This window comes from Schistocerca nitens, chromosome 10 (genome assembly GCF_023898315.1).
Source record: "Schistocerca nitens isolate TAMUIC-IGC-003100 chromosome 10, iqSchNite1.1, whole genome shotgun sequence".
NCBI classification, from domain to species: domain Eukaryota; kingdom Metazoa; phylum Arthropoda; class Insecta; order Orthoptera; family Acrididae; genus Schistocerca; species Schistocerca nitens.
Window position 1 is genome coordinate 146,272,109 of NC_064623.1, and position 288,358 is coordinate 146,560,466.

Consider the following 288,358-nt stretch of genomic DNA (forward strand, 5'->3'; position numbering starts at 1 on the left):
TTGACGCACAGTTTAGCGCTACAGTACACGTATTTGAGTGATTAATTTCGCACTTAAAACATTTATTTTTTTTAAGATATTTGAAGTGCAATGATACAAGGGTTTTCCGTGATACATTTCATTCCATTGCTGTAATCTGTAACACCTGAGGGTATAATTACATTAATCCTCTGGGGGGTACACGCCTACTTTGTGTACCATGTGTTTGGCAAGCACAAGGAGCCCTAGCTAATATGGTATTTGCTTATACAACTTTACACTTCGGTACCATATTTCTCTAACACATAAATTACACAGCTATCTGATCATTTAACTGAGAGAGACAAACATTTTTTTTACTACATCAGAGACTAATGCTTACGCAATTACACAGTTGGATAACTTCACACTTATGAAATTGTATTTTGTCTGTACTTTGTGAACTGTTCATAATTTTTCGGAACCATTGTGATGCTATGAGAGCTTTGAATGATGTATTTGGTGTGGGATCATGATTTTTAAAGTACGTTTGAGGTAGATGACACTATTGAAATGAGCAGAGAATTTTTTTTGGTTTTGACATTATTGCAGAAAGCTACGACGTTTTTGAGATTTGACTGAGGTGTTATGATGTTATTTTTACGACGATGATGTGTATTATGCTGCTGAGGTATGTTTATGATCAATAAGCTGATGCTATATGAGTTATTTGATTATGCTACGTCTCTTATGATGAAATATTGAAGAAGTGTCGACGAATAAGGTAAGGAATAATTAGTAGTGGTTAAGGGACTCTGGTTTGTGAAAAAGGTTGTTGGAAACCAAGAATCGTACTTTAAGAGTTGTGAAATGTGTGTATATGCGTGAATGTATCACAATGCTGGCGAAAATTTTTTTGGACGCTGTTATATTTACAGGATTTTGTTTCTACACATTTGTAACGCAAATTCTTGACCTGTGAAATTTTTTATATGAGACTGTCACTGTAGCGGAAACTGGTGTCGTTAATATTTCGGTAAGAAAGTTAAGTGACCACCTGCATGTAATGCGTCGTGGGCACCCAGCTGGGCGACAGCCGCCCAGAGAAAAAGCCATTAGGTGGAGAAAAAAAGAGGCCATTAACCTCGCTTCTGACATTCCTTTGTAGAAAGCAACGCAAAAACGACACGGTCGAACTTGAAAACATATGATTACACTGTGGAGCTCTTAATTTATGATATTTACTGTAATGCCTAATGAAATGACGAGAAATATTTTCACATCTGCACACCTGATTATGACAAGCGTCTTTCTACGAGAGTTGAGAGAATTTCTACTAACTTATGAAATGTCACATGACTATTGAATGATATTTTTAAGCTTTGCTTTTTATAGTTGCTTATTTCATTTGATATCTAGTTTCCAGCTGTGTTGCAGCATTGCTTTTATAAAATAAAATGCATTTGCTAATGTGAACACTTTCTGTCAACAGATCTATTAAATAATAAATTTGTAATCCACATTCTTAAAAAAAAGGAGTACTTGGAAAGGAAAGAACAATAAGAAGGGACTAGTAACAGTAACTGCACACATAATTTTCTTTTCAAGTACATGGTAATATTTTTTTTCAATAAGTTGTTGTGGTGCACCACTTTAATTACATAGACATTAAGATGTGAATAGACATTTCCCTTGTCTGCGTTGTTGTCTTTAGTCTAATATTTTTTCTGCTTGATCTTTGCCATGCTTAGGTATTAATTATAGCATTTGCTGCTACTGTTTGCCATGCATAGTGCTACTAAATTTCACTTTGTATTATTCTTTTAAGCCAGTTTTACTACTGATTTATTTTTCTTGTTTGCTGCTCATTGCCTTATATTAGTTGTAATTTATGCTGCTTGCTTTGCCTTTTGTATTTTTTATCATTGCTGTTTGTGTTAATTGTTTTGTGCTGCTGCATTGCCTCGTTCCTTAGTTTAGCATCTGAGCTCAGTAGATTTAAGTTAGCTTAAGAGGGGTAGACTATATAAGAGACTGCGTTGCGATGAATTGGAAGAAATGCATTGAGAAGTTATACAAAAAAAGTACAGAAAGCAGGTATAGATAGGACTTTTTGGAAATAATGAAGAACGAAGGGAGATCTCTGAGAAGTAAAGAAAGTTTTATTTGCAAAACACTGCAGTAAAACAAACCCTGTCCTTTCCTTGTGTTATCCCACTATGTGTTTGTGTACCCTTGGGTAGTTGTGTTTTTCCTGTCTTAATGTGTTAAGCTAATAGGAGCTATGTTGTAGAATTTTTCTGGCAATGTGTTATTTTCTTTGTAAAGATGTTTAGACATTATTTATTCTGTTCTGTCTTAATGCTTAGGTATGAAGTTGATGTTTCAAAAGTTATTCTGATCTTTTAAGTATGAACTTATGTCATAATTCCTGTAACACTGATGTATAGGTATATTTTATTCTTTTGTAAAGCCTTTATTACTACAAATGTTATCTGTATTGCTATGTTTTTAATGATGTTTTCTGTATCTTTGTAATTGTATTCTCATGTTATAAAATTGTAATTGACACCAGTTCTTCATATTATTAACTTGTAAGTTACATTTCACTGCACACGTTTCTGTTGGTCATAGTATATGGACAATATGTGAGAAGTAGGGACTGTTAGTGTTTGCACGTGTGTTAATAATTCAGCAAGGGACTGGATAACAGCATTGCTGGTTCTAAGGACAATTAAAAAGAAACTTAGTGAGTGCACAAGTGGTGGTTTATGGACTTGCTATATTCTCCGCAAGAATCTTCGAAGGTGATTGTGCACCTGCACAGTCGCAACGGATGGCTGCTAGCCATCTCTACAAGGACTACAGTGGGTCTGTATCTTCGATGACCCACCAGTACCATTATCTCTACAAGGACTACAGTGGGTCTGCGCCTCTGGTGGCCCACCAATACCATAATCTCTACTAGGACTGCAGTGGGTCTGCTCTGTGATGACCTACCAAACGATATTCTTCAAAACTTCGATTGACTCCGCTGTGGGTTTGCTCTGTTGTGGCCCATTACCTGTCAGCATGTCAAGAGTCAGCACTGTCTTTCCGTTGGAAGGACAACACTACTTCTTCAAGACTGCATGGAAATCCACTACTTCTGTGTGCAATTTCTTTTACTAATGAGACTTTGTGAAAAAAAAACTGTAATTACTATTATGATGAATGATCAGAACTATCTTTTTGGACTGTGAGAAAATTTTAGCTTTTGACCAACATTGTATCAATAAGCATGTGCATTTGATTTCTTTGTTATTGTAATTACGATTATGAAAAATTTTAACAAATACGTATTGCCCAGTGCCAAAACAATTTGTAAGATTTTTTTGAGGGCAGCATGGGGGCTATGTAAGTAGGCTGTTTAGGTTTTTTTATTGGTAACGCCACCTCTGTATGAAAATCACTGGCTGTGCTGTGTGCAGTCTGTGGCTGCTTTGCATTGTTGTAATACTCGCCATTGTAGTGTTAGGCAGCTGGCTGAGAACAGCGCGTAGCGTTGCGCAGTTGGAGGTGAGTCGCCAGCAGTGGTGGATGTGGGGAGAGAGATGGCGGAGTTTTGAAATTTGTCATGAACTGCTATATATATATTATGACTATTGAGGTAAATACATTGGTTGTTCTCTATCAAAATCTTTCATTTGCTAACTATGCCTATCAGTAGTTAGTGCCTTCAGTAGTTTGAATCTTTTATTTAGCTGGCAGTAGTGGCGCTCGCTTTATTGCAGTAGCTTGAGTAGCGAAGATTTTTGTGAGGTAAGTGATTTGTGAATGGTATAGTTTAATGTTAGTCAAAATGGGACGTTTCACAAATAATTGCTTTGTAATTAAACTGAAATGAAACTACTGAACATATTGCCAAATGGCTGTGTTACAATGTAAGTTTGACCACTAGGAGTGCTGTATAAAAATTTCATCTCTCTAGCTTGAGTGGATTTTGAGAAAATGTTCCTTGTATTCGAAAAATTCTAATTTATGGGAAATGGCTATCAGCGTTTCTCAATACATTCCTGCACTATAGGATGGATTATCAGGGTCTTCTTCTTCATCCTCCAAAAGCTTCCTCTTCTGGCTTCTTTTCTGGCCTGTTGTTCCATCATACTTCACATGCCTTTCTCTTCTTTCTGCCCCTCTTATCCTTTCTCTGTCAATATTTCTTAGTGCTCGTACAGTGTTCACCCCAGCTGTAAATCCTAACGCCTTCAAAACTTCACACTTCACACTGTTCCCTTGGTTGTAGGTTGCTATTGCATCATAAATGCCAAAGTGCAGTGTTTTTATGCTTACAAACACCCTTTTAGGAATCACTTTCCAAATCAAATTGTTTACGCTCTCATTAGGATTCTGTGTCTTTCCGTGTAGACATTTGTGTAACAATTCTGGCTCGGCTAAGTCATGAAAAATTGGTTTTATTGCATATATCACTGCTGCTGGCAAACCATGTTTGTGATCATAGTCCTTTTTTGCATTATATTGGCACTAGGAATCTTTTGGGTACAGGCTGTGTTGAGGGTATTCATTGGAAGAGGCAGTATGAAGGAACAATGCCCACACTGCTTTTCGCATGTCACTAACATTACTAGTATTTTGCCTTATAGCATACCCATAGTATCTCTGTAGACGTTCAATCACCTCATCAGTAAGCCTGCCTCTCCCTCCTATTGTCTTTCCATCACTGAGCTTACTTGAACCAAAAGTTTGTTTGAGCCTTCGAAGTCGTGCACCCATACACTTTTGCACATGCCCAATGCATTCCAACTTTTCAACTACAAATTCATTTCCATATGGTTTCAGTTCTTCTATAGTCTTGAAACTTTTGGAGTCACCATCCCCAAGGTAGTATTTGTACCTAACGTTGTATCTGGGAACTGAACGTTCAAAAATTTGTTTCACTCTGTCCACTTCCATTGCTCCACTTGATCTACTGAAATTTGCCTCACAGGTTCCACTGTGCTCTCCTTTGATTTTATTTTTGCACCTAGCAACAACAAAAATCGTAGTTTTTGTTTTGACCACCTCCGGCTTCCCTTAATGAGTAAAGAACGTGGTCTCAAAGTAGATCGAAAATATACAAAAGTAATGAAAAGCAGTGGAAATGAAAACAGCTGACATGGGGGTGCGAATCCATCTTCTTGGAGAATAGCACCTTGACACCCACACTGTGGGATGGAGACAAGCTGGCGGTGGCTCCCTTATGTTCGGCAGAACACTCACCTGGGCATCAGTGAGTTCAGTGGAGATCGTGCAAGGCATTATGACGGCCAAGGAGTATCGTACACTGGTTGCAGATCTTGTACACACCCTCATGACGACGACAGTTAGATTTTTCAGAAAGATAATGTGCCATGACAAAAGATGTGGAATATGATGGAGTGGTTCGAACAACACAATGGCGACTTCCAATTGATGTAATGGCCCCCCAACTTGCCAGATCTGAACCCAATCGAACACATCTGAGACGTGATGTAACGTAGCGTCAGAGCTCATCACAACCCTCCACGACATTCACAGGAATTTGGTGACTTCTGAGTACAGTTGTGGTGCCCACCCATTCCAGCGACCTACCAAGGCCTTACTGCTTCCACGTCACGACGTGACGCGATCCTGCTGTTATCCGTGCCGAAGGTGGACATACTGGCTATGAAGGAAGTGGTCATAATGTTCTGGTTGATCTGTGTAGAGCGTAAAAGCTGGAGAGCAAGACAGATGGGAATATATCCAGCAAAAATTGAGGACGTAGATTGCAATTGAATCTCTGAGATGAAAAGGCTGGCAGCCTTAGAAGACTAATGACTTAAAAAAAAACAGCCTCTTCCAAAAAACGCTGCGTTTCTGATTAAAGCTGTGTGTCGCAACTTCAGTTCCTTGGGGGATATCGAATACCTCCTTTTAAAGCGCTGTTATTTTGATTCCAGTGCAACACGAGTAACCTATGATTCGTCAGCGATGACAATGCGGCTTAAAATCATATTCCATTCCAAACAGAGGAATGGTATGAGATAATGATGAAACGTGTAGCGTCTGTCATCCCGATTTTTCTGAACCATGTTATTGTTCCTCATTGTAATATTTGTCTGACCATCTTTAAAGTCTCTAAATGCTCTACACAATTTTCTAATGATTTCTGAATCATTTTATGTTATTTTATTTTTTGTTGACATATTTATTTTACACACACACATGTATATATACACGACTTTTTTTTAGTCATCAGTCTGTAGACTGGTTTGCTACGAACTCCCACGGATTCCTCTCTTGGGCCAACCTCTTCATCTGAGAGTAGCACCTGTACCCTTAATTATTTGTTGGATGTATATCAAACTTCGTATTCCCTTACAGTTTCCACCTTTTGCCGAACCCTCTAGTATCATGGAAGTTGTTCCTGATACTGTATTATTATGTCGCTTTTTCTTTTAGGTGTTGTGCAGTATGTTCCTTTCTTTGGCAATTCTACAGAGAATCTCTTCACTCCTTAAGTTACTGGTTCACCTAATTTTCAAATCCCTTCTATGGTTACGCATTTATAATGCTTTAACTCTTCTTTTTTCAAGTTTCTCTAAGGTCTTTTATTTACTGCCACGGAAATCTGTGCTCCAAATGAATATTCTCAAATGTTTCGGCCTAAAACTAAGATCTGTGTTTAATCAACAATGACCTATTTGCCATTGCAAGACTGACTCTTCTGTCCTCCTTGCTTGTTGGTCATTTGCTCCTTTGCTTCCCAGGTAGCAGCCTTGCTTGACTTCATCTACTTGGTGGTCACCACTTCTGATGTTAAGATTATTGCTAATCTCATTTCCCTTACTCCTGATTACTTTTATGTCTCTTCAGTTTATTTTCTACCCATATTCTGAACTCATTAGACTGTTCATCCCATTCAACAGATCCTGTAATTCTTCTTCACTTTCGTTAGGGCGAGTAAGGCCATCAGCGAATTTTTTCACTGATATCCTTTCACCACGAATTTTAATCCCACTGTTGAACGTTTTATTTCCGTCTTTGCTTCTTCGATGTATCACTGAACAGTAAGGGCGAAAGACTGTATCCATTTCTGACACCCTTTTAGTCCAAACACTTCGTTCTCGGTCTTACAGTATTATTGATTCCCTTTCGTTCTGGTACATATTGTGTATTATTCGTGTTTCCCTGTAGCTTGAAAGCCGTCTGCTGTAATCGACTTTCAAGTCATGTATTCGTACACATGTTGCTAAGCACTCGTATGAATCAAAGAACCTATAGCTTATGTTTCCTTTTGTCTGAGTATACTTATATTTGGATGGAGACTGCAGGTTTGTCTCTAGCCAGCACTTTTAACATTTAGCATAGCCAGCCAACCATATGGCTTGGTGTGGACACATGAGTTCACTGCGCCAGCGTGCCTGACTGCAAAAAAACTCACTGCATCGTCTTCTGCCAGCCACAGTGACACTGAGATGCGCACGCTGATGCTACACTGTGAAGGAATCTGGTGACCTGGTTGCAGACTCAGGCTGTATGTTACATAGGATGGTTTGAAATTGTATTTCACGTGAGCAATGCTAGTTCATTGGGTGTGTTTATGTTGTAACGTGTATGGATCGATATGTAATTTAGTTTTAGTAATGTGAGCTTACATGCCACTAATGTCATTATCTTAAAACGCATTAGATAATTTTACAGCTGCATGTTTGAATATGGTAATATTTTTCTGTCTTTTGTGAACTTATGGGTGAGTACATAGCACATAGTTTATCAAAGGGCATTTGTATGTACAATGATAGGCAGGACATTATGACCAAAGACCTAATATCTGGTATGTCCAGTTTTGGCACTGATAACAGCGACGAAGCGTCATGGCATGGAAGAAGTCAGGGTTTGGTAGGTCGCTGGAGGGAGTTGCCACCACAACTGCACACATACGTCACCAAATTCCTGTAAATTCTGGGAATGGGGGCGACTACCTCTGTCACCACATTGTCACACATCTAAGTACGTCTTCATCACAATTAAATTTTAAGAAACATTATACAATAATACATAGAAAATTAAGTTTGACAAAATTATTAACCAAGATGACAATTGGCATGGCATACAATGGTTACTTACAAAAAATACATTGTGAGAAAGCAATGGTCAAACTTTTGAGCAGATATGCTCAAGTCCAAAATTATATTTAAACACGTTCAAGCCTTTGGAGTGCATGTCTTGCTAGCAACAACATCAGAATATTCGGCCTAATGGCTTAAATTACTGTTGTAGAAACAATACAAGCTGCATCACCTATTGGCCAATGAAGGTGACATGTGCCCATTTGAGATATTTACTCACTGAAAGGCTGTCAGGCTGATGCTATAGATCTGCACTGAAAACAAAACTGCTGTATTTTACTACTGTTCTTAGAAAACGAATTAGGTCAGTCATTTGCTCATCAGGAATCTTTGTTAAAAGTACATAGGCCTTTCTCAACGGTATCGATAGTTGTTTGATCAGGTACATTAGTATATAGATTCGTATTATCTAGTGATAACAATTTAGTATTTTGATCACACTGCAGATCTTTGATTTTGCTGACTGGGTTTTAATTATTGATGACACAATAATTATTTCGAAAGCAAATGATCTTTCATTTCTTTCATGGCGAAACCTATACATACTGTTTACAAATGGACATATTGGATGGTGAATTTTACAAACATTAAACTGGAAACATAGTTTTGGGGCTATGGATTCACATTTCTAAGCTATTTTTAATGAAATGGTTTAAGCAAATGTATAGCACTATTAATGGCAAGGCTAATTCCTTTTTGTATCATATGGTTGGATACTCGTGTAGCACCAGAACATTATTCTCTCCAAAAGCTGTAAAGCCTTAGATTCCTATTCGTTCTGTATAGCAATGATTACAGAATTCACTTTTTCACACCTCTTTTACTCTGAAATTATTATTTTTAATCATTTTTTTTCATTATTACTGTGACAGCAGCTTTTAACTGGATGTTTCTCAAAAATACAATGTATGCCGAGAAGCATCTAATTTGATGCTATCAGGGCCTATTTTAAGATTTGCACTCATATTTCCTACAACATTTAGCCCTGACACTATATTTTAGCCCATTACCCAACTATGTCTCAAATGGGGACATGTCACTGTCTACACCCAATAGGTGGTGTAACTTGTATTTTTTTTTTTTTTTGCGTCAGCAATGTAAGCCACTGGGCCAATTGCTCAGTGATGTTCCTAGCAAGGCAAACATGACTAATTTTAATACTGACTTCAGCACGTCTGCTCAAAACTTTGATCACTGCTTTCTCACAATGTAATTTGACATAAGAGACCTTTGCATGCCTTGACAATTGTCAAACTGTTTTCTCTCTCTCTCTCTCTCTCTCTCTATATATATATATATATATATATATATATATATATATATATATATATATATAATCACAGCAGACCGTATTATTCGTTTTGGACCTCTTGATAAGTATGGAGGTGTGATTACACATGTCAATCACATCGCGATTACGAGCAGCATGGGGTTCACACCTGAGCCTCAGGACGTGCGCTAGCAGCGCATGTCGGGTGTTTCAAGCGTCAACTTCGCGTCTCAATATCTCGGGATTTAATGGGAATATTGCTATGCAATCAATGCCATTGTGTATGTACTTTGTCATGCTATGGATTGCTGATGATAAAATATAGGAGGTCCATTTAAAAAAACATAAGTTTGTGTTAAAAAACACAGCAGTTATTGTTCCAGAGATATTTTGGGTGGACAAGATGGCTGGGACACCCTGTATATATGGTTAAAATGGCTCTGAGCACTATGGGACTTAACATCTATCGTATCAGTCCCCTAGAACTTAGAACTACTTAAACCCAACTAACCTAAGGACAGCACACAACACCCAGCCATCACGAGGCAGAGAAAATCCCTGACCCCGCCGGGAATCGAACCCGGGAACCCTGTATATATATATATATATATATATATATATATATATATATATATATATATATATATAATTCTGATGAAGGAATCCTTGGAGGTGTCGAAATATAGGTCAATGTATGAAACAGTCATTTGCAACCAGTGGGCTTTTTGATTCCTATATTGAAACTTATATATGGTTTCAGATCGATAGCTATGTTTAAAGCTGTAGTATATGATACATGTTTCAATTTATTGAAGAAGGAATTTCTGAACTAAATATAAAGGAACTGAAAGTAATAAGTTTGTCGATATAGAATTCACTAATATATCCATTACGATTGAAGCTTGTGACTTTCTTAAAATTAACTTCACTATACACTAACTTCATGATTTTTGAATATTAAAAAATTAAAAGACTTCTATAAACTTATGAACATAACTGAATCATACTTCTAAGAAACACTTAATAAGAAACAGAAAAATCGAGAATCCATTACCTTTCTCAAATACTGAACACAATGATATAATTTTTGAAAATAAACATCTAGAACAATAGTTAGTTACTACTTATGCAGAAAAGCATTCTCGGTCGGGCACACAGTTTTAATCTGCCAGGAAGTTTCATTTAAAGAAAAGTTACAAACTCTATTTTCCAAAAATAATATAAACCAAATTGAGCCAAGACATAATGTGGCGAAACCTACATTATGAAATTAGTTCAAGTAATATTAAAATTATTTAAGAGTTAAAAATAAATTTCAGTTGATCTTGGGAGTACAAAATGCAAACGAATCATGATGTCAAGGAATATGGAGATCAAACCCTAAGTAATAGGATTACCACAGAAAAAGATATAATCAATAAATTTTATAATGTAAAATAAAAAATATTTACAAAACTGACTGCTTTTAAACCTTGTTGTTCCAGCTGGACATTTAGCAGAATTAATGGAATACAATTTACAATTAATTGTTACCCTCTATTAAGAAGGTCAGGTAACATCAGCTTACAAGAAAAAAAAAATAGAAGTCAAGAAGTAAAAGCTTCTGTTAATGTGAAAAATAATGATTAAAAAGGTCTTCTGTGGGTTATAAAAACTGCATTATTCCTATAATGTATTTCCTGTCAAATGGTAATGACGTTGAAGTTTTTCTTTTTTGTATAATATTTTCAAATTTATCATGTCTACATCGTTCTTCGCTTCATTTCTACACTTACAGAGTAACGTTTACCAGTTTTTCAACTCCTTTTTTCATACATTCAACAACATTTTTATTTGAGTTTGGTCCTCTAAGGTTCTTTGCAGGAACCATTTATATATTTAATATAATGACAAAAACCACACATTTCAGGTTTTTGATAGTTCATACCATAGGCATCAGCGTTTAATTGCAGTTCTATTGTATTTGTTTTCATTCCTAAGTTTGAATCTATGTTTCAATATTTCTTTGTACACCCATTGTGAAAATAGTTCTCTGTTAATAATGGGTGTTTCTGAATTGATTTCAATATTTTTATCAATTTTGGATTGTGTTGACAGTTATCCATCTTTAATAACAGACAGTCTGAATTAGTATAAATAACAACAGGAACTGTTTGACTATACTTATAATTCTTAAATTCCATGTATTCATTTACTGGTAGTCTGGCTTTTACTGTATTATTAATTAAACAACAATTTATATATTCACCTTATTCTTCTTTATTACTGGAATGCGATTTTTATTTAATAAAATTGCAGCCAAATTGCCATATACAGTTACTTTGCTTAACATTTTACATTTACATTTTACATTTTTGCATATTCATTTATCGATTTCACTCTTTTACTGCACAGTTCTATGTGATACCGTGTGCAGGCTTCGTACACAGTTCACACACACACATGTTGTGGTTGGGTCGTGATAAGTTTTGTTTTTGCAGATTAGATGATGAAAGCCGTGGATAGAAGGTCTAGTTACGACATGTCAATGTTCAAAGTTTGGTGCTGTCCATGAGTGGTTAGTCATTGCTTCGGTGCCATAGAACTCCAGTGATATTTTTTCTCGTTTGTCCTCCATGATCTTCAGTTGCTTTCTGGAAGACCTGGTGTGTGGCATCATATATCAAAGTCTGATGTCTTCAATTAGGAATGTCTCTCTCGCTAGCAGGTACACTAGTCTAGATGTTGTTGTCTTTGAGAGCCCTAGTGCTCTTTTTAGATAGGTCGATTTTACCTTTTCTAGTGTTTCTAGATTTTTTTCTGTCCGTTGGTCCCATATAACCTCCATCCCTTAGGCCAGGATTAGCAAGATTTTTGTGTTGAATAATTTCATGGCTGTTTCTAGACTGAGTAGGCAGATGTTTTTAATATCCTGTATTGCTATTATTGCTTGGGCTGCACGTTCTGTTGTATGTTTTGTGAAGCATTTGGCTGTTGGTTGCAATGTCACTCCCAGATATTTAAAGTCTGATGAGATTTTTGTTTTTTGTCCTCTGATGCTGATTTCCGCATTCTTGGGTGTTTTGCCTCCTTTTCTGAAAATTACCATTTCTGTATTTGTTATGTTTATGTGTAGTTTGTATTCACTGCACCATCTGTCTATTTTCTCAGTGATTCTCTGCGGCTTCTGTATATCTGTTGAACCTACAGTTATGTCGTCAGCATATGCATGTACATACACATCTTCATTTTCTCCAATTCGGAGTACTTCTTCAGAGGCAAGAATGTACAGCAAAGGGCTCATTGGGTCACCCTGTAAGACTCCATTCGATTGCAGAATAGGGTTCGAAAAAGAGAGGTTGTCTGATATTGTGATTAAGTTGTATTCGAGGATTGATTTGATTATTCTTGCCCATACACTGTCTTCTCCCATTGTTTTTTCCAGTTTTCGGACTATGAGATCTCTTTCCAACAGGTCAAAGGCTTTGGTAAAGTCTATGAACACTGTGTAGAACATTTGTTTCTTTTGTAGCTGTTCGTCGATGTTGTTTAGAAGAAGCCTGACTGCCATAAGTGTTGATCTTCCAGATCTGAAACCAATTTGTCGTTCTGAGAGATGACTGTCCACAGAGGCTTGGATTTTTTGTGTTATTATCTTTCAAAACATCTTGAATTGAGTATTTTCCAGGGCTATGACTCTCTACTTGTTTGGGTCCATTGGGTCTCCTCTACCTTTTTAGAGAACTTTTATTGTCGAGTTCGAGGCATTTGTTAAATAGTTTGGTCCATATGTGTTGGAGGGCCTCTTTTGCATCTTTTATATGTTCATTATGTATATTATCGGGTCCTGCTGCCTTCTTGTTCTTCAGTGCTATTATTACTTCTTTCATGTCTGCTTCATTTAGAGGTTCCCATATATTGTCTTTTTCCTTAGTTTGATGTTGTTTCTCTTATTTGGGGGTGTTTTGATTACTCGTTTGTTCAGTATCTTACTGAAGTGGTCTTCCCATTCCTTCAGGTCTATATTTGGTGTATGAGCCATTTTTCTTGGTCTTGCTGCTATGTATGTGTCTTTCTATGCTTTATCCGCTTCTCTTTTTGCCTCTCTTTCTATGTATTCTTTTTTCTTCTCTTCTATTAGTTTTTGTAGATTCTCCTCTATTCTGCATACAGTTTGTATGTTTACTCAACATTCTGGTTTCTTAGTCTCTGGAGCGTTATTAGAACAGTGTTTCTTTTGCTGTAGCATTCAGCATCGAATCATTTTTTGCCGTCCTTGTTTTGTGGATTGTTTGTGTGGTGTCACCGCCAGACACCACACTTGCTAGGTGGTAGCTTTAAATCGGCCGCGGTCTATTAGTACATGTCGGATCCGCGTGTCGCCACTGTCAGTGATCGCAGACCCAGCGCCACCACACGGCAGATCTCGAGTGACTTACTAGCACTCGCCCCAGTTGTACGGACGACTTAGCTAGCGATGCAACACTGACGAAGCCTCGTTTAATTGCAGAGAAGATAGTTAGAATAGCCTTCAGCTAAGTCAATGGCTACTACCTAGCAAGGCGCCATAGCATTTGATAGTTATCGTATAAAGCATGTCTCATCAAGAACGATGTATACAAATGATGGATTAAAGTTAAGTATTCCAGAAGCTACGTACTTTTCTTTATAGCATTCATTACGTATCCTGTTTCAGACCTCACGCTATCCGGCGTGAGCTTATAGCGTGCATATCGGTCTCCTGAAACCACACTGTGTCGGCACTTCTGTCGACACATCAGTTTGTATCACTGAATTTTTTAGAAGGTCTTCTATTTGGTCTGTTGCTTTTTCAAGATCTCCTTCCTCTATGAAAGTTTCTATTTGTGTTAATTGTTCTTGCTGGTTTGTTAGTTTTTCTATATCAATTTTTCTTTGTGTGATTTGGTGGGTCTTTCTTGCTAGCGGTGACGTGACGATATTTATTTTTATCTTCATTGGAATGTGCTTTCGTATAGGAGTAATGGAGTCATGCCATATTGGTTGAATACTTCCTTCTATTTCTCCTCTTGTTAATGCGATATCAATGGTGCTTTTCCCATTGTGGCATATGTATGTGTCCATCGTTAAGTAGGGTGAAACCATCTTCTTCTAGGGTTTAAACGACTGGTTTTGTTTTATAGTTTTATGTGTCTATTCTGCAGTTGAGATCGCCTGCAATAATGGTGGGTTTGCAGTCTCATTGTTTGATGAGTGTGACTATTTTGTCAATTATTTCTACAGCATTTGTGTGCTGTTTAAAATAGGCTGCAATTATATTTATGTTTGCTGCTTCTACTAGGATACTATTTTCTTGTTTTACGATTTTTTTGGTGGGCGTCATCCAAGGTTTCAATAGGATAGATATTCCTCCCATGGGTCGTCCTCTTTCTCCCTTCATTGCCATTAGGTAATAATTACAGAAATCTTGATGTTGCCAGCTGTCTATCAGGAAGGTTTCTGTTAAAATTGCAAGATCCGAGTTTTGCAGACTATCTGTTGGTGTTAGGTTAAGAGCAATTTTTACTCCCTCTGTATTCCATAAGACTGCTTTTATTTCTTGCTTTTCTGGTTTTCTTCTTAGTTCAGTTGAGCTCTGCTCAGTCTTCCATTGATCGTCTTGAGAAACGAAATCGACGTACTTTTGCGTTTTCTGGCCAGAGTCATGGTTCTTGTGTGATTTGTAGCTTTCCAAATGGAATGACTACTTTGAAAGCTTTTTTGTCGCCCAGTGTGCGCAGTTCTTCACACTCTAGTTGTCCCAGTATTCTGTTCTTTTTAAGGTATTTCACTACTGTAGCAGTTGTGGTGGTTCTCTTTAAGTTACCGATGTATAGCCACGCTGTTGTTTCTGCTGCTTGCATTTCTTCGTCTTTTTTTGTAGCCATTATGGTTTTATTATTACTCTGGTTTCTTCTATACCCGCTCCTCCCTACCACAGTACTCCAAGTCGGTTCCTCTAGTTCATCGACCTGATTTCGGGATTTATTATGTTGCTCGTGTGTATTGATTTGGACTTGTAGCTGATTTTGTTGCTGGAGCAGAGGATTTCTGTATATTGTCGTTCCCTCTTGTTTATCTTTGTTGTCGTATTTAGTTTGTATGTTGTTTCCATCAGTTTTGGTTTTCTCTGTGTCTAGGTGGCTTTCCTTTTCTAGACTTTTCTTTATTTGCTCTTGTATTAGTATCCCTGCTTGGTTTTTTTTAGTAAATCAGTTATCTCCTCCACTTTACGCCTCAGTTCTCCCATTTCCGTCTTATTTCCATCTTTTTTTTGCTTTTTCCAGAAAGCTACCCACACCGATGTCTCCATTGCAGTTCTTCTCAGATCCTGGAGGTGTCTCTTCCATCTGTGTCTGTCCACTATGTGCTGTGTCCTGCGTCTCGCCAATAGATGTCGCTAGGTGACTAGCAGTCCACTGTCTGCTATGTGTTGTTTCCTGTGTTGCGCCAATAGATGTCGCTTAGTGCCCAGCAGGCCACTGTCCGCTATGTGCTGTTTCCTGCGTTTCTCCAATAGATGTCGCTAGTTGTCCACCAGTGCAGCTGTCTTCTCCCCTGCTCGTCTCCTCTTGTTGGATGTTCCTAACGTCTCTTGTAGGATTCCTATTCTCCACCTTCTTTGCTTTTGTTTCGTTTTTCAAAGGTCCTAAGCATTTTCTTATTTCACTCACCACCTCTAGTAAGTCGTTCTTCATTTCCTTCTTCATATGTCCTCCTTCTTCTGCCACTTTTCCGATCACCACAAGAGCATTCTCAATACGATGTACTGCACTGTCCGCCATCTTACTCAGTCCTACTGGAATGTGATGAACACATGTTACAAAAAAATTTTGGTTTTTTATGTTTTGAGACTTCAGGTGAAACAAGTCTAGATAAATATTTTATCCAACACTTGGGTGAAATATTTCCTTCTATAAACTATAAAAAATTAATACGTTTTTGTCTCCTTTCTAAATTTTTGTTAAATGAAATGGATGTACCTGATATTTCTTATCAAAAGAAGAACAGATTTATTAATTATGGCATTAATTTTTATAAACCATCAGCCTTAATTCGTAATTAAAAATCTTTAAGTCTATGGTTAATATCGAGTTCTACATTTTTACATTCCGCAACTCTGTGTGGATTTTTCTTTATGGGAATAATGCAGTTTTTATAACCCACAGAAGACTTTAATCATTATTTTTCACATTAACAGAAGCTTTTACTTCTTGATTCTATTTTTTTTCTTGTAAGCTGATGTTACCTGACCTTCTTAATAGAGGGTAACTATTAATTGTAAATTGTATTCCATTAATTCTGCTAAATGTCCAGCTGGAACAACAAGGTTTAAAAGCAGTCAGTTTTGTAAATATTTTTTATTTTACATTATAAAATTTATTGATTATATCTTTTTCTGTGGTAATCCTATTACTTAGGGTTTGATCTCCATATTCCTTGACATCATGAATCGCTTGCATTTTGTACTCCCAAGATCAACTGAAATTTATTTTTAACCCTTAAATAATTTTAATATTACTTGAACTAATTTCATAATGTAGGTTTCGCCACATTATGACTTGGCTCAATTTGGTTTATATTATTTTTGGAAAATAGAGTTTGTAACTTTTCTTTAAATGAAACTTCCTGGCAGATTAAAACTGTGTGACCGACCGAGAATGCTTTTCTGCATAAGTAGTAATTAACTATTGTTCTAAATGTTTATTTCCAAAAATTATATCATTGTGTTCAGTATTTAAGAAAGGTAATGGATTCTCGATTTTTCTGTTTCTTATTAAGTGTTTCATAGAAGTATGATTCAGTTATGTTCATAAGTTTATAGAAGTCTTTTAATTTTTTTATATTCAAAAATCATTAAGTTAGTCTATAGTGAAGTTAATTTTAAGAAAGTCACAAGCTTCAATCGTAATGGATATATTAGTGAATTCTATATTGACAAACTTATTACTTTCAGTTCCTTTATATTTAGTTCAGAAATTCCTTCTTCAATAAATTGAAACATGTATCATATACTACAGCTTTAAACATAGCTATCGGTCTGAAACCATATATAAGTTTCAATATAGGAATCAAAAAGCCCACTGGTTGCAAATGACTGTTTCATACATTGACCTACATTTCGACACCTCCAAGGATTCCTTCATCAGAATTATATATATATATATATATATATATATATATATATATATATATATATATATAATCGCGATGTGATTGACATGTGTAATCACACCTCCATACTTATCAAGAGGTCCGAAATGAATAATACGGTTTGCTGCAATTACGGGCAGCATAGGGTTCACGCCTGAGCCTCAGGTCGTGCGCTAGCAGCGCATGTCGAGTGTTTCAAGCGTCAACTTCGCGTCTCAATTTCTCGGGATGTAATTGGAATATTGCGATGCAATCAACGCCATTGTCATGCTATGGATTGCTGAAGAAAAAATAGAGGAAGTCCATTTAAAACAACATAAGTTTGGGTTAAAAAACACATATGCTTTCGTTTTAGAATGTTTCCGAATATTTACATTCATGGGCCCCAGCCCTACATTGACACCGGTTAAAGTCGTTTTCCAATAGCTGTTATTGTTACAGAGATAATTTGGGTGGACCAGATAGCTGGAACACCCTGTATATATATATATATATATATATATATATATATATATATATATATATATATATATACTCCTGGAAATGGAAAAAAGAACACATTGACACCGGTGTGTCAGACCCACCATACTTGCTCCGGACACTGCGAGAGGGCTGTACAAGCAATGATCACACGCACGGCACAGCAAACACACCAGGAACCGCGGTGTTGGCCGTCGAATGGCGCTAGCTGCGCAGCATTTGTGCACCGCCGCCGTCAGTGTCAGCCAGTTTGCCGTGGCATACGGAGCTCCATCGCAGTCTTTAACACTGGTAGCATGCCGCGACAGCGTGGACGTGAACCGTATGTGCAGTTGACGGACTTTGAGCGAGGGCGTATAGTGGGCATGCGGGAGGCCGGGTGGACGTACCGCCGAATTGCTCAACACGTGGGGCATGAGGACTCCACAGAACATCGATGTTGTCGCCAGTGGTCGGCGGAAGGTGCACGTGCCCGTCGACCTGGGACCGGACCGCAGCGACGCACGGATGCACGCCAAGACCATAGGTTCCTACGCAGTGCCGTAGGGGACCGCACCGCCACTTCCCAGCAAATTAGGGACACTGTTGCTCCTGGGGTATCGGCGAGAACCATTCGCAACCGTCTCCATGAAGCTGGGCTACGGTCCCGCACACCGTTAGGCCGTCTTCCGCTCACGCCCCAACATCGTGCAGCCCGCCTCCAGTGGTGTCGCGACAGGCGTGAATGGAGGCACGAATGGAGACGTGTCGTCTTCAGCGATGAGAGTCGCTTCTGCCTTGGTGCCAATGATGGTCGTATGCGTGTTTGGCGCTGTGCAGGTGAGCGCCACAATCAGGACTGCATACGACCGAGGCACACAGGGCCAACACCCGGCATCATGGTGTGTGGAGCGATCTCCTACACTGGCCGTACACCACTGGTGATCGTCGAGGGGACACTGAATAGTGCACGGTACATCCAAACCGTCATCGAACCCATCGTTCTACCATTCCTAGACCGGCAAGGGAACTTGCTGTTCCAACAGGACAATGCATGTCCGCATGTATCCCGTGCCACCCAACGTGCTCTAGAAGGTGTAAGTCAACTACCCTGGCCAGCAAGATCTCCGGATCTGTCCCCCATTGAGCATGTTTGGGACTGGATGAAGCGTCGTCTCACGCGGTCTGCACGTCCAGCACGAACGCTGGTCCAATTGAGGCGCCAGGTGGAAATGGCATGGCAAGCCGTTCCACAGGACTACATCCAGCATCTCTACGATCGTCCCCATGGGAGAATAGCAGCCTGCATTGCTGCGAAAGGTGGATATACACTGTACTAGTGCCGACATTGTGCATGCTCTGTTGCCTGTGTCTATGTGCCTGTGGTTCTGTCAGTGTGATCATGTGATGTATCTGACCCCAGGAATGTGTCAATAAAGTTTCCCCTTCCTGGGACAATGAATTCACGGTTTTCTTATTTCAATTTCCGGGAGTATATATACAGAGAAAACAGTTAGACATTTGTCAAGGCATGCAAATATCTCTTATGTCAAATTACATTGTGAGAAAGCAGTGTTCAAAAATTTGAGCAGACGTCCCCAAGTCAGTATTAAAATTAGACATGTTTGCCTTACTAGGGACATCACTGAGCAATTGGCCCAGTGGCTTACATTGCTGACGCAAAAAAAAATACAAGTTACACCACCTATTGGGTGTAGACAGTGACATGTCCCCATTTGAGACATAGTTGGGTAATGGGCTAAAATATAGTGTCAGGGCTAAATGTTGTAGAAAATATGAGTGCAAATCTTAAAATAGGCCCTGATAGCATCAAATTAGATGCTTTTCGGCATACATTGTATTTTTGAGAAACATCCAGTTAAAAGCTGCTGTCACAGTAATAATGATAAAAAATTGATTAAAAATAATAATTTCAGAGTAAAAGAGGTGTGAAAAAGTGAATTCTGTAATCATTGCTATACAGAACGAATAGGAATCCAAGGCTTTACAGCTTTTGGAGAGAATAATGTTCTGGTGCTACACGAGTATCCAACCATATGATACAAAAAGGAATTAGCCTTGCCATTAATAGTGCTATACATTTGCTTAAACCATTTCATTAAAAATAGCTTAGAAATGTAAATCCATAGCCCCAAAACTATGTTTCCAGTTTAATGTTTGTAAAATTCACCATCCAATATGTCCATTTGTAAACAGTATGTATAGGTTTCACCATGAAAGAAATGAAAGATCATTTGCTTTCGAAATAATTATTGTGTCATCAATAATTAAAACCCAGTCAGCAAAATCAAAGATCTGCAGTGTGATCAAAATACTAAATTGTTATCACTAGATATTACGAATCTATATACTAATGTACCTGATCAAACAACTATCGATACCGTTGAGAAAGGCCTATGTACTTTTAACAAAGATTCCTGATGAGCAAATGACTGACCTAATTCGTTTTCTAAGAACAGTAGTAAAATACAGCAGTTTTGTTTTCAGTGCTGATCTATAGCATCAGCCTGACAGCCTTTCAGTGAGTAATTATCTCAAATGGGCACATGTCACCTTCATTGGCCAATAGGTGATGCAGCTTGTATTGTTTCTACAACAGTAATTTAAGCCATTAGGCCGAATATTCTGATGTTGTTGCTAGCAAGACATGCACTCCAAAGGCTTGAACGTGTTTAAATATAATTTTGGACTTGAGCATATCTGCTCAAAACTTTGACCATTGCTTTCTCACAATGTAATTTTTGGTAAGTAACCATTGTATGCCATGCCAATTGTCATCTTGGTTAATAATTTTGTCAAACTTAATTTTCTATGTATTATTGTATAATGTTTCTTAAAATTTAATTGTGATGAAGACGTACTTAGATGTGTGACAATGTGGTGACAGAGGTAGTCGCCCCCATTCCCAGAATTTACAGGAATTTGGTGACGTATGTGTGCAGTTGTGGTGGCAACTCCCTCCAGCGACCTACCAAACCCTGACTTCTTCCATGCCATGACGCTTCGTCGCTGTTATCAGTGCCAAAACTGGACACACCAGATATTAGGTCTTTGGTCATAATGTCCTGCCTATCATTGTACATACAAATGCCCTTTGATAGACTATGTGCTATGTACTCACCCATAAGTTCACAAAATACAGAAAAATATTACCATATTCAAACATGCAGCTGTAAAATTATCTAATGCGTTTTAAGGTAATGACATTAGTGGCATGTAAGTTCACATTACTAAAACTAAATTACATATCGATCCATACACGTTACAACATAAACACACCCAATGAACTAGCATTGCTCATGTGAAATACAATTTCAAACCATCCTATGTAACATACAATTATACAAATACAGCCTGAGTCTGCAATCAGGTCACCAGATTCCTTCACAGTGTAGCATCAGTGTGCGCATCTCAGTGTCACTGTGGCTGGCAGAAGACGATGCAGTGAGTTTTTGTGCAGTCAGGCACGCTGGCGCAGTGAACTCATGTGTCCACACCAAGCCATATGGTTGGTTGGCTATGCTAAATGTTAAAAGTGCTGGCTAGAGACAACCCTGCAGTCTCCATCCAAATATAAGTATACTCTGACAAAAGGAAACATAAGCTATAGGTTCTTTGATTCATACAAGTGCTTAGCAACATGTGTACGAATACATGACTTGAAAGTCGTTTACAAGAGACGTGTTTCAAGCTACAGGGAAACACGAATAATACACAATATGTACCAGAACGAAAGGGAATCAATAATACTGTAAGACCGAGAACGAAGTGTTTGGACTAAAAGGGTGTCAGAAATGGATACAGTCTTTCGCCCTTACTGTTCAGTGATACATCGAAGAAGCAAAGACGGAAATAAAACGTTCAACAGTGGGATTAAAATTCGTGGTGAAAGGATATCAGTGAAAAAATTCGCTGATGGCCTTACTCGCCCTAACGAAAGTGAAGAAGAATTACAGGATCTGTTGAATGGGATGAACAGTCTAATGAGTTCAGAATATGGGTAGAAAATAAACTGAAGAGACATAAAAGTAATCAGGAGTAAGGGAAATGAGATTAGCAATAATCTTAACATCAGAAGTGGTGACCACCAAGTAGATGAAGTCAAGCAAGGCTGCTACCTGGGAAGCAAAGGAGCAAATGACCAACAAGCAAGGAGGACAGAAGAGTCAGTCTTGCAATGGCAAATAGGTCATTGTTGATTAAACACAGATCTTAGTTTTAGGCCGAAACATTTGAGAATATTCATTTGGAGCACAGATTTCCGTAGCAGTAAATAAAAGACCGTAGAGAAACTTGAAAAAAGAAGGGTTAAAGCATTATAAATGCGTAACCATAGAAGGGATTTGAAAATTAGGTGAACCAGTAACTTAAGGAGTGAACAGATTCTCTGTAGAATCGCCAAAGAAACTAACATACTGCACAACACCTAAAAGAAAAAGCGACATAAAAAGGTGGAAACTGTAGGGGAATACGAAGTTTGATATACATCGAACAAATAATTAAGGCTACAGGTGCTACTCTCAGATGAAGAGGTTGGCTCAAGAGAGGAATCCGTGGGAGTTCGTAGCAAACCAGTCTGCAGACTGATGACTAAAAAAAAGTCGTGTATATATACATGCGTGTGTGTAAAATAAATATATCAACAAAAAATAAAATAACATAAAATGATTCAGAAATCATTAGAAAATTGTGTAGAGCATTTAGAGACTTTAAAGATGGTCATACAAATATCACAATGAGGAACAATAACATGGTTCAGAAAAATCGGGATGACAGACGCTACACGTTTCATCATTATCTCATACCATTCCTCTGTTTGGAATGGAATATGATTTTAAGCCGCATTGTCACCGCTGACGAATCATAGGTTACTCGTGTTGCACTGGAATCAAAATAACAGCGCTTTAAAAGGAGGTATTCGATATCCCCCAAGGAACTGAAGTTGCGACAGGCAGCTTTAATCAGAAACGCAGCGGTTTTTGGAAGAGGCTGCTTTTTTTTTTTTTAGTTATTAGTCTTCTAAGGCTGCCAGCCTTTTCATCTCAGAGATTCAATTGCAATCTACGTCCTCAATTTTTGCTGGATATATTCCCATCTGTCTTGCTCTCCAGCTTTTACGCTCTACACAGATCAACCAGAACATTATGACCACTTCCTTCATAGCCAGTATGTCCACCTTCGGCACGGATAACAGCAGGATCGCGTCACGTCGTGACGTGGAAGCAGTAAGGCCTTGGTAGGTCGCTGGAATGGGTGGGCACCACAACTGTACTCAGAAGTCACCAAATTCCTGTGAATGTCGTGGAGGGTTGTGATGAGCTCTGACGCTACGTTAGGTCACTTCTCAGATGAGTTCGATTGGGTTCAGATCTGGCAAGTTGGGGGGCCATTACATCAATTGGAAGTCGCCATTGTGTTGTTCGAACCACTCCATCATACTCCACTGAACTCACTGATGCCCAGGTGAGTGTTCTGCCGAGCATAAGGGAGCCACCGCCAGCTTGTCTCCATCCCACAGTGTGGGTGTCAAGGTGCTATTCTCCAAGAAGAAGATGGATTCGCACCCCCATGTCAGCTGTTTTCATTTCCACTGCTTTTCATTACTTTTGTCTATTTTCGATCTACTTTGAGACCACGTTCTTTACTCGTGAAGGGAAGCCGGAGGTGGTCAAATGCAAAAAAATTACGATTTTTTTTTGCTAGGTGCAAAAATAAAATCAAAGGAGAGCACAGTGGAACCTGTGAGGCAAATTTTAGTGGATCAATGAAAGTGGACGGAGTGAAACAAATTTTTGAACGTTCAGTTCCCAGATACAACGTTAGGTACAAATACTACCTTGGGGATGGTGACTCCAAAGGTTTCAAGACTATAGAGGAACTGAAACCATATGGAAATGAATTTGTAGTTGAAAAGTTGGAATGCATTGGGCATGTGCAAAAGTGTATGGGTGCACGACTTCGAAGGCTCAAACAAACTTTGAGTTCAAGTAAGCTCAGTGATGGAAAGACAATAGGAGGGTGAGGCAGGCTTACTGATGAGGTGATTGAACGTCTACAGAGATACTATGGGTATGCTATAAGGCAAAATACTAGTAATGTTAGTGACATGCGAAAAGCAGTGTGGGCATTGTTCCTTCATACTGCCTCTTCCAATGAATACCCTCAACACAGCCTGTACCCAAAAGATTCCTGGTGCAAATATAATGCAAAAAAGGACTATGATCACAAACATGGTTTGCCTGCAGCTGTGATAAATGCAATAAAACCAATTTTTCATGACTTAGCACAGCCAGAATTGTTACACAAATGTCTACACGGAAGACGCAGAATCCTAATGAGAGTGATTCCTAAAAGGGTGTTTGTAAGCATAAAAACACTGCACTTTGGCATTTATGATGCAATAGCAACCTACAACCAAGGGAACAGTGTGAAGTGTGAAGTTCTGAAGGCGTTAGGATTTACAGCTGGGGTGAACACTGTACGAGCACTAAGAAATATTGGCAGAGAAAGGATAAGAGGGGCAGAAAGAAGAGAAAGGCATGTGAAGTATGATGGAACAACAGGCCAGAAAAGAAGCCAGAAGAGGAAGCTTTTGGAGGATGAAGAAGAAGACCCTGATAATCCATCCGATAGTGCAGGAATGTATTGAGAAACGTTGATAGCCATTTCCCATAAATTAGAATTTTTCGAATACAAGGAACATTTTCTCAAAATCCACTTAAGCTAGAGAGATGAAATTTTCATACAGCACTCCTAGTGGTAAAACTTACATTGTAACACAGCCATTTGGCAATATGTTCAGTAGTTTCATTTCAGTTTAATTACAAAGCAATTATTTGTAAAAAAATTTGGATCATTAATAAAAAAATAATTGGAAGGACACTAGCAAAGACACTCCAAAATCCCTCTGTCATAACTGCAACACTAAACCACTCTATATGTAAAAAAAAATTCTAATTTTTCTATTTGGTAGTTTATTCATAAATGTTCCTCAAACTTAGTGATTTTAACATGGGCAGCGTAGGCACCTCTGGCTCCCCTTAAACCCTTCATTTCATTCAACTGACCCTACAACTGTTCTACACTTTCACTGAGGACAGGAATGTCATCAGCGAATCTCATCATTGATATCATTTCTCCTTCAATTTTTTTCCCACTTTTGAATGTTTGTTTTATTTCCAACATTGCTGCTTCGATGTATACAGGGTGGTCCATTGATCGTGACTGGGCCAAATATCTCACGAAATAACGGTGAAACGAAAAAACTACAAAGAACGAAACTTGTCTAGCTTCAAGGTGGAAACCAGATGGCGTTATGGTTGTCCCGCTAGATGGCGCTGCCATAGATCAAACGAATATCAACTGTGTTCTTTTCAATAGGAACCCTCATTGTTTATTATATATTCGTGTAGTATGTAAAGAAATATGAATGTTTTAGTTGGACCACCTTTTTCGCTTTGTGCCAGATGGCGCTGTAATAGTCACAAACATATGGCTCACAATTTTAGACGATCAGTTCGCAACAGGTAGGTTTTTTAAATTACAAAACAGAACGTAGCGACGTTTGAATATTTCATTTCGGTTGTTGCAATGTGATACATGTACCTTTGTGAACTTATCATTTCTAAGAACTCATGCTGTTACACGTATTGTGAAATGCATTGAGGTTGATGAACATCATTTTGAGCATTAAGCGGAGCACTGAAAAAGTAAAACCAGAAATGAAAGTAAAGTCTGAGGAATTAGAATCTTCACAACCAAAAACAGCAAAAATACTTAACAAATTAGATAACATTCATCTCAAAATAGATAACTTAATTAGCAATTTCAGAAAGAATTAAGTAAGATTTTTATAGCAACTAAAGGTTATCTTGATTGTAAAGGTAGAATATTAGTAGATGTAAAAGAGCTTGCAAATGTTTATGATGCAATTACTATACAGTATTTAGGCAAATAACATGTTACAAAATCTGAATCCTTAAGTATTCTGAACAAGCAGTGCAGCATATCTTAATGAAAAAATTAACCAACTTCACATTGATATAACAAGTATTTTGTACTGTTCTGCACTAAATTACTTCTGGTCTTTTGAAAGATTTTTTATTTTATTTTGCTAACTCTCACTAATCCTTACATAACGTTCCATTTCAATTCATCATTGTGCCTTAGTCCCTTCCTGCGTGATTAATTCAGTTTGCGAGGCTATGGTAAGAGTTTTTAGGTTACCTAACAATTTACTAACTTCCAGAATGTGATTTGCACTCTGCAGCGGAGTGTGCGCTGATATGAAACTTCCTGGCAGATTAAAACCGTGTGCCGGACCGAAACTCGAACTCGGGATCTTTGAATAAGTTTAATTCACTAACTTGACTAGCGAGGTTTATTCTTGGTGATTCTCCCAGGTCAGATCCTTTTTTACAATATAAAAATTTTAGTTCTGTCCTATATGCATGGACAACTATTTTAAATAACAAACTGAACGGTTGAAAAGCAATATTAGTAGTAGTAGGCTTTATATTACCCAATTCCACATACTTTTGTAACTGAGCAGTTAACCATAAAAGGTCCATAATTTCACAAGTTGTTTCAACTGGCAGGGTTGTTGAAGTTTTGTGATATTGGCAGAAGTGGATGAGGTGATTTGTTGAACTGGCTCCACCTGCTCCAACGCTCACTGCCTGAGACACTGAGCAGGTCGGTCAGGAAGGAAACATTCCACTCCATTTTGAACGGCGTTATCTTTCCAGTTTAATAAACTGGTACTAAGTTTCTGCTTAATGGCTTTATCGTGCAGCTGTTCAATAACAGGGGCTTAGTTGGGGGTCTGTATTGAAAACCTGTAAGTCCTGAATATTGTTACAGACATGATTTAAATGTGCCTAGACTCCAAAGGTCTGCAATTACAAAGCAGAAGTTTGCTGCAACGATTCCACATTTACTTCAACTGCAGAAACTAAAACATTGCATACGGCAGAGTTGGTGATCGAATGCACTGCGCAAACACTGGCTTAACTCACTGAAGTTGACGTCTTTGGACCAACAACATATTGTCATGATGTACTGTAGTTGGTTTTTCTTAAAATATGACATTCCGAGTACAGCTCCCTTGTCCATTGTGAACAAACAGAACAAGCAATATACATTTCCAACGCTAAGACTACCTTTTTTCCTATTAACTTTTTTTAATATGCAATAACCCCACCGACTAAAAGAGGCATACTATGCTCCCAATTGAATGGCAATGGTCATGGAAATGGAAATGATAAGGAACATAGTCAACAACAGGACTCTCAAGAACATATATTTTCCTCAACAGCGTTTTAACACTGACTGAATTAACTATTAAGAAACACTATATGACATTTAATAGATGCCACAACGAAATTTTGAAAGTTAGACTTTTTTGCAAATCATAAAATCAATTTTCACAAAATTTTAAACAGGAAGAAAGCTGGTAATATTAATCACAATTAAGGCTTGAAACACATACATCTAGTCATTAAACAGACGTTAAGACAAGGTGTCCAGCCTGAGCTTAGGCCAGACTTTCTTGAGTACACAGAGAGAAATTTAAATTAATAATAGAACTAAATTGTAATATGCATGACAATAAATCTCATGAAGCCCTTTGAAGTTTGACACATAAGTTTTAAAAAGAGAAATTAGGTCAGAGATTAAAGTCTTTCAAATTTTAACATATGGGTCCTTAAACGAAAATTTAAAAGATTAATTTCTTTATACAAAAAAAAACAAGAAAAAACGAAATGAAAATTTCACAATACCATATTCACTGAAATTTATATTCTGTTTGACTTTAAAAGTAAGCTTTAAATTACTCAACCTTGATAAGCTGTAATTCTGATCCACACTGATGGACAAAGATCAAAATAACAGTCATTACTGAAAGCCAACCAGCGTTGCAGGTTGAGAATACAAACTCAAGTCTCTGTAGCAAGAGTTGGTCAAGATGCAATAAACATTTTAGTCACACATAGCAAAACGTACTCACCAATTTTATTTTTACTCCCGTTTTAGGGTGAAAAGTAAATATTGGCGACTCAGCATCCACAAACCTAGAAAATTTGAGCAGGAAATGTACCGACTGAAATCCACGATCATGAGGGCAGAGGGAAGCAGTAATTTTACATATTTGGCGGGCACACTTTACACAGCTACCCAGAACACAATGAATCGAATTTCAGTGCTCGTTAATCAACACAAGTTACTACGCCCAACAGTCGGTAGTCACTGAGACCTGGAGGGAGTGTGCATGCTCGGCCAACAGACATGTTCTCTCTCAGCATGCTTGTGATACCGTCTCTAGAATATCAAGAGCAGCAAGATTTAACAAGTGGTAGGTACCGATTATTATGGAATCATGGCTCAAAATTAAACCCGAGTATCACACTAGGTCTAGGAGTGTGCACCTCTGTCTTCCCTGTGATCGGAAACTCTACTAATTGACCTATCGAAACACTACTAAGAAGCCATCATCACAGCTTTACTTCCGCCAGTATCTCTTCTGGTGCTTTACAAACTTTACAGAGTTTCTCCAACAAACCTGAGGAAGTAACACTCTTGAAGGAAATGATATTCTGGAGAGATGGCTACTAGCGCATTTCTTCTTTCTTAAATTTTATGGTTTGATTTAGCCATTTTGCGTTCATGTAATGTTGCCTGACCTGCACAACATTGATCTCTGTTTGTTTACTGTCAGTGACCTGGCGCTCATCAGGCATCAAAGACACTCACATGACAGCAATATAATCAGTGTGTAGCCTGAGAGTGCAATGTGGAGAACAGACAAAGCAATCCACCACAGCATTTGAGCTCAATTATTATATTTGTGAAGTTTTCTTTCTTTTCAACCATTTCTCTTTGTGTAACCTCCATACGTAAATAATGAGTACAAGTGAATTTTTTAGATATAATACAAGTATAACAACACCATTTGTAAAGATAGGCAGCTTATATCAACGGCGCTAGATATGCTTACTACCAATCAGTCATTCAGCTTATAACTGGAAAGTCTCAATCATAGGCCGTTAAATGTTAATCTGAAATAAACTTAAACTGTAAAAGAGGATAGACTGACAAACGGTGATACATTAAAATAAAAAATTTCTGACTAAAGTTTTTATTTAGATGTATTCGTTAACTTACAACAAATGATGTGCGCAATTATTGTTTTAATATAGAAATCTTCAATTTTTTGTGTTTTGCTTGTGCAGGTACAAACTTGAAAACTTCCCTGATGGTGATAAATGATAGTATTATTATCATTTCTAAAATTAAATGTATGCACATAAACTGTTGCCGTGATCATCTACAGGAAAGTGTAGGTACTGTGGATGCTGAGTAATTCAGCAATTACAGTCTACATTCGTATGCAACTCAGCACTATTAGTTTTATTTTTTATTTGGAGAAGGAGGGGCAATTATTAAAAACTCTGAGCAGTATGATGTGGCAAAACATAATTTCCTTTCCTGTGGCAATATCTTCATCTCAGAAATGCACCTATTTCATTTACTTGTTGTCAACATTCCAGTCGTTGTCTTCAGCTACAATTTTTACCATTTACATTCTATGAAGTCTGAATACATGTTCTATCATGCTGTCCAATTTGAAAGGTAATTTTTCGCCATACTCCTTGCCTCATCGATTCTGCACAGGATCTCCATTATGCACAGAATCTCCTCATTTCTTGTCTTATAAGTATAGATGTTTGTTAAATGAGAACGTTAAAAATTGTTCCAGCATCTTCCTGTTGTGTATGTGTTTCTTCGACTGTCTTGTTGCCAAGTTTCCTGCAAATGTAAGTAAAAGTGGCTCACTGGAAGAACAGAACCAACTGAGATTTAGGCAATTGTTGTTGATTTTTCAACCGTCATAGTTTAGTTTATCGTTTCTCTAGACACAGAGTAGGATGCTGTCACTGCGAACTCAATGGAAGTGTTTATAAATAACGAGTCACAGGTAGCAAATATATTCAATGATCATTTTCTATTTGTAGTAGAAAGTATAGGGAGAAAAAGTTCAGGAAAAAAATCCCTGCAGTGTGTTGAAAAAGTAAGTCTCATAAAAGTCAGTACTATGAATGTACCACCAACTTCTCCTTCTGAAACTAACGAAACTATATATATATATATATTCAATCTAAAATAAAATCTGATCTGGTCTTGATAGTGTTTTCAATACAGTTCTAAGGACTTGTTACCTAACAATAAGTCCTATCTTGTCTGAAATGCGTTACTAACTCAATTTTTGCAGAGGAACAGAAACATGATGTTGTCAAACTCCTGCACAAGAAACGTGACTGGAGAGATATCAATACCTACCTACCTGCTTTCACTACTGACGTCAATTTGCAAAATTTTTCAGGTGATGTATTCTAGAATAGTATTTCACCTGAGCGTCAATAATGTCCTCATCAAACCATAGTCGGTTTCACAAGAGTTACTCTACCGGGAATGCAATTGACATGTTCACTCAACAAATTTCACCATTTATTTCTTTTTGAATCATCAGTCTTCAGTCTGCTTTGATGCAAACCGCTACGAATTTTTCTCGTGTGACAACCTTTTCGTCTCAGGGTAGCAACTGCAACATACATCCTCAATTATTTGCTGGGTATATTTCAATATCTATCTTCCTCTACAGTTTCTACTATCTACAGCGCCCTCTAGCACCATATAGTTATTCCCTCATGTCTTATCAGAAATCATCGTGTCCCTTCTTCTTGTCAGTTTTATACACATATTACTTTCCTCACCAATTTACAAGGAATCCCCACATTCTTTACCTTAGCAATCCACCTAAATTTCAACATTCTTCTGTAGCACCATCTCTCAAATGCTTCGATTCTCGTTTGTTCCGGTCTTCCCATTGTCCTTGTCACATGACCATACAGTGCTGTGTTATAAACGTAAATCCTCGGAAATTTCTCCCTAAAATTGAGAGCCATGTTAGATGCTAGAAGACTTCCCTTGGCACGGAATGCATTCATTCCAGTGCTAGTTTGCTTTTATGTCCTTGCTTTGTACGCCGTCGGTTATTCTGCTGAGTGGGTCGCAATATTTCTTAGCTTCGTCTGCTTCGTGATCTCCAGTTATGATGTTAAGTTTCTCGCTTCTCTGGTGTCTTTAACTTCCCTAAAGCCAAACTGATCATCATATAACTCATTCTTAGTCTTGTTATCCATTCCTCTGTATATGATTCATGACAACAAATTGGATGCGTGAGCTGTTTAAGCTGATTGACAGGACTTCACACTCGCAGAGGCCTTCAGTGTAGTCTTTCCACGTGTCCATTCTCCCCTCTGTATTTAACAGGGGAATTCCCATTGCACTCTTAATATTACCACCGTTTCTTTTAATTTTACCGAAAGTTCTTTCAACTTTTCCATATTCAGAGACATTTCTTCCTACAATAATTTCTTTTTCGATTTATTAACTTTTATTATGCAGCCATTTCGCCTTAGCTTCACAGCAGTTCTTGTTTATTTCACTCCTAAGTGACTTGAATTTCACTATACCTGATTTTCAGGGAAAATTTTTGTATTTTCTTCTTTCGTCAATCAACTGAAGTATTTCTTCCGTTACCCATGGTTTCTTCACAGTTACCTTCTTTGTACCTACGATTTTCTTTCCAACTTCTGTGATCAAACTTTTTAGAAATGTCCATGCTTCTTAACTAATTTGCCTACTGAGCTATTCAGTATCGCAGTGTCTAGAGCCTTAGTGCACTCCAAGCGTAGTTCTTTATTCCTCAGTGTGTCCATATCCCATTTCTTTGTTCACTGATTCTTTCTCTCGTAACCTTTTTTTCTACTCCCTCCCTTACAATTGCATTCCAGTCCTTCATGACTACTGGATCTTCATCTCCCTATACCTACAGAATTACCCGTTTAGTATCCTCATATACATTTACTATATCATCAACCCCTGCTTACGACGTCAGCATGTATCGTTGTCGGTGTTGGTCTACTGTTAATTCTCTTGAGAACAGCAACCAATGCCGACAACAATAGTTCAGATATATGTGACGACGTCGCAGGCAGAAGATGTAGAGATATAGAAAGTATATGAGGATAGTAAATGGGTAATCCACTACAAGCAATTAGTAGTACAAGCACCAAATAATGAAATAGCGTCGGATAGTTTTTCTGCGACCTATCTACGATATTTAACTGTGTGACTCACAGTAGTTTCAAAAACGAATTTAAGTTTTGTGAGGTTATTGTACAATCAACCAATGGATAATGTCTTATTTAGCCAAATTAAAGCTAAGACCTGTACCTAGTAAGTCAGTCAATGTCGCCTGGGGAAATTACTCTGACTAGGGCAAAAATCTGAGGTCTCACATTCGTAAACGTTAGCAAACGATCTTCTGTGTAATACACAAAAAGCAGAGTTAGTCCTTTTTGCGAATAACATTGGTTTTGTAATCAGTCCAAGCATACATACAGAAACGCAATAAATGGTAAACAGTGTCATTAAAAGGATCAGTAACTGGTTATCTGCGAATCGACTCCACTCAATTTTAAAAGGTCACAACATATTCATTTCTGAACGTCTAGAGGTGCTACCCCAATGGTAAGTGTAACACATGGTAAGGAAAATATTAATGGGGTGGAAACAAATTCTTAAGTGATAATGTTGATGCGAATTTGAACTGCATAAAGCACATATTGGAACTGCAAAAACAATTTCGTCCAGCCACATTTGCACTTAGAATTGCTGCAAATCTTTGAGAGAGACAAATCAATAAGCTGACATATTTTCGATATTTTCAATCAATAATGTCCTGTGGAAACATGTACTAGGGTACCTCATCTTTAAGAAAGAAAGTCTGCATTACTCAAAAAGTGCTGTAAGGGTAACATGTGGTGCTCACCGACGACAATCTTGTTGACATGTTTGTAAGGAGTTGGGCATTCTGACCACTGCTTCACAGTATATTTAATCCCTCATGAAGTTTGTTGTAGACAATAAACTGCAGTTTAAAAGAAAAAAAGATGACCACGATTAGAATGCCAGAACGAAAAATAACATTCATCACTCCACATTAACATCGTCTTTGACACAATAAGCATTGCACAGTGCTACTACTAAAACTTAGATAACTTGTATTCATTGTACCCTATAGTGTTAAATGTGCCTCACGACTCCATAGAATATTTCCTGGCCACATGTCATCAACTTCGATCCATGTCAGAAAGTGAACAGCAAATTTAGGAAAATTGCTACAGATCATGAGGTTTCCGTAGGTGCGCTGTTTGTATCTCGTACAGGTACCAACGTAAAATAGACCGCAAAACTTTCCATATTGTTGACCATGGGATGGATAATTCTCGTGACACTGCATGAACACTAGCACTACCCAGGGCACATGCTGCATGGTCAGTTACAGCAACAGCAACCTCATCAAAATCTTCCACTGCGATAGGGTGCCTTTCTCTCTGAGGTACCACACAAAGCTCACCCTTGTTTTGGAATTTCATTATTATCATCTTTAAACTATTTAATGACGTCGGAACTCTACTCAGTCCTTTCATTCGGCAATACTCTCTCAATGCAGTACAGTAATTACTGCCATTCACATAAAACAGTTTCACTAAAAGTGCGCAGTCTATCTTATCTATAGCCACACTATTAATCCACTACGTGAATTGTCAAATGACAGTGTGGATGTCATACCGCCGTCAAAACACTGTACAGCACCAAATTTTCAGCTGATGTCCACAATCCGAACTGATTTGTTGACCAACGTGAATGGTTCTGCATTAACGCGTTAGCATATCTACTCGTTTCGCTGCCATAAGATAACCGTAGCCCACACTGGACCCTCCGTGAGTAGCTGTACTTTTATTATAAAAACCTGGTATGTAGAACGAAGTGAGGAAACCTCAGGATATTATACCTACTAGCTCCAAAAGTGTGGAGGGATCCCCCTGTGATGGGACATCGTGCAACCACAAAGAAGCCCTGTTCAGCTGGTTGGTATGTTGGATTGCGGAGAGCTTGTTCTCCAGATCCTGTCAGCAGCTATACGGGAGAAAGTGGGAAAACCTTGCGATACGAAACAGGAGGACTTGCCCCCCACATCATCCAGAACCTGTGCTGTGCACAGACTTCGTCATGATGTCCAGATAGAACACTTCAGTTTCAGCAGTCTACAGGATGGTGCTATGTGCTGAGGTCATGAAAAGCTACGAAGAAAACCCTTTTCAACTCGATTACATGTAGGATGGTGGACAGTGGACTGTCGTACAGGTACTCCCAGTGACCTCAGGATGTTGACCCGGAGGACGTTCATCATTAGCAGTGCAGTGGCCCTATAGATGGATGCAGGAGAATGATCAGCTGAGTGGTATGTAGGGTTGTCGCTGTCCTCAAGGTCCCCCCAGGACTGTGCAGAAAGCACAAACACCTCAGCAATTTTAATGGTAGTCCTTACGTGCTGGACCTGTGCAGAGGGGCATAGGAGAAATCAGAACCACTTTGGAACGTTTGCCAGAAAGACCTTCAGTACTACAGAGTGGTTCCATATGCTGAAACCTTGCAGAGGCTAAAATATCTGGATGATGTGCATTGCTTTCCAGGCTCTCACAGCAGCAATTTGCGGAAAAAGCGGAAGCATCGCAGCAAAATGTTGAGGAAGACCTGCAGATCCAGGAGTGTGGTGTGTGGTTATATGTCCTGGGATCCAGCAGAGGCCCTTGGCTTTTGTTAAGATCAATGCAATCCTTTTAATTAAATATCTCTTTATTGGCTGTAAACAACATTACAACACTGAACAAAAATTTTTACAGGCTGCCAGCAACCATCTCTAAACCACCTAAGTACTACCTACAAAAACTGAACATAGAAAAACAGAAAAATCAAAATGTTCGCAAGTTAGCTGAGCTTTACAAAGCCAAGAAGACAAACATGTCGTCGACCATACTTCACTGTATACACGATCTTGGAAGTAGTTAGTACTAAAGTTACTGGAGCGCCCAATAAACAGTAAGTTATTACAGGTCCTAATGTATTTAGATTATTATTTTGATTTTAATGTTATTGTATGTTCAGTTTCTGGAGGTGGATTACGGTGATAGATGTAGCTGTGCAACAGGAAGGTAAAGCGTCTCAGGATAATGGCCTGGAAGATCTTCATTTTCAGCAATGACGAGGGTGGCCAAATGGGCTGGAACCATGCTGAGGCTTGCAGGAGACCATCCTCCTCTTGACGGTGTCTTCACTGACGGAGTGAGTGTTGTCATTGTCAGGAGCTTTATGACAGGAATGAAAACTGTCTCAGGACATTGGACAATGATGATCAGTAATGTTGAGAGCGGTCCTATGCCTTAGGGCCATCCACGGGCACGCACGACACTCTGACTGGCTTGATGGGGCTTAGGCTGAAGGAGAGCGCACTGTCCTCCAGGTCCTCGCGTCGGTTACATGGCAGGAAACGGAAGCGCCTCAGTATGTCTGCCAGGTAGACTTTGAGCTGCAGGCGGGCGTACTGAGAGCCCACGCAGTTGCGCGCGCCCAACCCAAATGGCAGGTAGCTGCACGCATGTTCCTTGCCGACACGGTCCTCCAAGAAGCGCGAAGGGTCGAACCGCTGTGGGTCCTGGAAGAACTGCGGCAGGCGGTGTGTGAGGAAGGGTAGCACTAAGAGCAGGGTACCCTTAGGAACTGACACCCGCTCTGCAGAGCCTCCAGACAGCCAGATGTCTTCTGTGGCCACCCGAGGAAGCACCGGGACGGTTGGGAACAATCGCAGTGTCTCCTGTAGGTCACACCAGAAGAGAGTGAAGATACACTGACCGAAAAAAGTCGCAACGCCAGAAAAATAATTAATGTAGGGTAATGAAACTTCAGGAATACATTTATTGGTCTATTTAACACGTTTAAATGATTAACATTGCAAGATAACAGCTTAATCTAAGCGAGAGACAATCCATTGCGAATGTGAAATGTTGATATGTTAATAATAGACTTAATGATCTGTAGCGTGATGGAGAGCATATCGTCCTCTGAGACCGCCAGAATGTTGAATGCAAGTATGCAAACGTGCACGCATTGTATTACAGATGCCACATCTTTATTTTTGGAATGGAGTTTCGTGCTTGAGCAGTTGGACGGTCAATACAGGAACGGTTAATACAGGTTGTGGATAATGCTGAAGACACTGTCCAATGATATATGTGTTCGATCGCAGACATATATTGTGAGTGATCAGACCAAGGCAACATGCCGACATCACGTAGAGAAAGCTGGATTACAACAGCGATATGACGGTGAGTGTTATCCAGTTGGAAAACGCCTCTGGAATGCTTCTCATGAATGGCAGCACAACAGGTTAAATTATAAGAATGACACGCACATTTGGAGTCAGGGTGCGCAGGATAACCTCGGGAGTGCTCCTGCTGTCGTACGAAAACACACTCCAGACCATAACTCCAAGTATAGGTCCAGTGTGTCTAACACACTGACAGACTGGCTGCAGACCCTCAACTAACCTCCTTCTAACCAACACACGGCCATCAATGGCATCGAAGCAGAACCAGCTTTCAGCAGAAAACGCAGCAAACCTCCAGTATGCTGTTCAATGAACTCTCACTTGTAACCAATGGAATGCGTTCTACAGGGCGTCTGGGTCAGAGCTGTCCTTGAAGTAGAAGACTTCTAATAGTTCGTTGTGACAAACTGATGTCAATTGCTTTTCAAGTTGCTGTTTGCTGATGCAGTATGATACGACAGAGCCGTACGCCGAACATGATGGCCTTTCCCCTCAACAGTGCAACGTGGCCTTCCGGAGGCCGGTGTTCTTGCGACAGTACGTTCTCGTGACGACCTCTGCTAGTAATCACGTACAGTGGCTACATTCACGCCCAGCGTTTAAGCAATATCGCAGAAGGAATAGCGACCTTCTCGTAGCCCTATTACTCGACCACAATCATAGTCAGTGAGCTGTTGACAATGCCATCTTTGGCATATTTGAGCAGCATCATCTCACCGCGTCCAGTCTTAACGGTATCTAGCTCTCACGACCCTTTCAGCGTTTATTTAAAGTGAACCTTAGTTGCAGCCTCGTAGTGACGGTACTGGTGCCACACTGATGCGAGTGGAGCACGATTTTAATAGACATCATGTTTCAGATGTAGAGACACGCCTACCAACTTTCGTTTATGTCACATAACTCCTTCTTCGAGCTGCAATTTTTTTTCCATCATTGTAGGGTATCACGTCTTACACCGTGTTCCCACCATCAGATAGACAGGTAAGGAAAGTCCTTAATTTTGGATGGAATACAAGTTTTAACTACAAGTGTGTAACATACGAGTCTATAGTTAGTCGCTAAATTACGTCGTGCAATTACGACGATGTTCCGTTGGCACAAATGCCCACTGCCGCTGCCGACCACTGGGCAGAAGCTTACTATTGCAGTTGCTGAGACGATTGCCTGTGAGCAGTGCGATGCGATGGGGGAGGGGGGGGGTGCACTGTCCTTCACCTCTCTCCCTGCTCACTTCTGCCACAGAGCTACTCATGGTTTGTGTTGTTGGCCATCCGAATCAGTTCCCTCCGAGTACAATTCTGTGCCACGCTGTGTGTGTGTGATTGCCAGTCTCCTTTTGTCTTTTGTTTACAACATCAGTGCCGAAGCGGGAAATTCTTGTGAAACACGTATTCAGACATTATGTCTCGTTAATAAACACGAAAAAATCAGGAAACACATGCCACCAACGATACTTTAAATAAAAAAAATAATAAACGCATTTCAGAAATTTCACAAAAGGTGTCAGTAGTAACAGTCCCTACGTATGGCAGATACTGAAACCAATGTCACATAAATGATGGATATCATCAATGTTATTCCTGAAGAGTCAATCCGCTGAGAAACTGTGATAATTTAGTATACTTACATTACTCGAATCTCATCAACTGTTTCGAGAAAACGTTGTCGACGATGTCACCGAAAACCGTGAAAAGGAAGTTCAGCCAGTTGTGAAATCAGCTCAACCATCAAAGGGTTCGTAACTCCAAACCTCCTAATACCGATGGCGTTAGGCCACTTCAACTCAAAAATCTTCCACTCTTAGCAGTGGTTTACCTTACCTCCATCTACAACTCCTGTCTAGATTGCATTATTCTCCTACAGCCTGGAAGACAGCCAAAGTCATCACCCCTCCGAAACGAAACAAAAATCCCCTCTTTCCACAAAACCACAGACCCATATATCATTTAAGCTTTCTTAGTAAAATCGTGGAACGCATAATTATCACATTATTGAAAACCTTCCTCAACGACAGGCAAATCATCAACCCCCTAACAATGTGACATTCGTGCGGGGCATGGCACAACAACCCAGAGCAACTGGATGGTCAAGAAAATCTGCAAGGTCATGGTAAAAGGGCACAGCATGGGAGTTGCCTTCTTGGGTATCGAGAAGGCCTTCGACCATGTTTAGCACCAGGGCTTACTACACGAACTTACTGAAATCGAGTATCTGCTCCACATAATCAATTCTGGCATCTTTCTTAAGCAATATAAAACTTTTTACTAGCTTAGACAAGTGCAAAAGCAACATAAAATCATAGATGCAATAATACCCCAGGGTTCTGTCCTGGGTCCCATACCACGTGGTGTCTGTATTAACGACATCCTAAAACAAGGCAAAAGTCATTTGCACTCTTTGCAGATGATACAGTTGTCTATGCCAGTCACGCAAACACCAATTACATCGTCATGCACCTGCAGCGGCACCTTGAGCAAATTACTTAACCGTGCAATTTCTAGAGGATCTCCAAAGAAAGCCGCATAATGTTCACAACCAGGAGGAGAGCACCCAGTCATCAGCGGTCTCTAGAGAAGCGAGATTTCCCATGGTGTGAATCGGTAAAATATTGACCACGAACTACTTTGGAGTTACACATTGCTGATGGATGTAATTGGGGTTTTGGTCAGGTTTCATCAGTTCCTGAACTGTACGGCTGTGAGGTCTGGGCTACGGCTGCTGATACTCATCTGTGCAAACTACAAGTGCTTTAAAATCATTACAGATGAACCCAAGTTCGTTCCACATACACAGATACACAAAGGCACAAACATGCCATCCATCACATCTATCGTCCAAAAACACATGCAATGCCTCTAAGACAGAACAGGCACATCATGATGTCATTTCATCTCATCATTAGGTACAGACCCAAATCACACTAATATAAAGCATCCTAAGAATGAAGTACTAAACGCAAAATTTGGGATACACAAAACAAAAGAAACATTTAACAAAAGCCTCATTCTCAACCTTTACTTTAGACAGAATATGCTATATACAGACATACTACCAGTCAGACGGTGAACCCATTGTATGGCACTTGTAACACCACAGCTCTTATGCTGTATGGATTTATTTATTTATTTATTTATTTTTGCTTTATATAATGTTACATTGTTGATCGTCTGTAAATGTGTTTGACTCGATAACATAAAATTGTATACTCTTTTCTTTGTCAAGCCTTTGATATCGTGATTTGATTCTATGCAAAGTAATGTATCTGTAATTTAAAATTCTTTGTCCCATTTGGAGGGAACAAAACTTACTGTATATAATTGTAATTTTGTGTGAATAATTTTTTGTAGAAGTGCCAATATGTGAAAATGTTCTGTCTTATTTAATGTATTTGATTACTGTTATGTAAACTGCTGATCCTCACTTAGGGCTCTTAGTTATTCCGTATGCAAACGGTGTAGTGGTTCCCCTCGGGAACGGAACTGTGTAGCGCGCGCAAATTGTGGTTGGCCTAGGTGGAAAAGGTGGAACAAGAGTCAGTCGGAGGCGAGCTACGAGTCGGGAACGAGCCAGCAGTCAGAGATGAGCTACGAGTCCGTGCACTGCTGTGTAAAAGTTGCATAGTGCTGGTTTCGAGAGAGGCTTTTCTGTTATTTTCCAATGCCTCGGATGGGTGGATAATCAGCTGGAACTATTCTGGAATTAGTATTTGTCGTCGCCACCAAGAAATAACAGAGTCCAGCAATTCAGTCTGCGAATCCACCTACCAACATGCAGTTGCCACCACGTTGTGCAATCACTGTAAAGCAATACTATAATGATGTACAGTGAAGGATCAGCTTAATGGATGTGTTATTGTGCTGAAATATAAGGTAATTTATATCTGAATTTATGTAACAACCTTGATTTTCTCCTCATCATAACACCTCTCAGGTTCCTCTCAGTTTGAGCTGAAGTGATATCCGAGTGTCCTTACTAAAAGAAGTTAAAGCCTAGAGTTTTGCTAATTAATGTCTCTTGAACTTAGTAAAAAGAAAGTTAAAGTTAATGTGGCAATAAAGTGAGTTAAAGTAAATATTATTTGCTCAAAATAACTTTCCTATTAAAACTGCTATTTAAAGTGCTGTTGCTAACTTCAATATTAAACGTTCTTAAGACTGAGACTTATAAGGCAAATGATCACATTATTGTCTGTAATAAATCCTAAAAGGTGAGTCAGTTTCTTGCAATTTGGTCAGTATTGTGTTTCGCTGTAGTAAAAGTGAGAAAGCTGCAGTTGTGAAACTTTATATATTCATGTTTGCTAAGTGTTTGTGTATCTTGTGTATTAGAAGTGCATGTTAACAGTAATATTATAAAGACCATTCACTTTACGTAAGCCTGAAAGTAATAGGGTGTTTCGGTATCTCTTATAATTTAGCAAATAGTTTGTGCTGCTCCAGTTGTTAGCTTCAATCTTAAAACATATGTGTGTCAGAGTTCATTGCACTCGCGTGTGGCCAAGTATAGGTTGTGTTTGTCCGTTATAGTTACTTATACCTACTTTCTTAAACGAGAATGTTAATCATTCTCTTGCCTAGTTAGGCTGGCGGCCGTTTTCTTTATCCGTTGAACAGTGCAGATAGGCAAAATTTTGTTTAGTATTGTTCAAATATTTACGTAATTCTGACTTTCATTTCCGATAAGCCACTTCCGTTAGGTACAACACGGTCAACTTAACAAAATTCCTCCCAGAGGGTAACACTGCTCTGCTGCTTTGTACCATAATTGCTTTACAAAATAGTTTTATGTTACAACCTGTTTCTGGCATTGAGGTTATGGTGCAGTAATAACAGCAGACAAGAGTGTTATACGTGGCTGTTCCGTGACAGGACTATTTGTTTTGTTGGGGCATACTATGTACTAAGCCAAACTTGGTATTTGATTGAATAAGCTACGTAAATATGCTACTGTAGTGTTATACGTGGCGCCGCGTGACAGGACGTTATTCAGCATTTTACAAACATAGAGTGAACATAAAACGTCCAGCGGCACGAACCTGTACATTACTTGACAGAACTGGTACTGAAAGTTCAGTTTAAATTAAAAATAAAAGGTATCAGTACTTAATAATAACTAAAATGGACAGGAAATTGGAAATAAATCTAGACACGCGAGAACAGAAAGCAATCAAGAGCAGTTCAGGGAGCACACCAACAGATGGCATTACTCGCGAGTTAAGTTACGTACGCTACCACGCCGATGTCAGTAAATAGATAGAAGCTATGAATGTCGCTCGTACTAAGGAAGGCAATTTGAGCGATGTTGTGGAGACAGTGGCTATGTTAATGAATCGCGGGATATGTTCGAATCACCAGAAACTGAGAGGGGTGTAGAATCTGAACACGAAAATGCAGTTGAAACTAAAAGTAAAAAGACACTTGATCTGACTGACTTGCTTAGAATACTGTCTGCGCAAAATGACAATATAAATGCACAAATCGCAGCACTGGGGCAACAAAATGTAGAACAAAGACAGCTAATTACAATACAGGGTAATGATATTAGTAAACAGATTGAGAAGGTTGATGTAAAAGTAGACAGTGTGAGTAATGATATTAAAAACCTCAAAAGCGAAATTACTGTCATCAATGGCAATATTGCCAACATACAGGGACAAATTGATGACATTAACGAAAGATTTGACACTGAAGTAATTAAAATCAAAGATCAAATAGAACCCTTAGTCTGTACTAAAGTGGATGAAAAGGTATTCGGTATTAAATCCGAAATACAAACCGAATGTAACGAGGAATTTGCACAGATCAAACAGTCTGTAACAGAAACAAGCAGAGCTCTAACCAAACAGATACTTACTTGCGAAAAGAAGTGTGAACATAACACTTCACAAATCCAAGGCAAAATGTATGACTTGGAAAGAAATTACAAACCGGACCTACACATATTACTGAAAGAATGCCTCTTAGTAAAATATTAGAAGGCGAAGAGAAATTCGACCCTGTAAAGAGGCATAATGGATGGCACCCCCTAGACTTTATAAAGAATTGCGAAAGAAATTTTCCTGAATATTTATCTGACCAGGAAAAAATTAATGTTGTAATCAGTGCATTAACGGGAGAAGCAAAAAGGTGGGGGTTGAATCTGGATAATAACCAGATGTCTTTTGAGACCTTTAAACAAAAATTTATTGACGAGTACTGGTCAGAACAAAAACAAGACCAGTTGTGGCGTGAATTTCTAATGGCCAGACTGTATGATGCCAGAGGTAGGCAAACCATGAAAGAATTCTGCGAGTCATGGTACAGAAAACTGATACATTTGAAGGCTAGAAGGACTGAAGCTGAGATCGTTTGGGTTCTCTGGCAGAAACTGCCTGAGGATTCTAAACGATATGTTGGGAGTACACACAGTAGTTTTTCGGCGTTTCTGGAAAGAGTAGAGGATGAAGATCACTGGCGAAGAAATCGTGGGTCCCGCCCCCACCACAATAACAATTATTCGCGAGAAAGCAATGACCAAAATGAACAATCTGAAAACGATAGATTTCGTGTAAACACGATTCAGAGAGGTCGTGCGAGAGGCAGGGGAAATTATACTACGCGCGGTAGAGGTTACATGACGCGGAATTTCCAAAATAGAGAAGAAATGGAAAACTAAAAACCGCGTGTGTTACGGGCCGGATTCACGCGGAAACCGGTTTTCGGCCCAAAGAAAAGATGTCAAATATTAGATTCGAGAAGGAAAGCTGTAAACTACGGGGCATGAAGGTTAAGGGCGCGCCTATAGCAGACGGGCGCGGAGTGATACATAGTGGCGTTCCTAGTGCGAAGTCACGTGACCGTTCGTGATCGGGCCAGCGGTTACCGGAGCAGCGTACACTGCGCTTGGCAGCACACACAAATGGCAGACGTCAGAACAAAATGGCTGCTGTAGAGAGAGACAGAAGAGGCGGGATCGGACACTTCCGATGGCCGGTTTCAGTAGTAGAAGAATGTAGAAAGGAAAATAAAGTTAATATGTCATGTGATAAAGACAACTCAGTATCGGAAACGTGCGAAAAGACTTCATTAAAGAATGAAAGGGAGATAGAAAACGCGAGTGAAAAAGGGAATATTGGTACTGTTAATAATGTATATGAGGTAAAAGACGTAGATGTTGGGGAGGTTATGATGAATAAAGAGGAAAGGGAGATAAAATATGCCACGCAAAAGACGTGTGCACAATTAATAATAGGTAAAAATGATGTAGAGGAGGATGTTAGTAATCATGACATTATAAGCAGTGCAGGTGAAATTATTGTTGATGGAAAGGTGTTTTATGGTTCTGATGCAGAAGGGTCTAGTAAGAATTTCGCACGATTACCTGAGAATGATAACAAAAGGGAAAATGAAATGAAAGTTATCGAAGTACATGACGATTATACTAAATATGAAGTTCAGACCGAAATCGTTCAAAGTGATATAACAGAAGTGTCTGACTGTCCAAACGATGTGTATTGTGTAGAAAATGAGTCGAAAAACGAAGTGGCTGAAACATTTAGTGATAATCTGCCTCACTGTTTAAAAGTTGCCTTCCTGTTCGAATCTGATGACGAAAATGAAATCAGTGATAGTTCAGATGATGAAGGATATATGAATACAGATAAGAATGAGTATACTAACTTTCCTTATTGTTCAAAAGTCGCGTACTTAACTGAATCTGATGGTGAGGAAGAGAGTAGTGATAACTCTAGTGACGATGAATTTGCAGGTGTAAACGAAAGTGAATATACTTTTACTGACAGAGGGTACGAAAAAATTAGTGACATTTTACCAAAGCAAGATACAGAAAGTAGAATTGGGCCAAAACCGAATGAGTTATTTGGTAATGTAACACAGGGGCATAATTTGCAGGAACCTCCAGATGATACTATACTGGAGCAAGCCTTAACAAATGTTTTAAATGAGTGTAAATTACAGGAACTAAAAGAACCACCTGATAAAATGATAGCAGAACAGGAGGTGTTGTATCTTGCTAAAGACTTTGAATTTCCAAAACCTGAAAAGCCACCAGATGAAACAAAACGTTGGCAAGATCTGAATAGCATAGTGAAAGATGTAGAAGATAGGAGGCCTAAAAAGCCACCAGACTTAAGTAAATGTTTTATGAAACATAAAAGACTGCCTTGTTAATAAAGAGACTGGGGGCAGGATGCTGTATATATATATATATATATATATATATAAATATAATGCATGACTTTATTATTATTGTATCTGAGTGTTACCTGAAAGTTAATTATTGTTTTGTTGACCTTGAGGCCTGGGGCAGGTTGTTTATTTATTGTATTGTACTGTTTGACTTTGCTTAGGAGCTGTTTATTTTCAACGGAATACTTATTGTTGCCAGCCTAATTATGAAATAGGGCCATATAGTGTGACAAACCTGAAAACTTTATGAATAATGATGCTTATGGTAACATGAAAGTGCAAAGAACTCTACAAGATAATAATTAATTCCTAATATACTTAAAGATCAGAAAGGGCTTATGTTTGCACTATGCTGTTCGCTTAAAGGTACATGTCTTCAGATGAATGAAATGTAGAACCCTCAGGGGACATGCAGTCTTTGCATTGTCAGGTGCCTGACGAGCACCAGGGACCCGAGTCGTTGCGAGCACTACTTCCGTTTCTTTTCGTGCTGCCAACCTTCCTCTTCATCATTCAGAACTTTTACTATCTTCTTTCCTTCTTCTCTCTCAGAATAAATCGAAAAGTGTGGAAATAATGTAAGATACTGTGTATTGTTTGTGGACAAGTAAATCTAATAATTAGATTGAGTACACTAGAAAATGACCAAGAATAATGAAAGTATAGTGGGTACAGTAAAAAGGAATAAGAACATGCAGTTAAAGTAAATGGTTCTGTGCAGAAAGATGTAAGTTTGAATAAAGGTAACGTTTATAATGAATAATCTAATATGATTAATGTCTAAAGATGGTTGTATAGAAATGGGTAAGAACAGTGATGAAAAATGTTCAGTGTCAAAATTGAGGGGATAAACGTGACAAGTGTACATGATATAGATTAGAGAGGTATGTGTCTAGTGCCACCAAGAGTAGGCAAAAAGCACTTGCAATAGGATATAAAATTATTGCCCTGGACTTGATGTATGTAATGACCTAACTGTGTGTGGAAAAACAATGGTAAAGGAGTAGTAAGAAATTCTTAATCCTGACTTGACCCCAAGTATGACATTTATTTGTTTCTTGATTAATGTATATGTTTCCTGATGTTGTCATTTGAAAAGAAATGATTTTGTTGCCAGTGTCTAATTACTGTTTCAAAGTTGCAGGTTTTATATTTTGTACCATTAATGCAAATGTTACAAAAGATGTGAAGTAATGATGAAAAACACAAAGATGATGACAATAAACTGCTCAAAATTATGTTGTTGGGCAGTAAAACAAGACAAAACAACAAAAATGCTTGGTCCTGAAGTTGAGGGCTACCAAATATACTGTGTGAGCAGTAGCCAAAGGACTTGCCATTGTGGGGCAAGAAGTTTAGTGGTCACGAACTGCCAAACCTAGAGGATGGGGCAGTGTGTCAATTTAAAAATGTGTTTTCTTTAGTGTTTTTAATCTAAATTGTGTTTTGTGTCTAAATATTTATTGTTAAAGACTGCCAAAACAATAATGGGCAGAATGTGTAACACGGACTGCTAGTGCTGAGGCAAGCAGTGAACTTAGTTTGGTTTATTGGTCAATGTGTTATGAACTGACTATTTTTCTGAAGTCAGTGAAAAGTTACTTTGGTATTTAAAGAGTCTGTTGGAAAAGGTTGTCATAGCTGTTTGTGTAAATATTTGTGCATATGTGAATGTAAACTGAAATTTTCAACATTCCATTAATGGCTGAACCTTGTAAAATGTATTATGATCATTAATATGCTTGTGTGTCTGAAAATTTACATTCCTTCAAAAATATTGAAAGACAAATTTCTGCTTTGTTGGGTTAAAATGTTCTGTTCTGTTGTTTATGTGTTTATTATGATTATTTGTGCTATTGTATATGTGTTTACTTTTTTATTTTGTTTGAAGGCCATACCTATTCTGCTAATATGAAGCTTATTTTGTGTACTGTTTTGTCTTGTATTTGAACTGTATGGGTATGAATGAACATGTTTAAAGGTATCTTGTGTAACGATGCAAAATTAGTTTCCTTAAACCAGTGTGAAATTGAAAATTAGTGTAAATGTCTCATTTTTGAAAATGTTTTTGGAAAAAAGTATAAAATTTCTTAGTGTATATGCTGTATGTCTGTAATATGTATTTTTTTTATGTCCCAACTAAAGTTGGATGGAATAATTTTTTTTTTTGCAGACAACACCACTTAGGTGTTATAGATGTTTCCTTGAAGTATCCCTTACAGGAAACTTCAACGAAACATGTGGCATGTGTAACACCACAGCTCTTATGCTGTATGGATTTATTTTTTTTTTTTTTTTGCTTTATATAATGTTACATTGTTGATCGTCTGTAAATGTGTTTGAATCGATAACATAAAATTGTATACTCTTTTCTTAGTCAAGCCTTTGATGTCGTGATTTGATTCTATGCAAAGTAGTGTATCTGTAATTTAAAATTCTATGTCCCATTTGGAGGGAACAAAACCTACTGTATATAATTGTAATTTTGTGTGAATAATTTTTTGTAGAAGTGCCAATATGTGAAAATGTTCTGTCTTATTTAATGTATTTGATTACTGTTATGTAAACTGCTGATCCTCACTTAGGGCTCTTAGTTATTCCGTATGCAAACGGTGTAGTGGTTCCCCTCGGGAACGGAACTGTGTAGCGCGCGCAAATTGTGGTTGGCCTAGGTGGAAAAGGTGGAACAAGAGTCAGTCGGAGGCGAGCTACGAGTCGGGAACGAGCCAGCAGTCAGAGATGAGCTACGAGTCCGTGCACTGCTGTGTAAAAGTTGCATAGTGCTGGTTTCGAGAGAGGCTTTTCTGTTATTTTCCAATGCCTCGGATGGATGGATAATCAGCTGGAACTATTCTGGAATTAGTATTTGTCGTCGCCACCAAGAAATAACAGAGTCCAGCAATTCAGTCTGCGAATCCACCTACCAACATGCAGTTGCCACCACGTTGTGCAATCACTGTAAAGCAATACTATAATGATGTACAGTGAAGGATCAGCTTAATGGATGTGTTATTGTGCTGAAATATAAGGTAATTTATATCTGAATTTATGTAACAACCTTGATTTTCTCCTCATCATAACACCTCTCAGGTTCCTCTCAGTTTGAGCTGAAGTGATATCCGAGTGTCCTTACTAAAAGAAGTTAAAGCCTAGAGTTTTGCTAATTAATGTCTCTTGAGCTTAGTAAAAAGAAAGTTAAAGTTAATGTGGCAATAGAGTGAGTTAAAGTAAATATTATTTGCTCAAAATAACTTTCCTATTAAAACTGCTATTTAAAGTGCTGTTGCTAACTTCAATATTAAAAGTTCTTAAGACTGAGACTTATAAGGCAAATGATCACATTATTGTCTGTAATAAATCCTAAAAGGTGAGTCAGTTTCTTGCAATTTGGTCAGTATTGTGTTTCGCTGTAGTAAAAGTGAGAAAGCTGCAGTTGTGAAACTTTATATATTCATGTTTGCTAAGTGTTTGTGTATCTTGTGTATTAGAAGTGCATGTTAATAGTAATATTATAAAGACCATTCACTTTACATAAGCCTGAAAGTAATAGGGTGTTTCGGTATCTCTTATAATTTAGCAAATAGTTTGTGCTGCTCCAGTTGTTAGCTTCAATCTTAAAACATATGTGTGTCAGAGTTCATTGCACTCGCGTGTGGCCAAGTATAGGTTGTGTTTGTCCGTTATAGTTACTTATACCTACTTTCTTAAACGAGAATGTTAATCATTCTCTTGCCTAGTTAGGCTGGCGGCCGTTTTCTTTATCCGTTGAACAGTGCAGATAGGCAAAATTTTGTTTAGTATTGTTCAAATATTTACGTAATTCTGACTTTCATTTCCGATAAGCCACTTCCGTTAGGTACAACACGGTCAACTTAACAAAATTCCTCCCAGAGGGTAACACTGCTCTGCTGCTTTGTACCATAATTGCTTTACAAAATAGTTTTATGTTACAACCTGTTTCTGGCATTGAGGTTATGGTGCAGTAATAACAGCAGACAGGAGTGTTATACGTGGCTTTTCCGTGACAGGACTATTTGTTCTGTTGGGGCATACTATGTACTAAGCCAAACTTGGTATTTGATTGAATAAGCTACGTAAATATGCTACTGTAGTGTTATACACTGACTTCATATTTTTTGTTTCAGGATGTATGTCGTCATCTGTTGTTACACAGGGGAAAATATATGAAATAGCATATTTAACACTCTCATGTAGGCAAGAAAAGGAAATTGCTATCTGTTCAAAGTCACCCAATATTATAATGATTCTGTGCTAGGGTATTAATTTTATCCTCCATTACAAAACCTTACGCTGATAATGCTAAGCAGAAAAGGCAGTGATAGTTAACACAAACAAATAGGCATTCTGAACTGACACAGTATTCTAAAGACTGACTACCATTAACCCAGGTAAGTTCCTAAATGCTCTATGTAGTTCTAACTACTTCTGTTCCAACAAGTCACATTGTCACACTGGAGCAAAATTCTGAGTGACTGCAATTCCATCGTATTTTATTGCATGGGGGCAATGATGATCAATTGACAAAGTGACTGGTATTACACCCTAGAAGGTATTAGGTACGGCAGTGATGGTCAGCTGACAAGGTGACTGTTATCACCTTGCATATGCATGTATCTTTGCTTTTCGAAATATGACATACTGGAAGATTGCATCAGTATACATATGCAGATGTCAGCAAGTCTAATCATGATATCAATTAAACAAGTTCAGGCTTGTTCTGGAAAGTTGTGAGTTATTTCAAGATGGAAGAGTCACGAATGTCGCTCACTAAGATTAAGCTCATTCTGTACACATGACATCATGGATTTCCTGGTATCCAATGAGGGCTCGGTAGTGTCTTGAGCACTCTCCTGGGAATGTCATACCCAGTGTAAGCATTAAAGCTCACTGCAGCAAGTTATTTCTGAATTTTTATTGCAATTGTGGTGAGCTGAGATGACTGATGACTGTGGCAAGCCTCCATGCACAATAAGCGAGGAATTCATCATAAGCGACAGAGAGAGAAACATGATTTGCAGGACATACACTTCTTGAAGTGCAAAGCCTCTTTATGCATGCATGACAACTCTCACTTTGAACTGGCAATACTGCATTCCTCGTTCATTACTCGACCTCTCTGTACTGCCATTGTTTGTAAATCATACTGTAGAGACTGTTGAGACTTATCAAGTCAAGACTTGTTCCCACAGTTCAGCGGGAGTCAGCTACAAGGGGTGTCAGCCAGTTGGAACACTTGTATCCCATTCAATCCCTCAGTAATATATTGCAATGTTTCTGCCTCATTAAAGACAGAAAGAGAGTGAGGGGAAATGTACTTTTATGCACAAATCAGAGAGATGAAACTTACTGATCATGATGAGATAGATGTGTCAATATTGTACAGAACTGTTCAGCAGCGGAATCAGCAAGCGGTGTGCGTGTGTGTGTGTGTGTGTGTGTGTGTGTGTGTGTGTGTGTGTGTGTGTGGATGTTGGAGTAATTTAGGTGAAGAATTACTGCAAGATACATTATTTATGCAATTTTTTGGACAAATGCGTTTGGACATGGTACAAAAATTCTGTTAGTGCTGACACAATTGAGAACAGCCAAGATGCCAACTTCGGGTGCATAGTGCCATTCCATTTTAATGCCCGCTGACGTACTACACACTAATTGGCTGCTTCACTTTAATAGTATTCTGGTATTAGCTGGAAACTGGAGGGGAGTAGCAGAGGAGGAGGGAAGCGAAGTGGTGTGTGACGTGATTGATAATGACGGTTTGATTTGTCATGAGAGAGAGAGGAGATGGGCATTGTTGTCATCGTCTTGGAATTCTGAATTGCCGGCCAATGTCAGCGACTGCAGTGCCCAGTAGTACTGTGACTATAGCACCGACAAGTGGCGGAAACTTGACCTGTGGCCTGGAGTCCCCATAGATATAGCACTCCTTGTGGTGTGCGTACTGTGCCGGCCGCAGTGGTCTCGCGGTTCTAGGCGCGCAGTCCGGAACCGTGCGACTGCTACGGTCGCAGGTTCTAATCCTGCCTCGGGCATGGATGTGTGTGATGTCCTTAGGTTACTTAGGTTTAAGTAGTTCTAAGTTCTAGGGGACTGATGACCACAGCAGTTGAGTCCCATAGTGCTCAGAGCCATTTTTTGTGTGCGACCTGTAAGACCTTCGGTACACACACCATCAGATTATTTGACTTGTCGCTCTAACGAAGTAGGCGAGTGTCAGCAATATGTCTCGTGGTCTTATCATGGCGTGCTTATCTTCTGCCGTTAGGTCAGATGATAGAAATGCCACTTGCACGCTTAGAGCAGCAGATTGACGGTGACCAACTTTAAACAGAACTTGATTAATTTTCACAAACATTTATTAAAATAATAAAAATCATAGACTTTACGTAACTTGATTCTGGATGCTGTTTACAATTGACAATCTGAAGTTCCTTTGGTCTTGGTACATTAATCTTATTCTTACATATCTCTGATACTTGACAAAGTGTCTATACATATATCTTCATGGCTATGTACAGGAATATGATAATTGTATTAGGCGCAGTATGAAACGACTACAGACTAATGCAGACTAATGCAGACTGACTAATCGGAGGTCTGTACACTTGTTATAGTACCTCGAGCGTTCAGATATCACTGCGCGAGTATGATCCACGAGGAGAAAAGTTTCTACGTTAGCAGCAATCTCATTGGCTGCGTTACATATTAATACGCAGATCGGCGGAAGCAGAATTTGGTCCGTCTCTAAGACAGCGCCATCTCGTAGTGCGGAGACGGACGAGTGCTGCGCCTGCGCTCTTGTGCTTAGCGGGGCACGCTCTAGTGGGAAAGTTGTGTATGTGCTGACTACGCGGAACTATGTACACAACACTTCTCATGCTGCAATTTTCAGTTCATCGAACTACAAGATTGGCTTCGGACCTCAGTTACTTTTCTCTTCGAAAGAAGGTTATCGTCACTCAGCCTGTTTGAGTAAAAACCACGATTCATTGAAGTTTAATAAAATTTATCTTTCCAGTTAAAAGTCTTCAAAAAGTTGCATATAAGTAACGTTAACTGTCACTAGATATTTTGGTACAGTGTTATATGTTTCTAGAAGATTTCAACGTGAGAGCGTTATAGAACCATTGTAGTTCGTCGCACACATATAAACGATTTTGTAGATAGTGTTGGAAGCCCCATGACGTTGTGGATGATGGTGCTCTATATAGAAAAGTCGCTATGCTAGAAAACTGTAGCGAACAGCAAGAAGACCTGCAGAGGATCGACACAGTGCAAGGACATGAGATTCCCCCCACATGAACCATGGACCTTGCCATTGGTGGGGAGACTTACGTGCCTTAGCGATAGAGGTAACCATAAGGTTGGTGTAACTACAATGGAGGAGTATCTGTTGAGAGGCCAGACAAATGTGTGGTTCCTGAGGAGGGGCAGCAGCCTATTCAGTAGTTGCGGGGGCAAATGGATGATGATTGACTGATCTGGTCTTGTAAGATCAACCAAAACGGCGTTGCTGTGCTGGTACTGCGGAAGGCTGAAAGCAAGCAGAAACTTTAGCCGTCGTTTTTTCCCGAGAGCATGCAGCTTTACTGTATTGTTAAATGATGATGGCGTCCTCTTGGGTAAAATATTCCGGAGGTAAAATAGTGCCCCATTCGGATCCCAAGGCGGGGAGTACTCAGGAGGATGTCCTTATGAGGAGAAACAAAACGGGCGTTCTGCCGACCAGAACGTGAAATGTCAGATCCCTTAATTTGGCAGGTAGATTAGAAAATTTAAAAAGGGAAATGGATAGGTTAAAGTTAGATATAGTGGGAACAGCGAAGTTCGGTGGCAGGAATTATAATGACTTATGGTCAGGTGAATATAGGGTTATACACAGTATCAAGTATGGATGACGTAGGAGTTGGTTTAATAATTAATAAAAATATAGGAATGCGGATAAGCTACTATGAACAGTGTAGTGAACGCATTATTGTAGCCAAGGTAGACACGAAGCTCACACATATTGAGACATGCATGGCTCGTGTTCACGACATGTATTGTTTGTCATCTTCTATCGCCGTACTGCTGCCTCGTTTTCTTATTCCATTTACTGGCGTGGGTAATTTCCTGCCTCACTTGCCCGTGAGTGGTACAGCAGCGCGTATCGATAAGTGCACTGTCGTATCATCTCTGGAGCGGCCGATAGCATTTCCGGGTCGTCGTGTGCCTGGCAGTCAGATGGAGACGGACCAGCGGTGCAGTCGGGACGCAGCTGCAGTGAAGTCGGGGACGGAGCGCCGGTGACCGCCGACAGCCAGTGCTCGCCGGCCGCTGGCGGCACACATGAACTGTCCGACGGAGGGAGATTGGAGTGGGACGACCATTGGTTGGTGATTCGGTTGGTTGTCTCATCGGCCGACGTATATTTCGTCTTTTCACCGTTTCCGAGGCTAGGCAGTTTGTCGGTTGGCGTGGAGCAGCGAGGAAATCTCCGCTGCGCGTATTTTGGCTGAGGCCGCTGGCGGCGTCCACGCGCAGTCGGAGTGTGTGGCGCTGTTCCCATTGCTACGAGGTCCGTGCCTCACCGATCCTGGACACGAAAGTTGAGTTTTGACTTAATCTACCAGAAAGTCACGACTGTTCCCCTTGTGTCGTTTGGATTTCATTGTCGGCTGTTGGGACATTTCCTCGAGCACCAACGTTTGTTTTCAAATTGGCAAATTTTAGCCACTCTCCGGTGGAATTTAACTGTACTTGGTTATTTCGAATTAAAGTGCACCAGCGGAATCTTCTGCATTGTCGCCGTTAACGTTCTGGTTACCTGCCCTGGCCGTTGACGTGAATTCAGGCAGTGTAGTTTCCTCATTGTGTTGTCGCTGTCCAGCACAGTGTGTAGTTTGACAGCTCAATGTATAACTGGTTGTCGGTGCCAATACCTTCTACGTTGTTCCATTGAACTCCGTGTTGTGTGCTGGTCGGGTGGAGCGGAAGTTATCTTGTCGGTAGGTCTGTTGACTGTCTGTTGGGCTATCGTCGGATCGAGAATGGTTGGGCCGACTGCCTGTTTCACCTAAGCGAGCGCTAGTTTTTGAATTCCAGTCCGACCCTCGGAAACTTCTGAGTGCCGTTGGGTGTACTGCCTTTTCTTATTTTTTCTTGTTGTTTGTATTGTATGGCTTCTAGCAGTTTTTTAAATTAAGGTTGTTTGCCCATAAGGCGTAAAATTGTTTGGCCTTCAGCCTAATTTAAAGATCTGTTTTAAGGTATGGCCTTTGGCCTTTTAAGAACCTATTTTGGTTTGGGTCTTAAGTGATGGGCCTTCTGCCGATTTTTAAATTAAAGTGGTTTTGCTCTTAAGGTGTGAGATTTTTTGGGCCTTCAGCCAAATTGAAAGAACTGATTTAAGATGAGGCCTTTTGCCTTTTAAATTTCTGATTTTGGTTTGAGTCTTAAGTTATTGGCTTTCAGCCAAATTTAAATGAAAGTGGTCTTGACCTTAAGTCATGAGATTGTATGGCGCATTAAATTGGTAATTAAGTTCAAAAAATTAATTTTGTGTTTTTTTAATATTCTTGGCTCTTGTAATGTTTGATGAAATAAATGAAGTTGTATGTTTGAATGTAGCTGACAGCCGCTACTTCTGGCCCTTTTCCACAATTTAAACTACCTGTCGCGGGCTGTGGGTTTAGCGTCTCACCTATAAACTATAAACCAGATGTGGACCGACCACAATTTATTGGTTATGAACTGTAGATTAAAAGTAAAGAAGCTGCAAAAAGGTAGGAATTTGCGGAGATGGGACCTGCATAAACTGAACGAACTAGAGGTCGTAGAGCATCAGGGAACGATTGACAAGAACAGGGAAAAGAAATACAGTACAACAAGAATGGGTAGCTTTGAGAGATGAAATAGTGAAGACAACACAGCATCAAGTAGGTAAAAAGACGAAGGGTAGTAGAAACCATTGGGTAACAGAAGAGATATTGGATTTCATTGATGAAACGAGAAAATATAAAAATGCAGTAAACGGAGCAGGCAAAAAGGAATACTCAAAAATGAGATCGACAGGAATTGCAAAATGGCTGAGCAGGGATGACTAGAGGGCAAATGTAAGGATGTAGAAGCTTATTTCACTAGAGTAAGATGGATACTGCCCACAGGAAAATTAAGGAGACCTTTGGAGAAAAGAGAACTATTTGTATGAATATCAAGAGCTCAGACGGAAAACCAGTCCTAAACCAAAACTTGAAAGCAGAAAGGAGGGAGGAATATATAGAGCGTCTATACAAAGGTGATGTACTCGAGGTCAATATTGTGGAAATGGAAGAGGACGTAGATGAAAATGAGATGGAAGATACAATGCAGTGTGAAGAATTTGACAGCCCACTGAAAGATCTAAGTCGATACAAGGCCCTAGGAATAGATAACATTCCTTCAGAACTGCTGATAGCCTTGGGAGAGCCAGCCATGACAAAACTCTTCCATCTGGTGACCAAGATGAATGAGAGAAGCGAAATATCCTAAGACTTTAAGAATAATATAATCATTTCTACCCCAAAGAAAGCAACTATTGGCGGGAGTGAAAATTACCGAACTATCAGTTTAAAGAGTCATAGTTGCAAAATACTAATACGAATTCTTCACAGACGAATGGAAAAACTGGTAGAAGCCGACCTTGGGGAAGATCAGTTTCAATTCCGTATATGAGTTCTAACACGTGAGGCAATACTGACCCTACGGCTTATCTTAGAACACAGGTTAAGGAAAGGCAAATCTACGTTTCTAGAATTTGTAGACTTAGAGAAAGCTTTTGACAGTGTTGGCTGGACACTCTTTGAAATTCCTAGGTGGCAGGAGCAGAGGAGCCAAAGGCTATCTACAATTTGTACAGAAACCAGATGGCAGTTATAAGAATCGAGGGGCATGGAAGCAGTGATTGAGAAGGGAGTGAGACAGGGTTGTAGCCTATCTCTGATGTTATTCAATCTGTATATTGAGAACGCAGCAAGGGGAACAAAAGTATTTGTATGGAGTGTAGACATGTATGGAAGTGAAACACTGACGATAAATAGTTTACACAAGGCGAGATTAGAATTTTTATAAACGTGGTGCTACAGAAATATGGTGAAGATTACATGGGTAGGTGAGGTAACTAATAAGGTGGAACTGAATACATCTGAAGAGAAACGAATTTTGTGTGCAAAACTTGACTAGAAGAAGAGATGGGTTGGTAGGACACATTCAGAAGCATCAAGGGATCACCAGTTTAGTACTGGAGGGAAGTGTGGAGGGTAAAAACCGTAGAGGGAGACCAAGAAGTCAACAGACTGAGCTGAGTCAGGAGGATGTAGGTTGCAGTAGTTACACCGGAATGGAGAGGCCTGCACAGGATAGTGTAGCATGGTGAGCTCCATTAAATCAGACTCTGGAATGAAGATCACAGCAACAACGCATGAGTGTCAGAAGGCGGTAGATACTACAGCTCAGGCAACACCATGTACTACCACTTCCAGATGGTGTGCTATACTGTTCGGTAGCATTCTTTAATGAACTGAAACCTGGTTGGTAGGTACTCAGAGAACGCACAAGATAAGGTTACGATTGTGGATGGGGCCGTAAACAGTTGCTGAGAGTTGCACAAGAAAACACACAACTTCATTTTTCTTTGAAACCAATTATTTACACATTGCCTTAAAAGATCACAATTAGACAATATATCTGAAGGCCTAGTTAAAGAAAACTTGAGATGCTTTCTGGGCTGAAGGCCCAAAACCACACCAAAACAAGAACAGCTGAAGGCCTGGCTTAGAAATCAAAAGCAATTAAAAATAGAAGGTAAAATTAAAAAAAAAGACATGCAATTGAAAACAGTTAGCGACTGAAGGCCTACACTACACTACTGAAGGACATCTATAGTTAAAACACACAAATAAACAATTTTTTCGAACCAAGAAGTTTCTTTTCAAACTTACAACAGAACGGCCAAAGGCCTAACTAAAGAAATATTAATTTATTACCTGGCTAAAGGTAAAAAATAACACATCAGACAACTAACGGCTTAGGGCCTGGATTACAAACAATTTCAGATAGAACAAATTTGAAGGAAAAAATATTTTTAAAATAAAATCAATCTTCAAAATTTTAATTTAACACGGCTGAAGGCCTTTATGTCAAATTTAAAAATAACTGAATTAATATATGGCCAAAGGCCTCTCACAAAACTTCAAACTGAAAAGAAAATCACAATCTAAAACAAACAGAACAAGTGGTGCTCAGAAGTGTTTCAAGGGTCGGCCTGAGAAGGTAGCTCAAACATAAGGTGAGGTGAGACAGGCAGCCAAGAGCTGAAGTTAAATAATCGGATGGCAAACCAAATTAGGGATGGCCCAAGGACCTCCCAACAATTTAACCACTTCTCTTCCGTCCGACCAACGGAACAACGATGGAAAATATCGGCCGAGGACGAAGATACGAACAGCACTACATCTTTAGAAATTGGCGTCTAAAAACAGCCACGGGAACAATAAGCACTCTAAGCATAATATGAACCAAACAACTTAAAAGGCTGTCGAACTACACGCCGTGCCAGACAGCATCAACACGACGAGGAAAGGCACACTGCCGAAAAACTAAGCTAACGACTGGTGCTGGTAACTGGGGCGTTAACGGCCACAGGACAGAAAATACCGCTGGTGCACTCCACTGGCAAGTAACAGTTAATTTCATAGTTAATCACAAAATAGGAAGATGGCTCCAAGATTTCTCCAGCTCCAGCACATCACACGTTGCTGCTAGCCCAGATGGCCCAGGGAGCAACAACCCACAAATGAACGAAGAGATGTCACAATAGTTGAGGTTTCATAACAGGTTAACTGATCACTCAACTTCAGCTTCCAGGTTTGGTGGACAATGAACATTGTCGCTCTCGGAGCTGGCTCCTCACGATCCGACAGCGCGTGCACGCTGCCAGCGGCCCCGGCCTGGCCTCGAGCTGTGGAGACTTCCTGGCTGCTCCGTCCCAACCGACTGACCACCACACACGCTACTTGGAAATACTAGTGGTCACACCAAAGATAGTAAGGAAGTATTAGTATCGATACGCAATGCTGCTGCCACTCATGGAGGCAAGCTAGCAACTTCGTTACACCAGTAAGTAAAGAAGTAACTAGACGGCACTCGATGTGACAAAATGCCAAAGAACAAACGGCATGAACTCGAGTCGCACACCGCTCATGAGCAAAATACGATTGTAGAGAATAACAGGCGCTCTTTCTCATTATCTAAAAAATTACTAGCAAACAGAACACAGTATGTTATTCTCAACAGAGAGAAATCTAGAGACTTGAAAGAAACTTCTGGCTCGCCACAAGAGCGCATTATAAAACCGGTACTGTTTGCAGCACATATAAACGATTTTGTAGATAGTGTTGGAACCTCATGACGTTGTGGATGCTGCTGCTTTATATAGAGACGTCACTATACTAGAAAACTCTAGCGAACAGCAAGAAGATGTGCAAAGGGTTGACATTTGGTGCAAGGATTGACAGCAGACAGTCAACCCTAGGCATATATATAAAAGCAGAAAAAAATACGATATTTCATTAAATAGTTGGGAGGATGCATATGGAGCAATTTAGAGTGCAACGAATACATAAGACTTGTTAGGGGAGAGTCAGATGCCAAACTCAGATTCACTGAAAGAACCCTAGGAACTGTAGCCTACACATATAATAGGTTAGGCTGATACTCAGCTGGGCTAATATACCCAGGAAGGTCCTCCAACAACAAGAAGTTACACTGAACTCTCTAAAACATGGTCCACATATAGGACCACAGGGACATTCTTTCATAGCCCGCCTTCTGAGAGCAGTCTTGGGAAACAGTAGGCTTAAGTGCGTGATAGGTGGATGTCGCTACATAGCACTACCGTCACTACTATCACCATCAACATCACCACCAGCATCAATGACACCACCATCACCACTATCACCACCACCAACAACAGCAACACAACACACAGAAATACAAAATCGTGCATGCTCTAAAGGCAATCTTTATGACTGTAACTTTGGTACGCAGTAGATTGTGGGTGACTGCTCATGTAGGTGCTGTTATCCAATACAACCACCAGCACCACCCTCACCATTACCACTAACAACAAGAACAACCTAAACTGTAGTGGAAAAGATGCAGTCTTCACATGGAACCTTGGTGATTTCCTATTATACACACGATTACAGCAATCTCGGCACACGGAAGTTCGTGATAGAATCCTCACTTAGAAGTTGTTATCCATTACAACTAACATGCCCTACAACAACAACCAAAATTGTAGTTCAAAATTTGTGGTCATCATACGGATTGTTGTCAGTAGCCTTGAAGTTTGCCTGGTGCCTGCTCTTGTTGGACACAGTAGATATTAACAGACATTTTAGTTTGCTGGTGCCTTACTGTCCAGCATCAACACCACAACAAAAATCGAAACAGGTCCTGCTATACAAGTAATATTTGTATTAGTCTACAGTCACAATTTTAATTTCGGCTACTGGCTACTGGTTTCCTTACACAGTACCTCCCCTGGGCATTCTCTGGGGTGCAGTCATCAGCATCACTTTCCAAGTGTATATGCTGAGGATATCTCCCAACATCGTGCTGATCCTCCTTTCACCCATTGTAGTGCAGCTACTCGACTTGTCACATGAACTCAAAAGGCTGTTGGAAGTCCCCTGCAGAAATAATGAGGCATGCTGCCTCTATAGCCATTCATAATTGCGAAGACGTAGTCAGTGCAGGATTTTCAGCATGAACTTTCGATTATGTTCCAGTAATGTTCGACGGGATTCCTGTCGGGTGATCTGGGTAACAAAATCATTCAGTTGAAGTGCTCAGGATGTTCGTCAAACCAATTATCAAAAATTGTGATCTGGTGAAACGGCGCATTGTCACGCTTAAAAATTCCATCATTGTTTGGGGACAAGTAGCCATTCATCGTCATTTCCAGTCAATTATCGATTCCGTTGGAGCAGTGGAGCCAGTTCATTACATGTTAACACAGCCAACACCATTCAGGAGCCACCACCATCTTGCACAGTGTCATGTTGACAACCTGGGTCCATTACTTCGTGGGATCTGTGCCACACTCTTACCAACTGAAATCGGGAATCATCTGACAAGGCCACTGTTTTGCTGTAGTCTTGGGTCCAACTTATAATAATACTAGCCCAGGAGAGGCACTCCGGGCAATGACATGCTCCCAGTAAAGGCACTTGCGTCGGTCGTCTGCTGTCACGGCCCGTTAACGCCAAGTTTCGCCCGACTTTCTTAGAGGATGCATTCATCGTACGTCCCATATTGATTTTTGCGGTTATTTCACACATCATTGCTCGTCTGTTAGCACTGACGACTCTATGCAAACGTCGCCGCTTTCGGTTGTTAAGTGAAGCCTGTTGGGCACTGTTTTGTCTGTGGTGAGAGCTAATGCCTGAAATTTGGTATTCTCAGCACACTCCAGACACTGTGGATCTCATGATATTGAATTCCCTAACGACTTCCGAAATGGAATGTCCATTGCGTCTAACCCCAGTCAAAGTCTGTTAATTTCCGTCGGGTGTACGTGATACTACCATTGTGTGTATGTGTACATGTAGATAAATTATCAGTTTTGTCACCCCATTGTATAGCAGTATTTGATGCATCTGACTGGGCTGACTGCATGCCAGGGAGTGGCCTGAGGATGATACATTTTATGGAAACTTGTAGCCAGTCGGCAAAATTAAAAATTGCTGTTCTAGACTGAAACATATATTATTTCCAAAGTGTACTGGCCGGTTTTCCAACCGCTAGTACGTATAGAATATGGGGTTCTACTACGTTGGTCGACATATGGAAAAGTGGCATATGTTGCGACCACACGGGCAGCCAGTGGACAGTGGCTCACCTTGATGATGCTTTCCAGCACCCTGAGTCTGCCTAGGTCTGCAAGGCTGGGGGCCCGCAGGTAGTCGTCACCCTCGCCGAAGACGTCCTTCAGCTCCTGGTGGGCTGCATCCTGCCACTCAGGGTGGAGGGCCAGCAGTGGCAGAACATAGCTGACAGTCACAGCCGTCGTCTCCGTGCCGGCTATCAGCAGATTCGCGATCTGTGAGGCATTTGAATTAGATTAGCTTGTTGGAGTGTTCATTCTGTAGGCCAACAGGAAGAAATGTTCGTTAGGGTGGGAAATCCAGAACACATTATTAGCCGAAAGCTACCGCACACAGGAACAGAGGAATATTGTCAGATGATCGAACAGTCCACGGGTACACTGCCAGTTCATAATGTTCTACTGGTACAGCGTATCGGCGCTCAGACACATCGCCGTCGTCAGGTGCGCTGGCTACTTGAGCTCCTCGAGAGCCAACCAGTATCCCCTGCCGCCGCCTCAGCTCCGTCTGCAGTCGCGGAGGCCCTAGCGTCGGCGTCAGTGGCAGCGTAGATGTAAGTTCTCTGTCCGCCCCGGTCGCCAGATCGTTTTGTTTGCCGAGTCTTCTTAATTAAACTCATTGCTTCCTAAGATTATACCCCCAATCTTGGTTGATGAGGTCGCCCCTGGTGCGAATTTCTATGGCCTCAGTCCCAGTACTTGGAAGTCTGTGCCAACATCCTGCTATGTTCATACTCCTCGCATGAATCTCGAACGAACAGTGCTCTGCGGCCGCTGACTAGTTGGGATACATTAGGCGAATGTGCCTGTGGTGTTCTCGGCAAGTATCTCCGACATTGTACATCCGTGTACTGTTAGACCAAAAAATATCCCGGGACAAACTGAACAGTCGCAATAAATCAGATGTTCAAAATTTCTTTGCAAGCTATGAGTCTGGAACTGCTAATGTACAAGTGTTGTTCAATAAATACCCTTCGAAATTTTTTTACAGCTTTTAACATATCAGGTTCGTCTGTAAGCTCATAGCATTTCTCTGTAGATTTAATAAACACAACACATACACATAGCCGAGACTTTAATCATCAATAATATATTCTCCTTCTGCCATCCCTCCACTGAACTCAAACAGAAGAATATGTCCCGAGTGTTCCGATTTTTCCACTTGGCACTCCATTTTTTACCATACGCAGCCCAATTCACTACCTCCAAACGACAAAATGACAATATGTAAACCCCAACAGCAACAGTCAACTACAAATAAAAAATTACATTCGATAAATAAACCCATAGCAACCGGAATACCAACGTATAATATAGAAGAAGATACTTTACACGCCGGCCGAAGTGGCCGCGCGGTTCTGGCGCTGCAGTCTGGAGCCGCGAGACCGCTACGGTCGCAGGTTCGAATCCTGCCTCGGGCATGGATGTGTGTGATGTCCTTAGGTTAGTTAGGTTTAACTAGTTCTAAGTTCTAGGGGACTAATGACCTCAGCAGTTGTGTCCCATAGTGCTCAGAGCCATTTGAACCCATACTTTACACGGTTCAAATTTGATGTTCCGTTTCTGCACGTGTGCGACGTGGTGAATCAGGCAGATCCCATCATTCGCGCAGACTGGCGCATCACAACTCGACAATAGGCTGTACGGCTGTCAGTGAGCATTACCTAAGTATGTGCGCAGAGAATGAGACACTTGGATATTTAAAGTTGTCCTCCATAAATGCTCACAAGAAACCCCAAGATAAAAAATGCCTCTTCATCTGAATTATTGGAGCAGTCTGACGGCAATGGAAGAGGCCTTCCTGTCATGGATCATTACAGATTATGCAACTTCGGTGCATCACATCTAGCCAGAAACGAATATGCACTAACTATAGTGGCATCTGGTGCATACACGAAAGAAGACAAAATCAACCCAGCTTCTTCTGCTGACAAAAATCATGACACTCTTCTTGGATAGTGTTGATGTCATTCACGTGGATGTGCTGGCAAAGCATCAACTATCAAACCTAAAAAACACGAAGTTCGATAACTGTCTTTCAGGTGAAAATATTAATTGAAGAGAATAAATATTTTCCTCAAAGTTTTAAAGTGTATATTATGTGAAAAATCCCTCCCTCACCCCCCCCCCCCCCCCCCCCGAGTCCTCCTTGTTTTACTATGCTTAATACAGAAGTCTGTGAGAAGACACTAAAAAACTCAAGATCGGTTTTTAGGTCTGACAGGAATCCAAAGTAAACCTTATTCCAATACTATAGTGCATGCCCATATCCGAGTGTAAGAACCTGTGAACATATGCCCAAATACTTTTTGTCTTGTACACCATCTAGCTCAGAGTTATTGCCGTGGGACTTCCCTCTCTCTCATCCACTTAGGAATTCTCTACAAGTGATACACTTTGAAGATGGTATGAGCGTAATTCACGCAGTGGAATCATGAGCTTGAGCACAAGACAATGCCCTCCCTTAACAAATGTTCCCTATCAAATACTCCTCTATCAAGTGTACTCCAATATCGACAATAGCACTGGTCCTCAGTAAGTTGATGCATCTCAGCTTCATTGTTAGATCTGATTGGAGCATTAGGCAGACTGTGTCAGGGGTTTGCCAGACGAATTTCTACACCCACTCCCGGACCACCCGCACTGTTTCTAGCAGCCCTGACATTGCTTGGTCGGTAATCATTCCGGCGCTGGTCATGACAACCGTTCCCTGGTATGCCATAGTTACGCGTAAATCGCTGCTCATTTCCATATCTCTCTACCTCTCCGGGGTGTCTCCGATTCCCTCTTGGCGGTCGGTGTCCATTAGCATCATTCGCTCTACCCGAGTTCCACGAATTGTAGCGACACACCCAACTATCGCTCACTCTGTGACTCCTGGGTGACCCGTTGCGCCGTGAGTGCATTCTGCCTCTACGGCTGCGGCTCCGCTCTCGCGGCCACTGCTCGTAGGCGCCCCGGCCATAATACGAGGTGCATTCAAGTTCTATGGCCTACGATTTTTTTTCTCGGGACTGGAAAGAGATAGAGACATGCGCTTTGTTTTAAAATGAGGCCGCGTTCATTGTCAATACGTCCCAGAGATGGCAGCACCATACGGCAGATGGAATTTCACCGCCAGCGGCGAGAATGAGAACTGTTTTAAATACTTAAAATGGCGACGTTTTCCTTACTTGAACAGCGTGAAATCACTCGTTTTCTGAATTTGCGTGGTGTGAAACCAATTGAAATTCATCGAAAGTTGAAGGAGACATGTGGTGATGGAGCTACGGATGTGTCGAAAGTGCGTTCGTGGGTGCGACAGTTTAATGAAGGCAGAACATCGTGTGACAACAAACCGAAACAACCTCAGGCTCGCACAAGCCGGTCTGACGACATGATCGAGAAACTCGAGAGAATTGTTTTGGGAATCCCCGAATGACTATTGAACAGATCGCCTCCAGAGTTGGCATTTCTGTGGGTTCTGTGCACACAATCCTGCATGACGACCTGAAAATGCGAAAAGTGTCATCCAGGTGGGTGCCACGAATGCTGACGGACGACCACATAGCTGCCCGTGTGGCATGTTGCCAAGCAATGTTGACGCACAACGACAGCATGAATGGGACTTTCTTTTCGTCGGTTGTGACAATGGATGAGACGTGGATGCCATTTTTCAATGCGCCAGTCAGCTCAATGGAAGCACAGATTCACCGCCACAAAAAAAATTTCGGGTAACCGCCAGTGCTGAAAAAATGATGGTGTCCATGTTCTGGGACAGCGAGAGCGTAATCCTTAGCCATTGCGTTCCAAAGGGCACTACGGTAACAGGTGCATCCTACAAAAATGTTTTGAAGAACAAATTCCTTCCTGCACTGCAACAAAAACGTCCGGGAAGGGCTGCGCGTGTGCCGTTTCACCAAGACAACGCACCCGCACATCGAGCTAACGTTACGCAACAGTTTCTTCGTGATAACAAGTTTGAAGTGATTCCTCATGCTCCCTACTCACCTGACCTGGCTCCTAGTGACTTTTGGCTTTTTCCAACAATGAAAGACACTCTCTGTGGCCGCACATTCACCAGCTGTGCTCCTATTGCCTCAGCGATTTTCCAGTGGTCAAACAGGCTCCTAAAGAAGCCTTCGCCGCTGCCATGGAATCATGGCGTCAGCGTTGTGAAAAATGTGTACGTCTGCAGGGCGATTACGTCGAGAAGTAACGCCAGTTTCATAGATTTCGGGTGAATAGTTAATTAGAAAAAAAATCGGAGGCCTTAGAACTTGAATGCACCTCGTAATAGGCGTTGCCGTTCGCATCACACACAAGCTCTAGGAGAAGGCTATGGCAACCCTCTACGTCTTCCTTACACCGTCCTTCAACGATAACACGCTGCAACTGCATGCAGTTGTGTGCAATTGACCTCATACATGCCGCTGGCTCACCTTCGAGGCAACCGCACATTTGTTCAATTCTGTGCGTACTTGGCCATGTCGGAGGAAGAAAGAATTCGAGTTGTTGCAACCAGGCCAGCGGGTGAATTTCCGTGGCCGAATTACAGAACACTTCAGACTTCCTCACCATCAAAAAGTGTTTGAAATCAAATTCATGATTTCCACTCCTTGGCGAACGTTCCTACGTTCCTGAGGGGACCCGTGTCGTTCCCACCTGGTATGAGAACCATGATCGTAACGATAATGAAACTCGCCGTCGTTACCGGAATCACTGTCGGAGTAATTACCCTTGTGCTCATAATGTTTTAGCTTCATGGGCCGTTACACGTTTCATGTGTAATTCTAAATGGGCCATGTGCCCACACAGTGCTTTGGTAACCCCGTCTTTTTGCGTATTTATCTCACACTGTCCGTGTTGAAATTTCATTAGCGACCGGATTTCATGTGTGTCTGCTAATGACGATGTAATCGTCTCCTAATTACAGTCAGAGTTGCCTGCTATTGTGACCGAGATTTTGGATGTCTCTTCCAGCATATTTCGGGGGGCCATGTTTGCTGTAATTGCATTCCCTCTAGACCTCGCTCACAGACCGTTAGCCACTGAACATGGGTTTCTACCTGGGACCTGATGTTGTCATGGCATTTAAAAGCAGCATTTCCTGTTCCGGACACAAGAGCCGCGTGGTCACTCTGGTATTGTTCCTCTAACGTGTGGAGATTCCCAGCGACCCTTTTTTTGTGCTCCACAACACGCTTGGTAATGACCAGCTGCCCCTCCTCTAAAGCGCTAATGCATTGGTCCATGATCTCCAGTCTATCTCCGACACCCAGTACTATATCGTTACTTAATTTTGTAATAACTTCCTCGATATGCCTCTTATTCCCTTCTGCTTGACTTTTATTACCCTCTACTAACTGTTGTAGGATAGCCTGTAACGAATTTACAATTACCAACTGGTTCGAATTTACTAAAATGGGCTCAGAACGGACAACGCTCGGACCTGCGTGTCCTTGTTTTCCTCCTGGGCAGCCTCCACGTTTTAAATTCGTCCCTGTTCAGCATTATTCATTATTGTCTGACCAGTTCTCCCGACTGCGGCTCCCTGAATGGGTACATATCTCCATCGTAGACTTAGTTACTCTGTGTTCAAAACAAAACAAAATTTAGAAATCGTTTACCTAATTTTGATACAGAAAAACTTGTTAAGGAATTAAAAATTAATTACTTTAGAGGTGTTATCCGATTTATGAATTAGCTATGCAATCAAACAATAATGAATGTGGAATTGTAAATTTAGATACATCTAATCATCCTTTTACTCACTGAATTTATTTCAAAAATTAAGATACAATATTTGTTTTTGATTTATTTTGCAGGATATATACCAAAACAACTAGTTAAGTATTTGGTACAAATGATATGTACTACAGTGTCGAGAGAATACAAAAATTCAATGAATTAATTTGTGGTCATCTGTGTTTGTTTCTTTTAAAACCATTATTAGATAATTATAAATTTAATTATATTTTGAATCAAATAAATGGATATGTTTGGAGATAAGCTGAAGTGTAAATGACAGACAATTAATAGTCAGACAAATTTAGAAAACATAAAAATTGAGTTAGAAAATAGAACCAAAAATTGAGAGTTTAATTAAACAATTCCATAAAGAATTACATGCCATTTTGAAAGCAATTGAAGTATATATTTATTCTAAAGGTATATGAATAGCAGATTTGAAGGACCTAGGAAATGGTTATGACGTAGCTAGAGAGTATTCTAACGCAACTCGGTAAATATGACAGCCTAAACAACTTACTGAAAAATTAATTAACATAAAATGTTCTACCCCTACATGAACCATAGACCTTGCCGTTGGTGGGGAGGCTTGTGTGCCTCAGCGACACATATAGCCGTACCATAGGTGCAACCACAATGGAGGGGTATCTGTTGAGATGTCAGACAAACGTATGGTTCCTGAAGAGGGCAGCAGGCTTTTCAGTAGTTGCAGGGGCAAAAGTCTGGATGATTGACTGATGTGGCCTTGTAACATTAACCAAAACAGCCTTGCTGTGCTGGTACTGCGAACGGCTGAAAGCAAGGCGAAACTAAGGCCATAATTTTTCCCAGGGGCATGCAGCTTGACTGTATGGATAAATGATGATGGCATTCTCTTGGGTAAAATATTCCGGAGGTAAAATAGTCCCCCATTCGGATCTATGGGCGGGGACTACCCAGGAGACCGTCGTTATCAGGAGAAAGAAAACTGGCGTTCTACGGATCGGAGCGTGGAATGTCAGATCCCTTAATCGGGCAGGCAGATATGAAAATTTAAAAAGGGAAATGGATAGGTTAAAGTTAGATATAGTGGGAATTAGCGAAGTTCGGTGGCAGGAGGAACAAGACTTTTGGTCAGGTGAATACAGGGTTATAAATACAAAATCAAATAGGGGTAATGCAGGAGTAGGTTTAATAATGAATAAAAAAAATATGAGTAAGCTACTACAAACAACATAGTGAACACATTATTGTGGCCAAGATAGACACGAAGCCCATGGCTGTGGCAGTAGTACAAGTCTATATGCCAATTAGCTCTGCAGATGACGAAGAAATTGAAGAAATGTATGATGAGATAAAAGAAATTATTCAGATACTGAAGGGAGACGAAAATTTAATAGTCATGGGTGACTGGAATTCGATAGTAGGAAAAGGAAGAGAAGGAAACGTAGTATGTGAATATGGATTGGGGCTACGAAATGAAAGAGGAAGCCGCCTGGTAGAATTTCGCACAGAGCATAACTTAATCATAGCTAACACTTGGTTCAAGTATCATAAAAGGAGGTTCTATACATGGAAGAAGCCTGGAGATACTGACAGGTTTCAGATAGTTTATATAATGGTAAGACAGAGATTTAGGAACCAGGTTTTAAATTGTAAGTCATTTCCAGCGGCAGATGCGGACTCTGACCACAATCTATTGGTTATGAAATGTAGATTAAAACTGAAGAAACTGCAAAAAAGGCGGGAATTTGTGGAGATGGGACCTGGCTAAACTGAAAGAACCAGAGGTTGTAGAGAGTTTCAGGAAGAGCATTAAGGAACAATTGACAAGAATAGGGGAAAGAAATACAGTAGAAGAAGAATGGATGGCTTTGAGGGATGAAGTGGCGAAGGCAGCAGAGGATCAAGTAGGTAAAAAGACGAGGGCTAGTAGAAATCCTTGGGTAACAGAAGAAATACTGAATTTAATTGATGAAAGGAGAAAATATAAAAATGCAGTAAATGAAGCAGGCAAAAAGAGATACAAACGTCTCAAAAATGAGATCGACAGGAAGTGCAAAATGGCTAAGCAGGGATGGATAGAGGACAAATGTAAGGATGTAGAGGCTTATCTCACTAGGGGTAAGATAGATACTGCCTACAGGAAAATTAAAGAGACCTTTGGAGATAAGAGAACCACTTGTATGAACATCAAGAGCTCAGATGGAAACCCAGTTCTAAGCAAAGAAGGGAAGGCAGAAAGGTGGAAGGAGTATATAGAGGGTCTATACAAGGGCGATGTACTTGAGGACAATATTATGGAAATGGAAGAGGATGTAGATGAAGAAGAAATGGGAGTCGAAACAAGGTCCCAGGAGTAGACAGCATTCCATTAGAACTACTGACAGCCTTGGGAGAGCCAGTCCTGACAAAACTCTACCATCTGGTGAGCAAAATGTATGAGACAGGCGAAATACCCTCAGACTTCAAGAAGAATATAATAATTCCAATCCCAAAGAAAGCAGGCGTTGACATATGTGAAAATTGCCGAAGTATCAGTTTGTTAACATCGAGTATAGATTTAAATGTCAGGAAGACGTTTCTGAAAGTATTTGTATGGAGTGTAGCAATGTATGGAAGTGAAATATGGACGATAAATAGTTTGGACAAGAAGTGAATAGAAGCCTTTGAAATGTGGTGCTACAGAAGAACGCTGAAGATTAGATGGGTAGATCATGTAACTAATGAGGAAGTATTGAATAGCATTTGGGGCGAAGAGGAGTTTGTGGCACAACTTGACAAGAAGTAGGGATCGGTTGGTAGGACATGTTCTGAGGCATCAAGGGATCACCAATTTAATATTGGAGGGCAGCGTGGAGGGTGAAAATCGTAGAGGGAGACCAAAAGATGAATACACTAAACAGATTCAGAAGGATGTAGGCTGCAGTACGTATTGAGAGATGTAGAAGCTTGCACAGGATAGAGTAGCATGGAGAGCTGCATCAAACCAGTCTCACGACTGAAGATCACAACAACAACAAGCAGTAGGTCAAGAAAAATTAAAGTTGGTCATGAATTATCTTAAAATAAATTTTCACAAAGGTTATCTGGTTGTAATAGTGGAAGACCTGAACAAGATAAAGCATTTTGTATTACAAAGTATGAAAGTAAAGCTTACAAATTAGTGAAACATATGCTTAATGTTTATTTTGGTGTACACAGAGTAGATGAAAAAGTAAACAAGCTTCGATGCATGAGGTGTTAAGCTTATTGTGCGATAATTCTCGCACTTGTCAGCTCTTGCCGTCTTCGGAATTGTGTGGATGATGCTTTTCCGAAAGTCAGATGGTATGTCGCCAGACTCATATGTTCTACACACCAACATGAATAGTCATTTTGTTGCCACTTCCCCCAATGATTTTAGAAATTCTGATGGAATTTTATCTATCCCTTCTGCCTTATTTGACCGTAAGTCCTCCAAAGCTCTTTTAAATTCCGATTCTAATACTGGATCCCCTAAATCGACTGTTTCTTCTTCTATCACATCAGACAAATCTTCACCCTCATAGAGGCTTTCAATGTATTCTTTCCACCCATCTGCTCTCTCCTCTGCATTTAACAGTGGAATTCCCGTTGCACTCTTAAAGTTACCACCGTTGCTTTTAATGTCACCAAAGGTTGTTTTGACTTTCCTGTATGCTGAGTCTGTCCTTCCGACAATCATATCTTTTTCGATGTCTGTACATTTTTCCTGCAGCCATTTCGTCTTAGCTTCCCTCCACATCCTATTTATTTCATTCCTCAGCGACTTGTATTTCTGTATTCCTGATTTTCCCGGAACATGTTTGTAATTCCTCTTTTCATCAATCGACTGAAGTATTTCTTCCGTTACCCATGGTTTCTTCGCAGCTACCTTCTTTGTACCTATGTTTTCCTTTCCAACTTCTGTGATGGCCCTTTTTAGAGATGTCAGTTCCTCTTCAACTGCACTGCCTACTGCGCTATTCCTTATTGCTGTATCTATAGCGTTAGAGAACTTCAAATGTATCTCGTCATTCCTTAGTACTTCCGTATCCCACTTCTTTGCGTATTGATTCTTCCTGACTAATGTCTTGAACTTCAGCCTACTCTTCATCACTACCATATTGTGATCAGAGTCTATATCTGCTTCTGGGTATGCCTTACAGTCCCGTATCTGATTTCGGAATCTCTGTCTGACCATGAAGTAATCTAATTGAAATCTTCCCGCATCTCCCGCCCTTTTCCAAGTATACCTCCTCCTCTTGTGATTCTTGAACAGGGTATTCGCTATTATTAGCTGAAACTTGTTGCAGAACTCAATTAGTCTTTCTCCTCTTTCATTGCTTGTTCCTAGCCCATATTCTCCTGTAACCTTTTCTTCTACTCCTTCCCCTACAACTGCATTGCAGTCGCCCATGACTATTAGATTTTCGTCCCCTTTTACGTACTGCATTACCCTTTCAGTATCCTCATACACTTTCTCTATTAGTTCATCTTCAGCTTGAGACGTCGGCGTGTATGCCTGAACTATCGTTGTCGGTGTTGGTCTGCTGTCGATTCTGATTAGAACAATCCGGTCACTGAACTGTTCACAGTAACACACCCTCTGCCCTACCTTCCTATTCATAACGAATCCTACACCTGTTATACCATTTTCTGCTGCTGTTGATATTACCCGGTACTCATTTGACCAGAAATCCTTGTCTTCCTTCCACTTCACTTCACTGACCCCTACTATATCTAGATTGAGCCTTTGCATTTCCCTTTTCTGATTTTCTAGTTTCCCTACCACGTTCAAGCTTCTGACATTCCCACGCCCCGACTCGTAGAACGTTATCCTTTCGATGATTATTCAGTCTGTTTCTCATGGTAACCTCTCCCTTGGCAGTCCCCTCCCAGAGATCCAAATGAGGGACTATTCCGGAATCTTTTGCCAATGGAGAGATCCTCATGACACTTCTTCAGTTACAGGCCACATGTCCTGTGGATACACGTTACGTGTCTTTAATGCAGTGGTTTCCATTGCCTTCTGCATCCTCATGTCGTTGATCATTGCCGATTCTTCCGCCTTTAGGGGCAATTTCCCACCCCTAGGACAAGAGAGTGCCCTGAACCTCTATCCGCTCCTCCGCCCTCTTTGACAAGGCCGTTGGCAGAATGAGGCTGACTTCTTACACCGGAAGTCTTCGGCCGCCAATGCTGATTATTTATCAAAATTCAGGCAGTGGCGGGGATCGAACCCGGGACCGAAGACGTTTTGATTATGAATCAAAGACGCTACCCCTAGACCACAGGTACATTAAAACTTACACTTACAGTGTGTGAATGTCATTATTCACAGAAAAATAAAAAGGTTCGTCATCATGATCATTAAACTGGAAAATTTATAAATCAATTATGTAATAACTGCAATTTACAATTGAGACATCCTAGTTTTGTAACAATTTATTTATCTAATTTATCAGAATAAGATTTGCATCTGTTTGTGAAAGAACTTGGTTATGATGAAAAAGACATAGCTTTATACCAATTAATGATGACAGCTTTGGTACGAGTGCAAAAAGGTTGAAAATGAGGTTTATTAATACATTTAAATTTATGAATTTGTCATTTGTCAAACTTTCGAAAACATTGGATAAGGACCAAATGATAAATATTAAAAAGATTTTCTCAGAAGAGTTATTCAATCTAGTGACCATCAAAGGATTATATTCATATGATTACATGGATTCTTGGAGAAAATTTGAAGAGGCACTCTTACCAGCAAATGAGGTATTTTATAATAAAGTGAAAGACATTGAAATAAGTGATGGAGATTATGAAGATGCAAAAGTAGTTTTGGAAAAATTTAATATTAAAAATATTGTTGAACACCATGATCTATATCATAAAACTGATGTGTTGTTATTGGCTGATGTATTTGAAAAGTTTTGAAAAACTTGTATTAAAGTTTCCTAAAGTGTTTAGATCCATCCATCATTATACAGCACCAGGTTTATCTTGGGTTGCAGTGTTGAAAATAACTAAAAACCACCCTGATTTATTAAATGATTATGATGTGATATCTGGGGGACAATGACTGTTAGCATCAAAAGTTCTCGGTTTACTTGCCATGTCAAATGTGGATAAAATCCCAAGCTTTCGATGACTACTTCTGTCATCTTCATGAGGGGTAAGAAATTTGGCACAGCAAGTAAACTGAGAACTTTTTATGCAAGGATTCCATCAAGAATGACTTCATAGTCATAATGACTGCGTCCATGACATACCCTAAGTGGTGCTGAAGGACAGTCACTTCAAGGCAAATATCTAAAGCCAAGAAACAGAGGCAGCCAGATAATCTCAAAGATCTTCTGGCTAAAATAAGTCTGTCACAAGACATAGAGTAATAAGGATATGTCAAATCAACATTAAAGACATAAGTAAATCTAGTGCCCAAATCTTGCAGAAGATTTTATCAAAATATAACAATCATGTTGTTGTTGTTCAGGAACCTTATGCCAAAAATGAAGAGCAAACGAATCAGAAAGGAAAAATTCCTCACTTTGAATTACTAGGAGCTATATACCACTGAGCTTGCGGAATGAAAACAAACACACGATCGTCAATGAAAAATGCACATTATTGCTCTCTATCTGATCTCAGTGACATTCACAAACTTATAGTAAAAATAGGAGAACTGCCAGTAATTAATGTATACAAACCCCTAGCTGCCTCTTGGCCTCTACAGGTCATCCTGGTATCACAACAACCCGCCATATACCTTGCAGTTTATATATAAGTTCCTTGAAAGAATTCTATGCAGTTGGTTTAGTCCAGTAATCTTTCAGAACCTCCGTCTTGAGCAAGCTTGATTCCATCATGGACAGAGCTACACTGATCAAGTCTTATCATTAACAACATTTATTGAAGCAGGATACCAAATGAAGCAGAAAAAGTCAGTTGCTTTCCTCAATCTAAGTGCAGCATATGATACAGTTTGGAGGAATGAACTCCTTTATAAATTATTGCAACTTGTCCCATGCAATCAGACCACGAAAGTAACTGAAACATGTTGATGGCAATGACACTTCTTGCAACTACAGAAAAAGACGCTAGCTACACAAAAGGCAGAAGAGTTATTCAATCTAGTGACCATCAAAGGATTATATTGATATGATTACATGGATTCTTGGAGAAAATTTGAAGAGGCACTCTTACCAGCAAATGAGGTATTTTATAATAAAGTGAAAGTGGTCAGTCAGTGTGCTCCCTGCCGCCGTTGGATAAGCAGCTGCAGCAGCAAGTGGTATACTCCTAGCTCACTCATTTGTTACATAGTTTAATTCGTAATTTATTTGCATGTTTTTGGTACTTGCATTGTTTAATTCATAAATTTCGGGCGTATTATAGTATTTGAGAGTTGCAGCATCGCGTTTTAGTACCTGAATAGTGTAAATTCGCGTAGTCTCCTTCCGCCGCCGAGCAGTGTCAGCAGTGCGCAAGTAGCAGCATTACTGCATTTACTAGGCAATCTTGTATTTTAATAACCGTTGAAATTTTGTCGGTTTGTTTGCGCTCTCTGTAGATTAGTTCAGACGTTCTTTGCAAAACAGTTTTTAGCATGGATAGGGACTGCAACTGCTGTGTTCGGATGCAGGCTGAGTTGGCATCCCTTCGCTCCCAGCTTCAGGCAGTGTTGGCTTCGGTCACACAGCTTGAGGCTGTTGCCAATGGGCATCACTGTGGGGGTCCGGATGGGGGTTTGTCGGGGACGGCCAGCTCGTCCCACGCATCCCCCGATCGGACTACGACTGTGGTTGCCCGGGATACTGCCCGCATTGAGGCTGATCCCTCACCTGTGGTAGAGTGGGAGGTCGTCTCAAGGTGTGGCAGGGGGCGAAAGACATTCCGGAGGGCTGAACGGAAGGCCTCTCCAGTTTGTCTGACGAACCGGTTTCAGGCTCTGTCTCAGGCTGATACTGATCTTCGGCCTGACATTGCTGCTTGTCCTGTTCCAGAGGTTGCCCCTCAGTCTGCAAGATCCGGGCGGTCGCAGAGGGTGGGCTTACTGGTAGTTGGGAGCTCCAACGTCAGGCGCGTAATGGGGCCCCTTAGGGAAATGGCAGCAAGAGAGGGGAAGAAAACCAATGTGCACTCCGTGTGTATACCGGGGGGAGTCATTCCAGATGTGGAAAGGGTCCTTCCGGATGCCATGAAGGGTACAGGGTGCACCCATCTGCAGGTGGTCGCTCATGTCGGCACCAATGATGTGTGTCGCTATGGATCGGAGGAAATCCTCTCTGGCTTCCGGCGGCTATCTGATTTGGTGAAGACTGCCAGTCTCGCTAGCGGGATGAAAGCAGAGCTCACCATCTGCAGCATCGTCGACGGGACTGACTGCGGACCTTTGGTACAGAGCCGAGTGGAGGGTCTGAATCAGAGGCTGAGACGGTTCTGCGACCGTGTGGGGTGCAGATTCCTCGACTTACGCCATAGGGTGGTGGGGTTTCGGGATCCGCTGGATAGGGCAGGAGTCCACTACACGCGACAAGCGGCTACACGGGTAGCAGGGGTTGTGTGGCGTGGGGTGGTTTTTTTTTAGGTTAGATGGCCTTGGGCAAGTACAGAAAGGGCAACAGCCTCAACGGGTGCGGGGCAAAGTCAGGACATGCGGGGACCAAGCAGCAATCGGAATTGTAATTGTCAACTGTCGAAGTTGCGTTGGTAAAGTACCAGAACTTCAAGCGCTGATAGAAAGCACCGAAGCTGAAATCGTTATAGGTGCAGAAAGCTGGCTTAAGCCAGAGATAAATTCTGCCGAAATTTTTACAAAGGTACAGACGGTGTTTAGAAAGGATAGATTGCATGCAACCGGTGGTGGAGTGTTCGTCGCTGTTAGTAGTAGTTTATCCTGTAGTGAAGTAGAAGTGGATAGTTCCTGTGAATTATTATGGGTGGAGGCTACACTCAACAACCGAGCTAGGTTAATAATTGGCTCCTTTTACCGACCTCCCGACTCAGCAGCGTTAGTGGCAGAACAACTGAGAGAAAATTTGGAATATATTTCACATAAATTTTCTCAGCATGTTATAGTCTTAGGTGGAGATTTCAATTTACCAGATATAGACTGGGACACTCAGATGCTTAGGACGGGTGGTAGGGACAGAGCATCGAGTGACATTATACTGAGTGCACTATCCGAAAATTACCTCGAGCAATTAAACAGAGAACCGACTCGTGGAGATAACATCTTGGACCTACTGATAACAAACAGACCCGAACTTTTCGACTCTTTAAGTGCAGAACAGGGAATCAGTGATCATAAGGCCGTTGCAGCATCCCTGAATATGGAAGTTAATAGGAATATAAAAAAAGGGAGGAAGGTTTATCTGTTTAGCAAGAGTAATAGAAGGCAGATTTCAGACTACCTAACAGACTACCTAACAGATCAAAACGAAAATTTCTGTTCCGACACTGACAATGTTGAGTGTTTATGGAAAAAGTTCAAGGCAATCGTAAAATGCGTTTTAGACAGGTACGTGCCGAGTAAAACTGTGAGGGACGGGAAAAACCCACCGTGGTACAACAACAAAGTTAGGAAACTACTGCGAAAGCAAAGAGAGCTTCACTCCAAGTTTAAACGCAGCCAAAACCTCTCAGACAAACAGAAGCTAAACGATGTCAAAGTTAGCGTAAGGAGGGCTATGCGTGAAGCGTTCAGTGAATTCGAAAAGTAACATTCTATGTACCGACTTGACAGAAAATCCTAGGAAGTTCTGGTCTTACGTTAAATCAGTAAGTGGCTCGAAACAGCATATCCAGACACTCCGGGATGATGATGGCATTGAAACAGAGGATGACACGCGTAAAGCTGAAATACTAAACACCTTTTCCCAAAGCTGTTTCACAGAGGAAGACCGCACTGCAATTCCTTCTCTAAATCCTCGCACAAACGAAAAGATGGCTGACATCGAAATAAGTGTCCAAGGAATAGAAAAGCAACTGGAATCACTCAATAGAGGAAAGTCCACTGGACCTGACGGGATACCAATTCGATTCTACACAGAGTACGCGAAAGAACTTGCCCCCCTTCTAACAGCCGTGTACCGCAAGTCTCTAGAGGAACGGAGGGTTCCAAATGATTGGAAAAGAGCACAGGTAGTCCCAGTCTTCAAGAAGGGTCGTCGAGCAGTTGCGCAAAACTATAGACCTATATCTCTGACGTCGATCTGTTGTAGAATTTTAGAACATGTTTTTTGCTCGAGTATCATGTCGTTTCTGGAAACCCAGAATCTACTATGTAGGAATCAACATGGATTCCGGAAACAACGATCGTGTGAGACCGAACTCGCTTTATTTGTTCATGAGACCCAGAAAATATTAGATACAGGCTCCCAGGTAGATGCTATTTTTCTTGACTTCCGGAAGGCGTTCGATACAGTTCCGCACTGTCGCCTGATAAACAAAGTAAGAGCCTACGGAATATCAGACCAGCTGTGTGGCTGGATTGAAGAGTTTTTAGCAAACAGAACACAGCATGTTGTTATCAATGGAGAGACGTCTACAGACGTTAAAGTAACCTCTGGCATGCCACAGGGGAGTGTTATGGGACCATTGCTTTTCACAATATATATAAATGACCTAGTAGATAGTGTCGGAAGTTCCATGCGGCTTTTCGCGGATGATGCTGTAGTATACAGAGAAGTTGCAGCATTAGAAAATTGTAGCGAAATGCAGGAAGATCTGCAGCGGATAGGCACTTGGTGCAGGGAGTGGCAACTGTCCCTTAACATAGACAAATGTAATGTATTGCGAATACATAGAAAGAAGGTCCCTTTATTGTATGATTATATGATAGCGGAACAAACACTGGTAGCAGTTACTTCTGTAAAATATCTGGGAGTATGCGTGCGGAACGATTTGAAGTGGAATGATCATATAAAATTAATTGTTGGTAAGGCGGGTACCAGGTTGAGATTCATTGGGAGAGTGCTTAGAAAATGTAGTCCATCAACAAAGGAGGTGGCTTACAAAACTCTCGTTTGACCTATACTTGAGTATTGCTCATCAGTGTGGGATCCGTACCAGATCGGTTTGACGGAGGAGATAGAGAAGATCCAAAGAAGAGCGGCGCGTTTCGTCACAGGGTTATTTGGTAACCGTGATAGCGTTACGGATATGTTTAATAAACTCAAGTGGCAGACTCTGAATGAGAGGCGCTCTGCATCGCGGTGTAGATTGCTCGCCAGGTTTCGAGGGGGTGCGTTTCTGGATGAGGTATCGAATATATTGCTTCCCCCTACTTATACCTCCCGAGGAGATCACGAATGTAAAATTAGAGAGATTAGAGCGCGCACGGAGGCTTTCAGACAGTCGTTCTTCCCGCGAACCATACGCGACTGGAACAGGAAAGGGAGGTAATGACAGTGGCACATAAAATGCCCTCCGCCACACACCTTTGGGTGGCTTGCGGAGTATAAATGTAGATGTAGAAGTATTGAATAATATGTTGCCACAGGGATCTGTCCCTGCTCCTCTCCTGTTTAATATATATGTATATATATATCTCAAGGCACTATTTCCGCAAATGGGGGTTCCAACCAAACTGAAATAAAACAAAAGTTTCATATTCTGTCCAAAAGATTGGCACACAATTCCCTCAATGTCTATTTTGAAGGAGACATACTTCATCATAATATGCACACAAAGTACCTTGGCGTCACATTAGATAGGACACTTTCTTTTAAGGAGCACTGGCCAAACCCAGAAACAATACTCTCCATAAACTCTGCAGCTCCAGTTGGGGATCGTCAGAAGACAGTCTCCAGGTATCAGCAGTTGGTTTGGTATATCCAGCAGCAGAGTACTGTGCACCTGTCTGCCTTGATAGTCCTTAGTAAAAGAGATTGATGTACAACATAATGAGATCATGAGCGTTGTTAGTGGGTCAATAGGATCTACCCCAACATACTGAATACCTATCTTGAGCCACATTCCACCTTCTGATATCAGACAGAAGAATGTGGTGAGGAATGACAGTTGCTCGTGTTGCGTTAACATGTCATGCATGTGTGTACATGGGTCATTTAGAAGATTTCCTCACAGCGACGAGTGCTGTTATAAAATACGTAAAAGACCATGATGTCCAACTAATGCTGTTCTTAATGTGGTGTCACCGCCAGACACCACACTTGCTAGGTGGTAGCTTTAAATCGGCCGCGGTCCATTAGTACAAGTCGGACCCGCGTGTCGCCACTGTCAGGGATCGCAGACCGAGCGCCACCACAAGGCAGGTCTCGAAAGACTGACTAGCACTCGCCCCAGTTGTACGGACGACGTAGCTAGCGATGCACACTGACGAAGCCTCGCTCATTTGCAGAGCAGATAGTTAGAATAGCCTTCAGCTAAGTCCATGGCTACGACCTAGCAAGGCGCCATTAGTAACATTGCATGTATCTAAAGAGTCTCACTTGTATCGCCACAATCTCCAGATGTACCAAAAGGATGCATTAAAGTTAAGTATTCCAGAAGCTACGTACTTTTCTTTATAGCATTCATTACGTATCCTGTTTCAGACCTCACGCCATCCTGCTTTAACTTAGCGCGTGCCTTTCGGCTTCCTCTCATTGTGTCTAGGCTGTCTTGTCTAGACACAACACTTATTTGTGATATTTTGTGCTGGAGAGCTGCGCTTAAATGTTGACATGTAGTTATTTGTAATCTTTATGTATGTATTGCCACATGATAAATAAACAAATAATGGTTGAAAACCAACCCGCTTCTTCAACGTTATTCCAGCAGTGCTGTGTTTGACTCTGCGAGCTATGTGAACAGTTGCAGGGTAATTACTCCAGGCGAGCAGTGAGCAGAGAGGCTTCAGCGTAGATGTAAAAAGGTTTCTGGGCAGCAGCGAGGTGTGATATGTCTGAGGTACCAGCAGCAAGGCTGCCCTCATATAGAGATAGGTGTGAATCAAGAAATGAGAGCCTCCAAATCGCAATTTCTTAGGAGTGGGATCGAAGAACTTGAGGTATGGCAACTCGAGATTTCACGATTTGCTCCTTGCACAATCTTAACATCCACACTCCATTCCATATCTAACGATTCATATTTTTGTTACTATTATTGTAATGTAATAGATGAAACAATCACTGACCAGCAGTATGAAAGAGTAATTATTTGTGAATAGGTTTGTGTAATCATTGTTAAAAGAGAGAAGCTGTCTGGTAATTAATTTATAGTAAATATACGAGGCGACAGGCTGCAAAGAATTATAAAAGAACGCATTTCTATATTTGTGTTAAGCAATGTGACAGTGTTCAGAGTAGGTGCACTCTTTGCATCATCTCCAATCAATGCTACAGCCGAAGACGTGATTACATGGACTGTATATGAGCTACAAGTTTCACATGGGCATTCTAAGTGAATATGTACTCCTCAGCCACACTTCACTAATGTTTTGTCCACTCATGAGTCATGTACAGCTCTGTCGCTTACTCAAAATATATCGTTTGGTCGTAGGTCCGTCCACTGATAACACTGACCTTTACTGCAGCGAGGGTCACAATGATTTTAACAGTCTGTTGACGTACTGGCAATGCGTATTTTTGAAGGATGCCATAATACTTGTCATTGCTTGCCACTGTGAAATGTGTACCAAGGCTTATTACAAGCCACGTGAAAATATTTCCACACAACCGAAACAGGATATAAGGCACTCTCATACTATGTACCTCTTTCTCCATGCACCTCAGACTGACACCAACCTTTGTGTCAGGCTGTCTGGGGGCTCTGTCCTCGAATGTTAGCCAATAAGAGGTCATAAAAGGCATTATGTCCCTGTATGGGCATGCTCTGGAAAAGCGAATTTCACATGATCGTCAATGCACCCAGTCTTGCATGAGTTTATACCACATTCTGCGATATTACATTTTCCGTATACTGCTTTAGTTGCCTTCCGATGATTGTCTCACAGTGAACTAAGGTCATATCTGAAATTTTTTAGATAGCAAAAGGCCAATTAGCTATAATTATTACACATTTAGTCAAGGAGAGACACGTAGTCAGCATATCAATTGGAGGTGTCCACATGTATGGACTATATGGGTGTCGAGAATCTTACAGAACTTTCTGAGTAGCTATGATTCTGGTCTAAAGAATTGTTAAGATGCAGTAAATCAACGAAGACACCCCTCAGGCAAGTGGATGGACTCATGCCTTTGACTTGGATGGGAGTTGAATAAAATATAGTGCAGTAGAAAATTCAACATAACAGGGAACTGTGACATTTTAGAAATGTGTTAGAGATATTTAAAACTGTGTCAGATGCGAAAGTAAGGAACGACGAAAGAAGCTGCAGGTTATGCCTCAGTGTAACGTTGACAGGGTGACGAAATTCGTGGTGAAGGAATCAGCAACAGGTGCCGGCAGACATTGCAGAGGTCTGCCAGGCGGCTGAGCCTATCATACTTCAGGTATTTAAGTGTGCACACTCTCTAATAGCCAAAGTTCAAAGGACAAACAGTTCCTACCATTCAAATTTACTTCACAGGTTTAGTTTAAGTTCTATTCTGAAACGACGAGTAATGTGATTAGGAATAGAGCTTGGTCGCACCTGAACAATTAAGTATGTCGATGTTATGCGCAGGATGTGTGTCGTTAACTTCCTCACTATGATTTTATTGCTGATGACGAACTTATAATGGCAGAGAGCGCCGTGTGTGGTTAGTATTACCCTCATGCCGTAAAATTGTTCAGTGAACCATTTTCTGGGACACTCAGAAAATGGCACAGAAAATATATCTTAAAGAGTGTTATTAGTGTAAGTTTAGGCTCTTGCTTTATATCAAGATAAAATTTCCATAAGCTCCAAATCTAAACCTAGAACGGTTAGGGAAGGCATGTTCTGATTGTGTGGTTTTCCTTGTTGGTTCTTATCGATATGGTATCGTAATACCATTTTTCAAGAAAAATTTGTCAGTGAATCTCCAGAGTAAATTGTTTTATTACATATTTGATTTTGTTCTCGTCAGTGGCTTAACAGTTTGTGTCACAGATTTAAATTCTCTGCATCATTTTGATGTAATGAAAATGCCAGAAGGGAAAGCCAGCAGTCTGGATGTTGCAAGAAATTGATCAATAGCTCATTTTTATTATGTTTTGTACTTGACGATGAACACAAACAACTGGAGCACTCAATATGTACAAATACTCGAAGTACAAAGCGCACTAAGATAGCCAGAATACATGATACGGACTTTTTCCGTTTTATAGTAATTATATTGTTCTAAATTGTAGAAGGATATTTAAAATTAATAAATGTTATTTCGACTATTGTTATTTCTATAATTTAGCGTGGCTAATCATTTCAAAACATTTGTAAAGTAGATTATTTCCTATGTCTGACTTTCTATGACTCTAAAAAGCCGATAGGCAAACAACACCTCAGTTTACTGTACAGTTAGTGTCTTTGTTCTTTATGACCAAAAATGTTTTGGTGTGCGTTAATAATTCGAGTCTGACCTGTGCTGTTGTAAACTGATTGCTGGAATTTGTTGTAGAGTCTGTTCTGATATGTCAGAAGTGATGTGGTTGAAGTTGTTGCATATTCCTAAACAGTTTTAATGTGAAGATTTTGTACTAAAAATAATTTAAATGATATGAATATATCAACAGAAGCATACTAAGTGAATCGGAAATAGTCGAACCTTGTTCATACTTCATGGACACAAAGTACTCATACAATGAGCCATATTTCTCAGTGAGACACATTTTCAGTGAGGAGTCACAAGAAACAGATAAGAAAAATATAATATATCATAACACTATCTACGTTCTCAGTGATTTATTAGCTGCACTTTAGTAAGGTTTCAATAGCTAAAAAAGTGCATTTCATTAGATATGCTTGAAATTCGAACAATTTAAATGGTTTTTCGTAATAATAGAGGAGAGGGTCGTCACAGAGTGTTCCTGTAACAGGGTAAGCAGGTAAATCTACAAGAAGACTACCATCAACATTAAAATTGAGTTGAAGCGCTGCCTGCATGAGCTGGTTCCTCAGCCTAACCTCAAGTACCAACAGGACAGAATGCGAAAAACAGGAAGTGTTCGGTATTCATTACCACGACTAATCTTCTGGACAAAACTGAAGGTTTTGACCCATCTCACAGAGAGTATACCATGTTAATGCAAACAATTCAGAACTAGTATGCTAACAATACAACTATTAACTACGTTGTAGTTGTGGAAAAGATTTTCCATTTAGCAATATCTTCTTTCTTAAACATGCATCTTTGATTTGTGAACTTTTGTGATTATGTATTTCGGATATGCATGAAGACTGCATGTTTACTGATTGCTTTTTTCTATTATCGTAATTACATTTTGTTGAAGAAACAGCTAGTTGTTTAGTTGCTCATAAATATTTAGATCATTTAAAAGTTGTATCAAATACGTCTTGCTGGCTGAGATAGGAAACCACTTTTTGAAAAATTATCTCTTTCATGAAAACAGTATCATTGTCTTATGTAGGCCTGGATGAAGTATTGCTAATGCATTAGTTTGGATTTTAATTTGCGCATTCTACATGATAAACATTTGTTCATATGCAACCAAATGACACTGAAACAAATGATAGCTGTGTGAAATCATAGATATCGCATTAACGTGCATAAACTGGGCAAATGTCAAGCACTGGAAGGACGTGAACTTTTGTGAGCTATGCTTCGTAATATTTCCAATAAAGTAGAAGAACTGACAACCAACAAGTACTAGAGAGTACTCGTTTTCTGTACCTTCCAGTAAATAAACATTTTATAATCAGTAACAAGTTACAGATAATTTAATGTGTACTAAGGTAAACACGTATGTTCACAAAAGAAAGAGTCTTTCTGCCTCTATGTTGGTTGTTCTTATCCTAAGTGTTTCATTAATAAGGTCTTTGTTGCAAGATCAAAGTGAAAATTTCTCATGTTGCAGGAAGGGTGTTGGTGAAAGTGTGAAGATGGTTTCTTATATAGACTGTAACAAATTACAATTTATTAATTCAATGTATGAGTAAAATAACTGTGAGCAACATAAAAAGAAATGTTTTTTACTTTAAAAACAAACTATCATACATTGTCAAGCAGAGAAATTTTCAACCTGCCCATTTAGTTTGAAAGAGCATATTTTTTGTATATGAAAAATGGAGAAGAATGGCAAGATGAAGGGCTATCAGGGAGAAGAGTAGGGATGAAAAGAAGGATGCAGCAAATGATTAGAACAACAAACAGAAAAGGGCTAGGAGAGGGGAATGAAAGATAAGACGAAAAACCGGGAGAAGTGTAAAGATACAGGGAGAGGGAATGTGGATGATGACATCAACGTATAAATGTTATAGAATAAGAATAGCAGGACAAGATGAAGAAAAAAGACAAAAAATAAGTGGGAGAAGAAAGTATAATGAAATGGGTAACAGACAGTAGAGAAATATAACTTTGGGAATGAAGGGAAAGAGGAGTATGAAAAAAGTGAGAAAAGGAAGAAACAGAGGATAAGAGGAAAGAGACTGTGGGTAAAGGACGAAAATGAAGCAAAAAAGGATGAGAAAAAACTCGAGGAAGGCAGTATTGTTTGAAATCAGACCGAAAGAAAATACAGGAAGAGAGATAAATAAAGATGGTACTCAACCAAAGATTAAAAAGAAAGGGTAGAAGAAACAAAGGAGCAAATGAGGGACACAGGATGGAAAAAGAAGTGAAAGAAGGAGAAGGATCAATATGAGGAAGAAGCTGAGGGGATTAAGGTAGAGGTGGGTGGACAAGGTGGAGGAAAATTTGGATGAAATGTCTGAGGAAAAATGAGCAGAAGTAGGAGCTGAAGAACTGGCATGAGACAATGAAAGATGAAGAGAAAAAGGAAGAGTTGGAGGAAGTGGTGGAGAGAAAAGGAAGAAGAACAGGAAATATGAGTTGGATAACGTGATGGAAGAGAAAGAGTATTGTGGATGAGGGAAAGGGAATGAAAAAGGAGTAGGATCTCAGATGTGGGGAAAGTACACTAGACTCTCGCTAATCCGATCCTCAGTAATCCAGCCTCTCTGTAGTCTGGCACACATCCCAAAACACGTGCACAATGAATTATCGTGCGCAACAATACTTAGTTAAACAATGCTTTATATACTGTATTTGAAATTGTAGCTTTCTTTACAGCTCGGAATCATGTCTTCTAAAATGAAACAAAGTTACGCTAGACCTCAAGCAGAAACTCGTGATTTTAGATAAGTTAAATCGAGGTTCTTCGCAGAAAGCGATTGCTGCTGAGTTCAGTGTTGGACGAGCAACTATTTTTGACATCAAAAAGAAAGAAGATGTTATTCGACAGTACTTAACAATGGATAGTGAGTTGGAAAAACGGCTGGTAATGCGAAAGGGTGAGAATGAAGATGTGGACGTAGCTGTTTATAGATGGTTCATACAACAACGTTGTAAAGGAATTCCAGTCAGTCGCCGGATTATAAAGTAAACAGCAGCTGCATTTAACAAATAACTTGGAGGTAGTAACTTGTTTGCAACGGCTGAAGGTTGGCTATCAAAATGGAAAAAAAACGACATGGCATTCGGCAGCTGGCAGTCACCAGGGAAAGTCGCTCAGCTAACGTTAAGGTTGCTGTTGAGTTTGTAAGCAATATACGGAAGATAATAGAGGAAGAAGATTTAGCTGCTGATGCCTTGTATAACGCTGATGAAACAGGACTCCTTTACAAGATGCTTCCTTCAAAAACATAGCTGCCAAGAACGAGAAGGAAGCTCGAGGTTACAAGCAACAGAAACAGCATGTAACATTAATGGCTTGTAGTGCAAATGGAAGTCATAAACTACCGCTTATGGTGACTAGAAAATCCCAGTATTCACGTTGTTTTCAACACACTTACATAAATACTCTACCAGTGAAGTATTGCGCTCAGAAAAAAGCGTGGATGGACAGACAAATATTCTCTCAGTGGTCCCATGAACATTTGTGAGAAAAGAGCTAAAGAAGAAAAAGCTTCCACTGATACTTATCCTTAAAACCGACAATGCTCCCAGTCATCCTTCAGATGTTTCTCTAAAGTCCGATGGTGTACATGTACAAGAACTCTTTTTCCCAATCACTGTGACAGCGCTAATTCGGCCCATGGACCAGGGAATTTTGGAATCAATTAAACGTCATTATCGACATTCACTTCTCGTCTCCTTGCTGAATGAAAGTGAAAACGACTCTATAGAGACTACGCAGAAGTCGTGGAAGGCAATTAAGATACGTGATGTTGTTTTCCAAGCAGCTGAAGCATGGGATAAGGTGGAGAGCGCTACCGTAATGAAGATCTGGAGAAAATTGTGCCCATCCATTGATGCCGAGTTGGATCCAGTAGTGAGCGACAGCGATGAGCCAGTCAGTTCGGAATTATTAATTACTTTGTACACTGACATATTCCACAACATGCCAGGAGGAGACAAAATTCATGATGAAGATGTTACTAAGTGACTGAACGAGGAAAATTGTGATACAAACCAAACTTTAACAGATGAAGAAATAATCAAAAGCGTGCAAGAAAGTAATGATGAAAGTGATGAAAAAGAGAGCACAGCATGAAGATTTCTCACAGCGCTGATGCTGAAGCTGCCGAGGTCTTCCTGGAGTACATTATGCAACAACCAGTTACATGCAATACCGATGTAATGTTTGTAAAGCGGTTGCGTGATAAAACATGATACCGTAGCGTATCGTCATTGCGACAGTTAAAAATTAGGGACATGTTTCATAATGAGTGATACGACTGTATAATTACGTACAGTGTACACTCAAGGACTAAGTTTTCTTTCAAAATTAATGTATTTTTGGATTTAATAAAGTATATCCTCTATGTTTTAAAATTGTATCCTTCGGTTTAATAAATCACAGTTCACTATATCGTCTATGTTTTCAAAAAAATAAAAAACAAAATAAATGAATAAAATAAATTTCAGACACTCAATAATACGGCACTTCCGCTAATCCGGCACCCATATGTGCCAGGAATGGCCGGATTAGCGAGAGTCTAGTTTAATGGGGAATAAAGTAGTGGATGATGACCAGGAGGAAGAAGAATTGGATGAAGTGGTGGAGCAAGAATGAAGGCAAAGTAGAAATGATGCAGTGATGAGTTTAACGTGAGAGAGGAAGAAGAGAAGTGCAAATGAGGAAAAGCAGGTAGAAGTATAGAAGGAGAAACTGAAGAAACAGAAGGAAAGAAGTGGGAAAAATAGGGAGAAAGAAGAAAAAAAAAAGAGGAATGGCGATGAAGAGGCGGAGGAAACTACAGACACGGGTGAAGTAGACAGGGGCAATGTAGTATAGAATTAGCAGGAAGAGGAAAACAATCAGAATCTGGAGGACAGATCTCTGCCTCAGGCTGTAACTCACTTCCCCCTGAACCTCGTCGAGTGGTATTGCAGTCTGCCCGCCTGGCTTGATCAGAGCTTCCAGCAGGCGCTGGCGTGTCTTGGTAGGTCCGTCCTCTGTGGCTGCCGACCTGATGGCGATGCAGTTCAGCGAAAAGTTGTGCAGCATTTTCACGAACCTGAGCAGACCACGTCCTTTGGAGGTCAGATGCAGCAGGAACTTGATCTGCATCCATGGCCGGAATATCATCTTCTGCAAAAACAATGTGGCTCTCGTCAATGCTGGTCTCCATATGCGGTGGACAGGTGGCGGGGGGGGGGGGGGGGGGGCGTGAGGGAGGGGGGGTGGACAGTCGGCCACCAAACACTGGTCTCTGTTAATCAAACCAATTCGCACAAATTACAGATACTGGTGAAACTGCTTATGTAACACCAAGTATATAAGAGTGAAAATTTAATTCATAGTAAAAATTGGAAAATTGATTTAACTTATAAACTACTACATATCAGTTCCTGGCTGCTCCTATCGGTTAGTGGTGGTCGCTATTGCGAGCGCCAATGTCAGTAATCCAGCTTCCGGGAAACAGATACTTTTCTCCAGCCTGGAGATGACGGATCAGCCTTTCCTTTATCTAGCTAACAGTGACTTCACTGGCCCACTCCTCCTGTTTGCAGAGGCGAATGATTCCCGAAGGAACGCCAATTTTTTCCAGCACGCTTTTGGAAAAGAAACTTCTCAGAGGACTGACAGAAACAAGCACCTTTCGGTAAGTACTATAAGCATTACCAGGACATAGCTGAACGCAGTGCCTTACTGATGAGGCACCTTGTTTATCCCTCTTTGAAAAGAAACACATTTCTGATTCTGTGTATCATGGATACGACAGTTAGTTGGCAGGTTTGTAGAAGTATGTGGCATTAGATTTCTACGCACAGGTCATAGACTTCTCGTAAAAACCGAGCCGCTGATATGGATACGCCGTAATTGCACGTGATAGTAATCAAGGTGAGTTCAATAGGATTTACATCAGGTGAATTTCGTCGCCGAGACATCAATGTGGGTTCACTGCAATGCTCCCCAAACCACTGTAGCGGGGTTCTAGTTCCGAGACACGGACAATTATACTGCTGGGTTCACTGCAATGCTCCCCAAACCACTGTAGCGGGGTTCTAGTTCCGAGACACGGACAATTATACTGCTGGAAGATGACATCGCCTTCGTCGAAGACATCAAATATGAAGGAATGCAGGTAGTTTGCAGCTGCCAGCGTGTCTTCCATTACTACCACAAGTCAAATTCAAGAACAGGAGAATATCTCCCATAGCATAATACTGGTCCCACTATCCTGCGTACGCGGCGCGCTGTATGTTTCCAGCCGCCGTTCCCTTCGATGACGGCTTTTTTGGAGATGAGCCTCGACCTAGTGTAGCAAGAATGTGATTCACCCAAAGAGCAGACACGTTTCCATTGATCGACGGTCGACTCCTGATGGTCCCGAGCTCACTGCAATCATAGTTGACGATATCATTTGGTCAACACGTGAAGCCGTAGGTGTGGTCTGCTGCGGAGCTCCACGTTCAACAATGTATGAAGAGCGGTGTGCTCCGAAACACTTGTGCGAGCACCAATTTTGTTCTCTTTCGGCAGACGTTCTACAGTTCACCATCCATCCTATATTATGTAGTAGAGAACTCTCCGAACCCCACGTTCTTTGAAGAGTCGTGTAGGTCCAACCATTTAGCGTCCAGTGGTAGTTACACTGTCCTACGTCTTTCCATAGAACCTCACGATTGTAGCATGTGAACATTCGACCAATTTCACCGTTTTCGAGGTACTCGCTCACAGGCTCTTAGTAATAATAATCTGCCCTTTATCATTTCGCGTATCTCAATGGTTTTCCCGATTTGCAGCCCATATCTTCGCTAGGGTGATCCCCTGTCGGTGTCTGCTCCACTTCCGTACTTCTGTTAGCGCATCACGCCACCAGGTGGCACCGAATGTTGCGGTGGGCAGTGGTCAGATTGTTTTGGCTTATCAGTGTATATTCTGCTGTGGAAAGTGATTAATCCAAAGGTCGGCATATTAAAATAATTTCGTGCAGCAATGTTAGTTGCTGACAAAGTAGGACTGTCTGCATAAAGCTCTTGCAAAGCTAGCACGAAAGTCGTAGGCCCTATGAGGCAGAGCCGTGGTTAAAAATTGCAGGGTGTATGAAGACGGGAGTGAGCGGTTATCATCAGTGTAGTGGTTTTCCGCTTTTTGTAAGAAACAGAGCGAGGTAATAAGTTAGCATTTGATAGATAGAGCTTTCATATTGGAACGTGTAGAAAACAGCGAGGCAGACTTGGTGAGGTCTTTAGAAGACAGTAAATTCAGTTTGCTCCAGTGGAAACTTGTAGCGTTTTCGAGTGTGCACGTCTCTCTTATAACCATAGATTGTCATTCTAAGGACAATGACTGAAAAAAATCCCACCAGCAGAAAAATAGTTAATGTACAGTTATTAAATTTTGGGAATACGTCTGTCCAGGAAACGTATTTAAGTAATTAACACTGCAAAAGACTTGGCGATACAGTTTACGAAAACGTCTGCAAGGCATCATGCACGCCTACTCAAGCCGCACTTTTCCAGGCACATATTAGCAAGTAGGTGGTGATGCACACCGATATTGATGTTGACCTTGAACCGGTGGGCCGACATGGTTCAAATGCAAATCATTTGTGCAGAATATTTTAATACACATGTCCTGTGAATATTAAAGTCGTCGCTCAAGTCTTTCGTTCTCTGTTCTTTATGAACATAAGTGTAGTTTATTTGGAGAAAAATAGTATGCTCATCTGCTCAGATGAACAAAACATAACTAACACTCAAAATGACTGATCGGCTGAAGGCCTTTGTTTGTCAACTCGAACTTTGTCGAGTTTTCCACAAATTAATATTTACAATCCAGAATGAGATTTTCACTCTGCAGCGGAGTGTGCGCTGATATGAAACTTCCTGGCAGATTAAAACTGTATGCCGGACCGAGACTCTAACTCGCGACCTTTGCCTTTCGCGGGCAAGTGCTCTACCAACTGAGCTACCCAAGCACGACTCACGCCCAGTCCTCACAGCTTTACTTCTGCTAGTACCTCGTCTCCTACCTTCCAAACTTTACAGAAGCTCCATTCTTTCAGGAGTGCTAGTTCTGCTAGGTTCGCAGGAGCGCTTCTGTAAAGTCTGGAACGTAGGAAAAGAGGTACTGGCAGAAGGAAAGCTGTGAGGACGGGGCGTGAGTCGTGATTGGGTAGCTCAGTTGGTAGAGCACTTGCCCGCGAAAGACAAAGGTCCCGAGTTACAGTCTCGGTCCAGCACACAGTTTTAATCTGCCAGGAAGTTTAATATTTACAATGTTGTTCTGCTCCATTGGACACTAAGTTCCACAAGAGTTTACTTTGCGGTCCTGCACAGTGATATACACTCCTGGAAATTGAAATAAGAACACCGTGAATTCATTGTCCCAGGAAGGGGAAACTTTATTGACACATTCCTGGGGTGAGATACATCACATGATTACACTGACAGAACCACAAGCACATAGACACAGGCAACAGAGCATGCACTATGTCGGCACTAGTACAGTGTATATCCACCTTTCGCAGCAATGCAGGCTGGTATTCTCCCATGGAGACGATCGTAGAGATGCTGGATGTAGTCCTGTGGAACGGCTTGCCATGCCATTTCCACCTGGCGCCTCAGTTGGACCAGCGTTCGTGCTGGACGTGCAGACCGCGTGAGACGACGCTTCATCCAGTCCCAAACATGCTCAATGGGGGACAGATCCGGAGATCTTGCTGGCCAGGGTAGTTGACTTACACCTTCTAGAGCACGTTGGGTGGCACGGGATACATGCGGACGTGCATTGTCTTGTTGGAACAGCAAGTTCCCTTGCCGGTCTAGGAATGGTAGAACGATGGGTTCGATGACGGTTTGGATGTACCGTGCACTATTCAGTGTCCCCTCGACGATCACCAGTGGTGTACGGCCAGTGTAGGAGATCGCTCCCCACACCATGATGCCGGGTGTTGGCCCTGTGTGCCTCGGTCGTATGCAGTCCTGATTGTGGCGCTCACCTGCACGGCGCCAAACACGCATACGACCATCATTGGCACCAAGGCAGAAGCGACTCTCATCGCTGAAGACGACACGTCTCCATTCGTCCCTCCATTGACGCCTGTCGCGACACCACTGGAGGCGGGCTGCACGATGTTGGGGCGTGAGCGGAAGACGGCCTAACGGTGTGCGGGACCGTAGCCCAGCTTCATGGAGACGGTTGCGAATGGTCCTCGCCGATACCCCAGGAGCAACAGTGTCCCTAATTTTCTAAGAAGTGGCGGTGCGGTCCCCTACGGCACTGCATAGGATCCTACGGTCTTGGCGTGCATCGCCGGCCGTGGTGGTCTCGCGGTTCTAGGCGCGCAGTCCGGAACCGTGCGACTGCTACGGTCGCAGGTTCGAATCCTGCCTCGGGCATGGATGTTTGTGATGTCCTTAGGTTAGTTAGGTTTAAGTAGTTCTAAGTTCTAGGGGACTAATGACCACAGCAGTTGAGTCCCATAGTGCTCAGAGCCATTTGGCGTGCATCCGTGCGTCGCTGCGGTCCGGTCCCAGGTCGACGGGCACGTGCACCTTCCGCCGACCACTGGCGACAACATCGATGTACTGTGGAGACATCACGCCCCACGTGTTGAGCAATTCGGCGGTACGTCCACCCGGCCTCCCGCATGCCCACTATACGCCCTCGCTCAAAGTCCGTCAACTGCACATACGGTTCACGTCCACGCTGTCGCGGCATGCTACCAGTGTTAAAGACCGCGATGGAGCTCCGTATGCCACGGCAAACTGGCTGACACTGACGGCGGCGGTGCACAAATGCTGCGCAGCTAGCGCCATTCGACGGCCAACACCGCGGTTCCTGGTGTGTCCGCTGTGCCGTGCGTGTGATCATTGCTTGTACAGCCCTCTCGCAGTGTCCGGAGCAAGTATGGTGGGTCTGACACACCGGTGTCAATGTGTTTTTTTTTTCCATTTCCAGGAGTGTAGATCACTGGAAAAACAAAATACAGTCAATGATCCACCAAAGTTCGTCAACTAGTTATAGTATGCAAACACAGAGGCTGGACCGCCGGCGAAGCTGCAGAGTGTCCGTCGAGGAAGCAGTTGGTGGACGGAGGGCAGCGGAGTCGCAGTGGAGCGGATGACTGTGTGTAGCTCTTGCTCGACGTGAACTGACCCTGTACAGCTGTGTGCGGGTCTAAATACTGTCTCGCGGCAGCATATTTCAGGAGCTATTTTAGGTCACGTGGGTCGCAGATGCAGAGAGGTTCCCCCTTCTCCAGTTCGCGACTCCTTGTGGCGCTGCTACGGTCACCCAGTGGAACGGCTGCAAAACTGTTTCCTGGTGCAGAGCGGTTGTGCCAAATGGTCGCCGACTGTCAGTGTCTCCAGTCCCGTAATGCCCTAGGAATTCCTCATAGTCCTTCTCAAACATGCACCTAAGCGCATCAGCTAATTGATAGCCTAAACACTTAATGTGCTCCACAGGGAAACTAAATGCGTCCATCCCAATGTGCCACTGTCCCCATTTTTCTGGGATGTGTCAGGACCGTACTTAGGGCCCGATTGTCGGTCTCAAGAGTAAGTTGGCGGGCTCTAAATAGAATTTAAAATTTTCGAGGGCGAACGTCATCGCCAGGGCCTTCCATTCGTCGGCTGAGTACGTTAGCTCAGCTGTGGAAAGGGCCCTCGAGGCATACGATGCAGCCGACGATTCACAGTTTTCTCTCCCAAAAGGAGATCAGCAACTCCAGAATTCGAAGGGTCAGTTTGGATCAATAAGGGGCACTCGAAATTCTGAATGGACAAGACTGGTGGACTACTAACGACGTCAGAGGCGAACTGGATTGCCGACTCTCTCCCCACTGGAAAATTTCTCCCTCCTTACGTGAATTATTCAACGAGCCGATCTATTGGACAAAATTAGCCACGAACGTCCTAAAGAGTTTTGCCATGCTGACGAAATGGGTGACTCCCTTCTTATTCCTTGGAGAGGAAAATTTATGCAAGTTGCGTGTTCTTTGCAGAACGAATACCATAATGTGATGCCACATAAAAGAAATTTGTTTGCCATCAAGACTGATCTCGGTTGGCTTAATAGTCAAACCGGCCTCATGGAGGTGGATCAGGACCTGTTTCAGATGTAGGATTTCTCTTTGAAGATCGAGCTGTTTGCAGCAACATCATCCGAAAAATTGTATGTCATTTTAAACTTTAGATCATCTGAAACTCACTACAACAAGGCTGCCCCTGCTGATAACTCGATTAAAATCATAGAGATTTTATATGGTGCAAAATGCGGCTACATTAATTGCAATATTTGGTGAGGGGACTTGACAACACACCTGGATTTTATCCAAGACAGTGGACCAGCGTTCCCCCACAAACCAAGCAATACAGTTGTGTCAGTCTGGTAGCGGCACTGACTCTCAAATAACCTTATCATTATGTACTGTGTAGTTCAGTACTAGACGATAACTAGCCCACCTGTCTTCTGAGACTAAAACATCATCGAGGCGTATGGGGGGGTAGATGATCTTGCAGTGGCACTACAGAGCTTGTTATCGATGACTTACCACAAGGCTTTCGTCGTGGTGGCTGAAAGCCTGTACTGGCGTTTTCAGACAGCAATATCGCCAGTCAACCATATTTTATAGTTATCCTTATTCGTGGCCCCCAATTTGCCGAGTGGGACATCAAGAAATCGGCCGAGCACCTTTAACTGTTAACTAGCTTAAGTATGCCCCAAGTGACTTACCTCATACACCATTAATTGCGCCACAGCACAGTTGATCCCCTGAACCGACTGACAAGAACACAAAAGAAATTTCCATTAAATTTCGGGCATGTACTTCCGGCCAAATACTTCTTATTCAACTGGTATTTCGGCCGCGTATCGTCCGGCCATCCTCAGAGTCGCTAGACTGACGGCAAAGTGCCAAACGCGGTCTTGTATCCACCACTGCGGCGGCACTGCGCATGCGTGTCAAAGAGGTTGATCGGTGGGAGAAACGTCAACTTACGCACACGCCACCCGTTGTTCAGACATTCGATTCACTTGTCGATGTACATTCGGCGAAAGGAACACCTTGAAGAATCCTCTGCAATTTAATTACTCTAGGAGCCGGATCCCTTGCCTTATGCAAATTAAAACCATTAGCTCAGTTTATTAAGTTGTCGGTTAATTTCTGTGGTTTCCTTGAAAACAGAGTCCCAAAAGGAAGAGGTGGACATCAAAATCTTCACGTCACTGTTGTTCATCGAATGACCCACATATAAACAATGTTCTGTCACATCTGTCTGGCTGTAGTAAGCGCTTCAGACATTGGTGCTCCACACACCTCTCATGAATGGTGCGTGTTGTATGACCCGCATATGACTTACATCGTTTAAGTAGATCATCCATCAAATACCATCTACGAATCCACTAACGCCGCAGTGCACACCCACAACTGGTCCTGACAAGTTGATGTGGGGCGGCTTCCCGATGGAGTACACAAGCGATGAATACGTCGATATGCTTTTGATGCTGGATGCATCCAATAACCAAACTTCTGCTGCTGCTCAAGCATATGCTGCCCAGTATCCTCAAAGGCGCCTACCTGATGAGAAAGTTCCTTATTTCCTGGAGGAACGCTTTCGGGAAATTGCTACAATTCGTCCACAATACAGATGTCGTCCAAGGAGTATACATATTCCACAAAAAGAGGACGCGATTCTTGAAACTGTTCACCAATCACCTTGGCGAAATACACGTGATATTGCAGGGCAGTTCCACATCTCTCAAAGACCGGTTGAAGCACGATGGAGATCTACATACATACCGGAATAATGTAGATAGAGAGGTAAAAATTGACACACATGCTTGGAGTGGCATGGGGTTTTACTAGAACAAAAACTAAAAAAATAAATATAAAATCACAAATTTATTCAGTTTTCAAATTTATACTGACTTTTTGATCACCCGGTAAATCTACATACATATCACTACATATTACATGCTAACTTAGCATCATCAGGCAGAAGACCACATCCGACAGGTACAGTTTTGTGATTGGCTTTTGAACCAAGTGGAAGATAATGAACATTTTACAAATAACGTGGTAAGGACTGACTTATCAAGCTACGCTCGTGAAGGTATTTTCAACATCCACAACAGCCATTTTTTTCCGATTTTGGCCGTCTAGGGAGCGCGTTAAACAACTATTTTTCAATGTACATTTCTCCTATTGCGCTCCTCCTCTTTTCTCTTCTGCCAATATGTCTTCATCCTCTCTCTGTGCTGCTCCCTTCGGTCTTCTGTCCACACTGTTCCACCAGTTCTTCTCTTCTTCACTTCAAATCCTTCAAAACGTTGAATTTTGTCTCTCATTAAGTCTCTGTTGGTTATATCATCTTCTCCTATACACATCTCCTCTAAGTCTGCTTTGACTTCTTTGAACCAGGTAATTTGGGTTCTGAGGTTCTTGTCAAAAAACACGAATATTTTCTTTGTCAGCCTTTCATCATTCATTCTTTTCAAATGGGCGTAAAAGCTTACTCTTCTCTTCCTCATAGTATCTCCCACTTTCTCAATTTTGTCATACACTTCTCTATTACTTCTAAGCTTCCAAGTCCCATTCTCAAACCTCAGCCCAAGTACTCTTCTATTGATTTTTCGCTCCTTTTTTGCTATAGCTTCCATTTCCTTGTTAGTGTTCATTGCTAAACATTCAGATGCATACAGACACTCTGGCTTAATCACAGTGTTGTAGTGCCTTATTTTTGCGTTAATTGATACTGACTTCTTGTTGTACACATTCTTTGTTAGCTGGAATGCCATTTCCATTTTTCTTGTTCTTGTTTTATTTCCTTCTTTATCTGAAGCATTGGGCTGGATGATTTCCCCTAAATATTTGAAATTAGAAACCTTCTTTATCTGGCCATACTTTGTAATCATATTGTTCGGTGCCTCTTTTACATTGGTTAGGTACTCTGTCTTTTCAAAGGAGATTTTCAGTCCTGCTTTTTCTGCTGTTTCATTCATAATATTGATCTGTTTGACTGCTTCTTCCAAACTTCCTGCCAGAATCGCTAAGTCATCAGCAAAAGCGAGGCAATCTACTTCTAATCCATCCTTTATTCTTCCTAATCTGATTTTTTGTATTCCTTCTTCAGTCGTTTTCTTCCTCCACTCTCTAATAACTTTTTCTAACACACAGTTGAATAGGGTAGGTGACAACCCATCTCCTTGTCTTAATCCTGTTCTGATTTTGAATGGTCTGGATACCTCACCACGGAACTTTACTTTTGCATAGGTATCCGTAAGTGTTTCTTTGACGATTGCGACTGTTTTCTTGTCTGCTCCAAACTCACTAAGGATGTTAACCAAGGTTGTTCCGTCAGCGGAGTCGTACGCCTTCTTGAAGTCAACAAACGTGATAAAGATGTCTTTTCTTCTTAATCGTCTATATTTAATAATTAACTTCAAGTTTAAAATTTGCTCCACACAAGATCTTCCCTTGCTAAAGCCTGCTTGGTATTCACCAATTTCTTGATCAAGTTGTTTCTCCAATCTGTTTATTGGTCGGAAGAGAACCCAGATGTCACCTGTGAACCTGGCTTTACATTATGGGATAAAGCTGTGGGCTCGAATCGTGGGAGGCGTCCACTGGCCCTTAAACTATTGCAAGACAAGTTGAATGCACCACTATGTTGTACATTTCTTTGCAATACTTAGTCTGATGTAATAAAAAATGCACCAATTGGTGTTCGGCGACAGCTACGGTATCAGCGTGATGGTGCACTGTGACACTTTGGAACGAATGTGCGTAACTGTTTAAATGAAGCGTTTCCAGGGAAATTGATTGGTCTTGGACTTCCAGTGTTCTGGCTTCCACGTTCCCTGAACCTTAATCCACTAAAATTTTATTTGTGAAGACACTTAAAGCAACGAGTTCATTATACTTCACACATGGATGTTTCCGACCTAACAGAACGCGTGGATCACACTTCCGCAGTCGTGGATTCAGCTGCGATGCGTAGGGTCCAGCAACGTATGATCCAGAGAGTCACGAAGTGTTCGCAAATGCGAAGTGGTCGCTTTTGAACATCTTCTCTAAAGTGATCGTTGCTTGTCCGTATACGTATCAGCTCTGTGAAGGTAAGCCTGGAATGTACAGAATGAAATTATTGAGCGTAGTGTAATGTGCAATCTGATGTAGCCTGTCTTAAGTTTCTTGTACATCATTGAGTACAGACAATGTTAATGTATTCAGATCTGTTTTTTGTGGCCCTTATGTGGGTCAAGGAAGAAAGAAGGTGGTCGTTAAGATCTGTAAGAAGTTCATGTTACACCATAATGTTTAAATAAGGTAAGAGTAACAGAAAGAAATATATACACTGTGGAGTTTTAATTGGATAAAATTTGATGCTTTAACTGAAAAAAGAAGTTTGGCATAGACGCGTCTCAGACGTCGGCAAGTCTGCATATTCATTCTCGACGTCATTGCTTCGTCTCACTGTGCTGTCGGCCGGAGTGGCCGAGAGGTTCTAGGCGCTACAGTCTGGAGCCGCGCGACCGCTACGGTCGCAGGTTCGAATCTTGCCTCGGGCATGGATGTGTGTGATGTTACGTTTAAGGAGTTCTAGGTTCTAGGGGACTTATGACCTCAGCAGTTGAGTCCCATAGTGCTCAGAGCGATTTGAACCACTGAGCTAGTGGGACAGCCCTGGCGCTCTTCAGGGTTCACAGTGCGACGCTGCATGCAGTACAGTGTTGCCAGAGCCTCGTTTTTAAGTCGCATTTCTGTTAAAGCTATTGGTGGAAGTAGGCTATGTAAGACCAACTTTTGTCATCAACTGAAATGGGGAATCGCCTGCCGACCTCCAAGTGTGGAATTTTTTCTTCACCCTGTATGTTACCTCCTCTAACATTACTGCATTCTGGGTACGTTTGGGCTGATCTGCTGAACAGGGAGGGGCAGAAAGCTATTTTGGTACATCTACAAGCTACATCAACACTCAATACACTGCAAGCCACCAAACAGTGTATGGTGGAGGGTACCTTGTAGCACCGATCGTAACTTCCTTTCCTGCCCCACTAGCAAACAGTGCAGGGAAGAAGCGGGTTTACTTACATGCCTCTGTAAAAGCCCTCATCTTCTCTTCACGGTCCTTGCGCAAGACGTATTTTGGTGGCATTCTCCAGTCTGTTGCAAATGCTGGTTCTTGTAGTCTTTCTTAAATGAACGTCTTCTTCTCTCATTTCAGTTCGTTAAACAATTCTGTAATACTAGCATTTTGATGGAACATACTGGTGACAAATCCAACAGCACGTCTTTAGTCCAACATTGTGGGGCTCTCCAACACTCGAGCAGTCCTCAAGTGTGGGTCGCCCAAGTATTCTCTCAAGGTCTCTCTAATTTCCCAAGAACCCTTCCTACAAACCGAAGCCTAGCGTTCACCTTACCTACATACGACCTTACGAGACTGTTGCACATCATATCGCTTTCGAAAGGCATGTCTAGATATTTAGATGCGAGACCATGTCAAGCAGGGCACATTATTCAAACATTACTGAATTTCTTTCCCTACTCGTCTGCATTAACTAAGATTTACCCACAAGAAGTCCTGCTGTATCCTCCTACAGTCACATAAAAGGCGACGTTTGCTCACACAGGCACATAAAGACGAGTACAGCAACGTCCACTGGGCTGCGAGAATATGCGGCTGGTTTCCTGGTCACTCCCCCGACGCTACTACATCCCGAGTAGTCCGCAAAATCACCAAAAATGAAACCCATAGAAAATCTGTGGCAAAGGCTGGAGTAGCAGGTGAAATGCTGACTTCAGCATCAACGCAGTTTGGAACTACCAGATGGAATCCTCATTGGGTGGCTTAACCTGGAGGTGGCATGCCTGCACGAACTTGTGGAGTGACCAAATCCAGGCGCTCATCAAGTTCAGAAGCGGAATTACATGCAATTAAATGATGGTTGTATTGATATCTCTAGCAGTAACTAATATTTTGTCCGATGAGATTACACACTGACGTGGCAAAAGTCAAGTATTATATTTGGCCTCCCTTCAGTCGCCGTGGTGCAGCAGCTCGACGTGGCTGGTACTCAACGAAATATTGAGCCATGCTGCCGCTTTAGCTGTCCATAACTGCGCAACAGATGCCAGGGCAGAATTCCATGAACGAACTGGCCTCTCGATGATGTCCCATAAATGATCGATGGGATTCATGCTTGCTGATGAGGGTTGCCAGACGTATCATTTCAACTGACCAGAATGTTCTTCAGGCCAGTCTCGAACTACTGTGGCCCAGCGCTATGGCACATTGTCATCCATAAAAATTCCATTGCTGTTTTCGAACGTGAAGTCTGCAAATGGCTGAAAATGGACTCCAAGTAGCAGAAGATTAACATTTCGAGTCGATAATCGCTTCAGTTGGACAAGAGGACCCACTCTATTCCATGTAAGCATAGCCCATACCATTATGGAGCGACCACCAGTCGCCTTGTCGACAAATTGCGTCAATGGCTTTATGGGGTCTGCGCCACACTGGAGCCCTGCTATCAGCTCTACCCAACTCAGATCGGTACTAATCTGACCAGGCCACGATTTTTCAGTCATCTACAATCCATCCGCAAAGGTCACGAGGCCAGAAGAGGCACTGCAGGCGATGTCGTGCCATTAGCAAAGGTGCTCGTGTCGATTATCTGCTGCCGTACCACTTATCACAAAATTTCGCCGCAGTGTCCTAAAGCATACCTTCGCCATACGTCCCACGTCGTAGGTTAATGCGGTTATTTCATGCGATCTTGCTTGTCTGCTAACACTGGCAACTCTACGCAAACGCCGCTGCTCTCGGCCGTCTGACACTGTGTTGTCTACAGTGAGAGGTAATGCCCAAAATCTGGCATTCTCGGCACACTCTTGACACTTTGGATCTAGGAATATTGAACTCCCTAACGATTTCCGAAGTGGAATGTCCCATACGTGTAGCTCCAACTACCACTCAACATTCAGAGTATGGTAATTCCCATCGTGCGACCATAATCACATGACTCACCAAAGTACAAATGACAGCCCCACCAACATACTTTGAGAAGACAGGTCTACCGTCATCGATATGTTCGATATATCACTATCCAATGACATTTGTCATCTCAGTATACATTGTATTCTGAAAAGTTTCCAGACCGACACATTCAACCTGCGTAGTTGCTAGGTACAATATCATCTTTGCTTACATTGTGGTTGTGTGTTCCTTCAGTGCACTGTTACTCAGTTGTCATATAGATGTGGCAGCCCATGCAGTAGGTCGTGAGTGGACGATGGTATTTACTAATGCAGAAAAAACCGACATGTTCATCATCTATGAATAGTGTAGGAAGAATGCAGTTCGTTCTTGTATGGTGTATGCAGCAAGATATCCCAATAGACGTAAATAATCTCGGTAGTTATTTATCAACCTCTTCAACCAGTTACGTGAAGGAGGTAGACAACGTAACTGGAGAAAACAAGTGATGGAAGAAGAGGGGGAAATTAATGTTCTTGCTGCTGTTGCAGTTAAACTGCACATTGGTGTCAGGAACGTGTCCTAGGTAACATACCTACCACATCAGTTTCCATCAGGAGCTGCATGGAGACGATTATGATGTGGTGTCACCGCCGGACACCACACTTGCTAGGTGGTAGCCTGTAAATCGGCCGCGGTCCGTTAGTATACGGCGGACCCGCGTGTTACCACTATCAGTGATTGCAGACCGAGCGCCGCCACACGGCAGGTCTAGTCTAGAGAGACTCCCTAGCACTCGCCCCTGTTGTACAGCCGACTTTGCTACCGATGGCTCACTGTCTACATACGCTCTCCTTTGCAGAGACGACAGTTTAGCATAGCCTTCAGCTACGTCATTTGCTACGACCTAGCAAGGTGCCATAATCAGTTATTATAATCTGAACAGATAATATTGTGAGTCATGTACCGTCAAGAGCGACGTTCATCATTAATGGATTAAAGTTAAGTATCAAACTAATTATGTCCGCTTTCTGAATTCTCATTCCTTGTCATGTTCCAGACCTCACGTCAGTATAGTTCTTCCCTCTTCACGCCAGCCTGCGTGAGCTAAAACGCGTGTATTTCGGCCTCCACTAGTAACACAGTGTTGGCTCTTCTGCCAACACAACATATGAGAATCGTGTTTAGCTTCTGTACATGGGAATTAAGACAGGGCACTCCTAATTACCTTATCTAGTGTTGAAGGCACATTTACCAATCATGACCAGGTAAACCACTGAAGCATCCACTATTGGTCTATTGTTAATACCCATTAGCTTTGTCATGTTTGTTTCCTGTGACGAGCAAAATGTTCTCAAAAGCGGAATTCTACGTGCCCTTCCGATAGAGCGGTCCTAAATTAGTCTAACGCGATATTCGATATGTATTAACATGAACGGTAAAACACGAAGAACAAACCCGTATTCCCGCACTGACAACACCATGCTAGCTGGTAACGCCGAACAGCGCTGCTCAGTCGCCACTGGAGTACAAGTTTGATCTTGTGTTTTACTGTCCCTGTTAATACATATCGATAACACAAACATCACATTAAACCAACTTGGGACCGGTCTGCACAGACTGATTTATTCCATCACATGCAAACTCTTATGTTGCTTGTATACTAAGTGGTCAGTTACAAGTGTTAATTACAATAGCGCTATAATCACCGCAGAATGGATATGCCTGTTATTTATACTTAAGCTATAACAGTTTTACAGGGTTGGTGGCATTGTGCTGTTTATTCTAATACAGTTTAATCATTCTAGATGTTGTGTAATGTTGTCTGCAGTACGCTTTGATGAAAATATTTGCTGTTTGAGTAAATGTGTGTTTCGGTACTGCTGTGTGTGTTGGTGTTCAATTTGAAACTGCTGTCTTATGTGCTTCATGTGTATTGCAGTGTTCTGTCATAGGGCTGTATCTGTCTGTATTCATCATCTAATGCCCTTGAGACATCATCATCGATTATATTTATTATCTCCCACTCGCCTTTGCTTCTTTACATTGCAGCCCGAAATCGAATGGTTATGTCTCTAAGGAAGGTTTCAAACACCATGCACAGTGTTTCCACTGATGTGGTGTTGAAAACTCCTCATACAATTACCAAGATACTTCTCTGCCCTCGCCACATGATGTTCCTATTTGTCACCAGATATACTCGGTGGGACCACGCACTGGCTGCAAAACAGACCACAGACTCAAGGATCGCACAATGTCAAGTTCCCCTGAAGTGTATTATATTGAGTCTGGCCAGCTTGTGCATGATCGTGGCAGCCCTATCAGTCGTTGTTCTGATTTTTTCGTCAAAGGATAGTCGTTCGTCGAGCTGTACACCAAGATATCGTATTTTTCGTTGTCTGTGCATGCTAATGTCGTGTAGTTTTATGGTTGGATTACTTTGTAGTGTTCCTTTGAGTAGAATATAAACTGTTTTGTGTAAAGCCATTTATAGTTTATTATGTTTGGCACTGGCTGATGCTTGTGCCTAGCTGTGTTGGCCAATGTTTGAGTTGCGCTCTCGAGTCCGCCCTGTTGGCACTGGTCCTCGGCTCGTGGTCGTGCGGTAGCGTTCTCGCTTCCCGCGCCCGGGTTCCCGGGTTCGATTCCCGGCGGGGTCAGGGATTTTCTCTGCCTCGTGATGACTGGGTGTTGTGTGCTGTCCTTAGGTTAGTTAGGTTTAAGTAGTTCTAAGTTCTAGGGGACTGATGACCATAGATGTTAAGTCCCATAGTGCTCAGAGCCATTTGAACCATTTTTTTGTTGACACTGCTGTCCCCATCCAATTAATGTAGGAGGGGTTAAAGGCGATATCCCAAAAGATGGGTCACAGATTGACCCTTGTGGGCAACCTTTGGTGATTCTTTTAACCACTTCCTGACTTCCCGTGTACCATTCAACCACCCTGTTTCTACAGTACTCCGAGAGGATACGGTAGAGGGCCTTAGGTACCTGGATCTGACTCTCACAAACTATGCAGGCAACCAGTGATTTTATAAGGCGCCCGAAATGTCTATAGGAATAGCAGCTGCGTATTTGTTTTCTATGTTATGAACAGCGGTTAGTGCCTTGTTTGGTGCGTCATATATAGATTTTACCGCCTTGAAAGAGAATTCATGCGGACTAAGGCCAAGCAGATCCTTGTGCTATTGCAAGCAAATTGTTCCTGGTCCTTGGCCAAGGTGTTAATTATGCGTATAGGTCTTTACGTTTTTTGGATCTGAGGCATTCTTGTTCTGTAATTTTTTAATTATTACGAAATTTGCTGTTTTCCAGACCGCAGGTACAACCCACCCGTAGCGCTTTGTTGAGCAGATCCCTCAGGTATGGAACAGTCTGTGGAACGACAATTTTCAGTGTCTCTGAGTGGATACCAATTGGCACGGCGGCTTTTCTGTTCTGTGGTTTGGGAATTATAACCGCAATCTCCTCACATGCAAAGGGAATAATGACGATACCATTCCCATAGCAAGAATTCATTAACGTTCACTGTCCGGTATGACTCTGTTCATCTGACCGTTGCTCGTCATCGGGAAGGAGTTTGTTTAGCAGGAACTGTACGTAGGGGGAAGGTCTCAATCATCTGTCATAGTTTCACCCAGTCAGCCTCATGAGATATCAATCGCTGATGTCTGTCCCGTGTAGATGTGTGTATCTGTATGTCCATGTTCATGATGACAGCGCACCACTGTGGCCGCTGTGAGTAGCGTCATCCATGACCTCCCTCCCCATTATAAGTGGCAGTACATTGCAATTATTGTGTCACTCCTGTTGCTGGTTCCCCATGGCGCGATGCAGGTGGTTGGCTGATTCGGACTGTTCACGATGTAGAGGTTGTGTTCATTTAGCACCTCATCGACTTGGTTCCCCTAGTCTTCCGATGTGTCAGAGTGCATTTATGTCTGAGGCTATTAGCAATTTTCTGTTATTGGTATATTCGACAACGCCTTTGATGTAACTTAGATACGGTTCAATGTCGTGCGAGTACTACGCGTATAACGACGCAATAATACACTTCTTGACTTCGTGCACTATTTCCACTGTTGCGAGGTGTTGGTTACATAAATGAACTATCTGTGTAACTGTAAAGTTTCGATTTGTGACAACGATAGCAACGCATTGGATGTAATTACGAAGGTCTGTTTGTGGTCAAAACCTACTAGTTTGCTATTCTTGGTGGAGGGTTCCTGCAAGCAGACCACGTCCTTGCGCGCTTCATCCACCGGTTTCAATGACTCCATACTAACTAGTGTCTGGTTGTTTGCATTCAAATGTAAGAGTTTCATCGATGTCGGGTACATCAAGACATTTAGATCTCTCTTCACTGAGACGTGGGACTTACGGAAAGCAGGAAAGGTGTGGACAGGGCCTAATCAGTCGCCGTTCGTTGCACAGAAAACACATACTCTTCATTAAAAAAAAAACCTCTCAACAATTTTTAAAAGAATTTATTACACTGGCGGCTGAAAGCCCTATTAGAAGATCTGCAAGTTATTGTCGGCATAAGGCCACAAGCAATGCTACACACAATCAACGGCTGGGGCTGATTAAGAAGGATGAAAGTTATTCGTCGGCTGAAGGCCAGAAGCAATTTCAAAAATACACAACTGCTGAAGGAATGAATTACCAGTAAGGTGGACAATTACACGTTAAAAATACCCCAAACCCTTTTAACCATCTTGATAACTGTAACAAGTTATAGTGATGGCTGAAAGCCTTATCAAGACAGAACTGAAACTATTTGTCGGCTGAAAGCCACAAGCAATGTTACAAACAATTAACAGCTGAAGGCCAACAGCAATTTCAGACTACACAACAGCTGAAGACCTCAATTACAAGTGAGGAAGGTAGTTACATATTAACAAATACACTCCTGGAAATTGAAATAAGAACACCGTGAATTCATTGTCCCAGGAAGGGGAAACTTTATTGACACATTCCTGGGGTCAGATACATCACATGATCACACTGACTGAACCACAGGTACATAGACACAGGCAACAGAGCATGCACAATGTCGGCACTAGTACAGTGTATATCCACATTTCGCAGCAATGCAGGCTGCTGTTCTCCCATGGAGACGATCGTAGAGATGCTGGATGTAGTCCTGTGGAACGGCTTGCCATGCCATTTCCACCTGGCGCCTCAGTTGGACCAGCGTTCGTGCTGGACGTGCAGACCGCGTGAGACGACGCTTCATCCAGTCCCAAACATGCTCAATGGGGGACAGATCCGGAGATCTTGCTGGCCAGGGTAGTTGACTTACACCTTCTAGAGCACGTTGGGTGGCACGGGATACATGCGGACGTGCATTGTCCTGTTGGAACAGCAAGTTCCCTTGCCGGTCTAGGAATGGTAGAACGATGGGTTCGATGACGGTTTGGATGTACCGTGCACTATTCAGTGTCCCCTCGACGATCACCAGTGGTGTACGGCCAGTGTAGGAGATCGCTCCCCACAGCATGATGCCGAGTGTTGGCCCTGTGTGCCTCGGTCGTATGCAGTCCTGATTGTGGCGCTCACCTGCACGGCGCCAGACACGCATACGACCATCATTGGCACCAAGGCAGAAGCGACTCTCATCGCTGAAGACGACACGTCTCCATTCGTCCCTCCATTCACGCCTGTCGCGACACCACTGGAGGCGGGCTGCACGATGTTGGGGCGTGAGCGGAAGACGGCCTAACGGTGTGTGGGACCGTAGCCCAGCTTCATGGAGACGGTTGCGAATGGTCCTCGCCGATACCCCAGGAGCAACAGTGTCCCTAATTTGCTGGGAAGTGGCGGTGCGGTCCCCTACGGCACTGCGTAGGATCCTACGGTCTTGGCGTGCATCCGTGCGTCGCTGCGGTCCGCTCCCAGGTCGACGGGCACGTGCACCTTCCGCCGACCACTGGCGACAACATCGATGTACTGTGGAGACATCACGCCCCACGTGTTGAGCAATTCGGCGGTACGTCCACCGGGCCTCCCGCATGCCCACTATACGCCCTCGCTCAAAGTCCGTCAACTGCACATACGGTTCACGTCCACGCTGTCGCGGCATGCTACCAGTGTTAAAGACTGCGATGGAGCTCCGTATGCCACGGCAAACTGGCTGACACTGACGGCGGCGGTGCACAAATGCTGCGCAGCTAGCGCAATTCGACGGCCAACACCGCGGTTCCTGGTGTGTCCGCTGTGCCGTGCGTGTGATCATTGCTTGTACAGCCCTCTCGCAGTGTCCGGAGCAAGTATGGTGGGTCTGACACACCGGTGTCAATGTGTTCTTTTTTTCCATTTCCAGGAGTGTATCAAGAATTTTCTTCCTAACAATCAAAATGGTAACAATCTATAGTAACGGTTGAAGGCAAATTCTTTATCGGCTGAAGGCCACAAACAATGTTACACAAAATCATCAGCTGAAGGCCTGATTAAGGATGTTGAAAATTATTCGTGGGCTGAAGGCCAGAAGCAATTTCAGAATACACAAGAGCTGATGGCCTGAATTAGCAATAACGTGGACAATTACACTTCAAAAATTTAAAACCCTTTCTAATAATCTTAAAAACTTGTAACAAGCCATAGTGACGGCTGAAGGCCTCACTGAAACACAACTGAAAATTATTTGTCGGCTAAAGGCCACAAGCAATGTTACAAACAATTATCGGCTGAAGGCCTGATTAAGATTGGGGTCTGAAGGCCACAAGCAATGTTAGAAACAATTAATGACTGAAGGCTGGAATTACAAGAGGAGAAGGCAATAACATGTTAAAACATAAGAGTAAATTTTAAACAATTATGACCACTTGTCCAAATAAGACAGATTGATCCACAGACAGTGCTCCTTGGATCGACCTAAGGAGGGTGACTACAGCTGTGTAAGCGGTGAGACACGCAGCCAAGAGGTAGTACTCACGTAACAGGATGGCAACTCACATGAGGGGTAGCGTAAACGCTGACCGATCCACTAACCAATCCGCCTAACGTCTGATCACCAGTACAGCGATGGAGTATTTTTAGGCAAGGGCGAAGAGATGGACTGCACCACGTCTTCAGAAACACACCCAAGGCCGAAGGAAACATTACAACGAACGTATACCTCCGAAAACATATCCACAGTACAAGACGATGTCGAACTAGACGCCATGTCGGACAGCATCAACACGCCGAGGAAAAGTACACTGCCGGGAAAGTACGCTAGCCTCCAGGTCAGGTAACTGGAGCGTTAGCGGCCACAAGGCAGAAAATACCGCTGGTTGCACTTCAGTAATTAGAACAATACTGAAGCCAAACTAACATCAACGAGTAGAAGGCAGCTAATAGCTTCCGCCAACCAAACAGACACCACTCGTTTCGGTTGGTCTGGGAGCAGCAACACACAAACAACAGTGAGATCTCGAACAGTGGAGGTTTCAGTACTGGACGTGATCCACTCAACTTCAAACGCCCTGGGTTCTGTTGCCGGCTACAGCCCCTCGGTCCGACAGTGCCTGCACGCCGCGAGCAGTCCCAGCCTGCCCTCGCGCTGTGGACCTCCTCGCCGAGCTGCCGGTCACACACGACGACCTGGAATACTAGCTGTGGCGCCAAAGATAGTACCACAGGACTGGCTATCGATAACCACTGCTGCTGCCACTCGCGGACAAACAATACTAGCAACTCAGTGGCACCATTAACACAAGAAGGAATGAAGGCACCACTACCGCTATTACACGACATCAAGTTATGAGCGGCAAGAACGCCAGCCGCACGTGGCTCATTCACTGTAATCGAATTATACTCGTCCGTGGGCCCTCGTAAAGTCTTTGCATACATATTCTAGAGTGAACTTTTCGCCCCTTCTCGTGCAGATTTTGTATAGTAACGCAGTTAGTTCTTTAATGTCTGTCGGTATATTGTCTGATTTCAGCAAAATACTTTCAGCCTGCTCGGTCGTTGCATAGGATTTTGTGGCACCTTCTCAGTTGCCAATGCTAATCAAAAGTTGCAGTGCTGTTTGGAAGGCGTCTCTGTTTTCTATTCTCGAAAGACGTATATTTTCTTCCAACTTCAAAATTTCGTCTGTTCCCCAAGTTCCGTGTTCCTTTTCTGGGTCTGATCATTCTTTTGCAGTCTGCTAGGGCTGTGATTGTGTTATGGGTATCTGTATTTCGTGTTTTGTGTTGCACTCTTGTTTACGTTCGAGCTTTGTAGCTGAAGTTGTGTTGGGTTGTCTGTCTGTGTTCCTCTGGAATCTTCGCTTCCAAGCAGTTTACGTGTTGTGATATTGTGTGCTGCGTTATTTGTGTTTGACAACCATCCTGAGCTGAACGTCACTGGTTTGATGTGGTCTTGATATTTTTGTGTTGTATACCCTGTTGTGTTTCAGTGTGTCACGTTTGTGTTGTCTGACGGTGCTTGTTCAAATGTCTGTGTTTTGTGTGTATCGCTGAGGGTCTGCAAGTTTCGTGAGCTGTGTAGTTGTTGGTGTACATGTCGTCATTAATTTCATATTGTTCTTGTTTGTCATATCTACGCTTTCCACTACCATTACAAACTAATTCTAGTTCCAGTTCTTCTGTTCTCAAAAATAAGTATATCTGCGGGGTGGCTCATTGGTACATTTCACGTTTTAGGTGCCTTACTACCCCATAGTCCATGGCACCTTGCATTCACAGTAGGTCGATGTGTTCGTTGTCTGTCATGTCGCTGAACCGCGTCGTTGGCAACCAATGACGGTAGGATTTCATTATCATAGAACGTCTCCTGGAGGAAGCCCATTTGTTGCCGCCATGCCATTGCGCGCGCCCTAGTAGCTGGAGGGTTATGTTTCCGGCGATGAATGTCTTCGTACGCGCTGTCAAGATACGTGGAATGAAGGTCCTCTTGGCATGTCGTGGTCTTAGTAAGCACAGTTTTGATATTTCGTGGTCTGTGTTAGAGATCAGTTTTTCATGTAACTGTTTGTGTGTAGGGTTTCAGGATCGCCTGCTTTGTTGGAAGTGCGGTCTCTGTACATACATGGTACGCCATCAACCGCCTTATCAGTGCAGTCGGTATGAATGTGTCCAAGTTGGGAGCACTTGCAGTGGACTGCTTCGTCTAGCCCACGGCACTTAACTGGGTGCCCTGAGTCATAGCAGGTGTAGCAGTTGTGGACCCATGTGTTTATTCTAATCGCCCACAAATCGATGAATACCCGTTCTCTTTGCTTAACGAAGAAGTGGGCTGGAGCACCATCATGTAGTAGCCACACAACCCTTCGAACCATCAATAAAATGGTTCAAATGGCTCTGAGCACTATGCGACTTAACTTCTTAGGTCATCAGTCGCCTAGAACTTAGAACTAATTAAACCTAACTAACCTAAGGACGTCACACACATCCATGCCCGAGGCAGGATTCGAACCTGCGACCGTAGCGGCCGCTCGGCTCCAGACTGTAGCGCCTAGAACCGCACGGCCACTCAGGCCGGCCGAACCATCAATAGCACTTCCTTCAGCAGGTGATACAAAGTCACCCGCGGGAAACGCCGATAGTTGCGTCCTGTTAGGGAACGTGGAAAGAAGACTGGTCTCAAAATATGGTCGCCAGTTATCCCAGCCCACACATTACAGCTGCACCGATGCTGATGATTCGCTGTCACCATACCGTGGAGGCGCTGCATACTATCCCACAGGTGAAAATTATGAATGTCGAACGTACCACTCCATGTAAAGCTGGCCTCGTCTGTGAATAGGATGGATGACGAAAGTTTTAGATTCGTCGTTGCCTGATCAAGAAACCAGCGACAAAACTGCTCCAAATGTGAAAATCTGTCGCTAGTAAGCCCTGCACACGCTATAAGAATCGAGGGTAGTAACATTTGTCGTGGAGACTGTGCCACAGTACCCTGTACAGGAGGACCCATTACCTGCTATTGACGTGGAAGTAGCCTCCCACAGACATTTCCCCCCCAAGTCTGGTGGCCGGACATTTCGGTTACTTCCTTCATGAATTCCTGTTTCCTGAAATGATGCTATCTCAGACAAACGGCGAAACACTGTTCCAAACATTGAATACCGTGACTGTTATCGGCGGGGGTAATTTTCCCGATACAACCTTGTTGCCCACCGCCCGTTGCCATTTGCCCTTATGTAAATAAACACCACGTCAATCAAGCTTTCGATTCGAATACTGAACCATATGTACAATGCTTTATCACACCCTGTACAAGATGAGTCAGCAAGAGAAGTGAATCGGATACAACATTAGCCATTACTATGGAAGGAGAGGGTGCTACGGAATGATGTATGATGAACAATACTAACCTATAAAACAGAACGATCCGTACTGTAACTGTGGCTGGATGGTCCCGCGCGAGGTAGATCACATTCTCTATAACAGTGTATGATTGAATAAAATGTCTCCAGCATTGAAATCATGCATTTACGGATATAAGTTCATTAGATCCTTTTTCTTCCGTGCCCTCCCATCGATCAGTCTCTAGAATTTGTGCACTGTGGGAAAAATCGTCCTGTAGTATGAGTACATAAAATTCCGCTTTAAAGGTCGTTTTGTTTTGTATAGGGAAACAAAGTTTCGCTGGGGACCCCTGAAGATATCTGTATGTCCGATTAACACACTCCATGCGATACAATGTACTGTATTTCCTACGATACAAATCACAAGGTGGTTCAAGAGGTACATAAAGAGCTTCGACAGCAGACAGATCCGTTCTTGGAATGCGAGTCGGTAAACTCACTATTTCAATCCATCTTACCTGCACAATGCTCACACCATAGTTCATTGTAGCAGAGAGCTCCTCCTCTGCTAAGGCGCCTGGCATGAGAAGGTCAAGGTTCACGCCGATGATAGTGCTGCTGAAGTTGCGGATGGCTGCCAGCAACACTGGAGGGTGAACCTCAGTAGCTGCACCTCTGGTCCTGGCGAACCGCTCGCACACGAAGAGACCGCCATCGTGGAAAGCCTCCAGAAATCCCTCCAGAATCTGTAACACCAGCAGTTGTCTATCCCATAGCATGCACTGCAAACTGCATGGAAATAGGAATTGTGTACCACAGTGTTCTACCTTGCGTCCTTTGTAGTTTCTAATATACACTTTCAGAAAAAATAGATTATTACAGTCTTTTAGAGGTTTCTAATTCACGCAAGGTTTATTGTTGCAACAGTGCATACGCAGCATACGAAAGGATTGCAATTAAAGATAAATAGAACAAGCAGTTATGAGGTACCACATATTGACCTATACTGAAACACCGAATCAGTATGTGGTGTAGCTGCCTTGAGCCCCGATGCAGGCATCCAGCCGACAGGACAGATGGCCAGTTCCGTCCTGAGATACGTTACGCTTGCTCGGCCTGCTCAGCTGTGAAACAGTTGTTAGCTGACCCATCACGCAAATCACCTCTCGTCCCATCATATTCCACACATGCCTCATTCGAGAAAAGTCCAAGGATATTGCTCTCCAGAGAAGTTTCTGCACATTTTACAGAGCACATTGCAGTTCATGGGCAGTATCTGGGGAAGGACTATCGTGCAGGGACAACGCATCACCTTTGTATTGCAAAAATGGCAAAAGACCATTAGTAACAATATTATGCACACACCGAGCGCTGGTTAGCATCCTATAGCAATTCACCATCAAAAGTGAACGGGGTTGTAGCTTATCACATCCCACACCATCAGGCCGGCAGTGGGACAAGTGTGTCTTGGACGAATGCATTCTCAGAGACAGCGCTCACCAGGTGTACATCGTAGCGCAAGCGACCATCATTTGCATGCAGACACAATCTGTTTTCATTGCTGAAGACCACGGCGCGTCGTTCCATCTCGAATGCGATTCTCTGACGCCACCAGTCAAGCCGTGCACTTCCGTGCTATCGCGTGAGAGGAAGAGATGCTGGAGGTGTGTGTGTGCCTGTGGTCTCACTGCCAATAACCGATTTGACATGGTTCATATTACCATCGTTTAGCCCCCAAGCCCTCTTATCTGTGCTGTGGTAGCTGTACAATGTGTTACTACTGTTCTTGCAGTACAATGATCATGGTGTACGTCTGTGCTACATGGATGTCAAGAACATCATCTGCAGTGCGATTATGATCGCATGACAACTGACACCAACATCGCTGCACAATCTTAGAAGCACGTCGAACTTATGTGCCAATTCTATCAAAGGATCATCCCGAAACTCGGAAGACCACAATTTTTCAAGCACGCTCAGTTGGCTGTGCAAACACGAGTGCATCTCTGTGGCATGGGTGCCTGCTTGTATCACACTTTTGCACCACAGATATGCATTAACAGAGTCACCAATAATGTATTTTCCTATATTACTTACAAGAGCCTACAAACGTTGGGGTAACTTTTCTATTCCGCGACTGTGGAAAGCACTTGGTTTTGAGGTGAAGAACATGTCAAGCCATGTTCGAAGCGCATTTTCATCCTGAAAAGTCCTTGAAGCATATTTGATAAAGAACGAAAAATCCCAGAGCGCAACATCAGGTGAATAGGATGAGTAAGGAGTGACTTCCCTGCCCAGCTCCTGCACAGTGTTTTTCTGTCTGTCTAGAAGGATGCGAGCATTATCCCCAGTACCAAGAAATGACAGGAATGCTCACTGTTGTTCACAAGCCAATTGACGACAAGCAAGCAAAAATGCACAAATGGTCAATTGCTCATTTTTGTGATGCTGCCTAAGAGCAAGCAGTAATCATATACTCAGTTTCTGAACCTTCGCCATTGCATGCAAATATGGCACGATGGCGGACTGATCAAAGTTCATGACTTTTTCCACTTTTCGCATACACTGATGTGGATTAATGCGTTTAAACGAACTTTATCCAGCCCCAATGATCTTCCTAAACGTGGAGAGTCACTAACGTCAAAACGATATTACTTAAAACGAGAAAACCATTATCTTGTCGTCGTCCGTCCAATGGTATTTTTCCCCATACACCCTGAAAATGTTTCTGGGTTCCTCCCCAGCTGTCACCCCTCTATTGAAATTAAACAAAAATAACAAGTCGGAAATGTTCCTAATCCTCTGTTCATCCACTCATTACCTCCAAACGACAAAATGATCACATGTAAACTCAAAAAGCGACAGTGAACTACAGATAAAAAATGACAATCGACAAATAAGTCCATAGCAATTGGAATACCAAAATTAAAAACAAAAACTCTTACGAACTTAAGCCCCAAACCTAGTATTTTTCATCTCGACCAGAGTGACTATGTTTTTGTAGTAAGAAATTTAACTTGTTTATTTTGGATTCCTAGCTTACGTGTTATGCTTATAATATGATGAATATGACAATAACAGTATAGTTGAAGGGTATCAGTCCTCTGAAATATGATCTTGAGATTTTGATCTTAAACAATCTTCAATCTCTGTAGGGTGTGAATAAAAGTTTCTTCACGAGCTCCGATTGTTTTCATTTCTGTCTTGTGTATTTTGCCTATCCTTGCAAATCCTTACAAATAACGGAAGATTACTAGCTCCAACAACGAAAGTTAGACTGGTTCACCACCGAGCTGCCTGTGGGCTTCCTGTGAACCCATTAGGTCTTCCAGCAGCTTACCTAGGCTGGTTAACTTACCTCAGAGTGGAACGTCGGGTTTATGAGTTTTCGGTGCACCTTCCACCGGCTGGCATCGATGGTGACTAACCCGTCGCCGCCGAACATCCGCATGGCATTGGTGCAGATGGTGCCACGGTCTACCAGCTTTGACGTCAGCAGGATGTGCTGCACATCGTCTGGGTGCGCCACCAATACCAGCAACATTGGGCCCACATAAAGCCTGCCACAGGACATCAAGCGCACTCACATGTTCATTTGTTGATATGGGAGACAAAATAGCTGTACATATATAACAACTACAACGAGTGTGACACAGCAGTTCAGGAACACGACAATACACCAGTGAGGAGATCTACAGGACTGTATAAGATGTGTACAATGCACTAAGAATTCATTATGATATAACTTCTTCAAATTCTGTAATAAAAGTTCCTAAACAACTTGGCACCGAGTCAAGGACGGAATGCCTCTCTTCTTGGAGGTCTCAATAAATAATTCATGTGTCTTTGACCACAAACGTTCATTAGCAGCAATGGAGGTTGGGAATGAGCAAGTGCTACCAAACAAGCTACATCTACATCTACATCTATATGGATTTTGTCTGTTAGTGTGTAAGGGGCGAGCTTTGCTTTAAATTTCCGTTTCCTAAATCTTCACGATTCAAATTAAGTTCTTCTGAAGTCGCACACACAGGTACTTGATAGTGTTCTTACAAGAACTGCCTTACACTTTCCACGTTTTTATCGGTATGTGCTGTACGCGGGCGAACAGCTCTGGAATCGTCTTGTAGTGAATCTTTGCTTTCACTAAACCTTTTGTGCCACTCGAAATCATGACTCCTGGAACGTGCCACGTGTGCATATGCTTGCTGAATCATTGTTCACGTTTCACTAGGGGTTTTCCCGAGCTTAAAGTATAACTTAATGTTCATTCTTTGCTCATAATCAGCATCCATTGTGTCACCGTAACTAATACGTCAATAACGCAAAAAGTGAATCACAGCCCTGTCAGTTCGTTAGTTTTCGGAGAAACACGGCCAAGGTCATCTCAAAGATGCACACATATCAGGAAATATAAAAACAGCATTTATTTATTTCTAGTACTGCAAACGCACAAATAAAATATCTCTCCTGGAAATTTTCTGACAATGGAGCATGTGGCGTTAAATATCCATGTGGATTATTTTGACAATAATGCAAGATAATGCCATTTGTTACTGGTCATGTAAGATTTTTGACACGCTATATGAAGATGCATAGGAATAGTTCTGATTTGAGTCGCCATGCACCGCTGTCTGTAGTTGCGTGCGTGGATGCTAAATGAGACAAGTTACATCAGCTGTCTTCTTCTCGCTGAGGAAACCAAAAGGAGACAGTCGCAGGCAGGATAGCGTAGCGTGTGGATGTAGCTGTGTCATGACTGCCGATGGTAATATTTTTTTAGTACTGAATCTGTGCATATTCGAGTGAAAATTAGCGTGGCGGAGCTATATGTGTCATACAGTTATCTCCAGATATTGCGCGGTTTGGAAAGCATGGTTATCCAACATTAGTGTATGACGGAATTTGCAGCCAACTTAGTAATAAGTTAATTCTATCTCAAAGGAGACGCAAAGGCCCGGGCAATTATCGTTGTGCACTCTTCAACTACAGCACTGTATCATCTACAATAAAACACTCTATATATGCACTCTGTGATGCAGTTTTTTTTCTTTATTGTTATTTTCAAACCTGGGTACAGGTAGGCCAGCAGCAGCATGCTACGCCGCTCTTTGGCCTCAGAGAAACACACAAGAGATAAATGAAGACATCGAGAGGAAAAACATGGTGGACATAGAAACGGAGACAACCACTTTTTAAAATACATGGAGCCGTTCACGGGCGTACACAGTCCAAGATAAAATTTGTTCAGACACTTGGACAGAGACGAATATTGTCACACGGGAACCACTTAAGCACAAAACGACGACACAAACAGAACACGAGGCGTCGATCTCCGGCGCGCGAATGTTCACTAACCGTGTACGAGTGCGGGGACCTGCCAAGGAAGGAGGAGGGGGGTGGGAGAGGGAGAGGGAGAGGGAGAGGGAGAGGGAGAGGGGAGAGCAGATGCCAAGGGCAGGGGAGATAGGGGAAAGGGAGGAAGGGGGAGGGGAAGCCCGGGGGAAGAGGGGAGGAGGGAGGAGATGGGGGAAAAGGAAAGAGAAGGGAAGGGAAGGGAGGGAGGGTGCCGAAAGGAAAGGACACAGGAAGTGAGGGGGGGGAGGATCAAAGTTGGTAGGAGGGGTAGATGGAGGGGAGGAGGACATCATCAGGGAGGGGAAGCCACCTTGGGAGAGGGTAAGGAGGGTGGAGAGATGGAGACCGGGTGGGACGTGGGAATGCAGGCGCGGCAGCAGGCGGGGGTGGGAGAGGATGGGGGAGACTAGCGGGTGAGGAGGATCGAGTTTGCGTGAGGTGTACAGGATCCGTATCCTTTCAAGGAAAAGGAGGAGGTGGGGGAAGGGGAGGAGATCGTACAGGATCCGCGTGGGGGAGGAGAGACAGATGCGATAGGCGAGGAGGAGAGCATGGCGTTCAAGGATTTGGAGGGATTTATAAAAGGTAGGGGGGCCGGAGATCCAAGCCGGATGGGCGTAACAAAGGATACGGCGGATGAGGGATTTATAGGTGTGGAGGATGGTGGAGGGGTCCAGACCCCACGTACGGCCGGAAAGGAGCTTGAGGAGACGGAGTCGGGAGCGTGCCTTGGCTTGGATTGTCCGGAGATCGGGAGTCCAGGAGAGGCGACGGTCGAGGGTGACGTCAAGGCACTTAAGGGTGGGAGTGAGGGCGATAGGACGGCCATAGATGGTGAGATAGAAATCAAGGAGGCGGAAGGAAGGGGTGGTTTTGCCTACAATGATTGCCTGGGTTTTGGTATGATGCAGCTACAGTTACATTATATGTTGCAAATGGTTTCAATGTGCCTCAACGAATACATATAAGCACTGTATCATGTCCTGTTTCAAACAGTGACATTGGCCAGGTTGAAACCGAAGTCAGCTTGAATACGCCATTCCACCATCTCCAAATCAGAATTGGGCTGTGCATATACGATACTTTTGAGATGGACCCATAACCAGACATCGCATGAATTGAGTCTAGTACCTTCCGCCGCGGGTCGAACACGCGGCAGAACAAATGGACGTGGTCAGCCCATAGAGGGCTCCGCCTCCGCAGCGGCTCTCGCCCAGCGAGGGCGCCACCGCTAAGCCACGTGCAGACAGCGGCCAATAGCCGCTCCCTCCGGTTTCCTGCTCTACCCTAGACCAGTCAGTCTGGTACTCGCTCAGGATTTCGTTTCTATCTCGGCGGTACTGCGTTCTAGTCGTTGCTCGTTGTTGACATTTGCCTGGCTTTGGTTCTGAGTGGATTTACTGTTGGTGTTTGGTGTTTGGTGTTGTGGTTTCTACAAGCCTCCGTTGTTTATCTCTTCCTTGTTGTGTCGGTCATAGTCGGTCGTGGTCGGTTGTTGTCAGTTGTCGTTGGTCTGTCGCCCGACTCGTCCTTGTGATTACCCGGTGGTGCGTGCTCCACCGCCGGCGGCTTCCCCGCCTGGCGGCTCCGTTCCGCAGCCCAAGGCGTTCCCGCAGTTGGTTTTGGTTACTACATTGAGATCCGGTGACTGAGCAGCCTATGCGACTGGACAACAACGTCCGATCCATCAACCAGGAAAGACACGATTTAGAGGCGTCCGGTCGTTAATAGCAAAGTGGGCTGGAGCATCATTATGTAGCAGCCACATAGCCCTTAGAATCATGAATGACACCACTTCCAGCAGAGAATGCAAAGTCACCTGCAAGAAACGCCGATAGTTCCGGCCTGTTAGCTGAAGTGGTAGGAAGACTGGCCCCAAAATATTGTCTCCAATTATCCCAGCCCACATATTCCAGCTGCACCGATGCTGATGATTCACAGTCACCATACCATTGGGTTCTGCATACTACTCCAAAGATGACTGTTAATAAAGCTGTAGATGCGATTCCATGTAAAGATTGCCTCATCTGTGAATGGGATGGATGACATAAATCTCAAAATCGTGGTTGCGTGGTGAAGTGACAAAATTGCTTTTGATGTAGAAAGTCTGTCGCTTGTAAGACCTGCACACGCTGTAAGTGACTAGGCTAGTAAGATTTGTCATGGACGATGTTCCAGACGATCGTATGGCTTACCCTGTACTGGCAGGCCTACTTCCTGGTACTTAACCGATAGTCGCCTTCCACAATGTTAATCACATTTTCCTCCAGGTCCGGTGTCTGAATATTTTGGTTACGTCCTTCATGATTTCCTGGTTCCTGAAACGTTCCTGTCTCAGAAAAACGGTGAAACACTGTTGCAAGCATTGAATGCTGTGGTTGTTGTCGGCGGAGATAGGTCTACTGATACAAGATTGCTGCCTGCGGCAAATTGCCATTTGCCTTTCCGGAAGTAAACACCATGTAGGCACGTTCTCGAGTCGAATAATTAGCAATTGTGAGCAACGCTGTATTGCATCCACTACAAGGTCAGTCAGCAAGAGAAGCGAATCGGATACAGCATTACCAATTACTACGGCAAGAGTGGCCGCTAGGGCATGGCGTATCAGGAACAGTACCACCCTATAAGAGGAACCCATGCATACTGTAACTGTGGCTGCATTGTACACCGGTATTAGATCGCAGTCTCTGTAACAAAGTATGACTGAATGAGTGGCCTCTGGCATGGAAACCATGTGTTATACTAAAATGTAGACTTTCACGGCCGGAAATATCTTGTCCATTATAATTATCCGGGCTGTTATGCCGTGGTCGGTTGATGAATTTTGTCTCAATTCCCAACGTTTCGTCTCCGACTGCGGGAGACATCATCAAGGGGGTCCGTAGGTCAATGGAAGGTCCAACACACCCACTGGCTCGCTACTGACTGCCGCTAAATTCCGTGTGACGTCACGTGTTTTGAAAACGTCAGTGCAATTGGCCGCTGTCCGTCGCCGTCGATCGCCGTTGCCATCACCCAGTAGTGGACAGGTGGTACACATCTTCTTTAGCACCGGCATCCATATACCGTTTAATTTCACGCCCTTCTCCTTTCGGTTGAAATTATTTGGGTGTTTAGCGATTTCGATTGCCTCCCTGTAGAGCCTTTCGTAGCATCCGCTTGTGGCCGCTAGTACTTGCGTCTCCTCGAAACGAATATTGTGGTTCCCTGGCTGAAAAGCATGCTCAGCAACAGCTGATCGTTCCGTTTCTCCTCTTCTACAATTTCCCTTGTGCTCTTCCAAACGTTTAGAAACAGTTCTTTTAGTTGTACCCACATAAACATCACCACAGCTGCATGGGATCCTATACACTCCAGCTTTTTCCAAAGGTTTGCGAGCGTTGTTGGCAGGCTTAAGGTATTCCTGTATCTTCCTGGTGGGCTTGTAAATTACGGTAATATTCCGCTTCGTCAAGATCCTCCCTATTCTTTCCGTTACACCAGTGTGATTTCTGCGTGGCTGCCTCAACGCACGTTTTATTTCGGCGGACGAATATGCGTTCTTCATTAGTGCATTGTGGATATGTTCCATCTCAGCGTTGAGCAACTCAGGTTCACAAATATTTGTAGCTCTGTCCGCTAACGTCTTGATAACACCCCGCTTCTGTTGTGGGTGGTGGTTCGAATCCCGGTGCAAATAACGGTCCGTGTGCGTGGGTTTGCGGTATACTGAGTGGCCCAAACTACCATTTTCGTTTCTAAAAACAAGCACATCGAGGAAATGTAATTTGCCGTCTACCTCCTCCTCCATTGTAAACTGAATTCTCGAGTTTATGCTGTTTAGATGTTCGTGGAACCGGCTTAGTTCCTCCCTACCATGTCTCCACAGCACAAACGTGTCATCCACGTATCGGAACCATACATTTGATTTTTTGCTGGCAGTACCTAAGGCCTGTTCTTCGAATTTCTCCATAAAGAAGTTTGCAATTACGGGACTTAGGGGGCTTCCCATAGCCGCGCCATCCGTTTGCTCATAAAACTGTTCATTCCACTTCAAGTATGTGGTCGTCAAACAACACTTAAACAGTTCTAAAATATCGGCAGGAAAAATTCGATCCATCTGTTCCAATATGTCCTCAGGCTGGACCACTATGCCATTTAATCTGCTGATGAAATGTGTCGAATTCTTTATATAAGAGTCCGAACGACCCACATGTGGTTTCAACAGCGAAGTCAAAAACTTGGCTAACGAGTAGGTGGCGAACCAATGGCACTTAGTATCGGCCTTAACGCCACATTTTCGCCGAATTTTGGGCAATCCATAAAGCCTCGGTGGTGGCGCAAACGAATTGCAGAGACCTTTCTGTACACTCTCTTCAATGGAGGACTTTTTTATTAACCGCGACACAGTTCTAAGAACGTTGTTAGTGGGGTCCTTATTCAGCTTCCTATATGTTTGCGGATCCAATCCGTTTGAAAATGCGTTGTGCCTTTCCCGAATAGAACAGTCGCTTTATCTTCAGAAACTTCGGTATAACGCCGACGGCTCTGCAACGAGACAGGAATGTGAGGGAACACATTAGCTGCACTCTCTTCTTCTGGAGGCCTTCCAGGCGTCGCACTTCTCTTGACATCTCCTCCCCGTAGAGGCGTCTGATGCGAAAATGTTGACTTTCACGGCCGGAAATATCATGTCCATTATTATTATCCGGGCTGTTATGCCGTGGTCGGTTGATGAATTTTGTCTCAATTCCCAACGTTTCGTCTCCGACTGCGGGCGTTATACCGAAGTTTCTGAAGATAAAGCGACTGTTCTATTCGGGAAAGGCACAATGCATTTTCAAACGGACTGAGGAGGCCTCACTACTAGAGCGCATTCAGCAGACCCGACGGGACTTGGCAAGCACAAACTGTAAGTTAATGTCTCTCCATATTACGATCAGTAATAAACTGTGCTGCAGTGACTGGGACAAAATTGATAGACTACTGCATGATACCATGGAGAAGCGTATGTTGACTACGTCTAGTAGACAGAAGAAGTTTGATAATTTGCTACCTAATCAGACTGTTCGGCGTTTAGACGTTTCCCGTACCGTTATCAATTTGTCCAAACGTTCGTTATCTGACGATGAGGCATCTGTGCTTGCCAAGGGAGGAAATTTTGCTGTTAGGCCGCGTTTTGTGCCCACGGAAGAAATTATAGCCAATGTAGAAGCAGGAATTCGCAGTGTGGATTCTGTAACAGCTGAAGAAATCCGTATAGAAACAGTGAGAATATTAGCCAATGCAAAACCGCCGAAATGTAAATATAACTGTGGGTGAGAGAAGAGCTTTAAAACTCCTGAATGACGACGATAGTATTTTGGTTCTCCCAGCTGACAAAGGAAGCGCAACGGTGGTTGTGGATGTGGCCGACTATCAGAGTAAAATTACTGATTTATTGGATCCGCAAGCATATAGGAAGCTGAATGAGGACCCAACTAACAACGTTCTTAGAACTGTGTCGCGGTTAATAAAAAAGTCCTCCATTGAAGAGAGTGTACAGAAAGGTCTCTGCAATTCGGTTGCGCCACCACCGAGGCTTTATGGATTGCCCAAAATTCGGCGAAAATGCGGCGTTAAGGCCGATACTAAGTGCCATTGGTTCCCACCTACTTGTTAGCCAAGTTTTTGACTACGCTGTTGAAACCACATGTGGGCCGTTCGGACTCTTATATAAGAATTCGACACATTTCATCACCAGATTGAATGGCATAGTGGTCCAGCCTGAGGACATATTGGTCAGCTTCGATGTGGTATCGCTGTTTACCATTGTTCCACTTAATGATGTATTGGAACAGCTTGATCGAATCTTTCCTGCCGCTATTTTAGAACTGTTTAAGTGTTGTTTGACGATCACATATGAGCAAACGGATGGCGTGGCTATGGGAAGCCCCTAAGTCCCGTAATTGCAAACTTCTTTATGAAGAAATTCGAAGAACAGGCCTTAGGTACTGCCAGCAAAAAACCAAATGTATGGTTCCGATACGTGGATGACACGTTTGTGCTGTGGAGACATGGTAGGGAGGAACTAAGCCTGTTCCACGAACATCTAAACAGCATAAACTCGAGAATTCAGTTTACAATGGAGGAGGAGGTAGACGGCAAATTACATTTCCTCGATGTGCTTGTTTTTAGAAACGAAAATGGTAGTTTGGGCCACTCAGTATACCGCAAACCCACGCACACGGACCGTTATTTGCACCGGGATTCGAACCACCACCCACAACAGAAGCGGGGTGTTATCAAGACGTTAGCGGACAGAGCTAGAAATATTTGTGAACCTGAGTAGCTCGACGCTGAGATGGAACATCTCCACAATGCACTAATGAAGAACGGATATTCGTCCGCCGAAATAAAACGTGCGTTGAGGCAGCCACGCAGAAATCACACAGACGTACAGGCTACTGCAAAATCTAAGGTTTTCCTGCCGTTTGTTAAAAATGTAACGGAAAGAATAGGGAGGATCTTGACGAAGCGGAATATTACCGTAATTTATAAGCCCACCAGGAAGATACAGGAATACCTTAAGCCTGCCAAGGACGCTCGCAAACCTTTGGAAAAAGCTGGAGTGTATAGGATCCCACGCAGCTGTGGTGATGTTTATGTGGGTACAACTAAAAGAACTGTTTCTAAACGTTTGGAAGAGCACAAGGAGAAACGGAACGATCAGCTGTTGCGGAGCATGCTTTTCAGCCAGGGAACCACAATATTCGTTTCGAGGAGGCGCAAGTACTAGCGGCCACAAGCGGATACTACGAAAGGCTCTACAGGGAGGCAATCGAAATCGCTAAACACCCAAATAATTTCAACCGAAAGGACAAGGGCGTGAAATTAAACGGTATATGGATGCCGGTGCTAAAGAAGATGTGTACCACCCGCCCACTACTGGGTGATGGCAACGGCGATCGACGGCGACGGACAGCGGCCAATTGCACTGACGTTTTCAAAACACGTGACGTCACACCGCGGCGCGGGAGCACGCGGACACGGAATTTAGCGGCAGTCAGTAGCGAGCCAGTGGGTGTGTTGGACCTTCCGTTGACCTACGGACCCCCTTGTTGATGGCTCCCGCAGTCGGAGACGAAACGTTGGGAATTGAGACAAAATTCATCAACCGACCACGGCATATCAGCCCGGATAATTATAATGGACATGAAACCATGTATTGCCGAATATAAGTTCATGAGACCTTTTTTGTTCCGCAGCCTGTCAGTAGTCAATTCCTGGAATTTGTATACGGTAAACAGATTATCCTGTACGCATTTGTATATTATTTCAGCCCGTGGAAAAAAACATAACCATCGATATATTTGGAGTGAATATGATATAAGAACATTCTCAAATGTTATAGATGCATGCGATAGATATTTTATCGTGAAAATTTGCGGCTCTCGAGATAAAAAAGTAAAATACCGTAGGAGATGTGAAGCTGTTCCGCCTCTGTAACGAAAAAGTCGTCGCTGCTGAATTTGCGTTGTGTTGGACCGTGTGCAAAATTCCAGAGGATAAAGTTGTTAATAAAACTATGAAATTAGTTTTGCTAACGTCTGAGACATCAGTATTGTATCGTGTCAGGTAAGAACGCATTTTATTTACGACAAACTCCGAGCGCGAGAGTGCTGATTTGGTGGCGCCAGTATTTCAGTTACGACGGCTCGCCTCAATAAGATCGAGAACATTCCCCACACTACGCAAAAGTAAACGTAGGTACAGCCATTACTGGCACTGAAGTCTAGTAAAATACGTTTTTGATTTTGTGAAAGCCATACTTTATCGACGTATGGGCCTACTACGAGATAACTGTCCTCTGCATGGAGTAAATGATTTTTACACAAATCTTCGTTCTTGCTGCTGCAATCACTCTTCATTCCATTAAAATTTTTATTCTGGTTCATGAAGCTCTGCAACGTGTGAATGGAGGATATTGCCAAACCGTCGATACTCTCACGTCAATGCGAACAATCAGACTGTCAATATATGGACAGTTTGACAATATTATTACTACTGAACGTGTGAGGGCCCATTCAGTGCAGATGGAAAAGAGAGCTTCAGATCTATGCGTATTTATCTGAAATTTAGTAGCTTCATCGCTAACTTAAATTTTACTGATCGCATTGCTAACTTATTTGCTGATATTGATCATGAGAGTAATTTCACTTATTCTCCAGTAATTTAATTTTCATTAATTCGCAACTGCGACTTAATGATGGTAGCCATTGGGTTACATGGTAAATATCACAGCATGAATCCTTCTGGTGTCCAAGCAGCACACTGATAAACAAAACTCGTTTCAATAAAAGTTAAATGGGTTCTGAAACACTACAATTAAGTTGGTCTTTCTGAGTTAGCGAACGCGAAACTTCGTAGAATTAGTATTTCTTACAAAAGGACTGTAGTGCGGTAAGATTATACCCCCCTACAGCCCATTCGCAAGTAAGATGAGTATAAAACTACAAGATACATAGTGAAATCATTTTGTTGTGTGCCGAAGTTATTGAATATAAAGCCCTGTTATCTTCACCGAGATTTGGAGAGACGTCCAAAATTAGATTGCGGAAATCAATGTGGGACGTACGACTATCGTATGAGTTAGGACAGTGTGCCGAAATGTGGTGTTATTGGGCAATGGTAGCAGACGACGGGCACGAATTCCTTTGCTAACAGCACGACATGGCCTTGTGATCACATCGCCTGGAGCCTAGATGCCTGGAAAACCGTTGCTTGGTATTACGAGTCCCGATCTCTGTTGATCGCACGGTTCAAGTGCGGTGCAGACCCCTCGACGCCGTGGACCCAAGTTCTGAACAAAGCACTCTGCAAGCCGGTGGTGGCACCATAATGATGTGAGCTGGGTTTACGTGGAATGGACTGCGACAATTTGTAGACATTCATGGACTTCATGTACCCAAACAACGATGAACCTCTTATGGAAATAGTGGATCATGTCACTGGGCCACAATCGTCCGTGATTCGAAGATCATTCTGGACAGTTCGAGTAAGTGACATTATTCCCATCGAACAATCATGGGACATAGTCGATAGGGCAGTTCGTGCACAAAATCCTGCATCCGCAAAACACTTTCAATTATTGACCGCTATACAGGCAGCGTGGCTCAATATTTCTTCCAACGACTTCTAGAGTCCATGTCATGTCGAGTAGGTGCACTACGTCAAGCAAAAGGAGACTACAAGTTATTAGGAGATAGTCCATGACACTTTTCACCTCATTGTATATCGTTATGCTGAGTATGCTGGAGGGACTGCCATCTTCCAAGACGGCAACAGCCAAGGGATGGCGACTTCCGCTGCCACAACTGGTTTCCGGGCCAATCGGTTTGCCTTCACGCCAGATTCATGTGATGTTAAAACCGTTCAACATAATCGATTTCTGAAAAATCTCTTTTTAGTCCTCATTCTTATTATTTTCTGTAACAAACGTAGAAATAAAAAAAATTAAAAATGTTGACGCTCTCAGTTTCAAGATGCACGCTATCACGTATTTAATTAAATACGGAAGAAATCTCAGTTCGTTTACCTTTCGATGCTTTTCTCGAAAAGTGGTTAAATACGATAAAAAATTCACCAGCATTCCCGTACTGATTCTAATTTTTGAAACTGTTCAAAAATAATGTTCTAATGGGTTATAATACCACTGTTGTAGCATTACGAATAATCACAGCTAAATGGTAAAAACTGAGGTTAGAGAACTCTGTTTTTCGTGTTAATTTGTCCGATTTTAAGGGCTTCAAGCAGATAAAGGCATTTTATGCAGACACAGACATCAGATTACCTACTTTCAATTTTCATTGTTTAATATGAATTAATTGTTGTTTTTCTTCCACTTTTTCTTGTGCCTTTGTCCAGCATTTACGCATGGTCGGCATGGTTACCGTCGAATTTGGCAGGGTTAATTTTAAGGGGTGGCCGCATGTCCTTCCTGTCGCCACCCCGGTGGATGAGATGATGATGATGATGATGATGAAGACAACACAACACCCAGTCCCTGAGTGCAGAAAATCTCTGACCCAGCCGGGAATCAAACCCGGGCCCCTATGCATGGCATTCCATCACGCTGACCTCTCAGCTATCGAAGTTGACACGAATTAATCGTTAATTTTTTAATTTATTACTGTTCCCTTAACTTCCTTCCTCGTTTTCATTATTTCATAGAAACGGCATACAAATATTTAATGTTTCGAAGCAAATGGAGCACTGCACTTCATTCCTATGTCACTTTGTAAAAATGTTTCCCAACTAGTGTCGGTGCCAGTCTGCAGTACAACTGTTGTCCGACGTCGACAGCGAGAAACTGCCGTGTAGACCAGGTGGGGACAAGTTCTGCACACTACACGCACACGTGGATCATAAGCCGCGCTACACGGGAGCAGGGATTCGTTGTCTCAACAGTGCTGTACCAGTTCTTGTGCTAAATTCTTGTTTCGAAAATAAAACATCCTTTTCCTGCTGCTAGTTACTCTATTTATCCCATACACGTTTTGCCTTCTCTTGTTCTAAGATATTAACAGTGGGATCTATAATGATAGAGATTTGTTAGTTTTAGATTATTAAACAGTTCGCTTCGTGATTTCTTTGTGAAAATAGTAATTACTTACGATTTGCTGATCTGCGTTTCTTCACATCTGGTCTGATGGAGGCGTTTTTTTTTTTTTTTGTTGATTCTAATTATTTTCGTGTCATAAAAACTTCATAACCCTGCAAGAAAATTACCACATACGAAAAAAAAGTAGAGGGGAAAATCCTGTTGAATGACCAAGTACATATGTCAAGACGTTCATTAATTAAACTAATAGAAAAAATAATAGAATAATATTCGCAAAAAGATTTAATATAATAATAATGTTCACTACAGTAATAATAATATAACCCAACATTTTTACACTCACTCATCGATGAACCCCTCCACAGAATATTAAAACGAAAAGTCAAATCATGCACAGACCTTCCAAGCGTAACTGCCGTGCGGAAAAATCAGCATGGTGCTTGTTGTATTCAACAAAGTTGCAATTTCTGTATATCGTCGTCAATGTGAAGGTCCAAGGGTTACAGAAAATCTGCCGCTGTCCATCGGAAACTACTACGTGACACCCAGGAATGAATCAAAGCACAGACCGTTTGAAGCGTTACTCCCCTGGACAGAAATCAGCATGGTTCCTGATGTATGCAGTCCCGATGCAGTATCTGTGTTCCATCATCAATGTGAAGCTCCATGGGTTACAGTTTACCTGCAGCTGTCCATCGGCAACTACTACGGGACCCAAGGAATGGATCAAACCACAGAATGTTTGAAACGTTACTTCCCTGGACAGAAATCAGCATGGTGCCTGTTGTATTCAATCCCGATCCAATTTCTGTGTTTCATCATCAATGTAAATGTCCGGCTGTTCATCGGAAACGACTACTGGACTCCCAGGAATGGTTCCAAGCAAACAACTTTTGAAGCGTTGCCTCCGTGGACACAAATGGGCATGGTGACTGTTGTATTCGATCCCGATGCAATTTCTGTGTTTCATCGTCAATGTGGGGGTTCAATGGTTACAATAAACCTGCAAATGTACATCGGAAACTGCTACTGGTCTCCCAGGAATCGGTCAAAGCACAGACCGTTTGAAGCGTTACTCCCCTGGACAGAAAGCAGCAATGTTCCTGTTGTATTGAATTCCTATGCAATATCTGTGTTTCTTCGTCAATGTGAAAGTCCACGGGTCACAGTAAATCTCCAGCTGTCCATCGGAAACGACTACTGGATTTCCAGGAATGGATCGAAGCACAGACCGTTTGAAGCGTTACTCCCCTGGACAGCAATCAACAATGTGCCTTGTTTTCAATCCCCATGTAATTCCTGTGTTTCATGGGATACAGTAAACCTGCAGTAGTGCACCGGAAACTACTACTGGACTCCCAGGGTTGATTCCAAACCTAGACCGTTTGAGGCATTACTCGCCACGACAGAAGTCGGTATCGTAACTGCTGCAATGAATCCAAATGCAATTTCTGTGTTTCATCGTCAATGAGAAGGTCCATGGGTTACAGTAAACCTGCAGCTCTCCATCGGAAACTAATACTGGTCTCCCAGAAATCGATCAAAGCACATACCGTTTGAGAGGTTCCTCGCCTGGACACAAGTCGGTATGGTAACTTCTTTACTTAATCCCGACGCAATTTCTGTCTTTCATCGTGAATGTGAAAGTCCAAAGGTTACAGTAAACCTGCAGTTGTGCATCGGAAACAACTACAGAATCCCCTGGAAAGATTCCAAGCACAGACCGTTTTCGAGGCGAGTAATGTTTCAAACGGTCTATGCTTGGAATCAACACCGGGAGTCCAGTTGTAGTTTCCGATGCAGCACTGCAGATTACTGTATCCCTTGGACTTTCACATTGACGATGAAACACAGTAATTGCATCGGGATTGAATACAACAGGCAACATGCTGGTTTCTGTCCGGGGTAGTAACGCTTCAAATGGTCCGCGTCTGATCCATTCCTGGGTGTCCAGTAGTCGTATGCGATGGACAGTTGGAGATTTACTGTAATCCGTGGACCTTCGCATTGACGATAATACACAGAAATAGCATGGGGATTGAATACAACAGGCACCATTCTGATATCTGTCCAGGGAAGTAACGTTTCAAACAGTGGGATTCCTGTAGTAGTTTCCGATGGGCAGGTGCAGATTTACAATAACCATTGGCCCTTCACATTGACGACGAAGCACAGAAATTTCATCGGGTTTGAATACAACAGAGATCTTGCTAATTTCTGTCCAGGGGAGCAACGCTTCAAACGGTCTGTGCTTTGGTCAATTCCTGGGAGTCCAGTAGAAGTTTCCGATGGACTGCTGCAGGTATACTGTAGCCCGTGGTTCTTCACACTGACGATGAAACACAGAAATATCATCGGGATTGAATACAGCACTCACCATACCGACTTCTGTCGAGGCGAGTAACGTTTCAAACGTTCTCTGCTTGGCATCTTTCCTGGGAGTCAAGTACTAGTTTTCGATGTACAGCTGCCGGTTTACTGTAACCCTTCGACCTTCCAATTACGATGAAACAGCAAAATTGGATCGGGATTGAATACAACAGGCACCATGTTGATTTCTTTCCAGGGGTGTAACGCTTCAAATGGTCTGCCAATTAACCCATTCCTGGGAGTCCAGCAGCGGTTACCGGTAGATAGTTGCCGGTTTACTGTAACCCATGGACTTTCACATTCTCTCAGGAATGGATCAAAGCACAGATCGTTTGAAGCGTTACTGACGTGGACAGAAATGAGCATGGTGCTCATTGTAATCAATGTCGATGCAATTTCTGTGATTCGTCGCTATGTGAAGGTCCAAGGCTTACAGTAAACCTACAGCTGTCCATCGGAAACTACTATTGGTCACCCAGGAATGGTTCCAAAGACAGACCGTATGATGCCTTACTCCCGTGGGCAAAATTCAACATGGTGTCTGTTGTTTTCAATCCTGATGCAATTTCTGTGTTTAATCGTGAATACGAATGGTCTCGGGTTATAAAGATCCTGCAGCTGTCCAGCGGAAACTACTACTGGAATCCCAGGAATCGATCAAAGCAGAGACCGTTTGAAACGTTATCGTCTGGACACAAGTAGGTTTGGTAACTGCTCTTTTCAATCCCGATGCAATTTCTGTGTTTCATCGTCAATGTGAAGGTCCACGGATTACAGTAAACCTGCAGCTCACTATTGGAAACTACTACTGGTCTCCAAGAATGGATCAAAGCACAGAACGGTTGAAGCGTTACTCTCCTGGACAGAAATCAGCTTGGTGTCTGTTATGATCAATGCCGATGCAATTTCTGTGTTTCATCGTCAATGTAAAGTTCCAAGAGTTACATTAAACACGCAGTTGTGCATCAGAAACAACAACTGCACTCCCAGGAATGGTTGCAAGCACAGACAGTTTGCAGCGTTACCCCCCTGGACAGAAAGCAGCATGGTGCCTGTTGTTTTCAGTCGCGATACAGGGAGCGAAATGCTATTTACAATTTGTACAGAAATCATATGGCAGTTATAAGAGTCGAGGGGTATGAAAGGGAAGCAGGGGTTGGGAAGGGAGTGGGACAGGATTGTAGCCTCTCCCCGATGCTATTCAGTCTGTATATTGAGCAAGCAGTAAAGGAAACAAAAGAAAAATTCGGAGTAGGTATTAAAATTCATGGAGAAGAAGTAAAAACTTTGAGGTTCGCCGATGACATTGTAATTCTGTCAGAGACAGCAAAGGACTTGGAAGAGCAGCTGAACGGAATGGACAGTGTCTTGAAAGGAGGGTATAAGATCAACATCAACAAAAGCAAAACGAGGATAATGGAATGTAATCGAATTAAGTCGGGTGATGCTGAGGTAATTAGATTAGGAAATGAGACACTTAAAGTAGCAAAGGAGTTTAGCTATTTGGGTATCAAAATAACTGAGGACGGTTGAAATAGAGAGGATATAAACTGTAGACTGGCAATGGCGAGAAAAGCGTTTCTGAAGAAGAAAAATTTGATAACATCGAATATAGATTTAAGTGTCAGGAAGTCGTTTCTGAAAGTATTTGTATGGAGTGTAGCCACGTATGGAGGTGAAACGCGGTCGATAAATGGTTTACAGAAGAAGAGAATAGAAGCTTTCGAAACGTGGTGCAACAGAACAATGCTGAAGATTAGATGGGTAGATCACATAACTAATGAGGAGGTATTGAATAGAATTGGGGAGAAGAGGAGCATGTAGTACAACTTGCCTAGAAGAAGGGATCGGTTGGTAGGACACGTTCTGAGACACCGAGGGATCACCAATATAGTATTGGAAAACTGCGTGGAGGGTAAAAATCGTAGTGGGATACCAAGAGATGAATACACTAAGCAGATTCAGAAAGATGTAGGCTGCAGTAGGTACTGGGAGATGAAGAAGCTTGTACAGGATAGAGAAGCATGGAGAGCTGCATCGAACCAGTCTCAGGACTAAAGACCACAACAACAACAACAACAACAACCGTTTGAAATGTTACTCGCCTGGACAGAAGTCGGTATGATGCGTGCTGTATTCACTCGTGACGCAATTTATGTGTTTCATCGTCAATGTGAAGTTCCACAGTTTACAGCATACCTGCAGCTGTATATCAGAACCTTCTTACTGGACTCCCAGGAACGGATCCAAACACAGACTGGAAAAAAATCAGCATGGTGCCTGTTCTATTCAATCCCGAAACAATATCTGTGTTTCATCGTCAATGTGAAGGTCCAATTGTTACAGTAAATCTGCAGCTGTCCATCGGAAACTAGTACTGGACTCCCAGGAATTGTTCCAAGCACAGACCGTTTGAAGCGTTGCTCCTCTGGACAGAAATCAGCATGGTGCCTGTTGTATTCAATCACGATGAAATTTCTGTGCTTCATCGTCAATGTGAAAGACCAAGGGTTACAGTAAACATGCAGTTGTGCATCAGAAACGTTTACTAAATTCCCAAGAATGATTCAGAACAGATACCGTTTGAAACGATACTCGCCTGGACATAAGTCGGTATGGTTCCAACTGTATTCAATCCAGACACAATTTTTGTGTTTCATCGTCAATGTGATGGGCCACGGTTTACTGTAAAACTGCACCTGTCCATCAGATACTACTACTGGCCTCCCAGGAATTGATCAAAGCACTGTCTGTTTGAGGCGTTACTCCCCTGGACCGAAATCAGCATAGTGCCTGTTGTATTCAATCCCGATGCAATTTCAGTGTTTCAACGTCAATGTTAAAGTCCAAGTGTTACAGTTAACTTGCAGCTATCCATAGTGAACTACTACTTTCCTCGCAGGAATGGTTCTAAGCACACACCGTTTGAAGCGGTAGTCCCCTGGACATAAATGTGCATATTGGCTGTTGTATTCGATCCCGAAGCCATTTCTGTGTTTCAACGTCAATGTGAAGCTCCAATTCTATCAGTAAACCTGCACCTGTACATGGGAAACTACTTCTGGACTCCCACGAATGGATCAAAGCACAAACAGTTTGAAACGTTTCTCCCTGGATAGAAATCAGCATAACACCTCTAGTATTCACTCCCAATGCAATTTCTGTGTTTCAACGTCAATGAGAAGGTCCAAGGGTTACAGTAATCCTGCAGCTGTAGATCGGAAACTACCACTGGACTCCCACGAATGGATCAAAGACCAAAACGTTTGAAGCGTTTCTCCCCTCGATAGGAACCAGCATAACGCCTGTTGTATTCAATCCCAATGCAATTTCTGTGTTTCATCGTCAATGTGAAGGCCCACGGTTTACAGTAAATCTGCAGCTGTCCATCACAAACTAGTACGGATCAAAGCACAGCCCGTTTGAAGCGTTACTTCCCTAAACATAAATGAACATGGTGCCTGTTGTACTCAATCCCGGTGCAATTTCTGTATTTCATCGTCAAGGAGAATGTACGAGGATTACAGTAATCCACCAGGTGTGCATCGGAAGCAACTACTGAACTCCCGGGAATGCATCAAATCACAGACCGTTTGAAACGTTACTCCCGATTACGGAAATCATCATGGCGCCTATTGATTCAATCCCGATGCAATTTCTGTGTTTCATCGTGAATATGAAGGTCCAAGCGTTACAGTAAACATGCAGTTGTGTATCGGAAACAAGGACTGGACTCCCAGGAATGGTTCCAACAGATATTGTTTGAAAAGTTATACGACTGGACAGAAATCATTATGGTGCCTGCTGTATTAAATCCCGATGCAATTCTTTGTTTCATCGTCAGTGTGAAGGTCCACGGATTACAGGAAATGTGCAGCTTTCCATCGGACCGTTTGAATCAATACTTCCCTGGACAGTCAGCATATCGCCTTTTGTATTCAATCACGATGTTATTCCTGTATTTCATCGTCAATGTGAAGATCCAAGCGTTACAGTATTTTCGTAGTTGTGCATCAGAAACTACTTTTGGACTCGTAGGAATGGATCAAATCACAGACTTTCTCAAGGGATACTCTCTCGACAGAAATGAGCGTGGTGCCTGTTGTATTCAATCCTGATGCAGCTTCTGTGTTTAATCGTCAATGTGATTATCCAAGGGTTACAGTACACCAGCAGCTGCCTATCGGAAATTACTACTGGTCTCTCAGTAATGGTTCATGGCATATACCGTTTGAAGCGTTACTTCCCTGCACCGAAATCAGCATGGTGCCTGCTGTATTCAATCTCGATGCAATATCTGTGTTTCATCGTCAATGTTGAGGTCCAAGGGTTACAGTAAACCTGCAGTTGTGCATCGGAAACAAGGACTGGATTCCAAAGAAAGTTTCCAAACAGATAACGGTTGAACCGTTACTCGCCTGGACAGAAGTCGGTATGGTTCCAGCTGTATTCAATTCCAACGCAATTTCTGTGTTTTATCGTCAATGTGAAGGTCCACTGGTTACGGGAAACCTGCAATTGTACATCGGAAATTACTACTGGACTCCCAGGAATGGATCAAAAAACAGATCGTTTGAAGCGTTACTCCCCTGGACTGAAATCAGCATAGTGCCTGTTGTATTCAGTCCCGGCGCAATTTCTGTGTTCCATCGTCACTGTGAAGGTCCAAGGGTTACAGTAAAGCTGCAGCTGACCATCGGGAATTTCTACTGGACACCCAGGAATTGATCAAAGCACAGATCCTTTGAAGCGTTACTCGCCTGGACATAAATCAGCATACTGCCCGTTGTATTCAATACCGATGAAATTTCGGTTTTTCATCGTCAATGTGAAGGCCCAAGGTTTACAGTAAACCTGCAGTTGTGCATCGGAAACAATTACTGGACTCCCAGGAATGGTTCTAATCACAAACAGTTTAAGGCGTTACTCCCCTGGACAGAAATCAGCTTGGTGCCTATTGTATTCAATCCCGATGCAATTTCTGTGTTTCATCATCAATGTGGGGGTCCAAGCGTTACAATAAACCTGCAGTTGTGCATCGGAAGCAACTACTGGACACCCGGGAAAGATTACAAGCAGAGATTGTTTGAAACGTGATACGCTTGGAGGGAAATCATAATGGTGCCTGCAGTATTCTATTCCGATGCGATTTCTGTGTTTCATCGTCAATGTGAACGTCCAAGGGTTAAGGTTAACCTGCAGTCGTGTATTGAAGGCAATTACTGGACTCTCAGGAAAGATTGCAAGCAGAGACCGTTTGAACGTTACTCGCATGGACAGAAATCATCATGGTGCCTGTTGTATTCAATCCCTATTCGATTTCTTTGTTTCGTCGTCAATGTGAAGCTCCAAGGGTTACACTAAATCTGCAGCTGTCCATCGGAAACTACTTCTGGACTCCCAAGAATGCTTCCAAGCACAGACCGTTTGTAGCGTTACTCTCCTGGACAGAAATGAGCATGGTGACTGCTGTATTGAATCCCGGCGCAATTTCTGTGTTTCAGCATCAATGTGAAGACCCAAGGGTTACACCAAACCTTCAGTTGTGCATAAGAAACAACTACTGGACTCTCAGGAATGGTTCCAAGCACAAAAAATTTGAAGCGTTACACCCGTGGACAAAAATGAGCATGGTGTCTGTTGTATTCAATCCCGCGCTATATCTGTGATTCATTTTCAATGTGGATTGCCAAGATTTGCAGTAAACCTGCAGCTGTCCATCGGAAACAACTACAGGAATCCCAGGAATGGATCACAGCACAGCCCGTTTGAAGCGTTACTCCCCGGGACAGAAATGAACATGGTAACTGTTGAATTCAGTCCCGATATAATTTCTGTGTTTCATCGTCAATGGGAAGGTCCAAGGCTTACAATAAACCTGCATTTGTCCATCGGAAACTACTAATGGACTCCCAGGAGCTGATCAAATCACAGACCGTTTGAAGCGTTCCACCCGTGGACAGAAATCAGCATGGCACCTGTTTTATTCAATCCCGATGCAATTTTTGTGGTGCATCGTCAATGTGAAGGCCCAAGGGTTACAGTAAACCTAGTTGTTCAGCATCGGAAACAACTACTTGCCTCCCAGGAATAGTTCCAATCACAGATCGTTTGGAGCGTTACTCCCCAGGACAGAAATTAGCATGGTGCCTATTGTATTCAATACCGATGCAATTTCTGTGTTTCATCATCAATGTGAAGGCCTAAGGGTTACAGTAACCCTGCAGCTGTCCATCGGAAACTACTACTAGACTCCCCGGAGTGGATCAAAGCACAGAACTTTGAAGCGTTACTCCAATGGACAGGAATTAGCATGGAGCCTTTTGTATTCAATCCCGATGCTAATTCTGTGTTTCATCGTCAATGTGAAATCGAAGTGTCACAGTAAACCCGCAGTTGTGCATCGCAAACAACTACTCGACTCCCAGCATCGTCAATATGTATGTCCGCGGGATACGGTAAACCTTCAGTTGTGCATCGGAAACAACTACTGGAGTCCCAGGAAAGTTTCCAAGAAGAGACAGTTTGAAACGTTACGCGCCTGGATAGAAATCGGTATAGTGAGTACTGCATTTAATCCCGACGCTATTTCTGTGTTTCATCGTCAATGTGAAGGTCCACGGGTTAAAGCACACCCTCAACTTTCGATCAGAAAATGGTACTGGACTCCCAGGAATGGATAAAGATACAATCGTTTGAAGCGTTACTACCCTGGACAGAAATCAGCATGGTCCCTGTTGTATTCACTCCCGATGCAATTTCTGTGTTTCATCGTCAATAGCAAGGTCCAAGGGTTAGAGTAAACCTGCAGTTATGCATCGGAAACAACTACTGCAATCCCAGGAAAGATTCAAAACAGATACCGGTTGAGACGTTACACGTCTGGACAGAAGTCGGTATGGTTCCAGCTGTGTTCAATCCCGACGCAATTTCCGTGTTTCATCGTCAATGTGAAGGACCACGGTTTACAGTAAATCAGCAGCTGTCCATCTGAAACTACTACTGTACTCCCATTAATGGATCGAAGCACATCCCGTTTAAAGCGTTAATGACCTGGACAAAAATTAGCATAGTGGATGTTGTATTCAATCCCGATGCAATATCTGTGTTTCATCGTCAATTTGAAGGCCCAAGGGTTACAGTAAACCTGCAGCTGTCCATCGGAAACTACTACTCGAATCCTAAAAATTGATCAAAAGCACAGACCGTGTCCAGCGTTATTCTCCTGGAGAGAAATCAGCATGGTGCCTGTTGTATACAATCCCGATGAAATTTCTGTGTGTCATCGTCATTGTGAAGGTCCTAGGGTTGCAATAAACCTGCAGTTGTGTACCGAAAACAACTACTGGAGTCCCAGGAAAGTCTCAAAGAACAGACCGATTGACGCGTTACACGCCTGGATAGAAATCGGTATGATGCCTACTGTATTCATTCCCGATGCAATTTCTGTGTTTTATCGTCAATGTGGAGGTCCAATGATTGCAGTAAACCAGCAACTGCTTATTGGAAATTACTAATGGACTCCCAGGAATGGATCAAAACACAGACCATTTGAAGCGTTACTCCCCTGGACGGAAGGTTCCTGTTGTATTGAATACCGATGAAATTTCGGGTTTCATCATCAATGTGAAGGCCCAAGGGTTACAGTAAACCAGCAGTTGTTCATCGGAAACAACTATTGGACTCCCAGGAATGGTTCCAAGCGTTACTCCCTTGGACATAAATCAGGACGGTGACAATTGTATTCAATCCCGATGGAATTGCTGTGTTCCATCGTCATTGTGAAGGTCCTAGAGTTACAGTAAACCCGCCGTTCTGCATCGGAAAGGATTACTGGACTCCCAGGAAAGATTCCAAGCAGATACCGTTTGAAACGTTGCTCGCCTGGATACAAGTCGGTATGGTGCCTGCTGTATTAAGTCACGACGCATTATCTGTGTTTCATCGTCAATATGAATGTCCATGGGTTTTAGAAAACCTGAGGTTGGTTACGGAAACAGCTACTGGTTTCTTAGGAAAGATTCCAAGCAGATACCCTTTGAAACGTTACTCGCTTGGACAGAAATCAGCATGGTGTCTGTTGTATTCCATCCCGATGCAATTTCTGTGTTTCATCGTCAACGTGAAGGTCCACGGGTTGAAAAATCCTGCAGCTTTCCATCGGAAAATACTACTGGACTCCCAGGAATGAATCAAGCACAGACAATTTGAAGCGGTACTCCCATGAACAGAAATGGGCATCGTGCCTTTTGTATTCAATCCCGATGCATTTTTTGTGTTTCATCGTCATTGTGAAGGCACAAGGGTTACAGTAAACCCGCAGTTATGCATCGGAAACAACTACTGGAGTCCCAGGAATGTTTCCAAGAACAGACCGATTGAAACCTTACTCTGCTGGATAGAAATCGGTATGGTGCCTGTCGTATTCAATCCCGATGCAATATCTATGATTCTTCGTCAATGTGAAGGCCCAAGGGTCACAGTAAACCAGCAGCTGCTTACCGGAATTTACGAGTACTACTGGACTCCCAGGAATGGATCAAAGCAGAGATCGTTTGAAGCGTTACTCCCCTGGACAGAAATCATCATGGTTCCTGCTGTATTCAATCGCGAAGCAATTTCTGTGTTTCATCGTAAATGTGAAATCAAAGGGTTACAGTAAACCCGCAGTTCTGCATCACTAAAGAACTACTGGACTCCCAGGAATGATTCCAAGCAGATACCGTTGAAACTTTACTCGCCTTGTCAGAAATCGGTATGGTGCCTGCTGTATTCAATCCCGACGCAATTTCTGTGTTTTATCGTCAATGTGATGGTCCATGGGTTAAACTAAACCAGCTGTTTACCATCGGAAACTACTACTAGTCTCCAGGGAAAGAATCAAAGCACATACCATTTAAAGCGTTACTCCCATGGACAAAATTCAGCATGGTGCCTTTTGTATTCAATCCCGATGCAATTTCTGTGTTTAATCATCGATGTGAAGGCACAAGGGTTACAGTAAACCTGCAGCTGTCCTTCGGAATCTACTACTAGGCTTCCACGAATGGATCAAAGCACAGACCGCTTCAAGTGTTACACCCATGGAAGAAATTAGCATAGTGCCTGTTGTATTCACTCCCGATGCAATTTCTGTGTTTCATCGACAATGTGTAATCCAAGGGATACAGTAAACCCGCACATCTGCATCGGAAACAACTACTGGACTCCCAGAAAAGATTCCAAGCACAGATTGATTGAAACGTTATACTCCTGGACAGAAGTCATTATGGTGCCTGCTTTATTCAATCACTATACAATTTCTCTTTTTCATCGTCAATGTGAAGGTCCACGGGTTAAAGTAAACCTGCAGCTTTCCATCGGAAACTACGTCTGGATTCCCATGAATGGATCAAAGCACAGACCGTTTGAAGCATTACTCCCCTGGACAGAAATCAGCATAGCGCCTGTTGTATTCAATCCCGATGCTATTTCTGGGTATCATCGTCAATGTGAAGGTCCAAGGGTTACAGTAAACCTGGCATTGTGCATCGGAAACAACTACTGGACTCACAGGAAACATTCCAAGAAGAGACTGTTTGAAACCTTCTTGGCCGGATAGAGGTCGGTATGGTACCTGCTGTATTCAATCCCGGCGCAATTTCTGTGTTTCATCGTCAATGTGAAGGTCCACGGCTTAAAGTAAACCTGCAACTTTCCATCGGAAACCACTACTGGACTCCCAGGAATGGATCAAAGCACAGACCGTTTGAAGCGTTACTCCCCTGGACAGAAATCAGCATGGTGCCTGTTGTATTCAATCCCGATGCAATTTCTGTGTTTCACCGTCAACGTGAATGTCCTATGGTTACAGTAAACGTGCAGTTGTGCATCGAAAACAACTACTGGACTCCTAGGAAAGATTCCAAGCAGATACCGTTTGAAACGTTACTCGCCTTTACAGAAGTCGGTATGGTGCCTGATGTATTCAATCCCGACGCCATTTCTGTGTTTCATCGTCAATCTGAAGGTCCACGGGTTACAGTAAACCTTCAGTTGTGCATCGGAAACAACTACTGGACTCCGAGGAAAGATAGGACTCTTCAAGTGGGCAGCTGAACCACCGAATGTTAGTCATACATAAGATATCTCCAACTATTTGTAACAACAGGTTAAACGTTGCCGCTAACATCCTCACAATTACTTATCTCTGTGGGACCTAATCATCAGTGATGTCAGACACATGCAATTTTAAGAGCTTGTATTTACAGATGGTGCAGTGTATTCTAAGTCTGAACACATGTGAGTACAGGGCTATTACAAATGATTGAAGCGATTTCATAAATTCACTGTAGCTCCATTCATTGACATATGGTCACGACACACTACAGATACGTAGAAAAACTCATAAAGTTTTGTTCGGCTGAAGCCGCACTTCAGGTTTCTGCCGCCAGAGCGTTCAAAAGCGCAGAGGAACAAAATGGCGACAGGAGCCGAGAAAGCGTATGTCGTGCTTGAAATGCACTCACATCAGTCAGTCATAACAGTGCAACGACACTTCAGGACGAATTTCAACAAAGATCCACCAACTGCTAACTCCATTTGGCGATGGTATGCGCAGTTTAAAGCTTCTGGATGCCTCTGTAAGGAGAAATCAACGGGTCGGCCTGCAGTGAGCGAAGAAACGGTTGAACGCGTGCGGGCAAGTTTCACGCGTAGCCCGCGGAAGTCGACGAATAAAGCAAGCAGGGAGCTAAACGTACCACAGCCGACGGTTTGGAAAATCTTACAGAAAAGGCTAAAGCAGAAGCCTTACCGTTTACAATTGCTACAAGCCCTGACACCCGATGACAAAGTCAAACGCTTTGAATTTTCGGCGCGGTTGCAACAGCTCATGGAAGAGGATGCGTTCAGTGCGAAACTTGTTTTCAGTGATGAAGCAACATTTTTTCTTAATGGTGAAGTGAACAGACACAATGTGCGAATCTGGGTGGTAGAGAATCCTCACGCATTCGTGCAGCAAATTCGCAATTCACCAAAAGTTAACGTGTTTTGTGCAGTCTCACGTTTTAAAGTTTACGGCCCCTTTTTCTTCTGCGAAAAAAAAACGTTACAGGACATGTGTATCTGGACATGCTGGAAAATCGGCTCATGCCACAACTGCAGACCGACAGCGCCGACTTCATCTTTCAACAGGATGGTGCTCCACCACACTTCCATCATGATGTTCGGCATTTCTTAAACAGGAGATTGGAAAACCGATGGATCGGTCGTGGTGGAGATCATGATCAGCAATTCATGTCATGGCCTCCACGCTCTCCCGACTTAACCCCATGCGATTTATTTCTGTGGGGTTATGTGAAAGATTCATTGTTTAAACCTCCTCTACCAAGAAACGTGCCAGAACTGCGAGCTCGCATCAACGATGCTTTCGAACTCATTGATGGGGACATGCTGCGCCGAGTGTGGGAGGAACTTGATTATCGGCTTGATGTCTGCCGAATCACTAAAGGGGCACATAGCGAACATTTGTGAATGCCTAAAAAAACTTTTTGAGTTTTTGTATGTGTGTGCAAAGCATTGTGAAAATATCTCAAATAATAAAGTTATTGTAGAGCTGTGAAATCGCTTCAATCATTTGTAATAACCCTGTAGATTATATTGGTGACATAGGGGCAGTTTTACCAAATAGCGGCATTTTATATACAAATAACTGATAAAAATAAAAAGCTTTATTTTTTAGACAAAACAGAAGGCAATTACATGCATGTAAAACGACATCTTTATCTATAAATTACCGCAAAATCTCAATTTACCCACTCCTCCCACCCACGCGCCCAAATTGACAGGTAGCTGAAATTATATTTTCAACTGCACTCTAAATATAAGGCACATAAATTTAATAATGTGGTTGAAATTATACTTTAAATTGCCTTCGCAGTATAAATAATACAGGTTTTACAAAACATTTTGTACGAAATATTAACAGAGTGAATTCTATATAGTGAAATTCATTATCATTATTTTTAAGTTTCTTCATATCGTTTTATCTTACTTTAATATCACCTTCTTCAAAGAACTGTAAATCTCAATAATTATAAATTTTCTATCGAGTTCTCTACAAATTAGTTCCCCACATCTAGTTTTTAAAAATTCACAACCAGTAACCTCATTCAATTCATTTCATTTAAAAAAATTAGAACTGCTTGCATTATTGAGCTTCTTCAGTAGAGTATCCATTTATATAGAATAAAGTTAATAATATTATATTATAATTTTCACCCAAAATGTATGCTGAGCATGATACATTACATTTTTCTTACCATACATGACAATGTAGGCAGTTGTACCTTTGGCAATTTTATCGTTTAAAGTGGCAACTAATTACATTGTTGGTTTCTGTGTGGCTATAACATTTATTTTCCTAGACGTATTTATAGCAAAAATAACATAATTTCCAATAAAACTGAGTGGATATACGTTAACATCACTATTAAATTGAGTTACTCTCTTGAAATCTAGGAAAGCGTGATATGTTTTCACGTAACCATTTGGTGGATATAGATTCCACATTGTCTGAGGAAAAACTTCGTTTCTTCTATTCTCTATGTAGATAGTCTGCAAATTATTACGATCTAATAAAGAAGAATCAATTAGCAGATCACTTTTACGATTAGTTTGAAACATAACGAGCATAAAATAAGCATATTAAATTCTGGAGAATTATAATAATTAGTAACATGTAGCTCAAAATTTCTTTTTCCATCTAATCGAGCTACTTAAACTGCATGTTACTCAAAGAAAGAAATTAGCATTTTTGGATTTCTTAGTCTTCCTTCTTCTAGTTCTAGTGAATATTTTCATTCATAATTTACGACTGGAACACAAATTTCTATAAATACTGATACAATCTTACCTGCTTTTGGAATAGTACCCTTTTTTTTAACTCCAGCATTTTTTATCATCCCATCTTAGAATAGCATCTCCAGCACTTTCAAGTAAAAAAATTACTGTTAAATCTCCTTCCCACACCACTTCTTTATAATCTCTGAAAAAAACCCACACAAATCTAGTGGGAAAAGTACTTCATTTTTCTTACATTTTATCTTTACATTATTAAGGATACTACCTCCCATGGCCCACTCATGAGCTAGAGTGGAAGTCAATCGATAGATGAAGATATTAATTGCTGTTCCATTCTAGACCAAATATTTTTTTCCTTTCTTTATGGAGGTAACATCAGACAGCTTTGGCATGTAGTTATCAATCAATTTTTATTGGATTTTCAATCATATGTTGGATTATGTGTATCATTAGTAATAATAATACTGAAGTTGATACACAGTTCAACATGGTTAAAATGAACCAAACCATTACCAATATTTATATTAACTTCTGTGTTCTTGTTGGGGAGATTTAGATTATTGTAGTCTTGTCATTCACAGGAAGTTAATAAAACTGGTAACTCTCGATTTTGTTCCTCTTTCAGTAAGGAACAGTTTCATTGAATTTCTAAAACAACTGTTGCATTAGCACCAATAAAGTCAATGAAATGATCATTCTCATAAGTTAGAGTAATTTCTTAATCTTGAGGTATCAAAAATTGCAGTTACACAGGATAATGTGGTTCATGAATTATTAGTCGAGAAAATTCAGTACTAGGATTGAAAGAAGCAATAATATTAGTTACTCGTTGAAAATATTCATTACAAGCATTGCATCAAGTAGATTAAAATTTATGTTGATTAATTCTAACAGAATAATGTTAGGAAGATCATTAGAAACAGTCATTTCCTCAGCTTTAACAATCTGATCACTAAATCCAAGCACACTTCCGATACTATCTATTATATACATGAGTAATTTTATGTTGTACTGGCATTCAGTAGTTAGTCTGTTTATAATTCCAAGTGCTTTACTGTTTATATTAGGCTTTCTGGAATGAATAAATTTTTATAAGTTTTTCAAACTACATTAACACGCAGGAATCTCTATTGTTTCTCTCTCACCATACAGTTCATTATTTTTCGATGTAATATTCTGGGTTAAAAAAGCTGAATAATGGCCAACCAGTGCAACATTAATAAGCTGTTTCATATAGGCACTGTCAGTCTTTTTTTGAGAGCAGGTAACTCACCACTCAGTTGTAATACTGTACTCCTTTATTAATAAATATTTTATTTAACTGAATGAAAGCTGTTTGAGAACCAAAAATTAAGAATTCCAGGAAAGAAACCAAAACGTAAACATGGTAAGCTTTTATGAAATACTACTCAATGTGCAGTAATTGGACAAAGTTGTTGTGGGAAAGCTACATTAATTATTCCAACTATATTCTAGCTCCAGAATGGTTGAGATGAAAAAAAAATAATTATTTGTCCATTAATTCTAATAGTTTGGATCAACCAATACATAGAGAATTTATAAAAAGATTGAAAATAAGCATAATGAGAACATTGAAACTTTTAGTGAAATTATGCCCCTAGACTCTTCACACTAGGTAAAACATTTATAGATGAAGTTACAAAAAGCTTCTCACCAACTGGCCACCAAGAACTTTTTACCTAGTGTGAGGAAGCAAGTGGGACCAGTAAGAATTGGCAGTAGCTTTACCTACTAAGAATGGCTAGTAGACGAGAAGCTTTCTTTATGATCTCCTAATAGTTAGTGTAAATAAGCTAGTGAAATGAGTGAGTGTTGCTAGTAACATTTTCCATCAAGAGTGGCTAGTGGATGAGAATCTTTTTGTAGCTTGGTTTACAAATTTTTTACCTAGTGTGAAGAAGCTAGTGAGACCAGTAAGAATTGGCGGCAACATTACCCACTAAGTATTGCTAGTAGACAACAAGCTTTCTCTATGATCTCTCATAGATTTATTACTTAGTGTTAAGATGCTAGTGAGATGAGCAAGGGTTGCTTGTAACATTACCTACCATGAGTGGCCAGCAAGTGAGAAGCTCATAGCAGCTTCTTTCATAATTTTTTACCTAGTGTCAAGGAGCAAGTGAGACCAGTAAGAATTGGCAGTAGCATTACCTACAGAGAATGGCTAGTAGAGAAGAAACTTTCTTACGTTTGTTTACTTTTTCATCTACTCTGTGTACACCAAAATAAACATTAAGCATATGTTTCACTAATTTGTAAGCTGTACTTTCATACTTTGTAATACAAAATGTTTTATCTTGTTCAGGTCTTCCACTATTACAACCAGATAACCTTTGTGAAAATTTATTTTAAGATAATTCATGACCAACTTTAATTTTTCTTGACCTACTGCTTGTTATTTTTGTGATCTTCAGTCCTGAGACTGGTTTGATGCAGCTTGAAACGCGTATGTATTTAGTACAGCGATGGCGAGGCATGACAGAATCTCTGACCAGAGAGTTATTTATCGTTGCTAGTCTGCGCTTGACCGCGCGAGAGTCCAGTTGCATGTAGGGAGTCGGTAGTTGCAGTTGCAAGAGAGTAGTTGTACGTAGCGAGTCGCGAGAGCATGTAGTAGCACGCGCGAGACAGTCGGAGTTGTGTGTGAGGAGTCGGTGGGCGTCGACATGGGCCTCTGGTCAAGATTCGGGACGAGGTATATTTTTTTAAATAAGGTAATGAAACAGCGTTGCGCTCATCTGATAATGTAATGTATCTTAACTGTAATTAATTTGTTCAAGAATCGCCCCAATAATAATTTTGTTTTCAAAGCAATTTTTTAAGAAAACTATCATTTGAATTGAAAGAAAGTTTCCCATCCATTTCCTTAAAGAAAAGTTTCACTTAAATTCAAAGTTGCACAGGGCCTAAGATCGACATTTCGGTCTATTTGCGTTTTCATTGTCACTGAGATTTCATTATCATTGAATTGTCTTACATTTTGTGGGCAGCTTACATTTGGCTCAGATTGCTATTTCTCATTTAATTGTCATTGTCAATAAATTATTTTATTTGCTGGGAGGTTACACTAGGTTCTATTCTCATTAACATTTAAATATTGTCTTTCGAAATTTTGCGGGGAGGTTACACTTAGCTCTATGTCCATTTAGATTTGAATAAAGATTGCCAAGCTTTTCTGTGGGCAGGTTACATTTAGTTCTATTCCGATTAACATTCAATTATTGTCTTTTCAAATTTCTCTGGGGAGGTTACACTAGGCGACACCCGGTCCAGGATCGTATTTCGTTGAAAATCTTTTGAAAAGTAGTCAGATTTTGCTCTTATTTGCTTAAATATAATTAGGATTTGGCGCAACGCTTTTACTAATTTTGTGACTTTCTTTCCTCAGATCATCGGCAATTCGTTGCTCTGTTGTATTTGTGTTTGTTGCCTTTTGCATTTGTGCTTATTTGTTTTGTGAATAATTGTGACTATTTTAAAAATGCTGCGAAAGACTGTGAATAGTGTATCGCGAGGTATTATGAACGAAATTACCGACATAAACAACTTTACTGATAGTACTTGTGATATGCAGTGTAATGCCTGCGTTCACTGACAATCAGTGCGTTCCAACCACTAATGATGATTATTATCTTACTGATGAACAAACGAACTCAATTGTCTCCTCTGTTAATTTGACGACAATTGATGACGCGGGACGCCCTATTGTAATGAGCGCTGCCCAGCCTAATACACCCGGTTTGGAAAATTCAAGTAACGTACAGAGAAATTTGTCTAATGAAAATGGACAGTGTACTGAAAGTATGACGGATTTATTTAATTCCGAAATAGTGACTGACAGTGTACATTCGACTGGCAAACCTTTTTGTAAATCACAGAATAACCAAATGGTTACAGAAAGCGTGACAATTCCAGATCCACCATTAAACAGCACTGAGAATAGAAATGCTAATTTTGGCTTGGATCAAACGACGGCATTATTGCTACAAATTCTTGAATCAAACAAACAAAATAGTGAAGAAAACAAACAATTTAAAGAAGATCTCAAACAACAATTTAGTGAAGATTTCAAACAACTTAGAGAACAGAACAAAAAAGATAACGAAAATCTCAAACAACAGTTAAATGAAAAATTAGACAACAATTCCAGACAGTTAAATGAAAAATTAGACAACAATTCCAGACAGTTAAATGAAAAATTAGACAACAATTCCAGACAGCTTAGTGAACAAATTAGAGACGTTGCTGCGCAATGTCATGATACTAAGGAACAGTTGCGCGAGGAAATTGAGGCTTTTTCAAGAAAAAGTAGCGAAGAAATTAGGTCAGTTGCTCAGGAATTAAGGGAAATGCAAACAGCTGCAACAGAAACACTTAGAGACGAAATTAGCGGAGTCGCTAAACAATGCTCTGAAAAAGCTACACAATTACGCGACGAGTTTAAAGCAATGACAGCAGAACTTTCGCGGACAATGGATGCTAAGATAGACGCGAAATTCGACCAACAGAACACTCAGATTGACGAACGTTTTAATCACCACATACAAAACAGTGATACGCGTTTCCGCAAATTTATTCGGGATCAAAATAAAGTAAAACGTCAAGTAATGGAAACAATCACTGCACAGAGACAAGAAGACAAACGTAAAATGTTCGCGAAAGCGAAGACATACGTAGACAACAATATTGCTACAGTGTCCGACGAAATTAATTCCATCAAACAGTCGAACACAGAATTATGTGACGAAATTTCCGATCTTAAATTGAAAACAGACACATACACAACAGATTTTCAAACAGTGACCGACAGACTCGAACAATTAGAACTAACACAGGATTCCGATGTCGTCAAAGCTGATGTTAAAAAATTGAACGAAACTAGACGTAAATTGCAAAAACAGATTAATGCCTCAGACACTAAAACCGAAGATCAGGTAAAAATACTGACTGAAAAATATAATGAATTGGCCAGTCGTATTGATGTTATCGAAAGTACTAATGACAATAAATCAGACGATACTGCACCGGTTTCATTTAACCAAACACCTGAATTTCAAAATCTACAACAGACAATTAATGAGATAGATTCATCTAATAACACGTTACGTAGAAATTTGTCAAGTTTACAGCAAGAGGTAACAGAGATAAAAAATATTTCAGTTAATAACACATCACAGAATCCGCCACTTTGCGAACATTTGTCTGACTCACGCAGTGCGTATAAATTGAGCAATTTACAGAGACTACGCGACTTAAAATCCGAAAAGCCACGCGACTTAAAATCTGAAAAGCTACGTAACTTGAAATCTGAAATGACACAGACAAACAGATTCACACACAAACCTGAACGTGTTCACAAATTCAGAGACAAGAACGTAGATTACGAGCAATTTTTATCTGTAAGAAAAGCTAAGGAATTTAATAATGACAGGACACAGGTACACGCTTTGAGCTGTATACGACAATTTGTTTTTGTGCTTTCACTGCTATTATGTGTAATGGAGAAACTAGCTTTGAACTGGATACGACAATTTGCTATTGTATTTTCATCAGCATTGCCTATAATGCAGGAAGTGGAATTAGCAAGAATACGGCAATTTTTGTTTGGAATTTTACCGCCATTGCATGCAAGGCAAAAGCTAAAACTTATTTGGAGTACGTAATAGACCTCAGGGGATTCATTACGCTTTAATGAATATGTGCCGTAGCCTGCATAGGGCCCCGAGCTGTAGTAGTGCTGTTTCATCTTTAGTTTTCTGCACTGCTGCCTTCTCTTCTACTATCCTTTATATCTATCAAAACAGCTCTTTAACTATTGCTCTATCTAGGATTAAGAATAAGTAATGAAAACCCGATAAGACAAATTTTTACCGAATGTGACAATTTTCATTAGGCACTCCAGAAATGACAATCACGAGAATTTTAATAATAGATAAAATAGTAATCGTGTAAAATTATTAGTAACAGGAACCACATTTTTGTAACAATAGATGTTTTCCACCACAACAGCATGAAAGTCAGCCGCTTAGCATATGTAACCAACAATGCAGTCTACAAGGTCAACCAGGCTTTAATGTTTCGCCGCGTGCACGTATAGTCCCAGATCCAACAAATAGTAACGCATGGCAGCAAGGAAATAACTACGTACAGAGAAGACTGTATTTCAATTCCTATCGCAATATACCGTATAGGAATGACTATCACGACAGACGTAAAAACGATGAGCACAATTATCAGCGTACGTATAATAACAGTCGGTCTTACCAGCAACAAAATGATCAACAACAACATATTCTCATGAATGAACCCGACAGTAGGTATCATCCAGAGCGTAACAAGTCTGGAAGAAGTAATAGAACAGTTCAAATTGTAGAAATGCCACAACATCCTCCAGAAAATAATAACACGTCAGATAGAATTTGACTAGATACAGTACAGATCGCATCTTGCAGTAACACAAGCACTACTTTAGACACGCAGAATATTGTTCACGAAAATGTAATTACTTTTGACGATATCAGAGACACTCTTTTACAGGAAAGACCAGTTATTCAGAAAACTATTTCACATCCTGTCATCGAAATTAAAATTGGTTCATCGAAATTTTCAGCAGTAATCGATTTCGGATCACCTATGTCAGTTATATATGAGGAAACTTTTAACGAGTGTAACAAAGAGAATACCTATCCCACATTACCATTTGGCAAAACGAAAGTGAAAGGAGCAGTATCGTGTAAAGGAGTAGACGTTAAATTACAGACACATTTATAATTTTGTATTGCAGGTCACACATTTCACTCAAATTTTTGGATTGTTCCTTTATTGACAACAGACGTTATTTTAGGTACGAATTTTCTGGTACAACGCGACGCAGTGGTTGATTTTCAAAATTCCTATTTAATGTTGAAGGATGAAAATGTGCAATTCGCTTTAGAGTTTCAGCATTCATTATCTGCGGAAGAACAAACAATTAACCGCACAGAGGTCATTTCCGCAACACGTAACATAGACTGTAATTCTACATTGTTCACGGACACGTACGTACATAACTATAATACTCCAGACGAAGCTGACTACGACGTAATACAGATGATTTCTGATAAAGTTAAACAAAGCAATGCAAATACAGACGACGAACGCACGCAACTACGCAAAATTCTTTTACAGCAAGCCCCAGTTTTTGACAACATTCCTGGTACTATGTCCGGTTTTATGTATGAATTTCAAGTCAAACACCACGATACATTTAAAGCTAAACATTATCCCATTCCGTATATCCATAGAGAACAAGTTAAGAAAGAATTGCAGGATATGCTTAACCAAGGAATTATAGAACCAGCAGTTAGTCCGTACATAAACCCCGCTACATATTGTTAAGAAAAAAGATGGCTCACTTCGCCTCGTACTTGATTCACGTCACATCAATGACATAATTATTAATTAAACAGATCCACCACAGACATTAGAAGAACTACTACAGAAATTTCACGGTACAGCTATTTATTCCACATTAGATTTGAAATCGGGATTTTGGCAAATTCAACTTCATCCGAATTGCAGAAAGTACACAGCTTTTCTTTGTTTTGGTGACTTATCAATTTTGTAAATTACCATTCGGCTTAACTATTTCCTCTGCAGCTTTTATTCGCAATTTGAACACAATACTTCCGACAGAACTTAAAGACAGAATTACGACGTACGTAGACGATATTCTTATCGCAGAAGCTAACTGGTCTGAACACAATATGATTCTTGAACGACTGTTACAAACTTTTCATGCACAAGGACTCACAGTTAATCTCAGTAAATCGCACTTTGGCAAAACTTCCGTAAAATTTCTTGGACTCGTAATTTCAGCAGAAGGCATTGCGCCTGATCCGCAAAAACTTCAAGCTCTACGTGACATTACTATTCCTACAACGAAAAAACAATTACGCCGTTTTTTGGGCTTAATTAACTTTTTTCGTAAATTTATTCATCACTCTGCTTTAGACACACCTAGATTATGCCAATTAACAGGTAAAAACAGTATTTGGTCTTGGGATAAGCAAGCACATTCTGAATTTATGAACCTGAAACATGCTTTGTTGAATGCACCACTTTTATCGCACCCAGATCTTACCAGAAATTTTTCCATTGCCAGCGATAGTTCTAAAAGCGCTTTAGGCGTACACATTTTTCAGGAAATTGAAGAAGATGGCTCAACAGTAATTAAAAACATCACATTTGCAAGCCGCATTCTGTCACCTGCGGAACGAAATTACTCTGTTACAGAACTGGAAACGTTATGTGTTGTTTGGGCTTTTACGAGATTCAGGCATTTTCTTTATGGCAGACATACCACCGTTCACACAGATCACAGAGCGATACAATTCTTACTTTCGGCTAAATTCACTCACGACAGATTAAGCAGATGGAAACTTTACTCGCAGGAATTTAATTTTACAATTGTTCACATTCCCGGCACACAAAATGTTATAGCAGACGCACTATCTCGTTCTCTCAGCAACAATCAGCAAGACGTTGCAACCAACTTCTGCAAAGCAAATTTCAGCGTCATGTACATTCAGCAAGTTGCATTTGAAAATTTTATTTCGTCGTCATTACAGGACATAGCAAAAGAGCAAAGTAAAGACAATGTGTGGAAAGAAATTAAACACCTTTGGCAAGATGAGAATAATGTTACGATTAGAAACCATTATACTGTACGCAATGACATTATATTTCGCCGCTCTCATCCTGACAGCAACAATTGGTTATTATGCATTCCTGACGAACTGGTTAACAAATTAATCTGGTACACTTATTTAAGCTATGCAGATTACGGAGCCAGAAAATGTTTTCTTATACTGAGACAGAACTGTTATTTTACCAACATGGAAAAACGTATACGACGAGTTTTAGCGTCATGTAAAATTTGCCAGAAAGCTAAGTCAGACACAACTTCACATATTCCTCCATTATATCCCATTGTACCTATTAAATTAAGACATACGGCCGCAGTAGACATTTAGGTCCGATTCCGAGAACTAACAGAGGTTTTTGCTACATCTTTGTCGCTGTTGAACTCACTTCAAAATTTGTTACTTTCACTCCGTTACGCAAAGCTACTGCTAAAACCGTTTCGAAAGCATTTGTAACAATTTCGTTCTGCTATATGGACACGTATGTTACGAGCTAGAAACATTTCTCCGATCTATATATCCAGGTACCATGCTTCTTCGAACCCTTGTGAACGATTAATGAAAGAAATTGGTAAACTGTGTAGAATATACTGCCACAAAAGACATATTGTTTGGGAACACACATATTCTCATTCCAAGATGTAATTAATTCTATTCCAAATGACTCCACTAAGCTATCTCCGTCTGTTATACTGAAAAATGTTGAACCACCTAACAAAATTAAAGAATTAGTAAACTTTCCTACATCTCGTCGATTAAGACACCACGAAATAATTAACATTGCGATGAACAACATCAAACGTGCCGCAGAGCGCCGGAGAAGACAGCATAAACAGGTTTGTACACGCCGTGACTTTCACATTGGACAGAAGATATTAGTACGTACATACTATTTATCCAGCAGAATAAAAGGTAAGTGCAGTAAATTTGAACTTCTATACGCAGGTCCATATCGGATTCGCAGCATTCCTCACCCCAATGTTGCACACGTCGAGCCGGCCGAAGTGGCCGTGCGGTTAAAGGCGCTGCAGTCTGGAACCGCAAGACCGCTACGGTCGCAGGTTCGAATCCTGCCTCGGGCATGGATGTTTGTGATGTCCTTAGGTTAGTTAGGTTTAACTAGTTCTAAGTTCTAAGGGACTAATGACCTCAGCAGTTGAGTCCCATAGTGCTCAGAGCCATTTGAACCATTTTTTTTTGTACACGTCGAAACTTTGAGAACCAGGAAAAGTGAGGGGAACCACCATGTGTACAATGTTAAACCCTTTATTGAATGAAACCACTTTATGATTTAACGTGCTATGATGCCACTTATGACCACTTATACAATTATATTCACGTGATTAATTATTGATGCCTATCGTATTTTTTCTTGGCAAGTGCCCGGCAAGGTAAGGTTAGCAGGTCGCTCTTCTTGTCGTTACACATCAGACCGTGCATATTTTTCCAGACAAACTTACGTATTTTATGAATAATTATGCAATTCTATGTAGTGACGTATTAATTTTATCAAATTCTCTCTCCATTAAAGTCTTTAATTCTCGCCTCTATTAACTACACTACATACAAGCTGAACACAACGAACGTCACATTTTGTCTTTCTTATGTATGTACGATTGTTTTCATGTTTTGTTTGTATGCACTGTGAAATAGTTAAGGTATAACACACACCAGTTGACTTTGACATTTTTTGCCCTATGATATCTCAAAATCGTGACTGTTTTACATTTTTTTTTTTTGATGCTGCATTGTGATATTCTCTGTACATTTTTGCCTTTGAACACTGTCTATGCTTTTGACATATTACGTTTTCTGTCATGTTATGCTGTATGCTTAATTATGTCACCATAAACCAGTCATTATTTAGTGGGTATATGATTTAAATGCAAGACATTAATCTTTGTTCATCATTTTCAGATAGAAATAACGTGTAAAGGAAATAAATTATCAGAAATGGGAATTTCAACTACGGAATAGACGAAAGAAGATACAAAAACCTTATGAGGAAGAGTAAATGGATCAGAATTAACAAGCATTAACAAGAATATACTATACATCGTAGAATAGCAGTCTTAACTAATTTTTTCTTTCAGATTTCAAGGCGATTGATGCAGGCTGTCAGACAGAACTACACATTTTAGTTTTAGTGATGAAATATGCTAGAGATAAGGAATAGTTGTGTAATGAGTAATGAAGTTACTTTTTTTTGCAGATGATAATGAATCCTGCTGAATAATGATGAAGAATATGCTACTATCAATAATGAAGTTTTTCTTTACAGGTGATGATAATAATGAAGTTATGATAATATGGATAATGAAGTGATGGATAATGAAGTTTTTTTCTTTACAGATGAGGATGATGTTGAAGTTTATGTATTTATTCTCTGTAGTTATTTAAGTATTTGTTGCAGTTCGCTTTGACAGCAGGTGTTATATTGCATAGTATAATGACTGAAGGTTTTGGAAAGGACAGCTATGGAACACATTTGTTATACACATTTCACTACCTGTTAATTCAAAGTTCACTACTTTTCAGCATAGCGTGCGTTTCTTCTTTCAGCTCAATAATTCATTTTGTATTTTTTTCAGGAGAAGCTTTTCGTGATACTTACTAAACCTGTTACTTATTAAACCTGTACTAGTACTTGCATTTTTTTTACCCAGTTGTGTCTATCGTTTATAAATGTGATCACATATACTTCCTTGTTTCATAACCGTGCTACAGCTGACTCATGACGAATGACGTTAGACATTTTTCATTTTACAGGAACAACCCAGAAGCAATTTTTTTTCTTTTTCTCTTCTTGCTTTCCCTTATAATTACCCAAAGCAATGCATAGCTAACAAAACAAAAATAATGCTACCCATTTAAGAGAGTTCTGAATAATACTGAATGATGAACAATGTTTTGTACTATTCAATACTTGCTGGCCAATGAGTGCCAGTAATTAGTATAACTCAATGAATTAATGCTATGCCAATAATTGACTCTCCTTTTCAATGATGACTTCTGATGGTTTATAATTGGCCAATCAGTGCCAATGTTCATTATAATCAGTTAATTTTATGAACATTATTCTGTCATACTAAATATGCTTTGTAACTGGCCAAGGACTGCCACTGTTTATTGTAATACGATTACCCATGATGCCAATAATTGCTATAATCAGTTAGTTTTATGAACATTATTCTGTAATACTAAATACATGGTACAGAAATGTTCAATAACTGGGCTATGAATGCCGCAAACTACTACTGTAATTCTCAATGAAGACTACTACGTGACTTAATGTCCTTCACCTTCTGAGCTAACTACCTGAATTACTGCAATATCCATTTGTCCTGTCCATCCTCATGATCATGGAGCACTATATTTGGTTTTTGCACTAATTCTACGTTGGTGTGCCTTGTAAGAGCGTGGTGTTGACACGACATGCTGTCCACCACCGTGAGCGATGGAGACGTTATTATGGTCCCACTGTTTGGTGTACCTAATGTACTGCCAAAATGAAAACAAGGAATATTACTGCGACATTTCAGTGTCTTGGCTACGCTGATGAATACTAATGGGAAAAGAACTTCAAATTGTCTCACTTGGTGTTGTACTTCTGTGGAAAGATATGGACTTTCAGTGCAGCTGCGTGCGAGCTAAGTGCTACAACCATGACGCAATCCTTCCTATTCCTTCCCTAATTCTTGTAAAACGAAAAAGTCATATACAGTGCATGTGCACTTCCTTTCATTTGTTAATAAGAACAGTTATCCTGAAATTACTAAAGACTTCTATAGTGCATGTGCACTTTATTACACTCCTTGATTTGTTTGTTTGTTGTAGAAAAATACTAGAGAGTACTACAGCGTGTGTGCACTTTTGTCATTTGTCAATATGATTTGTACTCATTAGGTTTATTTGTCGTAAAAATATTAGAAAGTTTTTCAGTGCATGTGCACTTTTGCCATTTATTAATACATTTTGTGATTTGCTGATATATTCTCAACTGCAGTGCATGTGCACTTACATCGCTTGTCAACATGATTTTTTACCATTGCATTTATTTGTTATGAAAATGCTAAGGAGTTTTTCAGTGCGTGTGCACTTTTGTCATTTTTGTAACATGATTTCTACCTATTCTATGTACATTTCTTTTGATTTGTTTTGAAGTACAATATATGTGCACTCTTGTCATTTATATTGTATATACATTTTGTGATTTGATGATTTTTTTGCTATTACATTTATTTGTTGTAAAAACGTTGAAGAGTTTTTCAGTGCATGTACACTTATGTCATGTGTTAATATGTTTTGTGCTGAACGTCAGTAACGGTGCACTTATGTCATATGTTCTGTACTCATTGTCATTGTCTGAAATGTTTTGTACTCAGTGCATGTGCACCACATTTAATTCATGTTCTAGTTAATTTATTACGAAAAAATTTGTTGCTCATGGCAAGTCCAAATGACTCACCATCGGTGCCAAATTTTTGCCCCCCCCCCCCCCAGTGGAGGGTTATGAAACGCGTATGTATTTAGTACAGCGATGGCGAGGCATGGCAGAATCTCTGACCAGAGAGTTATTTATCGTTGCTAGTCTGCGCTTGACCGCGCTAGAGTTCAGTTGCATGTGGGGAGTCGGTAGTTGCAGTTGCAAGAGAGTAGTTGTACATAGCGAGTCGCGAGAGCATGTAGTAGCACGCGCGAGACAGTCGGAGTTGTGTGTGAGGAGTCGGCGGGCGTCGACATGGGCCTCTGATCAAGATTCGGGATGAGGTATATTTTTTTAAATAAGCATTGCGCTCATCTGATAATGTAATGTATCTTAACTGTAATTAATTTGTTCAAGAATCGCCCCAATAATAATTTTGTTTTCAAAGCAATTTTTTAAGAAAACTATCATTTGAATTGAAAGAAAGTTTCCCATCCATTTCCTTAAAGAAAAGTTTCACTTAAATTCAAAGTTACACAGGGCCTAAGATCGACATTTCGGTCTATTTGCGTTTTCATTGTCACTGAGATTTCATTATCATTGAATTGTCTTACATTTTGTGGGCAGCTTACATTTGGCTCAGATTGCTATTTCTCATTTAATCGTCATTGTCAATAAATTATTTTATTTGCTGGGAGGTTACACTAGGTTCTATTCTCATTAACATTTAAATATTGTCTTTTCAAATTTCTCTGGGGAGGTTACAAGCTCTCCATGCTACTCTATCCTGTGCAAGCTTCTTCATCTCCCAGTACCTACTGCAGCCTACATCCTTCTGAATCTGCTTAGTGTATTCATCTCTTGGTCTCACTCTACGATTTTTACCCTCTACGCTGCCCTCCAATACTAAATTAGATGTGGCAAATAATTAATTTGTTTTTCCTTTATCTCTACTGCATCAGAAAGTATACTTCTTGGCTGTAAGCATTCTTTTCCTTTTGCTTGTATTTCTATCATTTATTGTTAAATAATTTTTTGAGATTAATTTTTTGAACTATTGTAATTGAATTCAGGTAACTGAATAAATTATTTTCTAGAGATATGTATTATTTTTTACTTGTTTACATTGTTTTGTTTTGAATGACATTACCGAATTTTTAAAACTTTCAACAGCAAATAAAATCACTTTCTTTTGAACAAGATTATTAGTTCTTGATAACTGAATTTCGTTTTCTATAAATTCATATTATAGAGCCATATAATGGTCACATATTGTTTCTGTACATGACATTTAGTTGTCTCTAAGAAAATTAATATAAATGTTTTTCATTTGTTTAAAATTTCTATTGGGATGAATGGATCCATCTAGAATTCCATATATAAATAATAAAAGTTCATTCGCCATAAGAACATTTTTATCTTCAAACGATGGAAACCAAATGTCTTTAACCCAGTTTTCTAAATTCAGCTGACAACTGTTGTTAATAAATTGAAATACATTCATAATAGAAGGTTTGGGTTATTTTGGGAGAGGAGACCAGGCAGCGAGGTTATCAGTGTCATCGGATTAGGGAAGGACAGGGAAGGAAGTTAGAGGTGCCCTTTCGAAGGAACCATCCTGGCATTTGCCTTGAGCGATTTAGGGAAATCATGGCAAAACCTAAATCAGGATGGCCAGATGTGGGATTGAACCATCGTCCTCCTGAATATGAGTCCAGTGTGCTAGTCGCTGTGCCACTTCACTCAGTCATAATAGATGTTGTATTTAAGGTACTTGCAACTGGACATAGAGTAAAGACTGCTACAACTGTCACTGACTCCATACAATAAAAATATATCAGATACAAATGCTTAGCTCTATTTCACTAATTTCCTTAAGACTGTGTCACTATAGATCAGATTTTCTTTTTCATGAAATGTGTATTGTATTAAAAACTCATAAATGAAATAAAAATTACATAGTAGAAATACTAGTCACAAAGAAATTTGGGAGTGTAAAAATTTTACCTATACATTATGTAGTCTGCAGCAACATGAAATAACATTCATTTATTAATATAAATTTTGTTTTGGAATGTGAAAATGAAGGTAATCCTTCAAGTACTCAAGTGGTAGGCCTTGAAGTTAGATCCATTTTCTTAATATTATAATTTCTCATATGTGAAAATCATATTTGATCCTCTTATAAAAGATCCTGCTAAATCATACTTTTATGGTAATGGAAGTAATTAACCTGTTGTTTTGCACAATATTCAATATATTTCTTAAATCATCTCAGATTCGCTTCATGAGTCATTTTTACATATTTGTCTTATATTTTCCCAGATTCTTTCTCAGAATTTATCCTAATTTTTTTTTGTCAGTAACATAATGATGCTTTTCTAATTTATATATTTTTGAATTTTCCTTACCAATTGTAACAACTTATGCGTTTCCATTGCATTTAATAAATAATAATTGATATTACACTGATGAAAATTATCTCAATAAATGGAAGTGATTATATGTAATAAGTGTAAAATTTGTGAATGGGAGAAGTCAATTGTTAACTTTCACTCACATGAATATACAAAGGATAAACATTCACATATGTGTAAGTAATGTATTAGAAACTATCAAAGAAATACATCTATTCAAGAGTTTCAGGGTGTGTGGAAAAATATTATATCTGAATATTGTAAAAAAAACGTTTACAATAAATTTCGTGTGAGGAGAATTCAAAAATATCGTTATCCATGGAAAATGATGATTGTGATAGTTCAACAAAAATGTATAGTTTCTCAAGAAATTAAAGGTATTAATTGTTTTTACTTAAACTCTCGAAGGGACAAACTCTCAAATGAATGGTTGCTATGTCAAATACAAGATAAGCTGAAAAAAGGTGTGTAAATGAGGAAAAGATGTAACTAAAAGTGATCACAAAAAACATTTATGTACAAAGAACCAAAAAGTGAAAACGAAAGTTATATTTCAAAAGCCTAATGTTCTGTATCTCTAATAGATGGAGGAATTGACAGTTGCCCAACTCCATGATTATTGTAGAAGGAATAATTTGCAGTGATATTATAGTTAGAAAAGCTGATTAATTACATTTATTATTGGTCATTTTAATATTGAAAAAATCTTGGAAACAATTACGATTTCATAAAATCGGAGGTGATGACGAAATTTTTCTAAATATAGAACCTAAACCACTGAAAGAAATATATCCTTTTTGTAATAATGTATTTGAGAGGAAAGAGACAGAAAAACAATTAAAGATTATCTAGTTGATACAGCATTTAAAAACAGATTGCAAACTATAACTTTTGAAAATAATATACATTCAGTTGAGCTGGATCATTTCTTAAATGCGGAAAAACCAAAAATTATGAAAATAGTTACAGAAAATTTAGAGTAATTTAATGTTTTGAAAGTAAATATATATTTATTTTGTGAGTACAGATTGCAGACAAATGATAAAGTTCAGAAATTTGGACAACAAACACAAACCTATACTTTCATTACAGAGAAAGCATGGGGATCAGAATGGACTTTAAAAAGAGTTATTTGGGCTTCAATTAGAAATTAACAGATATGTTCCATTGAGAGGATCATCTTGCATCGAAGTACGAGAAAAATAAACGATAATTAAGCTCCTATTAAGGTAAAAAAAATAGTGAGGTGGTTTGTGATTTGTGGGATTAAAGGGACCAGACTGCTACAGTCATCGGTCCCTTTTTCCAAATACTAAAAACACCCACAGAGAATAAAAACGAGGAACAGAATAGATCACATATGACACAGAGCAAGAGAAACTTAGACAAAGACCAGACAAGACGAGCTAAAATAACACAGAGTGTGATGGTGGTTGGCCGACCATGGAAACAAAAAAGGAAAAGCTAACCACCGAGAAACACATTAAAAACTCAGATTAAAATCGTAGGCCAATGGCCAGAATCAACACAAAAGAACATAACAAATACTCAGATTAAACGATAAAAACCCCCTGCCCGAATAAAACGCAAAACGAAGTCCACCATGGCAGAGTCATCGATTAAAAGGGCAGAGAGCGTGTCAGGCAGCGCAAACGTCTGCCTGAGCACAGATAAAAGTGGACAGTCCAACAAAATGTGGACCACTGTCAATGCCGAGCCACAGAGACAGAAAGGGGGGGTCCTCACAGCGCAATAAGTGGCCGTGGGTCATCCGTGTGTGCCCAATACGCAGTCGGCAGAGGACGACAGACTCCTTGCGAGAGACTCACAAGGAGGAGTGCCACATAGTCGTCGTCTCCTTGACGGCACGGAGTTTGTTGGGGGTGGCCAGACCGCGCCATTCAGCGTCCCAAAGCGAGATAATTTCGCGGCGTAAGACTGCCCTCAAATCAGGCTCCGGAAGGCCAATGTCTAGAGGGGGTTCACTGGTGGCCTGTTTGGCCAGGTGGTCAACACGTTCATTGCCCGGGATACCGACATGACCGGGGGTCCACACAAAGACCACAGAGCGGCCGCAACGGGCAAGAGTATGCAGGGACTCATGGATAGCCATCACCAGACGAGAACGAGGGAAACACTGGTCGAGAGCTTGTAAACCGCTCAGGGTATCGCTACAGATAACGAAGGACTCACCTGAGCAGGAGCGGATATATTCTAGGGCACGAAAGATGGCGACCAGCTCAGCAGTGTAAACGCTGCAGCCATCCGACAAGGAACATTGTTCAGAATGGTCCCCTAGAGTTAGCGGATAACCGACATAACCAGCAACCATCGAACCGTCAGTGTATACAACGCCAGAGCCCTGATACGTGGCCATGATGGAATAAAAGCGGCGGCGGAAGGCCTCTGGAGGGACTGAGTCCTTCAGGCCAGTGCCAAGTCGAGCCGAAGGCAAGGGCGAGGAACACACCATGAGGGTGTACGAAAAGTGGCCCGGAAAGGAGGTGGAACAGTGAAAACCTGAAGCCTGGAGAGAAGCTCTTTGATGCGGACCGCGATCGTACAACCTGACCGGGGCCGAAAAAAAATTAGTGATGAAAAATGTTTTATGTGGTGTATAAAATCTGCATTATATCTTGTAAATAAATATCCACAAAGGGTTACTAAATACTGTAATGTATTGACCTTCATCTTGATAACATTCCAAAAACTGAGAGTAGAATTAATGGTATTTATTAACGTTTATTTATCTGATGAACAGTATCAAGTGTATCTCCTAAAAATTAGAAAACTTAAGAAAGAAAACATGTAAACTTTTTATATTTTAAAAACAATGGAAACCAACATTATTGTTGGATTAAAGGTTTTTTCTTCATTCTTTTTAGCTGATATCTCAAAACATAAAGAATCCAAATTTATCTGTAATACATGTTTATTCCACTTCATTAGTCAAGAGAAATTAGATTTCCACACACCAAATTACTCAGTAACAAACCATTAAATGTTGAGTTACCACAGAAAGTGTCATATGTAAGTTTTGAAAAACAGATATAAATAGGAAGTCCCATTTGTTATTTATGAAGGTTTTGAGAGTACATTGAAAATATGGACCACTGTCAACCAAATCCATAAAATTCATATACAACAAAATATCAAAATGTACTGAGTTGGCTATTATATCAAATACATTAATGGACATTATAAATATAGTGTTGTATACACAGAACTAAATTGTCATAAAAAGTTATTGACTGTGTAAAAAAGAGATTGAAGAAATTGGAAGAAAATATGCTGAAATTGAAGAAAATTGAAGAAATGAGACCATTATCACTTGAAGAACAATGAAGTCATGTGTACTGAAAACTTGTACATTACATAGATGTCATTATACAAGAAATAATAAAAAAGTTCGTTATCATGATCACTTAACTGATGTGTATATATATATATATATATATATATATATATATATATATATATATATATATATATATATCCATTATATATATCCATTATATATATCCATTATATATATCCATATATATATATATATATCCATTATGTAATAATTATAATTTACACTTAAAACATCCCAGTTTGGTACGAATTTATTTACATAATTTATCAGGATATGATTCTCATTTGTTTGTGAAAGAACTTGCTTATGATAATAAGATCATAGATTTAATACAATGCAATGAGGATACATACATTATTATTAATAGTATTATTATGTGAAATTAGACCCTGTTGGATCACATAAAGCTGCTTGATTTTTTTTCTTTTTTTTCCACACTGCTCTAATTTTTTCTCCATGGACTCTCTTCCTTTTCTCTGTGCTTTTTTTCCAGCTTTCTTTGGAGCTTCGATCTCTGACATAACTTCCCATCTGTCAGCTTTCTGCTTAAATACCTTTCTGTCCAAAATATCTCATTGGAATTTAGAATCGATGCCTCTGCTATATATTTACCTTTGCTGCAGTTGCTATGGACTCTTTTATAGACGTTCCTATTAACATGGTTGTGTTGTGTCTACCCTTGTGTTACATTCGTTCTGTGGATGTTAATGAAAGCATTTATGTTCACACTTCCAAACTGTAACCATGTGTTTATTTCAAGTTCAATAAGAACAGGTTATGGGCTGAGGCACAGTCACTCAGCGGTTTATCTGAAGTGATTAAAAACTACGTTTTTTCGTCACATTAAGACGCAGATACAGAACGCCGATATCATGAGTCCAGTCAGTGCTAATTCGTTGCAATTAATTGAATAACTGAAAGGAAGAGTAAATTACAATACATGGCAATTTGCAATGAAAATTTATTTACAGCACGAACAACTGTGGCAGTGTATAACAGGCGAGATGAAAGATGAAGTTAAGATATGCCCTGTAAGGGCCAAAATAATCTTATCAGTTGATCTTGCTATTTATGTGCATCTCCAGAACACGTCTTCTGCAAAAGAAGTGTGGGTTGAATTAAAACTAAGTTATGAAGATTCAGGACTTTATCGATGAATAGGCTAGTTGAGAACGCTTTTATCAACACGATTAGAGAACGTCTATGGAAGAATATGTGTCGAGAATAATTTTAACGTCAACAAATTGAATGATCTTAACTTTGAAGTTAAATACGAGTGGGTAGGATGCATCTCTGGTGCATCAGCTCACATGTCACACCATCCATGTGATTTAAATTTCCTGGCGTCATTTCCCAGTTTACAAGTGGTCGTGGCCAACAACCAAAATTTACCCGTTAAAGGGAGAGGTTACACGCATATTAAATCTGTGGCAGGCAGAGAGAAAATAAATATTAAGGTGCCGAATGTACTTTATGTTCCTCAGCTGAGTACAAATTTACTTTCTGTGAGGAAAATAGTGCAACAGGTCACTCAGTCATTTTTGACAATAGAGGCTGTCGCATTCGAGATACAGAGAAGAAATTCATGGCTACAGTATCGTTAGTCAAGGGAATATATTGGCTGGACCAACCAAGTGATCGCAGTGCAAAAACAAAATATGCATCCTTGTCTATCGATGTGAATTTATAACACAGAAGATTAGGCCACCTACGCTCAGATGCGACAGAAGAATTACGAAAGGGTTTGCCTAATGGCATCAAATATAAAGGAGCCGTCGATACTCCGTGCGTTACGTGCCTATAAGGTAAGCAAACTATATTTTCCTTTCCTCACTCCACTTCTAGAGCTAACGGGATTTTGGAGTTAGTACATTCAGATTTGTGTGGTCCAATACAAACCACATCGATTTGTGGAGCTAGATAACTAACTGTGACTGATGATTTCTCTGGAAGGATTTTGTATTCTGTCAGCAATAAATAAAGTACCTGACATTATACGCAATTTTAAAAAGTTCATAGAGAATCACAGTCGAAAGGCTTTGTATCTTGCTAACCGACAATCGAAAAGAATATGTAAATGAAGCAGTGGCGAAATTTTTAAGGGAAGAAGAAGTTAAACATGAAACCACTGTTCCCTACAGTCCAGAACAAAATGGTGTGGCGGAAAGGTACAGTAGAACAATCGTGGAAAATGCAAGATGTATGTTATTTGAAGCGAAATTGCCTATGAATTTTTGTGGGGAAGTACTGACAAAAGCTTTGAGCAACCTAATGCCAGAGGAAGCTTTCTCAGGGAAGAAACCTGACCTCCAGCATCTAAGATTATTCGGTAGTAAGGCATTTGTCCACATACCAAAAACCATTAGGCTAAAATGGGACAAGAAATGGGTTCAGTGTTTACTCGTTGGATACTGTGAAGACAGCAAGGCACACCGGTTACTCCATTCGGTTCAACAAAGAATCATTAAATCCAGATATGTGATATTTAAAGAAGAAACAATTCAAGAGAATAATAACAAGCCAGGGACAAGTGATCTTTGCTGGAAACAAATCAGATATCTATTCCATTCACAAATAAGGAGGAGAACATTACGATTGAAGATGGCTCAAGGGACAACGGATCCGATAACAGCATTTCAGAAGAAACGGCCTTAGTCGAAATAGAAGAAGAATCAGAACCGCCTCAACAAGCGCTCAGAAGATCTTCCAGAATACCCATACCGAAGAAGATGGATGATTATGTGACCTATTGTACTAAAGAAGATTCACAAGAATCAGAGCCACAACTTTGGAAGTAGCTTTGCAATCCAAGGATTCAGAGAACTGGTTTCAAACAATAGAAGAAGAATTGAAGTCACATGCGGAAAATAAAACTTTGGAGTCAGCTATCCTGCCTCAAGGCAAAAAAGGGATGGATGCTAAGTGGGCCTTTAAGATAAAAAGAGACTAACAAGGACAGATAATTCTCCATGAAGCTCGACTTGTGGTTAAGGGATGTTCAAGTTAAAGGTTTAGTCTATGAAGAAACATACTCACCAATGATACGATACAATTCACTCAGATATTTGTTTAGTCTAGCTGCTAAATACGACTCGGACATTGATCATTGTGATGTGGTGACATCTTTTTTGCAAGGTGATTTGAAAGATGAGAGTTATGTCAAAATTCCCACAGTTGACTACACGTCAAGAACAGTGAAATGTGAAGATATTAAAAGACTCAAGAAAGCAGTGTATGGACTTAAAGAGGGAAGTCGCTATTGGAATGTCAAACTGGACAAAGTTCTACGAAGTTTAAAATTCAGCAGGTCCATCACTGATCCATGTGTTTATCACAGAAACCAAGAAAGTGATATATCAATTGTAGCTGTTTACGTAGATGACATGCTGGTATTTTGTAACAATATACAACAGGGAATTGCATTTAAAGAACAACTAAAGGAACAACTTAAACTAAAGGACCTTGGAGAAGTATCCAATTGTCTAGGGATCCGTGTGACAAGAGATCATAAGCTTGGACTTTTATGGTTGGATCAGGCTAATTACATAAATCAGATTTTACGAAAGTATCCACTCCGCTTGACAATAACCAAGTATTAATTCATAATATGAGCCCACAAACAGGGAGAGAAAGAGCAGCCATGAAGAAAGTCCAAATTAAAGACGCCATAGGTATCTTAATGTATGCACAATTAGATACTAGACCAGATCTAGCGTACGCAATTGGAGTTGTGAGCCAGTTTAATAATAACACTGGAATATCCCACTGACAAGTTGTAAAGCGAATCCTAAGGTATATAAAGGGAACTAAAGACTTCAAGCTACTATTTTCCATAGAAGATCATGACATCACAGGTTACACTGATGTTGACTGGTCTGGGGACATAGGGGATAGTAAATCAACCAATGGTTTTTTGTTTGTGTAAAAAGGTGCAGCAATTAATGGAATAGTAAACAACAACCAACAGTAGCTCTCTCGACGACGGAAGCAGAATATATGGATTTAACTTCTGCGTGTCAGGAAGCACTTTGGCTGAAACATCAAAAGAGAGATATCCCCTTTCCCATAAGAGGGGCCCAGTAAGATTTTTTTGCGATAACAAAGGTGCAATTGATCTATCAAAGACAAATGGATACAAAGGTCGCACTAAACACATTGACACCAGGCATCATTTCATCAGGGAAAAGATAGATACAGGAGGAATCACAGTGGACAAATTTCCACAAATGGAATGCTTGCAGATATGATTACAAAGCCACTGCCAAGAACCAGACATGAGCAACCAACTGAAGAATTTGGACTCCGATCATGAAGTACTGAGAGACATCCCTCTAGTGGGGGTGTTGGAATTTAGAATCGATGCCTCTGGTACATATTTATCTTTGTCGCAGTTGCTACGGACATTTTAAGGACGTTTCTACTAACGTGGTGATGTTTTGCCTACCCTTGTGTTACATTCGTTCTGTGCATGTTAATAAAAGCATGTATATTCACTTTCAAACTGTAACCGCATGATTATTTCAAGTTCAACAACATACCTGAATAATTTATCTGTGTTTTTTGTAGGGCCTTTTTGACCTCTTGTTTCCAGGCTATAGTTTTAAGTCCTTCTATGTATTTAAGAATATTTTGCATAAGTCTTCTTTTGTGAAGTCTAGAGACGTGCGTGTTAGATTTTAATCGCATTTTCATAACATCTGCTGCAAGGCTGGACAATTTCTGAGTTGTTTGACCAGATTGAGGTCTACAGCACCCTTCTGTTTTCTTCGGCCCTAGTAACTTTCTCATAATTTTTTATTCTCCTTTAGTAAGTTTTCAAGATGACCTTTTATGTGGACTGTCAGGGGTTCACTGGCATAAAGCCTTCAGGTTTTAGTACTGTGTTATATTGCCGAATTTTATTGTTTTTGGACATGCATTTTTAATGCACTCCTTGTAGGATCTTACATAGGCTCTCTTCTGTTTTTGGAGCGAACATTTTGTGCTGTTTTCTCTCACACTGTAGATTCAATGACTTCACATAAGTATTTAAAATATGGGACTCTATTGATATTTTGTAGTCAGATTTTGGGTGTCAGTTTTTGTGGCGATGAACTCAGACTTTAGGATAGATATTTGTAGACCAAATTTCTCTGCACATTCTCCAAAGGTTTCAACCTGTTTGATAGCTGTTGTCTCATCATATGCTAGTAAGGCTAAACCGTCAAGAAAAGCTAGGCATGAAAGTCTTATGTCATCCTTGACTCACCCCATCTGTATAGGTTTCCAGCAGCTCTTATACTTCAACTCCTTTTCCCATTTACGGACGACCTTCTCCAGCACAAGAAGAGACAGACCATCACCTTGTCAGACACCAGTTTTGATCAGGATGGGCTTGGATACTTCACCCATGAATTTCACCTTGGCGGTAGTATCAGTCAATATTTCTTTGATGAGGGCAATGGTTTTGGGATCTAACCCTTGTTCTCCAAGGATATCAAAAAGTGTTTGTCAGTCAACTGAGTCATATGCGTTTCTAAAGTAAACATATGTGTAAATTATTGGGCTATTTGTGACTGCTTTGTACTTCTCCACGGTCTTTAGTTTGGAAATTTGTTGTGTGCAGGATCTACTGGAGCAGCAACCACCTTGGTATTCGCGAACTTTGTTTTCCAGTTGTTCTTGTGCTCTTTGCACAAGAGAGGCTGATAGAACTTTCTATATGATCTGAAGTAGGGATATGCCTCCATAATTACGTACTTCACATTTGACTCCCTTTTTGTGTAATGGATGATTAAGCCCACATTTCCCTTCCTGGTGTAAGTTTTCTGTCTCCCAAATATCTACAATGATATAACACTCAGAGAATTGCACCCTAGAGTTTTCAGTAGCTTAGCAATAATCCCATCTTCACCAGATGTCCTATTGTTTTTTAATTTTGATAATGTGTTTGTGAATTTCTTCTTGTGTTAGTGGGGATGATTCAGGGTGCATGTAAATAGGTCTTTCCTTAGGGAATCTCGAAGGTGGTTCTTGACGATTAAGAAGCATTGAAAAATAATGTGCCAGCTACTTACAGTTTCCCAGGTTAGTGTGTGCAAGTTTTGCATCAGACACAGCAAACAAAATGTATGTTTCAAGAAATCTGATGGAAAATTTGCACTGGCTAACCAGGGAAATACATACATTAGTTTTGGAAACAAGACCGAAACAATGAAGATGAGGTTTATTGACACATTTATGCTCATGGCTTGTTCACTTGATAAACTTTCATCGATCTGAAGAGAGTTTAAAAGAAGAACATCAGAAAATTTTGATTGGAAGAGCTATTCAATCTAGTGACCAGAAAAGATGTACATCCATATGGTTATGTGGATTCTTGGAAAAAATTTGAAGAAGAGCAGCTTCCATCAAAAGAAGATTTTTACAGTTAACTGAAATAGTGAGAACATACCTACATCATGTACTATTAGTATGGAGAAATATATTAACGACCTTGGTGAATATCATGATATGTATCTAAAACCGATGTTTTGTTATTGGTTGATGTATTTGAGAATTTTAGAAAACCATATATTACAGCTTGCGCCAATGGCATTGCTGCAGTGATGACACCAGTTCCCATCAGATCATCACAGTTAAGCGCTGTCAAGCTGGGCTTGCACTTGGATAGGTGACCATCCAGTCTGCTGAGCGCTGTTGGCAAACGGGGTGCACTCAGCCCTTGTGAGGCAAACTGCAGAGCGACTTGGTTGAGAGGTAGCGGGTCTGATCTTGTAAACTGACATATGGCTGAGAGAGCAATGTGCTGATCACATGCACCGCCACATCAGCATGTAATGACGCTTGTGGGCTGAGGATGACACAGCGGCCATTTGGTACCATTGGGCCCTCATGGCCTGTTTAGGTGGAGTTTTATATTACATCTTATGACTTAGATCCTTCTTGGTAATTTTACTGCAGCAGGTTTATCGTGGGGTGCACAGTTGAAAATGACTAAACAACCACTTGATTTATTATACAATCATGATATGATTTTAATGGTAGAAAAATGAATAAGAAGTGGTGTATCTCACTGTTGTAAAACATATGTCGAAGCAAATAATAAATATATGAAAGATTTTGTTGATAAAAAGACATCAAATGAAAACAAGTGAAACATCAGACACTGCTAAAATTGGATATAGGTTTGAAGTAGATCTCGAATATAAAAAAGATTTACATGATTTGCATAAAGATTTACCATTCGCTCCTGATAATAACATTTTTCCAGGAATGTAGGAAAGTAAGTTTCTGAATGCTCTGAATGATAAAAATATTTATATAGTTCACTACAGAAATCTTAAACAATACTTGTATCTAGGAATGAAGTTAAGAAAAAGTTTAAAATTTAAACAATCTGATTGGTTGAAGAAATATATAGATTAGAATGCTCAAATGGGAATGCAATCGAAGAATGATTTTGAAAAATATTTCTACTAGGTAATGAATAATTCAGTGTTTGGTAAAACAGTGGAAAATAAAAGAAGCAGGATGGATATAAAATTAGTTCCAGATGGTGAAAACAGTGATAAACTAATATCTAAGCCAAATTTTAAAGGAAAAACTATATTTAATGAAAAATTTAAAAAACTAAATTTAATATGCTAGTCTACGTTGGCATGTGCATACTCGATCTACCTAAAGAACTTATGTAGGATTTACACTATGGTGCAATGAAACAAAAATAAGGAGAAGGTACTGAACTGTGTTCCCAAGACACAGAGAGTTACATTTAAAATATAGAGATTAAAGATTTGTATGAAAGCATGAACTCAGTGACTTATTATTTAGATATGAGTGATTATCCAACAGATGATACTTACGGTATTACACAAGTAAACAAAAAAGTCTTAGGAAACATGAGGGATGAATGTAATGGAAAAATAATGGAAGAATTCTACACTTTGAGACCAAGAATGTATGCTTATAAGGTTGGTGATAAAATAGAGAAAAACCTAAAGGTGTTAAGATATGTGTTGTTAAAAACAGAAAGAGTTTAGTAGCATATAAAGATTGTTTATTTAACGATATAGAACGATGCATATGATTCGAAGTGAAAAACATGTAATCTATGCATTGAGTCATCATGATGATAAAAGGTATGTGTTGAAAAATAAAATAAACCGATTACCATATGGTCATTATTCATTTTTATCATGTTGCATATAGTTTACAAATTCATAATCATCATCTACTTTAAAAAACAAAGACCTTAATTGAGGTGCATTATATGTGATTTCTGCTATCTTTTCCACAGTATAAACCCCAGTAGAATTTTTGTTGCTGTTTTCTCAGACCACTTACAACACACAAAATTTAATAAGAAGAATATAAATAAATTTTTTTCATACAAATGGAGGCCCTGGATATTGAAAAAGTTCTTCTATCTCCTGTAACATAAACATAAAATCCATAACACAATTACAACACCAATGGAGTGAATTTATTATTTAATTTTTATTGTAGCCACTGTTTTCTAAATCTCTATTTACTGGGTGAGAAACTTCTAATAATGATGAATAGGTTTTAATATAATTTTGTAATATTTTTGGTAAATTATTTATTGGCAAATTACAATTCGCAAGTTGTTTGGCGGTCATAAAAAGAGAAAATATGCGTTTTCTGTTTCTTCCCATATTTCTATAAGGCTTCCTTTATAACTAAAAAATCTTATTTTGTATTCGTCTTCCCAATAAATTTGCTTTAATACATCAATACGGTCAGTACAGTCCTGTATTCTCAAATGTTCTATGATTAAAGATGGTTTAAATTTTTTTTAGAAATATTGTATTCAAGTTGCCTTCTGTTGGATTGTCATTTCTCTCAACAAAAACGTCAAATTTAAATTGGTACCACACATTAGTCATATTTTCATGATTAAAAATTTTTAAACTTATTAAATTTTAATTGAAGTAAATGGATACTCTACTGAAGAAGCTTAATAATGGAAGGAATTCCAATTTGTTTAAACAGATTATTGAGCTAGAAATTAATGAATTGTTTTGTGTTGCAGATGGTGTATATTTAAAAACTAGACACGGGGAAAAATTTCTATGGAATTTTATAAAAATTTATGACCATTTCACCAAACAGATATAATAAATTAATTACAGATTGGAATATTCTGTTTTTTGAAGATGGAAGTATTAAACTGAGATATAAAGGGTTGAAGAAACTTAAAAATAATAATAATAAGTTGCAGGATCTGGAATTTTTACTCATAATGTGTTTTTCCTTCGAAAGTAACTGAATGCACAATTCCATCTACCTATCAATTTGCGCTCTCGGTTGGAATGAGTGTGTAAATTGAGCTTTTGCAGTTATTTATACATGAAAATGTCGTTTTACATACCCATAATTACGTTCTGTTTTGTCTAAAAAATGGGAAATTTGATTTTTTACGGTTATTTGTATACAAGATGCCCCTATTTGTAAAACTGCGTCCATATCCCCAATAGATATCTATTCAGGAGGGCATAGTCGCCATAAAATGGCCTCTAAAGCGTACTTAATCACATAGCTCTCTTTTTGAAGGGATCATCGAACCTTTAAGACTGTGCCTTAAGTTTTTAATAGAAGTGATGTATCAGAACAGAAAGTTGAGGGTTGCTCCGCTTTGCATCACTTCGAGACAAGGGGACAACCTTCAGTTTCAGTTCACAAGTATCAAAAGAACAATTGTCCACTTAATTAATACTGTAAAGCCTCGAGCTATGCAGAAGTATCGTATCATCCAAAATTGCGTTACTTATTTCCAGAGATTAGACGTCATGTTTCAGTCTGTACATTTTGTTGTGTCCGACCACTCTCCCAACAGATGCCATAAGCTCACCTTGTCAAGTCCCCATACTGCCGGTGGAGGTCGAACATCTTACGGAGGGTCAACGGCATGTCGAGGAAGTCCAGAATGTTCCCAATGATGGGCAGCGTAGGCGGCCCTGGAGCGTCGATGTGGGGCTTGGTGGTCCACTTCCACCACAACACCGCCACCAAGCCGGCACAGCACCACACCACCAACTGCACCATCAGCCACGGCCACCACGCCATAGGTTAACAGGCAATGTGGGTTCCCAATAACCGACCTGAAGTCAGAACACAGCTGGTCACATATTCTCATGTTTCTCAGTACTGTGTACAGTAACGTTCAGAAATAATAGTCAGCACCAAATGATTCGTCAACAACACTGGCGTTTTAAAAGTATTACGTTCATATAAGGAACAGTCAAAATGTTTCTGTTAGAAAACATACAGTCCAGAATCGGTGTACCAGTGAGACAAACTTGCCATGGTCATTGAGGCAATCATCCAGGCGATGCACCAAGATGAAAATACCCATTAAGTAAAACACTGTGTTCTGGTGCGTGAATAAGTGTACAGCCTCTCACGACAGGAATCGGCCACCCTTAAAGTCCGTTTCCAAACGACTGAAGGTGCGATAGTCACGCGGTGTGTGTTCAGGGCTGCAAGGCGCGTGCTCGCCTGCCTCCCACTTGAGTTGGCTGGATGGGTCTGGCCTCCCAGGCCGACGGGCGTCCTGAGTGGAGCCGCGACCAGCACGGCACGTGGAGCACCATTCCACAGTGGTCGATTTCGACAGATATGCTGCCCCATACATATTCTTAGTCCTCTGACGAATGTCTACTGGTGTTTGTTCCTGCACAATCAAGAAAATAATAACAGCACGTTGGCCCTGCTTAGAAGCACTTGGTAACAACGTCGCCAACTCTGTCTTTTCTGCATTTACTGCAGACTCATCTGAAAAAGACACGAATGCTGTTTAATCTCTTGGCTACTTATCGGTACTTAAATATCCGCATCGCTACGTTGCATATGTGCTGCGGAAACGTTTTGATGGCCCCTTATAAACAGTGCACGAAATGAAAAACATTGTTGCGAATAAAATGTCAATTAACTCTTCGAGAGGAGGTAAATTAAACAAAATTTTATTATAGAGAGGCATAAGTAATAATTTACATACTTTGAATTTGATTCACTTGTAACACTTCAGTTTTATTAGTGTTATATGCTTTCTACAGGTAGTTTGTAAAAATTCACCTTAACAACAACAAAAAAATGTTGTTGTTGTGGTCTTCAGTCCGAAGACTGGTTTGATGCAGCTCCCCATGCGACTCTATCCTGTGCAAGCCTCTTCATCTCCGAGTAACTACCACAACCTACATCCTTCTGAATCTGCATACTTTATTCACATCCTTGTCTCCTTATACGACTTTTACACGCTACACTTCCCTCCAGTACTAAATTGATGCTCCCTTGATGCCCCATAACATGTGCTACAAACCGATCCCTTCTTCTAGTCAAGTTGTGCGGCAAATTTCTCTTCTCCTCAGTTCTGTTCAATACTTCAATACCTCCTCAATAGTTATGTGATATACTTATCTAATCTTCAGCATTCATCTGTGGCACCACATTTCGAATGCTTCTATTCAATTCTTGTCTAAACAATTTATCGTCCATGATTCACCTCCGTACATGGCTACACTCCATACAAATACTTTCGGGAAACACCTCCTGTCTCGTAAACCTATACTCGATGTTAACAAATTTCACTTCTTCATAAACGCTTTCCTTGCCACTGCCACTCTGCATTTTGTATCCTCTCGGACGATCACCAGTTATTTTGCTCCCCAAATAGCAACACTCATCTATAACATTAAGTGTCTCATTTTCTAATCTAATTCCCTCAGCATCACTTTATTTAATTCAACTACATTCCATTACCATCGCCTTGGTTTTGTTGATGTTCATCTTATATGCTCCTTTCAAGACACCATTCCATTCAACTACTCTTCTCAGTCCTTTGCTGTCTCTGATAGAATTTCAATGTCACTGGCAAACCTCTAAGTTTTTCTTCTTCTCCCAGGACTTTTATTCCAGATTTTTCTTTCGTTTCCTTTACTGCTTGCTCAATATACAAATTGAATAACATCAGGGATAGGCTGCTGTTCTTTCTCACTCCCATCTCAACCACTACTTCCCTTTTCTGACCCTCTGTGCTTATAACTGCCATATGGTTCTGTACAAACTGTTAATAGCCTTTTGCTCCCCGCATTTTAGCCCTGCTACCTTTAGAAGTTCAAATAGAATGATCCAATCAACATTCTCAGAAGCTTTGTGTAAGTCTACAAATGCTATAAGTGTAGGTTTCCCTTTCCTTCACCTGTCTTCAAAGAGAAGTATTGCCTCCCATGTTCCTACATTTGTCCGAAATCCAAACTGATGTTCCCTGAGGTCAGCTTCTGCCAGTTTTTCCATTTTTCTGTAAAGGATTCATGTTAGTATTTTACAGCTGTGACTTATTAAAAGAGCCGGCAGCTGTGGCCGAGTGGTTCTATGGGCTTCAGTCCGGAACCGCACTGCTGCTACGGTCGCAGGTTCGAATCCTGCCTCGGGTATGGATGTGTTAGTTACGTTTAAGTAGTTCTAAGTCTAGGGGTCGGGTGACCTCAGTCCCATAGTGCTTAGAGCCATTTATTAAATTGATAGTTCGGTAATTTTCACATCTGTCAGCACCTGCTTTCAGGATTATTATATTCTTCTTGAACTCTGAGGTGTATCGCCTGTCTTATACACCTTGCTTACCAAATGGAAGATTTTTGTCATGGCAGACTCTCCCAAGACTATTCAGTAGCTCTAACGGAATGTTGTCTACCCCCGGGGCCTTGTTTCGCTGTATTTCACTGCTTTGTCAAATTCTCCACGCATTATCTTATTTACGTTCTCATCTTCCTCTATATCCTCTTCCATTTCCATAATATTGCCCTCAAGTACATCTCCCTTGTATGGACCCTCATATATTCCTTCCATGTTTCTGCTTTCCCTTCTTTGCTTACGACTGGTTTTAGATCTGAGCTCTTGATATTCATACAGGTGGTTCTCTTTTCTCTAAAGGTCTCTTTAATTTTCCTGTAGGCGGTATCTTTCTTACCCCTAGTGATATACGCTTCTACATACTTACATACCTCATCTAGCCACTCCCACTTAGCCATTTTGCAATTCCTGTCCATCTCATTTTTTAGACGTTTGTATTCGGCCACTTCATTTATTACTTTTTTTATATTTTCTCCTTTCATCTATTTCTCGCCATCCGCGAGCCATGCATATACACATTCGCACAGAAAACAGAGTAAATGCTCTCCGAATGTGGAGGTGACTGGACACAGATGAGAATAGTTCTACATTGCGGCTGCCGATCAGTGGAGGCAGCTGTGCTACATTTACAAGCAATTTTAGAACACATAACGAGAGGTTATGTCTTGATCGCATGGATCGATCCGACATAAAATCGATGGAATTGCGAAAAATGACGAGGGAATAAGTATGAATTGACCGAATATACACCGAAATGCGGTGAAGTTGAGGAAGTACTTGCGTATCTTCTGGTTCGCGCCGAACAATTTGTTCATGGGAACAAGTATGCGGCAACAAGAGGAATCCAAGAAAACGTCGACACCAAAACGAAAGGTATCAGGGAGGCAGTCAATTTCTTTTTCTGTCGAGGCAGCATTATACTGTATGTCTATTGAGGTACCAGTGATACACGCTAGTTGACTACCGTATATGATGCTTTTCAGGAGTACTGAGAACCAGTCACCTCTAAACTTACTTGCATCTGCATTAAAGGATAGCAGAGTGGACGAGGTGATCGATTGAGATGGAGCTGTAACGAGGTACGATTTAATGGTTGACTGATGCATTCTAGAGGAGAAGTTGCTGCATGTCAATTTTTCCACTGTTTGGTCCGGATAAATCAGTCGCGTGACATAGCCTGCCTTCTACTCGTAAACAGCCACGTGTTCTGTATGTGGTTTAAAGCTCTGTCTACTTGCGATCGTTAACGGTGAACTGTCAGTCATCAAAGGACTTCCATCTCATGTGTGATGAAACTTGACACATTCCTCTAAACGAACTTTGATTTATGCGATGTACTCCATCCCCCCTGTCGCATCTTGGGTGTAAAATCGAGAATTCAGCATCGAAATTAAGTTAGCGCTAGGTGCTTGTGAGGCGCTGCAATCCCCGCATACACATTTGCCTGAAAGATGTGCTGTTTACAGATTTAGTGACGGAATGAATGTAATTTTTACATGTCGGACGCTGCTGCTATGCATTTATCTGTTTCCTTGTAGGAGGTATCCCCCACTACTAACGATCATTTTATATAGGCTTGATGGAGGAATCGTATAATTTCTGAACCGTGATCGGATGTGAACGGTGGAGGCTATACGTCTCCAGAAAGCTATATTGTGCTCGTATCACACAGAGAAAATGTTTTACAGAAGTAGGTTTTTCTTTTTATGGTTTGATAACGTAGTTTATCGTAGAAAACCGGAAGAAGGATGTATCTCATGCGCTTGAAATATATTTCTAAAATGGAATATTAACACCGCTACATTCCACACGACTCATAGGCTGGAAACTCAGGCGATCTAACATTATAGCCCGTTTTAAGTGCAGAACGTTGTAGTCTCGCGTGTGTTTATGTTCTCTCTTACCAATACCTTCCAGGTACCGATCCTAGCCTCTAGAACAATACTTTCAAGTTGATAGCCTGGTTGATTTTCGTAAAACTGCGTCGAAATCCATCCGTCTGGAGCACCATCGCGCTTAAAAATTATTCGTTTCTTGTTCTTCTTAAGTGTCCGCTACTACATCACGGCACTTTGAAATCTGTTACTATACATCGATTAGGAGTGCTAAGCTCCTCGACATGGGCGCATCTCGAGATGGGCGAGGACTCGGAAAGCTACATTCATTCACGAGACGTGGAGTGTAGCGGTCTTTTTCTGGTCTGTTGAAGATTAATTTGAATGACAATAGTAAAATGCCACAACGAGGGAACACCCACTATGATAAACTTTATAAGTTGCGTCCTTTCCTAGAAAGAATTTCACATAACTTTCAGAAAGCACTTAATCCAAATGAATGAATGGCAGTGGACGAATCTATGATTAAATTTAAAGGAAGATCTTGTATAAAACAGTACTTATCAAAGAAGCCTATCAAGAGAAGCTACAAGGTGTGGGTACTAGCAGACAAATCTAGCTATGCATGGAAATTTGATATTTACACAAGAAAGAAAGATAATGCTGTGGAAAAGAAATTGGGAGAAAGAGTTGTAAAAGACCTGACTGAAAATATTAAAGGTAAGGATCACAGAGTTTACTTTGATAATTATTTCAGTAGCCCAGATCTCCTTCCAGATTTGGAAGAAAACAAAATACATGCTTCTGGTACAATGAATCCAAGTAGAAAATCTTTACCTATGTTGAAAAGTGACAAGGAAATGAAAAGGGGTGACTATGATTGGGCTACTAGCAATACAGGCCTTAGTGTGATGAAGTGGAAAGATAAGAGATCCGTCCATCTGCTTTCAAATTTCCATGATCCAACTCAAACAACAGAGGTTACAAGAAAGGAAAAAGATGGAAATGAAGTAAAAGATTTTTGCCCCATTGCTCTCTCCGATTACAATGCCAACATGAATTGTGCAGATAAATTTGACCAGCTGAAGGGCGTATATGAAACTGACAGAAAGACCAGAAAGTGGTGGCACAGAATATTTTGGTACTTTATTGATGTCACTGTGGTGAATGCTTTCATCATCCATAAAGAAATGAAGTTGCCTAAGATGACTCTGAAGGACTTCAGAAGAGAAATCGCAAGGGATTTAGTGGCACCTGCCTCGGTAGCTTCAAGAGGTAGAAAGCAAAGTCTGAGCAGCCATCTCCAGTTCAACAAGAAGAAACCCAATGTTCCGAAATCTGTGCGTCTTGGAAGCTCATCTCATCAGCCAGAAAGATCTACAGAGAGGAGATGTGCAGCGTGTAGTTCCAAGAAACAACAAATTCGCACCGACTGGATGTGTAGTGAGTGTAAGGTTCCTCTATGCTTAGAGAAAAGGAAGACATGCTTCCAAGACTATCATGCATCTTGATGTACGGTGGTACAAAAAATGAACCACATCCCTTGTGACCAACAATAATTATAAAAATTGAATTTTGTGTACAATGGTAGTAATTATGTTCATTCTATTATAAATATGCTGCTTGTATGAATTTTTGACAATAAAAGTAAGTCATGTACTTCTAGAGCTATTTTTTGGTCAAATTAGTTGTGCGTGAAAGAGTTAAATGAAGACTGGTGCATGATTTCGACAGTTGACGATTAGCAACCATGTTTGCAGAATCTTTTAGATGGATTATTATTTTGATGATTTACGAGTTGTTTGTCTCTCTGGACGTAAATGTATTGAATTATTTACGAGTGGTTTGCATATCTGTAGGCTGTCCATTGCGTTATTTTTGTAGTTTCCAATTAGCAAGCACAAGTGTAGAGCATTATACATGAGTTATGGAGGAGTAGTTTGCAGGTCTGTATGCTGTGTGGCATGTCAGAGCGTGTGCTCTGTATCACTCTGATAAATATACTCCATCCCTAAATAAATTGTTCCCACCAACCACTAGCAAGAGGCGGCTGATGGGTGACATAGGTTAGTGGAGGGAAATTTTGTTTGCCGCAATTTCCTTACCGCCAAAATTCAAACTTGGCGCCAGTTCCTAGGAGGAGGTGGCAGTCTGGTGACATAGGTTAGTGGAGGTAGCCCAAGTGACGTATCTTTTCTTAACTTAGTAGAGGTGTGATACATTGTTCCATTAAGTTTCGGGTGTGCAGCCGCAAGAAATCTCCTTCTTCTTCTAATATTTCGGCTGTATAACGTTGAGCCATCTTCAGAGTGAGCTGCGGCTCACTCTGAAGATGGCTGAACGTTATACAGCCGAAATATTAGAAGAAGAAGGAGATTTCTTGCAGCTGCACACCCGAAACTTAATGGAACAGTCTTTGCGCCGCCAAAACCTGAAGATTCGCGTGTGATACATTGTCCTGTTGGAATTTGAACTCCACACCTTTTTTCTGGGGGAGGGGGAAGGAGAGGAGGGGGGTTAGGTTAGTGGAGGTTGCCCAATTGACCTATAATCCCACAAAAATTCAACTTCCCGTCAAAATCCGCCATATCGAATGACATCACAGTCGCCATCTTGGATGACGTCATCAGTGCCATCTTGGATAACAGTACTTTGTGCCAGAACATACACGGTCCCAATACTATCGTCTGCACGCTTGTGTCTTCTTAGCATCGACAGTAAAAGAGTGAATAATCCTGGTTTCGAAGAAAAAGTGATTGACTTGTTCAGAAAAAATATAAGTAGTTTACAGTTTTACTCCACAGATAAATATTACTGTCAGAGCCATAAAGTAACGTATGCTTTTTGATCAATACTAATATAAAATCTTACGAGGTTTGCATTTTTAGTTTGTTTGCTGTATATAGTGTAAGGACCCTCCTACTCCATTTGTGTTGCTAAATATCTCCTGGTTTCAGTGAAGCAGTTAAAATAACTTGTTATGTTTTATAGAGTCTGACTACCGAGGCCTAGTATTTTTGCAACAGGAGAAAGTTTTTAACCGAGGATGAAGTGGAATTTTCTATGGTCAGTTAGAAGTCGCAATTCGCCTACCAATATTAAAGACTGACGGTCCATTTGGCATCGCATTGGCTGCACTAATGGTAAGTATCTACAGTTGGAACAGTTGTCTGGCCTGCTGGTAAATTTGTTGATGCACCGCTGCGTAGAGCTGTGTGTAAATTCAGAGTCCGGAACCGCGCTGCTACTATGGTCGAAGGTTCGAATCCTGCCTCGGGCACGGATGTGTGTGGTGTCCTTAGGTTAGTATGTTTAAGTAGTTCTAACTCTAGGGGACTAATGACCTCAGATGTTAAGTCCCATAGTGCTTAGAACCATTTGAACCGTTTTTAAAATCACAGAACAACGATAGGTAAAGAATACTATTGCTTTCATATACTGAAACGTTTTGTGCAATGCACGCTAGGAATGTTCTCAAGAGACACGAATACTATCCTTTCCATACAGTAAGTATGGCATATGACGATTTAATTAATATGGTTCGAACGAACGTAAATATTGCATGCGATTAGTGGCTGTATGTGTGTGTGATCGAATACGTCTTTTAATTTTTGGCACATCTTACATCGGAGACTGGCAGAATTGATCGTATCTGAAGGCCATAAATAAAATGAAACACAAAAGAAAAAAACATAACAGGATTTGTAATAAAATCGAGATTTGCGACAACCTAATATCAAACCACGAGTTCTGCTTCTGAGAAGACCGTCAGGGAAGCAGCAGTATGATTGTGGACAATGATAAGACCGCTGGAATAGGCTGTTTAAAGTGGATGACCTCCAACTGTAAAGATTTATCACAAATATATGTGTGAAATCACAAGAACAAGTGTGGATAAAGGTAGGGGTAATCACTTTATAAATTTTAGAAAGTGTCGAGACATGCGACCATGAGAAATTTTTACATCCTTCTTGGCTAAACAACATGATATTACCAGACTAGAGGCTACAATGTATAACTACAGAATTGATTGTGTGTTTGACCCTGTGTAAAAGTGTTATAGACTTTTTTAACTCTTTCATAGAGTACTTACGATGTGGTCCACTGTACTCTGCGCCAATCACAGCCATGTAGTGTCAGCTAACTACTAACTTACAGGATAGCTGCTGTGTGGTGTTTATCAACGTTGTGCAGCTTGTCCACTGGGGTAATAAGAATACCCAAAAACTGACTGATGTGCAAGTAAGTCTGCCCGACTCTCAAGACCGAGAAGTGCTTATAGCTTATGCTGGCCAGCATACATTTTTAATTATCCACCTGTAAATTACGTAGAGATGCTGAAAACTGACTCCAACATAGACAATATAAGTATTACAGCGCTATATTACAGCAGCAGAAACATATTTGTGTAAACTGTCTCAATCCAGGACATTGTTCTCCACAATACCGTCGGATTTGGATATCGCTGAATTGAGATTTATTCCTACAAATAGTATTATGCCACAAGTCTTAAGAAATACAACCAATTCATCAAACGGTCTTAAATAATTTCCCATTAAAGAAATTACTCCGTTCTTTTGTGTGAATGTACTAAGTGAACGAAAAAGAGAACTGGAAACAGAAGAAGTCGAAGATAAAAAACGAAAACTGGAATACTAGGCAAAAGCAATTGCAACTGCTCCTGGAAAAGGAAGAAGCCACTGCGGATGTACAGACAAGACTAACAATTTTACTTTACACACCCAGTATGGAAAAGGCTGGATGTAAGTGAAGAATATAAGCTGTCGGCATGTTCTATAAATAGCTGTGGTAAAAGACCGTATGTCGGCGTACTGGCTGAATATGCCGACATCGAGAATGTTTACTACATGAAAGCAGAGACGAAAAATATCATCTGCATCTGCTTAAAAATGATGGTTACATTGTTTCTGAATCTTGGGGACTCAGTTTTGTGCACTTAGTAACAGAACAAGCATTTGCTGAGTTTCAAACTCATGGAGTAACATCATTCAATGGCAATTAGTTTGCAAAAATTCTAAAGTTCTTTACGGAAATTCCGAAAGAATGTCAAGCTGATGGTCTGTCAACATGTACCCAGGAAGATGTGCAGTGTTTAAATAACTGTGTAATGCCCGAAATAAGAGGGAAAATTAAAATTCCCCGATGCACTCAGCTATAGGAACTGCGAGAAGGAACAGAACTAACCGTTGAAGCATAAAGGAGATAATTTTCAGGAAGAAAACTAGGTATGTATTAGAAACGGTGAATAAACCTTCTTTTTACTTGTCAAATTACTGACTGGAGAATGAAATAGATGGTTCAGATGTAGACGGAAACAACAACTTAAAATTTATGTTGGATATCACTAAAACTACACAAAATAAAGATAATGAAATAGTTGTTTCTGTATGAATGTACATTCAAAAATTAATAAAAGTTTTTGTACAGGAATATTTGCTTTCGTATTCTCAACTCAGTCAAACGTTCTAAGATTATCTCTTCCTATTTCGCAACCCCACACTGAATGAACAAGAGCTGCTCGCCTTATTGTATAGGGCACAACTGGGGACGTTTGAAACGAGTTTCGTTCCCCTTTCCGATTACGGGTGCGTGTATATGTTCACCTTGCTGTGTGCTTTTGCCCACAGTACTACTCAGAAATGACGGGAAGGTATCCCACAGCTGATTGCGGAAGTATTGCCTCCTACCGACCTACAAGTATGTAGCTGCTGAGGAACTTGTAACAAATACGTGGTAAGAAGGTGTAGGACATCAGAATACAACTGAAATGTTGGAAGGTCAATGGACACTACTACAACTGACGGAAAATGCTCCAAGGCTCTAATTAAACACCAAAATTGTCATGGAAATCAAAAAGAAAACATACTCGTAAACAGCAGATCATAACGCTACGCATGCCCTGGGAATTGAGAAAAATCATTGTAATAGCATGATTACCTGAAAAACTGATTCCAAAAGATCTCACCAGGAGGGAGCGGAGGCAGCTGCTGATGCGTTCAGCTCGATGTGCAGCTACTGACTAACTCACTCTTACCTCCCAACCTACCTCCCCTCCTTCCTCCTGCACGGCCTCCGCAGCAAGAGGTACCAGTTTTTCGGGTGTGATTAAGCCTGTCGCTAACAGTACGAAAAAGAGAACTAAGTGAAACCCTCTGTAAATACATAACGAGTGATTACATAAGCACCCGACTGTGAGATCGTAGCAATTGGAACATCGAAAATGGCTGCAAATATTCAGTTTGCACTGTCTTGTCAGATTAAATGTGTAACAATTTACAAGAGTCACATACATTTTTCTTTTTCTTTTTTTTGGTCACCAGTCTACTGACTGGTTTGATGCGGCCCGCCACGAATTCCTTTCCTGTGCTAACCTCTTCATCTCAGAGTAGCACTTGCAACCTACGTCCTCAAATATTTGCTTGACGTATTCCAATCTCTGACTTCCTCTGCAGTTTTTGCCCTCTACAGCTCCCCCTAGTACCATGGAAGTCGTTCCCTCATGTCTTAGCAGATGTCCTATCATCCTGTCCCTTCTCCTTATCAGTGTTTTCCACATATTCCTTTCCTCTCCGATTCTGCGTAGAACCTACTCATTCCTTACCTTATCAGTCCACCTGATTTTCAACATTCGTCTCTAGCACCACATCTCAAATGCTTCGATTCTCTTCTGTTCCGGTTTTCCCACAGTCCATGTTTCACTACCATACAATGCTGTACTCCAGACGTACATCCTCAGAAATTTCTTCCTCAAATTAAGGCCGGTATTTGATATTGTTCCAAATATAATACGAGCACTTCGTTCTTGATCGTCCACTCTTATTATTCCCTCTTGGTTGTTGTACATATTGTATATGACCCGTCTCTCCCTATAGCTTACCCCTACTTTTTTCAGAATCTCGAACAGCTTGCACCATTTTATATTGTCGAACGCTTTTTCCGGGTCGACAAATCCTATGAAAGTGTCTTGATTTTTCTTTTGCCTTGCTTCCATTATTAGCCGTAACGTCAGAATTGCCTCTCTCGTCCCTTTACTTTTCCTAAAGCCAAACTGATCGTCACCTAGCGCATTCTCAATTTTCTTTTCCATTCTTCTGTATATTATTCTTGTAAGCAGCTTCGATGCATGAGCTGTTAAGCTGATTGTGCGATAATTCTCGCACTTGTCAGCTCTTGCCGTCTTCGGAATTGTGTGGATGATGCTTTTCCGAAAGTCAGATGGTATATCGCCAGACTCATTTATTCTACACACCAACGTGAATAGTCGTTTTGTTGCCACTTCCCCCAATGATTTTAGAAATTCTGATGGAATGTTATCTATCCCTTCTGCCTTATTTGACCGTAAGTCCTCCAAAGCTCTTTTAAATTCCTTCTAATACTGGATCCCCTATCTCTTCTAAATCGACTCCTGTTTCTTCTTCTATCACATCAGACAAATCTTCACCCTCATAGAGGCTTTCAATGTATTCTTTCCACCTATCTGCTCTCTTCTCTGCATTTAACAGTGGAATTCCAGTTGCACTCTTAATGTTACCACCGTTGCTTTTAATGTCACCAAAGGTTGTTTTGACTTTCCTCTATGCTGAGTCTGTCCTTCCGACAATCATATCTTTTTCGATGTCTTCACATTTTTCCTGCAGCCATTTCGTCTTAGTTTCCCTGCAATTCCTATTTATTTCATTCCTCAGCGACTTGTATTTCTGTATTCCTGATTTTCCCGGAACATGTTTGTACTTCCTCCTTTCATAAATCAACTGAAGTATTTCTTCTGTTACCCATGGTTTCTTCGCAGCTACCTTCTTTGTACCTATGTTTTCCTTCCCAACTTCTGTGATGGCCCTTTTTAGAGATGTCCATTCCTCTTCAACTGTACTGCCTACTGCGCTATTCCTCATTGCTGTATCTATAGCGTAAGGAGAACTTCAAACGTATCTCATCATTCCTTAGTACTTCCGTATCCCACTTCTTTGCGTATTGATTCTTCCTGACTAATGTCTTGAACTTCAGCCTACTCTTCATCACTACTATATTGTGATCTATATCTGCTCCTGGGTACGCCTTACAATCCAGTATCTGATTTCGGAATCTCTGTCTGACCATGATGTAATCTAATTGAAATCTTCCCGTATCTCCCGGCCTTTTACGAGTATACCTCCTCCTCTTGTGATTCTTGAACAGGGTATTCGCTATTACCAGCTGAAACTTGTTACAGAACTCAATTAGTCTTTCTCCTCTTTCATTCCTAGTCTCATGCCCACATTCTCCTGTAACCTTTTCTTCTACTCCTTCCCCTACAACTGCATTCCAGACGCCCATGACTATTAGATTTTCGTCCTCCTTTACATACTGCATTACCCCTTCAATATCCTCATACACTTTCTCTATCTGTTCAGCTTGCGTCGTCGGCATGTATACCTGAACTATCGTTGTCAGTGTTGGTCTGCTGTCGATTCTGATTAGAACAACCCGGTCTCTGAACTGTTCACAGTAACACACCCTCTGCCCTACCTTCCTATTCATAACGAATCCTACACCTGTTATACCATTTTCTGCTGCTGTTGATATTACCCGATACTCATCTGACCAGAAATCCTTGTCTTCCTTCCACTTCACTTCACTGACCCCTACTATATTTAGATTGAGCCTTTGCATTTCCCTTTTCAGATTTTCTAGTTTCCCTACCACGTTCAAGCTTCTGACATTCCACACCCCGACTCGTAGAACGTTACCCTTTCGTTGATTATTCAATCTTTTTCTCATGGTAACCTCCCCCTTGGCAGTCCCCTCCCGGAGATCCGAATGGGGGACTATTCCGGAATCTTTTGCCAATGGAGAGATCATCATGACACTTCTTCAATTACAGGCCACATGTCCTGTGGATACACGTTACGGGTCTTTAATGCAGTGGTTTCCATTGCCTTCTGCATCCTCATGTCGTTGATCATTGCTGATTCTTCCGCCTTTAGGGGCAATTTCCCACCCCTAGGACAAGAGAGTGCCCTGAACCTCTATCCGCTCCTCCGCCCTCTTTGACAAGGCCGTTGGCAGAATGAAGGCCGGTTCCCACTAGAGCGCGGCAGCGCGTCGTGCGGCAACGGCAGCGGCAAGCGTTTTCCGCTTTGACGCGGCGGCTCGCGGAATCTGCGTTCCCACCTGGAAGCGGCAGACGCCAGCGGTAGCCAATGACGGACAGCCACTGAGGTACGGGGCGAGACCCACTGAAACGCCCGGTGCGTTTGATTAACTATATCTTACACCTACATGAAGTAAAGACGAAGTTGGGTGAAGACATACCATGTTTTCACTTTCCGTACAATTTACTCTTTCACACATTTCATTATAGATGTTTTCTCATTTCACCATAAACAGATTTGATGACTACCGTTCATGATTGTTCACTATCTCCTAACACATTGAAACAATGTACGACAAAAGATATTATTCAGATAGTTAAGCGAGACAAAAATTTAAAATGTGATATGGTAGCAGGTACAGGAAAACAGTAAGAACACAAAGGCTTGGGGGGAAGGGATGAATGTGGAAGCCACCAGATAGAATTTCGCACAGAGCATAATGTAATCATCGCCAGCACCTTGCTTAAGAATCATGAAAGAATAACACATATTTGGAACAAAGTTTTCGAAACCAGACTTTAAATTATAAGACATTTCCTGGTGCACACGCAAACCTACAATAATTTATTGGTTACGAGCTGCAGTTTACAACTAAAGAGGCAGTAAACGGTGACAAATTAAGGAAATGGAACTTGAATAAGTCACCGTAATGCAACGACTGACTGAAACAGAGGAAGGAATCCGCTAGAATACGAATGGATATCTTTGAGAGAAGAGGTGGTTCAAATGGTTCAAATGGCTCTGAGCACTATGGGACTCAACATCTGTGGTCATAAGTCCCCTAGAACTTAGAACTACTTAAACCTAACTAACCTAAGGACATCACACACATCCATGCCCGAGACAGGATTCGAACCTGCGACCGTAGCAGTCGCGCGGTTCCTGACTGAGCGCCTAGAAGCGCTAGACCACCGCGGCCGCGAGAAGAAGTGGTCAGTGCAGCAGAGTATGTGAACGGGAAGAAGGTACAGTAGAAATCGCTAGATAAAACGTTATATATTAAATTTGACACGATGGAAAAATATAAAAATGCAGCAAATAAAGTAGGCCATTGGAAATAGAAATGTCTAAACATGACGTTGACAGAAAGTCCAAAATTGCAACGCGATTTTGCACTTGGAAAACATAAGGGAATGAAAATGAGAAAGAACAAAGAAAACTTTGCTCAAAGGAGAAGCAACTGTCAAGAACTCATTTGGCAAGCCAGAACTAAGCAAATAAGAGAAGGTTAGAAAGTAGAAGGAATATGTAGAGAGGAGAGGGGGAGAGGTTGTACAAACTAACATAAGCACAATGTTAGATTCCTGTGAGATGTCTGAACACGCAAGGCAATACTGATCCTACCACTTAGCTAAGTAGACACACTGAAGAACTGCGAAACTGTGTTTATAACATTTGCATGTTAAGAGAGAGATTTTGAAAATCTTAATTAAAACATTCTTTGAAGCTCTGGAGATGTCATCGATAAAACACAGGGCCACAAGATTATCTACAACTTGTACCGAAACCAAACTGCATTTCTAAGACTTCAATGACTTAAAAGGGAAGCAGTAATTGAGAAGGCAGAAGTAGAGAGGATATAAAATGAAGTCAGTGAATAGCAAGAAAAGTGTTCTGAAAAAGAAAATTTGTTCACATCGAATATAAATTCTAATGATTGGGTACTATTTTACAAAGGTATTTATGTGGAGTGCAGCCGTGTATGTAAGTGAAATGTGGGCGATGAAGTTCTGTCAAGAAGACAATGGACACTTTCAAAACGTGGTGATCAATAAGAATGCTGAAGATTAGATATGAGGATCGTGTAACTAAAGAAGAGGAACGGAATTAAATAGAGGAGGAAGAGGAAATTACGGCACAACTTTGACTACAAGAGGGGTCAGTTGACAGGACATATTATGAGGCGTCAACGAATGGGGACAAAGGGGTTGGGTGATAGTATTCTGATAATAATCATCTGTTGAAACGCTATTCTACTATTTTATCTATTAATGTAAGCAGTGAATTTACTCTTCCATGCACTCCTCAACAAAACATTTAAACCAAAACTGAAATCAGCTGAACACCAAATCTTTCAACCACTGTCTGACAACTACTGCATTCACTTTCAACTTTCTATAACTATCACTGGCTAGCCACACACACATACAGATATAAGGAGAACAGAAATAAACAAACATTAGTTTTCAGCATATAATTCTTTAGGTTGGCAACATGTACACAAACAAACCAAACAGTAAGGGACATAAGGTGAACACACTAGTTATGACTTCAATTCAGTGTTTTTGGTAAAATGTCTACAGCTAGTGACAGAAGAAAAAAGAGCGAACTTGAAAATGTGCTTATGTTCCACAAACTAAGTTTTAGTTCAACCTCCAGCATGTGACCAGGTGAGGAGGAACGCAGATGTCCGGCAAAAACTTGGTTCACTGTAAGTAATCAGTTATTCACATAAAAAAAAAATGTTAACTGTTTTATAATCTGCAAGCATCACATATCAAAACAAAACTGAATCATTCTAGATTCCACCGAAGATGCCTTAAAGTAAAAGGCAAAAAGCGTCTTGAACCAATAAAGTACACTGGATATAGAAAAAAACGTTTGCTACTTCCAAAGGAAATAATCAATAGCTGTGGATACTTAGCAAATTACATCTTATGACATACCAGCAAATTAGTCTCGGTTTAACTTCTCATTCCACATGCTATTAAATGGCGTTTAAAAAAATTCATCTATCCCTTCCGAAAAACTGTAGTTTCTTTCATATCTTGGTAGATAAACAGATTTTGGATATTTATCATACGACGAAATACATGACTTTTTACAAGTCATCGTTTGCAAAAAAACACGTTTCGATTTCTTGAACCGTTTACGAAATTTCCGGTTGATACAACCACATGGTTTACGACGAGCAGGACGAAAGTATCGGTCGTGTAGCGAGCGACCCGCGAGCGGTCACCGCACAGCCCGTCCGCCGAAATATCATTCAATATCTCGAGAACGGTGATAGGTATCGTTCTGCTCTCAGCTTTAAAAACAATTTCGATATGTTGACTAAATTTCATACGCAATAATGTATTACCTAAAATGAACTGTACGCAAAGTCCACGCAATGCGTTTTTACCTCTGCACACTCATCAAAATTTCGTATAAAGGTTTACGTAAATGCGATACAGCAAGTAACCACGACTAATAACGAAAAGAAATTCGGTCCTTTATCGAGAGAAGATATCAGTCTGTAACATGCCCAAGAATCAAATTTTTCTACCGAATAGTTTCCTTGGAATCGGATGATAAGTATTTCATAGCTGCCGCCGCGTCCGCGCCAGCGGTTCGGCGAAAGTTCGTGTGGCCCGGGATTCCGCACCTGACGTCACGCTCAGCGCGTTCTGTGATTGGCGGCGCGCACCTGGAGCGCGGCGCGCGGCAGCGTAAAGGCCGGTTCCCACTAGAGCGCGGCAGCGCGTCGTGCGGCAACGGCAGCAGCAAGCGTTTTCCGCTTTGACGCGGCGGCTCACGGAATTGGCGTTCCCATCTGGAAGTGGCAGACGCTAGTGGTAGCCAATGACGGACTGCCACTGAGGTACGGGGCGGGACCCACTGAAACTCCCGGTGCGTTTGAAAAACTATATCTTACACCTACATGGAGGAAAGACGAAGTTGGGTGAAGACATACCAATTTTTCATTTTCTGTACAATGTACTCTTTCACATATTCTATTATGCATGCTTTCTCATTTCACCATAAACAGATTTCATGACTACCGTTCATCATTGTTCACTATCTAGCACATTGCTTAAGAATCATGAAAGAATAATACATATTTGGAACAAAATTTTCGAAACCAGATTTTAAATTATAAGACATTTACCGGTGCAGACGCAAACCTACAATACTTTATTAGTTACGAGCTGCAGTTTACAACTAAAGAGACAGTAAACGGTAGCAAATTAAGGAAATGGAACTTGAATAAGTCAAGACCCACAGTTTTTCGATAGTCTTAAAGTTAGCGTAATGCAACGACTGACTGAAACAGAGGAAGGAATCCACTAGAATACGAATGGATATCTTTGAGAAAAGAAGTGGTGAATGCAGCAGAGTATGTGAACAGGAAGAAGGTACAGTAGAAATCGTTAGATAATATGTGAAATATTAAATCTGACAAGAGGGAAAAATACAAAAATGCAGCAAATAAAGTAGGCCATTGGAAATAGAAATGTCTAAACATGACGTTGACAGAAAGTCCAAAATTGCAACGTGATTTTGCACTTGGAAAACATAAGGGAATGAAAATGAGAAAGAACAAAGAAAACTTTGCTCAAAGGAGAAGCAACTGTCAAGAACTCATTTGGCAAGCCAGAACTAAGCAAATAAGAGAAGGCTAGATAGTGGAAGGAATATGTAGACAGGAGAGGGGGAGGGCTTGTACAAACTAACATAAGTACAATGTTAGATTCCTGTGAGATGTCTGAACACGCAAGGCAATACTGATCCTACCACTTAACTAAGTAGACACACTGAAGAACAGCGAAACTGTGTTTATAGCATTTGCATGTTTAGAGAAAGGTTTTGACAATCTTAATTAAAACATTCTTTGAAGCTCTGGAGATGTCATCGATAAAACACAGGGACACAAGATTATCTACAACTTGTACAGAAACCAAACTGCATTTCTAAGACTTCAATGAGTTGAAAGGGAAGCAGTAATTGAGAAGGCAGAAGTAGAGAGGATATAAAATGAAGACTGTGAATAGCAAGAAAAGCGTACTGAAAAAGAAAATTTGTTCATATGGAATATAAATTGTAGTGATTGGGTACTATTTTACGAAGGTATTTGTGTGGAGTGCCGCCTTGTAAGTGAAACGTGGGCGATGAACAGTTCTGTCGAGAAGACAATGGACGCTTTCAAAACGTGGTGATCAATAAGAATGCTAAAGATTAGACATGAGGATCGTGTAACTAAAGAAGAGGTACGGATTTAAATAGAGTAGGAAGAGGAAATTACGGCACAACTTTGACTACAAGAGGGGTAAGTTGACAGGACATATTATGAGGCGTCAAAGAGTGAGGACAAAGGGGTTGGGTGATAGTATTCTGATAATAATCATTTGTTCAAATGCTATTCTACTATTTTATCTGTTAATGTAAGCAGTGAATTTAGTCTTCCATGCACTCCTCCACAAAACATTTAACCCAAAACTGAAATCAGCTGAACACCAAACCTTTCAACCACTGTCTGACAACTACTGCATTCACTTTCAACTTTCTATAACTATCACTGGCTAGCCCCACACATATACAGATATAAGGAGAACAGAAATAAACAAACAATTTCAGCATATAATTCTTTAGGTTGGCAACATGTACATAAACAAACCAAACAGTAAGGGGCATGAGGTGAACACACTGTAGTTACGACTTCAAATCAGTGTTTTCGGTAAAATGTCTACAGCTAGTGACAGAAGAAAAAAGAGCGAACATGAAAATGTGCTTCCATAATCTAAGTTTTAGTTCAACCTCCAGCATGTGACCAGGTGAGGGGAAACGTATATGTCCGCCAAAAACTCGATTTTCTGTAAGTAATCAGTTATGCATTTAAAACAAAACTGAATCGTTCTAGATTCCACCGAAAATGCCTTAAAGTAAAAGGCGAAACGCGCCTTGAACCAATAAAGTACACTCGATAAAGAAAAAAAACCTTTGTTACTTACCAAAGGAAATAATCAATAGCTGTAGATACTTAGCAAATTACATCTTACGACATACCAGCAAATCAGTTTGTTTAACTTCTCATTCCACACGCTATTAAATGCTGTTTAAAAAAAAAAAAAATCTATCCCTTCTGAAAAACTGTAGTTTCTTTCATATCTCGGTAGATAAACAGATTTTGGATATTTATCATGCGACGAAATACATGACTTTTTACAAGTTATCGTTTGCAAAAAAACGCTTTTAGATTTCTTGAACCGTTTACGAAATTTGCAGTTGATACAACCACATGGTTTACGACGAGCAGGACGAAGTATTGGTCGCGTCGCAAGCGACCCGCCCACGGTCACCGCACAGCCCGTCCTCCGACATATCATTCAATATCTCGAGAACGGTGATAGCTATCGTTCTGCTCTCAGCTTTAAAAGCAATTTCGATATGTTGACTAAATTTCATACGCAATAATGTATTACCTAAAATGAACTGTACGCAAAGTCCACGCAATGCGTTTTTACCTCTGCACACTCATTAAAATTTCGTGTAAAGGTTTACGTAAATGCGATACAGCACGTAACCACGACGAATATCGAAAAGAAATTCGGCCCTTTATCGAGAGAAGATATCAGGCTGTAACATGCCCAAGAATCAAATTTTTCTACCGAATAGTTTCCTTGGAATCGGATGATAAGTATTTCATAGCTGCCGCCGCGTCCGCGCCAGCGGTTCGGCGAAAGTTCTTGTGGCCCGGGGTTGCGTACCTGACGTCACGCTCAGCGCGTTCTGTGATTGGCGGCGCGCACCTGGGGCGCGTCACGCGGCAGCGGAAGCGGTTCGACATGGGCAAACCGCGACGCAGAGCCTGCCGCGCCTTGCCGCTGACGCCGTTTCCATGGCAACCACGCCGCTGACGCGCGGTTTTGACGCGCGGCAGCCCTAGTGGGAACCGGCCTGAAGCCGTTCGACATGTTCAAACCGCGACGCAGAGCCCGCCGCGCCTTGCCGCTGACGCCGTGTCCATGGCAACCACGCCGCTGACGCGCGGCTTTGACGCGCGGCAGCCCTAGTGGGAACCAGCCATGAGGCTGACTTCTTATGCCGGAAGTCTTCAACCGCCAATGCTGATTATTTATCAAAATTTAGGCAGTGGCGGGGATCGAACCCGGGACCATAGACGTTTTGCTTATGAATCAAAGACGCTACCCCTAGACCACAGGTACATTTCTTCACAATAAAACATATTTTCAGCGTTTGAGAATCACATGAAAACATCTTGCAAATCAAGTAATTAAATTTCCGCCACAAATCGATCGTACGTCTAAATATATCGAAGGTTCAAATGGCTCTAAGTACTATGGGACTTAACATCTGAGGTCATCAGTCCCCTAACCTAAGGACGTCACACACATCCATACCCGAGGAAGGATTCGAATCTGCGATCGTAGCAGCAGCTCGGCTCCGGAATGAAGCGCCTACAACCGCTCGGCCACAGCGACCCGCTGGATCCAAGGACACTGATGTTTGAGAACGCTAGCACACTCCTCCAACGTTTCTACCTTACAATAAACATACCTGGCTGCAGAAACCACACGCACACACACACAGGCCGTCCACCGACTGCTGGGGAGGTCACGCACGCCGGCCAGGACAGGACTAAAGGCCTGCACCGTCGCTGGCCACGTCGGCACCTGCGCACACGTCTCCAGCCACACCGAGTGCTCAAACTGCGTTTAATGCATCAGTTTTTGCTGGAACTTCAGCGTCATCATCCATCTCTTTCAGCGATTTGATGAAGGAGAGACAAAATGTTTTGTATTCCTCACAAGATGCCGCGCCATTTCTTACAGCTTTTTTTAAAAAAAAATGTTCAAATGTGTGTGAAATCTTATGGGAACTGCTATGGTCGTCAGTCCCAAAGCTTACACACTACTTAACCTAAAATTATCCTAAGGACAAACACACGCACCCATGCCCGAGGGAGGATGCGAACCTCCGCCAGGACCAGCTTTTAAAATCTCGTGTTCAAAAGACGTAAGCATTTCCTTTTTGTTATTAATTGGGGTTCGTTGCACATCACTAAAGGAAGTACATGGTGCAGCCGGCGAATTTTCAGGACTTTTTGTTGCTGATTCACTTCATGGAGTGTTGTTGTTTCCAAATGTTTTGGCATCTTTGACGTGTGCAACAGGAAACAGCAATTCGTCGTAATATCGGTATTTTTTTCTCTTCTTTGCACCTTGTCCTGTTGTAACAGCTTTCTGGACTTGATATTCACAACGATAATGGTTCGACTTTGCTTGAATGTCTTCGAGTGAATATAAAAAATTGGCTATTTATCTACCTACTCATACCTGAATTTCATTTATTGCAGCGTCAGCTTTCTCCTTTTTACATTATCAGTTTCTACTTGGATAGTAGGCAAAACACTTTGTGACGCAATATGGGAAAGTTTGATGACTAAGTGTAAGCCAGAAAAAGCAAAGATAACCTTAAAAAATTTCAGAAGACTTTTATTGTACTGATTTTCCTAATGTTCTCAGGACTCTAGACGGCAAACTTACTGGAATAGCAAAGCCCGATCAAAGTGTTTCCCTGTACAACAGTTATTCGAATTACTTTTCTATTACTTCAGTGGTAATTTGCAATGGAAACTACTGTTTTACTTGCATTAGAGTAGGGGCATCCGGTGTTTTCGCTGATTCAAACGTATTTAAAAATACATCGTTTAACAGGACACTGGAATTGGGCAATTCGATTTACCAGAACCGACAATACTACGAAATGACCCCAAGAGAAAATAAGGCTGTTTGTATTTATCTAGACATGTCTTAAGACAGTATCCGAGTCTCAACTTAACTGTGCAACAATGTATTTATAATTACGACTTACACGAGAAGGAAGAATGATTGAATCTACTTTTGGTACTCTTTCAAACTAGTTGCGAATTTCAACAACAGCTATAGATCTTGAGTTGAATCGTACAATATCAGTAGTTAAAGCGCGATGCGTGTTAGACAATTCCACCAGGATTAAAGATGGAATTCAATTTGATGATACATTACTTGATAGTGCATTACGATATATACAACCAACATGTCTAAGAAGTAACTAGGTAGGTCTGGAAGTACGAGATTATTTTGCTAAATACTTTATATCGCCACAACATTCGATTTCGTGGCAATACCATGCTGTCAACAGACAGAAAGAAGAACAAAAGTTCTTGAAAGTGCCTCCTTCGAAGGGAGGGAATACGTCATGTGTCAAACACGAAAATTTGTAAACTCTTGGCTACTCCTTCTGCTGATTTTCGCATCCATGCTGGGAGATTTTCTCACTTGCACGGCGACATTTCTGGGACCCTCCCCATTCTGAAGGATGAGCGGCCAGTTTATTCGTTGGCCAGAGGATGTACCTGTTCAGGATATTTCTGCAGCATCTATTGCTCGCGTTTTGATACCCGTGTCGTTCGCCGGTATTGGTATCCCACAGGTCATTACGTCAGATAGGGGACGCCAACCTGAATGCCAGTTATTCACAGAACTACTGCATATTTGTGGTTGCAAGCACATCTGTACTATGAGCTGCCATCCCTCCATTGGACCCTAAAGACAGTGCTGGAATGCCGTCCAGAATCTAGGGTTTTGTCATTGCCTTTCGTTTTATTGGGATTACGTACTGGTATTAAGGACATCCAGTGTTCGTCTGCAAAGCTGGTTTATGGTGACCTGCTTATTTTTCTCGCCATCTAAACTTCCTTCGTTGCAGTCTGGGGAGTCTGAGTTTTTAAACAAACTACAAAAGCTTGTGCAACGTCTGGTTGCAGAAACTTTACTAGAAGTGGGACCAAACTTGTTTTCGTACATAAGGACTTGAAGACAAGCCACTATTTTTGGTTACGTGATGACTGTAAGACTTCTCCGTACCCATTACTATTCTGGCCCTTTCACGGTCCAACAGCGTGACGACAAGGTATTTATGAATGAGAGGAATGGTAAACAAGATGCGGTCTTGATTGATGGCTTAAAGTTACGATAGTAACTTGGGAACTGTACCATGTTAAACAATGATAGCATTAGTGTGCTTCAAAGTCCTTCAAACGTAAGTCTACTAGATGTTATCCAAATTCAGTGGTGTGTCAGTACTCAGAAGTACCAGGGGCTCTTAATTTTAAAAGGATTCCTTGAAACTTTTAATTTGCATTCAGCATTCTGTTCCTATGCATGCTGTTAGACGAGCCACAGCTCCTACTACAATTGAAGGGGAGGGGGGGAGGGGTTCTACTAATGTGGCGAAATCGATTTAAATCGGAGTATGAACTTAGAATAGCATGTGGTACCTATCTGTAAGGACTGAGTACTTTGGGATATTGTTTTGTAATGAATCTATGCTATTTTGAGCTCTGAAGTAAGTGTGTACAAAACGGAAGAAAGTTCAGTATATTTATTAGTGTTTAGTCAGTAGTATTACATAGTACACCTACAATAACGCAGGTAAAGCAGGTGGATGGAAATTGCACAGATGTTTACACGCTATGCTACACTACCACAGGGCAAACTGATTCTTAGTCATTCTGTAGAGCATCTGTAGCGTTGTTCGGGGAAGGGCAACTTGGCCACTGGGAACTGACAGATTATCTCTCCCCAGCATTTCATTTCCAGTTATCTTATGTGAGTGGACAAAATAACGTCACTGAGCTCATGTCTATATAGTGAAGTTATTTTCACTTTATTAAATGGGTACTTACCTGAAGTTGTTATCTGAGCGTTTGTTTAAAATACACTTATGTTCAGAGAAAAACAGAACACCTTGAACGACTACAGATGGGATGTTCACATTCAAAGGAAATGTACATTAGTATGTTCTGCAGAAGTGAGCAGCATTTGAACCATGTCAGCCTGCAGATTCACGGTGAACATCGATATCCCGGTGCAAGACACCCTACCGTAAAATGTCCCTGCGGCTCCTGTTGTCGCTATAAACCGAAGGTAACGGATCAGTCTCACTTGAATATAAGAGCAGGATGCCTCGTAGACGTATGCACCAACCGTACCGTAAAATCAGTGAGTTCGAAAGAGGGCGTATTATTGGCATGAGAGAATGTGATGCATGGATGTGGAAAACTGCTGCTCGAGAGGGACGAAGTGATTCGGCAGTGCAATGGATGTGTGCTGAATGGTTCACAGCAGGCCGTAGAACATGACGAGATGGGTCAGGTCACAACACCCAGACCAAGACCACCCAACGAGAGGATGGACATCTCGTTTGGAAGGCACTGCAGCGCAGATCTGCGTCCTCCTCGGCTCTGGCGCAACACTGGATCACGTCGTACACTATCAGGGGTCGCCATTTATTACGGCATGGCTTACGCTCGCGTCGTCCACTTCGCGGTCTACCTTTAACGAAAGTGAAGAAACATGATAGACGGAAATGGTGCATGGAACGACGTCAGTGGGGACAGGAATGGCATCCGATAGTGTTTCCAGACGAGTACAGGTTGTGTTTGTTTGAAAATGATGGCTGCTTTTTGGATCGCCGCAGACAAGGGAAGTAGCATCACAGTAGATGCATTCGCACAAGAGATACAGTGCCAACTCGAGACTTTGTGGCGTGGGGTGCTGTGGGGTACAACAACAAATCGCAGTTGGTGGGTGTCCAGGGCATTATGACCAGTGTGACCTACGTGAATGACATGCTGCGAACCCAGACGACACTTTTCAGCAAGACAGTGTAGTACGACCACATGTTGTTGCCTGACCACGTGCCTTTGCCCTGGCCCGCCAGATCACCAGACTTGCCGTCAATCGAAAATTTGTGGGATATGGTGAAAAGATGGGTGCAGCGCTGTGACTAAATGCGAAGCATCACGGATGAACTTTAGAACCAGGTGAATGCAGCAAGGATGGCTTTACCACAGGACGATTTTCACGCGTTATATGCGTCGATGGCATCACACATGGATCAAGTTATCACGGGTGAACCGAGGTGACTGAAATGCTAATAATTTCTGCAGAACACACTAATTTACCTGTCCTGGGAATATAAACATCCAGTCTATAGTAGTACAGGGTATTCCATTTTTCCTGAACATGAGGTTTGGTTCCTATAAACAATGCCTGAGAAGTGTTTAAACTGTACATGTTTCGTTCTCGGTGACCTTGTAGCGCTGATGGGAAATGGATAGGATTGGTAAACGTGGCACCTTGCTGCAGTTTATAGTTAACGGAGTTGTAGAGCTGTATATGTGTGTTGTAGTCTCTTGTTGCTGAATTGGCGAATGAACATGAAGTTACTACGCTTCTATCAACATTAATTATGTCACTGGTAGGCCGCATAAATCTTTTCCAGTCAGTAATTGCTGACACTTCTACAGTGGGCTGTAGTGAGTGGAGCCACATACCACGCATTCACAGTGTACCTTTCAAGAAGTGTGTGAAAATGTGTGATGGAATAGCACCGATCACGTTCAAGTTTGAAACAGTAATTCACAGCTTGACTTGTGTTCAAATATCTGAAACTCCATAATACACAAGTGACCTGCTTGTGTCGGAGATAGATGCTATTTAAGTCTGCGGATCTCTTCACATGTTGGGAGAGCTGAGGCTGAGCTGACGAATTTGATACCCTTCATGATAAGAAAATCATTGCAGATGGTGATAGTGGAGAGAATGAAATCTAGATTTCCATTACATGTTGACAGCCTGTTCCACGTGGGACAGGCTCTCCAATGTGGTTTCAGCTGTCGACTCTATTTACGTAGTTGCTCGCTTAACAACCGCAAATAAGAACAAGCTGCATAAGCATAACAACTCCGCATAACAAGTCCCACAATAAAAATAATAAAGACCTTTTTGTATAAATTGATTGCATTTAAGTTCCTAATTGGGGAAATTATTTTGTTTCACATGAGTGCTTCAGCAGTTAGGTTATTGAACATCTGCTTATTATTAGACACAGTTCGTGCGTTTTCGTCTGGATCTACTGTAGATATGGGCAGCACGTGCCGATAGTCCATTTACCTGCATAGTTTAGTTTCCCACGGTCTTTAGGACGGACAGGGCCTGCGATTGTTGCGTGCTGATGCGAGCCGGGTTGGTGACACTTCCCTTGCAGCTTCAGGCTGTGATGACTTCGGTTACACAGCTTGAGGCTGCAGTGGATGGGCACCACTGTTGTGGGCCGGCCTTGGGGATCCAACGGATGTCCAGCACGTCAGAGTCCTCCGACCGGTCCTCACCAGTGGCCAACCCAGTTACTGCAAGCACTGACGCTGACCCCTCACCTGCGGTCGAGAGGGAGGTCGCCCCAGGGCGAGGTAGGCGGCGAAAGACTTCCCTTGGCGGCCGCACGTAAGGCCTCCCCGGTTTGTCTGACAAACAGGTTCCAGGTGCTGTCTGTCGCTGACACTGTGGCTGACCAAGATGCTGTCGCCTTGTCCTGTTTCAGAGGAAACCACTCAGCCTGCGAGATCCGGGCAATCACAAAGGGTGGGATTGTTGGTAGTTGGGAGCTCCAACGTTAGGCGCGCTTTGGGGCCCCTTAGGGACTTGGTTGACAAGAAGGATAAGAAAATCAATGTGCAATCCGTCTGCATACCGGATGGAGCCATTCCAGATGTGGAAAGGGTCCTCCTGGATGCCATGAAGAGCAAACAGGGTGCAGCCAGCTCCAGGTGGTTGCTCACGTCGGTACTAATGATGTGTGTCTCTTTGGATCAGAAGAGATTCTCTCTGGTTTCGAGCGGCTAACAGAAGTGGTAAAGGCTGCCAGTCTTGCTTTCGAGAAGAAAACAGAGCTGACCATTTGCAACATAGTCGGCAGGACCGGTTGCGGACCTCTGGTACAGAGCCGAGTGGAGGGTCTGAATCAGACGGTTCTGCGACGGTGTAGGCTGAAGACTCCTCGACTTGCGCCAAAGGGTGGTTGGGTTTCGGGTTCCGCTGAATAGGTCAAAAAAATGGTTCTAATGGCTCTGAGTACTATGGGACTTAACATCTGTGGTCGTCAGTCCCCTAGAGCTTAGAACTACTTAAACCTAAGTAACCTAAGGACATCACACACATCCATGCCCGAGGCGGGATTCGAACCTGCGACCGTAGCGGTCACGCGGTTCCAGACTGAACCGCCTAGAACCGCTCGGCCACACCGGCCGGCTGAATAGGTCAGACGTCCACTATACGCAGGAAGCGGCTACACGGGTAGCAGGGGCATTGTGGCGTGGAATGGGCGGTTTTTTAGGTTAGAGGGTCTCCGGAAAACACAAGAAGGGCTTCAGGCAGGTGCAGGCAGAACACAGTGAGAAAGTGGATACATTGGTACAAAATATGTAAATTGGTGTAGCTGTGTTAGGAAAGTACCAGAGCTCCAAGGGCTAACAGAAAGCACTGATGCTTAAATCGTTATAGGAATTGAAAGCTCACTAAAGCCGGATATAAGCTCATCCGAAATTTTTGCGAATTGTTCCGAAAGGATAGGCTAAACACGGTTGGCGGTGGCGTGTTTGTTGCTGTCAGAAGTAGTTTATCTTGTCACGAGATTGAAATAGATAGCTCCTGTGAGTTAGTATGGGCAGAGGTCACTGTTGGCAACCGGAATAAAATAATAATTGGATCCTTTTACCGACCTCCCAATTCAGATGATACAGTTGCTGAAAGGTTCAAAGAAAACTTGCGTTCGATTTCAATACGATAATAGTTGGTGGTGACTTCAATTTACCCTCGATATGTTGTCGAAAATACATGTGTAATTCCGGAGGTACGCACCAAATATCATACGAAATTGTGCTAAACGCATTATCTGAACATTATTTCGAGCAGTTAGTTCATGTACCCACGCAAATTGTAAACAGTTGTGAAATCACACTTGACCTCTTAGCAACAAAAAATCCTGAGTTAATAACGAGCATCAAAATCGATTCAGGGATTAGTGAACACAGGGTTGTCGTAGCGAGACTGAATATTGCAATCCCCAAATCTTCGAAAAATAGGCGAAAAATATATCTATTAAAAAATAGATAAAAATTCACTTGACGCCTTCCTGAGAGACAATCTCCACTCCTTCCAAATTAGTAATATAAGTGTAGACAAGATGTGTCTTAAATACAAAGAAACAGTTTCGGCAGCAGTTGAGTGATTTATACTAAATAAATTAACAAACGACGGAGCTGATCCTCCTTGGTACACAAAACGGGTTAGAACACTGTTGCAGAAACAACGAAACAAACATGCCAAATTTAAAGAGACGCAAACTCCCCACGATTGGCGATCTTTTACAGAAGCTCTTAATTTAGCGCGAACTTTAATGCGAGACGCCTATAACAGATTCCACAACGAAACTTTGTCTCGAAACCTGGCAGAAAATCATAAAGATTCTGGACGTATGTGAAGTGTGTTAGCGGCAAGAAACAATCAATGCTTTTCTGCGCGATGGCAATGGAGATACTATCGAAGTCAGTGCTACCAAAGCAGAGTTACTAAACACAGCCTTCCAAAATGCTTTCATGAAAGAAGACGAAGTAAATATTCCAGAATTCGAATCGAGAACAGCTGTCAGTATGAGTAACGTAGAAGTAAATATCCTCGGAGTAGTGAAGCAACTCAAATCACTTAATAAAAGCAAGTCTTCTGGCCCAGAACTGTAAGCCAATTAGGATCCTTTCGGCGTATGCTGATGGATTAGCTCCATACTTAACGATCATGTACAACCGTTCGCACGACGAAAGATCCGTTCCCCAAGGCTGGAAAGTTTCACAGGTCACACCAATATTCAAGAAAGAGTAAAGAGTATTCAAGACTATTCAATAGTAAAATGGATCAAATATACTAAATGTGTCTAGAAGGTTGTATGAATAGTTGATAAATCGAAATGCATATTTAAGAAACTTGTTAGTTGTAGCGACAATAAATTTGTATGACACTTTGTTGTTCAAATAAATTAGTAATTATTATTTATAATGGTATATAATTGTTGCGATTACTAGAAATAAAGTATGGATTAAGAAGTACTAAGAAAGTACTTGCTTAAGTCATATATGAAAATATTTTGTGTGGGGTCAAAATGACCCCTTTGCGCCGTTTCAGGAATGTGAGAAACTCCGCTATTCTAGTGTTAACCTGTATCAGCCACCACTTAAATGCAGAACAGAAACGGAGCCGTAGTTCGAATAATACCACACAAAGTGTGTCCTCACCGGATTTTCAGTCATCTTTGAAGACAGCTGATCTGTGTGGCGGCAGCAGGAACGTCAGCAGACGTATTTCCAACAGGTCACACCTCCAACAGCCGATCCTACCGCAGATGGACCAGCGTCTCAATCGGTGTCACATCCTCCGTGCATCGTGTCTTGCACAACTGCAACGCCTTCTAACGAGAAGGCTTCACTGGACGCTTCAGTCCGCAACCCCCTCGCCTCCCGCCGTGTTGTCAAATCGCCCTTTTTCTGCACATGCTGTCCCTCTCGCGGATCCGTTCCGCACACCAGAATCTTTCCCTCAAAGACGTGCTACGGTTTATCGATAGATCGTGACACATCTGCTGTTGTAGGACAATCGCAAGATATTGCAGAAAGACCCGTACAAATTTTCGGCTCGCTGTAATGGGTTGCAGCTCTTCTTTTATGTGGACAAGTCCGAGATAATCACCCGTAACAATAAGAGCCCCATACTGTGCGATTACAATGTCAGCTAAGAACCTCAACGTTTTTATTTCTTCTCTCTCAACTTTAATCCCCTTTCCTAATTTCATGTGGATTTCATTCAGGGCTTGCTCACTGTGCTAGCTCCCCACCGTCTCTATATGCAATTTAGCCCAAATTTACCTCCCGCTCTATCAAAATTCTTTGTATTACCAAAACTGTGTATCCACAATATATTATACAACTTAAACTCGTATGTTAACCTTTAACTAAGCAGAACCTGATTTGAACTGAACTGTAACTGTCTGAATATAACTTGTCTGTATATTAAATGTGCAATTGAAGTAAAACAGTTATCACGCACTGTTGTAGACTTCTCGGAAGCACAACAGCAAACAGCAAGCAGGCAATGGCTATCATAGATTTCTATTTTTGAAATAAACTTTCTAAACAATATTGAAACTGTTGCATATCATGTGGTGCAATGTGGTAATGTGTAATGATAAACCTTTCTTAAACTGTGGGACGAGGAGAGTAATTATTCCCATGAAATTATATTCGAAGACAACGATTTCTTAATGAAGTGTGTACTCAAAAAGGCAGAGTGATCTTCACACACAACATTGTTCTGAACAATACTATTCTTGACAAAGTAAACAATACTTTAAAATATGATTAGATTTGCTGACTATCACGTCTGAATCGTTTTAATTTCCACATCACTGTCGTGTACCATTCCACGAATCTTATAAGATCCCTTATATACAAGAAAGAACTTGTGACTAAGATGCTGGCCTCTAAAAGATAAAGGATGAGATTGAACCAGAATTTTCTGTCCACCCTGTAGCTTTCTCATGTTAGTCTGTCCGCGTTGAAATTTCTTCCTTCTTTCTGCGGCCTTCTTCATGTTGTTCGCTGCTGTATCTACCGCTTCTTTATGACGTAATTTTCTCGAGCCTGGAAATACGGGGTGTTCAAAAAGTCTCTCCGCAGTGCCGTGTGATTGTTGGCCACGCATGCCATATGATTGTACGCCTACCTGGGTTTTTCAACGAAACAGCAAACGCACAACAATACTGCAGTGATATTTTGTACCCATTCACAGGAGAACTCGTGATAAGTGAAAGGGTTACTTTCAACAAGATGGTGCAACCGCGCTAACAGCCCGTGTTTCAATGTCACTGCTTGCTGATGTTTTTGGTGATCGCATAATTTCACAGGGACTTTAGTCACCACAATCGCGTGACCTAACACCACTTGTTTTTTTTTCTTTGGGGCGCAGCGAAAGCAACTGTCTATAAAAACCACCCAAAATCCATCGATGAACTGAAAACTGCAATATCCACTTTCACTGCTTCTGTTGCAGAAGAAGTGTTACAGCTTGTGTCTGGAAACATAATTAGACGAACTGAATTGTGTATTCAGCAACATGGGGGACACTTTCAACATTTAATGTGAAAATTTGTAAGTAAAAATGAATATTCAATAAATTAATAACTTGTATTTCACTGAGTTTCATTTCAGTATAATCACTGTGGCATACAGCACGCACGACTAACAATCATACAGCACTGCGGAGAGACTTCTTGAACACCCCGTGTTACTAAAATAAATGTTTTGTGTGATCCACACTACTGTTTGCTGGCGGGTCGCCAGTTATTGACTTGTATTGCTGCCTCGTCATTGCTTATCTCGTGGATCTGGTGATCTGAATTCAATTATTTCTATCTGCCGCACTGCGCTTACACTTCCAGAATTTTGCCACTATACCGTGTTATCAAAAAGTCAGTATAAATTTGAAAACTGAATAAATCACGGAATAATGTAGATAGGTACAAATTGACACACATGCTTGGAATGACATGGGGTTTTATTACAACCAAAGAAATACAAACGTTCAAAAAATGTCCGACAGATGGCACTTCATCTGATCAGAATAGCAATAATTAGCATAACAAAGTAAGACAAAGCAAAGATGATGTTCTTTACAGGAAATGCTCAATATGTCCACCATCATTCCTCAACAATAGCTGTAGTCGAGGAATAATGTTGTGAAGAGCACTGTAAAACATTGTCGGAGTTATGGTGAGACATTGGCCTCAGATGTTGTCTTTCAGCATCCCTAGAGCTGTCGGTCGAACGCGATACACTTGCGACTTCAGGTAACCCCAAAGCCAATAATCGCACGGATTGTGGTCTGGGGAAAGTGGCGGCTCAGCACACGATCATCACCAGACACACACAATAGATCTTTCACGCGTCTAGCAATATGTTTTTTTTTGTTCCAAAAAAACCCCATGTCATTCCAAGCAAGTGTGTCAATTTTTACTTCTCTATCTACATTATTCCGTGGTTTATTAAGTTTTCGAATTTATACTGACTTTTTGATCACCCGGTACATTATAATGTTGTTTACTGTGACTGTGTTGGTTTTGATTGTGTTAGTTGCTATTTGCATAATTGTTGTTGTGCCATGTATTTTGCGGATTTGATCCAACTGAATTGTGCCCATCAGAATTTGCATGATTACTAGCTGAGTTAAAGTATTGCCTGTGAGTATTTTGATTTTTACAATATTTGTGACTGCATCTGTTCTCATTACCGTAATTCCTGTGATTTTTGTTGTTATGCCCATAGTCAGAGTTCCCGAATTTACTTCTATCACAGTAATCATTACTGAACTGCGGAAATGGCACCTCATACTGACGATACCGGTTATCCCATCCCTGATTGTTTCTGTGGTTGTGTTTCTTGTGCGAGTTCGCATAGTTTTGTTTACACGCGGTACAAAATCACTTTGCATGTCATAGTTTCCCTTGTGATTGTTGCTATGTTTTCTCGTTAGGCTGTTGTCCCGAGGTAATGCTTGAAAAGCTTCTAAATCGACTTTACATCTGCCACCCAAAATTACGTGTCTAAAATGTTTAGGTAACTTTGTTAAACAAATGCGATTTAGCTCTGATGGACTGCAACAGCTGGCATACATTTTTGGAACCGTCTCGTTTTCATTTGAGCGCCTCTCATACACAAAGTGTGTACACTGACTGTACATAGTGTCTCATAACACGTTTTTCTTCTAGTTTAAATGTGTTATACATGGAATGTCGCTTATACAAAAGATGGAGAAATGTTTTACAAGGCACTATGCACAGTCAATGTTTGCACTTCCTATACAGTTCTTATTCTTTGGTGCAAATAACTGAATGATGCTCTGTGTATGAGCGAAATGGATTGTAAAAGAACTAGGAAATAATACAGTTCCCAAACCGTAATTTATATTTTCGAACTAACCACTTTTCTTTACAAGAAGCGAAATTTTTGATTCTTGCCAGTAGTTATAACGGTGTAACACTTGACTTATCATACACTGAAATGAAATTCCTATTATTCGTATAATAAAAATGTAGTTTACATGAAATTATACACATGCAACATTAATAAACTTTTGTAATTTCATAAAAATAAAATTTCTCTAATATGACTGTCTCCCTTTTCCAATAATAACACACGTGCACGAATGGTTGTAACCAAAAAAGGTTTGTTTCAGCCCAGTTATAATTCCATTTCTCTGTCTCAAACTTTTCTTTGTAAGACTCGACGAATTTGTTTGTTAAACATATTCCATAAAATTGAACATTGAAATGTAACAGCAGTTCCTTACAATACATAATTCATCATGTCGCTCATATGCCTTATAGATGCAAGTGTAAAGGAAAGAAACAGATTCTCATAAATATTAGGTTGAAGAGTCAGTTTTAATACTTATACATGGTGTCAAAAATTATTCCATAGTGTGAAACGCATCTCTCGTACTGCAAGCTGTATGCTGCTACAAACGACCTACAGAATGCAGTAAACAAATGAGAACGCATCATTCTCTCACTGTGAAACTGCAGAGCATCTAATCTAATCTGCATGCTATTACACTGGACCTACACTTGTGGGTCATTGTCAAATACTGGTGATCGTATGATGTCAATTAATACAAAGGCATGTTGCTGTTTGATGTCCTAGGGACTCAAGCACTATTTGAAAAAAGTATTTTGCAAACTTATCAAACACAGACTGATTCCATTGGAACTAATGTATGCTCTGCACTTGCCCAGAACTGTGAATACGTTTTACAGTACCATCGCTAATAGATATTTACCACAAGCTTTACTCGTGTACAGCAACAGATAAATGAGACCTCATTTATTTACTGCATTCTATAGTTTATTCTTAATAGCAGAGGTCTTGCACTAGAAGAGAAATGTTTCACAGTAGCAAACATGAACAAATGCTCGTAGTTCTTAAGGAATGCATTCTAGAGCCCATATTTTCTATACATTTTTGTCTTGTTGTGGCCCATCTATCACCTCTCAAAATATGGAATACTTTCTTCAGTGACCTGTATAGCACTAGCTGGCTACTTTATCATTGGTTATTACTTGTTTTACATACATATCAATTCCTTTTCACACGTTCTCCAATCCTAGGAGAAAGATGGTAATCTTACACCAGCAGCCTTTCTTTCAGTCATATATGTTCTGTGTACGCAGGAAATAGCTCCTAGTGCTCCTGATTTATCCTTTGGTCTCACCACCTGCCCACCTCTGCTCCTATAAATACACTCCTGGAAAAGGAAAAAAGAACACATTGACACCGGTGTGTCAGACCCACCATACTTGCTCCGGACACTGCGAGAGGGCTGTACAAGCAATGATCACACGCACGGCACAGCGGACACACCAGGAACCGCGGTGTTGGCCGTCGAATGGCGCTAGCTGCGCAGCATTTGTACACCGCCGCCGTCAGTGTCAGCCAGTTTGCCGTGGCATACGGAGCTCCATCGCAGTCTTTAACACTGGTAGCATGCCGCGACAGCGTGGACGTGAACCGTATGTGCAGTTGACGGACTTTGAGCGAGGGCGTATAGTGGGCATGCGGGAGGCCGGGTGGACGTACCGCCGAATTGCTCAACACGTGGGGCGTGAGGTCTCCACAGTACATCGATGTTGTCGCCAGTGGTCGGCGGAAGGTGCACGTGCCCGTCGACCTGGGACCGGACCGCAGCGACGCACGGATGCACGCCAAGACCGTAGGATCCTACACAGTGCCGTAGGGGACCGCACCGCCACTTCCCAGCAAATTAGGGACACTGTTGCTCCTGGGGTATCGGCGAGGACCATTCGCAACCGTCTCCATGAAGCTGGGCTACGGTCCCGCACACCGTTAGGCCGTCTTCCGCTCACGCCCCAACATCGTGCAGCCGGCCTCCAGTGGTGTCGCGACAGGCGTGAATGGAGGGACGAATGGAGACGTGTCGTCTTCAGCGATGAGAGTCGCTTCTGCCTTGGTGCCAATGATGGTCGTACGCGTGTTTGGCGCCGTGCAGGTGAGCGCCACAATCAGGACTGCATACGACCGAGGCACACAGGGCCAACACCCGGCATCATGGTGTGGGGAGCGATCTCCTACACTGGCCGTACACCACTGGTGATTGTCGAGGGGACACTGAATAGTGCACGGTACATCCAAACCGTCATCGAACCCATCGTTCTACCATTCCTAGACCGGCAAGGGAACTTGCTGTTCCAACAGGACAATGCACGTCCGCATGTATCCCGTGCCACCCAACGTGCTCTAGAAGGTGTAAGTCAACTACCCTGGCCAGCAAGATCTCCGGATCTGTCCCCCATTGAGCATGTTTGGGACTGGATGAAGCGTCGTCTCACGCGGTCTGCACGTCCAGCACGAACGCTGGTCCAACTGAGGCGCCAGGTGGAAATGGCATGGCAAGCCGTTCCACAGGACTACATCCAGCATCTCTACGATCTTCTCCATGGGAGAATAGCAGCCTGCATTGCTGCGAAAGGTGGATATACACTGTACTAGTGCCGACATTGTGCATGCTCTGTTGCCTGTGTCTATGTGCCTGTGGTTCTGTCAGTGTGATCATGTGATGTGTCTGACCCCAGGAATGTGTCAATAAAGTTTCCCCTTCCTGGGACTATGAATTCACGGTGTTCTTATTTCAATTTCCAGGAGTGTATAAGTGCTAGCGGTGTCTTACTATCAGTTCAATGTTATGGTCCTTTCGTTGGTGACAGCTTTGGATATCTGCACTGACAGCTGTTTACAGCCAAACCATTGTTTGCTTCTATGACCAAACTATGAGTGTAATTGACAAGGTTTCAAACCTGACAGGTACTTGCAATTTACACTACTGGCCATTAATATTGCTACACCAAGAAGAAAGGCAGATGATAAATGGGTATTCATTGGACAAATATATTATACTGATGTCCTCCTCGCCGTGTCCGGCGACAGCGACTCCGTCAGTCTTCTCTGTCCTTGTTGTGGTAGGCTCGGATGTGGCTCGCGAATCCGAATTTCGCTTTGAATATCCTGTTGCATGAAGCACAGTGAAGTTGACCAGCAGAGTTGTAAGTATACGTGTAGACAGGCTTGAGCTGAGGTTTTCGGAGCTCTCTTTTAGTATCCAGGTTCATTAGACGCTTTTGCTCGAATTGTTCGATGCTCTTATGTACAGTTGATCGCCTCTCCGATCGGCGCAATGCTAGCTCCTCCCAACGGTTGCTTGGAATGCCACAGGCTGCAAGGTGGCGTTTAATGATGTCTTTATATCGCAGGTGTTGACCGCCTTTCCTCCTCTTCCTGCACGAGAGCTGCGAGTAGAACACCGCTTTAGGTAGCCTACTGTCATCCATGCGTACTATGTGACCACTCCATCTCAGTTGATGTTTCATTATTAAAGCTTCAATACCAGCCAGTTTCACGCGGCGCAAAATCTCCGTGTTTGGGACATGGTCTTCCCATTTTATGCGCAGAATTGATCTCAGATATCGAAGATGAAATTTATCTAGCTTCTTAATGTCAGCTTTGTAGCAGCACCAGGTTTCCGACGCATAGAGTAAGGTGGATAATACTACTGCTTTGTAGACTGCAATTTTTGTTTGTAGTTTGAGATCATGTGATTTCCATACTCGGTCATTAAGCTTACCGAAGGCTGAGGCTGCGCTGGCTATACGTGCTGCGATCTCCGTTGTCAGGCTGTTGTCACTTCTAATTTGGCTTCCCAGGTATTTGAAATTTGACACATTTTGCAAGGGTTTGTTATTTATCTCAATACTGGAGTCATCTGCATTAAGACCTCTAAGTGGCTGTTTGAGAACTTGCGTCTTAGTGATGCTAATAGCTAAGCCAAATCTTCTGCAGGAGGCATTTAGCAGATTTATGTAAGTCTGAAGAGTTTCGCAAGAATTAGCCATCATGCATACATCATCCGCGTAGAGAATCTCTAAGATGGATAGTTTGGTTACGCGACTTTTTGTTCTGAGGCGAGAGATGTTGAAGACACTTTTGTCTGTCCTTGTGTCGAGACTAATTTGATTACTACAGGCTTTGGTCGCGTCTCTCATAACAACTGCGAAGTAAAGTGAGAAGAGTGTGGGAGCCAGAACACAGCCTTGTTTTACACCACATGTCACGGGAAACTGTTCTGAGAGCTTGTCCTCATGGCGGATTTTTGCCATCATGTTTTCATGAAACTGCCGAATCAAACTGACAATTTTGTCAGGGCACCCAGTTTTCTTTAGTATGATCCAGAGAGCTTCCCGTGGGACACGATCAAAAGCTTTTTCCAGGTCTACAAAGCACATGAACAAAGGCCGATGTTGCTCTAAGCTTTTCTCTTGCATTTGTTTGACAACAAATATAGCATCCACTGTGCCTCTGTTTGGGCGAAAGCCACACTGGGTCTCTGGTAGCAGTTTTTCTGCAAAGTGTGTTAACCGGGTGTTATGTGGGCAAGGACTTTTCCCGCTGCTGAGAGAAGAGAGATGCCCCTGTGGGAGCTGCAGTCTGATATGTCACCCTTGCCTTTATAGATCTTGGAAATACAAGCATCTTTCCAGTCTTGTGGAATCATTTCATACTCCCAAATCCTTAAGATCAGAGCAAACAATGGTTTCTTGATGTTTGGCCCCCCATATTTATGTAGCTCTGATGGCAAGTTATCTAATCCTGCTGTTTTGTCATTTTTCAGCTTAGCCAGTGCTGAAATGAATTCATCGTAGGAAGGGGCATCCGCAAGTTTCCTCAACTGGCAGGTCTTCAAGTGCTTCTATGTATGGAATATCGGTTGTCTGATGGGATTAAGAACGTCATTAAAATGTTCCGCCCACCGAGACAGGATGTCACTCTGTTGCGTCAGCCGACAACTTTTATCTTTGTTATAGACTGGTGCTATCTTCCCAACTCTTGGACCAAAGATAGTTTTCAGGGACTCAAAGAATCTGCCCGTTTGGTGTGTGTCGGCATATAACTGTATTTCATTTGCTTTATTTGCCCACCAACTGTCTTTGAGAGCACGTACCTTCACTTTCAGATTGTAATGCGCTGCTCTATGCTTGTTATCATCAGGGGTGCGAAGAGAGGTTCTGAAATCATTAATTAGCTTTCTGATCTCTGGATCTGAGTCGTCAAACCAGTCCTGGTGCTTCTTCTGAGGCTTTCCCAAGACTTCTGAAGCACAGCCACGCAGTCTGCTAGCGTATGCACTCCACTGTTCATCTACAGGGGCAGATTCAGATATCAAAAGGCCATCGACACCAAATTTTTCATCCAGTTTTGCTCTTATAGTCTGATCATTGGCCAAGATTTTGCAGGACAATTTTGTTGGTATTTTGTGTGAAGCTCGGCGTGGTGTCTTCAAAGTTATCTTTAATTTGGACCTCACGAGTCGATGGTCTGTCCATCCCTGAGCGCCTCTCATTGCACGTGTGACCAGTACGTCACCAAGATCTTTTTTCCGTACTATCACATAATCCAGAAGGTGCCAGTGTTTAGATCGCGGATGCATTCATGTCGTTTTATATTTTTCAGGCAGACGAAAATATGTATTTGTCAGACAGAGTTCAAACTCGGCACATAGAGTTAGAAGATCCAAACCATTCGAGTTGCATTTTCCAATCCCATGGCGACCGAGGACTCCATTCCAAGCACTGAAATCATTCCCAACACCAGCATTAAAATCACCAAGTAATAGAAGTTTATCTGCAGAAGGAATATCCCTAAGGACATGTCGGAGGTCTTAGTAGAACTTGTTCTTCTCTTCATCCGGAGATGGCAATGTAGGTGCGTATACATTGATCAAGTGAAGATATTTCTTGGATGCCAGGTGAAGTCTGAGTGTTATTATTCTGTCACTGATACCTTTTGGGAGTTCTGTTAGTGAACATGCCAATTTATTGCGTATGGCAAAGCCTACCCCACTTTCCGCCCTTTCAGTGGATGATTTTCCACCCCAGTAGTAGGTATAACCTCCGAGCGGTTCACATAACTGTCCAGAGTCACTAAGATGTGTTTCACTTATGGCGGTAATGTCGATGTTATATCTAGCCAATTCCCTTGCGATAAGTCCTGTCTTTCACTCTGGGCACTGATTATCGTCGTTATCCTGTAAAGTACGGACGTTCCAGACTCCAATCATTAGATATTTAAGGTAACTGTTTATTTTATTATTTTTTTGACCGCATATGTTAGTGAACAAGTGACCGCAGTTTGCCACTTGTGCTGGGTTGAGACGGGCTATGTTTAGGCCACCTTTTCTAGGCCCCTCCGTGGATTAGGGAAAGCAGAGCGATCCTAAATAGGGCTGCTTTGACGAGCTGCCGAACCAGTCCTCCCGTCTCTCACGAGTACCAGAACGACCGTCTGACCGCCTAACGTGCAGAGCACCAACTAAGGTTCAGGTACACCGAACCCTTGCCTCACCATCAGTACTCCATCGCCGCAGGACTTTCAAAGCTCATAGTCCATTGAAACTTTGCCGGAGTCATCTGCGCGTGAAGGTATTTAAAGTGGACAAGCAGTTGCGCAGATGCAGATCCACTCTCTCGTCCTCTGCCTCTGGTTGGCAGTGGATCGTAGGGCCGATACGACTGGCAAGAGGCAGGGGATGCAGTGAATGGCCATATGCCACTGGTAGTATCCTGACATACGCCCTTAAGGCACATCACAGGTGCCTTGCTTCGTCGGTACAGAAGCCGTGAGTGTTTATCTATCGATATTACCCGCCTCCTACACGGATGAAGAGACTGACAGAAGAAGGAAAGGGAAGGGACTGGAAGGGAAAGGGAGGAAAGGACGGTAGGTCGTTGTGAGGCACACTTCGTCTGGCTCCTCTGCTGAGACCTGACCGGCTAGGTTGAACCTGCCAGTAGCTACGCTACCACCGGTATAGCTCTCAGCACCACAGGAACACGCAAACTCTCCCACCCGCACGGACAGTGCTACGATAAGGTGGTGCCTCCAGGAAGAAGTGACATGTGATTACATTTTCACGCAATTTCGGTGCATAGATCCTGAGAAATCAGTACCCAGAACAACCACCTCTGGCCATAATGACGGCCTTGATACGCCTGGGCATTGAGTCAAACAGAGCTTGGATGGTGTGTACAGGTACAGCTGCCCATGGAGCTTCAACACAATACCACAGTTCACCAAGAGTAGTGACTGGCGTATTGTGACGAGCCAGTTGCTCGGCCACCATTGACCAGACGTTTTCAATTAGTGAGAGATCTGGAGAATGTGCTGGCCAGAGCATCAATCAATATTTTAACATTTTCTGTGTCCAGAAAGGCCTGCACAGGAGCTGCAACATGCGGTCGTGCATTATCCTGCTGAAATGTAGGGCTTCGCAGGGATTGAATGAAGGGTAGAGCCATGAGTCGTAACACATCTGAAATGTAACCTCCACTGTTCAAAGTGCCGCCAATGTGAACAAGAGGTGACCGAGACGTGTAACCAATGGCACCCCATACCATCACGTCGGATGATACGCCAGTATGGCGATGACGAATACACGCTTCCAATATGCGTTCACCGCGATGTCGTCAGACACGGATGCGACCATCATCATGCTGTAAACAGAACCTGGATTCATCCGAAAAAATGACGTTTTGCCATTTGTGCACCCAGGTTCGTCGTTGAGTACACCATCACAGGCGCTCCTGTCCGTGATGCAGCGTCAAGAATAACCGCAGCCATGGTCTCCGAGCTGATAGTCCATGCTGCTGCAAACGTCGTCGAACTGTTCGTGCAGATGGTTGTTATCTTGCAAACGTCCCCATCTGTTGACTCAGGAATCGAGACGTCGCTGCACGATCCGTTACAGCCAAGCGGATAAGATGCCTGTCATCTCGACTGCTAATGATACGAGGCCATTGGGATCCAGCACGGCGTTCTGTAGTACCCTCCTGAACCCAGTGATTCCATATTCTGCTAATAGTCATTGGATCACGAGCAATGCGAGCAGCAATGTCGCGATACGATAAACCGCAATCGCGATACGCTACAATCCGACCTTTATCATAGTCGGAAACGTGATGGTACGCATTTCTCCTCCTTACACGAGCCATCACAACAACTTTTCACCACGCAACGCTGGTCAACTGCTGTTTGTGTATGAGAAATCGGTTGGAAACTTTCCTCATGTCAGTACGTTGTAGGTGTCGCCAACGGAGCCAACCTTGTGTGAATGCTCTGAAAAGCCAATCATTTGAATATCACAGCATCTTCTTCCTGTCAGTTAAATTTCGTGTCTGTAGCACGTCATCTTCGTGGTGTAGCAATTTTAATGGCCAGTAGTGTATATGTTTCATAAATTTTGAAAGCAGACGATCAAAATCGTGGAAGAGCAACTGAATGAACTGTGTAAAGGATGAGCCAGACAGTAGGAGATTTTACTTTATTATATGAGCCTCCGAACGGTAACTTCATTTTTCCATTGCAGCCAAGCCACGGCCGGCAGTGTTAGCTGCCTGTAAATTCTCCCGTCCCACAGTTTAGTAACAGGAAGTCAGCACCGATGAAGGGCACCTTGTTCACGCACCTCTCTCATGTGCTGACGAGGTAACGCCGCCCCAGGCGTCGCTTAGCAGGCAACGCTCTGGAAAGTTCCATGCCGCCCGCACGGTTTGCTCGGTCCTGACCAATCAGGGCGGAGGAAGCCGCGTGGTGCGTCGAACATACCCGGCCGCCCGTCGCCGGGCTCGCCCTCTTGTATTCTTGCTCACCCGCGAGTCGGATGCGCGCCCTGTAGCATCGAACATCTCCCGCTTCTCCCGGTGCTGCGGCACTGTGGACTTAGTTTTGGCAGACAACCACTTTCGGTAGCTTCGCGGACAATGTTCGCCAAATTATAAGCTCTGGCTCACCCTCACCTCCATAGGCCTATGTAGCCCCTTTTCATCATGCTTTACCCAATAATTGGCCTTTCTCTAAAAATTACCCTATTATTCCACAACGCCCACCGCCTGCCCATACCCGCCATCCTGTACAATTGGTGTCAGAAGTGTGGATGCGTTCCCGTAGTGACTTTGTCGCTACACTAAATTTTTCCCGGCGAGACGCCGTACACTTCGCGCATGGAATGCGCCAACCGGCCGCCGCGTTTGCTCCACGTGGGCCGTGGCTGCTCCACTAAACACGCACAGGGCGCGCGCTGCAGCGAGGCAGGCCACGCTAGTCAGCCACGTGAGCCGGACGCCGCCGCGCTGCCCGCTGCCTGAGTTCGAGGGGCCTGCGCTGCGCCATCGCCGACCGGCCGAGCCAGGGCCGTCTGCCGCCAACACATCTGCCGCCGCCCGAGGGTCCGGTCGCCGCCGCCGCCGCCCGCCGACCACCGCCCGCCGCAGCGACTGCACCACGCCGTCGCCGCCACCACTGCGTCGCACCGCCTCCATCGCCATGTAAGTCGCCGCGATGCTTACAACTATAGCTTCGACGATCTTCCGCTGCTGGATTGAGAATCTTTGTGGCCGTCCTTTTTTTTAACAATCATTACTTTTTTCTGGTCACTAGCGTCCCATAAAATTGTAAACATGCCGATGGGAACACGAGCGACGGAACGGGATACCCCCGTAGAGGCACCTGCCTCGCAAGACCCGCTCGAGGCCATAAATGCACAAATGCGCCAGTTATTCGCACAAAATCAGGAGCTACTTGAGCAAAACCGCGTCTTGAAACAGACGCTGGAAGCTAGTGCGCGAACTTCCATACCTGTGGCTAGCTCCACCCCGGTAACTAATGCTCAAACAGAGGCAACTAACACTAATTCTGTCTCTAATACAAACGCCACAATTTCTGCTAACATGGCGACTGTAAGCAATTTTCCTGCGGCTGATTTCATTCCCACGTTTTCTGGGAAGTCCCACGAAAATGTGGCTATGTTTTTACAAAATATTCGTGATGTGGGTCGCACGTGTGCCTGGCCGGATGATCTATTGGTCAATGTAGCCCGACTGAAGTTGACAGGGGAAGCCCGAATGTTTATAGAAACGGTGGACGAATTGCGTGACACGCACGAATTTGAAGTATTGGCCCGCGGATTGACTACGCGTTATTCCGATGCCAGAGGTACCGGATATTACAGAGATCAATTATCAACCCTTAGGCAGAAGCCTAATGAGGATTTTGATGCCTTTGCAGATCGCATACGAGCAGTATCTTGTCGTACCTAAAAGCTAGGTGAAAATGCCAGTGAAAACAGAATTTTGCGCTCAGAAGCCGAAGCGCGTGCAATTGATGCATTTGTCCGCGGTATTGACCCCCGCATCAAAGTCAAAGCAGCCTCCCCCACTTCTCTGTTTCAAGCTGTTCGTTTGGCAATGTTACGCGAAGAGGTGTTGCGTTTTTGCGCTGCCGCACCGCGCCCATCGGACCCAGTACCGGTCCCAGCAAAAGAAGTATTTTGTCAGCGTTGTGGGAAGCCCAACCATACGGCAATGCGCTGTCGCGCGCCGTATTGCACTATTTGCCAGACAGTAGGTCATGCTAATAATGTTTGCCCCACAAAGTCACCATTTTCTAATCAGATGCGCGGCCACCGCCGCAACGCGGGGTCGAATCAGGGAAACGCTTGGGGGGCAGGTTCCGCCACCCACCCGCGCCCCCGACAAAAGTAATACACCCGGTTAGGACCGAAAAATGTAAAGAGGTGGAACACGTTAGTCTAGTTGGCGTACTCGGGAACAAATCAGTTAGAATTTTAGTTGATACTGGTGTTCAAGTTAGTGTACTGTTTGTGGAGAAAAATGATCGAAGGGCGTTACAGCCACCCCGGTACCATATCAGTGGCCTTGGAGAGGAAGTAATTGTCCCTGCAGGTTCGTGTGTAGTGAATCTGCAAATGGTAAATACAGTCAGAGGATGGAAGTAGTAAGGCTAAAGAAGGGTGAATTTGACATCATACTAGGGAATGACTTCCTGCACCGTTATCAGGGGATAGTGGATTATCAAACGCGAACTGTGCAGTTCGGCGAAGCAATTCACCGATTTGGCAGTGCGCACCCCCGTCAGACGCGAGGGAGCTGCGAAAGGCGCCGTTCACAGTCTCCCATAAAACCGCAGATGTGGGCGATAAAAACCACTGACCCTGTGAGGATAAAAGGCGGAAGTGGAAAGATTCTCTGGATAGATATCAGAAATCAAGAACAGCCTAAGACAGACATTCTGGTTGATCCGCTCACCCAGAATGATGTTTTAGATCGTCACTCAGTACATATAAAGAGAAGTATCTGCCGACCGGAGAGGAGACAGAAGGGTTTTGCGATAACAGTAAGTATAGATAATTTTGGTGTAGAAGATGTTGTGATACCGAAGGGTACTATTGTTGCCAGTGGTCAGGAAATTTTTGAGGATATAAGAGGAGCTGAGAGGCAGCGAGATAAAGATGAGAAAGGAAGGAGAAGAAAGAAATGTTCAGTTAGAGACGTGCGAAATGTCGCGTCGACGATAAGGAGTCAGTTAGCAGAGAAATTAGGTCATTTAAACAGTGAGGAGAAAAGGATGTTGCAGCCAGTATTAGAGGAATTTTCGTAGTTGTTTGAAGAGAGGCAGTTTCTTCCGGCTACGGATTTGGTTCGGCACGGAATTCCGACCGGAGAAGCTCGGCCTATCGCGCCAGTAGTTCCACCCAAAAAAGCAAGATAGAAGGTAATACAACTGCCTAGACAGCAACGTAGATATGCTCTAAGGTCAAACCCCTATGATTTGCGTTCCAGAAAGTAGGTCTGAAATGGTATGTAAACAGTTGGAAAAGTCCTGCATGCAGCAAGAGAATCAATTGACGGAAAACACCGTCGTTACTATACATTTATTGAAGTTGTGCATGTTAATTACAAGTAGACATAAGAATTGGCAACCACTGGTAACTAGTAATAGAATTTATGACTCACATGTTAATGGAAGTGATTGAAGTTATGTAATCATTTTGTCTTGTCATTTAACGTCTCCAGTAATGTTATCGTAGCAGTCGAGAATTAAAAACACAAACATTCTTTAATCATGGAATTAAGGGGAAAGTTGTCCTTGTCAAAAGAACACGTAGAGAATGAATCAGTTACTCTTGTATATGTTAATTTAGTGGATAGTGCACGAACACAGGTATTAAAGCTTGACCATAAAAACATGATAGTAACACTCCTTTGTAACTACCAGTAGATCAATGACTACATGCTGCTGTCTACCTGTCCTTTGAAATACGCCCTATTACATGTGTGTTTTGCTAAATGATCACACAACGATAATAACATGAATAAATACGTCCAAGTTAACCAACCAATATGTTTAAAGTAAAAGGAGTCTTCCTCAAGTGCTGTTTTATTGTTTTCATGATGCGATGTTGAACAGACAACAAGGTAAGTTTTTTGGTACCACGTATTTCTGTTTATCGAATGCCACGGAAGGAGTCGCGTAAATACCGCCGCTGTTGTCTACAGCTGTTCACATGCGCCGAGCCCCGCCCCTCCCTGTCAGCTGGCGATGCGGTCCACTTCTCTTCCCTTTCCTTCCCTCCTGCCCCCAACAGCCTGCACAGAGAGAGAGCGGCCATTGCAGTTCCCCCTTCCCCACCCACCGCCTCTGTCTTTGGTGCGTGCAGCATCTGCACCTTTCCCCTCGCTCCTCCTCTGCACCCTCCCTTCGCCCTGCACGCCACGTGCGTCAGCCACGCACACCTTCGTACAAACAGCAAACCTAAAGTGATAGTTATAGAAATAAATTCGCCAGCTTAATATTGCCCTACAGATTTTATTAGTCTTATCTAAAGACGGGAATCTATCTGTGTTGTCTATCTGTGTTTTCAGTAAGGAACAAAATCGTGAGAGAGAACTTTTTCCTGGTACGCATTGTCTAAACCATCAGGATTAGTAAACGTTGGAATTTCAGATCGATCTCCGGCTATGTTGTATCACCACCACGGTTAATAAACGGATCTATATGGCGTCAAGGAAGCCGGCACTTGCCGCTGTATCTGTCCTGTAAACGACCGCTGTGTTGGAAACGCGTTAGCCAAGGAGTTGGGTTTGGGATGCCATCGCAAAATACAGTTTATCTAGAATCCTAACACCTGCCAGTAACCTAAATTTTAGAAGAACAGAGTGTCTAAATAAAATAATTGGAACCCGATAGTTTTGTGACCTCTAGCGATTTAAGTTATTAGACTCCCTTAGAAAAGAACATCCTCCATGCATAACTGTCGTGAACAACATAACTCTGGAAGGAAATTTTGTGACTGTACCGAGAGGTTAACTCCACACGTAGCAAGAGGACGGACCCAGCGTGAACACCAGTTCTGCCGCCCAGCCAGTGAAACCGGACGCAGCCGTACTGTCAGCTGTGCTGTCAGCAACTTAACAATCTCACGAGCGCGACACGTGTCGCACCTTAGCACCTCAAGCTGCACTGAATCTCAACACAGAAATTCTTAACCATTATATAACGAACCCTTTGAATATCTTTGTGCACATTTTCAATAGTGAGGAACTTACTTTGCTCCCTACACACTATTTATATGACAAATTGACTCTAATTTTATTATAAACCAAAGCACCGACAGGTAAGTCATATCGACGTCTTCCGAGATGCAACTAGCTTCGTCGAGCCGCCAATAATGATTATATGGAACCAGGTAGGTGAGAGAATTAACAAAAGGAACAACAATCATATCCTTGAACGATTGACTGGGTGACTGATAATCACAAATATTTGCAAAAACAAATCAACACAGGAAACGGTTTATCACACGTTTAATAATTATTGGTCTGTCCATTGAAGGAGACATAAAATCATTTTTCATCAGAATCTTCTTAAAGGAAGCATTAACGTGACATTACACTATTCCACAGCATTACACACAACATTGCCATTTCTTAATGACAGTTTTCTTGTGGGTAGTAGTACCAAAGATCGGTTGGAATGAAAATACAAACGAGAGCTTAAAGGAATACCAGGGGATGCTTACATTCATTTTGCTACGAAATGTAACTGGAGGATAAGGAAGTTTTGTTTGAAGGAAATATTATTTTGAACTTTTGCTTTTGTTGCGGTTTTGCCATGTCTTGTATCACTATGACGAGTTGCCAATTACTTATGTCTAATTACTTGTGTCCAATTACTTAAGTCCATGTATTATCTTATTGTTGTTCATTTTGACTGTTTTATTACTACCTATTTAGAGAATTTTGCTAAAGTTTTGCCAGCACCAGTAATTTAGTATTTGTATCAACCTAGTGTTTCCATGTGTCACTGTGTTACTATACTGGTGAGGATAATCATTTTGTAGGATTTCAAGTATGCTAGAGTAAGTTCCCGAGTACTGCCAATTATTTGTTTAATAATAATGATGACTTAGGTGATAAATTGTTTTGGAAGAGTAATTTAGGGTGTAACCATGCTTTATTTTGATTTGTATTTGAATGTTTATCTGGAGGGACATACCACATGCCTACCCCCGTGATAGATAACATGAACAGAGTGAATCACACCCACAAAACGAGCAAGCTTTGGCCATATACCTAGTCTGTTGGATGAACAAGAGAACCACACCCGCAAGGGCACGTACCTTACGTGACGCGGCTGGCACCCGCGCGATCCCTTAGCTGTCTGTGTCGTTTCTTCACTTTTCCGTTTCGTGACATAGTCCATCCTACCCACTTTCATCTTTCCTCTCTCAACACAACACATGAAGAGTCATACACCACCCGCAAGGGCACGTACCTTACGTGACGCGGCTGGCACCCGCGCGGTCCCTTAGCTGTCTGTGTCGTTTCTTCACTTTTCAGTTTCGCGGCAGAGTCCATCCTACCCACTTTGATCTGTCAACTTTCAATGGACACAAAACTGTTCAGCCCAGACTTTGATCTTCTATCTCGAAGAAGAGTTCACGAGAACAGTGCTCTCTGACGACAGCTGATCAGGCAACATCAGACGCGAACCGTCTAGCCCGCAGCTAAACGCCAGTAAGCGGAAAACTCTGTTCAAAACCTTGAGCCCTCTTTGACACTGTTTTCCCGCTGTATTTTCCGAAGGAATACCGATTATTGAAGTAGCAGCATTTAACTGTATGACGTGTCCCAGGACACTGCGATACAAGCAAGGATAGACGGAGTTTTAAGCAACCAGCTGGGCCCGAGGAGGCCAGCACTACAGAGTTATAGAGACGGCGAGTTTAGTCGCAAGATATTGAGAGGATAAAGACGGCGAATTTGGTCGCAGAGTAAAGTTAGTCGCAAGATGTTGAGAGGATAAAGACTAATAATTTGGTCGCAAAGTAAAGTTAGTCGCAAGATGTTGAGAGGGTAAAGACGGCGAATTTGGTAGCGCAGTAAAGTTTTGTTTTAAGTGAGAGAAGTCGTGTTTTAGGAAGAAGTAAGTAACAGCTATTTTGGAGTCGCAGAATTGTCATTTACACAGTTAAGTAGGCGATAATGTCGTGTCAACGATGCGCCGTGCACTAAACCTTCATAAAGGAAAAGTCCTTCAGAAATTACGCTCAACTTAGTCTTTTCTAATCCCATTCCTTACGCTTTCTGTTTGCACTACGAAAATCTCTAGCTTCTCGTCGAGTTTTATTTCTCTCCTCTCGTTAGCTACAACGTTGACATCCTACGACACAATCTACGCCCCACCTGCACCAAACTGGTGTCACTTTTCTTCGTCACTCTTACTTAATGGTGTTCAGCAAATATATTGAGTTACGAGAAAATTCTTCTCAAAATGTTAATGTTATTACACTTGGATGGTTAGCCCAAGGAGACAGTTAACTTTTTTTTAGTTATTGATATGGTATTTGCAATAATTTGATATGATACTTATGTGCTTAATTTCTATATTTATGTATGTTAATGTAATTTTAAACAGAACCCACTGTAACAGCTCATCTAGCTTTATGTCACGCGTAATCCCACTTCTATTATGTTGCATCTGACAGTCGGCATTTGATAGTCGTAGACCCCTCAGCTGCCGCGTGCAGCCCTGACGCCGCGCTGGCCTTGGAAATTATCTGCCGCGCGCCTTTCTGACTTAGCGTGAGATTCGGGCTTGCAGTCAGCTGCCACTCTGAAGTAGCCTCCGCGCAGATCTTTAGCAAACGGTTCCTGTTGGAACACCACTTATAACCTTTCATGCCACTATGCATTACTTAGTATTCGTAGCCCTTTATTTATGTTTTTTATACCTGAAAGCTCATTCATGATTCCCTTGTCAGCTAACTTGCCAGCTTTGTCTAACATATCAAATGATCACCTCCTATTGTCAATTCATGACTTGCTAAAAAAGGACAAATTTCTTACGTTCGCCTGTTGGTACACTTAAATGAATGGCAAACAGCCACAAACTAAACTAAAGAAAAGAGAAAAGAAGAACCTATCAGCCATGTGCCCTCCCTTAGTTTTAAGAGTGCAATTCTAATATCACCTAATGTGGAGAAACTAGTGTAGTGTAGTGAAGTGTTCCCTTAGTAATAACTTCCTTTTCAACTGTGTTTTGAAACGTGTGAATCTCCCCTCATACTCCCCCTGCGCTGAGTTCCAGTGCACGGACCTGGCCACGGCCACGCCCCCTTCCTGCCACCAGCCTGCGCACTGCCCGCTGAGGACAACACCACGCAACGCCGCCTCGCGCCACTCACACCCGCAGTGACTCATCAGTGGTGATAAATTTACATTTTCAACTTATTTTAACAAAAGCAAAAAAAAAGACATTCTTATTTTAACTTAGCAACAAGAACACTTGACATATTTACCTAACACATACTGTCATGTTTTGTTCTAATTTTATTTTGATATTTTATGATGTTTTGATGTTTTATGATGTTTTGATGTTTTATGATTTTTTGATGTTTTATGATGATTCTTGTATACACACAATATTGTTGACGTGTGTAAGTCCATTTGCGACCCCTAGGAGGTCTTAAGAGTCTCTATAGCCTCCCATAGATTAAGACCCCTGCCGTCTTCCGTGAGAGCCATTCTTAATCAAGTATTGTTTACTTTGTTTTACAAGCTACATTTGTTTACATTCAAATAATAATTACATTGAGCGAATTCACGTACGTTCTCCGCTCCCACGGAAGGGGGAGGAATGTAAAGGATGAACCAGACAGTAGGAGATTTTACTATATTATATGAGCCTCCGAACGGTAACTTCATTTTTCCATTGCAGCTAAGCCACGGCCGGCAGTGTTAGCTGCCCGTAAATTCTCCCGTCCCACAGTTTAGTAACAGGAAGTCAGCACCGATGAAGGGCACCTTGTTCACGCACCTCTCTCATGTGCTGACGAGGTAACGCCGCCCCAGGCGTCACTTAGCAAGCAACGCTCTGGAAAGTTCCATGCTGCCCGCACGGTTTGCTCGGTCCTGACCAATCAGGGCGGAGGAAGCCGCGTGGTGCGTCGAACATACCCGGCCGCCCGTCGCCGGGCTCGCCCTCTTGTATTCTTGCTCACCCGCGAGTCGGATGCGCGCCCTGTAGCATCGAACATCTCCCGCTTCTCCCGGTGCTGCGGCACTGTGGACTTAGTTTTGGCAGACAACCACTTTCGGTAGCTTCGCGGACAGTGTTCGCCAAATTATAAGCTCTGGCTCACCCTCACCTCCCTAGGCCTATGTAGCCCCTTTTCATCATGCTTTAGCCAATAAATGGCCTTTCTCTAAAAATTACCCTATTATTCCACAACGCCTACCACCTGCCCATACCCGCCATCCTGTACAACTGATAGTGTCTTGCAAAGGGATCATGAAATGAATAACTGAGGTAAAACAAGGGTAATGGATCATAGTCAAATTAGATAATGTGATACTGAAGGTATTAGAGGATTAAATTAGACACTAAAAGAATGAGACAAGTTTAATTGTTTTGGCAGTAAAGTAGCTGTTGGTAACTAAACTAAAGAGATTTATGCAGACTGCCATTAATATGAAAAGTTTTCTGCATATGAGTTTGTTAACAATGAATTTCAATTTCAATTTTAGGCAGTCTTTTCTGAATGTATTTGTATGGAGTATGATCTTGTACGAAAGCAAAACAAGGGCAATAAACAGTTCACACAAGACCAGAAGACAACCTTTCAAAATGAGTTACCACAGAACAATTCTGAAAATCAAGTGCTGAGGAGGTAGTGAAACGAATTGGGAAAAAGTGAATTTACGTCACAACCTGACTAAAAATGGGGATCAGTTGTTATAACAAATTTTGAAGCGTCAAAGTACTGTCAGTTAGGTTGAGAAAAGTATCAACAGTAAAAATTGTAGTGGCAGGCCACAGATGGAATACAGTAAGTTGTAGTAGATATGTACAGGAAGAAGAGGTTTGATTTGGACAGAACAGCCTAGAAGTTGCATAATACCGTCCTTGCAACTGAAATCCTCAGTAAGAATAATAGGTCAAAGCCCAGTATTGCGTCTTCATCATTAGCTATCACGCTGACCACTTCAGATAGCACCAACCAATAAATGCATTGTGTATGTATAAGTTATTCTCAACAAAAGACTTAAATTCAAGGTTTTTATACCCCTGATGTAGCCTGTTACTAAATTTCCTGTGCGTTACACTTACACGAAAGTGATTGTAATATCAAAATATATGTGTACTGAACACAATGTCAAAATATATGTGTACTGAATACCAGATAAAATTCATGATTGTTTTGAAGAATTCCTAGGAAATGAAACACTGCATGTTATTCTTTAATTACATGTCATTCTTTAACTGGAAAAATCTTCAGAAGACACTTGATAGGAAATTGGGCTACCAGCAAACATTTAGTGCGTAGCCCCATTTTCTATCTATAATAATTGCATACAATTTTTATTCTTACAGATATCAAGTTAAAATAAAATTTCATTAAGAAAATAAATTAAAAACAATAAAAATATAAGTTTTAACTGAATATGAAAATATCAGAAAACACACACATTTAACTGAATGTTGAAACAACTGAAAATCAGTTAACTGAAAAATTTGAATCAAGGAAAAAACATGTACATGAAAAACAAATTTCTTGAAGTAAAATTTTAAAAATATGAAAATGTTTTTTTTCAGGTTTTTGTTTTTCTTTATGTACATTTTAATTTTTGTAATTTTTATTTTTCAGTTTCATTTTTATCATTTTTAATTGATGATTCTGATTTTCATTTTTTTATTTTTTTGCAGCCCCATTTTGTATCTAGTGTAAACTGAATTACAAATCAGTTTAAAGCAACCCATTCCTATACTGCCAAAAATTAAATAAAAAATTGAATTTCATGAACAAAAATTAACAAAACGTCAAAAAGTTATAAATTTTAATGGATTATAAAAATTAATAAGAAACTATAAAAATCATAAATCGATACTGAACATGGAAATGATTGTAAGTCAGTTATCAAAAAATTTTTACAGCATAGAAATCCCCACATTTAAGTAAATTTAATTTTTTCAGATTAAATATTAACCCAGTTTCTTTTTTATTACATCTAATAATTTTTTTATTTATAAAGGAAAGTCTTTCAATTTGAGATATGTAAAAATTGTTTGGTTGACGAAACAAATAATAATTTTTCATCTTAGAAATATACAAATTTTTGTTATAGAAGAATGTGTGGACCTTGTTTCAATGGATACCATAGAGATATATAAAAAAATTAATTTTTTTATGGAAACATGTTCCCAAAAATTATAATAAAGAATGAACTCCAGGTATAGAACATTCAAAAGTATTATTATCATTGGAAAAAAACAAAGAATATAGTCTTCATTAGTTGATGTAAACTCAAAAATATTAAAAATTGTCAAGAAATTGAAGATTTAAATTGGTTTAATAAGAATCAAACACTTAAAGACAACTACTCAAAAAAATGTAAAAAAATGAATTCCAAGTACAAAAAATAAAGAATAATTCTTTTTAAATTGAAGTCTTGATTGTATAGGAAGTATTAGAAAAATATGACGTAAAATATATTTTAAAAGAAACATCAAAAGTGTTTCTTGATAAATCTATGGAAATGTTAATTATCACATACCCATTGTATATTATGGATAATGATAAAAAAATGTTTCAAATTTAATTGATGTTATGAATTTAAGAGAGGATAGTGATTTCTTCAGAATCAAAGAAGTATAACTGATTTTTTAAAGGAAAAGATACATTTATTAGATGTGAATTTTTTTAAATAAAACAAATTGAAAATTTTTTAATAATTTAATTAATTGTGCTTATATAGTAATGCATCTGTTCCACATTCTAAAATGTCATTTATTATCCTCTGGACTTAACGATTTTTCATTAATTTCAATTAAGTTACATATTTAAACCTTTGAGTTTGATTCATAGTTTTGTACTGTTCTTTCCTGTTAAACAAAACATTTCTTTACTCTCTACATGTTTTCTCTTCTTTATCATCTAATTTATAAGCAGACATTTTCGCCCTTAAGCTGCAAAATGTTTCTTTTGTTTTTCATTTCTATTCATTTTGTGTTTTCCCTAATACATCCACACTGATTTGAGGTAAATTATATGTACTATCTCCTTTGTATTTACTTGTATCGATATAGTCAATCATCGATTTTATGTCCTCACAAAAATTTCAGTTTTATGTTATAGCTATAACAACAGTACCTTGATAACAAAGTTCGATAATTTCTTTATGTATTGAAAATCATCTGTATATTCCTTCTATAAATCAGTAAATACTATTGCATTTTTAAAATTCGGTTTAGCTGTTAATTTATGTTTTTCACCATCTGAGATTAATTATATATCATTTTTCCATTGCCTTTCCAAATACAGCACTATTCAACAGTTTATAGAAATCATTTACAAAATCTTTTTTTTCTTTTTTTGCTTTCATTCTCACTTCTGTATTTAAATGTATATACCTTTTAACCAGCCAGATTGATTAAATTTTGAAACTTTATAATTTTTTAAATATACATTCATAGACACAGATAGATTACTACAATGAACAGACTAATTAAATTGCTTATTTTTAGTAGTTGATAACTTTTTCATCTGTTCCTCACACAATTTTTTTCTTGAAAATCATCTAAATTTTTTCGTTATTCCCAATCTGCTTCAAAAATATAACTTCTTTTAGAAGTGTTTTACAGTTTCCCTGTTTTTTGCAATTAAAAGCTTTTGTTTCATCCTATTTAAATCCATGATATGTTAAAAACAGACTCATAGAATAACCATATAAATTATTTGCATATAAATGTGACAAATGGTTCGATACCATATTTTTATCAAACTTTGTCGAATATTAATTATTTGCTTTAACATGTCATATTGGGATGTACCAGCTCTTATTCCTTTTTCAATTTTTTCATAGTCATAAAATAATAGAAGATAATTGTTTGGTTATCATTATCATAGCATCAATAGAAAAAGGAGATGATTAACAATACCAAGATGGAGCTATACAGTAAATTTTATAGTAGTTCTTCTTGAATTTTAAAAAAATGGGCTAACAATAAAATATCGGTTTTAATATATAAATAATGATATCTGCCAAGATTTTTGATATAAAATCTTCAGTAATATCATATTATAAAATTCTTCTTTTGATGGAAGTTTGTTTCTTTAAATTTTATTAACTATCAATTTAATCATTTTTTAATTACTAAATTTATTCGTCCTTCAGGAAAAATTTTTAATATTAATCAGTTGATTAGTTTAAATATGAAGTAAATATATCAGCAACAGAAGGCTAAATTCTAAATGTACCAAGTAATCTCATATTCAAATTTTTTGGTCATTTACTAAAACTCATATATTTGATTTAATGATTTAGTATAAATGTCCTTATTTTCCATCGTAACGAAGTTCCTTTAGAAATTAATGAGAATCATATCCTGCTAAATTACGTAAATAAACTGGAATAAAACTGGGATTTTTTAGTCCTAGTTTATAATTATTATGTAAGAAATTTACATATTTCCAGTCAAATGACCATCAACTTGAAATTTATATTTATTGTACAATTTTTCAAATTTATTATTTGTACATCGTTCTTCACTTATTAGTGGTTCCATTTCTTCATTTCTTCAGTTCTTCAGTAACTTTCACCTTTTTTAACTTCTTTTTTCATACATTCGACAACCTATATATTTGGATTTGGTCCACTACATACAATTGATTCTTTGCAGGAATTATTTATATATTTAATATAATAATAGAAACCACCCATTTCAGGTTTACAATACTTCATACCATAGGTATCATCATTTAACTGTAATTCATTCCTAACTTTTGATCTATGTTTTACTATTTCTTTGTATAAGCAATTGTGATAATCATTCTCTGTTAATGATAGATATTTTTTTAATTTATTTAAATATTTTTATGATTTTTGGATTTGATGGCCCATTATCCATCTTTAATTACAAACATTCTAAACCAGTATGATAATGATAGGAACTTTTGAGTATGTTTGTAAATTTAAATACTGTGTATTCATTTTCTGGTAGTCCTGCTTTTACTGGATTATTAATTAATTAACAATTTTCACATTCACCTAGTTCTTCTTTATTATTAGAATGTGATAAACACATATTACAAATAAATTTCGATTTTTTATGTTTTGAGATTTCATGTGAAACAAGTCTAGAGAAATATTTTATCCAACACTTCTATGAAATATTTCCTTCTATAAAATATAATAAATTAATACTTTGTTCAATGTAATGGATGTACCTTTATTTTTTATGAAAAGATGAAAACATTAACAGATTTTTTAATTATGTTTCCAATTTCTTATACACCAGCAACCTTAAGTGGATAATGTTTAAGTTTTAGGTTTATACTGAGACCTACATATTTATATTTCATAACTCTCTGTGTATTTTTGTTTACAGACTATAATGCAGATTTTATAACACACATAAAACATTTTTAATCATTTTTCCTCTACACTTCTATTTTTTCTTGTAATTTGATGTAAGATGAGCTTCTTAATGGAACATAGCTATTAATTGTAAATTGTATTCCATTAATTCTGTTTAATGTCCAGCCAGAACAACAAACTTGAAAAGTAGTGAGTTTTCTTAAAATTTCTTGATCTATACCCTAAAATTTTCTGATTATATATTTTTCTGCCCTATTCCTATTATTTAGGATTTGATCTCCACATTCCCTGACATCGTTATTCGTTTGAATTTTGTATTCAGAAGATGAATTAAAATTTATTTTTAACCCTTAAATAACTTAAATATTTCTTTAACCACTTTCATAATTTAGGTTTCCCCACATTTAAGAAATGACTTGCCTCAATCGGGTTTATATTATTATTGGAAAATAGAGTTTGTAACCTTTCTTTAAATGCATTTCTGGATATATAGTTATTAACTCTTGTTCTCAATTTTTTTTCAAAAATTATATCATTGCATTCAGTATTTTTGAATAGTAATGGATTCTCGATTTTTCTGTTTCTTATTGTTTCGTAAAAATATGATTCAGTTATGTTCATTAGTTTATAGTAGTCTCTTAAATTTTCTAATATTCAAATATCATGAAGTTCATCTACAGTGAAGTTATTTTTAAGAACGTCACAAGCTTCAATTGCAATGCATTTATTAGTGAATTCTAGTTGGACAAATTTATGACTTTCAATTCCTTTACCTTTAGTTAAGTAAAGGCTTCTCCAAGAAATTGAAGCATGTCAATTACAGTTTTAAACATGGCTGTCGATCTGCAACCAAATATAAGCTTGAAAATAGGAATTACAGCCAACTGGTTGCTAATAACTGTTTCGTACATTGACCTATGTCTTCATCAGAATGAATATATATATATATATATATATATATATATATATATATATATATATATATATATATATATATATGTGTGTGTGTGTGTGTGTGTGTGTGTGTGTGTGTATAAAACAAAGTTTGACAAAATTATTAACCAAGATGAGAACTGTTAAGCATACAAAGGTCACTTATGTCAAATTACCATTGTATGCTGTGCCATTTGTCATCTTGTCATCTTGGTTAATAATTTGGTCAAACTTCATTTTCTATATATTATTTTATAGAGTTTCTTAAAATTTAATTGTGATGAACATATACTTAGATGTGTGACAATGTGGAGTTAGAGCTAGTCGCCCCCATCCCTGGAACCTATGGGAATTAGGTGGATCATGTGTGCAGTTGTGGTGGCAACTCCTTCCAGCAACTTACTAAGCCCTGACTGCTTCTGTGCAATGACACTTTGTGTCTGTTATCTGTGCCAAAATAGGATTTACCGGTTATTAGGTCGTTGGTCATAATGTTCTGGGTGATCAGTGTACATAGAAATGGCCTTCAACGGACCATGTGTAATTTACACACCCATAAATTTACAAAAGACTGAAAAATATTAACATATTCAAACAGACAGCTGTAAAATTATTTAATGCATAGGAAGATAATGACATAAGTGACTTGTAAGCTCACAAGACGAAAAATAAATTACATATCGATAACATAGAGACAAATTCGACCAACGAACTAGCATTGCCCTTGTGAAAAACAATTACAAACGATGCTATGTTACTTATAATTATGCAGTACAACTTGACTGAACAACCATGTTACCAGATGCCTTGACGGTGTAGCAACAGTGTGCGCATCTCAGTGTCACTGCAGCCAGCAGAAGATGAGGCAGTGACTTTTTGTGCAGTCAGGTATGCTGGCACAGTGAACTCATGTGCCCGCACCTAACCGTATTATTGGTTGGCTATGCTAAATTGTAAAAGTGCTGGCTAGAGACAATCTTTGCAGTCTCCATCGCAATATAAGTATATTCTGTCAAAATGAAACATAGGTCATAGGTACTATGATTCACATAATTGCTTAGCAACATGCATATGAATACAGCGGATAGCTTTCAAGCTACAGGCAAACACGAATAAGACACAATATATACCAGGACCAAGGGGAATCAATAAGAATGTAAGACCAAGAACGAAGTATTTGGACAAAAAGGGATACAGTCTATTGCCCTTACAATTTATCGATACATCAAAGAAGCAGTGGCGGAAATAAAGTAAACGTTTAAGAGTGGGATTAAAATTCCTGGTGCAGCCAATCAGTGATAAAATTCGATGATGACCTACCTCTTCCTAATGAAAGTGAAGAAGAATTACAGGATTTGTTGAATGGAATGAACAGTCTAATTAGTACAGAATATGGATAGAAAACTGAAGAGAGACAAAAGTAATCAGGAGTGGGCGAAATCAGATTCGCAATAATCTTAACATCAGAAGTGGTGACCACCAAGTAGATGAAGTCAAGGTAGCCTGCTGCCTTGGAACCAAAGTAACAAATGGCCGACGAAGCATGGAGGACGGAAGAGTCAATCTTGCAACGACAAATAGGTCATCATTGATCAAACACAGACCTTAGTTTTAGGCTGAAACATTTGAGAATATTAATCTGGAGCACAGCACATGAAAGACTGTAGAGAAACTTGAAAAAAGAAGAATTTTAGTGCTAGAAATGTGGTACCATAGAATGAATTTGAAAATTACGTGAACAGTTAAGGTAAGGAGTGAAGAGATTTTGTAGAATCGCCTAAGAAAGAAACATATGGGAAAACACCGAAAAGAAAAAGCGACATGGTGATACAATATCAGGAACAACTTCCATGACACTAGAGGGTTCTGCAAAGGGTAAAAGCTGTAGGGGAATGCGAAGTTTGGTATATAAGTTGGTGGTTGGCCTAAGAGAGGAATCTGTGGCAGTGCATATCGAACCAGCCTGAAGACTAATGAGTCAAAAAAAGGCGCATATATATATATATATATATATATATATATATATATATATATATATATATATGTGTGTGTGTGTGTGTGTGTGTGTGTGTGTGTGTGTGTGTGTGTGTGTGTTTGTGTGTATGTGTGTAACATAAATATATCAGAATAAAAGTAAATGATTCAGAAATGATTAAAAAATTGTGTAGATCATTTAGAGCATTTAAAGATGGTCATACAAATGTCACAATGTGGAACAATAATGTGGTGCAGAAAAATCAGGATGGCAGACGCTACACGATTTTATAATCATCTCATACCATTTCTTAGGTTCCTTAAAGTATTGTGCATGAAATTCTGACTGAACTTTTACAGTAGTGGAAGATGTGTGCACATTGGGTTCCAGAAATTGTGACAAAGTTGCACGAATCCAATCGTCTAGCTGCTGCAACCACTTCCCAAAATGCTTTTGCCAAGCCTTCAGCTCATTACAACCTGATCTTGGTCAAACTCAGATACATTGCGCACCTTCCCCATTCAACACATGGACAGAAATTTCTCTGGTACTAAATGCACCATGCGTGTGTGTGATTAGTAGTCATTGCTCGCAAGGCGACGCTGCTATCGCCTGCTTGGGTTTATGTCGATAGTAGATTAGTGGTCATAATGATATGGCTAATCAGCATATATGTTCCTCTAGCACCATGGAAGATATTCCCCAATGTATTAATAGAGGTTTTATCATCCTATCCGTACCACTTGCCATAGTTTCCCATGTGTGCCTCGCCGATTCTCTGGAGAACCTCCTCATTCCTTACCCTATCATTGCACCTAATTTTCAATATTCTTCTAACACCACATTTCAAAGGCTTCGATTCCTTCTGTGCCGGTTTTCTCAAAGTCCAAATCTCACAACCATACAATGCTGTGCTCAAAATGTACATTCTCAAAATTTGGATTCTGAAATTATAGTCTATGTTCGATATTAAAAGACTTCTCTTAGCCAGTAATGCCCTTTTTGCCAGCGCTAGTATAGTTCTCATATACTGCTTGCTCCATCCCTCATGGGTTAATCTCCTACATAGGTAGCAGAATTTCTTAATTATGTCTACTGCTTGATCCCCCATTCTGATGTTAAGTTTCTTGCTGTTTTCATTTTCACTGCTTCTCATTACTTTTGTCAATTTTCGATCTACTTCCAGTCCACATTCTTTACTCATTGAACCCATCATTCCATTCAACTGATCCTGCAACTGTTCTACACTTTCACTAAGAACAGGAATGTCATCAGCGAATCTTACCATTGATATCATTTCACCTTCAATTTTAATCCCACTTCTGAACCTTTCTTTCTTTCCAACACAACTGATTCGATGTATATATTGAACAATAGGGGCAAGAGGCCACACCCCTGTCTTACATTCTTTTTAATGTGAGAACTTCGTCTTTGGTCTTTCAGTCTTAATGTTCTCTCTAAGTTCTTGTAATTACTTGTCTATCCCTATAGCTAACCCTGATTTTTCTTAAGATTCCAAACATCTTGAATCATTTTACATTATCGATCTCTTTTTACAGGTCGATAAATCCTATGTACATGTACCGATCTTGCTTTAGTCTTGCTTTCATTATCAAGTGCAACTTCGAAACTGCCAGTCTGGTGCCTTTACCTTTCCTAAAGCCAAACTGATCGTTATCTAATAGGTCCTCAGTTTTCTTTTCCATTCTTCTGTTTATCATTCTTGTCAGCAACTCGGATGCATATGCTGTTAAGCTGATCATGCTATAGTTCTCGATCTTGTCAGCTCTTGCTATCTTTGGGAATAAATGGATGATATTTTCCCAAAACTTTGATGGTATATCGTCAGTCTCACACCTTCTACACTCCAATATGAACAATCATTCCAGTGGAATGTCAACTATTGTTTTGCGCTCATCCTGATTAGTATGACTTTACAGTAAGTGAATCAGAAAGACAGGATACACTGAAAAAGTATGTAAGAAATTAGAAATAGAAAAAAGGTAGGTCACACTGAAGGTAAGAGTTGACAAATAAGTACAGAGTCATCCAGAGAAATGTATACACTGTTTATCATGCTCTATCGAGATATGGATATTATCGTTCGATTTCAGTTGTGAGTGTGTTATAGTATGCCCTTTAGCTCAACAGTTGTTAGTACTTCCATCTCAGGATTGAGAAAACAAGATGGCTGGAGCATGCTTGACTTTCGAGCAAGGAAAATGTATTGAGAAGTGGTTTTTCAAGTTTGATAATGCTGTTGAAGTGTAAGGTCAGTGGACATGGGAATCTGAACCAGGATCGCCAACCTGCCTGACAATTAAATGCATCATTCCCAAGTTTGAATTGTGTGGAACGATTTGTGATATTCACAAAGTAAGATCAGGAAGACAGTATCCAGCTAAAAGTCCTACTTAGTCGGTTCTCGTGTTGGAAATGTTTGTTAATTCTCCACAGAAGTCTGCTTCTCAATGTGTACACGAAGTGGGGGTTAGCAGGACAGTTGTATGAAGAATTCAGAAAGCTGCAAAGTGGAAAGTTTACATTCCACGATTACTGCACGCGATTAACAATGATGACCCTCACTGCGGAATGGAATTTTCGAATGGTATCAGCAAATGGTAACTGATGATGAACAACTTGTGACGAAGGTAATGTGGAGTGACGAGATACAATTTAAACTTAAGAGAACCCTGAATCGGCATAACAGTGTGTACTGGGCACAGCAAAATCCGCATGTTACGTGGATAAAGCAGTCAATCTAGGAGGGGTTCGTGTGTTGTGTGGAATATCATATAGGGTCGCAGTAGGACCCATTTTCTTTGATGCTACTGTCACTGGAGAAGTGTACCTAGAAATGTTACACACATCATTTTTGCCAGGTATACGTGCACCTTATGGAGCTGATGAAGAGGTCTTCTACCAAAAGGACGAGGCACCACCACACTACCACCTAGCCATACGAGCTTTCTGGGATGACAATTTTCTGGGGCTTTGGAATGGAGGAAGAGGGCCAACTGAGTTCCCAGCACTGTGACCAGGTCTAAAATCTATGGACTTTTACTTGTGGGGAACTGTGAAAGATATCATCTGTCGACGTAAGCCACGCACACTGGAAGAACTTCGCCAGGAGATTACAGTGACATAGATAGTGACCTCCACTGTAACATTTACTGACGTAGTTGTGGGGACCTCTCTTCGTTCTGGTATGTGTATAGCCGCCAACATTGATCATTTAAAGTAACCATGTGCTAAGCTGAAGGGTGTACAACAAGTGTGATCAATTATTAATTTTAAAATAAACAAATAAATAATACTTTTCGTTCCTTAAAATTTGTATACATTTATCTGGTGACCTTTGTATAATCAAAGAATGTTAAAATATATTAATCATAATGAAAAAAGTTTTTCCTTTGAAAACTATTGGCATGTTTAAATACATTGATAGATTACCGCCACTTGAGATTAGCTGAGCGGTCTAGGGCACTTCAGTCATGGACTGTGCGGCTGGTCCCAGCGGAGGTTTGAGTCCTCCCTCAGGCATGGGTGCGAGTGCTTGTCCTTAGGATAATTTAGGTTAAGTAGTGTGTAAGCTTAGGGACTGATGACCTTAGTAGTTAAGTCCCATAAGATTTCACATACATTTGAACATTTTTTTGATAGATTACCAGTATAATTAGAGGGAAATTTACTAACTCTTGGTAGAAAAAAATACGAAGTCACAGGTGAATTAATTTCTCTGTTAACTAAACAATACATTACTATGAGTTATATGGGTAAGAATTTAAAGCTGTTAATTTATCAAATTATGTTGTTATATTATTCAATTCAGGAGCAATTTATTCTGATCATAATCTAAATAAAACAAAATCAAGTAATGGTATTTTCCAAAATTAAGACAACCGCTTTCAAGTTCAGATTTTTCAGATGCAAGCAATGTGAAGGTTTCATGAAAAACATACAGAAAGACTAATTGAGTATATTTCGATGAATGATGTTGGAGATTCAATCGACGGATCAACAGTTATTAAATGAGAAAGATTAGCTGTAAATAAAAATTCTCATAATGAAGAAGTGGTAATAATTTTACTATCAAAAATTCAAAAGAAATACGCTTTTTGATTTGCTTTTTAAATAACTTGCCACACAAATTCTGTCAAAGTGAAAAATGTGGAGGAGGATAGGTTAACATAATAATTAATGAATTACCTTTTGAAATGCACCTAGCTGGCTATAGTTTTTCTGATCTGGGCCCAAATTAGATGAAAGATTAGTTTGAGGAGATCAAGGAAGAAATCCACGAACTGAATCTTGCAAAAAAAAGATGATAATGCACGTTGTTTTTGTCGTTGTGGTCTTCAATCCAGAGACTGGTTTGAAGCAGCTCTCCATGCTACTCTACCTTGAGCAAACTCCTTCAACTCGGAGGAAGTACTGCAACCTACATCATTCTGAATCTATTTAGTGTATTTGTCTCTTGGTGTCCCTATACCATTTTCACCCTCCATGCTTCCTTCCAATACTAACTGGTGATCCCTTGGTGTCGCAGAATGTCTATTGCCAACTGATCCCTTCTTCTAATCAAGTTGAGCCACAAATTCCTCTTCTTCACAATTCTGTTCCGTACCTCTTCATTAGTTACATGCTCTGCCCATCGACCTTCTGTGGCACCACATTTTGTAAGCTTCTATTCTCTTCTTGCCTAAACTATTTTTCATCCATGTTCCACTTCCATACATAGGTAAACTCCATACTTTTAGAAAAAGATTCCTGACACTTAGTATCCTCTCTGCTTCGACCATCATCAGTTATATTGCTCGCCAAAGGGCAAAATTCATCTACTACTTTAAGTGTCTCATTTGCTAATATAATTCACCCATCATCACTTGATTTAATTGGACTACATTCGATTATCCTTGTTTCGCTTTTGTTGATGTTCGTCTTATATCCTCCTTCTTCAAAGACATTCTCCATTCCGTTAACTGTTCTTCCAGGTCTCTGACAGGATTTCAATGTTGTTGGCAAACCTCAAAGTTATTCTTTCTTCTCCATGGATTTTCATTCCTACACCAAATTTTTCTTTTGTTTTCTTTACTGGTTGCTCAATATATCGGGGAGGTCGCGAGCTCGAGCCCTAGCCCTGCTTGCAGTCTGCTGGCCGATGTCACCCAGAGAGCGGAGGCTAGCAGCCCTCTCGCTCTTAGCTCTTGTGCAGCTCCACAGTGTGGCCTACCCCCCCACAGCTATGACGAGACCGTGCAGAGGAGGTTGGAGGTGGTTTCAGCGGGTCGGTTAGCCGCCAGTATCCATCAACAGAAGGGAGTCGCAGTTGGCCTGCAACTTAAACAGTCGTCATTCTCTCCGGTTCTAGACCCAAAAAGAATGGCAACATGACTGTCCGCCCGAAAGCAACTCTTTCGTAATCTCCCAAATCTCCGCTGCTGTTTTTAGAGTCCATATATGAGTAGTAAGCCACAAATCCGGTTGGCTCGAGAACATCACACCTGGTTCTAGAGGCTGAACAACGGCTAACTGCCCTTCCTCGCCCTTGCAAACAGCAAAAGCGGGACCATCATTCCCCAGGATGTTCTTACGTATTCGCCACCTGTAGAGCAAAATTACTCTAGTATCCACTCCGTCCTTCCGAAAATGCAAAGCCCACAAAAAAAACCGACATGAAAAACTAACAAGTCTGGGAAAAACAACAAATATCCTCATGGTATTAAAATACATAACCCCTGATATAATAAACCAAAAAAAAGGGAAACCCGACAAATTACAACTACACAACTTACTTACGCGACCTTAGCATATACGGCACATCATTCACCTTGCGTTACTCAACAATTCCATGTTCCTTCTTTTTGCCGTTCGTCACTTTCGTTCTGGTTGACTGCCGGTTACTGTAAAATCCACTCTATGATTCCTTTAAACGATTTCATGTGACTGACGTGTATAATAGCCGGCGTTTCTGTGGGGAACTGAATCTTCACGTAGAGTGATGAGGTAGTTTCCACGACCTGGTATGGTCCCTAGTGTTTCGTTAAAAATTTCTTTGTTTCCCCCTTTGACATATGGTGATTAGTAACAATGACACAGTGCCCCACGTGGCATTGAACCAATTTGCTCATGAGACTGTTCGGTTGTCCCTGGCGCTCTAACGCCTTTGTGTTTGCCATTTGTACATTCCTCCCAACTTCCCTAATTCTTCTGGCAAACTTCCTCACCGACTCACCATTGGGCCCTAATTTAGGAATCAAAACGTGAGACAGAGATGGCATTTTCATACCATACACCACCTCAGATGGATACAAGCCCATTGCAGTATGAACCTTCAAATTACAGGCTATTCTACATAAGGTAAACAGGCGTCCCAATTGTTGTGCCTGGAACCTACGTAATAGTTCAACATGTTTGCAGTTGTCCTGCGCACAAGTTCCGTTCTGACATTGCTCTGAAGATGAAATGGATTCGTCCATAACTTCCAGATATGCGACACATGGCATAATTGTTTCCTTAAATCCGAGATAAATTCGTACCTCGCCCGTAATTATGTCCCCAGAAACTCCAGAATTTACTATCTATTGTTTACTAACGGCTGCACTACGGTACTAGCCCGTTGGTCGGACATTAGTGCCATTGATAAAAATCGAGAAAAAGATCTATCATCGTGAGAACGTACCTATTTCTTGCCGGTGTTCTATTAAATGGCCCGAGGGCATTCTACACTAATAAAGAAAACCTTTGCAATGATACTCTCCAATGCGTAATGTCGGCCTTTTGCGCGCATCGCACATAGCCATTAATACACTTCTCCGTGTCGTTCTTCCCATTCGTCCACCAAAACTGCTCTGCTACGTGTCCGTCGCAAGTCGCCCACCACGACTTTGACAACATATGGTAGTAAGTTTGTGGTAAACCTTCCTTTCGAAGACCCTCTGGAACCACCATATGTGTGCACATCTTGTCGTTTTTCACGACAAACCCTCGTGCATAACGAAATGTCTCTATGACTTAAATGCCTGGCACTCGAGAGCCCTTGCCTGTGCCCACTATCATTCTTCAGTGCTCTTCTCTAGCGTATTTAACATTGCTACCCTATGAGTTAACGAATCTGCGTTTGCGTGTGATCTTCCTGGCTCTTGGATTATCTCTTACTCGAATTCATTAAGCTTAAGTGCCCCCCCCCCCCTCCTAAGTTAATCTAATACATGGATCTTTCAAACCAAGCAACCATTTCAATGAGACATGGGCTGCCACAATCTTAAATTTCCTACCATACAGATAACATCGAAAATTCGTAATATAACATATGACAGCCATCATCTCTTTCTCCATTGTTGAGTGGTTATGCTCTACCTCGTTTAAGGGCCTTGAAATATAAGCTACCAGATGTTCCTGACCATCTACCATCTGCCCCAAAATAGAACCGAATACTTCATTTGAACCACCACCTGAAAGGATAAATTCTATTAAGAAATCCGGAAAAACCAATTCTGGATCTAAAACTAACACTTTCAAATTTTCAAAAGCCTACTGACATTGCTGTGAGCAACGAAATTTCACCCATTATTCAGTAGCCTGTTCGACGGTCAGGCTATTTCCACAAAGTCTTTCATGAACTATCTATAATTAACACAGATGTCGGTCAACGACTGTACCTGCTTAGTTGGCCGACCGGAGTGGCCGAGCGGTTCTAGGCACTTCAGTCTGGAACAACGCGACCGCTACGGTCGCAGGTTCGAATCCTGCCTCGGGCATGGATGTGTGTGATGTCCTTAGGTTAGTTAGGTTTAAGTAGTTCTAAGTTCTAGGGGACTGATGACCTCAGATATTCCCATAGTGCTCAGAGCCATTTGAACCATTTTTTGCTTAGTTGTTTGTGGTATCGGATAATTCAGAACTGCACCTGTAAGACGAGGACCATCTGTAAGACGAGGACTGGTCTGTACGTCACGCTCACTAACCACGTGTCCCAGATAGTTTACTTGACTTTGGGCAAAATGGCACTTGTCCGCACTTGATGTCGAACGTGCCGATCGTAGTCTACTAAAATCATCCTCCGAATTTGTCACATATCTAGTAAATCCTTTGAATAGACATCTATAGTATCGAGTTAGACAAAACTGAGTTTTCGCTTTAATCCTCTCAGTACCTCATCGAACAACCGCTGAAAAGTGGAAGGTCGGTTCGTTAGTCCAACTGGCACAAAAATGTCCTGCTGCGACGGTAAGAGTCGTTTTCGACCTATCTTCAGGGGCCACCTCTAACTGATGGAATCCACTCCTGGGGTCCATAATGGTAAAGAATCGTACTGACCCAGATTATCCAAAGTTTTCTTGGAATCGGATAAGCATCCGAAACCGTTCACCCATTTAGATATCTGTAGTCAAAGCAAAATATGTTTTTCTGTGTCCCGTTAGCCGAATCCGTCGACACGACGACAACATTTGTACTGCAGGGACAATCATTCGGTTCAACAACCGAAAACCGTAGTTGTTGTTGAATAAATTCTTCTATAAATGTAGCTACTTTGCTATACAGTATGGCTTCCTATAAATTGGTGCACTATCCCCTGTCAGTAAGTGATGTTGCATCAGCGGGGTTGCCAGTAACCCTCCGTTTGCACAAAATAAACCACTAAACCTCAACAACAAGTTCTTCATGGCCATTATCCACACTAACCGGAACCATCTGTTACCCTGTCGCTCGCATGTGCGAAACTCTTGCGGAAAAATGAATGTGAATTGTCCAAATCTTCATTGCTTAAAAGTGGCTGAACCATTTATAATGTTTCAATCGGCAAATCGATATCCCCTGAAACCCACACTATCTTTTCTCCACTTCCTGGTATTTTATGCTGCTGATCGATCTTTACTGGAAACGTATGCAGTTTAGTTGGTCTCATTCCCATGATAGGTGAACCTTGCGCCATTCTCATTTGCAACTGTTCCCCTGAATTGAAACAATGTCCCACTGAGTCCACTGTGCATTCCAAAACATCAGTCTTAACTGATGTTTGTCGAGAAAGTCGAGCACGAGAACCACTGAATAACATTCGCCTATGCATGGGAGCACCTCCAGGCGTTCGCTGACCTTAGTTTCCCCAACCGAAAACTGCAGAGCTGCCGTACCAAACGATTCCACTCTGTTATCGCCAACCCCGTAACTTATACCTAGGTGGCCCAAGACTCCTCTTTTCCACGAGGTAAACACTGATAATGGACACATTCGCATCTGTGTCCACCAAAAAAATCTTAGTTTCCTGCCACCCACTATGGCCACTCAGGTGCTTACCGTCTCACTTTGTGAGTAAAAAAGATCGTTATCTTCTAAGAAAGTTACCCAGAACCTACATAATACTTCTACTATACCTCCAGTTCTAAGTCAAAATCAGGTGTTTTCATTTAAAAACAACTATTTTATATCAAATGACTTAGAAATTTTTTTTAAAATGTGAATATTTATACCATCTCATTCGTCTGTTATAAATTAATTATTTTGTCTGACAAAAGGTAAATAAGATTAATGATGAAGAACATAAAATGTAAGTAAATAAATTAATTAACTACCAAAAAGTCCAAAAACCTTTGGCGCCATATGAAGGAAACCCCCAGACAGAATGTTTCAACTTCTCTATTTTCTCATCTTCTCATCCTCTGTTTTTTTTTTCCAAGTTCATTTCAGTGGCTTCCTAACAGCTGCACTTCTTGTGCATCTGTCACCTGTCATCTTTAATTGAGGGCAAAGCAAAATCAGTAGCATATTGATATCTGATGAACCCCATTGCTTGGGTGGCCAACCCACTCCCAGCCTGGGGCATTCCGGGAGCAAATGTATTCAATCACAGCTTGTATACATAACTGGTATTTGAGTGACAAAGTACATTCGAAAAATGCTATTCTCATCAGTTTGTTCCAGATGTAAATAAATTATTTTGTTTACAATTTCGTATTTAATTTGAAGTGATAAAATGTAAGTAACAGGTAATGTTCCTTTACATATGTAGTTTTATAGTCATTTTCTGTTAACCCACAACATTTTTTATGAGTCATTGTAATCACATAATGTAAAGGAATAGGGTTAAAAACAATATTATATGAAAAAATTGAAGTATATGCTCATACAGCTTTAGTGCCATCTCTGAATGAAGTCTAGCTGCTTAGTTAATGGCGAGAGAGTATGTGTGCACAATATGAAGCAGAGTCAATATGCAATTTCCTCTGATGCCAGCACTGAAGGAAGCGCTAGAGGGCACATACCGCCAGATAAATACGAGCTGTAAACTCTCACAGCTAACAGGTGCCTGAGAAGGCAAGACGTATGTTTTGTGTGGTTGTGTAGGGAAACAAACATCGATCTGACACAAATGTTAACCGATTTCGAAAATTCAAAATGCTAACATATTCTAATTGACATGCTAGATTTTTCATTTATTATTTCCTTTACCTTTCTGAAAACGCTTCAAAAGGAAGTACAAACATGAAGTTTTTTTCAGTTTCTTATCCATTTATATAGTTAAAATTTTTCAGTAAGTATTCTGTACTGTGCACTGTAAATTAAATTTTTCTTACCATACATTAAATTTTTCTTACCATGCATTGTTATATACGCTAAAATATCTGAAAGAATTTTTTCATTAAAAGTTGCGCAAAGTTTCCTAGTCATTTTCTGTGAAGTCACAACGTTCTTTCTATGAGCTATGTTAATCACATACATTGGACAATTTGAAATGAAATTATATGTAGTTATGTCACTGTCTGATCTCAGTAGTGTAACTCGATTAAAATCTAGAAATTAATTGTATGCCTTGAGAAAATTATTTGGAGGTTTAATATTCCACATCTCCTGTGGAGAAATTTATCAAGTATATAAAACTGGCGTTCTAAGGATCGGAGCGTGGAATGTCAGATCCCTTAATTGGGCAGGTAGGTTAGAAAATTTAAAAAGGGAAATGGATGGGTTAGAGTTAGATATAGCGGGAAGTAGTAAAACTGGATGGCAGGAGGAACAAGACTTCTGGTCAGGTGAATACAGGGCTACAGATACAAAATGAAATAGGGGTAATACAGGAGTAGGTTTAGTAATGAATAAAAATATAGGAGTGCAGGTAAGGTACTATAAACAGCACAGTGGATGCATTATTGTGGTCAAGATAGACACGAATCCCACGCTTACCACAGTAGTACAAGTTTATATGCCAACTAGCTTCGCAGATGACGAAGAGATTGATGAACTGTATGATGAGGTAAAGGAAATTATTCTGATAGTGAAGGGAGACGAAAATTTAATAGTCATGGGTGACTGGAACTAAATAGTAGGAAAAGGAAGAGAAGGAAAAGTTGTAAATGAATATGGAATGCGGGTAAGTAATGAACGAGGAAGCCGCCTGGTAGAATTTTGCACAGAGCACAACTTAATCATAGCTAACACTAGGTTTGTTGTTGGAAACAAGGTTGTATACGTAGAAGAGGCCTGGAGAGACTGGAAGGTTTCAGATAGATTGTATGAAGGTAAGACTTAGTTTTACGAACCAGGTTTTAAATTGTAAGAGATTTCCAGGGGCAGATGTGGACTTTGACCACAATCTGTCGGTTATGAACTGTAGATTAAAACTGAAGAAACTGCAAAGAGATAGGAATTTGAGGAGATGGGACTTGGATTAACTGAAAGAACCAGAAACCAGAGGTTGTACACAGCTTCAGGGAGAGCATTACGGAATGATTTACAAGAATGGGGGAAAGAAATAGATTGGTAGAAGAATGGGTAGTTTTGAGAGATGAAATAGTGAAGGCAGCAGAGGATCAAGTAGTTAAAAAGACGAGGGCTAGTAGAAATCCTTGGATAACTGAAGAAATATTGAATTTAATTGATGAAAGGTAAAATATAAAAATGCAGTAAATGAAGTGGGCGGAAAGGAATACAAACTTCTCAAAAATGAGATTGACAGGAAGCGAAAAATGGCTAAGCAGGGAAGGCTAAAAGACAAATGTAAGGAAGTAGAGGCATATCTCACTAGGGTTAAGATAGATACTGCCTACAGGAAAATTAAAGAAAATTTTGGAGAAAAGAGAACCATTTGTATGAATATCAAGAACTCAGATGGAATCCCAGTTCTAAGCAAAGGAGGGAAAGCAGAAAGGTGGAAGGAGTATATTGATGGTCTATACAAGGGCGATGTACTTTAGGACAATATTATGTAAATGGAAGAGGATGCAGATGAAGATGAAATGGGAGATATGATACTGCGTGAAGAGTTTGACAGAGCACTGAAAGACCTAAGTCGAAACAACGCCCCAGGAGTAGACAACATTCCATTAGAACTACTGACAGCTTTGGAAGGCCAGTCCTGACAAAACTCTACCATCTGGTGAGTAAGAAGTATGAGCCAGGCGAAATACCCTCAGATTTCAAGAAGAATGTAATAATTCCAATCCCAAAGAAAGCAGGTGTTTACAGATGTGAAATTTACCTATCACTTTAATAAGTCATGACTGCAATGTACTGACAGAAATTCTTTACAGACGAATGGAAAAATAAGAGTAGAGGGACATGAAAGAGAAGCACTGTTTGGAAAGGGAATGAATCAGAGTTGCAGCCTATCCCTGATGTTATTCAACCTGTACAATCAGCAAGCAGTAAAGGAAACAAAAGAAAAATTCCGAGTGGGATTTAAAATCCATGGAGAAGAAATAAAAATTTTAGGATCGCCAATGAGATTGCAATTCTGTCAGAGACAGCGAAGGACCTGGAAGGGCATCTGAACGGAATGGACCATGGCTTGAAAGATGGATATAAGATGAACATGAACAAAAGCAAAACGAGGATGATGAAATGTAGTCGAATTAAATCGGGTGATGCTGAGGGAATTAGATTAGGTAATGAGACACTTAAAGTAGTAGATGAGTTTTGCTGTTTGGGGAGCAAAATAACTGATGATGGTCGAAGTAGAGACGATATAAAATGTAGACTAGCAATGGCATGAGAAGCATTTCTGAAGAAGAGAAATTTGTTAACATCGAGCATAGATTTAAGTGTCAGGAAGTCGTTTCTGAGAGTATTTGTATAGAGTTTAGCCATGTATGGAAGTGAAACATGAGCGATAAATAGTTTAGGCAAAAAGAGAATAGAAGCTTTCGAAATGCGCCGCTACAGAAGAATGCTGAAGAATAAATGGTTAGAATTAATGAGGAGGTATTGAATAGAATTGGAGAGAAGAGAAATTTGTGCCACAACTTGACTAGAAGAAGGGGTTGGTTGGTAGGACATGTCCTGATGCGTCAAGAGATCACCAATTTAGTATTGGAGGGCAATGTGGAGGGTAAAAGACATAGAGGGAGACTAAGAGATGAATACACTAAGCAGATTCAGAAGGATGTAGATTTCAGTGGGTACTGGGAGATGCAGAAGCTTGCACAGGATAGAGTAGCATAGACAGCTGCATCAAACCAGTCTCTGTAGTGAAGACCACATCAACAACAACAACAGCAACAACAACAACAACATACTCTGTCGATTAATGTGGCAAAATCATGAAGAGTCAAGTAACTTATTATTTTTAAGATGTGACTGTAATGTAAAAATACGAAATATGGTAAGTCAAATTCTGTAGATTTATAGTGATTTGTGATATCAAGTTCAAAATTTTTCTTACCACTTAACCCTGCAACTTTTACATCTTGTAGTTCATGAAAAGTTATTGGAATTTTTGGATTTTTCAGAATATATTCTCATTGTTCTAACTCATAATTTAGTTCATATTTAGCAACTGGTACACGAATTTCCATCCCATCTATTACAATTTTTCCTTCCGTAGCAGGTGTATCTTTAATTTCGACTCAAGTATCCATATAATCAGGCCATCTAATAACTTTTTCTCCAAAACTAGAGGACCTAGTTAAAAATAATATTAAATTCCCTTCCCACATTATTTCTTTATAGACTTTAAAAAATCCATCAAGTATTACTAGTGGATAAATTAGCCAAGTTTTCTGACTCCTTATTTTTCTATTATTAAGAATATGTCCTTCTCACCTTATTTAGCAGCAAGATATGAAGTCAAATATAACATAGCTGTTGATGAAATAAAAGTATGTTCGATTTTAGATAAAAAAATTATTTCCTTCATTTATGGCCATTGAATGCAACACTTTTACCACATTATTATAGATTTTTTTAATTGTATTTTTCATCGTATTTTGTATAACCTGATTCAGATCCATCATGATTCGCTGTAACAATTATGATGTTCATTTATAATTGAGCATGATTAGGATAAAACCATCCATCACCAATATTTATTTCATTCCCTTCATGATTTTTGGGTGAAATTAAATTATTTTTTGTTTGTTCATGTTCAGAGAATGAGTCAAACACATAACTTTCGATTTTGTTCATGATTTATTAAGAATGAAATTTATTAACACTTTTATAAAACAACTGTTTCACAAGCACCATTAAAGTCAATAAGATTGTCATTTTCAGCCATTATACTAATTTCTAAATTTTGAATAGGATCCAAAATAGGATATCTACAGGTTAATGTGGCAAATAAATTATTAGTCTTCCAAATTCCACATTTTGTTTGAATGAAGCAATAATATTAGGCTCTCTACGAAAATCATCAGTATGTTTAAGAAACATTCTGTCAGCTAGATTAAAATATATTTTTATTATTTCAAATGGAATAATTTGTATGAACAGCCTTTTCATTGGCTTCAACAGTTTGTCTACCAAATCTGAGCACACTTCCAATAGTACCTTTTATATGCATATACAACTTAACATCATTCTCAATATTAACTCTGTTTAAGATTTCATCAGCTTTAATGTGAATTTTTGGAGTTTTTGCATGAATATATTTTTCTAAATTTTTAAAACTATACTGCCTGCAGAATATTGTATTGTTTTTCCATCGCACTTTAGTTCATTACTTTTCAATATATTATTTGGAGTTAAAAATGTTGTAAAAGAAACAACCAATGTAATATCTTTAAAGTTTCTCTTATGGCAACAGTTTATCTTTTTTAAGAGCAGATGATTTATCACTGAAACTGAAATAGACAAAACATCTTTACCAATAAAAATTTATTTAAATAAATGACAACTTGGGAACCAAAAATAAGAATTCTAGAAAAGAAATCACGAAATAAATGTGGTTAACTTTTACCAACTTCTTTTTGATCTGCAATAATAGGACCAAGTAATTGTGGAAAAGCTACAATATTCTAGTTTCAGGATGATGTGAATTGGAATAAAATTAATCATTTGTTTGTTTATTCAAAAAGTTTATATCAACCAAAATATTATGAATTTAGATAAAGTGTAAAAAAATGAAGATAAGCATAGTAAAAAATTTGCTACTTTTACTGGAAATAGTGATGACATTATTCTGTTAGATCAATATCTAGATAATGCAGTATTAGTATTTGATGACTTCATTCTTGAAAATCAGGATATAGTTAGGAAATATTTTACTATAGGATGATATCAAGGAACACATTGTTTTAAATAGCTCATACATACTCAAAACTACCAAAACAATTAGTTAGAGATAGTCTTAATTTTTTATATATTTTCGGACAAAATGGCACAAATTCAAATCATATTTGTCATGAGTTTGTTGGTGATGGTTTCGAATTTGATGGTCCATAAAAATTGCATAGTAATTTTTGGAATGACCAATTGGGATTTTTTACATGTCTGCACAAGACTAGTAAACTAAATGAAGGCTAGTTCAGAAATAAAATACAGAATGTCATTCAGGGTGTATTCGGGAACTATGAAGCAGATGCTTATATACATCAAGATCATAAAGAACTTCAGTTAGCTGGATATTAATCGTAGTAAAGATGAAGTTTTTGGGTGAGTCTTGTTGATATATTTTAGTATGTTGGTAAATTACCAGTTGAATTCAGTGGATATAAATTAGTTATTTATTGGATTAATAAATCCTTCACTGAAAATAGATTACTATGGATATGGATGAACACTTTCATGGCATTGATTTATAAAATTATGCAGATATATTGCATATTATATTCTGAGAACAACGCAAATAAAATAAAATCGAGTAGAGGTAGCAAATATAAATATTTGATAAAAAATGATTGATGATTATTTTTAAACTTAAGAACATCAGCTGCATATTCTTAGATTATTCAGAAATACGTTGATCTGTGGAAAAAGGAGGAGCACCATCTGCTTGGCGCATTGAGGCACCATGACCTGCAGCGTAATCCAGCTACCTGCACTCCGTGCCTGTCCCTCAGAGCCGCCGTCAGTACTGGATCGGCCCATGCTGCCCAACCCGCCCTGTGCTGAATAGTTTTTAGCTGATTACGACTCGCACAGAGCCAGTGCGAATTTTTGGCGACTTTGAGTTGTAATATCTCAGGCAATAGTTGTAAAGAAATCAAATTTGGCTGTCTTCTATAACTTTATGCGTTGTCTTAAGAATAATAATGAAACGAATTTTAGTAGCGATATTGAGCCAGAAAATTGTAGCTATATCGGCCAAAAAAATAGGCAAACAAAAAAATTTCGAAGTTTGGCTTCTAGCATCCACTGAACTAAAGCTTTGACGAACGTGAACCTTGGCATGTAGTAACCTAACAACAGAAGGTTCTTAAATATAAAGTTTCATTTCCACAGCGTTTTCCATTATTGAATGAATTAAGTGCAGATCTGAAGATTTTGTAAAAACGTCAAAAATTCCGTATTTTCGTTCCGATTTTGCTAGAAACCTATGCTCTGTAAAACATACCAAGCTGTATAACTGTAATGAAAGTTGGGCGCGAGAATGAGGCCCGAAAACAGTGTAAACTTCGGATTCGCTTATCTAGAAGAGTGAACGCATGATGAAAATGAAATTTAAAGTGCAATAGATTGACAGCACAACGATAAGAAACAAAAATATTTGTTCCCCTACTATTTTGCAATAATCTAAAAATTGGTCGAAAACATGTATTTTCATGGAAAGATGAAAGCAGTGTACATTCGATACTACTTTTACAAATACCGTTTTCCATTAATGCTTCAAAGCTAGTTTCATTCGCACAACAAATTTTAAGTCTCCCAGCCTCCACAGAACAATGAGTTTAATTTCCAATATTGGCTAACAACAGAGGCAAAGTAGCAATAAAAATCGCACTGAGAACACAGTTTTAACTTTAGCAAGTTGTTTCTAGTTGATCAAAGGCGTTTAAATCAATTATGGAAAACAGGTTTTGTACAATTAGACCGAATGTGAGATGTATTTTTACTACTAAGGAAAAAGAAGGAATATAACAGTCCATATTATGTGTTAATAATTTAAATGTATTGTTTGTAGATTAATACATGGGTTTTGTTATATTGGCGCAATGTACTCAGTGTAATTACATTTGCCACAGTACAGATATTGAGCCATCTCAATCACCAAGTAAGTTCATTTGTCAGTAAACTGCTACATATAAAGAAGTCAGGCTTTGTTTGAATAATTTTACACCTGTTGCGTCTATTTCCTTTCCTTCTTTTCGATCCGGGCTTTGGACCGACCCTGGCGAAGTTAAAAGTATATTTATATATTTTTTTTACATTTTTGGCTTATTGTTAGTAATTCATTTAGAAGTGTCAATAAACTTTCTTAGATTTAGTTCCCAATGATTAGTAATGCTTCTTTGTATGATAAGTCTCAAAGCAGCGTACAATACATAATGGAACGTTGCAAGTTTTGCATTGGTATCTAGTTTCCCCGAGCACTTTCTGTTTCATGCAAACCACGCATCTGCACATTAGCATAGTTTTCTGCGAATGTTCACTCATGATAACAGGCGGAAAATGTCTCCGTGTGAATCGCAGAGGATTCTCGTCATCGTAGCGCCTTTTCCTACCAGTTTTTTTCTGTTCTGTAGCATATTTTTCTACATCCTCCCTTAAGGGAGGAAGGCGAAACTCTGCGAGTGCCGTTTTACATCCTGTTACCGACCAGTGGAGAGCATGAGCATTTAGAATGCATAAATCCAGAGTGTGAAAAAGCTATTTCTCGTATCATTTCACAGTCTTATGCACTGATTCCACTGAGCTCGGTAACATGTCACAACGGTCAACTGCACCCGTAATCGAATTGTAATCTACAATACATTGTGGTTTCTTTATTTTTTAGCCAATATTTCTGTCAGTCTTCTCTGTTTCAACCATTTGTGCTGTGTGACTTGTGGTCAGCAAGCACACCTCTCTCTTATCGCACCACTTGATAGCAAGGACCTTGTCAGTGGACCTAAACTCAGTTTCTCCTCGTTTAAATTTCTTCTGCAGTTCCAGCATGTAGCGCCTCTTCTTACGAACAATGCCACATGTGGCTGTTCCATGCTTGTGAAGCCAGAGGAGCAGGTCCAGGCTGGAGTACCAATTATCGACACATTGAATATAACCCTTTTCCAAATGCGATCCCGATTTGCCACTGCGTCGCCACTATATGCCAAATTGTGGAACCCAAATTCTGTTGTTGCGCCTGTATCTACAATAAAATCCAAAATACACCCACTCTGACAGTCACACAGTACAACTGTCTTTATTCCGGATCTACTTTGCTTTGTTGGTATAAATTGCTTGAAAGATAATCGTCCTTTGAACAACAAGAAACTTTCAACTATACAAAGCTTGTGATGTGGGCGACATGAGTTACGAGACGTCTGACGAACTTTGTCAACAATCGTCCTAATTGTAAATAGACTGTCGCCTCCAGTACTTGCAGAGTTATCACTGAAGTGTAACATTCTCAGACGTAAACGAAAACGGTCTTGGGACATAATTTCGTTGAAATCTGGTGTGTTCAAAAGCGTAACTCTGGACCAATAATCACTTAATTTTAACTTCTTAACTTACGCCATTAGAAGGCAAATAGCAAAAGAACAATACATTTCCTCAAATCCAGTGTCTTTCCCCTTTGAAAGTCGAGAATTCACAGATTCTGTAATATCTTGTCTGGTGTGAACGTAAAAACTATTTCTTTCGTCTGCAATACATTGCAACAGTTCATGAGACATAAATATCACAAAAAATTAAATAATGCTTGGGTCAGTATCTAATCGACGGTCGTGTCCTGAACTGGACTCATCGAAATAATGGTTTAACAGCTGGAAGTCAGTTTGTTTCAAGTCAAATATGTCGCTCAAGCGCGTTCCTTTCCGAACCGTTTCACAGTCACTTTCTGATTCCTCAGATTCAGAGGAACTGCTGACTGTAATTCTTGCTCTCTCCTCTGATGTAAAGGGCAGAGGACTACAGCTTCGAGATTCTGTTGAAGACTCATCACATCTAGTAATGCCACACAATTCACACACACTGTCCTTCTTAGTGTGCATATCCAGGATTTCTTTGTCTGTGCAACCACGGTGACGTGACATTTCTCACATAGAAAGCAAGAAAATTGAAAAAAAAAACACCAGATATCGATGTCGAATTCTGCAAAGAGGGAACACAGCAACAAACATGTACGCAGTCTCGAACTATACAGTCATACCACAGAACAGCTACTGGAAGAACAGGGCGGAAAGACAGCTCTGCATGTTTACATTTGTAGCACTCAGGTAGCTGTGACTCAGCGCGCCTAAACTCATCCCTAGCGGTGGAAAGGCCGGTGGCGCGGTACGCGTCAACACGTCCTTAGCATTGTAGGGAAGACCCAAAGGCCACACGTATACACGTCAGGCGCGCCAGGGGAATGGTGAGGCATGACGACTTAACAAGTCCCCAGCAGTCAAAGGGTTAATGAAGAAATATTCCGAAAAGCACATCCAATATGTTTAGATGATAGATGTTAGGGTTTTAATCGACAGATTAGCAGTAATTTATGGAGAAGAATTAGCTGGAAATAAAAATTATCAGAATCAAAAAGTTAGAATAACATAGAAGTTAACTAATAAGTTCCATGATTTTATTATCAATAATGCTAAAGCAATTCCACGTTTAATTAACTATTTGAATAATCTTCCCCACACATTTTGGAAAAGAGAAAAACATGGAAAAGGTCAAGTACAGTGGGCTTTATGTAATTTACCAATGCCAGGGATGCATCCACCAGGATATAATCACTGCAGACCATTCACTAAGCATAAAGGAAGACTAACACATAGAGATAGAGGAATTAATCAACTAGATGAAGTGTGCTAACAACATGACATCGCCTATCATAATCATAAAGATTTAGAATCTAGACATCAAGATGATAAAGAACTTCAGTTAGCTGCAAAAGGAACAATGTATGCTTCTGAAGCCTCAACTGGCGAAAAATTAGCTGCACCTGCATTTAGAGGAGTAACTGAAAACGAAAATTAGTAATGGCTTTAGATATCAATTAAAATGGTTAAGGTTTGTAAAAATATTAATCGTTATAAATTTACATAATCGTTTAGATACATCTGATCATCTTGGTACTCATTGGATTCATTATTCAAAAATAAAGATATAAATTTTGTTTTTGATTCATTTGGAGGAAATATACCAAAACAACTAATAAAGTATTTGGAAGAAATGATCTATACTTCAATGTCAAGAGAATACACAATTTCAGTGAATTACTTTGTGGTCATTTGTGTTTGTTTGTTTTATAACTGTGATTAGATAATTATAAATTAAATGACAGTTTGAATCTAATAAATAGACATTTTTGGAGATAAGCTGCAGTCTAAAGGACACACAATTATTGGTCCAATAAATCTAGAAAACATTAAAAATGATTTAGAAGCAAATATTGATAAAAGAATCGACAATTTAATTAAACAATTTCGTGAAGAATTACATTCAATTTTGACAGTGACAAAAGGATATATTAATTCTAAAGGTACAAGAATAGTAGATTTAAAAGATCCAGTAAATGGTCATGATGCAGTTGCAGAGTAGTAGTTAGAAAATACAAATATTCTAATACAACTCGGTAATTATGACACTGCTAAACAACTTACTGAAAAAATTAATTACCTTAGTAAAAATGATAAATCTAATTACTTTACAAAAGAGAAATAGAAAAAGCTTTTACAGACTATTTATCAAAGGAAGATTTCTCGTTGTATCTAAGTCAGTTACGTAATCTTCAGATAGGAATATGTGGAAGACAAAAACTAAATTTTCATTTCATTGCAGGAGATGAGCTATTGAAATACAGACTTAAGTATGATGTAAAAATCAAGAGAATTATTTTATTTTGGGCCAATATAGATGGTGATTTGTCGATAGCTGATTTTAAAATAGGGATAATAAGATTTGATTTTATATCTGACTCTCTTCATAATCCATTACTTGAAGTGAAAATGAAAGAGCTGATATTTATGATTCTCAATCAGTCAGTTAAAACTGTATCTGTTTCAGATGAATTAATCATTTTTTGTGAACATATTTTGTAGTCAAATAATGATGAGAGAATGGAACAATAATGTTATACAGATAAAATGTCATTTACAATCAAAACACTTTTTTCTTCAAACAGTGGAAGCAAAATATCTTTAAACCAAGAACCTAAATTTAGGTGATAAATATTTTGATTAATAAATGCAAATATATTTATCATATATATTTCTGAAGTAGTGACAAATGCGTTAGAGTTACATTTAATTGCTGTCATTTATTAAGAAATAAATTTTGTTAGGTTTTTCAATAAAAATATTAGCTTCCCTCACTCTTATGTCAGTTATATCTGATTATATCTGATTAGTGACCTTTTTATTTCAAGTATTTGGTGTTATTTTTCGAGTATTTAATGAAGTATGCTTTAGCTTCATTATTTAACTGTAGGCCTTGCACTCTATAGACCTTTATTATCTGTGATGCCCCATAATGTTATTAAAAGTGTGTAAATATTTAAACACTTGAAAATCTTTACGTATATAGTGTAACATTTCACTTGTCTAAAGTCTTTGGCAGTCAAGTAACTGACCACAGGAATTTCATTTAAAAGTAATGAAATATCATTATGATTAATGTTCTTTTGCTTAAAATCTTTAGGGATTAAGCTCTTAATCTTAGAATTTCGATACAGAAAAGGTTACATGAAATTAATTCCGTATTTTTGAAAATTTGTAGGTTTGCTCCACCTACCCTGAAATATGAAAATGAATAAATTTTAAAATTTCCTCAGAGATAACTGGATCCCACTGTAAAAGTATTACTTTTCTAATATTAAGGGTCTGTCAACCCAAGGTCCTGCAACTCCATAATAAAACAATAAAATTTAATTAGTAGTCAATATAATATTTGTCATGTGTGTAATGTTTATAGGGTCAACGTGTGTAGGCCATGAAATACCGTATTTAATGAAATATCATTGACTAAAATCTCATTTGGTTAAAATTTTCAAGTGGTAAAAGCTTATCACCTGGAACTCAATACACAAAATATAAAATATCATTGTCAATTAATAGAATTTTTTCAAATGTTAAAAATTTTCAGGGGCTAATCATTTAGCTCCAGGAATACCATACAGAAAAGTTAAAATATCACTTGTAATCAACACATTTTATACGACATCCCACAAGACTATAATTCGATCTCTTAAATATTATAAATCTACATCATTGTAGATGAATAAGATTTTGCATTTTTTCTTACAAATGTAATAAAATTTATTTCTTATTAATGGCGAGCCTAAATGGTGTAAAATTCAACAAACTGGAAGTTAGAATGAAACAATTAGAAACTAAAGGTTATTCAAAAGTGACAAAATGTAAATTTATTCAACTTATTAATAACCATAATTATGAGGACATGGCTAACAATAACAATGAAGTGAAAAAATACAATAATGTAATTAATAGTTAAGGCAAAAGAATTGATAATGAAAAGATATTATAAAATGGAGAAGTAAAATTAGATTCAGTGGTTAATTGTGACTTTGAAAATACAAATATTAAGAAATTATTTAAATTGCACTCAAAAATTTATAAACAGTCATTGAACCAAGTAACCATGTTTAAAAATTTAAATTGTATTAAATAACAATTGAAATTTATAAAAATAAAATTGTTGAATATTAAAAATAATGATTCATTTGGTGGAGATGACTGGAAATTTATAACAGGACATTTTGTATTATCTGTAGATCATGAGGTAATAATGTCGACGCCGACACAGTAACCAGCCACTGACACCAACGCAGTAACCAACGTTCGACGTTGACAGCGCCTGTGCTATTTACTGGTGCCAATTCTACACCTGTTCACCGACACAGCCTAAAAATTTATGCCAGATGAGCGAAAAGCAATAATTTTTTGGTAAAATTGAGGGGACGATTGCATGATAAACTGTTATTATAGTTACTGCATTCAGTGGTGAAGTTTCTTTAGATGATCACTAGGTCCTAGATCCATGAATTTATGGATCAAGAACAGCAGAGAACCTCAGAGCCAGCCATGGAAATGACTGTAACAAAGGAAATGCCAGACTGGACTGAGATAGCAAATTTAATTTAAGCACTAAGCCTTAAACGAGATAACCAGAGACAAGAACAGAAAGCTAATACACCCATTCTAAGTGAAAAGTTAGAAGCACAGATGGTAACTTCAACTGCTCAAATGGCCTCTTTGATAAATGAAATAAGTGCTACTTTAAGTGAAAAGTTAGAAGCACAAGGCGAAGCTCTAAATTCTAAGTTTGATGTATTAAGTGATAAAGTGGAAAATTTACGATTATATTTAAGGAATGAATTAAGTAATCCTTTAACTGTCCAAATGAATCAAATGTTTACGTATTTTAGCCAAAAGCTGGATAATCAATTTCAGAAGTTGACCCAGAAACTGGAATTTGATATTGAAGACAAGTGTAACAATATAGAGTCTGAATTTAATGAAAAATTAGGGTAATTTCAGAGTGTGTGTAATGCTACATTCGACGCAGTGAAACAGAGACTACATACTTTAAATGACAGCGTAGAAAGACAGGGTAAGCTCATCCCTATTGTCCAATCGCAAATTGCAGGTGTCAACACTCGTGTCGATGACGTGGAGAGAAATTTTAAAGAAAAGCTAGAAACCTTGGACAACATAAATATAAGTGTTCTGTAGGAACAGGTAGAGGAAATGATAGACCGAGAAGTGGCCGCGAGAGTAACCTCCGACAATGTGTCTCCAAATTAGCTTCCTGAACTTAACGATAGCAGGAGATGTATAGATAATTTGTGGAAAGGATTCAAAATTATCCAGGATGGAGTAGAAAACAGATTAACTTTACCTGATGTTATGTAGTAAAGGGATGACTGTTTTGTTGTGGGGAGACGTCCAAAAAATTTAACGAAAAGTATCGGTTTGCATTTGAGCAAGTGAGGTTAACATCAGATCCATGGGATCTGACAGAGTGACATCTGTTCCCAAGGTACGTTAACATTCTGTGTTAACAGGCGGAGTGACGACCGTCGGATCCCGAATTGGTTTCGGTGACACTTCCACATTAGTTTTCCTACACCGAATTCCCAGCAATTCTTGAACTATTCTATAATCTGTTCTTGAATTCTTAAACTATCCTATAATATAAGTAATTAGAAAACCGGATATGATTACAAGATTGTGACATATTTAAGAGAATCACGGATAAACAGTGATCTCTAAACATGGAATGTAACTAGTAGAAAATAGTACTCGTATGAAGGTAATATCATTCCACTATTCAAGCAGAGTAATATCTAGACGTCATAAACTAAGTGGAGTACTTTATGTGTGTATGAAAAATAGTATAAACTGAATGGCTAAACAATTATGTTATCGTAGTGTACAATTTTCTATTTTTATAGAATAATTTATATCTTTTGTGAGATGTAAAGTAAGTGGGAGAGTTTGTATAACTTTTGGAAGGAGTGGGTAAGGTAGGTACAAACATGACTAACACTAAACACACACCACACCATTCAGACGACCCTCACAGACAAGTGCCATTCCATAGGAGTTTCTAAGATCTTTCTTTGGGGAATTCAAAGGTGAACGTGAGAATGTCCGTTCTGCAGGAGACGTTTAACATATACCTCCTCCGGCTTGTCACTCAAGTACCACCGAAGTAGGGATCCTGTGGAAGTGGGTTGGGAAGGATTTTCCTGTCTTTGTGGCTATCTTCTTTCACTTGTTCGATCTTAGCAACCGTTTCTATTTTTTCTTTCTTACGTCTCTATTGAGTACCAGTCTGTGTTTTCCTTTTTCCATATACATACACTTCTATCGCTGAAGTCCTTCTTACATTCCGTGGTTTCCTATAACCTTCAGCTTATTTCAAATAAGCAGGTCGAAGAATCAGGATGCATGAACACACATCGACATACACACAAAATTACACTTACACACAAACATGAAAATTACGGTTTAGAAACCTAAAGCGATGCCAGATCCTCCAGGGGATGTAGGGGAATAAAGACCTATGTACATCTGGGTAGGTGCATATATTGTATGGTTGATATATGACGGTTCTGAATCGCCCCTTTTTTATTTTGTCGTTTCTTATATAATTATACATAGGTATAAGAATAGAGACGGTTCTATACCGCACAAGGAAATGTGACAAGTGAAGGAGAGTAGAAACGAGAAAGAACTAATGAGCATACGCCAGAGAGGAACTAAAGGTGATAGTTAGGAATAGAAGTCGGAAATTTGTTCTGATGATTTGTAGGATAGTGGGATAAGTCTAGAATAAAGAAAGGTATGATAGAATGAATTATATACAAATACACTCCTGGAAATGGAAAAAAGAACACATTGACACCGGTGTGTCAGACCCACCATACTTGCTCCGGACACTGCGAGAGGGCTGTACAAGCAATGATCACACGCACGGCACAGCGGACACACGAGGAACCGCGGTGTTGGCCGTCGAATGGCGCTAGCTGCGCAGCATTTGTGCACCGCCGCCGTCAGTGTCAGCCAGTTTGCCGTGGCATACGGAGCTCCATCGCAGTCTTTAACACTGGTAGCATGCCGCGACAGCGTGGACGTGAACCGTATGTGCAGTTGACGGACTTTGAGCGAGGGCGTATAGTGGGCATGCGGGAGGCCGGGTGGACGTACCGCCGAATTGCTCAACACGTGGGGCGTGAGGTCTCCACAGTACATCGATGTTGTCGCCAGTGGTCGGCGGAAGGTGCACGTGCCCGTCGACCTGGGACCGGACCGCAGCGGCGCACGGATGCACGCCAAGACCGTAGGATCCTACGCAGTGCCGTAGGGGACCGCACCGCCACTTCCCAGCAAATTAGGGACACTGTTGCTCCTGGGGTATCGGCGAGGACCATTCGCAACCGTCTCCATGAAGCTGGGCTACGGTCCCGCACACCGTTAGGCCGTCTTCCGCTCACGCCCCAACATCGTGCAGCCCGCCTCCAGTGGTGTCGCGACAGGCGTGAATGGAGGGACGAATGGAGACGTGTCGTCTTCAGTGATGAGAGTCGCTTCTGCCTTGGTGCCAATGATGGTCGTATGCGTGTTTGGCGCCGTGCAGGTGAGCGCCACAATCAGGACTACATACGACCGAGGCTCACAGGGCCAACACCCGGCATCATGGTGTGGGGAGCGATCTCCTACACTGGCCGTACACCACTGGTGATCGTCGAGGGGACACTGAATAGTGCACGGTACATCCAAACCGTCATCGAACCCATCGTTCTACCATTCCTAGACCGGCAAGGGAACTTGCTGTTCCAACAGGACAATGCACGTCCGCATGTATCCCGTGCCACCCAACGTGCTCTAGAAGGTGTAAGTCAACTACCCTGGCCAGCAAGATCTCCGGATCTGTCCCCCATTGAGCATGTTTGGGACTGGATGAAGCGTCGTCTCACGCGGTCTGCACGTCCAGCACGAACGCTGGTCCAACTGAGGCGCCAGGTGGAAATGGCATGGCAAGCCGTTCCACAGGACTACATCCAGCATCTCTACGATCGACTCCATGGGAGAATAGCAGCCTGCATTGCTCCGAAAGGTGGATATACACTGTACTAGTGCCGACATTGTGCATGCTCTGTTGCCTGTGTCTATGTGTCTGTGGTTCTGTCAGTGTGATCATGTGATGTATCTGACCCCAGGAATGTGTCAATAAAGTTTCCCCTTCCTGGGACAATGAATTCACGGTGTTCTTATTTCAATTTCCAGGAGTGTATGTCTACTGAAAGCGTAGAAGTTAAAAAGTAGTGGAGGACTCTACGGGATCAATTAAAGTACCAAGAAATAAGAGAGAAGTGGGAAGTAGAATTGAATTCTGCCAGGTAGTATTTAGCGACAGTGTACATGTATACTAGTACAGTGAGCTATGAAGCCTACTCAGGAAGGAGAAGGAGGGCGCACCTAGCATTCATTGGATGAAAAGGGCAGATAGGCAGACCCAAGAGAGGCTGATCTATACTGTGTGGGTAGGGGCACCAAGATGGGGATTGGCCTGTACCATACTAGATTAGGAAGTTTAAAGGGTCATACCTACCAAAACGGAAGGAGGAAGAGCATTCATTATATCAACCCATAGGTAAGTTATAGGTACTGTGCCTAAAAGGAAAAGGACAGTATCATGACAAAAGTTACACATTTTGTAGAAATTATTCTGGTAAGTTTGAATTCTCTATTCCACTAGCATTGTCAAGTTTTATATTCATAAGTGTCGGAAAGAACCTTTTCATTTGCCCAGAGTTCCTCCAGATTACGGGAAACGGTAGGTAATGAAATTAATACGTACGAAAGGAAAAACAGTACAGAGGAGTAGAGTAAAGAACGACATAATTAAGTGTCTATGGCACCGGGAGTCTGTGATTGGCAATCAAAAATGTTTGATTTCGTAGACTTTCCCGACGTAATAACTGCCGATATTCTTCACGGGTTTGCAGCCAGATCATGTCGTCGTCCATATGACGACATGATACGGCTGCAAACGCGTGAAGAATATGAATAAAAAATGTTGTCCGCACGATTCCTAGATGTAAAAGTATTAGTTCCAACATGGGGTGAAATGCTCAGATAATTATTATTGAAACAAAAAGAAAAAGAAGAACTATGTATTAGGTACACGATTCCTAGAAAAAAATGATTTATAAACTGATTCAAAAATAAATTTTGTGTAAAATATCGAGAGTTCGAGCTAAGGGGAGGGATATGTAGTGCTTCGGGGATTCCAGGGTAAATTCTAGAAACATGTGGCTCTCCACTGTCGAACAATCTATATTTTAATGACGAGGGTGAGAGAGCCTTTTTATCGCGCCACACATCTCTTGTGTGTGAAGGAAGGACAGCTGTCGCGAGGAGCCAGGAGCTGCGTCAGACGAGCGGCCCTGACAAGTGGTTACCAGCAGTGCCTTGGAAGTTATATAAAAAATTCAAAGAGTGTTTGGATAACGTTCTGTGATTTGTGGTCCCATAATGATTGTTACAGAGATAGATGAGCGTGTGTTATATAGAGACCATTACTTTATGTCTTGGCTCAGCATGACGCAGAACATTTGTAACTGTATGAGTGTTTACTAGACTCTGACATTTGTCTTGGAACCAGTTGGCTTGCTGGAGTTTGTACAGAATAATTATTAGCTTGGGACAGCAGTTGAAATTATATTGATATTGATATGACAAGAGCCTACTAGTACATAATTTATTTCAAGAATATAGAGCTAGTTAATAATATTCCCTTTAACCTGATATGGTCTTTGGAGATGAATTAAACAGTGAGAGCATCGTAGTTGATAACCCAAAGAAGACGATCGGCTGCAAGCACAATGTGTAAGTCAACTGGAGGAGACAAGTGAGTCGTGCAGCCCAACATCACAATATCTCCTGTCATCCAAGAAAGAAATGTATGCTTATAAAGTTGGTTATAAAATAGCAAAAAAATCTAAATGTATTGTTAAAATAGAATAATTTTAGAATACCATAATGATTGATTATTTAACAATAGAGAACAGTACAGAAAAATTCATATGTTTCAAAGTGAAAACCGTGATGTCTATACAGTTAAAATAAACAAGAAAATATAGTGTTGTTATGTTGATAAAAGATCTGTTTTGGAAAATAAAATATACGTTACCATACAGACTTTACAAATTATAAAGAATCTAACAAAAAATTTTTCTGTGTAAATGGAGTCTCTAATCGAGATGTTCAACAATGCAAGTGCCTCGAAAAAAATTTAAATATTAAGTGAGTCAGAGATAAATTTTTATATGATATTACTAGACAGGGATATTTAAATACAAGGTATGGAGAAGAACTTTGTATGGCGCTTAATAACGAGTTTAAGATTATTTTACCAGAGAGATATTAATAATTTAATTACTGATTTGGATTTACAATTAATTGAAAAATAAGAGACAAAACTGAAAAGTAATGGAATGAAGAAACTTAAAAAGAGAAATAATGAATTTAATAATCTAGAATTCAGTTTGTGAAAATTTAAAATTCTTTTTCCTACTGAAATTATATCTTTTAAATGGACAACACCAAACAGCTAAAGCAGAGTAGTAATAGTGTGGAAAAGAAACTGAAGAATTTCATAAAGATAAGTATCAAAAAGGTGATACGGTAATATATGTAAAGAATATTGTAAAGAATATCTCAGAATTAAAGTTACATGTTAATGTGGTAGACGTGTAGGCAAGAATCATTTGAAAAAACATTTGCAAACAATTGTTCATAAAAATCTTATGATTTCGCGAGAAGAAAGAATTACGAAAATTTTAGGTATACAATGGATTTCTTACATTCACCACAGCTCATTTTAATTATTTTATTACATTCACCTTTTATAAAAAAATATTAAAGTTATTTTCTTATGTTTATCTTTTGTGAGAAAAAATAATGAATTTATAATAAGTGAATATGATAACAAAAAATATTCATTTTTATTAATTTTTCTAAGTAATTTAATGGAAAATAGACGTTTATAAATGAAAATAAATGATTTTTACCTAGAATTGGAGGTATACCAGAAGTATTGTGTAAGCTCTGGGTAACTTTTTTACAAGATAGCGAAATCCTTACTCGCAAAGTGAGTAAAAATGTGAGCTAGCTTCAGACAATTTGAGCCAGAACGCACACAATACTTACAATCCTGTGGCATTTTACTGTCTATCGGAGCCGCCTCCCGACGGCTGGACAGTCCCATGTGCGTTTAACGGCTGCTTCCCTTACCTGTGATTTCCACCCTTCCTACCTCTACGCTCAGATGCCAAGTGGCCCAATGTGCCACATGCATAGCACTCTGATTGCTTACGCTACATCCCGACCACATCTATTACACTTGCCTTCAGAAGCCAGTGGTCCACTCTGCCTGATGACCATATCCACGACTGCTATAACAGTTGCGATCCTAAGAGCTGAATCTGATTCCTCTGGCTTCTCCATTCGTACCAACTCTGACATTTCAGCGGGTGTACCACGCAAAAACTATCCACTGCTCTATTTTCTGCCTCAATAACAGTACCCTATTTGCTTCTGCATTTTGGGTCTGTACATATGTCTTCGCATTTGGCTAACGAGTTCTGTTCGAGAATGCTTCCACAGGCTCGTAGCTCTGCATCGGCAACGTACTTAATTTCTCCGGAAAAACAGCGCACTTTTCTGCTTCTGGTACTGCTGGGACACCAACGTATACGTCGTCTATCACGAGACATTTACTAAAGAACACCTGGAACGCGTATGCTCTTTAGTAAATGTCTCGTGATAGACGACGTATACGTTGGCGTTCCCCGCCAAATGCATGTTAGCAACACTTAGGGTTACTTTGCCCGACCACCCATGTGCTTCCGCAGAGTGACTAACATCCTTAACGAAATCTGTCATGTGCTCCGTTGCCTTGCCCGAGAAGGGATTAATCAGTGCAAACAGAAGGCACTCTCAGTCCAGACTTGTTTCCTCATGACTCTGGTTGCGACTGATCGTGACTCACGATTAAGTACGAAATGTGTGCTTTGGGAGAGAGAGAAGACTCACGCAGATGCTCGCAGAGAAACACTGGCAAATGTGTCATTGACCTTTATTGCATCGAAGGTACACAGCAGCCTTCCACTGATCCTGCTGATGGCGCCGTACATCGTGCGTGTGTGGGTCAGCGCCAGTGCCAGAATCTGCTGCATCACAGTCTGGCTGTAGCGCTGCTACTCACGCCAGGCTGAGACCACCATGCGTGTCAGCTGCGTCGGTAGCCCGAGACACAGCTGGCTGCTCCCTCAAGCGCAGCTCATGAATCCCACGTAGAGCGTCGTCGTTGTAGTGAGCCTTAGCAGCTCCGGTCGTCTGGCCATTGCAGCTAGGTCTGTGACAGCAGACAGCTCTGCTCCTTGGAGGCCGTGACTTCGGACCCCAGCCCCACCCCTGTGAATGGCAGCTTGTAATCTTCCGGCCGTTGTCACCCAGAGAGGCTGGCAGCCCTCTCGCTGCTCATGCCCGTGAAGCTCCACAGTGCGGCCCACCCTGCCCACGTTATGGCGTGTTCAAGCATTGGAGGTTGGTGGTAGTTTCAGCGGGCCAGTTGTCCACTGATACCCATCATCAGAGGGTCGTCGTGGTTGGCATGCAACTTAAACAATCGTCATTCTCTCCGGTTATACACGCAGACAGAACTGCTCGCTTTGAGCCTCCGGGCCCGCATATTAATACGTCTTTTCCCTACACCTCTAACGTAATTCCTCTGTATGGGACGAGTAGAGTGTTCTTTAATAATTACAACTTCACCTTTCAAAGCCCGCTTTGGCCCTACACACAGGTCGCTAAGCGCTTTTGTAACTGCAACATATCGGTTCTCCACAGCACGTCAATGCACTGTGCTGCTCTGATTACTTCACACATACATACAGAGCCCGCGCTGTGGATCTCATGTCGGTGCAAAGTGTCCCCCGCCATGCACCACGCTGTGACTTTTGGTCTCGTGTGTTCAGCCTGCGAAGTAGCGGCGTGCAGTCTGCGAGTGGTGTTTTGCCTGCCTCACAGAATCGTTTCCTAGATAACAACATTGCCCGTGCCTACCATCCATGTGCCAATCTACATCTACATCTACATCCATACTCCGCAAGCCACCTATTACCTTCTAGCCATAGCTGCGTGAAAATGACAAGAATTCCCCAAATCCACGACTGTAACTTAATCGTGGATCTTCAAAGAATAAGGAAAAACGGTTAGCATACGTTATCCGCAAGAACCAAGAGGGAGCGATTAGGATGGAATGTGCTCGGAATGAAATGAACATTCTAATCAGTACAGAATACTGATTGATAGTAAACTGAGGAAAGACAGCAGTAATAAGTAGTAGCACAAATGAGATTAGCCGTATAAGTAACATCAGTATTGGTGATGAAGGAAAAGATTAACTGAAAGAAACAAAATAACACATGACGGACGAAGTAAACAGGACACCAAAGAAGACCAATACAAGCAAAGACGGCCGGCCTGTGTGACCGAGCGGTTCTAGGCGCTACAGTCTGGAACAGCGCGACCGCTACGGTCGCAGGTTCGAATCCTGCCTAGGGCATGGATGTGTGTGATATCCTTAGGTTGGTTAGGGTTAAGTAGTTCTAAGTTCTAGGGGACTGATGACTTCTGAAGTTAAGTCCCATAGTGCTCAGAGCCATTTGTACCAACAAGCAAAGACGGATTGCTGAATTTGTTGAGGCAACCACTCATGATCAGCAGTATATGCTGGTGACAGTCCTGGTCTGGCATCAATTTTCAGCTTCCGCCATTGCATTACCACAGTGTCCTGGGCGGCTGGGAATCACGGATCCCCACCCATCCCTAACCTTTCCTCCGCATTATCCATCTCGTATGAAAGTTTTGGTAAGGCTACCCTTTGAAAATTTATCAGCAGTTCTAAGGGAACGCCGTTTACTCCAGAGCCCCTATTTTGGCTTATCTCTTTAAGTGCTCTTTCCAGTTCTTTTCTCAGTATCATATATCCCATCTCGTTGTCATATAAGCCTTCTTCTCTTTCGATAATACTGATATCAGGTTCATTTCGCTTGTATAAATCCTTCATGTATTCCGTCTATTATTCAGCTTACCGACCTTCCCTTGGAACTGGTTTTGCATCTGAGCTCTTGATATACAATTGCTGGCCTTTTCTCCAGAGGACTTTTTTATTTGCTTATAGGCGTTATCTATCTTTCTCCTAGTAACACTGCTGGCCATTAAAATTGCTACACCAAGAAGAAATGCAGATGATAAACGGGTATTCATTGGACAAATATATTATACTAGATCTGACATGTGATTACATTTTCACGCAATTTGGGTGCATAGATCCTGAGAAGTCAGTACCCACAACAACCACCTCTGGCCGTAATAACGGCCTTGTACGACTGGGCATTGAGTCAAACGGAGCTTGGATGGCGTCTACAGGTACAGCTGCCCATGCAGCTTCAACGCGATACCACAGTTCATCAAAAGTAGTGACTGTCGTATTGTGACGAGCCAGTTTCTTGACCACCATTGACCAGATGTTTTCAATTGGTGAGAGATCTGGAGAATGTGCTGGCCAGGGCAGCAGTCAACATTTTAACATTATCTGTATCCAGAAAGGCCCTACAGACCTGCAACATGCGGTCGTGCATTATCCTCCTGAAATGTAGGGTTTCGAAGGGATCGAATGAAGGCTAGAGCCTTGGGTCGTAACACATGTGAAATGTAACGTCCACTGTTCAAAGGACCGTCAATGCGAACAAGAGGTGACCGAGACTTGTAACCAATGGCACCCCATACCATCACGCCAGGTGATACGCCAGTATGGCGATGACGACTACACGCTTCCAATGCGTTCACCACGATGTCGCCAAACACAGATGCGACCATCATGATCCTGTAAACAGAACCTGGATTCATCGGAAAAAAATGACGTTTAGCCATTCGTGCACCCTGGTTCAGCGTTGAGTACACCATCGCAGGCGCTCCTGTCTGTCATGCCGCGTCGAGGGTAACCGAAGCCATGGTCTCCGAGCCGATAGTCCATGCTGCAGCAAACGTCGTCGAACTGTTCGTGCAGATGGTTGTTGTCTTGCAAACGTCCCCATCTGTTTACTCAGGGATCGCGACGTGGTTGCACGATCCGTTACAGCCATGCGGATAGGGTGCCTGTCATCTCGATTGCTACTGATACGAGGTCGTTGGGATCCAGCACGGCGTTCCGTATTATCCTCCTGAACCCACCGATTCCATATTCTGCTAACAATCATTGGATCTCGACCAACGCGAGCAGCAATGTCACAATGGATAAACCGCAATCACGATAGGCTACAATCCGAACTTTATCAAAGTTGGAAACGTGATGGTACGCATTTCTCCTCCTGACACGAGGCATCACAACAACGTTTCACCAGGTAACGCCGGTCAACTGCTGTTTGTGTATGAGAAATCGGTTTGAAGGATTCCTCATGACAGCACGTTGTAGGTGTCGCCACCGGCGCCGACATTGTATGAATGCTCTGAAAGGTTAATCATTTGCATATGACAGCATCTTCTTCCTGTCGGTTAAATTTCGCTTCTGTTGCACGTCATCTTCGTGGTGTAGCAATTTTAAAGGCCAGTAGTGTATGTAGCTTTCTACATACCTACATTTGTCCACGTCTCATTCCTACTTAGCCATTTCGCACAATCTATTAATCTCGATTTTTAGCCATTTGTGTTCGTTTTCTTCTACTTCGTCTGCTGCATTTTTATTATTTCTCCTTTCATCTATTAAATTCAATATCTCCTAAGGTAACCAAGGGTTCTACTAGGCCTTGCTTCTGTGCCAATTTCATCCTTGCTGCCTTCACTATTCCACAATTCAAAGCTACCCATTCTATTGTATTCGTTTCCCTTGTTTTCCTTTGAAACTCTCGTCAATTTTCGTTCTTTCAACTTGTCTGGACCCCACTTCCTCACTTCCTAAGTTTCTGCAAATGATTCAGCTTTAATCTACATGTCATAACCAATAAAGTTTGGTCAGAATCCATGTCTGCGCTTCGAACTATCATCCAGTTTAAAATCTGCTTCCGAAATTTCTGTCCACATACACGACCATTTTTGTGATTCTCAAACCAAGTGACAGGGACGATTAAATTGTGGTCTGTTAATAATAGTACCAGACAGTTTCCGCTTTCATTCCTTTCCCCCGTCTACATGGCATACAAACTTGCGCTATTGCGTCGAGTGTTGGCTTGGTGACTATTTTGGCTACGGTAGTGTTGCCCATTCCTATTTACTTGTTCATTGTTAACCTACACCTACGTTACCTCTGTTTTTTTCTTATTTTTAGTCCTGTCCTGAAGTCATGAGAAGCCCTATTCATCCTGTCACTGAACTTTACTTTTGCTTACTATAGCTTACTTCGTGATTGCTAACGTTACAATGCCAAATCAATAAATGATTGCATGACCTCTCTACAGATATCCCTGTGTTTTGGTTCCATCTACAGTATCACTATCTGTATCGTTGACGCATGCAGGCCACCCCATCTCAGCAATGTATTTGGCTCATGTGACAGAAGACATCAGATAACAACTTCTGTAGAACTGGATGGAAATCTAGAGGGTAAAAACTGTAGGGCCAGACGGAGACTGGAATATGCCCAACAAATAAATGAGAACTTGGGTTGCAAATATTGCTCTAAGATGAAGATGTTGGCTGCATCAAACCAGTCAGTAGATTGATGACACAAAAAGAAAGCAGCGGTACTGTCGATCTGAGGCTCACCGCAGTTGGCACGTGCGCTGGTGACATGGTAATCTGTGTAAGATTAAGCGTATCACTGTTGAAATGGGTCTTATTTATTGTGCTCCCAGCAATGTTTAGGGTGGGTTTTAGTTGCAGTCTTGCTACTCAGTGCTCGATGCTCGCTGGCTTGGCCTGGCGGCAGTAAGATAAGCCTTCAGAGTCTTAACGGCCCATGTAAACCACACCATTGATGCTCGTTATGACCCTACCAAGAGATGATATGATGATGGTTTGTATTTCGCGCCGCGGGCATCGTCACGTCGCCTGGAATTTGAGCCGTGGTGGGCTTCTTCAGCGTCACTCCAGTAGTGCCGTGTTTGACTCTGTGAGCTATGTGAACAGTTGCGGGGTAATTACTCCATGCGAGCAGTGAGCAGGGAGGCTTCAGCGTAGATGTAACAAGGCTTCTGGCGAGCACAGAGGTGTGACTGGCCTGAGGTGCCAGTAGCAAGGCTGCTGCATAACCGTGCCCTTATATAGGGATAGGTGTGAATCAAGAAATGGCAGCCTCCAAATAGCTATTTTTTATGAATTGGATACAAGAACTTGAGGTATGACAACTCGAGATTTCACGATTTGCTCCTTGCACAATCTTAACATCCACACTTCCTTCCGTATCTAATGATTCATATTTGTGTTACTGTTATTCTAATGTAATAGACGAAACAATCACTGCACAGGTATATGAAGAGTACTTATTTATGAATAGGTTTATGTAATCATTGTTAAACGAGATAAGTAGTCTGGTAATTAATTTATAGTAAGTATACGAAACGACAGGCTGCAAATAACTACTCCAGAGCCAATTTTTATACTTGTCTTAAGCAATGCGACAGTATGACGTAGGTGCGCTCTTTGCATCTTCTCCTATCAGTGCTACAGCCGAAGACGTGATTACATGGACTGTATATAAGAGCCAGACGTTTCACGTGGACATTTTAAGAGGACATGTACTCCTCAGCCACACTTCAATAACGTTTTGTCCACTCGTGTCGTGTACAGCTCTTTCCCTTATGCAAAATATATCGCTTGATCGTAGGTCCACTGATAACACTGACCTTGACTGCAGCGAGGGTCGCAATGATTTTAACAGTCTGTTGACGTATTGGCAATGCGTATTTTTGAAGGATGCCACAGACCGTTTCATTACTTGCAAATGTGCAATGTGTACCACAGCTTATGATAAGCCACACGAAAATATTTCCGCACAACTGAAACAGGATATAAGGAACTCTCATACTATGTACCTCTTTATCCGTGCACCTTCATCCTTAGACTGACACCAACCTTTGTGTCAGGTTGTCTGGGATCTCTGTCCTCGAATACTAGCCAATACGAGGCCACAAAAGGCAATGTGTCCCTGCAAGGGCACGCTAACCAAAAACGAATTTCTCAGTCGTTTCACATTATCGTCCATGCACCCAATCTTGCATGAGTTTATACCACATAGTGCGATATTACAATTTCCTTACACTGCGTTAGTTGCCTTCCTATAATTATCTCCCAATGAACTAAGGTCATATCTGAGATTTTTTAGGCGGGCAGGTGTGGCCGAGCAGTTCTAGGCGCTTCAGTCTTGAACCGCGCGACCGCTACGGTCGCAGGCTCGAATCCTGCCTCGGGCATGGATGTGTGTGATGTCCTCAGGTTGGTTAGGTTTAAGTAGTTCTAAGTTCTAGGGGACTGCTGACCTCAGATGTTAAGTCCCATAGTGTTCAGAGCCATGTGAACCCTTTGAAATTTTTTACATAGCAAAGGTGTCCAGGACTATATAGGCTTCGAGAATCTTCCAGAAATTTCTGAGTAGTTACGATTCTAGTCTAAAGAATTGGTAAGATGCAGTAAACCAGCGGAGACACCCCTCAGGCAAGTGAATGGACTCATACGTTTGACTTGGATGGGAGTTGAACGAAACATAGTGTAATGTAAAATTACAACAAAGAAGGGAAGTGTGACATTTTAGAAATATATTAGAGATGTTTAAAACTGTATCAAATGCTAATTTAAGCAATGATGAAAGAAGCTGCAAGTTATACCCTAGTGTAACGTTGTCAGGGTGACGAAATTCGTGGTGGAGGAATCAGTGACAGACGGGGGCAGACACTGCAGAGGTCTGCAAAGCGGCTGAGCCTATCATACTTCAGCTATTTAAGTGTGCACACTCTGTAAGAGCCAAAGTTCAAAGGACAAACAGTTCTTACCATTCAAATTCACTTCACCAGTTTAGAATAAGGTCTAACCCGAAACGACGAGTAATGTGATTAGGTATGGAACTTGGTCCCACCTGAACAAGTAAGTATGTCGATGCTATGTGCAGGATGTGTCGTTACCTTTCTCAGTATGATTTTATCGCTGATGACGAGATTATACGGCAAAGTGGGCTGTGTGTGGTTAGTATTACCCTCATGCTGTAAATTTGTTCCGTAAACCATTTTCTGGGACACTCAGTGTTCAAATACTTATTTTTCGAGACCCATGTGGCACAGAAAACGTCACTTAAAAGAGTGTTATTAGTATGAGTGACGTTAAGCTCTTGTTTTATATCAAGATAAAAGTTCCACATACTCCAAATCTTCACCTAGAACGCTTAGGGGTGGCATGTTCTGATTCTAGTGCTTCCCCTGTTGGTTCTTTACGATATGGTGTCAGAATACCATTTTCCAAGGAAAAATTTGTCAGTGGATCTCCACAGTAAATTGTCTCATTCCATATTTGATTTTCTTCTTGTCAGTAGGCTAAACAGCTTGTGTCACAGATTTAAATTCTCTACATCATTTTGATGTAATGAAAATGTCACAAGAGGAAAGCAAACAGTCAGGACGTTGCACGGTGCTGATCAATAGCTCATTTTTGTTATATTTTGTACTTCACGATTCACACAAAGAATTGGAGTACTCAATATGTACAAATACTCGGAGTACAAAGTACACTAACGTAACCAGATCACACGATACACAGACTTTTTCCGATTTATAGTAATTCTATCCTTCTAAATTGTAGAAAGATATTCAAAATTAATAAATGCTATTGTGACTATTGTTATTTATATAATTTAGCATGTATAAAAATTTGAAATCTTTTGTTAAGTAGATTATTTCCTATGTTTGACTTTCTATGACCATTAAAAGTCGATATGTAAACAGCAACTCCGTTTACTGTAAAATTAGCGTCTTCGGTCGTATTGATATCTTTGTTCTTTATGACCTAAAATGTTTTGGTATTCGTTAATAATTCGAGTCTGATTTGTGCTGTTGTAAAATGATTGTTGGAATCTGTTGTAGAGTCTGTTCCCATATGTCAGAAGTGATATGATTGTAGTTCTTGCACATTCCTAAACATAGTGTGCTTTTTACTTTAAAAACAGACATTGTCAAGCCGAAAATCTTTTAAACTGCTCATTTAGTTTGAAAGAGCATATTTTTTGTCTATGATAAATGGAGAATAATGGCAAGATGGAGAGCTATAAGGGAGAAGAGTAGGGAGGAAAACAATGATGCAGCGAATTAGTAGCACAACATAGAGAAAAGGGTTAGGAGGGGTAATGAAATATGAAACGAAAAACCAGGAGAAGTGTAAAGATACGGAGAGAGGGAATAGATAGGTGGATGAGGGCATGAATGTGTAAATGGTATAGAATAAGAATAGAAGAACAAGAAGGAACAAGAACAAGGAAAAAGAGAAGAAAAGAAGTGGGAGAAGAAAGAATAATGAAACGAGCAACAGGCAGTAGAGAAATATAACTATGGGAATGAAGGAAAAGAGGAGTAGGAAAAAAAAAAGAAAAAACTGGGGGAGGGAAGAAGTGGAGGGTAAGAGGAAAGAGGATGTGGGTAAATAACGAAAATGAAGCAGAAAAGGATGAGAAAAAAGCTTGAGGAAGGCAGTATTATGTGAAAACAGGCTGAAAGAAAAGACGTAGAAAGAGGCAAAGAAAGATGATACTCAAAACCAAAGATTAAAAAGAAGGGGAAGAAGAAACAAAGGAGCAAAAGAGCACAGGATGGAAAGCAAGAAGGTGAAGGATCAATATGAGGACAAAGCTGAGGGGAACAAGATAGAGGTGGGTGGGCAGGTTGAGAAACATTTGGTTAAATGTCTGAGGAAAAATGAAAGAGCAGTAGCACTAGGAGAGGGATAAGGATGAAGTGAGGGAGGAGGAAGGGAGGTGAAGTTGAGGAAAAGTGAGATGGAAGTGGAGCAGAAGTAGGAGCTGAAGAAGTGAAGTGGCACGAGAAAATAAAAGATCAACAAAGATGATGATTTGGATGAAGTGGTGGAGGAAAAATGAAGAAGAACAGGAAATATGAGTTGGATAAAGTGATGGAAGAGAAACAGTAATGTGGATGAGGGAAAGGGGATGAAAACGGAGTAGGAGCTCAGATGTGGGGAAAGTAATGTGGAATAAAGTAGTGGATGATGACCAGGATGAGGAAGATTTGGATGAAGTGGTGGAGCAAGAATGTAGGCGAAGTAGAAATGATGTAGTAATGAGGAAGAGGAGAAGTGCAGATGAGGAAAAGGAGGTGGAAGTATAGAAGAGGGAGAAACTGAAGAAGCAGAAGGAAAGAAGTGGGAAAAACAGGCAGAAGGAAGGAGAAAAGAGGAATAGGGATGAAGAGGAGGAGGATACTATAGATGTGGGTGAAGTGGAAAGGGACAAGGTAGTAGAGATTTAGCAGAAAGAGGAAAACAATAAGAAACTGGAGATCTCTGTCTCTGGCTGTAACTCACCTTGCCCTGAATCTCGTCGAGTGGCATTGGAGTCTGCCCGCCTGGATTGACCAGAGCTTCCATCAGGCACTGGTGTGGTTTGGTACGTCCGTCCTCTGTGGCTGCCGACCTCATAGCGATGCACTGCATGGCCAAGTTCTGCATAATTTTGACGAACTTGAACAGACCACGTCCTTTGGAGGTCAGCTGCAGCAGGAACGTGCTCTACATCCATGGCCAGAATACCATCTTCTGTAAAAACAATATGGTTCTCGTCAGTGATAGTCTCCATCTACGGGCGACGGGAGGTAGGGGGGGGGGCGACAATAGGCCACGAAACACTGGTCTCTGTTTATCAAATCAACTAGCACAAATTACAGATACTGGTGAAATTGCCTATGTAACATCAACAATATAAGAGCCAAAGTTTAACTCGTGGCAAAAATTGAAAACTTGATTTAACTTGTGAACTATTGCATATCAGTTCCTGGCTGCTTCTATCGGCTAGTGGTGATCGCTATTGTGAACACCAATGTTAGTAATCCAGCTTCTGTGAAACAGATACTTTTCTCCAGCCTGGAGATAACGGATCAGCCTTTCCTTTATCTAGCTAAGACGCTTCACTGGCCCAAGCCACCTGTTTGCAAGGGCGTGTGATTCCCAAAGGAAAGCCAGTTTCTTCCAGCACGCTTTTGGAAACGAAACTTCTCAGAGGACTGACAGAAAGAAGCACCTTTCAGTAAGTACTACAAGCATTACCAGGTCATAGTCGAATGAAGTGTCTTACCGATGAGGCGAAACTTTTATGACCACATGCTTACTAGCTTGTTTATCCCTTTTTGAAACGAAAAACATATCTGAGTCTGCGTATCATGGATACGACAGTTAGTTAGCAGGTTTGTACACGTATGTGGCATTAGATTTCTACACACAGGTCACAGAATTCGCGTAACAATGACCCACTGATATGGATACGCAGTGATTGCGCCCGATAGTAATCCAGGTGAGTTCAATAGGATTTACATCAGGTGAATTTGGTCGCCGAGACATCAATGTGGGTTCACTGTAATGGTCCTCAAACCACTGTAGCATGATTCTAGTTCCGAGACACGGACAATTATACTGCTGGAAGATGACATCGCCTTCGTCGAAGACATCAAATATGAAGGAATGCAGGCGGTTCGCAGCTGTCAGCGTGTCTTCCATTACTACCACAAGTCCAATTCAAGAACAGGAGAATATCTCCCATAGCATAATACTGCTCCCACTATCATGCGTACGCGGCGCGCTGCATGTTTCGAGCCGCCGTTCCCTTCGATGACGGCGTTTTTGGAGATGACCCTCGACCTAGAGTAGCAAGAATGTGATTCACCCAGTGAGCAGACACGTTTCCATTGATCGACGGTCGAAGCCTGATGGTCCCGAGCTCACTGCAATCACAATTGACGATGTCGTTTGGTCAACATGTGAACTCGTAGGTGTGGTTGATGAGCGGTGTGCTCCGAAACACTTGTGCGTGCACCAGTTTTGTTCTCTTTCCGCAGACATTCTACAGTTCACCATCTATCCTATATTATGGAGTAGAGAACTCTCCGAACCCCACGTTCTTTGAAGAGTGGTGTAGGTCCAACCATTTAGCGTCTAGTGGTAGTTTCACTGTCCTACGTCTTTCCATAGATCCTCACGGTTGTAGCACGTGAACATTCAACCAACTTCGCCGTTTTTGAGGTACCAGTTCACAGACTCTGCGTAATACTAATCTGCCCTTTATCATTTCGCGTATATCAATGGTTTTCCAGATGTGCAGCCCATATCTTCACTAGGGTGATCCCATGTCGGTGTCTGCTCCGTTTACGTTCTTTTGCTAACGCGTCACGTGATCGCAAGGGCTCCAGATGACATCGAACGTCGCGGAGGGCAGTGGTCATAATGTTTTGTCTTATCAGTGAATATTCTGTTGTGGAAACTGTTTAATCCAAAGGTTGGCATCTTTAAATAATTTTGTGGAGCAACGTTAGTTGCTGGTGACAAATTGTACAGCACCTCTCTCAAATGTTTCAGTATCTTCTTTCAGTCCAACATGGCGGGGCTCTCAAACACTCGAGCAGTTCTCAAGTGTGGGTCGCCCAAGTATTCTCTTCACGGTCTGTTCAATGGATGAAATACATTTCCGCAGAATGCTTCCTATAAAACGGAACCTTAAGGTTCGCCTCCCCTACAACCGACCTTACAATACTGTTGCACATCATATCGCTTTGGAAAGGCATGCCTAGATATTTAGTAGACGTGACATGACCATGTCAAGCAGCGCACATTGTTCTAACATTACTGATACGCTTTTCCTACTCCTCTGCATTAACTAAGGTTTACTCCCATTTAGAGCAAGCTGCCTCTAATCACAACAAGTTATCCTGTATCCTCCTACAGTCACATAAAAGACGACGTTTGCTCACACAGGCACACAAAAACGAGTACAGCAAAGTTGACTGGGCTGCTAGAACATGCGGCTGCTTTCCTCGTCACTCCACCAACCCAACTACATCCCGAGTAGTCCGCAAAATCACCAGAAATGAAACCCATAGAAAATCTGTGGCAAAGGCTGGAGCAGCAGGTGAAATGCTGACTTCAGCATCAACGCAATTTAGAGGACCTACCAGATGGAATCCTCATTGGGTGGCTTAACCTGGAGGTGGCATGCCTGCACGAACTTGTGGAGTCACATCCTAACCGAATCTAGGCGGTCATCAAGTTCAGAAGCGGAATTACATACAATTAAATGATGGTTGTATTGATCTGTCTAGCAGTAACTAATATTTTGTCTGGTGAGATTACACACTGATGTGACACAAGTCAAACATTCTATTTGGCCTCACTCGCAGCAACTCGATGTGGCTCGGACTAAATGATTCGTCGGAAGCCCCTTGCAGAAATATTGAGCCATGCTGCCGCTATAGCCGCGCTGAGTGGTCGCGCGGTTAAACGCGCCATGTCACTGACTGTGCGGCCCCTCCCGCCAGAGGTTCGAGTCCTCCCTCGGGCATAGATGTGTGTGTTGTTCTTAGCATAAGTTAGTTTAAGTAGTGTGTAAGTTTAGGAACCGATGACCTCAGAAGTTTGGTTCCTTAGAAATTCACACACATTTGAACATTTTCTGCCGCTATAGCTGTCCATAATTGCGCAAGAGTATTCAGTGCAGAATTCCATGAACGAACTGACCTCTCGATGATGTCCCATAAATGATCGATGGGAATCATGCTTGCTGATGCGGGTTGCCAAACGATTCATTTCAGCAGTCCAGAACGTTCTTCGGGTCAGTCTCGAACTACTGTGGCCCAGTGGTATGGCACATTGTCATCCATAAAAATTCCATTGCTGCTTTGGAACGTGAAGTCCACAAATGACTGAAAATAGTCTCCAAGTAGCAGAAGATAAACATTTCGAGTCAATAATCGCTTCAGTTGGACAAGAGGACCCACTCTGTTCAATGTAAGCATAGCCCACACCAATATGGAGTGGCCACCAGCTTGCACATTGTCTTGTTGGCAAATTGGATCCATGGCTGTATGGAGTCTGCGCCACACTCGAGTCCTGCTATCAGCTCTACCCAACTCAAATGTGGACTCATCTGACCACGATTTTTCAGTCATCTACAATCCATCCGCTAAGGTCATGAGGCCAGAAGAGGCACTGCAGGTGATGTTGTGCTATTAGCAATGGCGCTCGTGCCGTTTATCTGCTGCCGTACCACTTAACACAAAATTTCGTCGCACTGTCCTAACCCATACCTTCGTCGTACGTCCCATGTCGTACGTTCATGTGGTTATTTAATGCGATGTTGCTTGTCCGCGAACACTGACAACTCTACGCAAACGCCGCTGCTCTCGGCCGTCTGGCACTGCATTGTCTATGGTGAGAGGTAATGCCCAAAATCTGGCATTCTCGGCACACTCTTGACACTATGGATCTCGGAATATTGAATTCCCTAACGATTTCCGAAATGGAACGTCCCATGCGTCAAACTCCAACTACCACTCCACATTCGGACTATGTTAAATCCCATCGTGTGGCCATAATCACTTCGGAAAACTTTTCACATGACTCACCTCAGTACAATGACATAATTTGAGAAGACAATACTACTGTAGTAGGTATACTGGATATATTACTATCCGATGACATTTGTCACCTCAGTATATATTGTATTCGGAAAATTTTCCACACCAACACATTCAACCTGCGTAGTTGGTAGGTACAATGTCATCTTTGTTTGTATTGTGGTTGTGTGTTCCTTCAGTGCACTGTTACTCATTAGTCGTGTAGGTGTGGCAGCCCATGCAGTAAGTCGTGACGGTCGATGGTATTTACTAATGCAGAAAAAACCGAAATGTTCATCATCTATGGAAAGTGTAGGAAGAATGCAGTTCGATCTTGTATGGTGTATGCAGCAAGATATCCCAAATAAGCGTCAATCACCTCGGCAATTATTTATCAACCTCTTCAACCACTTACGTGAAGGAGGTAGCATAACACCTAGGAAACGTAACAGGAGGAAACGAATGATGGCAGAAGACAGGGAAATTAACGTTCTTGCTGCTGTTGCAGTTAATCTGCACATTAGTGTCGGGAAAGTGTCCTAGGCATTCTCCACCTACATTGGTCCCATACCTACCACATCAGTCTCCATCAGGAGTTGCATGGAGACGATTATGAGAATCGTGTTAGCTTCTGTACATGGGCATTAAGACAGGGCACTCCAAATTATCTTATTTAGTGTTGAAGCCATATTTACCAATCATGACCAGGTAAACCACCGAAGCATCCGCTATTGGTCTAGTGGTAATCCCCATTGGCTTTGTCAGGTGGTACGTCAGTGTCCATGGAGAGTAAACGAGTGATGTGGGGTAGTGAATCATCAACTCATAGGCCCATTTTTCATAGACAGAACACCGAACGCGCACAAGTATCGCAGCCTCTTAACAGACCATCTTCCACGAATGTTAGAACACGTTCCTCTGCAGGATAGGAGGAACTTCTGGTGATGGTTGTCCAGCACATAGTGATGGAAGTAGTACAGCATGTCTTCATGAATTGTTTCCCATTCCCCAGTTCTGACACCTGTAGACTTTGTCCATGGGGCAAGCTGAAAGACGCTGTTACGATGACATACCAGCTACACCCAATGATATGCAATGACATAATACTGCAGACTGCTCAGACTTCTCTGCTGAAATGCTGGCATACGTACACCAGTCGTCCCATACTGGACTCGTGTGTTGCTGCTGCTGGCGGTCATTTTGAAAACAAGCTGTGATGGCTAAATGCCTCGTTACTGGCCTGAATCCATGTAACTAGCGAATGCATTTATATTGTTCTTTAGTGTGTGCTACCACAAGTCTTGTCCAAGAAGCAGCGTGGGAAACTTCCAAAATACGATAACTCGTAAACGACTCGTATTAGAATCCTGCAACAGACACCACTGATGTTCTGATTTACCCCACTTTTATTTTGTTAAAATTTTTTCTAAGGATATGTAATATTTTTTACTTGTTTACATTGTTTTGTTTTGAACATCATTACCAAATCTTTAAAACTTTGAACAGCTAATAAAATACATTTCTTTTGAAAAAGATGATTAGTTCTTGATATTTGCATTTGTGTTCAACAAATTCATATTCTAGAGCCAAATAATCGTCACATATTGTTTCTGTGTGTGATATTTCGTTGACTCTAAGAAAATTAATATAAATCTTTTCCATCTGTTTAAAATTTCCATAGGGATAAATGGATCCCTCTAGAATTCCATATAAAAACAGTAAAATTTCATTTGTAACTAGTACATTTTTCTCTTCAAACGATGGAAACCAAATGCTTTTAAACCAATTTTCTAAATTCAGCTGATAACTGTTTTTGTTAATAAACTAAAATACATTCATAATAGATGGGTTGGGTTGTTTTGTGGGAGGAGACCAGACAGCGAGGTGATCGGTGTCATCCAATTAGGGAACAATGGGGAAGGAAGTTGGCTGTGCCCTTCAGAAGGAACCATCCTGACATTTGCCTGGAGCGATTTAGGAAATTCATGTGAAACCTAAATCAGGATGGCTGAACACAGGATTCAATCATCGTCCTCCTGAATGTAAGTATAGTGTGCTAGCCACTGTGCTGCCTCACTCAGTCATAATAGATGTTATGGTCGTTGAGGTACTGGGAACTGGTGATTGTCTAGAGACTGCTTCAACTGTCACTGACTCCATTTACAAGAATACAAATATATTAGATGAAAATGTTTAGCTTTATTTCACTAATTTCCTTAAGTCTGTGTCTTTATAGATCAGATTTTCTTTTTCATGAACTGTGTATTGTATTAAAAACTCGTAAATGAAATAAAAAAATACATAGTAGAAATGGTATTCATAGAAATAAAATTGAGAGCATATATATTTTATCTATACGTAATCTACGCTGCAGCAACATGAAAGAAGATTCATTTTTTAATATGAATTTTGTTTTGTAATGTGAAAATGAAGCTAATCCTTCAAGTACTCAATCGGTAGGCCGTGAAGTTAAATCCTTTTTCTTAATCTTCTAATTTCTCTTGGGTGAAAATTATATTGGATCCTGTTATGAAAGAACCCACTAAATCATAAACAGTTTTACTGTGGTGGAAACAATTATACTGTTATTTTGTGCAATATTTAATATGTTTCTTATATTGTCTCACATTCTCTTCATGAATAATTGTTACATATTCATATTTAAATTTTCCAGATTATTTCTCAAAATGTTCTCTAATTTTTGTTTCTTCAATAACATAATGATGCTTTTTTAATTTATACATTTTTCAATTATTCATTAACAAATGTAACTACTTATAATTTTCAATTGTATTTATTAAATAATAATTTAAATTAAAATGATGAAAAGTAACTCAATAAATGGAAGTGTTTATATCCAAGAAGTGTAAAATTTGTGAAGGGAAGAAGTCAATTGATAACTGTCACAAACATGACTATACAAAGGATAAACATTCACATGCGTGTAAATAACCTATTAGAAACCATCAAAGAAACAGATCTACTAAAGTGTCTCATGTGTGTGTGGAAAAAATATTACATCTGAATATTGTGACAAACATTTAATATAAATTTCGTGTGGGGAGAATTCTAAAATATTGTTATCCATGGAAAATGATGATTGTGATAATTCAACAAAAATGTATAGGTTGTCAAGAAATTAGTTGTTTTTACTTAAATTCCACATCAAGGGACAAGCTCTCAAATAAATGAAAAGTTTGTCAAAAAGAAGATAAGCTAAAAAGAAAAAAGGTGTGTTAATGTGGAAAAGAGATAATTTAAGTGGTCTTGAAAAACATTTATTGACAAACAAGCATAAAAAATTAAATGAAAACGAAACTCATTATTCAAAAGTCTAATGTCTTGTATCTCTAACAGATGGCGGAATTCACTGTTACTCAATTCCATGACTATTATAGAAGGAATAATTTGCAGAGATATTATTAACTTAGAAAAGCTGATATAATTACATTTATTATTGGACATTATTATATTTTAAAAAGCCTTGGAAACATTTACGATTTCGTAAAATCAGAGGTGATGACGAAACTTTTCAAATAATGAACCAAAACCACTGAAAGAAATATTTCCGTTTTATAATATTGTATTTGAGAGGAAAGAGACAATTGGAGATCATCTAGCTGATACAGCATTTAAAAGCAGATTGCAAACTATAGCTTTGGAAAATAATATACATTCAGTTCAGTGTGATCATGGAAAAAGCAAAATTTATGACAGTAGTTAAAGAAAATTTGAAACTATTTAATGGTTTTCAAAGAAAATGTTAATTTATTTTGTGAGTACAGATTGCTGACAAATGATAAGGTTCAGAAATTTGGACAAAAAACAAAAACCTGTATTTCATAATAGAGAAGGATTTGATTAAAAAATTCGAGTATGGAGAGCGAGCAATTTCAATAAAATTATCTAATTTTCAAGCATGAGGATCAGGAATTAACAGATTTGTTCCATTGACAGGATCACCTTACTCGAATTACCAGAAAAATAAACGGAAAAGCAGCTTCTATTAATGTAAAAAATAGTGATGAAAAAAGTTTTCTGTGGTGTGTAAAATCCGCATTATATCCTGTAAATAAAGATCCACAAAGGGTTACAAGATATTGAAAAGTATTGGCCTTTATCTTGATCAGAAACCATAAAATTTTGTATTTCCTATGGTGATTGATAACATTCCAAAAATTCAGAGTAGAATTAATGGTATTTATTAATGCTTATTTACTTGATGAACAATATCAAGTGTATCCATTAAAAATTACGAAAAATAAGAAAGAAAAACATGTAAACTTTTTACATTTTAAAAACAATCGAAACTAACATTATTGTTGGATTAAAGGTTTTTTCATGATTCTTTTCAGCTGAAACCTCAAAACATAAAACATTCAAATTTATTTGTAATATGTGTTTACTCCACTTCATTAGTAAAGACAAATTAGACAGTCAAACACCAAATTACTCAGTAACAAACTATTAAAAGTTGAATTACCACAGAAAGGTTCATATGTAAGGTTTGGAAATTATCGAAACACACAGGAAGCCCTATTTCTTATTTATGCAGGTTTTGACAGTACATTGAAAAAATGATCCACTGCTAACTAAATCCAGAAAATTCATATACAATGAAATATCAAAAAACCCACTGAGTTAATTTTTTTAAATATCAAATACGTTAATGAACATTATAAATATGCTGTTGTGTACACAGGGCCAAATTGTCATAAAAATTTATTTATTGTATAAAAAAACATGTTGAAGAAATTGGAAGAAATTACACTCAAATTGATGAAATGATACCATTATCTCCTGAAGAACAATCAAGTAAAGAAATATCGAAAACGTGTACATTGCGTGGATGTCATTATATGAGAACTAATAGAAAAGTTCGTTATTATCATCACTTAACCAGAAAATATATATATTCAATATGTAATAATTCTAATTTACGGTTAAATCATCCTAGTTTGATACCAATTTATTTACATAATTTATCAGAACATGATTGTCATTTGTTTGTGATAGAAGTTGCATATGATAATAAAAACACAGAATTAATAGCAAGTAATCAAGATTCATTTATTATTATTATTATTAGTAGTAGTAGTAGTAGTATCTTTTAATTATACCCTGTAGGATCACGCAAAGGTTTTTAATTCTTTTTTCTTTTTTTCCACACTGCTCTCGTTTTTTCTCTGTGGCCTCTCTTCCTTTTCTCTCTCCATTTTGTTCCTGTTTTCTTCAGAGCTTCGTTTTCTGACTTAAATTCGCATCTGTCAGCATTCTACTTAAATACCTTTATTTACAAAATATCTGAATAATTTATGTGTACCTTTTGTAGGTCCTTTTCGAACTCTTGTATCCAAGCTATAGTTTTAAATCCTTCTATGTATTGAAGAATTTTTTGCATAAGTCTTCTTTTGGGAAGCCTAGAGACATGTGTGTTAGATTTTAATCTCCTTCACATAATGTCTGCTGCAAGGTTGGACAATTTCTCAGTTGTTTGATGAAATTGTGGTCTACAGCGTTCTTCTGTTTTCTTTGGCCCTAGTCTCTTTCTGATGATTTTACATTCTTCTTTTAGTAGTTTTCAAGATCACCTTTTATGTGGACTTAAAGGACTATTGTCTATTGGCATACAGGACTGCAGGTATTACTACTGCATCATAGTGCATAATTTTAGTGTTTTTGCACATGAATTTTTTATTGCACACCTTGTAGGACCTGCATAATTTTCGATATTTCTTTACTTGATTGTTCTTCAGGGGATAATGGTATCATTTCTTCAATTTGAGTGTAATTTCTTCCAATTCCTTCTACATGTTTTTTTATACAATCAATAAATTTTTATGACAATTTGGCCCGGTGTATATAACAGCATATTTTTGTTGTTCATTAAAGTATTTGATATAATAAAAAATCTAACTAAAAAGGAAAACATGTGACCTGAAATAGGGATATGCCTCGATAATTACTTGTCTCCTTTTTGTGCAATGGATGAATAAGTGCACATTTCCCTTCCTGGTGGAATTTTTCTGTCTCCACAATTTCTGCAATGCTCCTAGAGTTTGCAGTAGTTCAGTAATAATTCCATCTCCACCAGATGTTCTATTGTTTTTTGATTTAATAATGTGTTTGTAAATTTCTTCTTGTGTTACTGTTGCTGATTTAGGGTGCATGTAAGTAGGTCTTTCCTTAGGGAATCTCGAAGGTGGTTCTGGACAATTAAGGAGTGTTGAAAAATAACGTGCCAGCTGCTTACAGTTTTCCTGGTTAATGAGTGCAAGTATTCCATCAGATACAGCACACAAAATTTGTTTCAATAAATCCGATGGAAAACTTGCACTCACTAACCAGGAAGATATGTATATTAGTTCTGGAAAGAAGAAAGAAACTTTGAAGATGAGATTTATTCACACATTTTTTCATGGCTTCCTCACTTGATAAACTTTCATCAAATATGAAGAGAGTTTAAAAGAAAAACATCAGAAAATTTTAACTGGAAGAGCTATTCGATCTAGTGATCAGAAGAGATGTATGACCATATGGTTACATGAATTTTTGGAAAAAATTTAATGAGAGTAGCTTCCATCAAAGGAAGATTTTTACAGTTATTTGAAACAGTGTGAGATTATTGGTGTGGAAAGAAATTTAATATTAAAGACCTTGGTGAAATATTATGATCTGTATTTAAAAACTGATGTTTGGTTATTGGGTGATGTATTTGGAAATTTTAGAAAAGCCTATATTACAGCTTGCGCCAACAGCCTTGCTGCAGTGATAACACCAGATCCTGTCAGATCACCAAAGTTAAGCTCTTTCGATCTGGGCTTGCACTTGGATGGGTGACCACCCAGTCCGTCGAGTGCTGTTAGCAAACAGGGTGCACTCGGACCTTGTGAGGCAAACTGCAGAGCTACTTGATTGAGAAGTAGAGGCTCTGGTCTTGTAAACTGTAATGTAATGATGCTTGTGGGCTGAGGATGACACGCCATCTGGTTGGTACCATTGGGCTTTCATGGCCTGTTTGGGCAGAGTTTTATATTACAGCTTATGACTTAGATCCTTCTTGGTAATTTTACTGTAGCTGGTTTATCATAGGACGCACAGTTAAAAATGACTAAACAACCACTTCAATTATTAAGCAATTATGATATGATTTTAATGGTTGAAAAAGGAGTAAGAGGTGGTGTATCTCACTGTTGTAAAACATACGTTAAAGCAAATAATAAATATATGAAAGATTTTGTTGATAAAAAGATATCAAATTATTTAGCATATTTAGATACAAACAACTTACATGGTTATGCCATGAGTCAGTATTTACCGCATTCTGGATTTGAATGGGATGAGCCAATTAATTTTGATCATATGAAAAAAGTGAAACATCAGTCACTGCTGAAACTGGATATGGATTTGAATTAGATCTAGAATATACAAAAGATTTATATTATTTGCATAAAGATTTACCACTGACTCCTGAAAATAAAATTGTACTAGGAACATAGGAAAGTAAGTTGTTGAATACTCTGATGATAAAATTAGTTATATAGTATGCTACAGAAATCTTAAACAATACTTGTATCTAGAAATGAAGCTAACAAAAAGTTTTAAAATTTAAACAATATGTTTTGTTGAAGAAATATATAGATGAGAATGCTCAAATAGGGGTGCAATTGAAGAATGATTTTGAAAAATATTTCTACAAGGTAATGAATAATGCAGTATTTGGTAAGACAATGGAAAATATAAGAAACAGACTCGATATAAAATTAGTGCCAGATAAATTAATAGCTAAGCCAAACTTTAAAGCAAGAACTATGTTTAATGAAAATCTTGCTGTGTTATGAAACCAATATATGGAGAAGGTGCTGAATTGAGTTACCAAGACACAGAGAGTTGCATTTACAAACTAAGGATTTGTATGAAGATATGAAATCAATGATTGATTACTTTGATGTGAGTGATTATCCAACAGATAATATTTACGCTATTCCACAAATAAACAAAAAAGTTTAAGGAAACATGAAAGATGAATGTAATGCGAAATATATGGAAGAATTCTGCAGTTTGAGACCAAAACAGATATGATTATAAAAGTGGTAATAAAGTAGTGAAAAAATGTAAAGGTGTTAAGAAATGTGTAGTTAAAAATAGAATAAGTTTAGTAGCGTATAAAAATTGTCTATTTAACGATATAGAACAATACAGAACGATGAATACGATTCAAAGTGAAAAACAAGGAATCTAAGCACTGAGCCCTCATGATGATAAAAGAAAAAGAAAATAAATCCATTACCATATGATCATTGTTCATTATTATCATATTCCATATAGTTTACACATTCACAATCATTATCTTCTTTAAAAATTAAAGACCTTAATTCAGGTGTATTATAAATGATTTCTGCTATCTTTTCCACAGTATAAACTCCAGTAAAATTTTTGTTGATGTGTTGTCAGTCAACATATACCATACAAAATTTAATACATAAAATCTATAACACATTTACTACACCAATGGATTAAGTTTATTATTTGACTTTTATTGTAATCTCTGTTTTCTAAATCTCTATTTACTGGGTGAGAAACTTCTAGAAATAATGAATAGGCTTTCATGTAATTTTGTAATATTTTAGGCAAACTATTTTTTGGCAAATTACGATTCGCTATTTGCTTGGCAGTCACAAAAAGAGAAAATATGAGTTTTCAATTTCTTCCCATATATCACTTACCTCATAACTAACAAATTCTTCTTAAGTATAAATTTGCTTTAATACATCAATACTGTCAGTACAGTCCTTCTCAAATGTTCTATGATTAAAGATGGTTTAAAATACTCTCTGGAAATATTGCATGCAATTTGTCTCTCTCTCGGTTTATTATTTCTCTCAACAAAAACGTTAAATTTAAATTGGTCCCAAACGTTAGTCATATTTGTAAGATTAAAAATTTATAAACTTATTAAATTTTAATCTAAATAAATGGATACTCTACCAAAGAAGCTTAATAATGGAAGCAATTCCAATTTGCATAAACAGATTATTGAGCTAGAAGTTAATGAATTGTATTATGTTACAGGTTGTGAATATTTAAAAACTAGATATAGTGAAAAAATTTGTATGGAAGTTGATAATAAATTTAAGACCATTTCACCAAGCAGATGTAATAAATGAATGACAGATTGGAATTTTCAGATTTTTTGAGATTCATGTTCACTGGCGCCACTAGGTATCACAAGCGTTGCCTGTCCGCTAGTGGCAGCCGCGGTGATTATCGATATGTAGTATTTGCTACCCTATCTTTGGGACGACGTCGTTTTTCCGATTGTGTGAGTGTAGCAGTTAGGCTGGGGACTCAGGCGAAGCGAGGTCCGCACAGCGCGCGAGCACGCCGGGATCGCTGGGCAGCATGCATGGACTGCTAGATGGAAGGGCTGTGGGAACGAGGGTGTACGACTTCGTCGTAAACCGGATACAGCAAGCCTTAAGAAGAGTGGATTTCAATCCAAGTTGAGAAACCTCCACCATTGTGATATCCCACGATACTCCAGTGACTTGGGTTCGTGTTGCTGCTCATAGTGTCGCCGAGGCGAAGAGCAGCGAGTGCAGTGCTTGGGGAAGGCAGATCTGATTAGCTTTCCTCGACTTCTTATTACTACTTACTGCGTTCAACTTGTTACAATTTGTTAAGTTCAACCAGCGGTAGTTTTTCTTGCCTGGTGGCCACTAACGCCCCAGTTACCTGCCCTGGTGAATGTAACGGCAGTGTACATTTCCTCGCCTTCCGCTGCTCTTCGGTAAGGCGTGTAGTTTTGACAGGTTTCTTGATTGTAATCCGGTTGGTGATTCCTCTACTCTGGTGGTAATTATTCCTTTCTCGTTCCAGGGGCTCTAAACACAGTATTCTCTGACGTAGTGCAGACCTCTGGTTCTGGCTTTGGCGTATTGTTCCATCGTTGCATTTCGTTTATCAGACGTCAGTTACCTTCAGCAAGATCATCAGTAGTCATTCGTTAGACTGCCACTAGTCTGAGTTACCATCTTGTGAAGTGAATGCAACTCTTGGCTGCCCATCTCATCGCTCTAGAAGGTGTTTGTTGTTGGACCTTCTCGGCAGTTGATTCCTGGAGCACCGTCTGGATCAGTTGTTTGTTTTTTTAATTAACTTTTTCTATTGTATTTGCTGTTTTACTGCAGTTTCAACTTTTTTTTAATATTATTGCCGTTCCTGGCGTGTAAGGTCTTCAGCTGTGATTGTGGTTGCTTACCTTAAAATTCTAATTTGGTATTTGTATTTACGTAGTAAGACTTTAAAACCTTATTTACTGCCATTCCTGGCGTCTGATGCAGTCTGCTCTGTTTGTGGCGACTTGCCTTTAATATTTCAATACCTGTTATTTGTAAGTTGCTGCGAATTTCAAACACTTCTTAATTTATTGCCATTCTGGCATGTAAGGCCATCTGCCCAGATTGCAGTGGCTTGCTTTTAAAACATTATCTGTTATATCTGTATTTAATGGTGATTTGCTAAATTGTAACGCACTGAAAACACTATTATTTACACCGTTGTTTATTCCTTCATTAATAATGTGTGGTATTTTTTATTTATTGTTGTGTCTGGAATTACGGGCTTAAAATAAATTGTGTGTAATTGTAAAAGGCAACCAATAGTAACTGATTACAGCCCCGTCCACAATCGTAACCGAATCCTTCCTTCCCCTGACTACCACCAGGTCTCAGAAGTATTAAACTGAGATATAAAGGAATGAAGAAACCTAATAATAATAATAATAATAATAATAATAAGTTTCATGATCTGGAATTTTTACTCATAATGTGGCTTTACTTAGAAATTAGCTGAAAGTACAATTCCAGCTACCTGTCAATTTGCAGTCATGGGTAGGATGAGTGTGTAAATTGAGCTTTTGCAGTTATTTATACATGAAAAATTCGTTTTAGATGACCATAATCACCTTCTGTTTTGTATAAAAAATGGTACATTTGATTTTTTACTGTTATTTGTAAAACTGCACCCATGTCCCTACTAGATATCTACTCAGGAGGGTACAGTCGCGATAAAATAGAATGCAAAGCGTACTTAATCACGTAGCTCTCTTTTTTGAAAGGATCATCGAACCTTTAGGACTCTGGCTTAGGTGGTTAATAAAAGTGATGTATCAGAACAGAACCCTGAGGGCTTCTCCGCTTTGCACCACTTCAGTATCATTTGAGTCTGGTTTCTGGTTTTCGAGACTAGAGGACAACCTTCAGTTTCAGTTTACAGGCATTAAAAGAACAATTGTTCTCTTCATTGATACCGTAAAGCCTCGAGTTATGCAGATGTATCGTATCGTCCAAAATTATGCTACTGATTTCCAAAGATTAGACGTCGTGTTTCAGTCTGTACATTTGGTTGTGTGCGATCACTCTCCTAGGAGATGCGTTAAGCTCACCTCAACAAGTCGCCGTACTGCTGGTGGAGGTCGAACATCTTACAGAGGATCAACGGCATGTCGAGAAACTCCAGAATGTTCCCAACGATGGGCAGCATAGGCGGCCCTGGAGCGTCGATGTGGGGCTTGGTGGCCCACTCCCACCACAACACCACCACCATGCGGGCGCAGCACCACATCACCAACTTCACCATCAGCCACGGCCACCACGCCATAGGTCAACAGACAAAGTGGGTTCCCAATAACCGACCTGCAGTCAGAAGCACAGCTGGTTACATCTTCTCACGTTTCTCAGTACTATGTACAGGAAGGTTGAGAAATAATGGTCAGCACCAGATGTTTTGTCAACAAAACTGGCGTTTTAAAAGTATTACGTTCATATAAAGAACAATCAAAATTTTCTGTTAGAAGGCATATAGTCCAGAATCGGTTTGCCAGTCAGATAAACTTCCCATGTTCATTGAGGCAATCATCCAGCCGATGACACGAATGCTGTGCTAATCTCTTGACTATGTATCAGTGCTTACATATACGCATGGACCTAGCGCTACGTTGCATATGTGCTGCGGAAATGCCCCCAAACGGAAATATATTCATCGCTCCTTATAAACAGTGCATGAAATGAAAAATATTTTCGAGTAAAAGGTCACTTAACTTTTCGCGGAGGTAAACGTAATAAAATTTTATAACAGAGAGGCATGAACAATAATTTACATTCTTTAAATTTGATTCACTTGTAACACTTTACTCTTATTAGTGTGATATGTTTTCTGCAATTACTTTGTAAAAATTCAACATCAAAATACTATCATTAAATGTGGTCGCCGCAGATAATCATCACCTCATTATGGAAAGTAACTCCGATAGTTAGTGGTTCAACTTGTTATAACTTTCTTTCAATTTTCCTCTTGAAACAGTTCTTGCCTGCTCTCAGCAGAAAAGTACTTTGCACAATGTACACATTCACAGAATATGGACCAGGGCTTTTCGCGAACTGCCCCCATCTCGTGGTCGTGCGGTAGCGTTCTCGCTTCCCACGGCCGGGTTCCCGGGTTCGATTCCCGGCGGGGTCAGGGATTTTCTCTGCCTCGTGATGGCTGGGTGTTGTGTGCTCTCCTTAGGTCGGTTAGGTTTAAGTAGTTCTAAGTTATAGGGGACTGATGACCATAGATGTTAAGTCCCATAGTGCTCAGAGCCATTTTTGTTTTTCGCGAATTGCAGAAGTGCCAAATATTCTGAGGTGAGCATTTTCCGTTTGTTTGCTGTATAATGTATAAGGACCCTCCTCCTCCATTTGTGTTGCTAAATATCCCCTGGTTTCAATGAAGTAGTTAAAATAACTTGTTATTTTTTTATAGAGTATGAGTACTGTGGCCTAGTATTTTTGTAACAGGACAAAGTTCTTAATTGAGACAAAACTGAAATTTTTTATGCCTACTTAGAAGTCGCCATTCGTCTTCCAGAATAAAATTTGGTGACCCATTCACCATCGAACTGATGCACTAATGGAAAATATCTACGGTTGGAAGAGTTGTCTGGCATGGCGGTAAATTTGTTTACGGATCGTAGCGTAGGGGTGTTTCAGAGAACCACACTGTGTAAGTGAGTATAATCGCTTTCATTTATGCAATTCACGCTAGGAAAGTTCTCAAGAGACATGAATATTATGCTTTCAATACGTTAAGTGGCGTCAATGATGAAAGCACATCACGATTTAAATAATATGGTTCGAACGAATGTAATTATTCTGTGCGATTAGTGGTTGCGTGTGCTTGTGATCGAATATGTCTTTTAATGTTTAGCACATCATATATGGGTGACTGGCAGAATGAATCATTTCTGAAGGCCACAGATAAAATGAAACACAAAAAAACAACGCAAGATTTCGCCGGGATTTGTAATAAATTCGAGATTTGTGACTAAGAAATATCAAACCATGAATTCTGCATGTAAGGGGACCTCCAGTAAAATAGCAGTGATTGTGGACAAAGATAAGGCCGTTGTAATACACTGTTTAACTTGGATGAGCTCCAACTGTAGAGTAAAGATTTATCACAATTTTCAAATCACAAGCCCAGGTGTGAATAAAGGTATCGGTAACCACCTTATAGATTTTATAAAGCGACCACGAGAAACTTTTACATCCTTCTTGGCTAAAAATCAGGGTATTGCCAGACTGGAGACTACAATATACAACTACAGAATGGATCGTGTGTTTGACCCTGTGTAAAACAGTTTCAGTCTTTTAAACTCTAACAAAGAGTATTTAGAATGTGCTACACTGTAGTCTGTGCCAATTACATCCATGTGGTGTCAGCTAACTAATAAGGTACAGAATAGCTGATGTGTGGTGTGTATCAAAGTTCTGCAGCTTGTCCACTGGGGTAATAAGAATACCCGAAATTTGACTGATTCCTACAAATAGTATTATACCACAAGTCTTCAGGAAAACATCCAATATATCAAACGGTTTAAATCATTCACTAATAAAGAAATTACTCCTTTCTGTTGTGTTAATGTATTAATTGCACGAAAAAGAACAACTGTAAATAAAAGAGGTCAAAGCCAAGACACGAAAACTGGAGTACATGACGAAAAGAGTTGCCACAAAGCAGGAGTATAAACTGATCCTGGAAAAAGGAGAAGCTACTGCAGATGCACAGGCAAGGCTAACAATTTTCTTTACACACAGAGCATGGAAAAGTCTGGATGCAAGTGGAGAATAGGAGCTGTGAGCATGTACTGTAAATAGCTGTGATAAGAAGCCGTATGTGGGAGTACTGGCCGAAATGAGGGCATCAAGAACGTTTCCTACATTAAAGGACAGATGAAAAATCAGATTACGAAGCCAAATTCTCGTCTGGATCTGCCTAAAAAAGGATGGTTAAATTGTCTCTTAATCTTGTGGACTCACTTTTATGCAGTTAGTAACAAAAAACCCGTCTGCAGAGTTTCAAACTGATGGAGAAACATCATTCAATAGGAATTAGTTTTTAAAAACTGTTAACTTAAATTTCAGTACGGAATTTCCAAAAGAATGTGGAACTGGTGATCTGTCAACATATACCCTGGATTATATGGAGTGTTTAAGGAATTGTGTTATGCCGGAAATGAGAGGGAAAATTAAAATTCCCAAATACTCTCAACTATAAGAACTTCAAGAAGCAACAGAACTAACTGTTGCAGCCATATAGGAGCTGGTTTGCAGGAAAAAAACTAGGTGTGCATTAGAAACCAAGCACACACCTTCTTTGTACTTGTCAAATTACTGGCCGGAGAATGAAATATATGATTCAGACATAGACATAATAATAACTTAAATTTTATGTTCGATGTTATTGCAAAAATAAGAAATACCTCTGTCTGTGTGAATGTGTATGCAAAAATTAATAAAGGTTTTTGTACAAGGATATTTGCTTTCGTGTTCTCTACTCAGTCAAACTTCCTTAAGACAATGTCTTATTTCCAATGATCTGTGTATGTGCATTTGGATGCAGAGAGCAAGGCTGACCTTGAA

The 288,358-nt window shown here is 40.6% G+C and overlaps 1 protein-coding gene across 4 annotated transcripts; it reads right to left on the bottom strand.

Annotated features, from left to right (window-relative positions):
• Positions 1 to 34,746: 34,746 nt before the first annotated feature.
• On the bottom strand, positions 34,747 to 180,446 carry LOC126210333 (cytochrome P450 4c21-like). 4 transcript variants are annotated; one of them, XM_049939537.1, is made up of 7 exons: positions 180,351 to 180,446; positions 169,753 to 170,002; positions 113,199 to 113,400; positions 110,359 to 110,586; positions 86,519 to 86,749; positions 60,416 to 60,616; positions 34,747 to 35,773 (listed from the first exon to the last, which is right to left on the bottom strand). In XM_049939537.1, the coding sequence occupies exons 2-7, from the start codon at positions 169,965 to 169,967 to the stop codon at positions 35,336 to 35,338; spliced, it is 1,515 nt and encodes a 504-aa protein (XP_049795494.1). In that variant the 5' UTR covers positions 169,968 to 170,002; positions 180,351 to 180,446; the 3' UTR covers positions 34,747 to 35,335. The 4 variants fall into 4 exon arrangements, with proteins under 4 accessions (XP_049795494.1, XP_049795493.1, XP_049795496.1 ...); XM_049939536.1 differs by having other exon boundaries at positions 180,323 to 180,403; XM_049939539.1 differs by lacking the exon at positions 86,519 to 86,749 and having other exon boundaries at positions 180,323 to 180,403.
• Positions 180,447 to 288,358: the final 107,912 nt, after the last annotated feature.

Excerpts from the sequence above, each read along its gene's own strand:
- LOC126210333 (XM_049939537.1), bottom strand. The coding sequence starts at position 169,967 with ATGGCGTGGTGGCCGTGGCTGATGGTGCAGTTGGTGGTGTGGTGCTGT. Across the intron at positions 113,401-169,752 it reads CAGTATGGGGACTTGACAAG|GCTTTATGTGGGCCCAATGT; the intron begins GTGAGCTTATGG and ends GTCCTGTGGCAG. Across the intron at positions 35,774-60,415 it reads TGCTGGAAAGCATCATCAAG|GAGACACTGCGATTGTTCCC; the intron begins GTGAGCCACTGT and ends TGTGACCTACAG.